Raw genomic sequence first — 288,358 nt, 5'->3', positions numbered from 1 at the left:
CAGCCCCCGGAGATTTCTACAGAAGCTGATTTAACTCATTTGAGAAGACCTCCATAATTCCTTTGGGGAGTTGCCAGTTGTGAGGACTGAATTAATCTGAAACAAACATCTGCAGGGAGGCCTCCAGAGCACAGCCACGCAGAGTGGCAGTGTCACAGCAGCACGGGACACGGTGTGCAGCTGCCGCTGCTCCAATTAGTGCACCAACAATTACTGCATTTAATGGCACAAACTGGGAATAATCACACGGAGGAATAAACTGCTGCCCGTGTGCTGGACCCACTCCCATGATTACCAAACACAGTGTGCCCCACACCCAGACATTCAGACAGATTCCACAAGACACTAAAAGAGAAATTTTTTTTTCCCTGGTGTTTCACCGGGGAAAAGTTACAGTAAGAGACCTAGGGCAAAAAAATCCGTTTTCAAATGCCATCTACTACTATCTGTTAAATTATTATTAGCTACAAAAAGCAAAATGAGAACCACTTCTGCACAAAACAGAAGCAGCAAGAGAAAGGAGGCGTCCAAACTTGTCCAGCATAGTTGGTACTTATCAAACATGATAGTAATTTAATTCTTCATCTGAATACATATTGGTTTGTTTACTGAAGTGTTAAAAAGGCAGCTCTCATTAAGTCTGGGATATAACAGTGTGTCAGATGAAATGCAGACATTCACTTCACCTGCGGTAAAGATTTCAGACAACTGGTTCTGGACCCCAACTCAACCTTGCAAATACGATACAAAGTCGTTGCCTGGCAGTCAATCCATCTTACCCCAGAATTCTTTGCAATTTCCATATTTAGAATATGTATCTTCATTTTATCCCCTCTACGTGGATGGAAATATTTCACAATCCGTACTGGAAAACACTGAAATGGCTCTAATATTTTTAAATGCTTTTGATAATCCTATTTCACCTTTCTTTTATATCAAGGACTTGCTCTGGACACTTTTCTCCTGGCAAATCCTCGTGCCCTGGCAGTGCTGTTATCAGGACAGAATGAACTGACATTTGCACTCACACACTGCCACCCTCCTGTCCCAGGATAACACAGCAGAGCTCCATTTCAGACATCTATGGCAAAAGGTAGCACTATGAGCATAAAACTCCAGCCACCCACTTCCTAATGATGCATGTGCATCTGATTCCACACATTTTTGACTTTTAGATATGACAGGGGATGGAAATAAACATTTCTGTCAAGTAACAGTGCTACAAAACAACTTTTCAGGTAACAATGTCATTGATTTCAATTACAGAGAAGCACAGAAATGCCCTCTGTTAACACCGTAACACTTAAGTAGAAATATCACACTTTCCTTTTATGGCCATTATAAAATTTATTTGGCAAAAAAAATGGGGACAACTGGTAAAATGGCAGCATTTTATGTGCAGAAACATGGCAGTGCAGGAATAGCTATTTATCTTCATGCAGGTGATGACATTTATTCTGTGCAATTACACCGGCTTATCTATCATCAAAGAAGTGTTACACGACACCAACTTTATATTTTTCTGAAGATACAGCATTTCATTGCATGTTTTGTCATCTGGTCTCATCATGTCAGCAATTCTAAGAAATGCTTTAAAGTGGTTCTAATAATTGCTGGAGGTCTCACTGCAGGTATGACCTGGGACAGAGGAGAAATGTTAATTAGCGAGCACAAAAAAGGAACAAAACAAAATGAACCAAGTTTCAGGTAGCAGAGTTTGGGAGCAGGATGATCACAAATACTGTTTGCCACACGTTTCGTGTTCTGTTTCTGTTACATAAACTTGGCTTTGCTTTCTGTAAAACGCCCAGGCAAGACTATCTGTGACTGCAGAACATTTTGAACCCACCCTGCTAAAACACGGATCACTGAGCCCTCAGAATAAGAGTTTTTATAACCCATCACATGAAAGGTAAATATAGCATGGGGGTGGGGGAAAAACGAGTTACTGGATCTTGAGAATGGTAATTAGGTACACTCAGATGTCCCATGCCAAATGGCTGGGGGAAATCTTAAAGGCACGTAAGTAACAGAAATACAAGTTAAATGTCCTATTATTATCCTAAGTAATATAATTTAAGCACTAACACTGTAAAATACTGAAGTATTTTAAATGCTTTTAAACTGCTGAAAACAAATTTTCTTGGTCATTAACTGCTGAACATTAGAAATGTTTTTTTTCTGTTCACTAAGATTATTTAATGTTAGTGAAATTATTTGAACGTCATTTAATTACTTGAAATTCAAAATCATCACCGGCTTCAGTCATCCTTTCCAGAGAAACACTCTTCAACTGCCAGCATACCAAATATTTACCAACCATCAATGTCTGTATGTAGTGAACAAAATGTATAGATGTGTGCACCAGGAAGCAGAGCTCCTTTCAAAGATATGGCAGGATTCATTAGGGAAAAATCTCAGGAGGAAAGCTGAAAGTGCAGAGCCTAAAAAAAAGCTTCCTCCACAGAAGTGCAGTGGAAAGACAAAACCAGCAGCATGTTTTTTCAAACAAAGGAGAAGCTGCTGAAGTTACCACCAGCAGAATTTCACACCACAGATCCTACACAGCAGCTGCTCTTTTTCTCCAAGCTGAAATAGCAAGTTGCTGGATCAATATTGCATATCCACAACTTGCAGATGCAATTCCAAGGTATAATATAATGCAAGATGCCTCCAGACACTAACTCAGAACCAGGCAATGCAGTTAAAATATCGGAGTGATTTGCAAACCAGCAAGGTTTTATGAACCACTTCAGATCACCTCCAGTATTTTTAAAGCACTATGTGTATATTTATACAACAAAAGGGAAATGAAATCAGCGTGACACCAGCATTAGTCTTTTTGATGTCTGCAGCACACTTATGTCAAGATTCCTGCCATAATGCACCTTAAAACTTTCTGACAAGTTGCAGACTTTCTGAACATTTCGAAAGTGTTCAGGAGCACTTACGGTGTTGGCAGTTATTTTTTCTCATTTTGGGAGGAGGGATGACGTTATTCTGAGAATTAGAGATATATTCTGCAGTGATTTTCCTGGTCTGCAAGCACAAACAGAGGCCTGTGCTTGCTGCCATTACTGAGGTGATCCCCTGTCCCAAAATCTGAAACTAAATACAGTCCATGTATTGCACAGATACAAACAGAAGTTCCAAAGCTTGTGTTAAAAATACTTACCAAACCTTACAGTGATTTATGTCCAGATTTCTGGCTACATTCATGAGCATGAAAATCATGGGAGATGATTCCCAGCCAGCCTTCAGTCCTAGACTCCTTTCCTGTGCTCACGAGTGTAAAATACTCATTTCTCCTTTTTCCTTAAGCCAGGTGCCATCAAGGACAAATGAAATAACGACTACATGTAATTATTATATATACAACAATATATATAACAGAGCTGCATGCAAATGCACGTTTAGGGAGGTGAGCGGTGGCCTCTGCTATATAAAAAAATGAGGCCTCCATTAGGAAGAGGCTGGTGACAGTAACTGCCCAAGTGACAACAAAAGGCATTAAAGAGAGTTTTGCCACCGAGGTGAGCATTACAAATTCTGACACCCATCACTACTGACTTTTTTACCAGATCACATCTCACAAGGTGTCTGAGAATCCTCTAATTGCCATCAACATTATTTTCTTAGTAGGTGCTGAAATAGAATATCCTGCTCTACACCACTGAAGTCCCTTTCAGCAGGCCAGTCAGAGCAGGTTTAAAATAGGTATATCCAAGATGTATCGCAAAATGCAGCAATGATTAACTGTGAAATAGTCACTCAGGAACTGAGTCTTTTCTTTAGACAACCTTGGTTTACAAATCCTGTCATTTCTCACTACAGATAGGAGTTGTCATTCAGGGGGAGCTGTCATTGTAGTGACACATTGCAACATGAGCTCCGGGGTAATTGTGCTGATTAGGAAACAAAATATTCATGTCCCATTTGAATGAATGGGAAAATCGTAAGAAAAAATTTTGCTTGGTTAAGTTAATAACATAACTTGTCTTCTGATGTGCTCCTGTGGGAAGTGGGAACCCAAAAGTGTGCATCACATGGACTGACTTTAATGTCTTTTCACAGGGAACTACTCACTGTTATTTGCAGGGTAATCAAAAGGTTATTTCAAGTTCATACATCCAGTTTCTGGAAAAGAGAGAGGGCAATGGATCAAGAACAACAGCACAGTACCTAAATATTGAAACACAGAGCTGTCAATTAAAAAGTAGCAAAAATTAGAAATAGACCCATGGAAGTTATGAGTAACTTGGGGGGCCTTTTCCCTCCAGTTTTCTGGAGGGTCCAAGACCCTGGGCAAAACCAACACTTTTATCAAGAGCAAACACTATGCAAATCTGCCATAAGAATCAGTTTATTTGCCATAAATACAGTGCACAGAACCTTGAGTTAAAACAAACTTAACAAAAAATTGGACACCTGACTTCTCCTGCCAAGCTAACAATCTGTGTGTAAGAGTCCTTTTCCTGGAGAACTCCCGAGAAACAGAAAGGAGGCGGAAAGCAGCTTACCCTGCTATGCTAAAAGCCACCAGCCAGGGATAATTCCCTCTCTCTTCTCTCACTCACAATGGTGTTCTTGGAAACAGATTTATTTTGTACTTCCAGTGTCTAATAACAGCTGTTATGCATTTATTGTGCCACTCTCCTGACACAGTAATGTTATCCTACTTAACTCTGCGACTCCTCCTGACATAAAAACGAGCCCACCATGACATTCTCTAATGCCGTATCAAACTGGCAGTGACCTGGGGCTGCCACGCTCTTCCCGGTGCTCACTGCACTTGATTTAACTCCTCTAATGTGCTAATGGGCACAAGTCATTCCAGGGTAATTGCTGACAATCCCAGAAACCCCATCAAATAGGAAATGCCCCATTTTAATGCCGTGATTGGCAGAGCTTTCGGACGCCAGTGTTTAAAGCAGCAGTGCTGCTCTGATGTTTTATTCCTCACCTTGGGGATATTTTCCAGACACTCCCAGAGTCCCTTTCAGTTCAACAGGACATGGGATTTAAACCCAACATTTCTAAGTCCCGTTTCCACAGAACTGCACTCACCTTCTGCTGGTATCTCCGTTGTGGCTTTGATAGAATTCCCGATTCACCCATCGCATAGCTCCTCATACAGACCCCCAAATGGTGGGCACAGACATGATTTTCTTAAGACAATTCTTCGGCATTATCAGGCTCCACAAATTTCACCATTTTTCCAAATGGATTTGACTGGGGAGGGATACTAAAAGCATAACAAGCTGGCCCACGGTCCTTATTTCCTTCTAGAATCAAAGAAGTCTCATTTTATAGAACTTTGTCAGTGTCTGGTCCTTTTCAAAGACAGATGCTACACACAGCTAGAAATCTTCATTTGTTTGTAGCAAAAGATTGTTGAGCATAAAAAGCAGACACTTCTAGCAGTCATTTCTTCTTCTCCCTAAATACCCTTTAAGACAGAGTTGAAAAAGTCAAACTCTTACTATACACACGACTTACCTTGCAAAGTTCCCTAAGGTTCTCATGAATTTCCCTTTTTACATCCAAATCATTACTTGTTTGTAACCTGGTACAGTGAAATGGTTCAGAGTTTAATTTGAAAGAGAAGAAAAGGGGGGGGGAAAGAAACATGGAGAAATGGAGCTAAAAAAAAGGTATTTAGAAAACAGAGCAAATATTAATCACAAATAGTTTAGTTCGTCTTTTCTTTTGGGTAAACAGTAAATTGAGGGGGGAAGAAAGCTGAAAAGCTTCTTTCAGCCATATTCTTCCATGATCTGCAGCTGTTGTGTCACACAAAGTAGTACTTGAAAGAAATTTTACTTGTATTAAAAGCTTATGTCTCTCTCATTCAGGCAAACACCCCCACGGTTCAGCAGGCATAAAAGTATTTGTTTATTCGATCTTGTTACCTATTCTGTAAGTTTTTCTAACCTTCTGAAACATGAAGTAGCACACTTTGTAATAGCTTCTTCAGCTCTCTCTGAAAATCCTTCCCAAACAGTAGCTTAATCTCTTTAAACACTTGTCCAACATTCTCTGCATGCATTGACACCACGGAATGTCTTCCAATAATAAAGAAAAATAACAGCATGGTATTTATTTTATTCTTCATTTCCCCAGAGCTCCAAGTCGTATTTGCAAAACAGTGATTACTTCAGGAGCGATTAACCCATCCCGTGCTTAAGACAGACAGAAGTTGTTTATTCTGCATTTTCATAGCCAAAACAGAAAGGGTGGGTTTGTTTTGGCAATTTCATCCTGAGTACTTCTGGTATTAATTCGAAAATCTTAAATCAGTGGGACTACCCAGAGTATTCCTAAAGGCATCACCCACAGAGGAATATGTCAGCCTTTTCTTTCAATAACAAAATCAAATAAAGCAAGGAAACAAGCTGGAATGAGCATGTCATAAATATTTTTCAGAGGAGACACTCTTCATACATTATTTCTCTCCTCACACAAATTGACTGATAGGCACGAAGTGAGCGAGCAGTGGGATGCCTACTCTGATTCCTCTTTGATTCTCTGGGATTATTTTGCTCTTACAGGAGCAGCTGAGATGAACACACAGGATTTTCTGTTTGCTTCCCAAATGAAAGCTTGTCTTTCCCTGAGCTTTCTCCACGACAGAGCGAGCAATCAGGCTCTGGCTGTGGGCACAGCTTTCTGTCCAGGCCAGTGCTGGCAGCACAGCAGCACAACCCAGTGCTCCTCCCCCGGCTAAATCACCACAGGAATTTGGGATAGATATAATCCAGCCATAAAGGGCCATATTTGAAAAGAAACCATTCGGAGCAGGTCCTCATCTACCTGTGAAACAGCAGATCGAAGCCCGAGAGACCATTTAAAATAAGACAGGGACAGGCAAATTGGGAACATCTCAATAATGGGAAGATCCACAATTCATTTTTCAAACAAAAATACTTATCTAAAGCCACGTTTTTTGGAAAAAAACCCTGTGTTTCAGAGTCACATAAAACTTTGGAATTTGGGGTTTTTTTAAAGTTATTGTAATCATAGCTCCAAGCCAAATTAAGGAGCACGAGCTAGTTGAACTCAGAAGGAAATACAATCAGCTCAATCCCTGCTGAAGCACTGCCGCCTTCTTCATGCTGACTTCTATTTAAACATGGAGAAATTACTTTCATAAAAAAAGAAAAGTGAATTTGAAACCACTTGGGATCAGTGGGATCAGAAAACAGCCACTACTTTTTAAAAAGAATTGGTCAGAGGAGAACTGAATCAAGGGTAAAGCAGCAGGGGTAAGGCCTGGGTGAAAAACGAGAATACTTATGAAATTTGTAGCATTACTTTAGTCACTGCTCAGACACTTTAGGCAAGAAAGAGATTTGGGAGGTAGATTGTCAACCAATATCACCTCAAACAGCTCCAGTGCAGCTGACTTACCCAGGTTTACAGGAGCTTTTTGATCTGGGAGAAGGAAGGATTTTCAGAAATCCTTTAAGTTCCAAAAGTGAGAGGAAAGCGATGCAGCTCAGGCTGACAGGGAACACTGAGAGGAAGCAGAAACCATCCTCAGTAGAGGGAGAAGCACAAGCACACACAAACCAACAGAACATCCCCAAAACTCCCAACACCTGCAAAAACCAAGCTGTTAGCAGCAACATTCAAACCAGAAGAGTTTCCTTCAGCCTCCTAGTTCTCTTGCACCAATTATTGTCCATTCACTCCGCAGGCAGCCATCAGGCTGCACCTTCATGTGAAGGCTTTTTAAACCTGCAAAACTGAAATCCACAGAGAGTTTGTATTTGCTTCTGCAAAATAGCTCTTCAAATCTTTCTGGCAGGAAGTATTAAGGGAAAGAAATCATCATTTTTTCATAAGGAAATCAAGCTAACATGAAATCCTTGTTCTCACACAGCCTTTCTTGTCTCCACCCTCAGAAAACTTTCAAATCTGAAAAGCCATAATATTGTAAGGATTAGTTCTAAAAAGAGAGCAACATAAACTCAGAAATGAAAAAAAAAAAAACCACCCTCATTTCCACTGCCCTTGAAAAGAACAGAGAACTACAGAACTATTTTTGCCCACAAAGCCTAAAAAAGGGGGGAAAGTTAAAAAAAAAAAAAAAAAAAAAAGAGGATCAAAAAATTTAAAATCAAACAGATATTTCTATATAGAAAAATATACTGAAATAATCCCAAACAGGAACAAAGAAGATGCTCATCTCTTCTTGACTCCTGCAGTTTTAAAACACGTCTTACTCTGACAATTCACCTTGACTTCTAGCACAATGGACTCCAACCAACTGATAAAAGGATCTTGGTGAAAAAACCTTAGTATTTCAAATTAAAATTAACAAACATACAACGTTGAGGCTTTTTTCAAAGACTATGCAATGGCAGGCTATTTAGTAAAGTTGTCATTTTTTTTCCCTGAATTCTTCATTCCAAAGCTTCCATTTTGGTTACTTTGATGTATTTCATATTTGCAATGAGCAGTCTGAATACAAGAAGAGAACCCAAACGGTGAAGGATGCTACTAATATATCAAATTAAAAATAAAAAAAAAATTCTGACATGGAAGCTCTTTATGGTAAAGTTGCAAAGTCTTGATAACCTCCGCTCCCTAGACAAGTTTGATACCATAAACTATCAGTGCATTTATCTGCTAGTCACACATCTTTATTTTCCTCACATTTTTCTACAAAATTAGGGTAAAAAATAAATGCTCAACTGGAGGGTGTGGGTCCTTAAATAATATTCTGTGTCGCAGCTACATTTTAAGGTTCTTTTTATGAACTGTAAATACAATTTCTGGTAGTACTTAAAACATTAATCCAAATCAACAAGACTTAAGGGCACCTGCCAGTTCAGATTTCTGAGAAGCAGTTCAGCTGACAGCAACTGTACACTATTTAAAAGTCAGTTTAATGTGTACATAATGAAGAATAATTTTTAAGGAAGTCACTGAACTCCTGCTCTATTGGAGACCCAGTCAAGGCATTAATTAGAGGTATTAGAGGTACCAATTTAACAAGATGCTAGTCCAGCTTCTAGCGAGGGTTTGGTGAATATCAGGTTTTCTCTGCCCAGCAGCTCACAGTAATTACGGCCTCCTCACTCCTCCAAAGGGGAGGTTCAGAGTTCACACAGCACAAAACCAGCACCTCCCACACGCTGTTTCTGGAGAAAGCTGCTGGATGTGGAGTGCTGAGAAAGAAATGAGAAATAAATTCTGGGCCAGCTGGTGTTGCTGCAGAGCTTGTCTCCACCTTTATGGTGGAAGTGGGGTGAAGAGAGGCCAACCTTACCAACACAGCCCTCCTCATGTCCTCTTTCCAAGGAATTGTCACCCCTGCTGGACATCCCACAGACACTGGGACACAGGGATTTGGCACAACCTCGGGACAGATCTGGTCGGGAAATAGTTTTGCTCAGAGAACTTCCCCAGCCTCTCGTACCCGTATCTGCATGACAGACGAGGCAGCACAAGGGAAGTTCAAGACAGCATTTCTCAAGATGGATTTTGCTCTGCTTCTAATGATCCCTCCCCATCAGCCCTGCCAGCACAATCAGGGCAGGGTGTGCTACAGCAAGGCCAGATCTGTAATGACAGAGACAAACGAGACGGGAGCATCAGGAATGTGGTGCTGTCACAGCACGGAATCCAACTGACATTCTGACTGTAACAGACACGCAGCATGTTTTTTAGTTAAAAGTCTGGAACTAGAGAAGGCAATAGTTACGTACAATATGCAGCTAAAGGATTACTGAAGAATGTTAATTAAAACATTTTACCCCGTTTATTACTCATGCGCTATCCATAATTCATAGATCTTTGAGGAGTCAGACTGATTCTGCCATAATGATGTTCTTAAAGATGGCTGATAATTGGGAAATATAATTCTTAGCAGAACTTTGGGGGCTGAAGCTACACGACGAAAAACAAAATACCAAGGAACTCAGATTTTTAGATACTGAGCTAATTTCACAGAAAAGAAAGCTTGCATATTTAGCAGGAAGCCATCAAAATTCAAAATAGAAGCCAGCTTGAAATAAATGATGTCTTATTTTAGTAAGCAAATTTTGTTTAATTGCTCTTCAGAAAGGAATTCAGCTTGTAATGGAAGATAAAGTTTTCAGTGAGCAGTGCATAATAACAAGCACAGCACAAACACAGCACAATAAAAACCATTCCCACCATGCATAAACTCAATCCAGAGCATTGTGATTCAAAGGTATCAGTCATCCTTACTAAATCAGGGCAAAGTTCTGACATAAAATCTGAACTGAATGCTTCTCTGAAGGACATTCAAATCCTTCTATAATACTTAAACCCAATTCACCACGATGCTATTCCCATTCTGTGCCTCCACACTGAAATCAAAGAGCTATTTTAATTATTGCAACACAAACAAGTGTTTCAGAGAGCTGGGGCCCTTTGGAGTGGTTTTGTGCCCGAGTTAACGAATGCAGCCAGTGGAACTCAATCCTCTCAGCTCTCTAGACTGCCACAAAGAGCAAAACCAGAGATTTTCATGCCTTCTTATGGGAAAACTCTGCCTGGCTGCCATCCTTCCCCAGCTCTCTCCCTGCTAAGAAACAATTGATCTGTCAAGGCTTCAAGATGGGCTGATTAAACAATCCCAGGATTGCAAGGATTACATCCCAGAATCTCCAGTCCACTTCCTTTCTATCCCCACTTTCACACAAGCTGTTTAACATTTTCTCTGCTTTTGTTTGTTTGTTCTGAAGTCTGTCTTTCCTCATTAGAGACATTTGCATTCCTAGGGAAATGTGCACCTGATTTACATATTTGTTAAATCCAGGAATATAAACAGTTTCCAGCATTAGTACCCTGACAGAATGTCATGATGTAAATAATGCAAGAGTCTCACAATGATTTCAACACATCTCTCTCAGGCTAATTTGTACAAGTGCTCTGCATTGTGGCATTATTAAGAAAATTATTTTCATGCAAGCCAAAAAAGAAACAGTTACAAAACAGAAAAAAAAAAAGCCTTAACTTAGAACTTTGTCCAACTTCTTACAGAGAAAAGAATTAAGTGAGTGGGGGGAAAATATATTAATAAGTCAAGCGAAAAATTTAAAGAAATAAGAGTTAGAATTTCCATTCCTTGTCAACAGTGCTCTGCTGCTGCCAGGTTTGAAGAGAAACCTCTCGAGAGCAGAGCAATCAAACCCCAAGAAATGCCATTGAGTCACACAACATCTGAAGAGCTGAGAGCTGGATCCATCTAAGATTTCCAAGCTCAAATGAGCTTCAGCTATTGCATTATCCCTTCTATTTTCAGCCACAGAGAAACCAGGAAGAACCCTCAAACAGAGACAGTAACAGTTCTAAAGAGAGAATTGTCTGTGGCATCAACTGACCTCATGAGTTTCCTCCTTGAATTCTGTTTCTGCAATGCTGCTTTGTGGAAGTCAAATCACACCTTGATTTCCACGGGCCTACAAATGACACGCAGCTTCAGAGATTGTTTTCTTAATTGAAATAAAAATAGTTTTCCTTTCTATTTGTGTCTTTCCCGCCGCTCTCCTTTGAATACAGGGAGAGCTCTACCAAAGCCCAGCACCATCAAATACTTATTTGTAGGCAAAAAAAGCTGCTAAGAAACACTCATTGAGATCAGAGCAAGAAGTCAGATGAGTGACTTCAGTTTACCCTCAAGCATGTCTTTTAGGAGACACATCATCAAATATTCTCACAGGATAAAGGAGACAAAGTTCATCCGCCTTTTCCCCAAAACTGAAGATTTCAGCCCTAGAATGACCATGGGAGAAGTGGGAACCAAACATGTGGCTGTAACTCTGCAAAAACATTGTTTGACCTTCAGAGGTTAAAATTACACAAGCCACAGCACCAGAGTCCCAGTTGCACCTGTTTTGAAAACTTCCTCCCGTCTTAGTTATCCTTACCCCTTAAGAAGGGGACAGTAAATAAAGTTGACTCTGTATCCTCTTACAAAATAAAAAGCATACTTGCTTTTTCATAAAGTAATAATAATAACTTTATATAGTATCTATGAGTATAAATAAGCACATAATCATTATTGCTAAATATAGAAATGCAAAATATACATTTTTTTTTTCCCTGCAAAAATAGGGGTAATTTTAAAATCAGATACTGGTATAAACATATTGAAAATATCTTTATGTCATAAACACGGTAATACAAGTCTGGCTTTGAATACTAACATTTCAGATTCAGGATTTTAAATCATGTGTACAGTGTGTACAGAAGTGAAAAACAATATTGTTGCTCAGAAGATTAATCAAAAAACAGAAGCCAACAGAAGCCAAAAAACCAGATATGCCTTCAAAGATATTTTTCCTCCAAAATCTTTAAATCAAGCTAAACATGAAAAATGAAGTCAAATACAAATGCATCAAGATAAATCTGAAGCATGACAGATGAAACCATGGAAAAATACCCAGATGTGGTATTTCTTCTGTTGGTAGGCTAGGAAACTGTTGAGTCTTTGCTTAGAAGACCTTTACCCCTGTCCTTTTTGAACAGCATGCGACGCTTTTTCCTTTTCATTTTTTAAGAAGCTCAAGGGCATCCTGGCAATCAGAGTATCCTGTAATTTGTGCAGACAGGAAGATTTCCATGCCAAAGGGAGCAGATCAGCTCAGAGCTGGGTGAGACACGGAGCTGATGGCTGGAGATGGAAAACCCAAGGGTGCAGCTCAGAGTTTATCCCTGGATTTATCTTCCTGAATCACCCCCTCAGGCTGTTGGGGGAAAGGGTTGATTGTGGCATCAGCAAAGCAAACAGGAGAAATAGAGTTAGAATCATGGAAACAGTGGTAGGTTTGGGGCTGCAGAGAATTTTCTTGGATTAAATGAGCTACAGGCTGCTGAAGGAAAGAGCAGAAGCCCAGGGCAAACAAAGGAAAACCTTTGCCTTAGAAAAGTCTTGGGAAATGGTTCTGTGGAATTCAAAGTACTGAGAACAGTAAGGTCCTCTCGTTAGGAAATCACACAGTATCCAGCCAAACTAGATTTATAAATAAAAGGGAGATAAGATATTATTGTTATGCCAACAACCATCTCCTCTCAGGTACTACAGAGCAAGGCCATTACATTTTCCAGGTTTTCACTGCTTTATCTCCAAAACTGCAGACTGTGTCAACGCTCCCGTGCCAAAGATAATTAATTTCTTATGTCTGATCTAATTGTACCTAAGGATGTTTGGAATGGGGTTAATGACACACAGAGACCATTCTCGTATGCTTCCAAACTTGAGATTTGCCCAGACACAAAATCTAAATTTCAAATTATCAAACATAACCTGGATACTTACAAAATTGAAAGAAAGAGCCAATTTTATCGTGGCCAGTCTCCATCATTTTGCTAATCTGGGGGGGGGAGGGGGGGGGGGGGAAGAACCTCCCGAAGAAAAATCCACAAAAAAGATCACTTAAATATCATTTATACCACTTGACAGACACAGGAAGAACAGCCCACAGCTGAAAGTCAGGCCCTTTGGATGCAGTTTGCTTGGTAACACTGGTTTGCCACAATGTGCAGATAATAATTTCCACATTGAGAACCTGCCGTCTCTAAGAAGTTCCTACTCAATTTACAAAGTCTCAGCTCCTGTAAACAAATGCATCCAGTGTTTTCTCTCCAAGCCATCCTCTCTCTGCTTTAGCATTTCTTGCCTTGCAGAAGAATTTGCCCATTTTTTTTTTTAGTTTTGCTCAGTGTTTTATAAAGACAAGAGGCATTTATAAGGCAGATTTACAGAGCCTGCAGTCAGGTGAATTTCTGCTGGTGTGTCAGCTGAACATATTTTCTTACCCTAATGTCTGTGGAGTTGATAGCTGCAGTCAGATAACAACGGAAAAGTAACAGCACTGGGAGGCGTACGAGCAACCCAGGGAAGTTATGTCTGTTTAATGGGCACAGGTTGTCCACTGTGAAATTTTTAAAGCATAATTCACAAAACAATGGGACACTGGGTGAGGAAGCAGCCGGTTCTGGTGCAGAACAGCCTCAGAAAAGCTGCTGTCCCCTCAGTGAAAGAGGTGAGTCAGAAAACTGGAACATTGACTCAGCAAATGGATGCACACATCCCACAGATGCCGGGACTCCGAAGGCTGATTTGCAGCTACAGCTATGAAACGCAGAATTTCAGAAGAGTTTCATTACCTTGTAGGTTACAGAGAGGCAGGAGTAAATTACTGCTTACTGAAAAGAAACAGTGTCTGCAGAGTTGGATTGCACAATGTCTATTTTCATTAATAATCACCCTGCAAGTAATTTGAATGTTAATGAGAAAGCAAAGATACGAGTTTTCAGAGTAGGCACACTGCTGTCCACTTGAAAACATCGATACTGCAGAAGCCAGTGAGAGCATTCTCTGCTAAGATTTCGAACACCATAAATATTAATATGCCTTATATTACTCACTAAATCACATATGATTAGGGAAGTCAGCATTTTGTGTTGTAAATATATGTATTACATACAGAGCTAAGAAGGTTTTACAGAATTTTCTTTCTTCAAATGTACAGCTAGAGCTGCTAATATGCCTGCCACGATAAAAAAAATACATTCAATTTCATGTTTTACATGAAAATCTTAAATCTTTTTATGCATTATTGTACTGCATGCAGGAACAAGCTTCTCTGATAGAAATATTTCCAAAAATGCAGCCTCATTTCCCCTCAATTTTGCCTAAATTCCTGTTGCTTTGTTTTGAATTCCTCCCTTACAGGAGAAAATTAATTTATCAGAGAAGAGACCAAGAGAAGCAACACGAGCAGTGTGGTTTGCTGTGAAAACGGGCAAAAGCACTGCAACAGTTCTTTATCATTGCTCATTCTTCCAAAATGACAACTTTATATAACACTAAGAAGAGCTGACTGCTTCCTATCCCGTTGTACTGACAGCTTTTGGCATCAGCAATTATGACTCAATTTCAAACACCCAAGAGAGAGCATTTGAGCGTGAGCACCAGAGAGGGGCCAGCTCATTTTTAATCAGCTATTAAGCATAACAAAATGGCATTTGAGTTCTGCCCGGTCATTCTTCACCTTCCAGATTATCTGGGAGAAAAAAAAAAAAACACCCAACAAAAAACCAAACCAAACCACAAACAGAAAACAAGCTAGTAGGCAAAGGAGAAAGGCTCAAAAATGCAATTAAAGCAGAGAAGAAGCAGAGTGAAATAGGCTGAGCAGAAGTAGTGGAGAATGGCTACTGCTGTAAATCTTGAAATGACAGGATGCTTATTCCAGATGAAGTAGCACTTACTTCCACTAAACCCAGCCATTTATTTCTCATGTATCTTTCCAAATAGGATAAACCGGAGGAGGGAAGTTGGTAAATTTTATCTGCATAATAATTCAGGCATCGTGTGACAGCATATTTCTCACCAGCTTCCCAAACTATTCTACACCCCACAGAAGCCATTCATGTAAATAAAACCAGAAATACCAAGGCTGATCAGCCCCAAATCAAATGATTTGTGAGCAAACAAAACAGACTTGTGGCAATTATTTTTCCCTGTGTGAATTAAATTTTCATTTTTCTCTCCTAAAACAAAATAAGCATCTTCCAGGAGCAATACTGGGTGTTACCTGATTAGTGAATTTTTCTGTCTTGGGGTATGCAGGGAGTCTAAGGGACAGCATGTGCTGATTGTCTCCTGCTGTTTACGTTTTCCTTATCAACCATCTGATTTCCTACCAGACAGCTATCAGGGCTGCTGATGTCATTTACACTCCTAAAAAAATACATATATATATATTTATGTATTTATATATATAGATGTCAATATTTCAATTGTAACTGTTAAAAACTATTCTTCTGCAAACTAGGCTTTGTTAAATGAAACTGCCCTTTTAATTCTGTGTTATTCTGGGGTCTGTGCATGTGCATTCCAGTGAAAGTTATGTGGATAACACCATTTTATGTCTGATCACTTAAATTAGACTTGTTCCACAGGATAATGGGGTGCAGTGCATGCCCACACATGGTTATACAAACCCAAAATCATTTATCTGGTGGCAGTGAGAGTGAGAAAGGTGCAGTTCATCCATGGGGGAAAGTATTGCATCTTTTTATAAGCCTCTGACTAATAATTCTCTTTAAAGTACTGATCAACTAGAGCAATTGGGACTTCACACAGTGACATCCCCACTGAGTAAAGATTAACAGAATTTTTGAGGAGCAGCTTCTGGCATCGTTCCACGGTGGCCAGGAAATAATGGCACAACGCTTCCTTCAGTTTAAACTGTTTATCTTGCTTACACAAAATAATTCCATGAGGTACTTTGGGCCGTCTTTTCTGATTTAGGGATCCAGCCTTCAGTAGAGGAAAGCTCAAAGAGAAGTGGGCTTGGAGTCAGACAGCCATTCTCACAGCAAATGTTCATGCTGCTGTCCTCAAAGGGGTTTCATAAGCTCCTGCCCTACATCCTTCCTTTGAAAACTCCTTGTCTTGCTTGCAGTGTGTTAGCACAGCAGAGTGCTGGGAATGGGATTCTCTCACGGCTCGCCCAGGCGCCACCAAAGAGGGGAGAAAAAATAAAAAACCCTCACACTAAACTGTACTGATAGGAAATGAAACCACGCTGGGTGCTGAAAAATCACGCCAAGGAGGTGATAAGCAGGGTCTCATTGTCTCCTTTTTCTCCCCAAACCCATTCATTGGTTAGAGACTCATTAACAGATGACATCTGAGCCAAAATTCTGCCCTCAGCCATTATCTCAAAGTGAAAAATATGTCAGGAAGATTCATCTGGACAGCTTCTCTGCAGGAAGGCGCAGGGCAGGATAAAGCAAGCCCCACAGGAGACATCCTACAGAGTTCCTACAAGTTTTCAGCAGTGTTTCGGTCTGGTTAAGGAACTCCTTCAAGTGAATGCACCTCCCACCCCCCTGAAGGTACAGCTTTGCAAGCCTGTAACTACAAGGCTGGGAACATAATGAGCTCCCTGCAGACTTCTTCGGAACACATGCAGAGGGATGTGCAAAACAGAAAGTAATATTGCTAATTAGGCAGGGAAAAAGCCCTGCAATTCTCATCCCCAAGCAGCTGGGCACTCCCCTTCCACCGAGGGCAGCAGGGTGACCTTGTCCCTATAAAGCCTGGCCCTGCTGTGGAGGAGCTGCAGTGCACAAATGCTTACATGGATTTCTGAAACTCCGCTTTTAATGCTGCTGGGACACCACCGGCTTTTTTCAGGAACGTTCTCTACTATCTGTACTGCAGATGGGAGCTTTCCAACAAGTGGCCAGCTCCCTTTATTGACAATTCTATTGACGGTTTAATAGCAGTAGAAGAAAACAAGCTACAGTCACACATGTGGCTGTTTCCTGTAGCATATTGATTAAGGGGGTGGTGAAGCCATCAATGCCACTCAATCTACAAAATCAAGTTACTACTACAATCCCCAATGATCTTCTCTTTCCTGGAACTCTTCGCATTTTATAATTTAACATACCTTGTGCTGTTAAGATTACCTTTAATAAATGAGGTTTAGTTCAAGCCATCTTAAGTTTCGTGCTGAAATATAAATTCAGAAAGAATTATTAAAACACAGAGTGACCATCCATAATTGAATAACCTCTGTGATGAGAGACTGGGCAGGAAATAATAACCCATCATAAATACAATTTAATTGTGGTAAAATGTTGAGAGCTTCCTGGAACTTTTTAGGGAAAACAGTTTCTCTGGAAATATCAATGCATTAAAGCCCAACTTCCCCACAGAAACAGAGATCTTGTAAGATGGATCATGCATTAAAACCTTTTCTCAATAGCCCGGCTAGATGTTTCTAGAAGACTGGAATTTCCTTGCTTTTGTGTGGCAACAGATTTCTCCTGCATTAAATGGCAGAGTTACCAGCACCCTACACCTAGTCGGGACCAGGAATCTGTACATCTGTCCTAGCTCAGTTATCTTTACTCATTAACATGGTCTGGAAGCTGGGCATCATTTAAAATCTTGGATTTAGAATAGGACATTTTTTAAATACCAGCTTCTGCAGTCTTGAAATTAGTTTGGAAATCAGCTCCAACAAGACTGCCATTGCAGTGCATTTCTCCGAGTACAGACATTAATACATTGTTGCTAATGAATACTTAAACAGAAAATAAAACATTTATAACTGAAGGGTAATAAAGTTATGTAGCTGAATAATAAGATTTGACATTAAACTTGATCAGAAATTTGAAAGCCTCTTAGTTATTTCTTTGTGTTTCCTTGAGCAGTAAACTCAGCCACAGACTGCAAGAGGCTCATTTAAAGAAAGAAACACAGAACCAAATCCAACAGAAGAGGGAGAGGGGAAAAAAATTTTAAAAAGAGAGCAACATTGGGAAAGCAGCAGCAGAAATTCCTTCCCAATGCAAATTCTGATATCAAAAGTCAGGCAGAATCTCCCAGCTCCTGAAGCAAAAATAACCAAACGAGAACCACATGACAAATGGCCCTGCCGCAGACGTTCTAAGGCGGAATGCATCTCACAGGTGATGCTCTGAGAATTTTCTCTGCATGTAACTTCTTCTTTCACACATAATTAAGAGCTGTCAGGATTCAGGTAAAGAGTTGCTGAAGTGGGATAGTAACTGTAATCTTCCACCGGGAGTAGGTGTAATAAATAGTAAAGATCTTTCACGAAACCTGCCTCGAGAACAGAACTGCTGTCTCTGTCACCTTCCAAAAGCACACGGAAATCTGCTATGGTAATTTAACTCAGAAACAAGGAAAAACTTTGCTGGATGGTGCTGTGCATACGAACGTGTGTTAGAGCAAAATGTTACAGACTACAAAAGAGATTCAGACTAACTGAGCACTTTGTGGGGCTGGGCGAAGGTGCTGTTAAAAAGGCCGACATTTCTCAGCAAAAGTCTTTCTCCACTTCTCATTTGCACCTCATTTTTCACCAACGTTTTTAAGGAACAAAACTGGTGAATTCTTCGTAAACAAGCAAGACGGCATTGTTTAAAGTAAAAAAAAAAAAAAAAAAAAAACAAAAAAAAAACAAACAAACAAAAAAAAAACTCCATGCAGCATTTTAGCTTACTCCCTTTCTTTTTCCACCTCAAACACCTGTGTGTGTCTGCCTGCCCCATGACTTAGCACCATGAAAGCTTGTCTGCTGTCCTCCCTTCCTACCTAATAACAGCGCTCCCAGCCGTGTGTAACACCAGAGAAATCCTCTGAGGGCAGTTCCGTTGTTATTCTGAAGAGATGTGTTTCCCCTCTAAGACCAGCATCTCCAGAGGCATTCCTCTAGAAGCTGTTCAGCCCTGGTGGGAATGGAGAGGCACCACACCCTCCTTGTACAGAGTGAAATTCCTCACTGAATTCTCCTGAGAACTGCTGGAAGCCTCGGACATTAAACTGCTGCAGAGAACCAGACAGAAGTTAATACAATTAAGAGGTAATGCTTTGAAAGATGACCACTGAACCAAGACTTTAAAAGTGATTTTTGCCTGCCACAGCTAAATGGACGTTTATCAAATGCTGTAGAACATAAAAAGGAGAGTGATGAACACCTCATGCAGAACAATTGCATTTTCTCCTCTCTAACAAAGTAACATTCATCATCTCCTTCCTTCCCTGCCACATTCTCCTATTTTCTCCAAGTGATGCATTTGAAGTTGAACGTTTTGCTTTAGCATTTTATCTGTCAAACTGCTCGAGAGAAATCAATAATCTACTGGAGTTCACTAATGTTTACGTCCACTTTCTTCTACTTTTATCAGCCATATTTACAGTGATTTCAACAAATACATTCTCTAAATGATGCACCTTTTCACCTCCACCAATGCTGAGGTAAATTTCTTTCAGCCCTGTTTCTGCCCCACATAGCACTGTCACACATTCCTTCCACTGGCAAAATGTATGAATATGGGACAGCCATGAGGTAAAGGTTCTCAGAGGTCTTATTCTTCAGGGTGAAATTCCCATGGCTGATATTCTTACAGTGATCTAGGATAGCCTTAAGTTAGAGCCACTTGGTTTTGCTGAGAAGTGGAAATTCTGCTGATCTTCCCCCAAAGATCCAATTAATAGTTGTGTAAAACTACTTTGACTGTATCAGAGATAATGCCAAGAACAGCAGTAAAGAGGAGAATGGAGTTTTGGAACTGATTGGTTTTTTGTTTCATAAAGAACTGCTAATGGAAAAAGCCGAAATACATTCCATTCCCGACCAGCACTGAAGATGCTTCTGTTACAAGACTTTTTCCTAGCATCTCTACACTACTGAACATTTTCTGTTCTGCTGAATAAGAATGGACTTTTTTGAGGAGTTATTCTATTTATAGCTTCTCCTTATGGTCTTGTACGGCACATGCCTCAAATTATCAATAATTATATTCACATTGAAAATCTCTGTTGACCTCTGGGGATATCTTCAAGGCTTCTAAGATATAACATCAGGCATATTTTTAAATTTCTGTTTCATAGTTGAGAATTTAAAAAAAACCCCCACATTCAGTTAGGAGTTGACTCAGTTAAATTCAGCTCGAAATCAAGACCTTTTAGGATCTCTGTAGGGTCTCAATATTTCAATAGCTTTCTCTACAGATCTTGGTGCATGCATTAAAATAAATAAATGAAGTAAAAAATATTTTGTATTATTTTTAAGGAGTTCAGTTCTACATAAAACATTCTTACCTGCTCTTCTATGTTAGTGTATAATTTTTCAATTTACTTTGGACTGTAGCATTCCCTTTTCCCCACCCTATACGCCAAAATTACACTTTGTCCAAAGGTGGTTTGAGGTACAAGGAAATTTGGTTTGAGATAAGTTCCTGGGAGAAGCCAGAAAACATGAATACAAAGAGAGAAAGAGTTCAATCCTATATTACATTTCTTGGGAAAGGGGAGAGAAAAGAGGAGGCATCACGTGAATGACTGGCTGCTTCCCACCCACCATTAACAGGTTCTGGTTCCTTATTAAAACATCTGGGAGTTGTTATTAGTTTGTGGAGGGATTATGCTCACCAGCACCTGCCAAAAATCCTCGTGGAGCAGAAGCCACTATTTATTAACAAACATAAAGGGAAGCACTGATGTGCAGAGCACTTCTGCCACAGAAAACACTGGTTAAATGATGCAAGAAATTAAAGGAGGAAGGTAAGGAACAGATCTCCTACAGTGAATCTCTCTGAGAAGTCAGCACGCTTGACATCCAGTCATCGAGAGCTGCATGGACTCTCTTTGTGCCTGTCAGAGTTTAGATGTGTTTAGATCTCACATTCTGGTCAGTTAGAGGAGAGTAGTGGACAACCAGAATAACTCCCGAGCAAACACACAGGCCAAAATAAAACCCTGGAGTTTGTCACTACTTACTTTCAATAGGGAACATATGGAAACAGATCTGCTTTTCCTTTTCTAGCACTGAAACCTTCCTTGGAGGAAGCTCTGGCTGTGCACTTCAAGTTATGAGCAAAAAGTAACTTGTATAGATTTTTTTTCTCCTGCAAATCTTAACAGGTTTCTGCATTTTTTGAAGGGGGTGTTGACAGAATTCTCAAATGGGTTACAGTGCCAGAGAACAAAAAGGGAACTGTGATCTTTTATTGAGGAACTGAAAGCCTAAATTCAAAGACAATTCCAGCTATAAGAACTGTAATGCAGGAGATGTAATTTTCACTTGTCAAGGTGTGTTTCCTTTTTTGAAGCCCTGCTTGGTTTATTCTGGCTGGCTGCAGAGCAGGCTCCAGTATGTTCCAATGAACCTAAGAATTTGCTAGATCTAGTCACTAAATATATTTCTGTAGTGTTTGAAAACCTGCCCCATACTTAGGGCTTCTCTGATCAAATGCCTGACTTGTCCAATTCCACATGCAAGAACACCTCTGGAACACGAGCTCTTCAAACCAAGTGCTCTCTAAAAGAATTGAGAGAAACAGGAACTTTTAGGATGAAGTCCTGGTTTCAGTAAAATCAGGGCCCTTCTTCGGCCTGCCTAACAGTGGCAACCATGTTATATCTGCAAGATATTTATCAGATAGGTGCAGTTAAACAAATTTACCTCAAAATCACCTCCCAAATCAGCTTTCCACTAGGAAATTGCACTCCTGTAACATCCATTAAGGAAACACTTCTGTGAAACACTATTGTGTGTAGGTTGTACACGCAGAGCTCTGGATGAAGCTTGAAAATGGAGAAAATTTGTTCCTAAAGGAAGAATGGCAAGACTCTCACTACCTTTTTAAAATAAAAAGCAAGACAAGTAAGAAGAAATTAAATATCTGAAGCAATAACAGGACCGTATAAGGTGGGGAAAAGTGACATATTACCACATTACCATTTGGAGAGACATCTGCACTTTGCTGCCAGAACTCCAGAGGATTCTTAATTGATAAATTTCCACACCACAGTTCAAAGCTCACATGCCTAAATCACCAGTTACAGACTTTAGGACTACAAGTCATAAGTGCTGGCTTGGACATATATCTCTTTGAGTTATCTTCTTTGGGATTTTGATATTCAGATTTGAATGCTACCATCGCCGTCCCAAATGCCTCTGATCAGCATAAAGCTAATTATATGCTGCTATTAAAGGAGATTATATTAGACACTGACAGTTGGAAAGGCCTAATGACCAGATGGATAGAAAAATAAGAAATCAAGCCATGTTGTTCTGTAATAAATTTGCCAGAATTTTTATAGGCATTTTTATCATCAGCTTCATTATTTCATCCTGCCATTAAAAAAAAAAAAAAAAAAAAAAAACCCAAGAAATAAACAAAAACCCCAAAATCTAAACCTCAAACACAACTGGGAAAAAAGTCAAGCTAGAAAATGCAATTTAATTTATACTGTCAGCAAAATCCATCATTAGTCATGCAGGTCACACTGTTCAAAAGGTGCAGATTTTTCTGAACATCCAACAGTTTGCAAACCACAACCTAAAAGCACAGAACAAAACCAACAAGCATTTGTGGCATGTGCGCAAATCCTCTGAGAGAGGGTACTGAGAATGGAGCTGTTCCCATCAGGGAGAATAATTTATTTCCTCCGAGTCCTGCCAGGCTGGGATGACCAAGGTGAGTAAGAGAAGTTGAAATGGACTTCTGACGGTCATTTAGTCCGACTTGCGACTCAAAAGATTGACAAATTAAAGGTTGCTGCTCAGGGCTTTCGGTGATTTTGCATTTCAAAAAGTGTGATTCACAAATTTCAGTAAAACCGGTATTTTTGCGCCTCTTAACAGAAGTCGAAAAAGAAAAAGAAAGGCAAGCCCAAATTCCCCCTTTCATACAGTAAAGAGCCATTTAGAAAAGTTAAATTTTGACTGTGCACTGCCTTTTAAAACAACATCTAACCTACCAGAAAATCAACAAACCACTTTAGCAATAATGTGACCCCAGGCACAGGGTGCAAAATACACAGGAAGGAGAGGTTTTTTCTCATAACCTATAAAGCTCAAAAGCTGAAAGCCTAGGCTAGCCTACAACTCAGAAAGGCTTTAGTGTAAGAAAGAAATTAAATAAATGATTAATGCAAAGAGTATACCAGCATGTTTCCAAAAGTTAACTGGTCAGGTTTTTTCTAGCCAAGCTTAGTTCTCGTATTTTGCATTCCTTCTCTGTCCGGTCAATGGCACTTCCTACATTTGTGAATCAGAGATCAAAACCCCTGTGACTTGTGTAAACTCGACCTTTAGACCCCCTTTCAGAATTCAGCAGTCAAACCTCTCACATGTAAATCAACAAAAAGCCCATCCAACACAAACCCTCCACCTCACCTCAGTTCCATTTTTTTTCCCATGACAGAGAAAAGTCTCCCCCCACACTCCTGCTCTTAACACCATCACCACTATCCACAATCTCTACTACTTTGTATTATACTCACAATAAGCTGGTTTGGAGATTGATTAATAATCGAAGCAGAGTTGAGGCGTTTAATCAATCTGAACAACAGATTATTGCTTTGTGTACCACAAAGAAAGACAGATTATCCTTTTATTATTGATTTCAGCAGCGCCGCTCCTGCCAGCTCCGTTGCCTTTATTTCTAAATATTTTTGCTCAGCAAGTTTTCAACTTGCACCAGTCTTAAAGACAAAAAAAAACATTTGTTGGAGCTTTATACGTATCGAGCAGCTTTCTACCATAATCCTCCTGCTTTTTCTGGGTGATATAGTAGGTGCAGCACACATGAACATATTTACAATGCCTTCCTCCCTCATAGCAAACACCCTGAGCACATTCACACCTTCTACAATCTCTTCCATCCTCCCTTTGTTCAGCTAAAATTGCTTCCATCTTTACTCTTAACACACCTCCAGAGCAGTGGTTATAATTTACAGGTAAGCACCCAAGTCGCATCATTTTCCAAAAGGGTGGCTTGGCACTGGACTACCCAGATGGGACAAGAATAATCCAAATGATTAATTCAAAAATGAAAATCAGCTTGAGTTGAGCACAGACACAAAACAATCACCAACACAGCTCACTCCAAATGATCAAGTACCAGCAGATATAAAAGTCTTTACGGTCTCTAGATTGAAATTACTGTTAAAAAACTTCAAAATGTAACAAAAACTCCCTGCAAGGTGAACGGAGAACCTCACTTCCATGCCCACAGAACAGGACTAAATTGGTGACTTTTCCCTGCTGCCAGGGAAATGAATTAGACATAGGCAACTCTTCACTGTAAGTTAGTGAAGAACTGCATCACACCACTCTAATGAATAGTTTCTGGTCCTTGCACTGAGATTTTTAAGCAGACATGAAGATTTAAGAGAGAGTTCAATGGATTAGATGACCTCCTCCTTCAGCCCAGTTTTTTTCTGATTGTGTAAATACTTTCAAATGAATTATTTACAGGCATTGCGCTAGAGATAGGATTTGTTTATTCGCAGATTTACCAGAATGAAATCAATTTTCTATGAAACATTTGTGTTAAGAATTTGCTCTTTAACCTCAACTTGAAGGAGAAAACTATTATTCTCTGCTCCAAATCTCTGAATGATGAGCCAAGATGCTAATGCAAAACTGAGACAACAGTGCCAAGTGCAATTTTTCATTGCTGTGACTGGAGACCTTTTGCTGTGTTGACATCAGCACACAAACACTCCAGTCTCTAAAACTGCAACATTTCCTTTCCAGCTGAGCTCCCACTTTTTAGAGTAAAAACATCATTCTCCATAATTCTTTGGCGAGTTAAAGAAATGTACTGGTTTAATCCTGCCTGTTTGCGTGGTGTCCATTTGCTTTCAGAGACCTTTTCTCTTTGGGAGTGACCTGTGAGGATTCATCACTCCTGAGGTGCAGCTTCAGCCCAAATAACACAGAGCCCTCCTCGTGGGCCTGACTCTCCCTCTGTAATTGCAGCACCAAGGTGTAATTCATTTTAAAGACCACAGTACTTATGGATTAAGCAAGGCAATACTAAAAAACTGATACACCCGTAAATAACAAGGCGGCTAATAAACCCACAGCCAGTATTATTGGAGTATTCTGTCATTTAATGCCCTGCTACACACAATTATAAAGCCATAATGCATCACTCTTACAAATTACATGGAATCATGGAATCAACAGGGTCCAAAGAGAAATTAAAGATCATCTAGTCCAACCATAACCCAGCACCACCACAATTACCTGGGAACTGTAACCCCAAGTGCCACATCAAAACTAAAATGTCACACCAAACCGAAAGAAATCAGCTTTGAACAGAGCAGCATCTTCTAACAAGACAGAAGCTGAGGCACATTCTTGGCAAAGGACATTATAGTCATTATAGTTAAAGGATTTTGTATTAAGTTGGCCAAAAACCCTAAGAATGTTTCAAACCATTTGTAACAGAGAAAAGTATTCCCACCCAGTGCATTTTTGTATTTATTTCATAATCCTGCCAAAGCACACCCTGAGGAATTTCTCTCTTCTCTCCATTCTGGTTCAAACCCATCATGCAGTGAGGCTGGGCTCTCCCTGTAGACAGTGTCTTTTCCCTTAGAAGAGAAAATGATTCATCTTAAATTGCTCTTTGTGCAATGCCTGGCTAGTTTCAGATCGCTTTTATTTAAAATTCACCTCCAATATCTGACTACTGCTATTCATTAGGTATTCATCCACTTCTTGTTCTTGAGCAGCAGGTGGATTCATGTTAAAATGGACCGAACCAGGACAGTTTGTTCTGAATGTTACATTCCAAGAGATGGACACAGGGGCAGGCCTCCAGGGTTACAGCTGTTCCAGGGAAACAAATGAATAACAAGGTGCCAGAAACTCTGTCATTTCTGCTTTCTTCTGCTGGGAAAGGAAGTCACAACGTGGTGCTGAGACCCTGCAGCTTGGGAAGGGACGGTGCCTTTCCCTTCCTGGGAAAGGTGGGGTAAAACACACACCCCTCAGCAGGCTCTGTGCTCTCTGCTGTTTCTAAAATGAAAAACTTGATTGAAACCAGGCCTGGAGCAAGGACCTGCCCTGAAAGGATGCAGGAGAAGAAGCAGAAGACAGAGAGGAATATTTATTATGCTCTCTCTCATATATTTTGAGGATCTTTCTAGCAGGAAAGAGCTGAACAGACACATCTCTAAGTTCTGGCCACGTCAGATTCTGGCTGTGTGGGCATTACCAGGATTAAATGGTGACAACAGCACTATCTTTACGCTTCTAATCCAAGGTTACAAACACAGATTGGTTTTATTCAGCATTATATCTAAACGCAGAGGAATTGATAAAGTGCTCACAGTAAAGGACGGTATTTTGAACAGCGTCCCTCTGGATTTATTGCAGTGACTCCTACTCAACAGTCATTTGTCACTAATCCAAGTGAACAGCCCAATTTATCAATTATTTCTGGAATATCTATTTGTTCCCCGTTGTCCAAGGCAGATAGGTTTGACTTGCACATTTTTCACCCCATCCCTCCAAATACTGCAAAAGCTACAGTTGCGATATGCAAAATTCTAGTTCAATCATGCTGCTCAAAGCAATCAAAACAGTGAAATAAAAAGTTTTTATATGTATACCAAGAAACAAGGCCGCAAAATACATATTTTCTACAAAATAAACAGGTTTTTTTTCCTGTCAGGTCTTCAAACAAATGATGCTGTTAATTCTGCTGTTAATACTATTACGAGCCTGTGAGGCAGAAGTAGCTCCTATTTTCTGGTAATCTCATACTGCAAAGAAATTATCTGGTTCACTTAAAACTGATAGATGGGGCCAAGGAGGGAGGGACAAGTTCCCATTTACTACATGACTGTTTCTCTGAAATGGTGGCACTGGTAGAACATTACAGAGGTAACACCACAGATCCCTTCTGCTAAAAGTTTTATGTATGACCCTGCTTTGGGCACAGTAAATTTTGATTCTATTATCATTTTATTCTGGACTCCTGCAGGGACCTCTGCCTAGAGATGGCAACAGTGTTGAAGCGCTGCTTACAACACTGAAGCAAGATTTGTTTCATAGTTAATGCACAAAGAGAATTTTCATCCTTGTGTAAGGTCGAGAATGCTCAATATACAGAAACTTGGATAACAAACTAATCCTATAAAGAATGGACTTTTCTGCCCCCAGAACTTTGATTGGCCAAGTCCTCTCATTGAGTATCTGTAAGACTATTGGCACCCTTTTGGAAATCGGAATTGGTTATTTTCTCCCAGTGCTGGTCTAAATCTGCTTTTAAACTGATTTGGGGCTTTGTTCAATCTTTTCTCCGGGTCTTCAACCTCTAACAATCACCTTTTCACCCACTCTTTTCCTTCAGCAGTCACATTTTTCACCTGTGGTTCTGTTTATTGGCAGCTTTAGGAATCTGTCTGGAAAGCGTTTTTCAGACAAAAGCACTCATTACTCCAGATCAGCTGGAAGCTGCATGGATTAACTTAGCACAATAGTGAAATCGAGTCAATAAACCTCCAGAAAGGCATGCTAACATTAAATCAAATTCTGTTCCATATTGCCCATATTGCCACAGCTTCTGCCTGGCTCAGGGATGGCCTGGCAGACACTCCTGCCTGCCTGGAAAACGCAGGAGAACAGATTTATCTGCTCTTCAGTAGCTGCAACCACTTCCAGAAGCTACTGGTACAAGACTTACAAGACCAAAAAACTTGAAAGACTGACAAAAGAAAGATTTCATAAAACGGTTACTTAAAATACACATCTCTTCCTGTCAGGGGTGTGTTGTCACGACCATTTTCATTTGTGTGAGGAGAACTCTTTGGAAGCAGATCTCCTGCTCAGAGCAGAGCTCTCTGCTGACACGTGGTGCTCAGCACCACTGACTCTGCCTGGCTGCTAATCCAGACAGGCATTTGTTCTCAGGAGGCTCAACACTCATCTCTCAGAGCCCCCAGGCAAAAAAAAAAACCAAAAACAACTGGTTTATGGGGTGTTCCATGCTTTGGCAATTTGTTCCCATTATATATTTGGACACAGACCTTTGAGCAGCTGCACTGGAGGGTGTGGGAAGGGGAAAAAATACTATTAAAAAAAAAAAAAAAAAAAAAGGTCGTGTTTCCAGTTGCCATAACCCTTACAAATGCCTGAATATTTTGGGTTCGTGTTTTTTCGGTTTTTTTCTGTACCCAGGAATAGTTTTACAAGCTTAATTGGAGAGCATGAGAGAAAGAAGAACATGAACTAATAGTGAAAAAATGCCCAAATCTCATCTGTGGGTTCAAGTCATTGAACTCTAAGGTGAATTTCCAACTCGCCCCAAAACATTAAGAGGGCCTAATTTCCTTACATTCTACCAGGGAAACAGGTTCTCAGTTTGAACTATGAGAGCTGCTTAATAAACTAATTCCAAATACCTAATAAATTCAGGATATAGAAAAAAATCCTCCAGGTCTTTAGCGAATCAGGAAAAATTCTAGAGAAATGTTACTGCAAGCAGGAGCATATGCTTACTAACCTGGAAGTTTTTTGTTATCTTGACCCCTTTCCCCTCCCCAAATCAAACAAAGCTTCAGAAGAGTCTCTTGAAGGAAGTACTGGAAAGGAAAACCATTATTCTTTATGTGGTCAATAAAGTCACTGCAGAGAGCATACACACAAATGGAAGTGAAATTCCCACTGAATATCCCTTTCAACTGAAAGCAAGCTGAGAAAAACAACACTCTGTGTGTGGGCAAGAAAATTGACTTTTTAAGGTCCTCACAGAAGGGGAAGTATAAAAAAAATAATTTGTGGTGCCCATGATGTTTTGTGTATGAGTATTTTCAACATTTCTCATCCACCTCCAAGGGATGTTAGCCTCAGGACCTGCATGCCAGGGATAGTGGTAGATAAAACAGCACAATGCAGAGCTGAAGAGCAGATTACGGCCAGTAACACCTGCAGGAACATCAGCAAAAAACAGAGGCCAAATTGCAGCCCAAATGACCAGCATGTGAGACTTTTGAGGTCCCATGTCATCTATCAGCCCTTCTAACTGTGCAGTGCAGGTAAGGCCAGACCCAGTCATGTGGACGCATTGCAATTGATTTCCCTGTTTACCAAGCACAAATGCAGATCGGCTTTATCACCCAACAAAAACTGTACAGAAAATCCTGAGGAAAGAGAAAATACAGCCTGGGTGGTGATGGTGGTGGGAAGGTCTTTCATAACACGTTTTTTCCACTCTCTGCCTATGACAACAGCAGCACAAAATGAAAAGAACAAATCTTCACATGAGGTTTTAGAATATCTTTTGCTTAGGGAACGCCTCAAACACTTGCACGTCTCACGGTTTTAAGAAACTGCATGTCGTGGGATGCACAGGTTACAGCTCCACCGAACCTGCCAGCGCTGGAAAGGAATTCAAAAGCTCTGGGCAAAAAGATGCAGCACAGCAAGACAGAGCTGGCAGCCTTTTACAAACTGTTTGTGTGCCAGCATGCCAACGTCAGCCCATGAGTCAGCTGCGTGCCCTGCGCTCCCTGGCACGTGGCACGCAGCCATCATCAGAGTGACAGCGTGGGGACCACAGCCATGTCACTGCTCCTGCCCTGTGCACCCCCAGAAGCCCCATCAGCTGCCCTGGGCTCCCCAAGTCAGCCCCTGCTGCAGCAGGCACAGACAAAGAAATCGCACCACACGTCCTGGACTCTCACGGCCTGGCACGGCCAGTGCCACGGTGTCACTTGTCACTCGCAGAGCAGATGAACCGATGCCATCTGTGAGAGAAAATGAGCAGGGCAGGGAGACACAGCAGCCCTGACAAAATGGCACAGCCCTGCAGCTGGACAGAAAGCCAAGGAGGAAGGGCAGCCAGGGAGCCGCAGCATCAATTCCCTCTGAATTCCCAGAAAAACACATTTTTTTATGTTCTACAGAAACCTCACCTGATAAACCTGCTGTGCACACCTGCACTTTGATGGGAGTTTTACTCTGTCTGCTAAGCACCTGCACATTTAGGACCATTTGTGCCTGAAGGCCCTGTAGTAGCAGGATATCTTTGAAAAAATTAAAATATCACTAAACTAATTCAAATTCATGTGAACGCTCATTACGTAGAATTAAACCGATTCCAAAAGATACCATTGATAGTTGAAAAATCAAATCAAGTATTTGCAACAGGCAAACTTTCAGCATCTGAATTTTAGTTCAGGAAGTAGTGTGTCCAAAATGAAAAATCTAGCACAATGTCCATATTCAAAGGTGTCCAAGTGAAAAACAAAAAAGTCTTGGAATTCTGTTTATCGTGGTGCTCTCTTGAATACATCCACTTTACACAATTTACAGTTGTTTTATACAACTTGCAGTAATTCCATACATATTAGGAGCAATATAAACTTCGGAATCCAGGTATACACTACCTTTTAAAAGTGTGAACGCAGCACATTTTCCCATGAATACATATTTTATTCATACAAACAAGTGTTTCATGATACCCAACAACATCTGGTATAAAACCTGCTTCATTACGATGGAGGAAAATGTGTATTTTCTTTATTAAACCCCCTAAAACCACGCTGCCAAATGGCCTTCAGATTGACCACAGATGCTGACCTGGAAAGGGGCTAATCCCACCTTTGTTTGGAAGCAACAGAAAGCTGCATCTTTGACCTCCAACTCCCAGGCACTCCAAACCTCTTAAGTTAATTTCTCACTCTAACAATGCCTGATGCACATATTCCCAATAGGAAATAAAGCAAAAGGCTTTTTAAGGGTACTGCTGGTGTAGTAACGCACGGTTCTTAGGTCAGAGGTAACTGCAATTTGAATTATACTGAGTTAAGCTGCCAAAGGAGACATCAGTAACAGATGGTGATTTCTAAAGGTGAGGGTTTAAATTCCTAAATCATTCATCACCAGCAAGCAGTAAAAAAAAAAAAAAAAAAAAACAAACCCAAAAAAAACCCACACACAAAAAACCCATGAAGTACAGCATGTTTTAGTGAAATCTTACCACCAGCTCAGCAGACAAAAGTTTGCGTGAATGCTCCTCAGTGATGCAAACACACATTCACATCAGGTGGGCAGGGACTGTAAAATCAATTCCTGCTTGTTGCACAGAGATTTGATGAGTCGCTCAATACCCCGAGCGTGGATCAGATCGCACTGCTTGATGTTGTAAAGATATTTCTTCTCTCCTTTCTGTCAGATGGCATTATTGATTCAGTTTACCCAGTTCTTACAGAAGCACTGAAGAAGTGCTTCCATCCACCTGTGCTACTTGAGCTCCTGTCTGCAGTTACAGATCTCTAAAAGACACAAATCGATGCTTCTATCATGACAATGAGAAAATGACTGAAAAGTAAATAACCTGTTTGTTTGCCCTAACAAGATTTAATGGCCCACACCCAACTTCCACATCTGATTATGGGGAGCTTGAGGGAGTAACTATTTTTCTTTTCTGATTCTCCTATCCAACCATTTCAAACAATGAAACTACAGCTCCTACACATCCGAATGATTTGGTCACCTGTGATAAAGTCACCACAGGTGTGCAAGTTGCTGATCTTCTGCCAGCCCTTGAGCCAGGTGTGTTCCACGTGCCAAACACAGTCACCCTGCAGGGGACACAGGTGACCTCAGCCCGGGGAGCATGGAACACGCCCAGAGAAGCAGGAACACCGTGCCTGCCATCCCTCCACAGCACAATTCCCACTCCCACCTTGCTGCCCTCCTCCACCCCAGCCCGGGTTAATGATTTCCCAAGCAGATGGCTGCTGCTGGTAGCTAGATAAATTACAGCCAGCAGAGAGCAGGAAGCTTGGCATCACTGCCATGGTGAAAAACTGGATCCTCAGGAAACAACATTATATATAACTTTACACTGCATCTAAAAAAAAAAAAAAAAAAAACCTAAATTTTTGAGGTTTGCTTTACAAAGCAAGCTAACAGTTTCCTTTCTTATGCCTGAAGCTTTGCAATCACTCTGTTTCTGAACTGTATTTTTTCATTAGTCTTATGCTTCCAAATATAATCTATTATTTGGCAGCAAAGGCAGCAAAACATTTGTTCCCTCTCAGTACAGCTGCAACCAATTGGATTTTAAAAAATGGTATTGGCTATCCAGCAGTCCTCTATCATGTTGATTTTTCCATGGAAACAGTGTTATATTTTTTTCCTTTGGGGGGGGGTGGGTGGCGCTTTGGGAAACAGGATGCAGAAATGCGTTTCCAGCGTTCTCTGCTTTTCCAGTTCTCATCCCTCCACACACCAGTCACAGGGATTAGACCAGACTCCCCAGCTGCACACTGGGAACCTGAAACTTTTTAAGAGTTTATTTGTATAAAACAACCTTTTGTCTTTTCATTCTCAGGTGTGCAAGCATAAAAAAAGTCCAAACTCTGCCATTATACCTGAAAAGGACACTTGACACATCTCAGAACTACCCAACCGCTCGGTGCCTGGAGCCTTAAAACTGTAACTCCTCAACACACTGGAATACCTGCAATACCAAATGCATGTTTTATTTCAAATGAAGGTCTCATCATCAGGTTTACTGAGTAAAAATGAACTAAAAATCCAGAAGTGGTAGGTAGCAGATGAGGGGACAAGCTGTCATCTGACCCCCCAGTTATGGCATTTGCAGGGCTGGGGGCAGGGGAGGTGGGAAGGGAATTCCTCCCTTTCAGAATTGCAGTTTACCTCTGCAAAACACGAGATAAATAGCTCAAATCACAATTTTGGCGAGAATCAAACGCAAGCACCTTGATTGAGCCAAGCATTTCAGAGCTGTAGGACTCATTTATCAAACAGCAAAGTTGACTTCTGCTTTGAAGAAACATTAGGAAGGGAAAAAAAGAAAATCCGCACAAAACCACATGAACTGCAATCACTGCTTGGTAAGAAGAGTTTATCCAAGAAGTGTGGAACAAATCAGGAATGCTGTTGTTGGTCTTCAGCCTCTCATGAAAGTACTGACTTGACAAACTCAGCAGGTTTCTGAAAATTTTGTGGGGTTTTCTAGTCACAAACCCAATATATTTGAATGAGTTCCATGATTTATGTAGGATGTGGGAGAGAGCCTGTGATGCTAAATGAAGTTGTATTCTGCTGCTCCAGAATCCAGTTCAGTAACTGTCATTGATTCTTCTGTTCAACTTCATCAATATTTAAGCTACTCAACTTTGACAAACATTTCATAATGTAGTTTCTGGTAATTGTTCTCCTTATCTATAATAAATTTTCCTATATATTAAGTTTAATGAGCTATCCAAAGTACTCCCACCAGCTCAAAAACACTAACACAAGCAGGATTTGACAACATGATTATTTATCAGTCCGTGGGATAAAGAATTAAAAATACATATGGATAAAATGTGTGTTATCATTTTGAGGATTTAAAGACAAAAGGAAGTTAAAATAAATAATTTGAACAACACAAAAGAACAGACACAGATCAGAGAAAATACTCTCAGGGCATCAATGAGTAATTTATCAAAATAGCACATAATAAATGAAACTCAAGTCAGAAGACTGCCTGAGCAGTCTCCCTCCTAAATTCATAACCAGTACAGGTCTGCAAGGCATCTATGCAAAAAAAGGCTTTGGGATAAGGAGACAACTTCCCCTGGGCCTTCCCCCTCATCTGCTGTCCCATAAAGTCAAAATAAGTTTTTGCTGCTGTCGTCTCCTAGTAGCACTGCAAGTCAACAGAGATTTTGTTTGGTTGTGCAAGTAGACAGATTCCCTAAATTTCAACCAGCTGGGCCAGGACAAGCAGGTTGAAGCCGTTAGTTTGGCATAAATGCAACTAAAAGCTATCTTTGCTTGACAAAATTATTTTTCAGTCACTTCCCAGTGACTTTTCAATCAAGGCAACTGGAGGAGTATTAAAAAAAAAAAACAAACCAAAACAATCATCCAAATCAGTGCAGCACTCCAGATATAGTTATTTTAGTGGCTGACCCTGTGAAAAGATGCCTATAACAACATCTTCAAAGTCACTTTGAGGAGCACGAGCTGATGTCAGATTTCATCTTCGTGGAGCAAGGGTGACTCACAGCAGATGTCTCATAACCAAGTCTTGGCACAACTCGGCTGGGTCCATATGTATAGCCATGACTGGCTTAAAGGTTTTAAAGTGGAGAAAACCACAAGGTAGAATTCACCATCCTAGCTTGGAATAAAATGTCAAGGCTTGAAGGGCTTTCTTTGCCTTACACTCTCCAGCGGTGTGACAGAACCACAGGACAAGGTTTAATTAAAATTAAGTTATTTTGTTGTTTGACAACTTCTTACAGTTAATATACAGTTATAACCTCTTTCCTGGGCTCTTTTCTTCAACTGCCATTTTTGATTGCTCTGTGTCATGAAGTATTTCTCAAAAATCACTGTCTAACTCGCACAACTCAAATCACTCTGCTTTTGGACCTTGCTTCATGCTCCACAGTAGAATCACACTTTAATTCCAATAATCATGCTGTGTTTATATTCCGAAGTGACAGATCTCAAACGGCAACCAGATCCTCACAGCGTTTTTGAAAAAAGTTCTTATTTTCTAATGACTTTTCCTGCTTTGCTTGCAGTCCCAGTACCCCCTTCCTGAGCACGCACAGACTCTTGTGCCCCATCTCCCAGGACAGCATTAGGCACCCAAAGAGGTGACGGTGCCAGGCAATTGTCCTCCCCTAACCTGTCAACAAGGTCATAAGTAAATATTACTGAACACTTAGTAAGCACTTCTTCGCTACCCCAGGCCCTCCAAAATAAATCAAATCCATCCGACGTGTAATTTCTACAGAAAACCAATATGCCCCCAGCATCCTCAGTTTTGGACTTGCCCAATACAGAAATTCCTTGTGGCTCTCACTGCTGACACTTGGTTTGCCATCTCAGCTGTGGCTTTTTTTGAGTAACAAGCCCCTGTTGTTCACTTGCGCTTTTATTTCACATCCTCAAGGGCTCACGTACTAGAAGCAAACCCAAAGTAGACTCATGTCTGCAACTGTACAAATTTGGCATAACAGAATCACAGAATGGCCTGGGTTAGAAGGGACCTTGAAGATCATCTTGTTACCTACAAAAATCAACATAAAACAAGGTAATAAACTTCATGTTTACACAGCCACCAGTCGTGTGCTCTTTATTACTACAGATTGCCTTGCCTTCCAGTTTCCTCCTACACAAACACTTGAATGGGGATTAGAAGATGAAATTCAGCCATATCAAAAGAAAGAACATCCCGACTCTGATCTTCCTGCAAAGCCCTGGATGTTCTGGAGAGCTCCACACTGTGCCCAGAAGGATAATTAACTCTCAGAACATTTACACCAAACAAGAGCTGCTTAAAAATAAATAAGGATAAAAGTGGGTTCCAACTAAAATCTTCTCTATTGGTTTCTTATAATTGGCACACCTATGGGGCACTTCTGAAGAAATGTTGTTTTAGAAACATAGGTTAGCTATGGAAGGATCCACTCAAATTACAATTAAAATTGTTAGAACAGTTCAAGGACCAGAGTAACCACTGTTAATTCATATTCTTTTCTAGATTGCTGCATGAAAGTTCACCCAAGTGTTACTGAACTTGATTTAAAATAGAAATAGTTTAATAATTTACCTTATTTCAGTAGGGAAAAAAAAATCATTTTTGATAAAGCAGCAACTTACAGAAATTTAAGCTACTCATAGCTTCAAGCAATCACATGAATATATTCAAGCACATGATCAGCCTTCGTTGTATAACAAGCTCCACAGAGGTTGTTATTAGTCACAGATAATAATTCCCACTGTTACAGAAAATCTGTGCTCAAAATAGTACCTCCCAAGGAAAAAATTCATTGCAAAGGCAATAAAGCTTGGTGCGACAATCTTCAAGTTGGGGAACTGGGAAGGAAAATTGAGAGCTTGCATGAAATCATCTGTCATTTCAGGAAAAGCAGCAAAGCAATCAGATCTTCCAAATTATGTTGCAGACAACATACTACAGTAGGGGGAAAACACCTCTTGTGAACTACAGAAAAATGAGTATATTTACCTTTTTAAGTTAATTCAATTATAAAACTATGGGTTTAAGCGCACTCAGAGTATTACTGGGCCCCAGTTTTTGGCTCTAGGAAGTGAGAATTTGATTTCACAGCTTAAATGAAGGAAAATTTTAACGGGATGCACTGGATAGATTCAGAAGGAAAATCAACACGTTAGATAGCAGATTCATCACTTCCTAGCAACAGGAACAACGTTAAGTGTGTCATCTTAGCTCCACCATGCTCTTATCAGTATGCTTTAATGTGTGAAGTCTCATTAACAGAACAACAACAAGCTTCCCAGGAAGGAAGAGGCACATTAAGTATCTGCTACAGAGGACTAAAAAGAACACAAACAAGAACATTCCACTGCTGATAATTTTAACTTGCCTAACTGAAGCAAACAAACATGTTTGATGGAGCTGTCATCAGTGGACAGATGTTACTCTATTAGAGAATACAGAATTAGAGCAGTCAGTTTCCAATGCAGGTCAAGACCAAATTCCTCAGACTAACCCTCACTGAGCAGATCTAGGGAAGCAAATGAAAGCATTTAAAAAAAAAAAAAAAAAAAAAAAAAAAAAAAAAAAAAAAAAGGAATTTGTTTATTCATATGTTTTGTTCCTTTAAATCCAAGGAAATTATCTAGATTTGTACTAAGGACATAAACCAAAGGAGGATATGTTCTCAAGCAGAAAGACTTAAATCTCTGCTATTAAAAGAGTATTTATCTGCATCTATGACCGGCTCATTTTCAGAGATCTCCACATGATCCAGAAAGAAACATTCTTCCGACAGAAAAGCAAGCAGCCACATACCAGAACAGCTGGTGAGCCCTGGGGTTGCTTCCCTGGGGTGATTTCTGGAGCAAGTGATGCTTTCACCTGAACTGTCGGGACAGCAGGTGCTGCATTAAAAAACCCCGAATGGCTGACATGGAGAACATTATCCACACTGCTGTCAGACTCAAACCACTGCAACTGCAACAACTGCATTTATCATTCCTGACTCTGGCCATGGAAAAGGTGTCAAACACACCACATATCCCAGAGTACTTGCTATTTTATTGCGTTTAGTTCACAAGAGTGAGAACTGTACCTCCTGAGCATTCCCACCAGCAGACACATTTAAATCACTGCAAGCATTTAAGTACTTTAATCTGGATTCCTTCCGGATTAAACTAAAACGGAGGGTGTGCTCAATTAACCCATCTGATGCACCCTCACTGCTGCAAGGTTTTTGAACCTACAGGACCCAGAACTAGTTTTAAGTGACTGCTGCCTTCCCACCTCGAATGCAGAGACATCAGTTGCAGTATCTTACTGCACAGAGCTGTTCCCACTTCGCCACAATAGCTGCTAATGGTCACAGTCAACGTTTGATTCTCTCCTGGAACATCTCCAGAATTGAAGTTACTTGATGAGAACCTTAGCAAAATTTCTGAAAGAAAAAAGAGAAAGGGAGAAAGGGAGAAGAGAAGAGAAGAGAAGAGAAGAGAAGAGAAGAGAAGAGAAGAGAAGAGAAGAGAAGAGAAGAGAAGAGAAGAGAAGAGAAGAGAAGAGAAGAGAAGAGAAGAGAAGAGAAGAGAAGAGAAGAGAAGAGAAGGAGAAAGGGAGAAAGGGAGAAGAGAAGGAAGGGAGAAAGGGAGAAGAAAGGGAGAAAGGGAGAAGAGAAGAAAGGGAGAAAGGGAGACAGGGAGAAAGGGAGAAAGGGAGACAGGGAAAGCAAAGTCTGTTTGAGCAGGCACAAAGTCCAGGATTTCAGGATTCAGCCATCTGGCTGGACCCCCTTCCGTGCTTCCACAATGGATGCTAATAGAGTTAAAAGTAATGAAAATGCTTGTGATTAGTCTGCTTCTTCCACTAATCTTGTGTGGGTAAGGAAGGTATTTGCTGCATTGTTCCACACTTACTGCATAAAGGTGGCACATGGATGAAGGGTGGTGCCAAGACAGGAGCTGTTTTGCACCTCTGTGCTAATAATACACATTTCCTTCACAGCTGCATCTTTTCACATTTAACTGACTCAAATATGAAAACTCCATTCTTAGAATTACAAACATCAACTTCTCCCGTGTTTTCAGGAAAGGACTACAATATTTTCTTGACTTTAATTAGGTTAAATAAACCAAGTCAGTTTCTTCTCTGTTGTAAGTAAAACAATTCAACATTGAAATTTTAACTCTATTTAAAATTAATCCTCTTTCCCCATCTGATACTGAGGAAATAGCTGTAAGCCCCAAACAGTTTGCTTGGTCAAACTGAAGTACAAACCCTGATAATTCACAGTTATCAACTGACCCTGTCACGAAAATACACCAATAAATAAGCAACTCTTATACTGCCACAAGAAGAAATGCACAGTCTTAAAAGGCTCTTCAATATACCTTAAATTTGGAATCATTTTTATCAGTTCAGGTGAATCTCAGTTACAGAGATCCTGATATTTTTTCTGGACCTTTACTTTTTACAGTTACTTCCTTAGCAAAACAGGACTTCTTGCCACTTGGGGGAAAAGAAAAAAAAAAAAAAAGTTAGCTAGGTTTTATCAGTAATGCAGAATTATTCATTTCTTTGGATTCAGTGTATTTGTTATGAGTTTCATCAAATGAACTTTTCTGAGATTCATCATGAGGATTTTTATTATGTTTACAGTTACTGAAATAGTTCAGTTTATTACTAGTGCTTGCTGTTGAAAGGCTGATATTTCAGTTTAACAGGTCTATCAGTTCTCAAGTTTGTAACACAAATATCAGAATATAATTTTAAGATTCATATTTTTGTACTTATTGGCTTTGCGTAGCATTTTACAGCTTAAAAACACTGTGGTGCTTGAATCATGGGTCGCATATTCAGAATGCACTTATAAAACATGAACATAAAATAAAATAAATGGGACTATAACACTTTTTTTTTTTTTATTAGGAATCAGATACCTCTTTTACCCCAACCTCATTAATTATCTTGGGTAATATTATTTGAATCATTGGCAAAAAGATTTTCCAGTTGACTCTGGTCACACGGGAACATTTCACTGTCAGTCCCGGTGAAGATACTTTTAAAGAAGGATTTAATCCTGTTTGCTTGGTATCAAAATTAGTGGGAGACTAGGGTATAAATGGAATTCTGAGCGCAATAATATATGAACATGATTATCGTTTATACAACTTGAGCTCCTTTGTCCCCTTCTTCCCACTATTCCTACCCGACAATCTGATTTTCTCTCCCCTGGTGGCTCTTGTCCCCTCAGCCTGCTCTTGCTGAGCTGCCTGTGGGAAAGCAGAGACACGTGTGAAGTGTCCCTGCACTGCAGCTCTGAACATGGAATCATGGAGAAGCCTGGGCTGGAAAGGGCTTAAACATCAGCCCCTTCTCCCCCCCGCCATGGCAGGGACACCTTCCACTGTCCCAGGCTGCTCCCAACCTCCTCCAACCTGGCCCTGGGCACTTCCAGGGATCCAGGGGCAGCCACAGCTTCTCTGGGCACGCCGTGCCAGGGCCTGCCCACCCTTACAGGAAGTGAATTTTGCTGAATCTCTAAATCTAAACCCACCCTCCTTCAGTTTAAGGCCATTCCCCCTTCTATTGTCACTCCAGGCCCTTGTCCAAGGATCCTCTCCATCCCTCTTGGAGCTCCTTCAGGCACTGGAAGGGTCTTCTGAGATTTCTCCTCTCCAGGCTGAGCAGCCCCAGCTTTCTCATTTAGCTGATAAACCTGAAGTACCGTGCACATGATTGTACCTATTTTTATCTTTTCACTGTATCCACGGATGTTTACTTATTTTTGGCTTGATGGTGACAGAGGTACACCTATGGCATTCTTACACAGAATTACCTGAACAGCAACTGCCCCTGTCCTAAACCCCGGCGGGCAGGATTAGACAGAACTGGGAGCAGCAGATCCTACTTCAAAACCATTTCATCCTCCAAGTGCCACCCACCTGTGCCGCCTGCTGGGAGCCCTGTTGTCACTGGCAGTGACTGTGCTGTTCTCCCAGGGCTGTCCCCCAGCAGCTCGTGTCATTCACACGGTAATTTAAAAGCCCCATTATGTTGGAAGGAGCAAATGCCTGAAGTTCAGTTTTCTTGGAAGAAAACTTTTACAGGGTAAGGAGGAAAAAAAATAAAAAAATAATTAAAAAAAAGAAGCTTGTCATCCCAGTGAGTATTAATGACCGTTTTATGTATAATTTTGATTTCCCCTGATTTCTCAAGTAAATAACAGCAAGCACTGAGAAATACTACAAATGACAGAAACGATGAGTTTCTATGAGGAAGGAAGAAGTGGCAATATTTCAGTGGAATGAACGTGTTTTCAAGCTCCTGAAGGTAAATTTCAGGGAAGAAAAAATAAAAAAAGGTCTGCTTCCAGGGGCAATCTCTGTACTCTGACAAGAATGCCTCTATATCTCAACAGTCTAATACTTTACTACCCTTGCCATGAATACTTTCTTAAAACATCTCCTCAAACATTGTATTCAAACGGAACCATCCTCCTCTAACGTGCAACATCACCTGCCTGATTATAATTTACCATTTTATACCATTCTGGTTTTACAACTCCACTGCTTAAATGCAAATAGAAGCTAATGGCTTCCATTTTATGCAGCTTTTGAAAGCAACATCCAATCTCAGCCAATACAGAGTTTCTATATAGCAGCTTTATTTCACTTTTCACTATATGGAGCATCGCTTAGTATTTTTCAAGGTAGTTTAATATCTTGCCTCTGTAGGCTCCTATTTTGTGGCTGTGGAAGAATTACAACAAAACTTGAGGAATGTGTAGGTTTTGGAAATTATTTAAGCTTTGTGTTTCTGAATTACTGTCTCATTGCACCAATCTTAAATTCTTTCAGTGTTCTTAATGGGGAGAAGTAGAGAAACCATTTCCTCTATTTTGCTGCTTTTCTCTCCATTAAATAAGTCTTTTTATTCATGTGCTTAAGATCTCCCTTACACCTAAATTAAATTCAATGAAGTCAATAATATTCATTATTCACACATTATTTTTATAGTACTTGCAGTATCAGTTCTCTTCCAATCTCTATTTGTTGCGTTTTTTTGAGATATCAGACTGATTCCAAGCATGGTGTCTCTTCTCACATTGGGAAACACTTCCCAATGCCAAGGATAATCCGCTCCTACAGCACCTACAAGCACTGAAATTTTCATCAGGGGTCTGCTTAGCCCCTAAAAGGAAAGGCTGACATTTTGGGGATTGTTCATTGAAATTCACTTTTGGGTATATTTAAAGTGGCTTTAGGATTAGTAGCACAGAATTTAGTCCCAAACCTACCATAATCAGTAATGGAAGTGTCTTTATAGAGGAATAGCAAAATGTGAGACACAGAAGAAAAAAAAAAAAAGTAATAGAGAAATGATAATGCTGTGAATGCCTCATCTCTGTTAAATGATAAAAATTTTCAGTCCAAGGACAACTAGCTGACCAATATTAAGTTCTTTATCATTAAGAAAAACAGACTTTCTTGAGTAAACAGCTTCAACAATTCACGAGGAATGGTTTAATTATGGTATCTTGCTTGTAATGTATAGTCTCAAATCACATTAATTATAACAAATACCACTGGTGGCAGTTCTCACTTTACTGAACTTGCTTTCTAACTCCAGTACATTATTTCCACCTAAACCACTAAGTGCCACTAATCAGGACCAAAGGCACCAATGGAATTTACTGTAAGAACACTTAGGTAAAAATGCTCTTAAAATAGAGTGAAAGCAATTTCCCAAGCTCACTGCAGCAGTCATTAAAAGCCAGAGCTGTATGTATGAGAAATTATTTGAAAAGATTCTTTTTGGTAAATGCATTTTTGAAGAGTACATCCTTTATCATTTGTTGAAAAATCTGGAAAGGGAAGTAATTCTATGTAGCTTATTTATGGGCTACATTCACTGATTTTTAGGTTTTTTTTCTTTAACTGTATGAGTAATTCTTTGGCAATATGCCTTCAAAGTTAAAAGGATGAACATTAAATTATGCGCAGAACATTTTAGCAAAGACTACTCATGCTGCACGCAGGAATAAGAATCCACATTACGAATTTTATTTGGTCTCAGGATTTTAAATTGTGGCAGATAACAATCTATTAGCTCCCGAATTTGTGGGTACTCTGCTGGTAAGTATTTCATTTAATGCCTCTTCCACAGACTCTCCCCATGTTCTGATTTCCATTTAACAGTTTAAAGGAAATTAAGCTCTACAGGTTCTTGTCAGGTGATTTTATATGCTAGACAGAACCAGCTCCCCTATCAAACATGTGGCCGTTTATTTTAAGTCCACAGAGGAAAAAAAAAAACAAGTCTCTGTAGCTTTCTACCGCTGCCCTCATTCTATCACCGAAACACAAATCCACTCCAGGGCTTCGACTGAACAGGAGTAGCGATAATTAAACAGGAAGAAACAGAACCATGCCAGCTTCACCAAGAGGACGGAGCACCGCAAGGGGTGCTAAAATAATCCTGGGTGACAACAGGTTTTCTGCCTGATGTCTGAGGGAAACCACCTCGGGGATGATGACCCTGGGCCCACCTCAGGGACAATGACCCCAATGTCCCCTCAGGGACAATGACCCCAATGTCCCCCCGGGGACAATGACCCCAATGTCCCCCCAGGGACAATGACCCCAATGTCCCCCCAGGGACAATGACCCCACTGTCCCCCCAGGGACAATGACCCCACTGTCCCCTCAGGGACAATGACCCCAATGTCCCCCCAGGGACAATGACCCCACTGTCCCCTCGGGGACAATGACCCCACGGCCCCTCAGGGACAACGACCCCACTGTCACCTCAGGGACAACGACCCCAATGTCCCCTCGGGGACAATGACCCCACGGCCCCTCAGGGACAACGACCCCACTGTCCCTTCAGGGACAATGACCCCACTGTCCCCTCAGGGACAATGACCCCGCTGTCCCCTCAGGGACAATGACCCCACTGTCCCCCCAGGGACAATGACCCCACGGCCCCTCAGGGACAATGACCCCACTGTCCCCCCAGGGACAATGACCCCACGGCCCCTCAGGGACAATGACCCCACTGTCCCCTCAGGGACAACGACCCCAATGTCCCCTCAGGGACAACGACCCCAATGTCCCCCAGGGACAATGACCCCACGGTCCCCCAGGGACAATGACCCCACGGTCCCCTCAGGGACAATGACCCCAATGTCCCCCAGGGACAATGACCCCACGGCCCCTCAGGGACAATGACCCCGCTGTCCCCTCAGGGACAACGACCCCAATGTCCCCTCAGGGACAACGACCCCAATGTCCCCCAGGGACAATGACCCCACGGTCCCCCAGGGACAATGACCCCACTGTCCCCTCAGGGACAATGACCCCAATGTCCCCCAGGGACAATGACCCCACGGTCCCCTCAGGGACAATGACCCCAGTGTCCCCTCAGGGACAATGACCCCAGTGTCCCCTCAGGGACAATGACCCCACGGTCCCCTCAGGGACAATGACCCCACGATCTCCTCAGGGACAATGACCCCACGGTCCCCTCAGGGACAATGACCCCAATGTCCCCCAGGGACAATGACCCCACGGTCCCCTCAGGGACAATGACCCCAATGTCCCCCAGGGACAATGACCCCACGGTCCCCTCAGGGACAATGACCCCACTGTCCCCTCAGGGACAATGACCCAGGGGCCCACTTCGGGGAGGCCGGCCCAAAGGCCGCCATCTCACGGTGCGCTGTGCCTCAGCAAAAACCAAGTCACAGAAATGACAAAGAGTTGTTCTTGGACAAGGTCTTGGCTGAAATGGCCAAAAGGAAAACTAGATTTCTGCAGAGGCTGGAAAGCTGGCCTAGCTCTCCATCCCAACAGAGGTGTAGAAGACTGGCAGCTACCAGGGATGGCCTCCCATTAAAATCATTAAAAGGCAGCAAAAAATAACACTAAGTATTCAATAAGGAAAAGATTTTTCCATTTATAATCCTCGCAAGTGAAGGATGAGGAAAATGTAAAACCAAAATGTAAAATCATTTGAAGACTTGTTGAAAAAAAGCGGAAAATTGCAGTCCTGCATAGCTAATGGCACATCACTGAACGGTAAACACTGCTTCAATGACCAGATATAAGTCATCTTAAGAAAGTAGAACTCTTTTATTCACACTGTCAGGGATCATTATAATAATGCACTAATGAGATATCCGCAAACTCGCTGAAACTTTTCCTTTTCTCGAGATCCTTATGAGCCTATTAACTCCAAGGAACACAAAAGGGAATTTTCAGGAAGCTACCAGAACCACAGGGCTTCCCGCTTCTGTAAAACTCTCTGTGGAGTCACACCATCACTCCAAGGGCCAGGAGCCCATTTAAAGTCAGGATATCTCACTAAATGTACAGGGAACCCTTTGGGGGCCCCGTTTGGTTGCTTGCACCATCTGCAGCACTAATTGGCACCTGTCTTGGCGGATTCAAATGAACAAAAGCAATGGAGACTGAACAGCATTTCAATCATTTTGGAGAGAGAACACTTCAGCCTTTACAACCACTCCTGAAAATTCTTTTGCGGCCTCCAATCTGAGGAACAAATCCGAAAAATCTAACATTGATGAATCACGCAACTTCGTCTTATTAGTTCTTGCCTAAACTGAGAGTCACAGAGAACAAGTTCTGCTTTGTGGTGGATTTTTTTCTTTACTTTTATTAGAGAAGCTATTTGGAATTCTCAAACCTGTCCTCGTGCCTGCAGAGCAAGGATGGGGCTGGGTGTGCTAAGAGAGCCAGGAGAGGACTGCGTTTATTCCCGCAGAAAAGATGGAGCCAGGAGGGGGTTTGTGCTTTGAGAGGAAACAGGAGGAATTTCACAGCAGCCCAAAAACAAAACCTGACCACGGACCTCGGCTACAGGTGAGGACAAAAGCGCCATCAGAGCTTTTGTCACTTCAGCACAGTGACTGTGTCATTCTATCACCAACAGAGAAAGTTCCAGCAGTTGTACCCGAAGTTCAGGACCAAACCATTGCAAATGGCCTTACAAGGCGCTCTAGGAAGCAATCTGAGCAATAAATGTTGGTTTTAACTCCATCAGCTTTAGAAGGACAACTGCAGCAGTAATAATATGCATCAATTTAAAAGAACACACACACAGAAAAGAGCCACATTTGCTTTTAATTTATTTTTTGCAAAGCGTTCAGCTTTCAAGACCTGCAGTTCTTCCACATGCAGGAGCACTAAAACAACGAATATATTGCAACATACTATCTTCAAAGCAAATGAAATGCAAAATAAAATGAAACAACGCCTTTCCAGGCAGCTCCTTGTAAGGTCATTTCAGGAGGAGAACACAGCAAGCGCCTTCAGATCACGAAAATGCCCAATGAAGATTCACGATGTTCTCAAGCTGACAAGTTCCAGTTGTTTTGTTCTAAAGGCTGGCACAAGGAAGCTGAAATCCCCTGCTCTTCGCTTTTGCCATACAGCAAGATAAAAAATTTTACTTGTCACAAAATTCCATTTTTCACAGGGAAAAAAAAACCAAACAAACCCACCAAAACACAAAAAAAGCCACCAAAGACAGACTAAGCTTTCTGTCATATATTTAGCAGCGTAAGCACCATTCTTCCTCCATTTAAATTCCTTTTTCTGGTGAACACCTTGCCTTGCAGCTACAGGAAATGATCTGTGACAGCATTACAGAGTCTTTTTATTTAACAGAAGTCACTTGTAGAAACTGAATCCAAAAAACGGTGTGGGTCCCTCCTTTCAGGTCAACTGTGAGGAAGTATTTGTTTCACCTTAGCCAATGTGTACTTCGGAAGCAGAGAGCGGGGAATAAGAACGAAATAAAGAAAAGAGATCAGCAGGAGGTACAAGAGGCAAGATTACATTTCCACCTGCACGGTGGTTTGCAGCTAACCCAGCCAGCCCTAAACTGTTCCACTTTGTCTGCATTTCCAAGAGGTTCATACTGTGCAGAATAACAGCTCCCACCTTCTCTAACACCCACTGAAGTTTGAAAATGAAAGAGAATGAATTTTTAAGAACGTGCAATTTTGATGGATCACACTGTGCATCTACCTACTGCAAAGAAACACGTCACTTTAGCATTGTTGTGGTTTCACCGGGCAGGGAGCTGAACACCACCCAGCCACTCACTCCCTCACCCCTTTCCCAATGAGATGGGGGAGAGAGGAGTGGGAAAAAAAAAAAAAACAACAAAAAACAACAAACCAACAATCTGTGCCTTGAGAGAAAGGTAATTTAAGAGGACAGAAACAAATGAAACGAATAATGATAAAATGATCAGAGTATAGAAAACAAGTGGTGCACGGTGCAGTTGTTCAGCACACACTGAGTGATGCCCAGGCAGCTCCCCAGGCAGTTTCCCCCCAGTTTATGCTCAGAGCAGGATGACACGAAGAATGCAATGTCCCTTTGGCCACTTCGGTCAGACGGCCCAACTCTGGCTCTTCCCTGCCTCTTGCTCACCCTTCTTTTATCCCTTACTAAACCAGCTGACTTCCACTTCCAACACTTCTTGTATACAGGGTGCCTGATGCTGGCCAGGTTGGTTCTTTGGGGCAGCTGCAGTGCCTGTAGCCAGGGATGGAGGAGGCACTGTGCCTGTTGTGTTTCTGGCAGGTCCAGGGACATTCTCTTCCCTTTGAGCCCTGAATAATGTGGAGCAGAGTTCATTAGCCAGGGACCAGCACAGGGCAGTGATTTCTGTCTCTCGGGAACTGTCAGAGCAGCAGCACAGTTTCCCAAACATTTTACTAGGTTTGCAGGATTCGTCACTTGCTCCGGGGTGAAATTCCAAAACTCTGGAGGTGATCACAGTCCGAGGCACTCACCTTTACCACAACACCCTGTCACCCAGAACCATCCAGCCTTGCGAGGGAGGGGGATTCTTAAATCCTAAATCTTAAATCTTGGGCTCAGCCCTAAGCAGGACAGGAGGCACGGCAATAGGACCGCGCTGGTTTCAGCATCATGGGGATATTGAAACCTCCCGGGAGTTGCCGGCATCAGGCTGGAGGGGAGGAGGAGGATGGAGGAAGAGGAGGAAGAAGGAGCCTGCGCAGGGAGCGGCCCGGCGCAGGCGGGCGGTGCAGCGACCGAGCGCGGCCGAGAGATGGCGCCGAAGGCACGGCAGCGAGCCGGAGTCGCCGCCCCCCCGCCGCCTAAACCCGGCTCAAAACAGAGCTTAAAAATCACCTTAGCCACGGCTCCATCGCCGCCTGAACTCGGCTCAAAACAGAGCTATAAAATCACCTTGGCCACGGCTCCATCGCCGCCTAAACCCGGCTCAAAACAGAGCTATAAAATCACCTTAGCCACGGCTCCATCGCCGCCTGAACTCGGCTCAAAACAGAGCTATAAAATCACCTTGGCCACGGCTCCATCGCCGCCTAAACCCGGCTCAAAACAGAGCTATAAAATCACCTTAGCCACGGCTCCATCGCCGCCTGAACTCGGCTCAAAACAGAGCTATAAAATCACCTTGGCCACGGCTCCATCACCGCCTGAACTCGGCTCAAAACAGAGCTTAAAAATCACCTTAGCCACGGCTCCATCGCCGCCTAAACCCGGCTCAAAACAGAGCTTAAAAATCACCTTAGCCACGGCTCCATCGCCGCCTAAACCCGGCTCAAAACAGAGCTATAAAATCACCTTAGCCACGGCTCCATCACCGCCTGAACTCGGCTCAAAACAGAGCTATAAAATCACCTTGGCCACGGCTCCATCACCGCCTGAACTCGGCTCAAAACAGAGCTATAAAATCACCTTAGCCACGGCTCCATCGCCGCCTGAACTCGGCTCAAAACAGAGCTATAAAATCACCTTAGCCACGGCTCCATCGCCGCCTAAACCCGGCTCAAAACAGAGCTTAAAAATCACCTTAGCCACGGCTCCATCACCGCCTGAACTCGGCTCAAAACAGAGCTTAAAAATCACCTTGGCCACGGCTCCATCGCCGCCTGAACTCGGCTCAAAACAGAGCTATAAAATCACCTTAGCCACGGCTCCATCGCCGCCTGAACTCGGCTCAAAACAGAGCTATAAAATCACCTTGGCCACAGCTCCATCACCGCCTGAACCTGGCTCAAAACAGAGCTATAAAATCACCTTAGCCACGGCTCCATCGCCGCCTAAACCCGGCTCAAAACAGAGCTATAAAATCACCTTAGCCACGGCTCCATCGCCGCCTGAACTCGGCTCAAAACAGAGCTATAAAATCACCTCAGCCACGGCTCCATCGCCGCCTGAACTCGGCTCAAAACAGAGCTATAAAATCACCTTGGCCACAGCTCCATCACCGCCTGAACCTGGCTCAAAACAGAGCTATAAAATCACCTTGGCCACGGCTCCATCACCGCCTGAACTCGGCTCAAAACTGAGCTATAAAATCACCTTGGCCACGGCTCCATCGCCGCCTGAACTCGGCTCAAAACAGAGCTATAAAATCACCTTAGCCACGGCTCCATCGCCGCCTGAACTCGGCTCAAAACAGAGCTATAAAATCACCTTAGCCACGGCTCCATCACCGCCTGAACTCGGCTCAAAACAGAGCTTAAAAATCACCTTAGCCACGGCTCCATCACCGCCTGAACTCGGCTCAAAACAGAGCTATAAAATCACCTTGGCCACGGCTCCATCGCCGCCTGAACTCGGCTCAAAACAGAGCTTAAAAATCACCTTAGCCACGGCTCCATCGCCGCCTGAACTCGGCTCAAAACAGAGCTATAAAATATCCTTAGCCACGGCTCCATCACCGCCTGAAGTCTCGGTTTAAAACAGAGCTTAAAAATTACTTCTGCCCAGTTCCACCACTGCCTAAACCTGAAAAGTAACAAAAGTGGAACCAGAACCACCCACTGCAACTCCAGCTTTGTAAAGATGAACTCAATTTTCCAAATACAAGGTTTAACACAACAGACAAACATAATTTATCAATAATAAGCACAAATACCCCACACACAGCCAGAACGTACAAGTCTGAAGAAAGAAAAAAATCACAGTAAAATGTGCAATAATATTAATTTAAAACAAAGAATTTCTACATTTGTTTCCTATCAGAAAACAAAAAACCAAAATATTCCGCCATACATTTCAGAACACATTGTTCTTAGCCCGTCATACAGTGTTCCAGCATAGTGAAACCCATTTTAAAATACTTAATTATTGGGATATTTTTGCAGGCAGTTTGGCTGATGCTGTAGTAACCATAATTAGGAAAATACCTTATTGCTGGGCATTCCCAATTTTTTGCAGAGGCTGCAAACCCCCTAAAGTACATTCAAGTGATCAAAGCCAAGCTTACAAAAGAGAATTATTCTAAGCAAGGAAGAATAGAGGAGAACATGAGAATAGAGGATTCAGTATGATTTGGTGTTACACTGCTCTTAACTATAATATTAAACAGTTTTACAAAGACTAAGACCCAACTTTCAAGCAACTGGCTGGAAATGCATAAATTGAGAGTGCAGAATTAAAATACAGTCAGGGTTGATAAATCCCAATAGGGGGTTGAGGGAGAGGGACTGCTGGATTACAGCTCTGGCTTCACAAAAATCAGATTTTTTTTTTTTTTTTTTTTTTTTTAATGTTACATGCATCAGCCTCTTTAGGCAAAGCTCCTGAAAGGAAGGAATAAATCATATTTGAAGTTGTAACTGTTCTCGTTATGACAGAATGCTTCTATCATCCCAAAGTAATGCAGTTATTCTTTCCCAGTTTTAAATTCATGGGTTTCTTGGCCTCAGCTTTGAAGCTCCATAACATCTCCTCTTGTATTAGCTCTAATAGCACTCACCACTCATTAGCCCGCGAAAATTAATTTGGCATTTAAAAAAATATATATATTTTTGTACTTGGGTCACATTTTGTTTACTATGTGATTGGTTTTTTTATTAGTTTATTTAGTTCAGTTTATCTGAAGCCTTTAACTGATCATTTTTGAGGCATCCCTAGATGGATAATTAATTGTTGCACAATGATATTATTTTCTATTTCACACAGAGGCTGGCATCCTGTCTTGTTTTGCTTCCCTTGTTTCTTTGGATATGATTAAGTAGCCAGAAAAATGGTTAACCCCAGGGCTGAAGTATTTAGTTCTGAGAAACTTTAATACAATCAATTATGTTTTGAACATAGGGAAGCAGGCAAAGGGGGAAGTTTTAATTACCATTAGTTAGCAAAACAGTCCTGATGCACTGTTTGATTACATTTTGTCTGAAATTCCCTCGATATTTCAAGTTCATTACAAGATATTTGAGTTCAGTTTTTCTGCACATTAACTCTTTCAGTATAGTACCGCAATACAAGCTTTTAAAAGTATTTTTTGTTGGGTTTTCCATGAGAAAAGGAAGCAGAGAGAGACAGAAATATCTGTTCTAAAATCAGTAGATGCATAACTATGATACTTTCAGAAAAGAAAGCTAAAATTAATAAGTCTCTATTTCATGGGCCAACCAGATGTTTTTTTCTGCCAGGAGAAAACACAATGCTGAAATAAAAGAAATGTCAGCAAACCAGTTCTGTTCTGTATTGAACGGAATAAAGAAAACTGCTGTTTTTCATTAGTGTTCAAAACAAAGACTAAAGCAAATCCTCAAAAAACAGAACACAACAGAAGACCTAAAAATCCTAAAATCCAACACCTTCCCAAATAAACGATCATGGCTAACGCATTCCAGTGAATTAAAACTGGGTTTCTTACAGCCCAGGAATTGTCCTCAGCACTCAGTTGCTCTCCTGCTCACAAATTACCTTTCTGATCAAGAAGAAATCCCATCCCACGTACTCAAAACATTTATTTGCAGCATTCCTCTCACTCCTGCAGGGACAAAAGGGTCCCATGACAATGGGGATGCCAAAAGTGAGCTGAGCAGATCCGATCTGCAGTTAGAGATGCACCTTTCTGACTACTGCAACTTCTATCAGTGACAGATTTGCAATCCAGGCAGAGAGAGACCCCTAAGCACAAGGATGTGCTCCTTGTTGCACACCAGACACAGGTATTGGCACGCTCACGATGTCACTGGGTTAATGCTGCCTCCAAATCTTTTGGATTTACAGATCTTATCTTCATTAGCTTGATTCCCAGCAACCCCAAAATGAGTAACGGTGAAACTCACAGCTTAGGCTTACAGGCAAGATTTGCTTTTACAGATCAAATTTCATCCACACTTATCTTAATTTCTGATCTACTTTGAAGCCAAACCCTTTCCACTTTTAGCAAATAAATAAAACCCCAACACACTAAAGGGATTAATCCCTTCAACTTTCTCTTTTAAGCTTTTCCTACACCAAATGATAGATATATTTCATGAACTAAACCATGAATTTTCACAAGCACAAGTAAACAGCAAATATCTGTGATTTCAAAACATTACAAGAATGGATGAAAAAAAAAAAAAAGTAATAATGGAAGCCGGAATACCATTTTTTTGCCACGACTTGGGGATAGATTTAAGACAAAGTAGATGAGGGACCTGGGGTTCCTGAGCCACCCCCTGCCTACGGATCAGCCACGCTCCATCCCCACTGCGAGGTCACTCTTCCCTTATGGAAAATGCAGCTGCATCAGGAAAGTGAGCAAAGCATAAAATAAAGGATGAGTAAGTATAAAATAACTCCTAAGTCATCATCTCGTCTTCTGTGTGTTCCACATGTTCAGAGCTGCTAGTTTAGTCGCTCCTCTGCTCAGTCCCTCTCCTGCCAGGCTGGGTTTGCTCACACACAGCATTGCCAAGCACAGCGGCAGCACCTGCCGCGGATCCTTAGAAAACACATATTGGTACCTCCTCGCCAGACCTGATTTCCCCTGGATGAGAACAGCTGGGCCCAGGAGATTGTGTACCACACTGGAATTCTGCTTTTGCCACTGCCGATGAAACGGGGAGATCAGCTCCATCCCACTCAGAGCCAGCCACTGATAACTGAGGAGCTGAGATGAGAGCGACTGATGGAGTACACCAGGGATGCAGGAAAAGAGTTAAAACCAGAACACAGCACCCTTTGAACTCCACTCCATATGGCTACTCCCACCACAGCAGATGGTGGAGCTATTTGTTTTCTGTTTACTCTTGATGTACTGTTTTCTGTCTTCTGATAAAAATCACTGTGGCTAAACAGCAAAACTGACAGCTGCCCATTGCTGTTGTCCTTTCCTTGCGGCTTGCTATCTTCAAGCTCAAGAACACTGCTGAAGGAGGAGATTGCTCATATGCTGCAGCAGGCTTTCCAATTGCTGTTTTCCTACTTCCCACTCCTCCACAGAGCACAGCTTTGCTTGGTTGAATAATCTCACTGCTTGGGAAGCAAGAGTAGGAGACTCCAGAGGAGCCAAGGGCTTGCTTACAGGCCATAAGCACTAGATAAAGGTAAATTGTTGTGCAGCACCATCTTACTACCCCCAGTTAAAAATCAAAAATTATACCTTGTTATTCTTAGGTGTCCTTATAAAAAACATCAAAACCCACACAAGATGCTTAAGTTGACCCAGTTCAATTTTATAACTTCAGACAAAGTTATGGCTTTCCAAATAATTTAGTTCTAGCTCAACTCTGAGCCTCAGGAAAGGCTTCGTACGATTCCAGTCTCCGCCTGACTCTTCCTCCATAAAGATGAGGCTCATATTTAATTCAAGTCTTTCTCAGTCACTTCCTTCTCCACCTTAGAAATGACATTTTTTGTTGCCAAATATCCCAGGAACATGGCAGTCAGCAAGAGCTGTGATCAATTCCCAAACTGTACCCAGATAATGGATACAGGAATATTTCATGCAGATCACAGAACAGCGAGGTCCTCACTAAATTTTCCTTATGATTTATTGTATAAAACAGAGATGAGCCTAGAAAGTGCAGCAAAACCCCACAATCATTTATATAAGTTAATGACAACAACGTGCATCAATTTACAATGTAAAAAGACATTTCTGGGGATTATTTCAGCCACTGTTGAATGAAGTCATTAGCTTTCATTTCTTAGTACGACCGATGGAAAAATGATCCAAATGCCAACATCAAACTGAAATAAGAATTATGTACTGCTAAATTATAAAACAATCTCCTTAATGTAGAAAAATCAATTCTGTAGGCAAGGTGGAAATTGGTAGAAATGCCTATTTGGCAAGAAGTAAGTATTATTCAGTCTTTTTGATATTTCCCAGGAGAGTTTAAACTTTAAAATTTATTTGAATTCATGTAATTCAGCCTCTAGAAAAGTGACTTCTACAGCAGTGGCTACACACAGGTTGATGGTACTTGCTCAGCTGTGCCTTTTCTCCCTAGAAGTTAACACAGAGGTAACTTCCAGGGTTCACCTCGCAAATCCTGAGATCTTGGGCTGATGCTCACTCAAGCACTTCAAACAGTGACTTTCACGCGGTACCAGTGGGAGATTTACTATCCTTGGTCGCTTTTAGAGTTACAGCAGCTTCACTGTGAAATTCCAGCTTTCAAAGAGAAATCTCCCCAGCTTTAACCTGAACTCCAGGCTGCTCCTTGTCCCAAAATGAGGCTCCTCAAGAATGATTCAAGTGTGCTGGAACAACATAAAAGCTTCTGGAACCAATTTGAGTCTAAAACATTCACTCTGCTAACTAATACATTTGCAGATTAGGTTTGCTTGAACCATTTCCAGCCCTGAGGAAGATGTGTCGTTGGAAATTCCAATGTTCTCTCACAAGTACTTTCTCCTCTTTTAGAGCTCACTAAAGCACTTCAAGGACCCAGGTCCCTAGTTGTGCTTGGAGAACTCTCACAATTTCCACTGCTATCTCCTATCTCATGCTACTGTTTATAATGTATGAATTCCTTACATTTCAAACAGATTGGGGTTACTCCCTAAGTTGATCACTAGACTTGTGCTATGTCTGAACAGCAAGTTCCTTTTTCTCCGCACTTACATTTCACCTAGGGAAGAATAAATCAAGTGTAGAACTCGCTGTAGGAACTCAGGGAGTTCTGCATGCTGATGGACACGGAACACGGCAAAACCTCCTGCTGCTGTTGTGGGTTGAATCCACTATTTCTGTCTTACATCAATATGGACCATCAGCATAATCCAGTTTTTGAGTCTCTGTTAACCTTTCCATTCTCCTCGATGCCCTGTGGTTCACCCACGCAGGCCAGGCAGGCACACTCTTCTTCAGCCAGACAAACCTAATATCCTGCTTTGGTCTTTACTGTATTTGCTGTGGAAGGAGCCAAAGCTGGCACGTCATTTCTTTTAAGTGCAGCTAACAAGCAATTTGCAAGTTCCCATATGAAGCCGTTTTGAGAATGAGAAGTTCCTTTAACACAACAATCTATTCCGAGGGTGAAAAACAAATGCACCTGCAAGAACAAGGGATTTGTCCCGTGAGAATCAGAAAGAAAACATGTAAACAATCTGAGAATAGATATTTGATGGACAAGTAGAATACCCTTTACTAACCAACACAATAATTGGCAAGAAAGCTATTAACCAACTAAAGTTGCCCGTGAGGTTTGTAAAAGCTGTATAAAAGACAGCATGCCTCCATCATAAAGAGCCTTCCGAAGATTTTACTGTGTCACTCTGTATGTCATGTCCGCCTCAACAATGACAATCTGCCAAATCAAATGTGAAGTATTAATGGTCCAGCATGGGCAGTGGATGCTCATCCGGCTGGATGCAAAGGCATCAGCAATTCCTGCAGAGGCACGAGGAGCAGGTTTGCTGAAGTGGATCAGTCACTGCCAGAATTACTCCGGTTACTCATTCTGTGCAATGCACACTGTCACTGGGAAGGTTGTGTTTCCCTGGCAACTATCAAATACATTGTTAATGTCCCTGAAGGATTCCTAGTCAATAATGATTTCACTCCTTTCAAGACGATATTTTGAACTAAGTTTTTGGTTAGCTTAATCTTGCCTCCAGTTTGTAGTATTTAATTTATTATAGTCAGGTGGCTGGACATTTCTGGGAAGAAAAGTTTTCTACCTTAGTTCTCTGTAGACATTCAGAGCAGTGCCTCTGAAGAAATCAGAGGTGCCAGTGAGAAATAAAAATGTGCAAGGGACCTACCCCATCTTTCACAGAAACCTAGAATCAAACTGAATTAAGGTGAATGCTGAAATTTCGTCACAAACACCGCCTCCCATTTATGTGGTTTTTTCTCATGTAGCTCCTACATAGAGAACAGGAACAGCAAATCCAGTTTTATTACTGAGATAAGGACAGCAATTGCAAATGCTAAATTAGGATGATAAAAAACAGCTTTAAGTCGGGCTTGAGTTCAGATGTTGTTTTGGTTTTGGAGGTTTTGTTGGGGTTTTTGTTTGGTTGGTTTGGTTTTTTGGTTAGTGGTTATTTTTACTTTGCTTTTCTTGTCATACTGTCCACAAAAAATGTATGCGACTAGTACAGCCTGCCTTGTGGTTCTTCAAATGAAATTATCATAAACATGCACATATAATTACTGAATATTAAGAAATATTGGGGAGACATGCTAAATTTGGAACAATATGATTCCCTTCCATGGGAATTTCTTTAATTAGAGGATTTTATGGTATCTAAAACCACTAGAAGGCAGCCCAGTTATTTTCTTTGGAGCTGGGATTTTTCCTCACAACTTCTACAGCAACTACTTTGCTGTAGAAGAATCTCAGCCAGAAAATAGTTTATGGGAAAAGGAAGTCAATTGGTTTTGTAAGCCATAAAGGTCAAAACACTTCTGAGAAATATTCCCTTTGGAAAGCTTGGAAACAACCTTTTCCTCCAAAATTTTATGACAGCTGGCAAAGCAGGAAGACATATGCTTTTTTTCTATTGCCTAAATAAAAGTGACTGATCTGACTTATTAACATTGATTCTCTCAAGATGCAAAAAAGAGTTCCCAGCAATTTTATGCTGTTCTTAATATTCATTAACAATATCTGCTTTTCGATGGGCAATATTTATCCTAAACATCTGTCTGCAGGATCAGTCTGAGGATTTAGAAGATGCTTCCAAATTTATTAGCTTTCATGGAAAGTATTTTTCAGTCTATTGGGAATGATTAACTGAAGCTTTTAAGGCTACAGAAATAAAAACAAGCACTGAGGTCTGATAAAAGTCATGCTTGTAATTATCTGATTCATAAACCAGAGAAGTTCAGCTACTTATATTTTGAAAAAGCATTTCAGAGTTTTCTTTTCCATACACTTTTAAAACCAGGGAAGAGACTATCCTGTAGCCTGAAAATAGAATAGTAAATTCATTGTAGTAGATAGAATAATAAAAAAACCCCTCTAAATAAATAACACAGACATAAAAACAAGAACCTACTAAAAATCCTTACTAAAAAGCCATACAGCTTCCAGAATGGGCAAGACACCATAATTCTTCATGCAAAACCAGGCTGAGAGAGTGGGGGTTGCTCAGCCTGGAGAAGAGAATGTCCAGGGAAATCTTGGAGCCTCTTCCAGTACGTTAAGGGGCTTAAAGAGAGACTCTTCCTACACAGGCACACAGTGACAGGACAAAGGGCAATGACTTCAAACTGCAAAAGGGCGGGTTTAGGTCAGAGATTACAAGGAAATTCACTCTGGGGACAATGAGACCCTGGCACAGATTGCTCAGAGAAATTCTGGGTGCCCCTGGTTCCCTGGAAGTGTCCAAGGCCAGGTTGGATGGGGCTTGGAGCCGCCTGGGATAGCAGAAGGTGTCCCTACCCACGGCAGGGGAGTAGGACAAGATAATCTTTAACACCCCTTCCAACCCAAACCATTCTGTGATTTTATGATAAAAGGAGCAAACAAGAAAATCTACAATTAGCTGGGCATCTTTGAAGAGTGAGTCTGCGAAATTTCACTCAGATCCTCTATAAAATAATCTAGAATCTCCAGATCCTTCCATGTATCCACTGACCCTGCTTGTTCTGGACAGCAGCTGAAGAACAGCACGAGAACAGCACAATTCCAGAACCATCAGTGAAGCTGGTTTGTGGGGAAGTTTTCACCCATGGACACAAGACCAGCCAAGCACCGTGGGCACACTGGGGACACTGAACAGTACTGACATGGTACTGACATGGACAGCAGAAAGGTGTTCAGAAACTCAGCTCCATCACACACTTCCTTTCTGCAATCACCTTTACTCCTTGCTGAGCACAGACCAGGCTTGCAGAGTCCCAAGAAAACGCATTGGGCAGACACATTTTAACCAAAACTCGCAGGCTCCCTGTCAACATGCACAGAAAAGCACTAAAATTTTGTGCACATGAAGGCTGCTTGGCTTAAAATATACAGTAAACAGGAACTGGAATGTTATTAATGGCTTTAAATATAGAAGCTGTTAGACAGCCATGCTATTTGTGTTCCTCATACAGACTGCCCCACTTTCTCCCTGTTCTATGTCATCACTCTAATACAGTATTCTCACTTACATGGTTAAGTGCACAATTTTTTTTTTCCCTCCCAGGGAGTTTTTAATACTTCTTTAATACAATCCAGCTGTCTAACACTGGGATACTCTCCTCATAATGAAGCAACACAACAAAGACTTCCAAACTCACACAAGTTAACTACCACTGCCACGCAACAAAGGTTTTGTCCAGTTCATCTTCACCAAGGTGCAATCTCCCTTTCCTTGTCAGCAGGTTCAGTCCTGAGTATGCACACAGTGCAATGTAAACGAGATTTCACTTTTGTCACACTCCAACAATCCTTAGGAATACTGCAGGTAACCACGAGCAAGTCCAGCAGAATTACGACAGAAATTCTGTAACAGGAAATAAAAAAAAGCTCCCCTCCACAATGGAATTGCTGCTTCACCACCAGACAGTGATCACCTTTCTACTTCAGAGGAACACAGCAAATGATTCTCTTCCCTCCTCTTTATTAAAACAGGTTTACATCAGTATTACAGCGCACCTAGATAAAGTCAGATTACAGGGGTTTGTTTGGTTTTACCTAATGCATCTAAACAATAAACTGATTATTAGATCATGCCATGGTTTGTTTTGTTTTTGTTTTTGTTTTTTTTTTCCCAAATGCAAAATATTGCAGGCCATTGCTTTTCCATCACACCAGACATTACATCCTTCTTTGCTGAAGCCTCCCAGAAAGCCACCATGACTTGCAGACACTGTAGAATTAGAGGCTTTCAGGACAGTGCTGGTCAGCCCAGCATTAGATACCAACAACCCCAGGGACTTCACTATCTGAGTTTTGGAATCTCCTGCTGTGCTTTCTGTTCTGTACAGATCCCCCAACCAACCAGTTTTGGACTTTGCTTCTCAAATTACTCCAATAACCACATACGGGAGAATTGAGAGCCAAGCCAAGAGATAGAAAAGGGATAATGATAGAACTAAAGGATAAAAGGAAAGTATTGAGGAAAATCAAGAGAAAATACAGTGATTTAACCCACATTATAATGTGATATCTGAAGTATAAAATTCTTAAGGAAGATTCCTCAGGATAGGAAGGCAGTTGAGGCTGCTGGTCTTTGAATTGTAATGTGCCAAGGCAGCTCTTTAATCTCCCAGCCTATCTATAGTAACATTCTGCAGTTCTACAGAGCTAAGCTATTTTTTACTTTCCTCTCACTGTTCTTCCCTTGCTATCTAATGCTAATGTGTACTGTGATTAATAGACTTTCAGCAAAAATCCAGGTTTTCAGTTATTCTGACACCCTGCCTGCCCTTTCCGGGGACCTCAGTAAGGTTTGTCAGTGCAGGGTCAAACACTCTGCACCATCCTGCCCCCTGTCCCTGGAGTCCTCCAAAGGCAGAGGAAAGCACAAGAATGATTTCACACAGGCCAACTGCAGCCAATGTTTTGTGTCTGAACAGATGATTCCCTAGCCTCAACAAAAACTGTGGTGGAAAATGCGGCGTGTCATGGAAGCGGATGTATTCACCCATTAACCAAATTCTGCATTAAGTGTTATTTAATGCAGGTAATCAGGCAAGAGTTACAAAAAACTGGAAAAACCTTGGTATATTCACAGTGAAATTACTGTACTAATAATTTGCCCAAATGGAAGAAAAAAAAAAAAAAAAGAAGTCTTGAAATTACCTGATATTACATATCTGATACTACTAAGTTCATACAGCAACTATTCACTTTCTAGAACTGATCTGGCCAATACAATTCCAATTTTCTGGCCCTTCCCTGTGAACAGAATGCGAACACAATTCCAGCTCAAGTCCCCATGGTCTTTAGCTCTTTTATATTGTTTCACTGTTCTTTGGTATTAAATTCTGAACATTTCTGTGAAAACCCAGGAGATCCCCAATCCTGCAGAATTTCAGCAGATTGCATTTACACTGGAGTACCAAACAGAAGAGTTACAGTCCCCTAGAGCTGGAAAATCGGCATCTTCCTTACAGGCACATCTCATGCTTATTTGGAGCTACAAAGTCTTGCTCCAAACCATGCAATTATAAGTAAGCAAATAATCACAAAATTATTTTGTCCTATTATGTCTTCCCTCTCCTCCGAAGGCCTGCATAAAATGAAAGCAAAACCGGGTCTCAATATTTAGTACCAAGCGCACTTTGATAAACTTTAATAACCAGATCTGTCAGAGAGAAGATGTATCATTACGTACAAAATTACACAGCTCATCACTCATTTGCAGGCTCAAAATGGAAGGGAGGTGCAGGAATTTCCATCACCTAAGTCACTTCAAAAGCAGTCCTCAACATCATTTTCAAATTATGTCATACTTCCAATAATGTTATAATATGACTTATTCTTTGCCTCAGCAGCAACACAAGCATCAGTAAAAATCCGTTCCCTGCAGCCAATGTTTTTTTTTCAGGTTGGAAGGCATTTAGAATCCACATGCCTACATTACCCTCTCCTTCTATTCATTGTTGTCCTATTTCCAACATCTTATTTCCACAAATATCTTCACGCACCTTGCTGACATCCCCCCACTTCCATCTTCCTTACTGATGGCACATCTAGGAATTCATGCACAGAGCTTGTCATCCAGACGACGACAGGATCATTTCTTCAAAAATAAACACAAGAACTCTGCCTTCTAAGGTTTATTACTTTTATTGGTTCTTATTTCAAAGAAAATACGGCGAAGAGGGGAAGGCGAAGAAAATTCACCACTCTGCTGGTGAGAACTGTAGCAGTAAAACGTACTGAGTAAAAAGGAAATGGAAAGTGGAAGATATTAAAAAAGAGGTACCTGTACAGCAAGTATGTACTAAAACAACCTGTTTTGGGAGGGTCATTGGGGGAAGGGAAGTATGCTTCCTATATTTCCACATATGACCTTAAAGATCAAGGAAAAGGAATCTTTATCATGAAAAACTGCAGGGAGTTTAAAATACAGCCACATAAAAGAATTTGTAATCAGGTAATTCCTCTGTATAAACAGATCTGATAAAGCAAGTTCTCTTCAGTTCATCAACTGATAATCCTTGTGTCTCATGGGCTGGCTTTCTTAAAATGAAAATTGGATAGAATTCCCTGTTGAGAAACAAATCCATATCCAATGAACACCATCCTCTTGTATGAATTTAAATCATCAAGCGTACAAATTTCTGATTTTCATGTCCTAACTACAGAAATAATTTGTTTCCGTAGAGAGCACAGTTCTATATATTCAGTGCGATGCATTTAATGTTTCTCTCATAATGCTTATTTATACCCCAGAAACTGTTTAAATGATTATGCTTTTCCTTCTTTTCCATCTCTGTATCAGCAATGAATACTGAACTGTAAAATCACCTTTTGGGACCTTAATCTGTTGCCAAGGATACTGGGGATATAATTATGATTTTATTGTAGACTAACTGAAAGACTTCTCTTTGTTGCAAGTGCAATTCAGCCTCATCCAGTGTTAATTGCAGCTCCACACCCCCTTTCATCCTGCTATTGTGGAGTGCTAGGAAAATTATACACCAACACTCCTGAGACTCCGATTCTGGGTCTATTCCACGGACTGGGAACCTGCAGCACAAAGGCTGGGGCTGCCTTGCTGAAGGTCAAAACTTCTACTGGAAATCAAATCCAGTACCACCCTAACGGGGGCTGGTAGAGTCCCCACACACCTGGCCAAAGGCTGCTTCCACTGTAAATTCCGACTTTGGGCGGGTCCTGGAATGCAGCTGTGCCGTGTCCCCGTGCTCCCCGGTGCTACCCATGGTTTTATCAGACAAATTCCACTCCAGTACAGGTGCTGTCATTGCTCACGTGCAGCTGGCACCTCCCTGGGCAAAGCTGCCAGCTCCCAGGAGGAAGTATCAATGAATTAGCGAAGCTTACGCTCCAAAGAGCACAGAACTTGAAGGAAAGCTGAGCCCATTAGTTCTTGCCAACGTAATGATAAAAACGGTATGGAGACTCAGTAATAGAGGGAGGGGATTTGGGGGGTTTTCCCCCTTGTTTGTTGGGGTGCTTGTCCTTTTTTTTATTATTATTTTTTTTTTACTATTTTCCCAGTATTTTTATGGGGAAGAATAGACTACTCCCCTTCCTACAACTCTGAAGCTTGGTACACATCCTGTGAACTCATTTTTCTCCCCAGTCTTATCTTTAAAACAAAAGAACTAAAATGAGAAGGGGGAGACACAACTTAAAAAGAAAAAAAAAAAAACAAAACCAAAAAAACCCCAACAAAAACCTCAACCCAAACATCTACCAACGGCGCCATTCAACCCAAACTTGTTCATCAGAAAGATGAAAAAAAAAAACCTCATCATACAAGGGGAGGAAAAAAGCACTAAAGGGCTAAAACGTCTTGGAGAATTTCAAATACGTATTTGCAACCCGGACCCTAAATTTCCTGCTGCAGGAATTTTCTGTCCCAGCTGAGGAGCACAGCTTGTGCGGCTGGCCTTGCAGGCAGCTCCAGCTCAGAGGGTTTCAGCAGCTCATGGGCACCAGGACGTTTCTCTGCCACGTTTCCATCTCTGTGCACCCTGCTCCCTGCAGTTTGACACGTCCTAGTGGCCCTGACTGATCTGTATCCAGCAGGGCTGTAAAGAGGACTATGGAATAGCCCTAAGCTCTCACAAACTGCCCCAAAAAACGCTCCTCAGTCAGCTCAGACATGTTTCCATGTTGAGCAAGAGTAATGTGAATCTAAAAAAAAACCCCCAGTACTTTCAGGTAACATCCACACATAACATCAGCCAAGCCTTTACATTTATCTTCCTTTTTCCCCCCAAGCGTTTCACTGCAGAAACTGAGCCGTTTTCTCTTTGGCGGCGCAAAAACTTTAAAGTGTCATCAGTGAAGCACCCTCACCTAAGAACAAAAAAACCCACCAGCTACCCTACTAATTTTTGTCAAAAAAAACCCCACCAAAAACCCCAAGTACCCTCGATGCGCTCTCATTTTGATTTCCGTTTTCAAATACTGAATTGCTTGCTCGTTGTACTGAGAATACTCCGCGTTAGCATCACTATCGGACATGAAGTGGCTTGAAATATTTGTGTATTTTTCCCCAAACAAGCAGAGGCCAGTCACTTTAACATAAAGCTGTTTTGTGACACAGGTAAGTGATTTAATTTGCCCTGAGTACAACACTGCAATAAGAAACCCCTTTCCTCTCCCTCCTAAGCACAGGCTGTTTAGTTCTGCTTGGTTTTGGGGGAAAATTTAAAAAAAAAGAAAAAGAGGAAAAACCGGGGCGGGGGGGGAGGGGAAACACAAAAAAACAAGGGGGTGGGGGGGGGGGGGGAAATACCAAACCAAAAAACAGGGAAAAAACAACCCAGGAAAAACAAACAAAAAAAACCAACTCAGAAAACAGAAAACAAAAATTTAAAAAAACCAAAAAAACCTCAAACAAACAGAAAAACCCACCAAAAACCAAAAAACAAACTACCAAAAGAAACCCCTGGGGAAAAAAAGAACAAAAAAAACAACAAAAAAAAACCCAGGGGGGAAAAAAAAACCCCAAAAACCAAACCCAACAGGAAGAGAAGAAAATGGGAGGGGGGGGGAAGAGAAAAAAAAAAAAAGGGGGGAAAAAAAACCAGAAAAAACAAATAAACAGCCCCTCCCCAAACAAACATAAACCCCCTCCCCCCCAAAAAAACCCAAAACCCAAACCAAACCAAAACACCAGGAAAAAACCCCCAAAAAACAAAAAACAAAACAAACAAAAAAACCCCAACCCCCCCTCAAAAAAAAAAAAAAAAAAAAAAAAGAAGAAAACAACAACAACAACAAAAAACCCGAAAAAACCCAACCAAACAAACTCCCCCAAAAAAACCCCAGGAAAATCCTTTGCTCGTTTCACAACAAAATTTCCCCCCTGCGTGGCCGGTAGAGGGAAGCATCACATTCCCCAAGGTGCCACCGGAGGATGCTGCCGGAACGCACCAGCCGGCGGAGCCTGAGCGTTCCACGATTTAACTCCAAGAACTTCCCGCAGAACGCTCCCTTAAAGCCCCGAGTGCCCCGCACAGGGCAGCGGAGATGCCGCAGAGGCCAAATGGAGACGAGGGAAACACCAAAGCGAGCCGCGGTTTTGTCACCTGGCGACGTCTGAAGTGCAGCACGGCAGAAGGGATCCACATCAGGCAACATCTGCGAGGGGCAGCTCCATTTTGGCATGAACATTCTATTCACACCCAGAGCTTGGTTGGTGTTCTTTTTTTTTTTTTTTTTTCCTTTTAGACGTTATAAAAGATCACGGTGGCAGCTAGAAGCATTCGAGGGAGCAAATCCCTAACTATTCCATACTTCCCCGTTTTCATCTTAATTTTATTCCTAGTTGAAGGCGTATAAATTGCTTTAAAATTAATTTATGCAGGGAATTCTGGTTAGAAACCACATGAAGATAAAAACTATTAGAATGTGCCCTTAGCAAAACACTTGTTTTCTAAAACCACACCTGATATTTAACACTGAAAGAAGCACCATTGTAACGGTTTTCTCAGATTTGTGCAAATCCTTTCTGTTTCCCAGCACACTGATTTTTGGCTCCTGCACAAGGCCAAACCTTGAAGGGAGGCCCTCACAGAAAGAAAAAAAAAAAAAAGAAAAAACCGAAACAGATTTCAGCAGTAAAAAGCCTCTTGTAATCCATCACGACTTCAAATTTTTGGTTTGTATTCATTCCTCTAATTAACACGAGTACTCTCCGCAGCGTCGTGTTTGGGAACACTGGAAAAAGCTGTAACAATTTCAGCAATAATCCTTCTTCTCAACAACCTACTCCCCTTTTTCAGTTCTTCTCCTTTCCAATAAAGCAGTGCCAATTCAACCACTTGGAACAGAAAAAAAAAAAAAAAAAACACTGCAATACCCTCCTTTAGCAGGGCTCAAAACCAACAAGGGGACACCAAGTTATCTGCAATTTTCTCTAACCGTATTTCTGCTCATCTTCACCCATCAGACAGGCGACTCCTTTAGAACCTCTTTATTACTCTGCTAATAGCCAGTCTCCAAACAGCCCCTTTGGGGTCACAACTTGCTGCAAACCTTCAATAACCAGACCCGAATCACATTTCAGTGACATTACAGGTTCAAATGTAATTCTGTTTTGGACTGGGACAGGCATTCCCTGAGCATGGCTTCTCAAAGCTCAGATTGCTTCTGGTGTATCTGAAAGCTTAATTGGTTATTAATTGCCCCTCATGTTATTTGAGATTTTGAAATGCTTTGTGCCAGTGACCTCTCCTCCTACAGTTACTGCTAGCAGTCCACAGTCACTTGTTAACTTGTATCATACTGACAAAAAAAAAAATAAATAAACTGGGTTTAAATTAATAAAGCCCTAGCCTTCAAGATGAAAAATTTATTACTAGTTTTTAAAAGTGTATATCTGAGGTAATTTCGTAAGTATTCTTCAGGAAACTTTCATTAGCAGAAGTTACCAAAGGCAGTAAGGCAGAGAGAGCCCTGATTAAGGGGGGATTTAGTCCTTCCAGTGCTTTCTCTGACACTGCTCAAACACAATACTGGGCTCTTCCCTCCACAAAAATCAATCACTGGCTTGCAATATTTTCAACAATTACAATTTCCAGCTGTGCGCAATCATAACCATATTTTTATACTGAATATACAGCTTTATAATATCTTCCATAAATTATTTTTGCAGCTTTTTCCTCTAGTTACGTGCCCGTGGATGTTTTCATACAATGCCTGGTTTCCTGCCCCATCATCGCTTCCTATCTGACAAAGCTCCAGAGGGCATAAATCACAATGCAATCCAAGAATCAGTGGTAACACCAATGTTCTGCCTGCAGACTCAGGAAACAGTGGGGTGGTTTGGTGTTCCTTATATTCATAACAGAACGCTGAGACTTGCGGAAATATAGGAATTATACATGTGGGAATAAACACAACCAAATCGTCTCGTTTGTTACAGAATTTTATATTCCTGGGAAGTTTAGACACTTCCACCAACTGGGTTTTAAAACTGTGGAAAACTCAGGGTGGGACATGAAATGATGCTAAAATAAATTATTTTATGCAAAGTTCCCAATTCATGCTGTGCTCTCTTTCTCTGTGCAGATCTGTGCTACAGAGGCCTCAGCTGCCTTGCAGGAAAACTGATTTCTCTCACTCAAGTGAGTCTGGTTTTAAGGTAAAGTTCATTCAACTTTAACGTTTACCTTGGTCATGACATAGCCCAGTGCCAAGACCAGAGCGTTTTCTTACCTAGGATTCACTTTCACCCCAACAACCATGCATTTGTGGGATTTCACACTAAGTCACCTCTGCTTTCTAGGTCTCTGATGCACTCAAGTTTCGGAAGAGACTCTCTAAGCACAGATCAAGACCTTTATTTTATCCCTAGGCACTGCAAAACAAAGAATGAAGGGAATTAGAGAATAGCAGAACTGGGGGGGGCTAAAGATGAGAAAGACTCAGCAGACCCACTTCTGGTTTCAAGTTAGGCCTGAGCAGCCTTGCCTCTACTCCCTGCCTAAATTATAAATTCAAATACAACAACAGCACTACATCGTGGCAGGATTTCTCAAGGACTTAAAATGCAAGGAAGAGAAACAGTATGAAAGGAAATTCAGCTGGTGACTGGAAAACTGTCACTTGAAAAAGCTCTGTCTGTGCTTCCAGCTGATGTCAGCACTGCAGAAACACTCTTCTTACTCATGAGCCTCTTTCCAAAACTTGCAGCTTAGGAAGGTGGAGAAGCTGGGCTGCTGCTTTGTACTGGTAATGCAAAACCTGAATTTCTTAACACGAATCAATGTTCTCTGTACAGAGGATAAATCCATGTGTGTAAATCATGAACATTTCCTGCTCCTCAAAACAAAGGTGTTCTGGATGCCCACAGGTACCTCCCCCTTCAGAGATCCACAGCCTCTCCAAAATTCTATGTCCTGTCTACAATTTAATGACAGATTTTAACTGCAATGACTTAGGGCTCTCCAGGTGTCAGAGATCATTTCTAGAGAGCTTTCATTGCAGTCTCAGCTCTGTCTTCAGCTACCTTGTTGACTTTTCAAATACCTGAAGATGCAATACTGTCTTGTGCCATTAATTGGTGTCTTGTTTTCTATTATGGAGGAAAAAAAACCCCAACTTTATCACTTAATTACACTATGCCACTATTACTGAAAGCATTTGGTGCTTTTCAGCATCACTATGAAAAGGCAAGTTCATTTCAAATTGTGTTTCACAGAATTACCAGTGTGCAGTGGTGGTGACCCATTTCCCTTTAACGATTATTTCCAGAGCAACAAGCAAAACATTAAGTACAACCAAAAAGTCTGGCCCGCAACAAAGCTGAGTGGAAATAATAAGCAAAGGCTCAGCTATGAACTGGTTTTCTTCTGGGTAAAATTAAAATAATAGCGCCATAGCCTCTAACTCTTGTGAAATCTCCAGGTAACAGCAGGTAACTTTAGAGACAGCAGAGCAAGCTGAGGTGGTAGAAAGCTTTGGTTTGCTTCTCAGGAGCCTATTTAAAAATGTTAAATATAGGAGACAACCAGAAAAAACAGAATTCTTGATTTATTGAGAGAAAAATAATTGTATGTAGAAAATCTGCTTCAGAGAGCAGCAGGGAGAATGATGATCAGATCACCTTCATCACTCAGTGTGACATGTTCCCACTGCTTATTTACTGTTCCACAAGTCGCTTGGCAGGGAAAACAAAGTTATCTTTAATTATTTAGAGAGCACCAATACAAGCAGATGACAGAGGACAGTTAAAGCCTTCCCCAGTTCATGTTACAAATGCTGTCTGTGCTGATTCTGACAAAGAAGACTCTGATAGTAACCTGGAGGCTTTCTTCATCAAGTTTCTGAACTACCCACGTTGTACACACTTTATCTCTTTTTCTTCATCCCCATTTTAACCCAATTTCCCCCAGAGATCTCAAAGGAGGGCCTTAAAACCTCTTTGAAGACAGGTGGCAATGCAGAGTAGAGATCCATGGTGTGTTCTGTATTCAAACTGCAGAAATTTATCCCTCACACACCAGAGAAGCTGTGTGGGAAAGAGGCAAGCGCCTCATCTGCTGGAATGATTTCAGAGCTTACAGCTTAGACATGAGAACTTGAGCGAAACACTTAAACGATTCAGGCTTCGTAAACTCCTCTGTTCATCATATTAATTATCCTTTTACAGCCTTAGTTTTGTTTTTATTTTTATAATCTTTCATAACTCCCAAAGCATTAACTACTTGAATATCCACTTACTTATATTTGAATATCTGTAATCCCAGCTTGGAGAAATCAAGGCAAGTTTTGCAATATTTTCTAAGCATCATTAACAACCACCTGCAATGATACAAATCCAAATAAGAATTTTAAAGTGTGGGCAGATTGGATTGCTAAAACACAACTTGATTTTTCACAAACACGTTTGGTTGGAAGCTTTCTGCCTGCTCATATTCCAATCAGGCTTAAATACTCTAAAAGAGGGTCCTTATTTTTGGAAAAGGCTAAAATCTGATCAGATATGGAATGGAGGATACACTGCTCAAAATAGGAAACAAAACCCCCTATCTAGTGACCCAGATCTACACTATTAACAGCTGGGATATCCCATTGCTATCATGAACATCTGAGTTATTTACTTGATGCACTTATTTGTAATAGAAATAATCCTGTGCAGTTAAGCACTCAGCTTCACAGTATCTCATAATCTTGTTGTACTTACACGGAGTAAGTATCCATTACCACTTGGAACACTCATTTAGCTGCTCAACTGACTGCTTAATGAGGTCTGGAAAGTAAAAGCCTTATCTAGAAAAAGCCACTGTAGAAAGAAGCATGTATGTCTTTCATGTATGTCCTTTCTCCAAAGCAAAACATTTATTCTGACTTAACGTGAAAAGGAATTAGTTCAAGGAGAGTGTTCACAAAAATAGAAATTAAATAGAAGATGAAGTACATATATGTAGTATTTTCTAATAATGGAAGCAATGTTTCCTCCCATTCATTGAATACTCTATTGTTAGAATTTTGTCCCCATAAATACCATCAGTCTTTCAAAATTTCTCCTAGGAGCTAGGCCTGCTGCCTCACCCCCACCAAATAAACCCTTTAAGAATTCCATGCAGCAACAAGTCTAGTACAGCTCCCTTTAACAGCTTTTTTGTTTTTGTTTTTTTTTTGGAGTGCTTAATAATGACTCAATCTGGTCTGTGTTTCAGCCCCAGAAATACAGTGGGACTTCATCAGCTGCATTCACTCAGGTTTTAATTAACGTACTAGTCATCATTAAATGTTTAAAGGATACTGTCAGTGAGTGCTGAGTACTTCCCCTTCACTCACCGCTCATCTGGAGCTCCAAAAGCAAAACCAAACCCGTTACAGGGAATTGTGGCCCTGCCACTGCTGCCAACACAGCTTACAACCAGAGCCATCAGCTCAGAGACGCCCAAAAGGGATGAAGTAGAACTCAGAAATTACCACCGAGATCATACAGACTGTTTCTCAACACGGATCTGCATCACGACTCAAAGGCCCTCGGCCACAAGTATTTGCTACCACAGAAACCTAAGTTTAAGAAGTGTTCCATGAACTTTTATTTGTCAATTGGAAAACAGTTGTTTTAAGCGGACTTTGAGTCATTCCAATGCTTTAAATGAAGTTTATGCTTACTTTGCTGCTTAAGAGCCCACATTTCTAAAAGCTGTGATTCGTTCATATTTATTTTTTCATTTAAACAAAAACAACTTCACTGACCGTGCAGCAAACAGAGCACTTAATCCTTCCTCACGAGCATTACTCAAAAGATCTGGTATGCAGCAGTCCTCACATCTGCAGGAAGACCATTGGTACCACTGAAAGCTGCCTTTTAGTCCTGCATACGCACAAGCAGGAGCGGAATAATCGGTCAACCCCCATCATTTGTCATTCCAGCAGGCAGAGCTGAGCTGCTCCCACCCCTCTGCTCAGGGCTGGAAGATCGGCGATGTGCGGTGATGCAGCAGCCCCCAAAGGAAGTGTGGCAAAAAGCTGTTTCCTGCCCTCTGCTCACTGTGGCCACATTATTCATCAGTAACTAACAACAGCTTCAGTTTGTCTACACTTGGTTACACGTACTGATATAACCCAGGAAAAAAAAAACAAAAAAAACCAAAAAAACAAAACCAAACAAAAAAACCCAAACCAAACAAACCCACCCCAAAAACTCCAAACCCAAACAAAAAGAAACCTATGTAAAAATCCATATGCTTTCCCTTCCTATAAATACTTGCTCAGCACTTTTCACACAGGTCTAACCCGTGCTTATGACACTTGTCAGTCAAGGTTTTTTTTCCCCCAATATACCTAGTGTCTCTGCCCTTATGTTATCACTGTCAAATGAATTGGTTTGACAGTTGTATGATGTCTCCAAATCACTGTTGCCATTCCATGAGAGAATTGGTCTCATGAAAGACAGAATACAGTGAATATCCTGATTGAATGGGGAAAGGTAGGAGCGGCTAAAAACTGGAAAAGCTCTGAGGTAGTAGGAGTGAACTGCAGCCAGATTGTAAAAAAGAAGGGCTAGGTGGGAAGCCCACATACTCCCAGGATCCCTGACTCTTCAAAGATGAGGTTTTCCCATTCTTCTGTTTTCACTTCCCTCATTTTTCACCACTGCTCCCTGCAGCTGCTCAGGCAGGAGGTGGAACAGACCTAAAGGGCAAACCAGCACTGCCCCACCTACTTGGCCCCAATTAACCAAAGAATCTATTATAAAACTTAGAATAACATCTCAGTTGTTAGAAACTGGGAGTTGTTCACAATTATGTCATCACCCTTATCTAAACATTACAGGGTCAAAGCATTTTTAACTCGAGCCTGTCACCCATGAACCAGTGCCCACATAATTGCATTAAGGGATTCAGTGACCTCACTTAGATGAGGCCTGCCAAACACTCCTCAAACCCAGGAGCTGAGTCCTGCAGGCCTAGAATTACTGAATTTTCTATCAGAAAGCAAATCTAGAGGAGACTTAAAAAAAAAAAAAAAATAAATAACCCCTCCAGAGCCCCACGGTATCACCCTTTGTCCCTTCAGCTGAGACAAAAGGAATTTTGGGCACTGCACTCCATCCCCACTGATTCTGCCTTCTCCTGTTGAAGCACATTGCAGCCAGAGCTTGTTTAACCAGCTGCAATTAGAAATAAATATAGTTTTGTACTACTAGGAAAAAAAAAACCTCAAGGAACACTGTGGTTTACACAGAAAAAAAAAACAAAAACCCATGGTGTTCTAGAAGCCTCCTACAGAATAAGCTTTAAGTGGATTTTTAGCTATAGATACAGGGATAAGCATTTGGTTATTAAGGAAAGAATAAACTGGTTTGTTATAGCACAGGTTGACTTTGGAAAAGTAACTTCAAGAGTTAATTTAAGAGGTTAACCTTGGCTAGTCAGACTACACTAAGATTAAATTAGTAGAGCACAAAGGATGAGACAGGAAATTTGAGTCATATCAACACCATAGGATGCAATGAGCAACTTAATTTTTTTTTTTTTTTAGAAAAAGCATTTTACAACTATACTAGGTTCATTTAAAAGGGGGAAAGCAAATAACTAACAGAACCACAAATGCCCTTTCGAACTCAAAGGATGACCTAAAGACATCAGTTTATTTAAAATATTGCATTAGGACGCAAAAAGAACCAGAAATAAACAAAAACATTCCTCTTTATTTCAAATGACTGGTCTAAAAGCAATTAAATCCAGGAAAGCTCTTCTGCTGCCATAAAAGTACTGGATGTTGATATTTCCCATCTAAGTAGGACAAAAGCCATCCCTTCTTATAATTACAAATACAGGCCAATTACAAATAGAGGCTGCATTATAGTGCTGCTAAAATAAAGCCTCCATCACTGCCTGGGGCACTTCTTAGGCACCTTCAGCTACCTATAGAAACCACAAAAACACAAAATGCCAGCAGCCTTAAAACATAAAGCAGTAACTTAAAAGCATAACTTGAGTTTAACAAGTTATTTAATTAAGAGCAGCACACTCACCAGGCTAATAAAACACCTGAAAAATCCTCTCTGGCCACACAAGCAAACACCCAGGAGACAAAAATTAGCTTCTCCTGGCTGAAGGATTATGTTTTGTATGTGGATATCTGTCATTAAGTTCTTCCTATTTTCACTTCAAATTTCTTATTAACATTTTTTCCCTTTTTAAACCTTAAGCCACCAAAAAGCCGAGCTCGGGCTGTAATTCTGGCTTTTTCCCCCTCGCCTGGTTGTGGTTTTCAGCCTTCTTCACAGTTGTTCCCCAAAATGGGGCAATTTCCTCCATCCAAGCTGAGGCAGATAGGCCAGCCCAGAGCAGGGAGCCAGTTCCCTGACCAGGGCTTTTGAGGTGAGGAAGGACTTTTTACTTTTCTTTCTCACCAATCTCCCCTCTGATACCACTGCAGGCATTTCTGAGAGCATGTGACAGGCAAGTTCAAGGGGCTGAGCTAAAATCAGACTTTTTTTTTTTTTCAAATAAGGTAAATTTTAACCCAGATCACTTTTGCAATCCACTTAACACCAGTCCCAAGAACATGCGGTGTACGCAAAAGAAGGCGCCAGGAGACGGGAGAGACAGAAAACAAAAGAATCAAATTCCTTTTGCAGCAGCCCTGATGTTTTAAAGTGACACCAAAGTCCAAAATAAATCTGAAGCAACTCCCAGCTAATAACATTCCATTAGCAGAACTATCCATGGAAAAGGGGAACTTTACAGCAGAGATGTCAGAAACAAGTCAGCTGTTAGCTGCACAGAAGCAATCCTCAGGCAGGGAATACACTCCTGCCTCAGGCTGATAAAATTCAGTCCTGAATTAGGGGGTGGGAGGTTCAAATCTCCTTCCTTCGGAGAATTTAAAAAGACAAATCCCCCCCCAACCAACAATAAGCCATGATTTACATCACAGAGCCCCAGACTCCAGCAGAGACAGGGGCCCTAGGGCTCCAATGCCAGTTCCACCCCTTTAGACTGCAGGGAAAGCACTCAGTGAAGTCTGGAATGACCTTCTGGTCCAGCTGGGAAGCCCCGACCTTTCTTGCGCCCTCGGAAACATTTAGCAGGTGACACAGCCAACCATTGAGCTCCCTCTTCTTGCTCCTGCTTCCCTTTCAGAGACTTTTGGGCAGCCCCAGCCCTCCCCAGCTGTCTGTGAAGATTACAGTGCTCTCTCCTCTGGACTTTAACTCCCTCTACTTGTTGTGTTCTCCTTGGACAATTTCATCCACAGAATTCCTTACCATTTCTGTTATGAAATTTTCAGACTGTCAGATGCTGGGGGGAAATGGGTCACTGAAATAGGAATCGGTATGACTCCAGTAGAAGCCGTTTATTGTTTCCATTATACGGCAGATATAGATTCTAGGTCTACTGTCCACGTGGACGCACACCTCTGGCTCAGCTGCTTCTTCCCGAGGCAGGCACACATCCTGCAGGACGTCCAATTGGTCAATGTCCATCCTCACGTCGTGCCTCCCCTGTCCACAGTTTACATTTTTTTGCAGAGAGTTTCTCAGGCCCTCTTCTTGTTTTTGATCCTGTTGTTTCCTCAGTAACCTTGACGAATTCCTGAGAGCTCTAACAACAAAACTGCAGGTGGTTTGATGAGATTACTCACAACCAGGTTGGCTGGTGCATCAGAACGGCCTGTTATATAGAGACATGGCTACAGTCAGAAACATCAGGTTCTTCAAATTAAAAAAAAGAAAAAGAAGAAAAAAGAATAAGAAAAAAAAAAAAGAAAAAGAAGAAAAAAGAATAAGAAAAAAAAAAGAAAAAGGAAAAAAAAAGATAATAACCATTCCTGCAAATGGAATCTATATTCTCCTACAAATGAAACTTGCGTATTTTTGTCCCGTCCTTATCACTGGAGTGTTGTGTCACCTTCCTGTAATGCATTAAGCAATAGAACAAGTATCTGCCACGTGCGTGGGCTCATGTTCCTCCAGAGAGGCCTCTGCAGGACAGGGTTTTGCATTGGCATCTTTGGATTCATACTGAAGACTCAATAAGGAACATGACGACAAAGAGTTCTGACCCAGAAACAGGCAATAATATCCACTGATATGGCTGATGAGCTTAACTTGCCCTCAGCCTACAGACTTTGCCCTCTTTGCACAATTTCTATTGATCTTCAAACACATGGCTGAGAATTGTGGCAGGCTGCTGCACAGTGTTGGTCCCTAGGTCAATGTGGCAGCAGGAAAGGACAAAAGCCTTGCCAGTTTTCACAATATAAACTGTCACACCTCAGGAACCAGAGCACTTTTAGTGGAGAGTTAAAGGTGAGGGAATATTACTGTTAGCCTGGTAATCTCTCACTGTCACATTTGTGCCCTCTCCTTATGCCAGAGCTAGAGACTCTACAGGTGAGGATTAGCTCAGCAGACTAACCTGGCAGAGAACTATCCTCTTTTTTTCCCTTATTCATTTCGTGTCACAAAAAATGCTAGGCCAAATCCACTTTGCATGTGGTAAAGCGAGGGAATTACAAACCACTGCCATCCTGAGAATCACCTCTTCTTACATTAAATGAAATCTAATGTGTGTTCTCCTGGGCCGAGCCTCAAACTCATCTTCAGCCACTTGTCTGATTAAAATTAGACAATTGTGCATGTGCAGGAAAAGATCACTGTCATTATTTTAGCACATGCCATCTTCATTCATTTATAAAAATGATTAAGAGAACAAGCAAAGAATTTTGATTACAGGTTGCAGAATTTTGCTTTTCACAAGTGTGTTCACTGTGAGCAATTTTGAAGGAACTAAAGGACAGAAAAGGAAGAATAAGTCAGAACAAACCAAAAAATGTAGAAGAAGATCAGATACTTGTTTTCTGCAGTATTTTACACAGTCCCATCCTGTTGGAACTGTGTGCTGGACATCAAGGATGCATATTTGACTTCAGAGCCAGGTTTTCCCTCAGAAAACATAAACATGCAGTTGATTTCAGTGAAAGTTACTAAAGACACTTAAGTTAAACCCAAATATTGAGCGAACCAAAATCAAGATAGGGAGCATACCAAAAAAATCCATGCTGAGCGTAATTCTTTCCATTCCTCAAAGCTGCAATACCTGCTTTTCAAGATATTTAGCTAAATCAGTCTTTTAAATAACGTGATGAAATTATGTAATAAAATTAGCTTACATACTAAATAACTGCATCACATCACCCATTTATCCCCCTTGAAAGAAATAAAAACCCCCGTTTAAATAATCCCACTGTTAGCTCCTGTAAAAGGACACTCCTGTAAAATGTATCCCTTTATTCTCCCCAAAAATGGGCTTTAGTGGAGTCAGCATAGCCATGGAAAAACCTTTGGTACAGATGTGGCAGTGGAGGTCCCCCCACACACCACCAATAAATGATATGTGCTACCCACAAGGGCAGAACAGCTAAATACAAAATAAAAATACATCTCTTTCTAGTAAGTGAAACTATTATTAATATGCTGAACAGGCAGCGACCATGGGTGAACATTCTACAAGTTTTTACCTTATTCTTCCATTGAACAATTTGAACAAAGATTTCTTAACATGATCTTTAGCTTTAATCAGGCCTATTTCTGTCCATCTGCCTGGAAGCTCTTCATTAGCATTACTAATGCCTTCACCATGTGGATTATTTCCATCAAATTGAACTTTATTTCCACCCAGAAATCTGCTTGTTGAGGTATGGGCTATGGAGAGAGACATTTCGAGCTACTCCACTGATAATTATTAATTTCCTGCACTGTAGAATTCTTATTTTTTAGGGGTCTGTATCTTGTACAGATAAACACAAACACTGTGATAGAGCTTTCTTTGTAGACAAAATAAACAAAGTAGGAAAGTTCTCAGCCTGACCATTAAATGCCCAGTTTGGTTCTGTCGTGCTCTGAGCAGCCCTAGGCAGCTGTAGAATTGTGGTTTATTAAGAGAATGGCTGTGGTATTCAGTTTTTGTGAAAAGCTGTGAAGATGTACTAAAGCAGGATAAATAGAAAGGTCTCTAGTGCTGAATGTGGTCAAGGGAAGCCTTGTAGTGAATAAAAGGAGTTTATTTTGAACTGTTCAGTCATGTTTGAGAAGCAAATTGTGCTGTGAGATACGAACATCAAAAGATATTTTCTAAACAATTTGGGGAAGATCCTACAGCAAGGTAAGCAATGAGCTCAGCCATGGGGCTGTGGGGAGATATGCAGAACAGAGAGAAAAAGCCTCCAGGAACCTTCAAGGGAGAAAAAAAAAAAGTCCCAGTGTGAAGAAACGGCTTTTTCAGTTTGCTTCTGCAGAACTGCAGGCAATGACAGAATTGAACTGTCAGAGACAGACAAACCAGAGGTGCTGGGGGCCTAAAACACCAGAGATGACAGGAAAAGAGTAAAAAAAATCAGTAGCTTTTACTGAGACTTTGAATACTCTATTTAAATCCACATTTACTGTTGGGATTTGACTCTAAATCAAAAAGATGTACTGTATTGTTAAAAACTGTAAGGGAGGGTAGTACATATAAGTAATAATGACTGTATGTTTAAAAACTGGGATCTGGTGTTTAGTGGCAATTTTAACTTCTTTTTCTCTCTGCACAGATCATCTCCAGTTCTTTCAGGCTTGGAAAAAAAAACAAAACCTCATAAAGTATCATGAGACAGAAATGTGTTTTATTCACATCGAGCAGTTGTGTCCTGGAATACAAAATGTTGGGGGAAAAAAATTAGAAGTACTAATGCAAAAAGTTCTGATTATTCTGTGGAATAGGATGCTTGAAAGGTAAAGGGAAAAAGAGAGAATGAATTAGTAACTAATTACCATTACTTCATATATCAGCAGTTTGCTTAGTTTCTCATGTGGGAAAAGTCAAAAAAATCAAGCAAAATAATTTCTTACATTTTTTTACATTGTCTTCTGAAATAATCCTGAACTATTTTTTATACATTCCTTGTTTCAAGAAAGCATGAATGGAGCAAGAACTATGTTTTCTTGCTGTTCTGTTAAAACCTGAAAGCAGAAAATCTTTTGGAGAAGATAAACCTCATTGGGATCTAGAATTGTAGACTGAGCGGTCAAAATGGAGAAAAGAGTGACAACATGATTCACCTGAATCAGTTCATTGCTTCAAGGAGGGGAAGTGCTTGTAACAGAGAAGTAACACTTTGGAAAATATAAACCTAAAAACTGTATTGATGTTTTGCTTCCTGACTATTAGGGGAGCCTGGCCTAGAGTAAATTAAAATCTCTAATGATTTTTTTGCAGATTAAAACAATTATTCAGTTTAATGAGAAAAGTGCCTTGACACAAGTAAACTTCATCTTTTTACTGTAACATTCAATAATGGTATAGCTCATCCAGCTTTATATTTGAAATCAGGGCTGGATTTAGTCAATCAGGTTGAACTGGAGGTTTGCTGTAAGCACAATTACCTCCCCAACGTATTCAACATGAAATCTTTCCTAAACAATAAGTAGGAAACTCAGCTTCCTCTTCCTGCAGGGCAAAAACGTCTAGGTTACTTTGGAACTGCAAAGTTTAAAGCCAAATAAATGAGCTGTGGTGCAGCCATCTCACAGCTGGTTAAAAACAAACGGCACCCATGGAGAATTAACCTTGCTGAAGTGTCATCCTGAGCCATTTAAAAGAATGTTCAGAATCAGCCGTGGTTTTAATTAGCATTTGTGATGCTGTGCATGATTGTAACGTGAAATGTCACCGCTGAAAGGTTAATATAAGATGTTTAATGTACCTTCGAATGACTAATAAATTTTATACATGTGTGATAGTAACTTCTTGTGGCTTCATTTACAGAAGCACTATAGAATGTTCAATTTTTGCCTCTAGAAAGCCAGGAAATTATGGTTTAGATTAAATAAAGCTTTAGCAAACAAATAATTCTTGAAATTATCAGTGAGTGGATTTTCTCTGGATTTGAGTTTGCAAATAAAAAATATTTATTAAGTAGTCAAAGAGAGTATTTTTTAGAAAGTGAGGTAGTTTTGTCAATAGAGACTATCTATTCATATGCAATCAATGCTCTTCATTTATTTTAATTGCTTAGCAGTTAATACCTCTAATCCTATTTTCCCACCTGTTAAGATAAGCTATTCAACCCCAAGCTTTGCTTGTTATTTACCACATTCTCATGCACTGTAAACAAGCTTAGACTGATTTCCTTCTGAAGATAAATTTGGGAATTTTTTAAAATTCCTAAATGTAAGCTGATTCCAACCAAAACTTCAAAAAGGAGGAAGAGACAGGAGACTAAAACCTGACTGCAGTGATGACACTGGTCAAGAAGACAGAAAAGCTTCCAGCTCCACAGGAGCAGGGGAAGGACTGTGGTGTGTTTTCTGTGGTGCAGTGGTTGTGCTAATGACATAGAATTTCTGGATGAAAAGCTGGGAATGTACTGCTGGGTGACTTAGCAACATATTTCCTGTTTGTGGTTAAGTTAAATACTGTGTGTTTTTTTTTTTTCTTCTGGTGGCATACAGAGTAATTACTTTTTTTTTTTTTTTTCCCCCTCCAGTGCAGTTAGGACAAAGACTACAAAACTGTTAACTTTCTTCTTCAGTTCTAGAAATGTGGAGAACAGAACCTTTCCCAGGGACTGAAAACTGAATTGCTGTTCTGGTGATGTGTCAACTGTACTCTTCAAGCCTATGTTTTCTCTAGCAAATGGAAATTCTTCCACTGAATTATGAATTCTCATAAATCCAGAACCACTTTCCTTTTCAGATATACTTGGAGTGAGTGCCTTCTGCAACATTGCATGATTGCACTTTTGGTCTGTTTAGAGGGAGAATGTTACGAGCTGTAAGGTCTCATATTGCTGGGTTAGCCACTCATCCTCAAAGGCCTGTTTCATCAGTTCAGATGTAAAATAAAGCACGTTCCGGGGATGCTCAGGATACCTCATACTTTTCAGTGTCTGATCATTTTGCTGTAAGGCAATTGTGTGATCTCTGTGAGCTGCTGTGGATGTATGACTGAATGGGACTGAGATTACACGTGAAACCATAAGCAGAAATGTGAGCACCTACAGAGCAGTGGCCTTTTGGAGTTACATGTTTGCAGTGTTGCGAAACGATATTTGTAATAAATAGTTCTGAAATCCATTTGCTTCAGAGATGAAGCCAAGTTAAGAACAGTTTGTACAACTACTCGTTTCCACCCTCAGGCCACACTGTTGCTCTCGGAGTTGAGCCAAAATACTGCATTGCAGTGTCTGCCAAAATGAGGTTTGTCTGCTTGCCTTAAGCAGAGTTGTGGTTTTCTGGAGAGTTTTCTGTTTGTTTCCTTTTGGTGTTGAGGGGGTTTTCCATGTAAATTTTTCCCAGTTGGGATAGCTACATTACTTCCTTTCACTCCTTTTGTTTGGAATTACCTGCAGAGTTCATATGGTCATAAAGGCCCTTAGTTCATCCATAGAATATTTGCTTCTGAGTCCTGGAAACTGGAGTGGAGTGGGGGAAGAACACTAAAACGCAGCAGTATGACTAAAAACATTTTCAAAAAGAAAACAACAGGCTTTAACTTCTGCTGAGGAGGCTGTGAAGTGGATCTAATGACATTTGATCTACGGCAAGCTTTTCAAAAGCAGGTCTCCAGCAAATCCTGTAGCAGTGTTTTGTACCACACAAACAACAATTTTAAGCCATAGCTGAAAACTCCAAATGGGGACTTGCAGAGCATTTGTAAATCAGAGTTACAAAAAATGACACAACTCTGCTAAGCAAGCAGCCATCTGTCCCAGGAGAGCAGACAAACCCAGGAAGGGGAACTAAGAGCAGCTGTGGGATGACTTTTCATCACATGATGCAGCTGCAGCCTGATGGTTGCACATCTTTTCTCCATCACTCAGACAAGGGCACAGCAATTACGATGTACCATCACTAAAACAGCAAATCTCCTGTGTTTTCAGGGATGTGCAGTGTCCCCACACCTGACTTCAGCGGGTTTTTTTTTCATGTTCTGCTAAAATCAGGAATGTGATCTGAGTTTTACTCCATCAAAACTAAATTAACTCAAGGCCTGACTCTACATTCGCTCAATTTTCCTGGTTTATCACATGTGCACTTGCTTTCACTCACACCACAAATTATTTTAGGCGTGTTGTGTGTGCCAGCTACTCCTGAATCTTAGAGGTCACTCCAGCGTAAAGGTTTTACTCAAGAACACATGGCTAATGCAGTATCATCGTGGCTAATGCAGAAAATTTGGGGACAAAAACCTCTTGGGCACTTAAGAGTTATGTTGAACAAATAGTGCTACAGAATTTGGTTTAAAAACTCTTAAATTTGGGCACAGAGGTGCCAGACTGTTGGAAATTATTCTGTGTTTTCTGAATGTGGACTGACTGAACTTTGTGCTCCAGATGTGGGTGCTGTTTAATACAGAAAAATAGAGACAGCAGAGAAAACCCAAAACGGTCATCAGAGCAAATTAAAAAGAAGAAGAAGAAAAAAAAAAACAAACCAGATTTGAGCATTTCTTTTAAACTAACCATTGTTAAACTGTTGCTGTAGAATGATATTCTGTAAACTATAAATGGATATGGTTGGAAATAACATTACATTGACTGACATTGTAAACAAGTGATTACATTCATGATTACTTGATTAGTTTCATCATTCCAAATCAGGAATGGTTAGATGGTATCATAAACTAGGTCCAAATAATTATTGTTAAAATCAACGTAATGAACAAAAGACTTATACAGGAAGAAAGAGATGAATCTCAAAGGAAATTTTAGAACAGAGCAGCCAGACAGAGCTGGCCTATTTTATAACATCCTAACTTCTGCTGCCAAGATTCTACTTTGATTTTAAGACCCCTGCCAGTTTTAGAGCTGTCATTTTATTTGAAAGCTGCTCTTGTCAGATTTTATCAGCAGGTTTTCGTTGCTGGATTCAAGAGATAAATATTTCCCCCAGTACTCAGGTAAGCCTGAGAGTCACAAGAAATGCAGAGAGCCCCCCAAATCTCAGGCTTTGTATCACAGTGCATGTATTAGACAGTGACCAGAAATTCACTATTCTGTCTTGCCTGCCTTTTCAAAAGTGCAACCCCCTCTGCAGAAGCAGTGCTGAATTGGAACCATCTCCTAGATGGCAATAAACTGATATATTTTTATCTGCATGTGTACTCCAAAGGACTGCCCTTGTCCCACCAAAACAACAGATCATGGTACTGTTCATGGCTGCTTTTTCTACATGATTTACCAAGGTTCAGCTACACCAACACAAAATGTGTATTTTTCTTTTAAAAAGGGCCACAACATTGATATGAAGGCATCTGTCAACACTATACTTTTAATAACCAGACAGTGACCCATGATTTTTTTGCTGTCCATGCAGAGCATCCTGAGGGACCTTTGGCTCACACAGCGAGGCTCGGCCAAAGGGATTCTGGAATCCACAGAAACCATTTAAACAATTTTTTCATTGCTGAGCACGGGTAGATGACTCAGATATTGTTCAGCCTGGAGAAGAGAGAGCCAGCTTTGGGGTGCTCTAAGTGACCTCAGAAACTCTTGGGATCTTTCCCGAAAGATGGGGCAGGACTACTCGCAAGAGCACGTCTTGGGGGAACGGGTTCAAACGCAAAGAGCGCAGGTTTAGATTAGATACCAGGAAGAAATCCTCCCGTGTGAAGATGGGGAGGGCCTAGCACAGAATAGCTATGGCTGGGCGTGTCCAAGGCCAGGTGAGACGGGGACTGCGGACACCTGGGCCAGCGGAAGGCGACCCGCCCACGGCGGGGGCTGGAAGGACGCGCTGCCCGCGGCTCCTCCCGGCGCACCGCGCCATAAAGCCGGGCCGGAAGGGGACCGAGCCCTTGGCGGCGGCGGGCGCTGCGGGGGCCGCTCCGTGAGGGGGCCCCGCCATTTCCTGCCGCGGGCGCAGCGCGCAGGCGCGCTCAGGCGCGGTGGCTCGGGCGGGCCGTGCGCGTGCGCGGCGGCGGGAGCAGCGGAGCCGCCCCGGGCGGAGCGGGCGCGGGGGGCCCATGGGGCCGGTGCGGCCGTGAGCGCTCGGCTCGGTTCGATTCGGCTCGGCCCGGTTCGGTTCGGCTCCGCTCGGCCCGGCTCGGCGCGGGGGCAGCCCCGCGGAGCCATGGACGGACACGCGGCTCCGGGCGCGGGCGGCGAGGAGCCGCTGGGCTCCGGCAGGATGAACGCGAAGCGCGGCGGGCGCGCCGCGGAAGAGGAGAGCCGGAACAAGCCCAAGCTGGTGAGAGCGCCGGGAGGCGGGCGGGGAGCGGCCCGGGCTGGAGCGGGAGCGGGGTGCGGCTGTGGGGAATGCGGGGCGAGGGAGCCTTTCCGGGGATTAAAGGCGTTTAAACCCGCGGGGGGTTTGGGGGCCAGAAAGGCCGGGCCGCTTGGCTGGGAGAGTCCCGGGGTGGGCGCTGGACCGCGGGCGGCGGGAGCTCCCCCGCTCGGGCGGGGACAGCGACAGCGACAGCGACAGGGACAGCGCTGCCCCACAGCCTCTGCCCCGCTGCGCTCACAGAGCGCGGGTGCGGCCGGCCCCGTCTGAACAATCCAGAACGCTGCCGGTCATCGTGATGCGCACCACGTGCTTGCCCGCGGAACGTCTCGCTTAACGGGAAAATAGTTCGAAAAACTGCGTGGTTCCTTACTTCTTTTTTTTTTTATTATTTTTTTATTATTTTTTTTTTTTTCTGGGGGAGGTACATGAATCCTCTTTAGGGCGGCCTTTTTAAAATTATGGCTGTGCCCTTTTGATTTATTTTTTTTTAATTTTTTTTTTTTTTTTACTGGCAGACCTGATCAATACAGGTGGAGTTCTCGAGGCAGCACCACTGGGTCGTATCACGCTTCAAAAAAATGCTGCAGCAGCAAAACCAGCTGGTTTTTGCCTTTGGTTGTTTACGTTTGTTAGCTACGCGTGTTGAATCTGCCATTTTTAGCTCAGTTTTTTGGTAGTATTTCCAAGAGCAACAGTGTAGCGGACACTTAAAACTCCCAGTTTCTTCTTGGAGAGAGTATACTTGTTACAAACTTTATTTAACCTGTTGCAAGGGTTTTCACCCATGCTGGTAAAACGAAGTCGATATTGAAGTTTTCCCACCATGTGTTCATTTCAGTGAGTTACAGGGCTTTTAGATTATCAACCTGACGACTGCAGTTTGGGTTTTTGTTGTTCGTTAGGGTTTTCTTTTTCTTTTTCTTGTTTTGTTTGTTGTTTTTTTTTTTTTTTTCTTGGTCACTGAAAATAAAGTGAACGAAGGCGGAAGTTGGTAAATATGTAGCATTGGGGCATAGAAAAGTTACCGAAAGTCGTAATTGTTTCAGAGGATGGCAGTCAGAAGCCCCAGTGACTCGAACTGCTCTCGTATTAAAAGTGACAGTGTGTGTCTTGGCAAAAGAGGAGCAGATGTGGTGTCTTGTTTTGTTTCACGGTGTTAGTGGAAACAAACTCGTGTTTCCTTGCATAGGATAAACTTTGGATGAACAAGACGTTTGAGTGTGTTTATGCTACCTTTACTGTTTCCTGCTAAACTAGCTAAGAAGGCTGCCTGAAGGTTCCTGCAGGGAGCTGTTTCAAAAATCACCCAGAGAAGTGCTTCTCTTGGAAGCTGTGAATATAAATTTGAATTTTGCTCCAGCAGAAGAGAACTCTGTTCTGATAGAAACACATAATTTGAAAAATCAAAGGGAAACGAGCTTAAAATTGGATTGAACAGGATGACTATTTCTATTGCATGGTCTATTCACTTATTCTAGGATCACTAGAATAAACTTTACATTGAGGGTGGGGGAAAAAAGAACATTATGTTATTATTTGACTTCATTCACAGCAATATGCTTTTGTTTCTTGAGGGGGTGGATGATTACAGTCCAGCAGCACCATGGATCAGAGCAGGGATATGTTGCTCAAATCAGAGCCTTCTGACAGATAGTTTTGCCCTGGGATAAATGACTGGCCTTTGATGTAATGAATGAGTGGGTTGAATAGGAAAGCAGATTTTTTTTTTTTCCCCCCACTCTGGACATATGATGTACACAAATGGTGTATAAACCTGACACGGACAGAGATTTACTTTTGATGGGGAGATAGGGATGAGATTCAAGTGTGCTTTACATGGAGCTGAGGTGACTGGACAGCCAGATTTATCAGTAATTACCACGGGGTTGTGAGGGAGTAACAAACCTGTAATCAGGGAGAGGCTTCATCCATTATGCAGGAGAGTAATCCTGTAAAATTTTGCTGGCTTTAATTCTGGATGAGGAATTGGTTCTGCTGAGGCTGGCAATGCCTTCAGGCACTGGGAGACACTCTTACTTGCACCTCACCCCTGTTCTCCTCGTTGTGCAAGTAAGATAAAGGCATATTTGGGATTCGTGGCAAAGGAGCCACATTGTTTGTGCCAGTGCTGAGTTGTCATATACAAAGTTCCTCACAGCTGGGTGTGGGGATTTTCTTGGTTCATCTTTGTAACCTACAATTCATCGAGTTTCAGTGGAGTTACAGAGGTGAATCAACCTGTGCTGTGTCATGTGCTGGGTGGAATTCAAGGAGCTCCCAGTGTGCTGACAAGAGTGTGCCTTTTCCCCAGAACTTATTTCACACATCCAGGGGAGTGCTGGGCAAGGGCTTGGTGGGAATGAGGGTGTGCAGCCACACAGAGAGGAGAAAGTATTTTTGGTTCCTGGCCCAGGAGCTGAAATTAGGCAACTCCTTGGGAAGAAGTCCAGAGGAATGATCTTTATATGATAAAAATGGCTCTAGGTGACAGAGGGCTAGGAACTGAAGTCATTATCCTGAGGGAAAGGAAACTAGAATAGAAAGGTGGAAGGTTTTTATTTTCCTGTTCTCTTCATCTGAAACTAAAAGGAGTGTAGTGGTGCTTGGCCTGCAGAAGTGTAGTGCTTTGTTTGGTGGGTTTTTTAAGGGCTGCAGCCTGATCAATGGCACTTTTTCCTGATTGACAGGAAGTAGGACTGGGCTGCTGAAAGAGAATCTGTGCTGGGAAAAAAACCCCAATGCTTTAAAGTATTTCTCTGTAAGACAATTGATGGCTGTGTGTACGCACAAGTAATTAAAGGTGAGCTGTATCAGGACTACTGAATCATTTATTTTCTGCTTTAGGTAGTTGGGAGAGGTGTTCAGGCTTCATACAATTTGTTGAATGTGACAGGAATGCACAATGAGAATTTAGTTCCAGTTGTTATAGTAGTAGTGTATAAACTGGAGTACTTTACTGAAGTTTGATGTCAGTGTTATGAGCACCTGGACTCATAACTGCTGCTGAAGGAGCTCTGGATTGGTGTTTTGAGGGTTTTTTTTTTCTTTATTTTTTGCTGGCTGAAGGACTAGAGATTGGAATAGGTGCCTGGTATTTTTTTTTTACAGTGAAATGGGCAGTAAAAATCTAAATTGTTTTGGCAAACAATCATCCGATTTCGCGTCAGCCCTGAGAATAGGCTGGCAGGAGGTGGCAGTCCCATGCATTTGGCAACATGCTTATTTTGCTTGTTTTAAAGCATGCCTGTTCTGTTAGGGCAAACAGACTAAATTAAGGTTGTCACGGAGATTGCTGGGATTCCTCTGTTGGTTAATGCTTAACTCAGATGTTCTTTGCTCTCCTCCACACTTCAGTGTCACATGGGAAAGAGATAATTCTGTCGGGGACCTAGGAAGTGGGAAGTGCTTGAGAGTGTCAGCTCTGGTATGACAGAGTTGGTGTAGCTACCAAGGACTTGTTAAGTTGAGCATCGTTTTGGTTGAGAAGTTGAAGTCAGACTTCTTACAGAAGTTTGTGGCGGAAGAAGGGGTGATAGAGGTCATAAAAAGAGCAGGAGAGGTTGCTGGAGAGGAGACTATAAGGGGAAAATAATTTGAATGATGAATAAGTATTTGTTGGTCAGAGACACTGAAGTCACTGTTCTTGGAGGTTTCCAAGTTCTGAATCTGGATAGAGTCTTTAGCATGCTGATGTGAATTTGGTCAAATTCAGTGCAGTCCAAACTCCTGATTTTAGGACAGGAGTTTGGACTGCACTGAGAGAAGAATGAGATCTTTTCAAGCATCTGTGGTTCTGTGAGTCAGCTCTTGTGAAGAGGTGCTGTCACAGGATTTGGGGTGCTCTGGGAGAGTTAGAGCACTGTCTAACTAGAAATTAATATGGCCAGTGCTTTTTGGTGGTGTTTTTCATTCAAGTTAATAGCGTGTCAGTTCAGGGTTAGCAGAAGCATGTGGTGGCCAGTGCCATGCTGACACACACCGCTTTACCCCCAGGTTCCCTCCAGGTCTGTGTGGGAGCTGTTCAGTGCAGGATTCTCCACTTACTACAAACCACATTTCTGAAAGGGGTTGCCTGCTGAGTGTGATGTGGCCTTTAAAATCAGATTAGGAGAAAGATGTTGTGTAATTTGCAAAACAAATTGTTAGGGGGAAGACAGCTCCTTTAATTGGAGAGCAAGTGGATTTGGTGATTCACCCAAGGAGCATCTCATATTTTGTTTTAAAAGCAGAAATTGTTTGTGCTTAACATTGAAGTCTTTTAAACCTCGTGAGCTTTGAGATGAATCAAAAGCTAGGAACTCAACATTCTGACTAATGTGCCATAACCTGGCACCAGACAGTGGGATAAAAGCTTTTATGAAGTCTCTTTAAAACAGAAGTAAGCTGAGTGTGCTTGGGAGAGCTTTCCCAGCTGTGTTGCACCACCCATATCAGTGCAGGGGTGGAGTGATTTAAATTGTGCCTATCTATCCCTGTCAGACAGACTGCTGCAGGACCCACCAGAAAAAAAAAAAAAAGGAAAAAAAAAAAGGCAGCTGTGTGCTTCTTGCATGACTCCTTTAGATATCCGTGTACTGCATACGTGAACTATGAGTCAGGTTGAGCAGAGATTTTTGGCAATCTTATTAAATGTCTTCCCTTTGAAATCATAGCGTCTTTGACTGAAATTTGTGCGTGCCTGTGGAGAGTCCTTGTCTCAAATGTATGCTTGAGGAAAAAGTGTACCAAAATGCTTGTGTTCTAAAGAAGTCTTGGTCTTACTAGATCAAAGTCAGGATTTTCCAGCAAGTGAAGTTATCTAGGGTGCAACCATTACTGAAGAGTAAGATTAACGTCTTATGAAACTTCTGCTGCCTAGAATCATTCAGGTCAGGCACTGCTGTGACATGGGAGGGTAGGGCATGCTTGATGCTGATGTTTAGGTAAATGCTTTAGTTTTTAATGGGAATTGCTGTTGGCACTGTGTAAGCGAGGTGATAGAGACAGTGATAAGCTTATCTGTGGTAATTAAACTTCCTGAACTAGTCCTTGTAAGACAAAACCGGAGGGCACTTCTGTGCACCACAGGAAGCTTTGCAATCAAAGCAGATTCCACCCAGGCCAAGTGAAAGGCAGCTGTGAGAACTGCCAGTGTGCCCCGCAAGTGGAAGTGGTGCTTTCGGAGACTTCAGGCAGTGTGGTGCTGAATATCCAAGTGTTCAAGGATGGACTTTGGTCCTGGTGTCACAAGTAGCCTGTAAACCTTGCCGGTGACACTGGGGTTGTTGGTGACCTGGCAGAAGGACAAGATCTGCCTAAAAACTTGGAGTGGGTTATGAGATGGTTTCATTTTTTCTGTATCACTTGCAGTTCTCTAGAGGTAAGCAACAAAGCAGTAATGGATAATAACATCCCTCTGATATTTTTCATCCTTGTCCAAATTCAGAGCACAACAAGCAATGTCAGTTGCTGCTGGAGCAGCTGTCAATTTCAGTTTGTTCTTCATCATTTTCCTTGTTCAACATTAAAGGGCAAGAAGTTAGGAAATTACTAAAATAAATGGCTTTATGCAGCTTTTATGTCATCATTCCTTACACTCAGTATTTTTTAAAAAAAGCTGTAACTTTGTTTAGGTGGAAATAAAGGTTTTTTTTTTTTCCTTAAAATTTGCTATGGTGATAGAGGACATAATTTTGAAAGATTAAGAATTGAAAAATCTTCTTTAGTATTTGCGTAGCAATTGATGAAGTTCCCAGTAGACAAAGCTAACTTGTCTTAAACTTGCATATTGGTTTTGTATCAAACTGGTCTTCAAACCCTGAGAATGAAGTGGCTTTTTGCTACAGTAGTTCGGAGTGAGCACCTCCAGGATTCCCCCTTGCGAGTGTAGCTTCCTAACACGTAGATGGGTGGGATGTTGTGTAACAAAAGTAACACTAACACAGGCACATATATAATACCTGGTAACAATTAGTTGTGTGGGAGAAAGGGGTGCCAGCTAAAGAATTGACTTTTTCAGGGAGCAAAAACGGGCTTCAGCACTCTCTGTGCTCCCCTTGGTGCCCTGCTGGCATAAGTTTTGTGTGGCAGTGGGACAAACGAGGCATGAAAATGGACCTGTCAGAACCTCTCCTTTACTGTTTGCTTTTCTTTGATTGCTAAAACTGATAAGACTGGAGTTATGGCCCATTAGAACTCCTCCTGTTGTATGAATTTGTCTAAAGTTCATCCACTAGTTCCATGAAATTGTGTCTGCTTTTCAGCCTGCTTCTTCTGATGGAGGCTTAGTTGGACATGGTGTGATAGCAGCACAGATCTGAGAAGGATCTGCTGTGGCAATGAAATGATATTGTGGTGTTCATCATGATTTAAATCATGGACTCTTCTGATCTGTAGGAATGCAGAAATACCTTAGAAGTTCAATTCTGGAACAAGCCACGCATGGGAATTTTAAGGTTTGCTAGAGCTCCTGAAGGTTTTTGGTACACCTGGGTGTGGCAATATTTGGTCTGAAGGTGTAGTGCATACTGTAATGTCACCACACCTTCTGTGTTGTGTAAGGCAGAAATGTTCTGAAGAGTTTCTAATGGATACAAGCTCCTCCTGTGGAAACAGGAAACTCTCTCGGGGGAGTGTCAAGGTGGTGCTTGTGGCAGGCAGCTTTCTTGTAAGGTTTCCTTCCTTTGGGTGGTCCTCAGAAAAAATCATTGGAGAAAGTAATGAACGTGGTGAAGGTCTGACATGTCTGCTGCCTGCATGTGTTCTTTGTGTGGTGTTACTAAAAGAATTTTAATTTTTAACAAATTTAAGTTGTTTCAAAGGTGGAAAATGTTAGTCTAAAAGTGACTGGTTAAAAACAATGTCATTGGAAAAAGTTCTGCCTTGTATTCCTTAGTGATTTTTGTCTCTGTGTGTAAATATATATATTAACACACTTACTGCTGCCCTACTTATAGTGGAAATATGAACTTTTCTTTTTATAACAGGACCCCATTAACATATTTAGTTTGTCCCTTTGAGTGAGAATAAATACAGAAGAACTTGCTTGGGGATTGTGGAACTTTGAGTGCTGCTACCTCGCAGTTTAGAACAAGTTTCTGAGTAAAAAAATTAAAATATTTGAGGAATTGTGCTGTAGAATCCCAGCCCCTGTGCTGCAGGACTGTTGCTCTACAGCCAGGAGTGCAGCAGCTGTGATTTTGGGTTCCAGAGGATGAGAGAATTGCAGCATTGGTGGGTGCAGGTTGGTTTCAGAGACACAGGCCTGGTTCTTTGTTCACGGATTAGCTGGTCAAACATTAATAACTTTGTCCTGGCTGGAGTCACATAAACAAAAAAAAGTAGCACCATACTACGTGTGTAGGCATGAAGATGAGAGGAAATAACCTGAGGCCTTAGATGTCCCCGTGGACGCCTTTTTGTCAGAATTAGTTGGTTATGCGTTGTCAAGTGGCTCTGTATAAATTCAGTTTGGGTTCTCAGGGATGGTGGAACAAGACAAAATAAGTACTTTGGTCAGGAAAAATGTTAGTTCTGCAGTTCATTACTTTTAACATGGTAAGCGCTAATGATGGTTGTTAGAATGACCTTTAAGGATGCCTGTGGTTTAGTGTTTTTTAATGAGTGTAGCTTTGTCAGGAACAAATACAGAGCCAACATGAGATTCATTTGATTCTAGCTCCTAATAACAGAATACAAGCTGTTAATTCTTATGCAGTATAAAGTTTTCTGCTCTCCTGTCTGCATTTTGGTTCTTCATGTTCTTTCTCTTGCTGTGAATTATTTTTGTCTATTAAATTTGAGTAACTTCTGAAATGCTTTGGTTTCATAATGGAGCTGTGCTGGATGTTTGCATTTGTAATTGTGTGAGTACATGAGTGGATGAGAACTTGACAGTTATTGAGAGTTGGAGTGGTTGTAGGTCCCAGTTGTATTAGAACAGGTAAGAATTTCCAGAAATAAGGCAACAGGCTGAGAACATACACTGATGCCATGTCTGTTTTAATTTTTGTGCCTGCCATATCCAGTGCATAAATGAAAAACAAGAGGTTTGAGCACAAAGCCTGGAACTCAAAGGGTAACCCCACGGTAGGTAGCCAAGTTCCAAGGCTGACACACAAACTCAGAACTCAGCTGGCTGCACTCCTTCAGGCTGGCTCTGCCCCTCTTTGGGAGCTGCAGTGTAGCTTTGCTCTCTGAGTTTGTGCACACTGAGCTAAATTTTACAGTAACAAGTCCACAGAAGTGAATTTTGTTTTCACCCTTCAGTTTATTGTAGCTTGGTGGAGATGCTCCCAAGGTAGAAAGATAGAGTGCAACAGAAGGCTTTGGTAAAATTTCTGCCTGTAAACCGGAAAGGCAATTGGCATTTTCAGTATGCCAATTCAATATTCATGTTTGAATTTAAGACAAAGCTTGGGTAGATAGGACAGGCTTCCTAAATCAATTAAGGTTAGTTTATAGTGTTCTGTGATTCCTGAATGACTTCTAAGATAAGCAGTAATCCCATCAGTTAACATTTGATATTTCAAAAGAATTGTTTTGTGAAAAACCTTTATAAAATTCATGTGAGTGTACTGGGGTAGCCAAAGCACATTTAAAACTTTAATATTAAGATAAACCATGTATTTTTTTTTGCTTATATCCTTCAGCAGAAAATAACAGATTCTCCGTAGTCTATGACAAGTTTCCCTAATTGTCCTGAATTCCAGTTTCTTCTTAATGGGACTCTCACCTGTACTGAAGTCAAACAATACCATGGGATTCCTCATTATTAAGTACAGTGTAATTCCTCTCTGTTCACACAGTGCTTCATTTCCTACTTCCCCAAAGGACAAATAATCTTCCAAGGATGCTGTTACAAACAGGAAAGAATTGAGAAAAGAACAGAAAGACCTTGTGTGTGACACAGCAGCTGTACATTGTTTAACCCAATATTCTTTGCCTGTTGAATTACTTTATGGCCCATGCCTGTGGAAATTATTCAACCTTGAATTTCAGGTCTTTGAGGAAAAGCCAGTTCCCTGCTATGACTACTCATTTTTCCTAGTTTTAGTATCACATTATTTATTATTAAGAGAGAAAAAAGTGACTTTAACATCAACTTACTGTAATGTAGGGCCCAAATACAGCTCTGATTGAGTACTTGCGCTTTACTAGTAGGTCTGTCTTGGAAGACAGACAACATTATTCTAAGAAGTTGTTGACATGATCCCTGTGACCATGTTCCAAGTCTGCTGAGTACAGACAAAATGAATGGTCTTCACAAGGAATTCCAGCTCCTTTGGCTCACTGCATCCCTTCTGCCGCCAGTTTGTTTGTGGGCTGTGTTTTGTTTGGTTGGATTTTCTTACTGCTTACAAAATAACCCAAACAAAGCAGATACACATGTTCTCACTCTCTCAAAGTCTGTCAAAGGCAGTATATTCCATTTTCAAGCAACTGCCCAGTATCCAGTGAAACTCCTGCAGCTTGCTGTGGGTGTTCTACTTTATTTTTAAGTGTATCAGTCCTCTCCCAACAGATGCATTCTCCCAGTTTAACTTCTCAAATAGTTTTGTAGGAAAATCCAAATGGAGTCTGACACTTATTTCAGTGTTTAGTGCACCCACAAGAGCAAGAGATGTTCTACAGAACCACCAGTATGCACTGAAAAATCTTACCAAATCTGTCTCTGCATAGAGCAGCAAGAGAAGTTTACAGAGCCTGAGTCGCTCCCTGTACAGGGGTATTGAGCTATCCTTGAATACACTGTCAGAGAGGAAGCAAGTAAGTAAAAATGAAAAAAAAAAAAAGAGTAAGTTTTAGAGTGAAGGTATTTCTCAAAGCAGCTTCTGCTTCATTGTTTAAGATAATTTCAAACCAACTCTGTCAAGTCAACTTGCTCCTCTTGAGAGAAAATGCAAAAGTTTAATTCCACGTTCAAAGTGTGTGATTGTGGTTAAAAGGGTGAAAACTAAGATTGCGGTTCAGTCAGAGCAAAGGCGGATCTTTTCACCGTGAAAAAGGTGTCTCCTGAGGAAGTGAGGCGTAAAAGGAGGCCTGTTCTCACTCCTCTGCATTGACCCCACTCAGAGCTTTAGAGCAGCTCTCCCTCAGCCCCAGCAGCTCCCCAGTGTGTCTGAATGAAAATTCAGCACCTGCACTCAGGAGAGCCAGAAGCAGGGGCAGAAGATGAGCAGCAATTCAGGGCACATCGAGTGTTGCTACCCAGCAAAACTGCTTTGTGCTGCCACTGTCATGGGAGCAAAGAGCTCAATCCCACTGCTTGTATCTAAGCAGAAAATTGAGATAAAGTCTGCACTTACTATGTCAGGAATTGTTTTGACATAGTTTTTCCAGTTTAACTGTTCCAGAATATTTCAAAAGCATATCACAATAATATTATACCAAAAAAGCAAAAGCTGAGTTTCTGAAAAACTCAAAGCTCAAGTCAACCACACTTTTGAAAAGTGAACAGCAGAGATCCGGTGCTGAGCATGGTTCTGCTAGGCACACTTTGCAGGAAAGCAACTTGGCTCTTTCCAACGTCTACTTTGCAGAAGTTTTAACAGCAAACTGTTGATAGTTTGAACTGAGGAATGTAAAAGCTGCAGAGCGTTCTGAGGAGATGTGTTTTCCTGTAATGAAAATCACGCTGTCTCTATTGAAAAGCATGCTGCACTGTCACGAGACACTTTTTCAAGATGCTCAAAGCAGAACTTTTCTTGCAGAATCCCCAGATATCAGGACAGGACCCAGACCCTGGCTGTAGCAGGGGTGCATGGAGAACTCTGCAGTTTTGTAGCAGGGTTATGAACTCTGCTGGTCCTGGGCTGCTGGTGTGGCAGCTTATCTGATGTAGTTGGTGTGGAGACTTGATGAGAAATGTTTGCATTTCATCTGTGGCTCTGGAAAATGCCAGAACTTCCTTAATTTGTTTCTGCACTGGCAGATGTTTCTGCAGTTGTCTAACCTGATCTGACTGTCCTGCTGCCACCCTTGCACTGTGTCTCACACCCAGCAGTTTTGTTGGCTTAGGCTGACATGGAACTGCAGCTTTTGGAAAAATAAATTTAAGTAAATAAATAAATAAAATAATTATAATTTTCTTCTGTTTTTTAGAGCTTACTTATCAATGAGCACCAAGAAACCGTTGTCTGAAACAAACTTTTCAAAACAGTGATGGCAGTTTGAGCTTCAAATTATAAATACATTAAGATAAGTTAGTTCAGATGTCTTCCTCAGCTCCTTTTGCACCTTCACTTGCGAAGGTGATTGCATTGACTATGTTTGTTTACGGTGGTTTTTTGGTTGTTGTTGTGGTGTTTTTTTTTTTTTTTTTTTTTTTTTTTTTTAAAATTTCTGGACGAATTTGCTCTTCTGTAAAACCTCAGTCCCTATAATTTGTGAGGGGAGTGTTTGATATGATTCCCAAGCCTCTGGCATGTGTTCCCTGCCCTTCTGTTTGGGAGCAGTGCTGAGGCATCTCCCAGCAGGCAATTAAAGAATTGCTGCCCTCTGCTGTTAATGATTTACTAGCCTGGGTGACCCTCGGGCTTTATTTAGCATGAGGAATTGTCAAACTTATTTCTGGAGCATTGCTCATTTGTGGACGGTCATTCTCCTGAGGGGAAAACAGTTCTCCATCTGTATTTTGGCAGCCCATGTTTCTCTCCATCTTCAGGCTCTAGGTTAAGCCTTTATTTGAAAAATTGAATAATCAAGGAGTTTTCGAAACAAGCAGCTGCAAGGCAAACAAGATTTTTTCCATATGGTGTCATATAGACCAAATGGAAGTGTACAACAATAGTAACAAAACTATTGGTATTGCTCAATTCAAGTGTTTTGGAGAAAGCAGATGGATTACAACACTCATTTCAAGGTTTTTCTGAAAGCATGGTGAATGCTCCTTGAAGTGTGAAAAATATTATGCTAAAGCAAACATTAGTAATAAAATTAATAAAAATATAATACACAAAATGTCAGGTATACTTCATCATGGGTAAAGATCTTGAAAGGCCTAAACGAGTGTGTCGTCCTGGTTTCTGCACATCTGCTTTTATGACTTGGGTATCTTTTCACAATTTCCTAGGTGCCTTTTTAGATTTAATTGCAAAACTGAAGATGATAACAGATGGTTAAATTGTCTAATGGGAACATTATTCATTCTCTCAACTGAAGAACAGAGGTTGTAGGAGTGAATTCTATTTTATGACTAAGACCTAGGTTCAAGATGCAGACAACTTTTTGTACTTCAGATATTAGCCAGTTTTACATGTGTCCCTTTAAACTCCCTTGTGTTTATATGGGTGCTCATATGGGAAGTTATTCCTTTCCTGCTTGTATGCAAATTAAAAAGCTCTTGTCCTTGAGTGGAGCTGTACCATGGCTTTTGCAGGTGTTAAATTTGAGGTAAATTTTAGAAAACAGCAATATCAGCTCAGTTTAAGAAAAAAAATCAAAGCATGCAAGTTAGGAGAAGGTCAAATTTCTGATTGTTATCCCTAGAAAATGAGCTTTGCTGGGAGCAGGGGAGCTGCTCCCTGAGCTTGCAGCCTGTGTGCAGAGATGGGCGTCCCAGCACACCATGATTTGCCTGGGCTCTGGAGTGAAAATTGCTGTGAAGTTTAGAAGTTACCCGGCTGATTATTGTTCATTCTGCACGTGGTGATCTGGGAGTTACTGCTGGTTTGATTTTTGTGGTGAGAGAGAGATTCCTGAGCATAACAATTTAGAACATGGCAAAGTAATACTTAAATATAATCAGCCCATGTCAACACACCTCAGTTTACAACTCATGGACAGCTTAAGTGATTTGGAGGGTTTTATTAAAACACAAGTTAGAAAAAGGTATAAAAAAGTAGGCTTGCTGTGAGTTTTGTATTCAAAGTTGATGCAGTCACCTCAAGTAATTTAATTCTGTGAATGTGACATTGTTGCTGTTGTAGCAACACATGTTTGTGTGAGGAAGCTGTGCTTTCTGCATCAAGAAAGGAAGTGATCTATGAATATCTTTCTACTGTTTTCATGTGCAAGATTTCAATTACTCTGAATATTAACTTGGCTGAGGCCTTTTGAGATAAAAGAATTGTCTGGTGCAGTTGCATTAGTACATGCCATTATTTTTGTGTGCTTTACTGTCATGATCTCTCTGTACTTATGAAAGTAGCCAGATACAGAGAGTAAGCTAAGACTGGGAAGAGTGAATAGAAAATGATATTAACTATTCATAGACTGGAAAGGGAGAAGCTGTATCACTTAAATTTTCTAAGTAAAGAATGAAGTCCATCAGTAGAAAACAGTTTTTTGGTATAGGTGCTGAAGAAGTTCTGTGGTTTGTGTAGATAATACGACTAGGAGAGAGAGATGATCTACAGCTGTCTTAAATTGTATATGTTTTTATACATATACGTGTTAATTTGATATCCCTTATCTGCAAATATTTCCTCAGAGATTTTTTGTGAAGCTTTTTCTCTTGGGCTGCTCCTGCAAACAGGGACTCAATGTCTTTAACAAGCTAGGAAGCCGTAGATTTTTCTGTCTTGTCTTGCTCTGGCTGTCTCATAGATGGCTGAAAGAATAATGCTAGAGGACTACAGGATCTGCAATATCTTAAATTTCCTTCTAGGGAGGTAAACTACTTTTGGGTTATGTTCTGAAATCAGCCTGGAAGTGCAATTTCTTTGTTAGTACAAGAGGTTGTCAAAATTGTGTGGGGATCTGCAGGTACAGAACTGCCTTGACTTTGCCTCCAGCTACTTGCAATGTCTCTCCTACCTGTTAAATGTGCTGCTTATCTCGAGTGGCTGCTGGCAGCAGTGGAGCTTGTGCACCACAAGAATATCTGGGAAGAGTGCTTGCGGGGTCTGAAAACATGCAGTGTGCTATCTTGTTTTAGTATTCTGTATTTTGCCCAGAGGAGTTTGAGTGACAAATGCAATATAAGTGTAGAGATGGGGTAGATGATCCTGTTCCAGCTTCTGGCAGAGATTGACAGTACTTAAATGAGAAGGGGAAAAAAATGTTCTCATACAAGCAGCTCCTAAAATGAATATGGAGTTTCAGAACTTCTTGCTTGCCTGGCCTGTCTCTGGTCTAAAAACAGGGTTAGGTGTTACTTCCTTTTTCTCTGTAATCTCAATAAAAAGGCTTGCGTGCCAGAGTGGTAAGTGGACATCTTAGTTCTGATTTCAAAAATGGTAAATTCCATGCTAAGTCGAGGTGAGGGGAATACTGGAGAAGTGTAAGGAAGGACGTTGAGATGTGGTGGTTTGGAAGATGAAAGGTTGGTGTCAACATCTGGATGTGCAGATGTCTGTGCTGGGTTAGGCTCAGGTGGAGTTTGTTCAGAACAGCCCATCTGGTGCTGTGTCCTAGATTTGTGACCAAAACAGCACTGACAGAAAGAACCCCTGTTCTCCAGCTTGTGCTGAACAGCCCTTCCCAGTGTCCAGGATTTCTGCTTCTTGTGAGTTCCCTCCAAGAGCAGGGTGGGTGGTCTGGAGGTGGGGGCACAGCCAGGACAGCTCATCCACAGCAACCAAAGACATTCCAAAATGTACCACATCATGCTGGGCAATGAGGGCAGGGCTGCGGGGTGGTGAGGAGGAGTTTATTCCAAATCATCAGGTGCTCAGAAGCTGGATAGGCACTGGCCTGCTGGTGCCAAATGATGGCTTTTTAAATTTATTTTCTTTTTTCCCATCAGTTATTACGTTGTCTTTATATCTCAACCATCAGGTTTTTCTTGCTTTTATACTTGTGATTGGACACATGGTGCTGCTGGGAGGGAAGGAGCAAGTGGCTGTGTGGGGGCTGACCTGTGAGCCAGGGTCAGTCCTCTCCACTGCCCCATGTACTTCTGAATGCTTCTCAAATTCTGTCCCCCCCATGGGTTCCAGACCCTAACTCCTGTTCATGACACTGCTCTGTGTCAACTGAGAAAAGTTCACAAACCAAATGCTTCCTTGATAATTAATGATTGCTGCTATTGGTGTGCGACGTGGGTGGCTTTTTTGGCCATGAATAAAAATGTGACACTGGTCTTTGTCATCAGCAGGATTTCCTGCTTAAGGAAGAAGTGACGGGGCAAAAGGGAGGGAGAGTGATTTGTGCATCATCATTTCACTGACTTGAGCCAGTTCATCTCCAGGCTGACATGGCTCAGTGTGCAGGAGCACTTGGCAGGAGGCTGCACAAGTTTGGGCACAGGGAAGTGCCTGGGCAGAGCCGAGAGTTCCCCGTGGCTCTGCTGACGCACTCGTGAGTCCAGGAGTCCGTGTTTGTTTTGGAAACCCTTCTGAGAGACCTGGCTGCTCTTTTGTGCAATACTGGGGGTGCTGCAGCACTGCAGGCTTCAGGTTCATCAGTTGCATACTCAGGATAAGGTGCGATGGGATGCAAGCTTGCTTTTTCCACAGAAAAGGCAGGAAATTCCACGTCCATTCACCTGCAGCTTTTTCTAGAACACTTAGTGACATTTCAAATGTTTTTTAATGTTCAAATACATGAAATAGACTTCTTTATTCTGAAGCAGTAGGTAACGTTGTCTTTTTTTCTTTGATTTGTGTGTGTTGTTTTTTTGTTTTTTGTTTTTTTTAATAGAATATTCAAATAAAAACTTTGGCAGATGATGTGGTAAGGTCTTTGTAGCATCTTAATTTGCAATGGTAACTCCACGCTGCATGCTACTTTACTCAATGTTGTGGACAAAATAACATTCTTATAAGGATATTAAGCATTAGATTTCAGAAAATTGAGTGACTATTCCTAAAGGTCCTAATTTCTGACTTCAGTTGAAGAAGATTAATAATGATTTCTACTTGGAGAAACTTCCTTAAGCACATTTTAAATACTTCAGTAATACTGTGGCTGTGTTGAAACTGTTACTCAACAGTTGAAGTGTTACTTCTCTTGACCTTCTCTTTACCAGTAAATGATCTGCAGTGTTTCTTTAAAGTTGGTTGCCACATGATTCAAGTGGAACCATTTTGGGTAATAAATGTGTGCTGAATGCCAAAGAACAAGTTCGTATTCAGTAGCACTAATTTGATAAAGCTGAATACTTTGAAACTAGTTCCAAAGTATTTTTTTCAGGAACTTATATCAAAACTGATTTCATTAAAATTACAGCCTTGTGTTTTATATATAAAATAAAGCCAGACTGGTTCTTTAGTTAATGATTGTCTGCACATCTGAAATGAGGAAATGGTGCCTGGTAATCACATAGAAGATTCCTTTGTGTCTTTCAAGTGATGTCACCAGTGCAATCTCCTTGAACAAATTTTATGTTAATAAGTTATATTTGAAACAGATGACAGTGGGATGAAATTGGATCTTAAATGACTTTTTGGGACTGTTGAATGGTCAACATAAAGCTGAATTTGGTTAAATTTGGATACTGCCTTTCAGGCATTGTCGTATCCGTGGCCTTTTCACCAGGCTATGCCCTAGTTTCCAAAAATGTAATTTAAACTATTCTAATAAGGTAGAAAACTGATTAAAGTGATATCCTTGCTTTTGTCAAAGATATTAACAGTATCCTTGTAAGTATTGTGCTTCTGTCCACAAATACAAAAAATATTTAAGGAAGAGGAAAAACCCCCGTACCACTCCTCCCTCAAAAAAAGAAAAAAGCTCAAAAGAAATTCAAAGGGAATGCAGCTTATGTAGGGACACTTTCCTTCAGAAATTTAAGGTAATTGTGTAGGATCTCAAAAAATAACAAAAACAATGAACAACAAAAATGAATAAAAAACCCAAAATAACAGAAAAATATTATTTCTTCTTCACATTCCAGAGCTGTTGCTCTTGTGTCTCCTCTCTGGACTCACTAATCTAAAATGAATCAAAATTTTTGCAAACAAAGTACTCCATCCGGCATTTCACCCCTCAGAGAGGTCATTTAATTGTAGCCAATATAAGTTTTGGTTTACGTGTTTTGGTGGAGATGATAGTAACTGCTCTGAATGATCCTGGTGGCCCTACATAAGCTGCTGTTAGATGGAAGCACATCTTCATAAGGCTGTTGAGTGCCTGAAACAAATACTGGAGTATTTGTGGATGCAGGCAGTTCTTGGAGGAAAATTGCTATATGCATGATGTTCTCAAAATGAACATAGATAGATGTATATATATTAAAAAAAATGAAGACAGTTATTAAAAAATTCGGACTCTATTGAGAATAGAGTTATATTAAAATGTAAATACAATAAAAATGGCCTTATAAGGAAGGTGCTGGTTATTTCTGATATTAACCCAGTAACTGAGCATGCTTACAGCCCAGGAGGTGGGGATGGGTGTCAGCCCTAACCAGAGAATACCCTGGCAGTGTCTGATGCTTCCACCAACATCTGGCCTTGTGTTTAACCATGGGTGGCTGCTTCTGTGTGGGCAATCCATCACCTGGCTTTCTAAAGCTCAGCACTAATTCCAGGAGTTCCTACTCAAAAAACTCTTCAAGGAGTTATGAACTATGCTTGAAGCATTAATTCCTCTACAAACTTCATTTTACTTTGGCAGGATTTTTTTAATAAGCCTGATGAACTTGTGAGTATCTCCTTCCCCACACTGCCTTTTTCAGTTGTCCTCCAAGGGCTTACAGCTCTTCAGGTGAAGGAGCATTGGACATTCATTACCTTTGTGGTACCATATTTATTCACTACCAGATAATTAGAGAGTAACAGAAGAAGATGAGCTGAAGATTTTGAAGTGCTAAGAGTTTAACCTATCTGGTGCAAATTTGGATCAGTGAGAAATATTTAAATCCCTTTTGCATGTGACCTATCATGAGTTCACCTTATATGTTATTGTCTTTCTGTGCAAAGTAATCTCTGAATATTAGAGTATTTTTACTTACAGTTCAGTTTAACTCTGCTGCTTGAATTAACTAAAAACGTGCATTGCTGCCATGTAATTGGCTGCTTTTCCCTGTTTCTATTTCTGCTCATTTTTGAATGTCTTTGCAGCGTGACAGAATCACAAGCTTCAGGAAATCAGCAGCGAAAAGAGAGAAGCCTCTCATTCAGCATCCTATTGACTCCCAGCCTTCCATTAGTGAGATCCCACATGCCCAGGCACTTGTTGATGAGCGCTGCATGAACTTGTCAGAAAAAGAAGTTATGGATCTCTTTGAAAAAATGATGGTAAGGTGTGGCTATGGTGGAAGAACTGGGTAGCTCAGCTCTGCTCAGTGGAGCCGTGAATGTCTTTTGAAGGATTGGATAAGTGTTAATTAAGTCTTGCTTGCTTTGCTTGTTAAGGGATTAGTTTTTACCTTTCCAAGTCGTGTTAATTGAAGCTGATAGGTCTGTCTCACAGAGACCAGCAGCTCTGTGACGAGGCTGTTCACCAGCAGTTACTGCAGGAACATTGACTCCTCTTAGGTGCCAGTCTGAAGTTACTTTGACTTTTAATGGCAAGCCTAGTCATGACTGCATTGTATTTTAATCAGTTATTAAGTTAAGTGTCTTAATAGGTTTAATCTAGCAGAACATTTTGACTTTTAGGCTTGTTTTAAATATATCAGTTGAAACAATTACACCTCTACCCCTTCCACTAGCTAATCATCCATGTAATTACAGCCTTTGATTAGATAGTGCAGGAATGGTGTCCACTGTGATAAGATTTCGCTAAAAACACAGGAACATCACAAGAGTTGGCACTGATGCATCAACTTGAGGTGTAGAATTGTTGTGCTTTTTCTCTAGTTTTACTTCTTGAGCCAAATTTCACAAATGTTTGCTACCCTTGATGCAATTTAAATTTTGACTAAGTCTCAACAGCAGTGAACACTTGAGGTGACAGAATTAATTGTGAAAATCAGGGCAAAATCAAACACGTGCAGATAAAGTGGAAAAAAGTCACTTCCATTTGTTTATAAAACTGTTTCTTTAACAAAAGTAGCTTAACAGGGACAACAACTAATAAAAATCCTGAGGTGTTATTCCTGATGTTTTGTGGTCTGTTCCTTTGCAGGAAGACATGAACCTGAACGAGGAACGTAAAGCTCCTTTACGAGACAAAGACTTGAGCACAAAACGTGAGATGGTTGTCCAGTACATTTCTGCAACTGCCAAATCTGTAAGTACTCAGCTCTTCAGGGCACACCTGAGGAAGGAGCTTAGCTTTGGGTCTTAGGTTTTTCAAGCTTGAAACTTGAAATTTTTTGTCTGGATTTATCTAAGAGTGCTAGGAAAAAATAAGTGTGTACTTACTAACTTCTAAATGCTTGCAGCTGCATCTGAGCAGTTAGTTTGCATTTCCCTTGCTGTGCAATGTAAAAATTTGATTCTTTTTATGGAAACTATAAGAAATTGCAAATCCAGTGATGTAGAGTAATGGATGGAACCTGATCATATTTCTGTGCAATTCATCTTAAGGATTTTTGGTACCCATAGTTTCTGACTTTGAGGTTTCAGTAGCAATGTATGCACTAGACTCCTTTAGTGAAAAGATGGTCTTAAAACCAGTTTCAAATTACATTTTGAATAGAAAAAAATGTTTTAGCTTTTCATTGATGTTGATTCTTCTCTAACTTAATTGATTAACCCTTCATGCAGAATTGTTGAAGTCTAACTTCTTTAAGGTGCAAAAAGTATAATAAAGAAATGACTGGATACCCCAACGTTTTTGGGGTGGTGAAATACAATTTCAAGTAGTAAAGAGCTGCTGTTTATTTTCTGCAGTTGAACTGTTCATACAAATTAGTTATATGCCAGCAACGCTCTGTGTGTGTTAAAAGTTAACTATGGCAAGTAGAGAAATAAGTTAAGATTGTCAGTGTCTGCCTAAGGAATCTTTAAGCATGGTCTGCAAGCAGTACAGTTGACTTGTCCCTTGTTAACCTTGAAAATCAGTTCTGCAGAGTTAAATTTCAAAAATTAGGATGACAATGACCTGCAGTTAATTATTATGCAAATGCCTTGCATAAAACATTATAAACTTCAGTGAGGAAAAGCTTGTGTTATAATGGTGATGAAATGGTAATGAAAATGGTGATTTAAGTTCGGAGAGGAGTGATGTTCCTGCATGAGTTCATCTTAAACAAAATCCACGGTCCTTTAGTGTGTGCTGGAAGGAATCCAGTGCTTTAAGCATGGTCTAACTAAATGTACAAATTACTGGAGAATTATTCAAGCTTATGCAGTGAATGTTATGAACCATGAGCTAGACTGTCTTTGGGAACTGCTAATTATGCTTCATAAGGTTTTTATCTCCACTTGATGATCAATATTAAATCTGGAATTTTTCTTAGTATGCAAAAATACTTTATTGAAGTAGTAGAAAGCGGAAGTAGAAGTGTTTGCTTTTTTCCCCACAAAGTAGTTGAACAATGGTGATGTCTCTCATGTACACTGCAACTGAAATGCAGCTGCCTCAAGCTCCAGATTTGTGCAGCTGAATAAGGAAAGCATGGCTACCATTGCATGGCTCACTGCTGAAATTTTACTGCATTGCATTGCTCCCCATGTGTGCTGCAGCATGGGAAACTTAACAGAACCAGGAATATATTTGTCCAAATGTACTAACAATTTAAAACCAAGTCATTCTAAAAGGTCCTCGTACGTAAATGTGCACTTTGGGGCAAAGTCAGCACCAGTGTGGGTGTTTTACATATTGCAAAGTGTTTTTCCTGGAGGAAAAACAGCTCCTATTGAAGTCTGTGTGCTTCAGTATGTCCTCCTTGCAATTGAATCACAGCATTTGAATGGAATTTTTCACAAATATGCATTACCTTTCTGTAGCGTGTTGTCCTAATTTATCTTTTAAATAGCTGGCATCTTGATTGTTAAAAAAAAATCTAAAACACAGAGGTTAATTTTAAAATGTTGATTGGTATCTTATAGTGGCACAAAACCTCATTTTCACTTGTAATTTCATCCTCTGTTTAGTGCAACTACTATTCTGCTCAATGAATTCAAGCCCTAATCAATCTTTACTGGATCATGAATTATCAAACTTTTTTTTCTTCGGGATTGTCTTCCATAAAAATGCTGGTTGCGTTCAAAATTATGTCTTTAAATTTTCTACCTTTTTCTTTTGTCACAGATAATTTTCTGTCTTCCTTTTTTACACTGAAAATACTTGGACCTTCTGCTTAGAGCTCACAAAACATGTTTAACAGTTGATGTGACTTTTCTTGCAGTTCACTTCATGTTTGTTTTAATTAGGCTTTTGAGCTCCCTTCCTTCATGTGAAAACATCACTTTCATTTGCTGATGTTGTCTTAACCAAATTATTTTAAATTTGGTGCTTCATTTTCTCTGCTTGTGTGCTGTCTGCAGCATGTTGACCATGCTTTTCTTAAACACTTGTCTTCAGAGTTCTGAGAAAGGAACTTTGGGTTTCACTGGGTGAAGAAAGTTTTTCCTTGGGCATGGAGGACATGCAGAAGCTGATGAGCTGGATGCTTTCATGGGAAGTGATTTTCTGTGCTTGTCATTCCTTCTCTCACTTGAAGAGAAAGATTGTTGACCATGGAAATCGTACCTGAAAACTGGTGAGGGATTGAAATTCCATTTCAGAGCTGAACCTGGTGACGTTTTGTGCTGTACTGAACAGCTGGACATTGGTGAGAGGAGAAGATAGTAAATTAGGAGGAGAGATTGTCTGGTGATGGCAATCCCTTCTTGCGCTTCTAGAGGAAACTTCTTCAGGAAGAGAATGTTGATTGTGAAAGACTTGCAGGGGCTTTTGTTTCAGAAGAGTTCCTAAAGGAATAAAGGAAGAGATAAGAGTAGAAAATGAAGCAGGTAGAGGCTGAACAGATACAGTCACATTCAGATCTCAGAACCAAACCAGCTGGTGATGAGATGAAAGTGGTTATTCAGTGAACTGGCTGCTGTCAGGCTGCAGCAGGTGAGCTGAGGAGGAGAGGCTGCGCTGTTGGAGCAGATGTCCATTGTCCTGGTGCTCCCAGGAACGTGGCCATTTGTGCAGGGTGACGGAACAGGGCACAGATGTGCTGCCTTCCTGCAGTTTCCTCTGGGGAAAGTCAACTTTTTGTTCGTGAACAGAGAGAGATGCTGTTCCATGGTAAAGAGAAGATGGCATTCTGAAAATCACTGTTTAATTATCCATGTAATTAAAAGCATCCATACCGAGCAGTTGAATAAAAATGTCATGTGAGATTTTCTGAAATGCAAGTTGGAGTTATAACTGTAGGCTATGTTTTTGATTACGAAAACTTAATTAAATTCAGTGGTGACATCATCTAAACAGATCAAAAGCTCCATAATAAAAGCAGTTGTTATACATACAAGGAAGTCAGTATGCCATTAGAGTGTTCTCAGTGTCGTATATAAAGTATCTGACCTGATAATTTTAACAAATGGCATATTTAATCTTTCAAGATGCAGCTGTCAAGACAGGTATTTAGTTATTTGTTGGTAAATGTATCAAATACTGATGATTCAGCAGCAGAACATAAGAATTTGAAATTGTTGCTCCTGCCACAGAGCTGCTGTTTTCCTATTGAGAAGCTCTAATCCCTAAACAGGTGGATAAAGTAGCAAAAGAATGTAACTACTACTAATGATTAAACACTGAAAAATGTGTGTGCAACTACGTCCTACTAAGTACTGTGCTGTGTTTATTTATGTATTATTATTATTATCTTTTTTACACTATAACCTCTCTTGGCTGACCACTGCATGCAGATAGTCGGAAGTAAAGTTCCGGTGAGTACGAACATGAGAGTTTTGTTTCCTCTTATGAACTTCCCCTCTTAGAGATTAGGCTGGAATATTTCGGACTTTTATCTGGGTTTTAAAAGTTCAGTGGGCACAACTGAATCCTTGGTTTATCAAAGTAGTTGTCAACCACCACAGTCAAGTTTATCTTACCAGTATGAGATCGTTGCTTACACTTCTGAGGGATTTATTCAAGTTTCCAGGAGTCTACTTCCAGATACTTCAAACTCACTGAGCTCATCTCTTCATTGTGAGCAACAAATATAATTTAAAATTGTCTTGCTTTTTATTGAAGACAAGCACTTGAAATTTTAAATTGACAGTATTTGGCTTACCTCATTCTGTTTAGATGTGGAATTTTTTATGTCCTCATGGTTATTATTTGTTGCTTGTCTTGGAAATGCCAACTTCAGCAGATCAGTGTGAGAATAAGATTAATATGGAAGACTCAGGAGGTCAATAAGTTTAAGATGAGATCACTGAGAACATAACTTTTCTCTTTTCAAGGACTCATCTACATTTTATGTTTTCTTGATTGAATTCAAATATTATAAGCAAACATTTGGGATTTAATTTGTTGGAGTGAGTTCAGCAAGTTTTTGTTTCCTGGAAAAAAAAGTGGTTTTTTTGGGAAATTATTACATATGGATTATAAATAGTGGTTGAAAGCAAAGATGTTCTTTTAAATTATGGATGGACTTTATTTTTTATTACATCCAAAACAGGCTTTTCAGGTACAGCAAGGCTTTCTTGGGTCATATTCAGTAATTAAATTCTGTAATAAAAATAATAGAGAACAATCTGACATAAAACTGTCTAATCATCACTTCAGATGCAGTTAGGATTTTATCCTACACACTATATTCTTAATATATTTTTCTCTTGGCTCTGTTTTATTCAGAGTGGCCTTTAAAGACACTTTTATGTTCACCAGTACTTTTTAGTTGTGTACACACTCTTGGTTCTTCCCTTGATTGAGGAAAATACCTTCCATGTGCTTATGTATTTAAAGGTATTTGATTTGTGAGGGGACAAATTATTAATTTTCCAGTTCAGTGTGTTAAAACTAGTTTCAAACAGTCCCTGCTGCTGTGTAATTTCCTTATGGTGTAAATTAGCCTGAACAGCTGCTTTGTGAAGAGGTTATTTTATAACGGAAGCTGATATTCCCATAGTGGGTAGGAGAGAAATTCTAAGATATTTTCTTTCCCATGCCTTTGAGTTCAGGGTCTGATAAACAGCAAGAACAGCTCTGCATTAAAAGCATGTTTTTGTGCAAATAACTTGCTAAATACTAAAATAAGAAGTGCTGTGCCTGGAGTGTGGCTTCTGCATATTATTGCTTAACAAGCACTTGCACCTCTGTGTGCTTCTTCCAGGATTCTTCCTCTAGGAACTCTTTGCTTCTGCCAGCACATGGAGCTATTTCCTTGAAGACTTACAGATTCACTGTGATCAGGGAGGAGAGGAAATTTGGGATGTTCCTGGTAGTGCTCTTGCGTTGTAGAGATTGCAGAGAAGAGGTTTCCCTGTTCATGGGAATTTGGGAGCTTGAATTTACTTGAATTTTGCACGGGATCCTCAGCACTGGTGGGGCTCTGTGTGGTGCAGACTCTCATTTGAGTTGCCATCAATGAATCATTCTCTGCCTTAATTGTAACACTGTGAGGTGACTGGTCAGGAAGCAATTTAAGATTTTCATTCTTAAGCATTGGTTTAATCTCTGAGCATTCTGATGTGGGACCCAACCCTCTTCAGTTTCTTTCTACTTCTCTTTTGCTTTCGTCTTTATTAGATGTTCTCCTGTAAAACATTTTTCTCTGAGACCTTAGACCTCAAAGTAAATGAGAAATGTTTCTGTTAAAATCTGGCCCATGTAAAGGCATAGAAATACTTAAAGGTAGTATTCCAATCAAACTCTCCTTGAATAGGGAAATAAAAGGGGTAACACCTGGTTCAGCATTTGAGTTAGCATGGCTAGAGGTAAGACTGGATTGAGACAGACACTGATTGCAGGGAATAACAGAAAATAATCATGGTAAGCTGAAAATTCTCTGAAAGATTCCAAGGATGAATTTTTATGAGCTGTCTTGAGTGACCATATTGAAGAGGGAGGAAAAGAAGGAAGAGGAGTTGGTTCCTTACTGCTGTGCAGTTAAAGATGTGTGGGACCTGACACTGGTCAGAGAATGGATTTTAGACTCCGGGCAATGGCTTGAAGCCTGTGGGAAAGCTGGGCACCTAACATTCTCATTCTGGCCTGGGAAATCGTGAGGAGGAACCCAAAATAATCCCTGGTGAAGAAATGTACCTGTCCTGAAAGCCTTAGCATGTCCTGCTTCCTCCTTGGGAAGGAGCCTTAGTAGAGCATGCTGCCAGTTCTTTGAACTGTTGATCTATTTTTGAGGGAGTCATGGGGCTTCTGAAAATAAGGCACTAGGCAGAGCAGGAGTGTTTCCCTGATGGCCTGGGTGGCACAGAAAGAGGAGGCAGCAAGATCCCACCTTGATTTAAATACAAAACAGCGACTAGCAAAGACTTCAGGTTGCCCCAGTCTGAGCTGGAGTCTCCTTTGGAGCTGGCAGCAGACTGCAGTGGAGGGACAAACTCATCTCTTGGGAAAAACCACTGTCTTGCATTTCTAGAGCGCTTTTCAGGGTCTAGCTTAACAGGCAGTGGCATTGATTGAAGTTGCCGTTGTCTCATCTCTGTGCATTTTGTGGCTCTCTGCAGCATTTCTGTTTTCTTCTTTTACCATTTGGGGGATGGCTGAAATGACAAAATTTGTGCCCGGTTAGATCTATATTGCGTAGATGATGTGCACTGGTTACACATAAAACCTTTTCTGATTCCCATCTGTCCAACGGGTGGGATAAAGCTGTTCCTTTTTCCTAGTTCTTTACCTTATGGTCCTTCAGAGTGATGATTTTTCTGAATTTTGGTATATTAACCTGATTCATGAGCAGCTCCTACCCTTATGAAGATAATCCCCACTCATTTATTTTTTTTCTTTTGGTGGAAGAGCATCTCTTTGTTTAGGATGTGGATGGTGACTGATTCTAGTCCCTTTAGGTCCTTCTTACTCATCTTTGCCTTGGTCCTTTGATATGTACCTGGCATGTGATACCCAGCTAAAGGTGCTTTGCACGTCAGCAAGTAACATCCTCAAAGCTGACACCGTGCAGAGGACCCTGCAGTCACAGTCTGTCCTGGTTTTGTTCTGAATCTGAAAGTATGTTGTGAACTCAGTTCTGGTTCGTGCCTTGAATCTGGCTAGGTCAAAGTCTTTAAATTAAATTTAGCCAAGTCATTTTGTCACCAGCCATGCTTAGTGTGTGTGTTTGGAAAATGAATGGTAAGAATTTGAAGAGGGTAAACCGTAAGAAGTGGAACTTTGTGAAAGAGAGACAATTTGAATATTTGTAGTGGCAGTGATACAATTAAGACCAAATACATATAAATCCTCTTCTAGGACAGGCACTTGACATTGCCTTTACACCCATGACATCTTTATCAGGTTCTCTTCAACAGACCCTTCAGAGCTAAGGAGCTTTAGGAGCTGCAAATGAATCAAAACCACTCTTCTGAAATAAGCTTACTGCAACTTGTCAGAGCTGTACAAAAGATTAGTTGCACCTTTTGGAAAAATGTTTTGTCTTGTTCATGAGTTTGAATATTACAGCTCTAAAAACTGATATTCAGGTATTTTAATAGTGAAATACTGTGTGAGTAGTTATTCTTCTGTAGTGGCACTTAAGCAGGAGAGAGCTCTCTGTCAAATCTCCCAAATAATTTTTTTTTTGTGGCAGTCGAGATCCTCTAGACATCTCTATTAGGGGCCAAACATGGACTATGGTACAGCAAAAAATTGACATGTGAAGTTGCATGAACTGGGTTTTTTTGTCTTTCTTTATGATTGATTGTTTCCAATACAATGTTGTGAAGCAGGTATTTAATACACTGTCATTAAATATCTTAATACAGCTGAATGATGGATTTAAATTTTATATTCAATTTGTAGTACATGCACTTTTACCCAAAGAAGTGAAAAAGATTCCAGAAAAAAATAGTTATCCTTGTGATGTTAAAAAGTATTAAACACGGATGAAAAATCCAAGTCAGGTGTCTTGAATACTTGTACTATGGTTTGAAAATTAATGTTGAAGTATTAGTCTTCTGTTTTATCGTCTAAACACTGTTTGATCACTAGAACACTCAGCAGCATTCTGCCTTCTGTGATAGGGTGGACTCAAAAACAGCAAGCATGAATGTACCCTGTCCTCACAAGAATATATCCATGAACTGAGATCCGGAATTTCAGATGAAAAACTTCTTAATTGCCTGGAGTCTTTGAGAGTGTCTCTAACCAGCAATCCAGTCAGGTAAGCAGAGCAATTTCTGCAGTAGTTTTCATCACGCTGTTTTTGCTAAGCAGGAGAACTGTGGGCTTTGGGTTTTTGGTTTTTTTTTTGAACCAGGGTCATTATACTAATACTTGTTGACAGGAGAACAGTGTTGTCAGCACCCTGGATGAGGATAAGTGAAATGTTTGCAGCTGTCTGCAGTATCTCCTCACCTTTCACTGTGGCTTTCAGCAATTTGTGCTTGTTGGAACTGTTTGCCTTTGTGGCCGATCAGATCTTTTGGGAAGTGAGACCAAAATTGGAGCCTATGAAGGGATGCACAAGCAGTAAAGGGGAAATAGCTTTGTAAGTTGTGCATTTGATTAAGAAATAATTAAAAGCATTTTTCTTTGGTTTTTTTTTTTTCCAGCTGGGTTAACAATTTTGGGCATGAAGGTCTTGGACTTCTGTTGGATGCATTAGAAAAGCTTCTGGACAAGAAACAGTAAGGACCTGGATCATTTGAAGGGAGGGATGGGGAGGTCGTGAAGATTTTGCTTATGTGATTTTCCTTATTCTTTTCAAGGCAAGAAAGTATTGATAAGAAGAATCAACATAAACTTATCCAGTGCCTCAAAGCATTTATGAACAATAAAGTAAGTATTACTTTGAAGTCACATAGTTCTAGCATGATTGGGTTTTGTTGAGTTCAAGATGTATATGTCATGTTAAATGTTGGAGAGGGAAGGAAAGCTTGTATATCCAGTGTTAAACTCTTTGGAAATGCAGGTCTTAAACTTAGTGTAACTTCTCTTGAGAATCTTCTTCATCAACCTTTTTGCATTTTTTCTTAATTTTGTTAAACACTGTTGATCTTGGGAAATAAAATATTTGATAGAGAGAGAACAATAGTATAAATTTAAAGTAAGTGAATTTGGAAATTAACTACTTGGAAATTGGAAAAAAAATAGGTTTCCAAGTTCAGACTTCAATACATGATTGTTAATATGATGTATTTTTCTCCTGATTTAAATTGACTAGGATTTGATATCTTTTTAGCTCCAGTTTTAAAGTTGGTAGGTCAAGGGTAAAGGATTAGGTTAAGTTGTACCTGATTTGTTTCTAACACAGGTTATTCAGGTTTACAGAGTATGAGTATCTTCTAGAAGCTGATGTGTTAAACTTGTAATTTTGCTTTATTCATAGCAAAATCTGAAGTCTTGTATTTACTTATCCTCCCCAGTAAATAAAACTGCATAAAATGCTTATAATTACTTTTACTCAGTTTACTCAGTATTTAGAAATATCTCAGAGACGAGCTTGTCTAATGAAGTGAGAGAAAGGCAGATTTTTCATACTTCTTAGGTGTTTCAGATATGGATGGAAAATAAAACAAAAGTCTTTTGGTGGGTACTGATTTTGCAAGGTCCTGGTGTCCTCTGAGGAGCTGAATCTCTCTCTGTCAGGAGAAGGCCTCAAAGGCAAGACTGGGGGCACTGACCTGTGTCCCCAAGCAGTGATGTCCAGGGGTTTTGGTGGAGTTTTGGCAGAGTGTTGCCAAACCCCCTCTGGGTGGGAGGAGTTGGGAGAATCCCTCAGGATCTTAAGTTGGTGATGAGTATCCAAGGCAAGCACAACCTTTTCACCGTGAGCTTTTTGTTTCTCCCAGTACGGTTTGCAAAGGATTCTAGGAGATGAAAGAAGTTTCTTGTTGTTGTCAAGAGCAATCGATCCAAAGCAGCCACACATGATGACTGAGACAGTGAAAATACTTTCTGCTATCTGCATTGTTGGAGAGGAAAACATGTAAGTGAGATATTGAAGCTTTTTTTTTTTTTTGTGCTCTCCTGAGTTGTTAATTTGGATGCAGGTGAGAAAAGCTGTCAGTGAAACAAATGTGACCTACGAAGTCTTTAATAATGTGGCTTAAAATTAAAGAGACTTCACCTGTTGTGTTGCCTTAATTCAGTATTAAATCAGAGAAAAACAAATGGGAAGACACCTACACAATGTGGCTGGAGTGGAAGGTCTGAAAGAACAAATCTCCTCTCTACCACAGGAGCAAGAAATTTACATTTACAGCTGGGCTCTGCAACAGTTCAACTTGGAGTTATTTAGCACTTGCCCACGAGATTTTTAAAACAGAGTTAATCACTTTGCGTATGGTTCTTGTAAATTCACCACAGTGTTTATTTACTGTAGGTTAAAATGGGCAGACTTCATGTCTTCTATGCAATAAATAGACCAAAACATTTTGATTTCTGAAAGGACAATTTATTAGAATTTCCAGATGTTAAACATGTCAGGTTGTTATCAAGTGCACAGTCTTGCAAAGGTTAGGGACTTTTTCCCCCTCATTGGTTGTTGCTTGGCTGAAATAATTATATAGAGTTCTTCAACTTTTTTTCTTATTTCAACATTAATCTTGTGGACATTTTTAACACCTGGTTCTTGGATTGTTTTCAACTTTCTGTAGATAAATGCATTTAAACTAAAGTCTTGACTTGTGTGACTAGTGGGCTGAATATGTTTAAAATGAGCAAGTTGGCTGTGCTGTGCTCCTTTGACAGTTTGTCTTTCCCTTAGCCTGGACAAGCTCTTAGGTGCTATAACAACTGCTGCTGAAAGGCACAACAGGGAGGAGCGTTTCTCTCAGATTGTGGAAGGCCTGGAAAACCACGAGTTCATCCAGCTGCAGGTGAGTTTGCCTTCCTGCATGCTTCAGCTGGAAGGCTGGAGTGCTGCGTATTGCTTGGTGATCTTTAATTTACACTGAACATCTCTTAGTACCATTAATCCAGTGGTCAGTAAAAGAGGAGAAATAAATACCAGTGGCCTTCTGGTACTAGGTTTTCTTCTTGTTAGTGGTGGGAGGCCAAGGAACTCATTTCCTGTCCCAAAAACAGGATTAAGAAATGCTGAGCTTAGTAAAGAGAGTAATTAGTGATATTTCTTTCCTTGGATGCCAGTTGTCATGTTCAGGTAATAAATCTGTTCCTGGTGCTGGGATTTTAGGCAGCAGTCCCTGTGTCCTCTTAAATATTCAGATAAATGCTAATGATGGCAGGTGTGCCCACTTTTGGGAGGGCTTCTTTCGGGATGAGTGAAGTGTAGCAGGATATTATTGGTACTTTTATCAACAAGGACTCTGCATTCCTTGTGTGTTCAACATGGGCCTTTCATCAGCCACTAGAGTGCTTCTCTGGGGGTAATCTAGTGGAGGTTTCAAAATTATTTTTATAACAATAGTAAATAATCTGTGCCAGCGGTTTTTGCTAAGTCATGACTTTGATCATGTTTATTGCTGCTTATTTGTCCATGGGTAGAGGTTTTTATGCTCTGTGGGCACCAGAGTTTTGGTTGGTGTTAAGATGTAAGCTTTTTTTAATTTGGATTTGTTGGGATTTTTTTCTACTGCCATTTTTGCATAGAGGCCAAGTGCCTGAATATCCTAAAAAAGAATGACTTTGACTTATTACCTTCTCATAATACAGTAATTATGCACATTTTGTACTAAAATTTATTTTTCAGCTACCCTGGCTGAAAGAGATGGAAAAATATAGGCAGGGCAGGTATCCTTGGGATGCCTTTTTCCAGTCTTGGCTCAAATATACTTCAGCTGTAGTTGCCTTAATGCTGTGTTTACCATCAGCACCTCTTGTTTCAGAGCTGATGAGTTAATGATGTCCAATAAGTTCCTATAAATGACATTCTAATGTTAATAGTGCTATCACTGAAGAATTCATTCTGGAGCTGTCTCCTACTCCATGACCTTGTTGATTTAAGGCAAACAACAACCACCACCCAGCATTCCTGCCAGCCTCCCCCTCCCAAAGCTCCCTGATACCTCAGTGAAGGCACTATTGCAAGACTCATTACCTTGTTCCTGACAAAATCCTTCTTTGCTGGTAATGTATTAGCACAAGCCATTAAGGCAGAGTATCTCTGGCAGAAGCAATCAGAGCAGATGGCACCTCTTCTCTCTATTAATTTCAGATTGGACATGTGCTTTGGCTTGTTAAGTCATGTCATAGTAGTAAAATAACAAGAATCATTCAAGCAAGCATGATGATACTGCATTATCTGAAGATGCAGCTCTAGCAAGAGAGTGCCTTTGAAAGGGTGTTTTAATAGAAATTTGACACTCCACAAGGTGTTTTATTAAAGCTAAATAGTGAATGTAATTAAAACAGGAAGGTGCTTTTTATCTGATTTTTTTTCCTCTGCAGCTATTGATTTTTTTTTTTGTCCTACTCTGAAGCTACTTCTATTTGCAGTTAGCATCTTTTACCAAACTTAGTATTTCCCTTGAGTCCCATTTTAGTCTTTTAACATGGGTCAGCACTTCTGGTGTTGTGCTGTTGTCTACCTGTTTCCAAATAAATCAATTAAAGTGCACAGCTGTTCAATTAAAACATTAGCCACTACCCTGAGACTTCAGGCATTTTGCAGAAGTGTTCTGCAGGAATGGGAAAAACACCTGGTGATGTGGCTAATTTGGGTGTGTGTGTTTACTGGGTGGCTCTGATGTGGGTTTTCTTAAGTTTTTAGTTATTGTAGAACCAGTTTGTTTTCAAACTGGCGAATACTGAGGAAATAGAGGAGGTACAATAGGCAGTTTTAATTTGGGAGTAACTGGTCCATGATTTTAGGGTGGGCAGGCCCTGGCACAGGGTGCCCGGAGAAGCTGTGGCTGCCCCTGGGTCCCTGGGAGTGTCCAAGGCCAGGTTGGACGTTGGGGCTTGGAGCAACCTGGGACAGTGGAAGGTGTCCCTGCTCATGGCAGGGGTGGGATGGGATGAGTTTTAAGGTTCCTTCCCACTCAAACCATTCCACGGTATTATTCTGTGATGATCACTCTTATGCTGCTATTTTGACACAGCAGAAGCATCCTGATATGGAAACAGAGCAGTGTTTGCTGTTGCTGAAATAAGCCCGAGTGCTGCATGTGTGCTGCATAATAAATAATATCCATCTCTTTGGTTTTATAATTAAACTGAAACAGGCACTGAAAGTATTGATTTCCATTCTGTATTTCTGATTACAGGTAGCATGTATGCAGCTCATCAACGCCCTTGTTACATTTCCTGATGAACTTGATTTCAGGATACACTTGAGAAATGAGTTTTTGCGTTGTGGCCTGAAGAAAATATTGCCTGTAAGTAATTTGTATCCAGGAGTTGATCACTGTCCACTGTGAATGTTGAAGATAACCAACTGTTTAACCAGAACAGCAGATATGAATGATTGGGGGTGCAGGAGGTCACATTATCAATCCAAATCTGCTTTCAGCCTGCAGAGTTACAAATTCAAGTTCTCATGAGCTGTATAAACCAGAATTGTAGTTTAAAAAAGTCAATACATTAGAAATTAAATGAGGGTAGCCAAATTCTGCATAATGAGCTCAAAACACATGCAGTGAATGTGAATCTGGCTGTGGAACCAATCTTGGATTAACTTTTTGTATATGCTGCTCCTGTTGTTTTCTCTGAAATGCCTGCTGGCAATGCATTGGGACATTTTAAAGAAAAATCAAATCAGAAATTCGTTCTGAGACTGCATGTCTGCCTTCATGCAGCTGCACAAACAGGAATATTTCTGACTTGGGGAGAGATTTGTAGCTCCTAGCCAAGAAACCATTCTGATGCTTACATCAGAAATAGATGTATTTAAGGTACTCATCACTTTTTTACAAAAGATGAGAGAAATATGTGTTTATATTTGTTTGAAACAGAATTTATTCTGCTATGACTTTTAAGATGTGATGTTTCAAATTGTCAATTTGTCAGGAACAAAAACTTACATTTTTGGCTCATTCAGTCTTGAGACACACTCTGATCTGTGATGTTACTTTTTCTTAGGTATATTTTTAGGGTTTGCATCATCTAAATACATTGATATGATTTATTGGCTTTATTTGCTGTGGAACATCTGAAAGCCTCAAGAAGTCAAGTCTTTTTGGGTTTTTTGTTTTTTTTTAATCTATTGAAAGGTATTTTATAAAATCAATAAATGCTTAAAACCTTGAAGAATGAGGGTGGTTTAGGTAGCAAAGAAACTGAATTGTGGCAAATCATGATATGACAGAAAATTTTGGAGAGTGTACCAACATCTGCCATACAGACATGAGTGTAAAATCAATTAATATTTGGTGATAACAGTCTATTTTAAGAATGTTGAGCAGCTAATGTGTTGAAAAAGTCAGGAGGGAGATCCAGAGCTCTGGCCCTTAATCTGTTCAGATTCAGAGCCTCCTCCTCTGCTTTTCAAGCACTGGAATTGGCACAAGTTCCTGCTCTATTGGGGAACACACATGTTTGCATCCAGTCATGACAAATCCAGCCCAATTTCCATTCCAGTAGTGGACTGCATTCCCATGAATGGATGGGAAGGAGCTTTTTTTCATCTGCTTTGGCTGGTAGGATGCTAAACTTGGTTCTTGTGGGAATTAGGACAAGTCCTTGCATTTCTTAAAAGAAAAGCACATTTTCCTCTGCCCCAAATGGTCACTTGTGTGGGTTTTTTTTTCTCCTCTGTATTTCTCCTTGTACTATGGGTGTTTTAATGCCATGGTCTAGGTTAACTGAGTAACAGAAATTGTAAGCAAGTCTATACTTTTTATGCTTAAGCTCACATCAATTTGTGTTTTGAAATATACCTATGGGATTTTTTTTAAAGGAACTCTGACATTAACAAGCAGCAACTGCTGTGTCCCATTAAGAAAAATTGATTCATTGATTCATCTGGAAGTCTTGTTTGTTCTGTAGCCCATACCTGCTCTGTGAGCTGATATTTTGCCTTTAGTTTTTCTCAGTTGAACCATTACAATTAAAAAAGCCCAGGCACCGAGTTAAAACTTGCTTCTGTTCTAAAGGTTAATGTCTTATACTTTGTCATGGTACAATCCTTCAAGGGGGTAAATTCTTGCTTTTTAAAGAAAGGAAAAGTTAAGATATACTCTACCTTGAAAAACAGGCCTTGAAAGATAAGGAAAATGACGAGCTTGATATTCAGCTGAAGGTGTTTGATGAGAACAAAGATGAAGACTTCTTTGAACTGTCACATCGTCTCAATGATATCAAAGCTGAAATGGAATATCCTTTAAGGAAATGCTGTTATAACTTGTGTCATTTCAGAACTTTATTAAATGGAAATTACAGTGCTCTGTGTGCAGGTTATTTGTCTCAGCTGTGTGTCTTACCAGGGGCTTTGTCAAGCAGATTTCTCTCCAGTTGCTTTTTTTTTTGGAAAATATTTAGATAATTAGTGCTTAAATTTGCATGTCAAATGTAAGTCATTGGGAACTGAATTAATTTTTTGTAAATAACATTTATTAAGCTAAACTCTGTCTCATAATACATGAAGAGACAAAATTATACCCGTGGAAGATCATAAGGTTGAAGAAAAATGAGTTTTGATAATAAAAGGAAAAAATTTTCTTGTAGATTCTGAAGCACTGAATATATGTGCCTTTTCTAGCTGTGGAGGAGCAGGAAATTCAAAGTTACCCAAGTTCAGAATGGCTGCTTTCAGGGTTGAGGAGGAAGCAGAGGGAGGCAGAGGCAATCAGTGGGCGGTCTGTAACATCCCCTGTAGTGTTGGTGCTTTGCAGAACAGGTAATTACAAGTAAGGGTCATCGTTAGGAAATGAGGATGATTGACCAGTGTGCGCTTGCCAACAGTCTGGCTGAGCTCAGACTGAAAGGAAAGCTTTGTGTGAAATATTTTTACAGGGTTCTAAAACATTAAATCTGTAGAGTGATTGTTCTGATTGAGGAATGAAGCCTGTCCTAATTGTTAAACAGGGCACAGAAATTCTGTGCACAGTCTTAGTGGGAAAAATCATATGTACTGTTAAGGATAGGAATTCTAAAGTGTGGAGGGGTTTTACTTGAACAATATGGGAAATGTCTGGGGAGCTGTGTTTGGGTGGGGTGGCTGTTCTGTGCTGCAGTGGGTTTTTTGGGTCTTTTGTTTGGGGTTTTTTTTTACGTTTTTGGTTTTTGAAGTACTTGCATTTTCTTAACAATGTTTGCACTGATGTGAGCGAAGTATTTCATCTGCTGTATAATATGGTGAAAGATACGTCTTCTGAAAATTATTTCTTGTCAATTCTCCAACATTTCCTTCTGATCAGGAACGATTACTATGTCCGGTGAGTGCCAGCTGCCAGGCTGGATTTTTTGGGGGGGAATAGGGGCAAGAACAGAAATTAAGACCCTGGTAAACTGAGTAGCTCATTCCTAAAAAGTCAGTCTGAGACTGATGTGTTATTTATCTTTTTGTTCCACGGTAGTATTAAAATTATCTGGGTAAGTATAATAGTGTTTTTAATAGTGTAATTGTGTTAGTCTAACACCCTCATCTCAAAAACCTCTTAACTTGTTGGGTACTTTTTCTTTACTCAAGTTGGTTACCTTCACTGCTTCAAAGGACATGAAAGTTGTACACCTGATAATTGAAAATACTCCCACGTGCCTTGGATCTGGTCTTTTCAGCGTAAACTTCTCTTACGTGCAGCACAGTGTCTTAGCAAGGTCCAGGCACCACATCTACAATATTTACAAATAAGAGTTTGGACTTGATACTTCTTCTGACAGTTGTAGAATTCAATTATTAGGAGTTAGTTGCCCCCTTCCCCAGTTGCATAAAGGCTTGTTCATGTTCTTATTATCTCATAAATGTTTCGTGTTTCAGACCCCAATATTACAAGATCATAGAAGAATGTGTGTCACAGATAGTTCTGCACAGCAGTGGCATGGACCCAGACTTTAAATACAGAGGAAGAATGGACATTAATTTTACACATCTTATTGGTTTGTATTGTTTAACCACTTTTACCTTGGGGGCTTCTTTGTGTTCTTCTGTCTAGATTTACACTGACTGCGAATTTTTTCATTGTTCTGGAAATATGCATATAGGCTACAGGTGTATTTGTGGAGTACCAGACCAAATGCTGTAGCCTTTTATGAAATCAGACAGGGTGAAAAAAAAAAGAAAGTGCCCATTGTTTTTGTGTCATGGGCTCACGGGGTGATTATGGTTGGAAGCACCTCAGAGCTGTGGTATGTTTGACTTGACTTCTGTGTGGTATTTTGTTTAAATTGTAGATGCATGTGTGGACAAAGCTAAAGTAGAAGAGAGTGAAAAGAAAGCAGCAGAATTTTCCAGAAAGGTAAGTCCTACTCATAGTTCTCTTAAGGGTGTGGAACAGAAATCTGACTGGAACACAGCTTGTTTCCCAGCTAAAACTGGGAAATAGTGGCTCTCATAGGGAGGATGTGCTTTCATATTTAAAGCTCTATGCTTCTGTGTGTGAGAAAGGCTCAGATGCAGTTGGGTCTGAAATCAAAAGCATCTGAGCAGCATTGATGGTACATCTCTTCAGTTGTATTCCTCTGCTGTAGATAAGTGATGGGAAAAATTCCACCTGTTGCTCTTCTGTCCTGAAATAGTCACAATTAAATAACTTAAGTCCAGGTATAAGCTTAAAAAAATGACTGAATGTGCTATATTAGCTGCAATAGTGCTGAAGTTCTTGTATTATGGTGGTGTGTATTGAAATAGTTCAAAAGTTTGAATTTTTTTGCTGGTTTGGTCTAAGTAGGCATTTTCAGGCCAAATGGCAGAATATGTTCTTGAACATGATGATTGTAGATCTATTTGTTAACGAATTTAAGCTTGCTGCAATTGATGTGTACTTGAGTTTGGTTCGAGAACTCTGCAGTATTCTCGTGGAGGGCAAAACCTGAATTGGGTATCTGGATCCGGGTGGTTCTTTGTCATTGACTTGTTGATGGAAGAAATTGTGGTGCTAAAAGTGAACATGTTAGAAAAATGATGCTAAAAGAGTTAGAAGTTAGAGTTAGAGCATCAATTGCTCCAGCTCTGATGTTGTTCAAGGAATTGCTGCCAATATAGGCTCTGGTGTGGCCATAACGGGGCAAACTCTCCTGTACTGGTTCAATCATTACAGTTTGATGAAGAGTTCACAGCTCGACAAGAGGCACAAGCAGAGCTGCAGAAACGAGAAGAGAAAATCAAAGAACTTGAAACAGAAGTCAAACAGCTCCGGACCCAGGTAATAAAACATATCACATTTAATTCCACAGCTGAGATGATTTTTTTTTTTTTGAGAAGGAGTTGAATAGAAATTGCCCTGGAGTACCTTGTCTCTCTGGAGTTTGGAGTGTCTGTTAGAGGTGTATTGATTTGTTTTGCAGCCAGCATAAGTTAGTAAGGATAGTTAATGGAGGTAACATTTTTCAAACAGTAGTATATTCAACCTGTCACAGGTACCCGCTTTATTGAGAAAAAGTGATCCTTAGCCTATAAAAATCTTGCATCCAGCCCGATTTTTTTTTTCCTTGCAGGTGTTTGTTTATGCTTTCACATTGCTTCTTTGGTATGTTTTGCTGAAAGTTTTTGATTTGGAAGTGTTTATTTTTAAAGGCTTTTGTTTTATATATATTTTTTACTCTTACACTTTATATAGGCTTTTTTATTTTTTAGTTTTTACACCAGCTTTGGGTTTTAGACAGGTCATTTATACCTTTTAGAAACTAACAGATATTATGATTTAGTGCTATTGCCTCAGTCTGGCTTATTTTGTACTCTTTCAATGCTAGGCAAAGTCTACCTGTTGCCTTTTTGTCTTTATTTTTGCTGTTTTAATGCCTGTGATCTCACTTCCTATTTGGGCACTAAGGTGGAGACACAGACACTCTGGTTCTTACTTTCTTCATGCCAATTTTCATGTTTGTTACGAATTCCTACAAGTCAGCGTTACACTGAAACTTGATAGTCTGTTTTAATAAGTTCTCCAGCAATTTGTGTGTATTATAACTTGTGGGCTGAAGAAACACATGCCTTGTGCAAAGTAAAAAAATGTACTTTTAGTTGAATTAATTGTTAATCCTGTTTTATTGATTCTAACACAGTTCAGATTATCCAGACATGATAGGGCGTTCACAATAATGCTGACCGTTGGTTAATTAACCATGTAATTCTAGTACCAGTTCCCTTTTCTAGTGTTATGCTCCCCACAGAATATGATGACCCTTATCTGTAGCTGCACTCACCCCTCTGATGGTCTGACATGCTGTTGTTTCTCTTCCTTATTAATTGCTAAGAACTTACTAGAATGGATATTGTGATTGCTCTTTCTTCCCTCTCACCAAAGAAACCCCCTCAGACAGATTTCAAAGACAGCAGGGCAGGTTGTTGCACACCCTCCCACCCCTCCAGATGTCAGAATAGTTATGAACAACTGTGATCCTCTGACCTCTTGCCCTGCAATAGCTGTTCCACTGATTGCTGGGGGAAAATTTCCAGCAGCAGATGAGTGTTGTTAAAATTCAGCATGGTTATTCTCATCTCTGATGCCCCGGCTTGCCAGGGTATCCTAAGTGGGATAAATGTTTTGTGCATTGGTAAGAAATAAAATGCTGTTCTGTTCACTTAAATGTTACTGCTACTATTAAATTTTCTTTAAAATTGAAACAATTTGTTTTTATAACAATGCTAGGTTATTCAGTTTGCTTGGCAGCTTTATGGTAGGTGGTATAATGTATTGTTATTGTTTCTCATTTAAATAGGAGAACAGTTACATTTCTCTCTTTCTTGAGGTGCAGTTGGCTAAAAACCATCCTGGTTGGTTCAGCTTTGTATCAGACTGCCTCCTGTCACTGATGAAAAGAATTCTCTTATGTTTCAGGCTCCAAGCCTGGCAGAAGTTCCAGCAGTACCTCCGGCCCTCCCAAGTGAGAAAGCCCTGCCATCTCCAGCGCCTTCACTCTCCGGTGGAGCCATCCCTCCTCCTCCTCCCCTCCCTGGTGGAGGACCAGCAATTCCTCCTCCTCCTCCTCTGCCTGGAGCTTCAGCAATTCCTCCTCCTCCTCCCCTGCCTGGAGGACAAGCAATTCCTCCTCCTCCTCCCCTACCTGGAGGACAAGCCATTCCTCCTCCTCCTCCCCTGCCTGGAGGACAAGCAATTCCTCCTCCTCCTCCTCTACCTGGAGGACAAGCAATTCCTCCTCCTCCTCCCCTGCCTGGTGGAGCAACAATTCCTCCTCCCCCACCATTACCTGGTGCATCACTTCCTCCACCACCCCCTCCCCTGCCTGGTGGAGCCATCCCACCACCCCCTCCCCTGCCTGGGGGAGCAGCAGGGCCTCCTCCTCCTCCTCCCCTGCCTGGGGGAGCAATCCCTCCACCACCGCCTTTTGGGGGGCCCCCAATGCCACCCCCTCTCGGAGGGGTTCCCTTCGCTCCCTTCCCCATGGTGCCAGCATTGCCACACGGGATGAAGGAGAAAAAGAAGTACAAGCTGGAAGTCTCCATGAAGAGAATCAACTGGTCAAAGGTATGACGGAGGCGTGGGAATGGTGTTTCTTCCTGTCCTTCACATCACAGATGTGCTTGGTTCCGTGCAGCAATGGATTTTTAAGTGAGTTTCATCTTGACAGGACTCGTTGTTGTACCGAGTATCCCAGGAAGCCAGTTTGCTTCCAATACATTCTGTCAGGTGCAGTCAACATGAAGTGCAGCTTTGCGTCAAGTTGTATATAGTTATATATTTATCTCCAAACTGTTTTAAGGCAGCTTGCACACATACCTAGCAAAACAAACCAACTTAAAGCTTTTTAAATTCGTGATGTTTCACGTAGCTGCGAGTTCAGAGATTGCTGATACCAGGCCTTCATGTTACTTGTTGATTATTTATCCCAGTTACTTGGTGGGTCTCAATTAGTGATGTGCCGGAGCAGGGTTGTGGCCACTGGGAGGAGCCATGGGACTGCTCGAGGGAAAGGTTTGGGCACCATGAGCTTCCAGTGTCTCAATATGGTTGTATTTAATCACATTTCATTCTTGAAACCATCTTAAAATATAAACGTTACTTGAGCAGTAAAGTGCAAGCACAATCTGATTTGCAAGCAAACCCTTAAAGCAGTTCCCAGTTATTACTTGCCTCTCAGTATATCCAGTCCCTCTCTACCAGGAAAAGTTACGCAAACATCCAGGTGTGTGCTGGGGTGTGTTGTTTTAACATCCCTTTTTTGATCAGTGTAGCCTCTGCTCCTTCCATGTAAAGAAAATAAATGTGGGGTATTGGATAATTGTGTCTGTTATCAAGACTAAATCATTGCATTCTAAAGTTGTGGTTGGCAGATTTTTAGTGGTATAAAATATTACTGATATGTTGATGTTTGGTGTAGGAAAAATCACCAAAATCACCAAATCATCAAGATAAATGAAAGGAGGACTTTTATATATTCCATGCTGTGTGGTTCCTCTGAATTCTGAGTAGTCAAAAGGCTCTTTCTTTGAGGTAACAAAACAGCAGAATAACACCACCAATTTTGGAAGATGAATCCAGAAGGTTGAGAGAGCCTGTGTGGAAATGAGTGGCATGCCAATTTATAGTTTCTTTTGGCAGAAGAATTAATGCTTCAATGATTTCAAAATATTTGGAGATGTGCTAAAACAGTCTGAAAGTGTATCTAGCAGTCGTAGTTTAAAAACAGGCTTTCAATATATTTAACTAGAATGATATAAAACAGCCAGCCATGTTTTTAGACTATTAATTGAAATAAATTTTAAAATCAGTTTGAAAATCTTTACTTTTTCTGTGATTCTTATAAGATAATCTGCATAAAAGGATAAGTGATAACTTTCCTTCTTCGTTGTGGGAGGAGGAAATAAATATCTTGGGGAGAAAGGGCTGGACCATGATGCATTGCAGGGGTTTTGCAACTGTGGGGCATAGACTGCTGTCCTGTAAACATAGAGAAAGGCAAGCTTTTATTTTATAATACATACTGGTAATTGCAGCCAATTTCACTGTGATCAGTTCCATTGGGGAGTTTATAGGAATAATTTCTAAAGTGTCTGTGAACACTGGCTGTGACAATGGGAAGGAGCTGCAGATGGACGCTTTGCTTAAGTGCTCTGGGAACGGTGCCAGAGATCTCCTGCCTACTGAGAAAGTGGAAAGTCTGTTTGATCATCACTTTTAAGGAGCCATCATTTGAGGAATAAAATTCTTACTGTTTAATTTAGTCCTTTTTGCTGTAACTGTCTTGCCCATTAGTGTTGGATTAAGGTAGTTTTTTAAAATGTCTTCCCTGGAGCTGCTGCTAAAGCAGGGCTGAAAGGTGGAGGACCAGGGTGTTGCAGGGAAGTTGGAGTGAGGCTGACAAATGCAGTATTGCTAAATTCCCTGCATGTCATCTTGAAGTGAAATAGCCCTTGGAAATTACTTGGCATTTAAACAGACTTACAAACAATAATTAGTGTGTTCAAAGCTGTTAGAGGAATATATTTTGAAGAGAGAATAGCAGTTCTGAGTCATACATGAAGAGTCAAGTTGTCTTTCAGCTTCTGTATTGCAGAGCATTTTCTTCCTTTAAAATGGCCAGTAGAGAGCTCATACTGAGTCTCTGCAAGGTCCCCATGGACAGTTCATTTCCTGGGGAGTTGTTCCATCCAGTTCTCAGATAGCAGGGAAGAACTGCTGAAGAGTTTGGGAACTCTCTAGAAAGGAATCGAGAGAGCTAGAACACTTCCAAAGGCAGCTGCTGTTATTAGTTGTGTTTGGAGAACTTGCTGAATGGGAAAAGTACACCCAAGCCCGTTTGTGGCCAGAGAGCAGCTCAGCTCATGGTGTTTGTGCAGGAGGCAGCAGGTAGAGAACATCCCAAATGGGGCTAAACCTCATTCAGCCCAGTTCTCACAGAAGTTCTGTAGCATTTTTTTTAACTTTAACTGTTGAAAACCCTCCTTACTTTACTCTGGAAATGCTGTTTTCCTTTCAGATTGAGCCTCAAGAAATAGGAGAAAACAGCTTTTGGGTAAAAGCTGAAGAAGATAAATTCGAAGACCCGGAGCTGTTTGCAAAATTGGCACTTACCTTTGGAACCCAAATGAAAGGTACATTCCTACTTGACTCTTTATTGTGCTTTTATTAAGTTTAAAACTGTGCAATGGCAGTTTCTTTTATGCTTTGTGCAATACCATGGAATTCATATGATGGTTTTATAGCAGGAAGATGATTTAAAACACATATTAAGCATAACAGTCTATTACAAGAATTGCTCCTCCTTCACTTTACAGCATGAGGGGAGGAACCTTTTTGCAATAATATCTTTAAAAAGTGCACTGTATGTTGTAGACAGATGCGAGTTTTCCTCTAATGAAATTATAATTAAATTTAAATTCTGATCCTAAAATCATGTTTATTTGCATTATTACCCCTAGCTGAGAATTTCTGGAATAAGAGCAGCAGTTTTTACTAATACAGTGTTAAAAAAGATGAACTCAGGAAGGACTCTCACAGGATTCTAATGAACTATTTCTTGAGTAGTTTCCTTGAATTATTTCTGAATGTGGTTCTTTTCTGTGTTCTTCTGAAACCTCTTCCAAGAGTTGGTCATAGCTGTCTTTCGTGAGATAGATTCATATTCTTTTCAGTAGTCAGTGAATTTATGCCATTAGAATTCTCCTTTTGCAGCACACCTTGGAACCACTTTCTAGTCTAAATGTTCAGCCATTCCATGCAGTATTTCAAAAGCATTCTTTGCAGTAATTTAACGTTCTTTTCCGTGCCCAAGCTGGATTGACTCTTGGTTCCTAGCACTGCAGGGAGGGTAAAATGATGTGGAGTTGGTCACTTGTTTTGGTGTGACAGGAAGACCTCTAAGGGAAAGAATGCCCAGCAGCAGATGACAGAATGGCACGAGCCCTTCTTAATGAAAGGGACAAGCTTCTGCTTTGAGCTGAATCCTTTCATCAGAAATCTGAGGAAATGGTTTGAAATTCCTGAAAAGCATCTTCGTTAAAAATGCTGGAAAAACCCTCTAGAATTTTTGACATAGCTGACAGTTTCCAATGAGAAGAAATTGCTGTTGACATAGTTGCACAGTTGTGAAACTAGGAACAACAGAAGCTCCTCAAATTGCTTAGTTGTACTGATAGCCTTGCAGATATTTTTCCTTGTGCAGCTCTCAGTTAATGGTTGTAGAAGATAAGATGCCATAGCAAAGGATGCACATTAAAATGCTGCTGCATAATACTCAGGGTATGAAAACCTTACTTGGCTGACTGCTGCAGAAAGGCAGAGTTGTCTGAATTCATGGGTTTCTGTAAACTTGAAAACCTACTGGAAGTCAAAAAGACTCTTGGAGCATTTAGTTGCAGCACAGACCCAAAGAATTGCATAGCAGAAGCAACTTTTTTCCTGGCATCTGCAAAGAGAAGTGTGGAATGATATTCACCATTCTTCCTCCCCTTTTACCTTAAGCAGCTCGATAATGTCCCAAATGTTTATTTCAGGCACCATCTGGGATCAGATTTCTCTCTTGCTTTAGTCCCATTGCATGAGGTGGTCTCCAAGTACATTATAGGAGCGTGATAAAAAGCCAAATAGAAATGCATGTGATATTCTCTCAAGAGCACAGTCAGCATGTAAAACAAACAAAGAGATGAGTGGAAGCAAACTGACAATTGCCAAAAGCAGTTGTGATGATTTAGTGTTTACTGTCTTGTATACTGTGGAATTTTGGAATGCCAGTGGGAACAGTAACTGAAACAAAGGAAATGGTAGTGTAGACATTTATTAAAAATTTGTGATTCTATGTAAGTTGCAGGACTGAAATTTGCTTAAACCTCTGAATTCTGTCTGTGATTCTTTGGTACAATGAGAAAAACACTTGGTGAATTTTTCTCGTTTACCATAGTTTTGGTTTAGGATACTCCACAAATGACTTATGTTGGCTGCCACTAAGCTGCGAGCTGCCTTGCTGTTTGAGTGCTGTCTGTTTCAGAGGAATGCAGCCAGAGCTGAAGGGAAGTGGTACTTTTTGGGGAGAAAAATTGTTATGAAGTTGGACAATAACTTTTGCTTACTACATTATTAATCCAGTGTGATTATACATCTCAGGAAACCTGGGCTACTGCTTTTCAATGCAGTTGGGGATGTGTATGATTTAATTTTGTAGAATGTCCTAAAACCCCCAACAACTGAAATTTACAGTTTAAAATATTGGTGTTCTTGTCAAGAGCCTACTTAAATCTTTGAAATCATTTAAGCAGGTCATGTTAGGTCAAGCACTCATTTACCAAGCGTTGCTTTTGTCCCTTAACTGTTACGAAATTTTCTCTCTGGCCACCAGCAGCACTGTCATGTCTTCAGTGCTTGGTGGAATATGATGTCAGAAAGCTCCTATTTAGTTCATGGAAAGTTAAATCCACGTAGAGTTGAATGCTGAGGTGTCTCCTAACAGGTACAGGTAAAGGCTGCAGTGTTGTGACACGTCCCATGCTCAGGCCTGTGACAATAATCAGTGCTGGGCCTGCTGCTATCAAAATCATTTCTCACTGTTTGATTGGTGGTCTAATTGCAAAACACTGCAAAGCAAGTTAATGCCTTCTCCCTAAAGGATCATGTTAATTTCTGGCTCTTGTAATTTAGGTTGTGTATTTTGCCAGTCAAGAATGATAGTAGTGCTCAGAAGAAATTAATTATGTGTACAGTAGGTCTGTAAAGGTAGTAATTAGTACATAATAGTCTGTAACTACTGGGATTGTTCCAATACAGAATTCATTATCCATCCAACTTGCCTCAAGGGAAAACTTCTCGATCAGGGTTCTGTTGCTTTACAATTAGACTTTTAAAATACAACTCAAGAATCATTTTCATGTTTTCATATGTTTTCAAAAGTGAAGTAAGGTCTCAGTAGCGGAGTTGTATTTTTTACGTTATGGGCATTTGAATGGGAAGGGACAAGAGAAAAGACCAACATCTGTGTAAGCTGCAACTGAACAGACAAAACCTGAACAAAATGTTCAGGTTTTGATTTTTATACCTATAATGTATAGAATATGTATAACGTAGGTGTAATGTAAATAAATAATATATAATAGGTCAGTGCACCATTAAACTTGAAAGAAAACTCTTTGGGTTCATTTGCATGTGGGACTTGTAAATACAAGGAGCAGCAGGGATTTCTTTTAAAAAATGGCTTTGGATTTGCCAAATTCATCTCTGATGAATTAGATCAATTTGATCTAATTCATCAGAGAACTTCAACATTTGCAAGCTTTCAGTGGATTCATCTGTGGCCAGATTTCCTTTAAGACAGCTGTGTCTGTAGGTGTGAGGCAGCCAGACTCAGTTTAATGCAGAAATCTCTGGTGTTAAGCACTGCTGTGTTGCACTAACTCAGCTACCTACGCTGCTTTGTCAACAGAAAAAGGAAGAAAAACCTCTGAACTCATCCTGAATTTGCTTCAGGATTGCAAACTGCAGGTGGCTCCCTTGGTCTGCTGATTATTCAGGCTGTGTTTGTTTGGTTCCTTTCCCTCCTCAGCCTCTCCTTTGCAGCAGGGTGGGAATCCAAAGCAGAGGAGGATCAGCTTTGTAGTGTAGGGTCACCCAGTGCTGTGTGGCAGAGGAATTTCATTTCCTTGGATTGCACACGTAGGTCATCAGTCTTCATATCTGTTTCACACAGAAGTGCAGCAGATTGGTTTGTTTTCATCTTTAGGTGTATTTGAAATCGTTGTTTTTCAGCAACAGAATAAATTCAAGTACCATAAAGGAGGAGAGAGTTATTAGTTTACTATTTTTCACTTACCTTTTCTTCTCCACTCTATTTATCCAACAGGTAAACTCTCAAACTCAAGAGTGAAAAAAAGCTTTGCATGGTTTAAATAAACTGCTGCCTACAATTATCATCTAGCATAGATTTATATATATATATCTCTGTATTTTGGTATATTTATATACATATATATAAATTCCTAAATGATTTTAGAGTTATTTTAGAGTCCAAGTCTTATTTCAAGAGCATCAGGGCCCATTTCATTCATCATGGCACAAAGACTGATATGAGCATCGTGTTAGAAGGGTCTAAAGGAAAGCAAAAGTTCCAGTTAGGAGGTAAAGATTGTAAATATAAGCTCTTAATATTTCATTTCAAACAGCATTTTAATGCACTCACCTTTCAATAGCTTAATTTCTCTGTCAAAGGTAGTTTGTAATTATGGAGTCAGTAAGAAAACATAATTTATTTTGAAAAAAACATACTATGTAAAATACCTGTCCCATTGGTGTGATCTATTAACTGCAGGTGTTTTCATCATGTGACAGTAAATGAAGAATATCTGAGATTAAAAAATAAAATACATTTGAGCTATTTTCAGAAGTCAGGCTCAGTGTCAGCTGTGCTATTTTTGTTTATTGTTTTATTTTCCTGTAACTTCTTACATAAATAACACCTTCAGAATGCTCATGCTTTGGGGTTGGACAGAGGCAGGAATTTCAGTGTAGGTCTCAGGCTGTGGCACAGTTTGGTTGTGTCTCTTAGGACTCCGCTTTTAAAAGCTTTGTGATAGATTCACAAGGGGGAAAAGTCAAGAGGGATGGGTCGGATAGATTAAATTTTCCAGCCTCCAGTTTGTTATTCCTGGAGCTTCCTTTCTTTACATCTGCAGCAGAGTTAGTATTTTTTCAGAGCATTGTTGTTCCATAAGAAGGTTCAGACGGAGAAGTTTGGACATTATCTTAATCAGCCTTACATAAAGAATTGCAATAATTGCACCTTCAGAGAATCAAATACAAACAGCCTGTGTATGAATTAAATTGTATGCAGATTAAGAGACAGGTGGGAAATAGTTTGAGGTCTGGGCTATTTGAAGGCTGCTATCATTATTCATGGATTGCTTGGAGGTACGGCATAATGTATTCCGCCCAATTCCTGTAGAAATGGAGTTCGTTTTCAGAATCAGCATTCTGTCTGTTCTGAATCCAGGTCAGATGCTCTAACGCAGAGGCCATTCCTTCAGTTTTAGTTTAATTGGCAGCGCTAAACCCTTTGGGAACATCACTGGGACAGGTGAGAGTTCTCTGCTGGAGACTTGAGGAGCAAGGATGTGAAATAAGGAATCCTGCTGGTTACTGAGTGACTGGGCTAGTTCCGCAGGTACAAACTGATTATCCACCTGCCTTTTCAGTGCCACCTGGCAAACTGAGACTGGGGAGGCTCTGGGGTGTGTGTGTGCCTGCTGCAAGGCCGTCTTTTGGTTCAGAAATCTCTGGCACTGAAAAATATTAGTAACAAAGCCCCTGCTGCTCAGATTTTCTGCAAGTTTCAATTAGTAATTTTGTCAGAAAGTTTCTCCAGAAGAACTTAAAGAGAATTTAAATAGAATTGGAGTGGGGACAGGCATGTGTTGTCTAAAGAAACCTTTTCTGTGTATTTATATCAATGTTGTGACTGAGTTGTCTTAGTTATAATGTGTTATATTTTAGGTGGCTGCTTACAGAATTCATGTATTAATTTGTTACAACTGAACTCTCAGAATATGAAAATGAAAATCTTGAAGAGGAAAGATGGAAGAGCAGTTGTGGCTATAAAAAAAAAAAAAAGCCAAGGGAAGGTGAACTCTCAAAAGCATTGTGTTTTTCCTGCAATGGAAATTGGTTCAGTGGGGTTTTCCCAGCAGTTTTCATAATTTTTCAGTGGGTTTTTTAAGGTGTTGGAGGCTTCCTTTAGAGAGAAGTGTAAGAATCACTGCTGGTTGACACATAGACAAATGTTCAATACCCACACATTTCAGAACTCTGGAATTCCAGCCCACTGTGTGATAACTCTGGTAGTAGTTAGCACCTTCTGTACCCCCTCCATGCCTTGTTTTTCTAAGGAGCTGGAGCTTTTGTGTGTATGAGCCTGCTGAAATCCAGCAGGGGAAGAAAGGCATCTCTGCATTCCCAACTGTCTGATTGAGGCTCGGTGATGCAGTGCTCAAATAAAGCCCAGCACATTTAACGAGGAGCTGAGGACAGAGACACATGTACTGGCACTGCAGAGACAGGGATTGTGTACAAAGACTAATTAGCATGAAGTATGAATACATTAATGAAGTAGTCTTGATTTATAATGCTCTTACAGAGAGTTTTTTTTTTCTATGAATTCGATGAAAAAGAAATTCAGAAGTTGAATTGGAAAAAAAATCTGTGTTGAACTGCAAAAAGAAATGGGTTTTGTTTGTTTTTAAACAAATAGAAATCTATATTCCTGGAATAAAACCCCTTCTGTATGAATAAATAAAGAGATTAGACTGAGAAGAATGCTTTCTTTAATGTCAAAACAGAAAGAATAACCTGTAAAAGGTGCTCTTCAAGTATGCAACTGCATTTTTCATGGGAATTTAGGTTAGATACTCTAAAAATCTATTTAATATGAATCTAGTTACTCTCAACATGAAGTGTTCAAGGCCAGGTTGAATGGAGCTCTGAGTAACCCTAGTGGAAGGTGTCCCTGCCCATAGCAGGGGTTGGAACAGGATGATTTTTAAAGTCCCTTCCAACTCAAACCATTCTGCGATGTTATGATGAAATCATTCTATGGATTTGACAATAATCCTTTTTTTCACTGAACAGTTAATAGTATCCACTGTGACAGTTTTCCTCAAGTGTGGCTTCTCTTTCACGTGCAAGAATTGATATCTGGTAATGTACATAAAATGCACTGATGATGAGTTGGAGGTCAATTGCTTGGCAAATCTAGATATGTGTTCAGTAGTTCAGTGCAGAATGGTTTTGAAACAATTCCTTTTGCCTTCTGAGGTGCTTGTAGCCGTTAGATACATTTTCTGGCAACTTCCTTAGTGCTGATAAAGGAAACTCCAGCTGAGTGTTCCAGTGCAGGTTCTTCAGCTGAGCATTGGCCGGGAATTTGTGACCCAAGTGAAGTAGGGGAAGAATAAAAAAGTCTAGAAGTCTAGAGGGAAGCATGGAGAGCAGACCAGCTACTTACCAGGACAGTTGGTGCTGACTATTTAAATAGATTATGCACCAGTATTTCACTCTCCTGAGAACTTCCAGCAGAGTTCTAGGAATAACAATGCATTTGCTTAAATAAATAAAACCCCACTGTAAACAAAGCCCTGGTTATAAGCAAAATTTATGGTCTTACTTGTAAAATAGTTCTTTCAAGGCTGCATTAAAGAGATGTCCCCTGCATCTTTCAGCAGAACCACGGTTAGCATATCCTACACTTCCTCCTAAATCTACTTTCTATCAAAAGAAATAGAATGTGGTGGGGCTTTTTTTTTCCTGCAAAAGCATAAACTGACAAAATGTGTCTGATTCATGCCCTGGTTGCAGTTGCTCACTGTGCTGACCTGCAGTGATTCTGTGTTTGTAGAAAAATGATGCCCTCTCCATGGGTTTTATGTTTTATGTGCAAAACTGTTTTTCCTTTCTTATTGCTGACCAAAAAAAAAAAAAAAAAAACCCAACCCAAAAATGTGTCATCTGCTCTTGACATGGAACATTTCTCTGAGTGATAGTTGCTTCACCTGTAATGCTGTGCCAGGATGCTTTGGGCAGAGTACCTGCTTTTGCAAGAATTTCTGCCATTTATAGTAGAGCAGGGATAGTTCTGTTACCTACATGAATAAAGGTTCTTTGGAGAGACGTTCAAAAGCTATCTAAAGGATTAAAAGTTAACAATCATGCCATTAAGTTTCTGAATTCATTGTGAAATTGAAAATGCTAGGTACATAGGCATTAATACAGATAATAACAGAAGTATCAGGGTTTTGAATTACTTATTAATCATCTCAAATGGATGTAAAGCTAAAATTACAACTTTCTATATTGTGTGACTGTTGTGTGCCTTGTGCAATGTGAGAAGCTGAAATGTCTCTGAAATTTCTTCATTTCAGGTGCTTTATTCTGTTATGTGAGGTGAGAATCTAATGATTGTAGAGTACTATTACGGAAAACTTTCCCACTGTGAAAAGGCTGTGGCTTAAAGGCTTTCTAAAAGCAAAAAGTCCACATGGTAAAAGTTAGAGTGGAATTATCATTAAGTTGCCTATTCTGAATGGGAGTACCTCTGGAGTAAATTTCAAGGTTTTCTTTGACACTTTTTTGTTGTTGTTGTTTCATTGAAGACTTGGATCATTAGCACAGAGACACTGCCTTCTTAATGAATCACTTTGGGCTAATTTTGCTTGTGTTGGTAATAGTAAAGGTAAGCAGAGCACAGCTGCTAAATTCAGAATGTCCAGTGGACGCTGCCTGTGCAGAATGTGCTGAGGTGGGCAGTGGAACCTGACGTTGCTGCTGAAGGTGAGAGACTGGGAGCTGTGCGTTCTGCACTATTTTTAGTCTGCTACAATGCAAGCAGCTTAATTTAGCACTCTGTAGGTCCCCTAAGACTAATGCTGTGATGTGGCAGTAATTTATCTTGTGTGTCTTGAAGGCAGATAATCATTACCCGTGTGTTCTCTGAGCACCCGGGTGTGTTCAGGACATTTTGGGATACTTAGACCCCAAGAAAGCTGTTCCAAGGTGGAGCTAATGTAGTAGTCACACACACACAACCATCCAAGGTTGACTTCAGGCTGGTTGAGCCCCTGCCTTTCATGTTCAGCAGGTGACTGAGAGCAGATGCTCAGTCAAAAGAGTAAATACATGTAAATATATATTAAATGTTTGCTTCTTGATGTACACAGAATCGATTAAACAGAAATGCTTCTCAGCTGCCAGCAGCTGATGTTTTCTCTAAGCCAGAGGTCACATCTTTACACGTAGTAAAGTCTTCATTGTGTTTTATCTCCAGTGAACTCAAGATCTTTCAGCACTTATAACCTGTGCCATTGCACTTCTCTTTAAGTTCAAACAGATAAGTTGATTTGCAGAATTTTAACCCTGCTGCTTCTGCTCATCCTGGTTTGCTGCCTCCTTTTTCTCTCATTGGAAGTCTCATTAATAGCTCCTTTATATTTATTTCTCTGTGTTTTCAAAGACTGCCCAGAGAGGCAGACCCCAGATTGTGCATGATCCACAGAAGATACAGTAAAGCATCCATCTGGCCATCATCCAGAAAATATCAGTGGCTCTACCCCATTTATTGAGGGGCACTCACAGATGTGGCTGTCACCAGATGCCTGCCTGCCTTGCTGTTGGTTTTTCAGAGTGACATTTAGAATGCCAGAAACCTTCCGGTGTCTCAGGATATTGAAACTCTTGGGACGAAGTGAACTTGTTCAAGTGATCATTAGTCAGGGTGATGGGGACAATGGGCAATGCATCTTCCTTGTGCCTCTTCCAAGGCAGCCACTGCCCTCTGATGTGGCTGCTTAAATCCCGGGAATTCTGCTCCAAGGGCTGCAGGGAACTTGTCACAACATGTGTGTTGACATGTGGTTAGGTTGAAAGGGCTGCTCTGTTTAGCTTCCATGCAACTCATTAGATTTATTTGATACCGTCCACCACAAAGCCAGTTTAAACATTTGTTTGTGCAGGACTAATTTCCCAATGTTTTATCCTTATTTCTGTTGATCAGCTATCAAAGCTGTGCTTACCAGTCAACCTTATGGGGCACTGACTTTTGCTATTGAAATTAATAGAATCTATTAAGGCAGATAATTTCCTAATTATTTTTAATATGATCCTTTTACCCTGTCAAGTTCTGCTTTGGCCCTGAAAGCTTCTCTTTGAATTCTCTGGGTTTAATATAACAATAAATACCAGCTAATGTCAATTTTGGTTTTTTTTAATTTTTATTTTTACTCTAAATAGGAGAATAGAATTCTTTTAACTGAACAAAATCAAATTTCTTGTGTACTTAGTCAACGGAAATGCAACATTGTATATTTGATTGTAGGGCAGAGTGTATAACCAGAATGAGCTATATTACACTAAAAAGTCAAACAATTTGGAATTCAATATGTGTAAGTATTTTGCATGCCATGTTAATTTAAAATCCTGATGATAGAGAAGTGCTTTAAAAAGAAAGAGAATACTAAAATGTCTGTTTGGACATGTGTATTTTACTTAGTGTTTCAATATTTAGTCAGAATTGTTAAATGTCAGATATCACAGTGATAGAAGAAATCAATTTATCATTTCATTTTTACTAACATTTTAGTGTGTTCCATTAAACACCAATATCTAATTAACTTGACTGTATAAAAGGGTTTTTGAATCTTGGGATCTCAGCTTCATAATTTGGAAAGTTCCTCTGGGAAATGTGATTCCCACAAGTGTGTTTGTTTGTAGAAGTGAGCCTTTTATGGGCTTCATCAAGGGGAACAGTAGGTGAACAAATACTTTACAAGATACCTATTTATTAGACTTCTCATAGTAATAAAAGAAAATGAGTTTGTTAGAATCTTGGTAAAATATGACAGCAGTTTCATTACTTCTTTTTTTCTGAGTTGTGATACTTTATTTTTTTTCTTTTGAAAATTGTATGGATAAGAAATGCATCAGAATCTGGGAAATAATTACAGCTGTCCTGTCTCAGTTTGGTGGCGATGGTGGCCTGATGTCAGAGGAAAAAATATAACGGGGCCATGTGACTGTTTAAATTAGAAATGCTATTATGGGCAGCATTTTATTTACATAGGCAAACATCTTCTGTCCCCCACTGCAAGACTTCCTCTGTGAGTTCTGAAGTGCAGGGACCTTGGCCAGGCACTGATATTGGGGCTGTGCAGACCTCAGTGCCCACCACACCCCAAGGGATCAGCAAATCCTCCAGGGGGAAAGCTTGGAGATGTTGGCAAAGGCACAAATGGGGTGCATAGTCCTGAGACTTTCTCCCATTCTCAATATTCGTGGAGAAAATGGGAGAGAAGAGGTCATGGAAAAGGCTACTGGGTTTATTCCAGCTCCTTACAGCGCATCTCCAACACAGTAAATGAGGCCCATGGAGGGAATTTTCAGTTTAATCCTTGTTTGCCTGCTGTTGTTTGATTTCTAATGTTCCTCTGGATTTCTGCAACCATTTGTGTGTCATGAATTGTTAATATTTGCTCACTGCCTTACTGCAAAAGCAGCATCTTTCACAGTAAATAGGAGGGGGCAAAATCAGTTGTGAAATTGTGTGTGGGTGTCTTTGGGATGTTTTTCAGTGTGTGTGTGTGGGGAGGGGTTGTTTTGGTTGTTGTCTTTTTTTTTTGATTTTTTTTTGTGGCCAAGGCATCTCCTTGATGCTGTTGATAGAGAACTGAAAGCCATCCCAGTACAGAGTGGGTAATTAAGTCCACTTTAGCTGTACAACTTTTGCTGCACAAGTTCTTGCTAGAGACTGACAATTAGACTATTTACAACCAATTCAGGGCAATTTTAACAGAGCAAGGAATATTTCATGTGAAATTAATGGTAGTCATTAAATGTGGTGGTCAAATAAAGTAGCAATCAATTATAAGAACAATTAATAGGAATACAGATCCCCTGTTACTTTTTTTGCAAAACTAATTTGTAAAACTAAGTTATGATCTTTTTTATTCTTCCACAGAGCATAATTTGTTGGGTTGATGCCACTTCCTTCAGCTTGATTACATTAATTAGGCAAAAAACATACAAGATTGCAAGAGGTTCCATGTTTTTTCCTCCCCGTTAGTTTTTTTTTTTTTTTTATCTTGAGAGCTCAGTGTAAGATTTGCTTTTAGATCAATTGCTTGCTTTGTAATAATTCTTTTTTTATTGCTGCACCAGATATTGAGCTCTTCTGATTGCAGAAAGGACAGAGTGACAGCAGGAGTGCTTAATTAATTTTGCTTCAGGAGTTGGTAACTGAGTGATTTTAGGTGAACTGAAAAATGCCAGGTGGCATTGGGAATAAACATGAGATCCCACAGCTGCTGCATGAATTGACAGGAGGCGTGGCTGACATCTGCTGATGCTCTTGCATTCCTCTCTGGATATTTGGGGAAACTGTTTGCTGGTTGTCTAAGTTAGAGCCCAAATGACAGAGTGAAGGCTGTAAGTGAATTTGGATGCCAAAGCACCTTAGTCTCAGTTGATGAACTGTGTGGCACCTGTTCTGCAGGATGGCTGCTGTCATCCAGGAGAGTCTTGTGGCTTCAGCTGTGTGAACTGTGACCTCTCCCAGAGTCTCTCCTCTGAATATTCTCCGTGTCACTGGTTGCAGGATGGAGAATTCCTCCTTGGTCCTGCTCTGGTTTCTCCTCGCTGCCAGCATCAGGGCAGTTACTCTGCTTCTCCAGGTAACCAGGGACAGGAGCAGAGGACATGGCTTTAGTTTGCACCAAGGGAGATTGGGATTATGTATCAGGAAAAATTTCTTCACAGAAAGGGTTGTCAAGCATTAACACAGGAGAGATGGGCCATCCTGGAGGTGTTCAGAAACTCCTGGATGTGGCACTTGAGCACACAGTGCAGAATGTGGTGGTGCTGGGCTGCTGGTTGGACTTCAGGACCTTAAAGGGCTTTTCCAGCCTTAACAATTCCATGAATCCGTGGACACGTTTGCACTTGCTGATGATCAGCAGGTTATTTGTGCAGTTTGGCTTGAGCACACAAACTTTGTCAGAGTTCCTGCCGCTCCCTGCAGCCACAGCTTGGACGTGGTTCATCTGTTGTGCCTTGCAAGTGGCTGGAGGAAGGTCAGGCTGTGCCCCAGCTGTGCTCCCTGTCCCATTCCCTGGGTCACTCCAGCCTGGGAATGCTGTGGGCACACCAAGGGACACCCTTGGGGTGGGTGTATTGCTGAGGGAAAGGAACAATGCAGATTTGAGACTACTTTGTGTTTTACTTTCCTTCTTCTCCCCCTTCATTCGACTTCTAATTCCATCTTCAAGTGCCTCTAGGAATACCACAGAAATGGAAAACTGTCAGTAGCATTCCAAGATGATCAATTTAGCCAGACTTCGAGCAGTTTTATTGTGTTGCAACAGAATTCGCTGAACTTTTGTGCTACAAATTACTTTCTAATCTTTCAGTGACATTCCTAGCTCCTTATTTCATTTTTCTACTAAGTCATGTCATCAGGAGGTATTTTTGGGGTTTTTTTTTGGGGGGGGTAAATTCAATATAATTATTATTTTCAGCTACTCAAGGCTCTTCTTGTGTGTGTAGTTTACATCCCTTGCAACTGTATGTACACTTAATTTCTTTCTCCAGTATTCCTGTACTAGCCATATCTCTTCTCTCAGGTAGAGGCAATAACAAAGTAGTTAATCTCTTTTGTATATTTACATCTACTGCCAAATACTGGTAAATGCAATTGGGAAGCCACTTGCCAGATGGAAATAAGATGAAATTACTCATTCATTTCCCAAGACAATATAAGGATGTTTTTGTTCACTGTGTGTACAGACTTGACAGAAATTGGAGACTTAGGCTCAGATTAAGGTAGGCTAAAGTTCATCTAAGTATCTGCTTTCTCCATGCTATAATTCAGTGTACTCCTTTCTATCTCCCTTTAATTTTCATCCTCATCGTATTCATGACTGACAGTTTTTGCTGTTAATTCTTTATTATTCATTGATAATTTAAAGAAAGAAAGAAATTTCATATGAGCTGGACATTTCAGTTCATAATAAAATGCTTTAACAGCTTCAATATCATTAAATAAAATCACATATATTTCAGCAAATCGGTCATGGCCACTTCTAATGCTATTCAGCAGCTAAATTAATGAACAGGTGTAAAATGATAATTTTTGAGAATAATGTATGCCTTTTTTTTTTATATTACAGAAGTACAAAAGTACTGATGGCAGAAATTTTTCCTAATTAAGTCTCTAAAGTATTTCAACTGTTTGTGTATGTTCTTTGCCATGATTATCATTAGACTTGCTTAATGTATTTTAAACTTACCTAACGTTTTGTTTAGGGTTTTGTATGCCCTGGCTGGGTTTGAAGGGTTTTAAGCAGGGCACTTCCAGTGGGATTAGATGAGTTCCCAGCTGAAGGTCTCACTGAAGGCACAGGTGGAGCTGCACATGCGCTGGGAAATGTCAGATCAACAGCAAACAATGCCTTGCAGCATCTTGCATCAGCTTTTTCCCTCCAACACCGATAAACAAATGTATTACTGCTTGCTTAATAGAGCTCTAAATTAGAAAAAAATAAGTTCTGTAGTGTTGGTGTTTACATCTCTGTTTTCTGGTCTCCAGAAAGAATCTGTGTGCTAAAGCTGGCACATCATGCCTCTCCTTTGGCTTCGTCATAGTGGCTCTCTTTCCCTTCCCACTTCTGTCTGAGGTAAATGCTAAAGAAAAGCCCACCCAAAACCTTCTGCAGGTCTAACTGGTGTGAGATAATTCTGCATTAGTGTCTCAGCAGTTCCGCTCCCCAGGACACACTCACTGCTTCAGACCTGAGTTGAGCTGTTCCTTCCAGTGTTCATCAGTTGTGGTCAGAGAGTAAGGAAGCTTCCCCTCTTGTTTTAAACTCACCATTTCTGGCATGGAAACCTGAGTATGGCAGTCACCAGCTCTATGAGTCTGTAAGACTTGCTGGTTTGGAAAAAAGCTGTTTTGGAATGGAGATGTAAGCCAGTGCCATTATCAAAGTGCTGTAATGAATTATCACAGCACTGAACTCCAAGGTCTGTATGAAGTAATACAGCTGCTTTAGCTTTCAGATTGATTTTTCATCTTGCTTTTCTGAGCTGCCCTGTGCTGTCTGCTATAAAATCCTTCTTTCATCTCTCCCTTTGGTTCTGTGGCATCAAACCAAAAAGTGTCTTATCTTTAAACAGGCACTTATGAAAGGAAAACCTGACAAGGGGCAGGAGGTTGGTCAGCAATGGTGTATTGAATTCTGAAAAGTATCAAGTATCTTTTTAATTGAGTTATTTTTCAAAATTCCGTAATCCGTGGTTGTGTTACAGTTGAATCACTGCTGAAATGGACTGTGTGATCAGAGCCTCTGGCAGAAGAGGGCTGAGCATGGCTTTGGAGAGCTCTCTGATGCTCCATGTCATCTCAAGCATGGCTGGAACAGTGGTGCAGAGATTCTAGGAGTTGTCTAATCTAGAAATTTTAGTAGCATCTCTTTCTGCCTGTGAATTTGGGCTTTGTAAGATTGGTGTTGATGCTGTATTGTGACTTCAGCGCAGTCACACAAGCATCTGGTTCTAGTGTTTCTCTGGTTTTTGTGAATTGCCATGAAGTGAACTTTGAAATCTCATGTGTGGAAAGGTAGAACTTTATGGGAAGAACATATTCTCTGGCCTTTTTCAAGTAGAAAAAAATTAATCTAACCTAGACGTCTAATGTTTGTGAAATGGATGATCTATAAGTAGTGCTGTTGCAGCCCTTCAGGCCTGAGTAGGTGAGAGTAGCTGTGGTTTGTTATAAAAGTTTGGATTGTGTGATCTGCTGTGGTCTAAATGTAGTTCCTGATTTTACAACCAATAGAGGAGCGCACCTGCACACAGGTGAGGAGGAGTGATAAGGGAAAGTGGTTCTGTGCCCTGTACAGGCAGAGTTACCACTGTGAATTTTGCCTCAGCTCATCCTCTGCATGTCTGTTTCTGAAATATTATGTGCTTAAACCCCAAGCCACTTTTCCTTTTTTGTTGCTGTAGCAGCTGAATAACTTTATACCTGTTTTGTATTGGGCTGGTGTAGCACCTTTGCCGTTGAACTCTTGCTCACAGGTGCATTTGTCACTTGCTTTCTGATTTACCTGAATTATCACTGTAGGAAGAAATTTTCCTTTCTGTGAGGGGATATTTGGGCACAAAAAAAAATTTATTACTCTTGTTTTCTTTTCCTGTTACTTCTGCAGTTTGCAAGCCAGGAAACTGGGTGTGTGTTTTATGTAGGTTTGTCCGTGGTGCTGCCAACTCCTGAGACAAGTCTGGTACCCTGGCTGGGAGGCGTGTGGTGTTCAGTGCTTTAAAGACTCCATCCATGGAGGTCTGGAGGCTTTAACTCTTGAACAGGTCAACAGATCAAGCTTGCAGTAGGTCACTCATCTCCTTGAATCATTCTTCTCAGCAGACTCAAACCCAGGCTTTGCACCATCTGCTGTCACAGAACAGAACTCGTAATCCTCGTTGCCTCCCTGCGGGACAGCCGATTTTTTAACTCTTGTGTGTTTTTTTTTTTTGTTTGTGTTGTTGAGCACCTGGTCTTATTTCCTTGTTTAATTGAGAACAATTAGTGAGAAGGGCCTGATTACTGGATGAAGTGTCACTTCAGGATTTTAAATGGAGCTCATTACTGCTAAGGGGTCAGTGCTGGGGGGAATTCTGAGGCTATCTGGTGATGTGTAGCTCAGGGCTTGTACAAGCACCAAGCCAGCTGCTCATGGGAGGCTTGCAGGGAAGGGGAGGGCATGGGAGGAGCAACAGCTGCTTTGTTGTTGAATCCTGTTTTTGGTTCACTTTTCTCTGATTTTGGCACTTTAGAGGTAGCTGGGGCTGAGGGCAGTGCCTGGGTCTGGCTCAGTTAGCATGGTATGGACATGCCTAAGATAAACTGATCATTCAGGGCTGTAAACCCAGCAGAATTCCTTTATGCCAGGTATTTTCCTGGTGGTAATGGGTGTAAGGAGACAAATGCCCATTTTCTACATTCTTTTATTTATTTTTTTTTAAATTAAAGAGATAAAATCTCAGTTTCAATCTTGTTCTTCACACTAAAAATTAACAGTTTTTTTCTTAGGAAATACCTGTAATGAAACCCATGATGGCTCATTACAGTGCAACAAAAAATAGTGCTCAGAGAGCAAAACCACATTCAGTCTGCTTGGAACTTCATCTTAATTTGACTTTCCAGTTTTTCAGTTACTTTTGAATGACTTAAAATATTCATTAAGTTCAATTAATGTTAAGCATATTAAGATTCTATTCCTTCAGTGCCAAATATATGATATTTAAAAGGAAATAAATCCTTGTTAATGGGTTTACTTAATGCTTAGGAAAATTCTGCGAAAATTGACTGTTTTAAATTATGCAAAAAATCAGCTTATATTTTAGGTACTCCAATGCCACATTTCTTTCCATATAATTTAAAGTGCTGAACATAAGGCTAGTGAATCTTGCTAATTTAAAAGAAATCACTTTAAAATATGCACTGTTTTTTTTTTAGTTTTGCTCTTTACCACTGACAAGGCAAATAATTACTAAAAACATACCTTTGTTCAGTGTGATAAATATGAGATGTTTTATGTTGTTGGTTTTGGATGAAGAACTTATAAATATTATTCATGTTTCAATAGAGGGCACTCATGTGCTTCGAGGTAACAGCAAATCCCTGTTTTTAAAAATGCTTGCAATGAATTGGAGCTGAAGCGAAATTTCATGGGTTAAAATACATAAATATTATCTGATAGTGCTTGACAAAATTGCTCATTGTCATATTTTTTATTTCTTGTTCCTTTCAAATTTGGACATTTCTTTTGTTTGTTTGGATATTTTACAGTAGGTTGAGGCAGTGCAGTCACTTTGCCTTGAACTGATTGTAAAAGATGTATTATTATGGCTTGCTAATGGACATGCTGTTAGCTAAGATTGAACAGTTGTAATAATGAATAGAATTTAATAAATACCTACTTTCCAGCCAAAAAGCCTGTAGAAGAATCAGAAGAAAAGAAAGCAGCTCAGTCAAAGAAGAAGATCAAAGAACTAAGAGTTTTGGATGGAAAATCTGCACAAAATCTATGTAAGTGATGTGAAGGGCATTAGGTCAATGTCTAAGCAACATCTGCACCTCACTGTTCATAAATTGTCTTCTTTTGTTTACTTGTGCAATTGCTTTATTCTAAAAACTGCTAAATTGAATATGAGCCTCAAATTCAGAGGTGCTCAAATATAGTCTGAATTCACTATATAACTTGGGAAAAAACGAAAAAATGTGACAGAAAAATGGGTTATTGGGGTTTTTGTCATTTAATTCTCTCAATTATTGCTCTGGACTGAAAGTACAATTAGATGATGATCACTAATTTGGGCACAGCACAGTGTGGGTGGGTTTTGTGGGATGGCGTTTAGAGGCCATACCTAATTGTTCCTTCTGGTCAGAGCAATGAAGAAATAGAGGTTTAAGGGAAGATATTACCAGATAGGCTACAAAGGTGCACCTACTGCTGCTGTAAATTGTAACAAAACCAGCCCACTTGTATCATTTAACTTGCTTCTTCCCTCTTTCGTAATGGAGGGAAATCAATCATTAAGAGTGGTAGAATCTTTTATTTGAATCAGAAACACCATAAATGTCACTAGTCCAACCGTGCCCATGGCAAATGTGTAAACCCAAATGTGGGCATTGTTTAGTACCACATCCGTGAGCAGAAAATGAGCTATGACACGATTGATAGAAAACTTCAGATTTTGAAAGCATGGATGCAGCATAATCAGCCACAGTAGTTAGGCTGAATATAAAGCACTGTTTTACAGTGTTATGCTGATCCATCTGTTAAGAATTCTTTGTAGTTTACTGAATGGGGCTCTCTTGAGATTTTTATAACATTCTGATATCAAATTGCTTTGAGAACTCCATCTTTGAAGGGTTTGCATTATGTGTGTCTCCTGTATAAGTTCAGATACCCTAAAAGTGGTGGAGTTAGGGTATTTTTCTTACTTTTGCCCAACTCTTCATTACCCCTGTGATGACATTTTTTCCTGGAATGTCACATAAACATAATTTACCGAATTGTAAGTGCAGTACAGCTATTCATACGAGGTTATGGAAGCAATAATAATTATGATAGATCAGGATATCTGTTATTGGCTGAGTAGGTATGTTTAAGTAGGAATGCAGGTGTTATTCATAAAGATTAAACTTTATTGGAAAGTAACATTGCTAGGGAGCAACTGAGGCTGATTTAAAAGTTGAAATTGTTGTCATAGTTTCATTTCTTAGAAAGGAATTTCATTACAAGTCAAATTGCAGTAGTGTGTCTTTCCAGCATTTGTTTATATGGGAGACTTCTTAACTGTGAAACACAATTTGGATAGAGAGGTGATTTTTGGGTTGCTAGAAATGGTTTGCCTTTGTGTATCAATCTTTTTTGACCTTTTTGATTTTAATGATGCATTACTGAATTTCAGCAATATTTTTGGGTTCCTTCCGTTTGCCTTATGAAGAAATAAAAAATATCATTTTAGAGGTTGATGAGGAGAAGCTGAGTGAATCCTTGATTCAGGTATGTGAAATTACCTCTGCTTTTGGTTATAGCTGGTTTTCCACATAAAAATGGCACGAAAGAGTAAGAATTCCAGGGCAAGACATGGTATCAGTTGTGTTTCATTGATTTCACTTCAGCTTTTAAATACGGTCACATGTAGCACTAAAACTGCCTTTCAAAGACACTGTTAACAAAATAATTCCTTGGAATTTCCCCTTCCAAAAGGAAATCCTTGAGAATTCTGGTGTTTCAGCATCAAAGACAAGCTGAAGATGGTTCAGGCTGGTGCATAATTAAGTTTCACGAAGCTTCTTGAGGAAACAGCTCTGTAACAGCTCTGCCTGTCTCTAGTGAGGGGTGAAACTCCCTGAATGTTTCAGGGTACTGCTGCAGCTCCAAACCTAGCTGTAAATCAAACTTGCTCTCAAGCTGGCTGAGTCTCGTTTTGAGCCCCAAATCTCTCAGCTGGAGAGAAGAAAGGATGGAATGCAACTTCTTTACATCCCTCTCTGATTTACTCCCTCTAGGAGGAGGGCAAGTTTGTACACGGCCCCTTGTGATCTCTGAGCAGTGACAGTTCAGCAGAAAAGCATGGAAACCCTAAAATTCACAAAGATTTAGCACCCCAGCAATGCTGGTGTTGTTTTATTTAACATCGTACACAGATTCAGATTCCTGGTACCATGCTGGGCGTCGATTTATCCTTTCATCCTTCCCTGTCTCCTGTTTGCATCTTCATCCCATTCCCCCAAGGTTTTTTAAATCAATTTCTTCTTTCTGTTTTGGACCTGCAGAGTGGTTATTCTGGGGACTCTGGTCTGAACTGAGTTGCCTCAGTGTTTGAAAATAAGTGCAAAGCCCTAATTTTATCGAGGACTTGGTTTATTGATCAGAGATGTCAAATCAGATGATTAAGAGAGCTTCAGGTTTAGTAAAATCAAGGCAAAGGAGCAGCCCCACCTTGGGTAGCTGAAGTGCAGAGTAGTTTCATATTTATCTCCACTACAAAGACATTATTGTTTGGATTTCAATTTGTGTATATATGAAAATTTAAATGCAATCCACATTTTCACTGAGTATTCCTTAAAACAAACTATTATTCAGTCTTAATAGAAATATTTTAAATACTTAGCTGTATTTTGACACCTGAAGATCATACAATAACTCACAATTATCTTTGGGAAGATGGATAAGATTGCAAGCAAATAGAACTTTTTCCTGAGTTCCTGTGTATTTGCCACCCAAAAGATCCGGACAATTTTGGGATGATGACTTTTTTTTGCAAGGGTGTACTTTTAAGTGTATTTTGTGCACAGATACTTTGAATGCCTAATGATTGTGGGGTGGGTTTTTTTTCCTACTTTTGTCATATTTTACGCAGAGCAGTTATTTCTTGATTGATATTTAATGAGCCAGATGGAACCATTAGGGCACAAGGAGATTGTAGAGGGACAGAACTCCTTGATGCTGTCAGACCCTGAAAAATGATACTCTAACCTTTTAATACATTCTTCAAATCAGAGACTGTAGCAGAGCAGCTGATGTCTGTATTAAATAATTACTGCTTTGATTTGATGTTTATATAATGTTAAAGCTGCGTAAATAAAATAAGCGTCCCGTAATTTCCTTGTGCATTTCCATGTTGTGGTATTTTAAGCATGTTATTTTTAATATCCTGGGTAGTTTAATGTAACAAATTTGATATAATGCCTTGTTTGTTTTAGAACCTGGTGAAGAATCTTCCTGAGCAGAAAGAACTCAATGCCTTAGCTGAATTAAAGGATGAATATAATGATCTTGCCGAGCCAGAGCAGTTTGGAGTTGTGGTATGTATTAGTGCAAGGATTAACTGCAGAGTTCCATTTTGGCACATAGAAAGAAATAAATTTAGGGATAAAATCTTTTTGCTGGTGTTTCTGCAAGACCTGCAGTAGGAAAAAGTTACTACTTCCTGTTGGAGGAGTATTCAAAAAATCTCTTTAATACGTATTAGGCCAGCCTGGGCAGGGTCCTGACCAACTAGGGTTGGAACTAGATGATCCTTGGGGTCCTTTCCATTTGAACCCCTCTGATTCTGTGATTCTGTGTGCTTTTCTGGAAGGAATTACAGTATAGCATTAAAAAACAGGCACTCCCATGCCGGACCACATCTTTTGTCTGCCTGTCTTGCCTTGAATGTTTATTAAACAGCTCTGAAGAACCTTTGCCTTCAAGGAGATGAATTTCCAAGAGCCCATAGAAGACCCAGTTACCCCATGGCACCAACAACTGATAAATTTCTTTTGTATCAAAACCTGTAAACAGCTGAAAGAGTTACTGTGTCCATATCCATATTTTATATGGATGCATGCATACACATATAAAACATCTGTATTTATACAGACACAGACTTGCAAAATGGCTCAAGGAGGGGTGTGAATTTATATTGGAACTGAAGTTGTAGCTTGTGTTCTGCCCCTTTCAGTAGCATTCAGTCCCTGGATCTGTTCAAGAGCAGTGTTAGAATGGCTGGGGCCTCTCATGGAAGGAAATTCCAGCATTTCCATAAATTATTTAATCCGTGCTGGTGGCTGAGGGTGAGTTATTGAGTTAGAGTTCTGTGCCAGCCCTTGGAAATCACTTTCTGCTCCTGGTCTTCCAAAGACCTCCTGAGTCTTTAGGCAAATGAGCTCCTGTTTTCACTTCCCTTCGTCAGCCTAAGAGATTAAAATGATGATGAGAGCCTCTGTAACGTGCTCAGGATTTATCCCCAACTCCACAGGAGCTACGTTTGCTCTTGCTGGATTTTTGAGGCATTATGTACATTAAAATGCATTAAAACTGAAATAGAGGCCTCTTAAAAGACTTTTTTTACTAAAAAGCTCTGATTTGAGCATAATTTGGCTTCAGAAGTGCCTTTTGAGTGATTTTTTCAAAAATTATTTTTCAGTTGGGAAAGTAACAGAATGTGGTTTGTCCTAATGAGATTTTTGGAGAGGATTTAGAAAATGAAAGATATCAATGCCTTCTTTTGAAAAACTTTAGCCTATTGATTTCCTTTTTTTCTTTTTTTTTTAAGTAAATGGCAAAAAGTTCCAAAAATCTTTTCTTTCCAAGCAAAGATGAGGAATTTTGGTAGGAGAGGGATATATTAGTTAGTGTTACTGCAATAAGTAAAACATTTCCATTTATGGCTCAGTAACAATCTAAAAATCTCTATAAATACATATTTGCTGCTTTCTTTGAAGCAATAATAGCATGCATATATGTTTAAAATAGTAAACACATCAATGTATTATGCCTTTAGACAGACCAAAAATGACCCGTGGATATATTATGTGTGTGTATATTATGTGTATTGTCATATATGTATATATTTTATATTATTTTTAATATACACCTGTTTATGGGTATATTCCACCCTACCCAGATATTATCAAAGTAAGAAATTCCTTGGGTTTTGTGCAGAGAGAATATCTGGAGTGTGTTGAAGGGAAATGCACAATGGAATCAGACAAGGTGGAGGTGTTAGGACAAAGGAAACCTCTGAGGTTTGGGAATTCTGTTCAGTTTCCTGCTTAAAAACAGCAAAGAAATTGGCAAAATTGTGCATAATGACCTTGATTTAAAGGGCTCTGCAGGCATCCCTCCATTTTACTGCTGTAAATTCCTTAGTGCATCACCCTGATCTTCCTAACTTGGATCATGTCCTGCACTGCTCCCTCCTTCTGACACACATTCCCTTTTATAAGCACCACCCCTGGCTTGTCTCAGCTGGTATTTCTGGATTGGGATGCTGCTTTCCATATCTGCGGCTTGTGGATTCCCTCAGAGTTAGGATTCCTGCTGGACTGAACCTGGGTGGGCTTTGCCTTTTCCTCCGGTTATTGAAAAAGCCATAAAACTTCCCTTATTTCCCAGCAGTACCAGGATGGCCACAGTCACTGTTCCAGATTTGCGTTTCAGAGGAGACACTGACTAGAGAAAGTTGAGAGAGTTTCCAAATATTTAATATAACATTAATTAACAAAAAGTGCTTAATCAAACATCTCCAAATGGTGCTATTTGCCTTATGAAGGAACCAAGTTTCCTGAAGCTTGTTTGCTTATTCAGCTTTACCATCTGCTTTAATAAAAACCAGTACTTTGCCTTGTGGGTCCTGCTTCTGCCTTATTTCTAGAGGCCTCTAACTGCATTACTGGTCCTAAAATGCTGTGTTTGTTTCTGATTTTGGTACCGTTGAACTATCCATTAATGTGGAAGAAATGCAGCTGAACTTAAAGTCTTGACTGGAGTTCTTTCTTCTAATGTGTCAAGTTAATTTTGAAGTTTCTCCTTAATAATAATCTTAACCTTGACTTTAGGAATAGAAGACAGAGTACTTTAAATAAAATTTCAAGTGTGTCCCCTTATTTTTATGTAAATTTAGGTGTGTTAATTATTAAGATATGCTAATTGGATAATCACTTTGCCCATCAAATTTAATAAAGGTTGGAATAAGTTGCTGAAAATTCGTGTGGAAAAACCACACTTAGTCTTATTTGAAGGGACCGATTAACTTAATATTCAGCTGATATGTAAATGAAAATTAGAATTGCATTTTCATTTAGATGAAATGTTAAAATCAATTATATATTCTAATTAGTTATTGGAACTTTTTGAAGTTATATCCTGGGATCAAAAAAGGCACCACAACTTCCTGTAAAGGAAAGTTTGCATTGATGTTGAAGTAGAGCAAGAAAAACTGATTAGCTGAATCAGCTGTGTAACATTAACTTAGCTGGGCAGTGTCTTACCTGAATTCTACATGTAAACCTTGTGTTCAAGAGTTAATTTTTTCATGATATGGGGCCAGCTGCAAATTCAGTAAGGAACTGCATTTCCACTTCAGTGCCAGCTGGGCATTTTTAGTATCAATAGCATAAATTTGACTGAAGAGTTGTATAACCTTGCGCATTTTCTGGCCCTTTTTTTGCTGTCTAACCAGTTCAGCTGTCATGAGCAGTCCTGACTGGGAGGCAGACAAAGTGGGGAGAATTGTACACGTTTATTGTGCCTCCATTGGTTTAGAGTCATTCAGTCTTTAAAATTGAATTTATTGGCTGCTTGTTTGGCCTCATTGTAATTTTGTGAGCTGCTGCAGAATTAATCTTCCTGGAACATTTCCAGGGAAAAAAAAGAGGCAACTTTAATATAACGCAGGTAAGAGGCTAAGTTGTCCTGGTAAGTTGACAAATTTTTATTAGAGGTGTGTCAGCTTTTTCTTAGGAAGTGAGGCAAATTTAATTGTGCTTTTTGCCTTTCTCCAATAGCCTTTGATCCTCGTTTTAATACAGGGCTTGAGAATTGAATGATGATAATAAAGCATAAAGAACTGAATAAAGAACTTGATTAGGTAGAGAGTTCAGACAAGACCTTTATGAGAGCCCAGAAGGGGGAATAATGACATGCAGCCCAGCACTGACAGTCAGCTGGAAAAGAAATATCCATTTTCTTACCTCTTTAACTGTGTGCGGTGGAAGCCAAGAGCTTGCTGTTCCATGCACCTGTTTGAATGTTTCATTTTTTATATGCCTTTGACACTAATTTTATTTAGAGCCATAAAGAATTTGTGCTTTCTAAATGAATGTAGGCTTTGCTCCTTTACCTAATTCCGCGGGATTCCTCGAAGTTCAATATGTGCTCACCCTTCCTCTGCCGGTGAACACAAGGATTTAGAAACAGGCCCACAAAAGGGGAAACCAGGACAGGGTGTGGCAGGAGGAACTAAAATAACATTTGTGGCCATCTCCTACTGATACCTGATGGGCATAATGTGTATAAAAATGTTTGAGTTTTAAGGAAACAACGCACATGAAACAGCTCTTAGGAAATTATCAAGACAGTTTTAAAATATTATGTAGGTCAGGGAATGAAATTAAAACTCACTGCTGGGTTGGTGGTCAAAAGCTAATAAATGATCAGTGTTCCATGACAGTGCACAATATTGAAGGAAGAAAGGACATTCTCTGAAGTTTAAAGATTATTCTTCACAAATGTTTATGTCACGCTCTCCTGTGGCCTTGTACATGTTTTGTTGCACTCTGGTTTTGGGATCTAAAGCTTTCACAACTTTTTTCTGTGCCATTTTGAGTAAAAACAGCAATTGGAGATTGTTCTACAAAAGTTAAAGCAAATTATGTGATTAATTTTAATTTCCATCTACTGCAGATTAGTGTAAGTAGATCCTTTCAAGGCAGATGTTTTCCGTATGATATTTCTGAAATACAGAATGATTAGAAGAATAATGTTTCAAGACTTTCAATGATTTTGGCTCATAGAGTCTCACAGAGAAATTTGTGACAATGGAGATTTATAAAAAAAGATCACTAGTTCTGCTGAAATGCTTCTTTTCTGATCCTTTCCTTTTCCTTGTTCCAGCCTGATCATAGGAATTGTTTGAGACCATCTGGAGCGCCTTCATGTTTATGTTCATTTTAGAATGAGTTCATTATTATTCAGGCCACTCAAGTTCTTCCTGTGAAAGTTATTGCTGCTGCTCCTGGTTGGGAGATAACACCAGTAGAAAAATCCTGGTTCTTCAAAGTGCCATGGTCAAATTTTGGCCGACAGAGACAGGAGCACATCAAAATCTTCCTGTTTTGGTAGTCAAGATCTGTGATTTGTCACATAGCAAAGCTTTTCTTGCTGAGTGCTCCAGGAACACCACTGATGGTGAATACATTGGGGAAGAAATCTTTCTGCTATGTAAAACGAGATTGATGATGTTCCAAATCTTCCTTGCAATTAAATTAAAAATTTCAAGTTGTTTAAAAACGCTCAGTACATCTTTTTTTCCTAATTTAAATTTCTCTTGTGAATTACGGTGTGCAAAGTGGGAGGAAAAAGCTCTGATCACTTGTGCGAAATATGAAAGACATGGCCGTATTTTGTTACCTAGCCTGGTGAGTTTGGTCTTGGGGATTTGAATTAATGAATCAGCATTGTAGATTATTTTCAGTATCTCTGTCATTCGCCGTGTTACAAGCTCAGGATTTATAACCTCCCATCTTTTTATCAGAGCAGGAAGGAATTAGTCCTGGGCTCTGTTTTGCCAAGTGTGAAACACAAAGGTGGTAGGATCCTGGGATGCCTGGAAATACAAGATAGGCAGTGAAAGCATGCAGAAAAGCTGTGGGCTTGCTGGCTGCACAGCACTGGGGTTTTTAATGTAAGCTTTCCTCCTAAGCAAGCATTATTTTTTTTTTTAATATTTTGATGTATTTGTTGTGCAGATGAGCTCAGTGAAGATGCTGCGGGCGCGGCTCAACGGGATCCTGTTCCGGCTGATGTTCGAGGAGCACGTGAACAACATCAAACCTGACATCATGGCAGTGACCCTGGCCTGCGAGGAGCTCAAGAAGAGTGAGAGCTTCAGCAAACTCCTGGAGCTGGTGCTGTTCCTGGGCAACTACATGAACTCGGGCTCCAGAAACGCACAATCCCTCGGCTTCAACATCAGCTTTCTCTGCAAGGTAAGCTGCAGCCATAAAGCACTGCAGTGCAGCTTGGTGAAACTCAGCACACAGGATAAAAGTGCCCAAAGCAGGGAAAAGCATCAGGCAGTGTCACTTACTGCACCTCTGTCTTTAATAATGGACAGGGAAATACAGACCGAGCATTCCCAGGATTCCTTCGATCATTTTAAGGTCTCTATTTTTTGCTCCTAAGGAACGTATTTCAGCCTTCAGGCTTGTCTAATGGAATTTGGGAGCCTTCATTTTGCATTTTGTTATAATAACTCCTTTTTCAGACCGGTGACTATAATTTAGTTGACTTTCTGCCCCGTGTTAAGAAAATTTTTTTTCTTTGAGTCAGCTGTCAGCAAGGTGGAAGATGTCTGTGTACACACTTCTGTGTGCAGAATACACACATTTCATGATGCAGAATCCTAATGTGATGAATTCACTTTTCAGTAAAACCGGAGTTTTGTATTGATTTTTTTTTCTTGTTTCTTGAACAATCTTAAAATTATTTGTCTGTTTATTGGATGCAGTACTTATATTATACAGTCTGAAAAAAGGAGAAGAAAAAAGGCAAGTATTGATCTGGGATAAATGTTGGGTTTTGGAAAATAAATGTTTTTACCACAGAGCTGATAATTTCATACACAGAGATCTGTTTTTCTTACAACTTTTATTAAAACATGATAAAGAAAAGAAAGCACAACTCCATCCTGTCTGGACTAAGCTAGAAGGCTAATGACTGAATAAGTAATTGCAGATCCTTAAAACAGATTATCTCTCTGGATGTTATATTGCAGTGTATGATGTTATTGAAGATAGAAATAATTTGTAAACAACCTTTGGCAGAAGGCAGAGAACTTAATTTTGTTCAAATAAGAGACATCAACATCAGAATTCCTGGGATGTATCAAGCAAGAGCAGCTATTCCTGTGCCTGCCCCAGAGCATCTTCATTGCCTGACCATGGAATGCTCTGTAAAAATAGAAACACGGCAGGAAAAGTGCTCAGGCTGAGGGAGGCTGCTGTAGTAATTCACTGAAGGTGAAATTTGCTGTGTTTGTTTAATGTGTCCAAAGGATCCAACTGCTTTTTGAACCCCCAGTGCACCAGGAGCCCCCCTCAGGAGTTCCAAAATTCTGCTCCGTGGGAATGGAGCTGAAAGGAAAGAGGTTTGTTTTAGGGATGTGCGGGTGCAGCTGCTGTGGTACTAAATTAAAGTGAAGACCAGCAGCTCAGTTTCAATAAAGCTTTTGCAGCATTCTGGCTGGATCAATGTGTGTTTTATCTGTTAAGTTCTGGTATGTTACTTTTTGTTCATGGTGCAAATAGAACAAGACAAGCTGTTTATCCAGTCTGAGTATTACTGATGAGGGGACATTTATTGTCCAGCAGCCCTTGTTGTGGGAAGGGGGGAAAGATTTCTAGGGTAGGAGAAGGTCTGTAATCTCATAAAAATCAATAGAGAGCCTTTTTATAGCTATAATAAAGTGTCACTCCAGTGATGGTTCATACATAAATTTTACCTTGCATTGGCTGTCACGTTTAACCCTCACACCTGAAAGCTGCATCCAGAAGTACCTGGGAAAAACCCAGCCCTCTCCTTGCTGGGTTATGATGTGATTGGCGTGGTTTAAATGCTTTACTCTGTCTAAAGGGAGAGTTTTGTTCTGGTGGTGTTTTTCTGGCTTACAGAATTAAACATGTTACTGTGTGTATCCCTTGATTTGAATGGTTGTGCTGTGTTGTGCTCTGTGTACCTTGGCCTTTGATCCTTTCCCAAGCAATGGATCTCATGGTATTGACCCTCAAATTGATGCTTCAGCATTCAGCTGGTGCTGCTTTCTGTAGCCCACACTGATCTACCCATTTATTTCATTTACTTGTAAACTGAATGTGTTATTTCCAAACTCTGTCTCTTGTGCAAGGAAAGGCCATAGACTCAAAACCTGTATTTTAAAATTTGAACACCACAGTGTTAAAAATTTATCCTGAATCATAGTATGATAGAATATCCTGAGTTGCAGGGGACCCACGAGGTTCATCAAAGTCCAGCTCCTGGTCTTGTAAGCACAACAAAACAGGCTCTTTTTGCTTTCCATCCACTTGGCTGGAGCATGTAGAACAGCAGAAACCAGGCTAAGCCATTAGGTTTTTTTACAAGCCAAGGAATGTTATATCTATTGGGCAAAATTACTGCAAGCAAAAAGCTGAATATAAAGAGTATTGCATTTATATGCAAAAATTTAAAAGAATGGGTGGATTATTGAATACAAGTATATATTGAATAAGAGTACGGGGTGTGAATATAGACACAACCATTCTGTCACCTGCCCAGTTCCTACCTTTGATTTTTATTTTTGTATTTAAATAGTATGTGCTAAGCTACACTCAAACAGCCCCTGTCTTATTTTTCATAATGCTAGTAGGCTTAGGACTTGATTTTTAAAGTAAAGATATTGATTCTAAATATCAGGCAGACCTATCTGTCTCCATTGTGTTCAAAATCAGGATGAATATTGCAGACTTGATTATGATTGTGCCAAAGAAATGAATTGGATAACATTTGTCCAAGTTCTAAATAAATGTTTACTGTAAGGTGCTAATACTGGCTCTCGTTATGAGATTGCTCTTGGTGGCAAAACATGTTCCTGTTGCAATTTGACAGCAAAATAATTTTTGTCCATTTAGGAAAAAAACATGCTTTATCCACTTGATGATGTCAGAGAGATCAAAGACTGCAAATCCCACTACTGTTGTTCACAGACAAATTGAAATGCAATTTCTTTTTTCCATGCAGATGTTTAGCCCGTAAATCTACGATTTTTTTTTCAAGTCAGAAGAACTTCTGTGTATGTAACGCATTAAAGCCCTTTAACTGCATACCATTACTGAGCATTGTTTAGTCTTTAATCGCTGAATTGGTATGAATTAAATTGCTTTCTTAATTGCCTAAATACCTTATATTTTTAAAAGCCTGTTTTTCCACTGCACTCATTTATTCCTAACAGGGTAATCCTTAAAGCTGAAAGGCCTCTATTAAATTGAACATCGATGGCAAGCCTGTCATGAGGATTATAGAATTAGAACTTCAAGTGATTTAGAGAATGAGAAAACAAATAGGAGATTTTACACAAGCATTTATGTATTCTTCTTAAATAAATCCTTTATTTCATTTATTGTGTATGTTGTAGCTTACTCCTGTGTAAGAACTGTACCAGATGAGTAAAATGCTGTTAAAACAATTCTTTCCAGATGTATTACTAATTCTGTCAAGTGAAGTGTTCTCAAAATCTTACATACACCTGCTCTGTCTGTTGCTGTTGTGAAGAAGAGATCACAGCTTCTGCCACATCTTCCATCAGCTCACACATTCCTTCTTTACATCTGCACAAAAATGGGCAAATTCAGAAATTTGGTCTTAAATTTGTTCTCTCATTCTCTTAAATTCATGACGTTCCTTTGCCTAGACTTATGCACTCTGCCATGGGATTTAGCCATAGGGTTACAGGGAACATGCCACTGGTCCTATATTCTAACAATTAGTTCAGAGTTTTAGTTTAACTAAAAAACCCTCATTTCAGCAGTTCATGCACTCAGGCTAATGGAGAGCAGAATGTTACCACTTCAAAGAATACTGATTTATTCCAGGCCACTAAAAAGTGCCTCTGCAGTTGAAAGAACAGCAAAAATATACATTTACCTGTTACTTCCCATTGTGCACAGTTTTCCTCCAGCTTTTCATAAATTCAACTGAATGCATTAAATTTGCTTTAGCTACAGTCAGGATTACCTTTGCTTTTTTTTTTTGTAGTCATTCTGGATTCCAGTAAGGCAGGGTGCATTTATTTTGTGTGTCTCTATAGAATTGGCCTCCAGGTCTTTAGCCTAAAGCAGCGTGGTTTAGATTTTGCTCCAAGAAAAAACTGTGGATTTACAACAAGGAGTTACTTTAATTTGATGGGTCAAAATGCAAATTCTGACTGTTAGCATGATGTCCAGCTATGCAACTTTTCAGGGATTCCTTTAGAGATTTAGCATTTATGGAACTGAAGGAGTGTTCTAAATTCATTTTTGTTTATTCTCTGTTCACAGCTGTTTTTTATCTGGGGGATTCTAAACTGGCAATGCTAAAATCTCAGAACTTTATGGACTGTCTTCAAGTCTTGTTCTCATCGAAATTAATCATTCTTCCTTAAAATACATCATAGGGTAGATTCCTCTTCTAGTCCTGAATTATGAAGAATTCAAGAAATTTCATTTTTTAAATCTGTTGATTTGCAGGTAACACATGTAGGTAACTTTTTGCTAATAAGTTGAAGTCTGCAATATTCACTTTATTGAAACATTTTAAGAATTTTTTTTTTTCCTTTTTGTTTTTTTTCCTGTGTTCCCTTTTTTAGATTCGAGATACCAAATCATCAGATCAGAAAACCACCCTGTTGCATTTTCTGGCAGAAATCTGTGAGGAGAGTTACCGGGACATCTTAAAATTTCCAGATGAATTGCAGCATGTTGAGAGTGCAAGCAAAGGTAAGCAAACAGACAAACCACCTAAAGGTAACAGTTGTTTGCTTTGACGTTAAATACTTTCACTATTTCATTTGAGAGTGTGGAGTTATGTAACCTGTAAGCATTGATAATCCATGTGGATTGTGCCTTTCTGGTATTTACTGAGCTGAGAGGAAGGAAAAACAGTAGGAGAGCAACTCCTCTTTTTTCTGTAGTAGGCTGTGAAAATAATAAATTTATAATTTATATTTATACAATGTAAATATATAATATTATAATATATAAATGTATTTACAATGCAAATTATTGTCTTGTCAGTGAGGTGGTTGAAAAACCATGGCTCAGGAGTTGTGTCAGCAGTGCCATGGTGATGTTGAGGCTCCCGTCACACCTCTGAAGAGTGAGCTCTGTGTGAGCAAGGAGCCTTCGCACTCACACAGAGTTCCTGCTTTCCACACCTGAGAGAGAATAACAAACATGCCCTGGGAAAATCCCAGGCTGCATATGAATAGACAGAGTTTAATTGTGCTGCACAGGCAGCAATTGATAATTATTTGTGGTCAGTCAGCAGTCCAGGCTGGGGGATAGCTTAGTTCATCTGTTGGACAGGTTTTCCTGTGGCACAGGCTGTGCTGCTTTGGCACACTTGGTGCTGAGTTTTCTGCTGAGGCAAAAGTAGGTGGTGGATGAAGATAACGCAGACTTTTAATTTGCCCATTTCATCAGAAGATAAATACCTGGGCGAGCACAGGAATATGAAGGAAAGTAGAGGTGAGAAGTAGTTGGATACACATTTCCACCAGCTCTGTCCAGGTTTTCCCCTGGAAATTTTTGTCTCCTTTTTTTCCAGTGTTATCAGTCAATGTCTCTCTTCAGTGCAGTGATTAGCTGTTAGACAGATACTTTATTAATTAGGCCATCATTTGCTTTCAGTTTGTGTTCTTCTGTCTCAAACTGTCTGCTGAGAGCGGAACTCCTGTTTCCCCAAGGACCTGGGGAATAGTTCATCCATCAAACCCAACTTTGCCTTTGTTTCATCTCAGACTTCTTCACACTTTTATGTCTCTTCTTTATCATACCTTTTTTTTTTCTCCTCAAACTTTCCAAGCACCTTTCCATATTTTTTTTCTGCACACAACCTGTGCTTTATTTGTATTGATTAAATGTGTCCCTGCCTCACTTTGCTGCAGGATGGTTCATTGGCCTGAGTGCCTGGGGACAAAATTGGATTGGTCTGGGAGTATTGGGGTGTCTGTGCAGGGCCAGGAGCTGGACTCAATGATCCTTGTGAGTCCTTTCCAGCTCAGGATATTCTGTGATTCTGTGAACTAACATATTAATGAAATTATTTATGCAAGTAGCAGTTTGGCATCTTATCTAAATTCCAAAAATGTTTTCTTCCACTTGATAATTCTTTTCTCGAGGTGACTTTTAATCTTTTTTTTCTTCTTTTCTTTGTAAAGTCTTCTGGTTTACCAGGCACTTTTGATGATCTTTTATGAATTTTCTTCTGTGGCTGACACTTGACCTTGCAGCTTTGAGATTTTTATAGTTTGATTCAAAGCCTCTGATGTTCTGTAAGTTGACTTCAGGAATTAAACTGAAAGAGTCAGTAAAGTTTAGTTAAGCTGTAGCATCCTAAACAGAGAAAGCATATTAATGGGAGCAAAGCCTTTAATAATTCTGATGCTTAGAACACATATGAAAAAGATTTTATTGCAGTTAAATCTGTTTCGTTCTGTAAGATAAAAGCTACATTTCCTATAAACAGCACTGATTTCTAGCAGAGCATAAATTACTGTTCATTTTTAATGACCAAAACTTCTCCTTCAGCCCTTCTTTGCTCTCTGGAGCAAGGCAGATTTTTGGCAGAATAAACGTGATTTGTGCAAGTTGCTTCAACTCTTCCCCATGGTCCTTCTGGGGGTTTGTTAATTGTAAATGTTCATCTGCTCTGTCACATGTGGTGCTTTTTCTGTGTAGGAAGTTGAAATGCTTTGCATGGAGGAAATTTGCACTTCCTATTTATTGTTTGGTGGTTTATAAACCAGCGGTTTTGGGGATGGACAGTTGGGTTTATTTTTCCTTTGGGAAGCCTCTTTTGGAATAAATTGGCTGGATATGAGGATGCTGTCATCAGTTATTCATAAAATAGGAGGAAGTCTACCAGCAAGTATTATCTCTGCATGAATTTTAAATAAGGAAATATGAGCTAGGCAGGTGAGTGTCATTACTTGAGATGGATGCTGGTACTTTTTAGTCAGGAGGCAGCCTCCTAGTTTGGGCTGTACATAACATTCCAAATGCTACGCTTGGCATCTGCAACTTCTTTTCAATCTTAGCTGCATATTCTCAGTTCCATGTAAAGAAAAAAAAAAAATCCTGTTCAGCTTAATTTTCATAGAAGAATAAAGAACCAGCATCTGAACAACGGCTGATTTTTTTTTTTTTAACTTTTTAAACAAAGAGCAGATAAAGCATAAAACTGGATTTTAATATGAAAAGGTCAATGGGATTAGATGAACTGCCCATGCATGTACTAAAATCTTCAATAATCTGATATTAAGTATAATAAAATAGTTGATCTTTTTAAAGATGGAAGATCAACCCGCAGGTTTATGAAAAATAAAAATAAATTAGGAAACAGTTTTATTCTGGAAAATACAAGCAAAGGTCAGAGTGATTAACTATCAAGAGATCATTGGAAAATCATTTCTTCTTCCTGGAGGCAGACTGTGAAAGGAAAACCAATCAAAACTCACATGGCAGTGGCAAAGTGCATTGTTTGATGTCAGTGATTTTCCTTTTCCTGTTGTCCCTTGGAACCAGGTCCAGCCTTGTTGGCACATTCTTCACTTCACTTGTTATCCCACTTGCTGCTTTTCATGGTGTTTGCTCTTACTACTTTTTAACCTCAGCTTTTTATTAAATGCTTGAAAAATTCCCATCCCATTTTGGGCTTCGGTCAAATTTCCAAATGAAAACAAAGAGCTTCCTTACAAGCCAGATATTTCCAGACAGCCATGTGGTTAAAAGTATAATTTGGAATCAGTCAGAAAATACATGTATTTTTAAAGTTAAGGCTCTCTGGAGTGTCAAGCCTCTCAGAAAAAAAAATGCAATAGGTAACACACAAAATTAAGATGATTAAAATAAGTTAGCCATGTATTTTATAACAGCAACTTAATTTTAGATATTAACAGCAACAGTTTTGCATCCCAGTTCATAATTTAAACATTGTGAGTGCAAATAATAAAATATAAAAATAAACCATAGCAATGTCTTTATCTGTTGAATATCATGTTCCTGACCTGCTTGCTCTGTCACAGAGGGGTGTTCAGGGTCACAGCAAATTGAGATTAACTGTGAAAGTGATATATATACATAATATAAATATCTGTACTTTTTAGTCTCTTTCAGTAATAACAAGGGCTTTTTTGAGCACTTAACACACTGAATTCCTTGCCTGATATAAATGCGTGCCACTTTTAAAGTGTTGTTGAAAGTAAAATCAAGTGAAAGGTGCCTTGTGGGGGTGATTAGGTCTGTTCAGTGGACTAAAAAATACCAATAACAGCAGCACAGATTTGTCACTCACGTGGACATTGAAATTTATTTCATTGATTTGCAAGCATATGGTTCTGATGGTTGAGGCATCTCTCTAGAAAGGCCATTAGCAATCAGAAACACTGAGGAATGCAAATATGTGTATACTTTTTATTACAAATACTGTAATAAAATATTAATTTTGAGATTTTATACAGGTGCTTCACTGTGATTTAATGGCATCATTTTAGAATGGGGGAAATATTTTAAACCATCCTGTGCTACTGGCACTTTGAAGTACAGCAATTTAAAGCATGCTCATGAGCAGCAGCCGTTTTTCTGTCAAACAAAAGTTTTATAGTTTGTTGCAGCAGAAGAAAACCTGTGTTTTAGCAAGGAGATCTGCAGCATTTCCACCTTGCACAGTTTAAATTGCTGAAACAGATTTTGCCCAATCTGGCACGTGAGTGGTGGAAGGCAGGGAGGCAAAAACCTCACAGGCACTTCTTGTGTTGTGGCTCCAAGCAGCAATTTCTCTAAGAGATGCTTTTGGAGCCTCGCTAAGACTCTGGATTGCCTTACGCTCTGCAGAACTGCTTGGTGAATTCTCCCAGTCTGTGAAGGCTTTGAGGATTTTCTTTAGTTGCTGTCTGTGTGTAATAGATGCTGTACAGAGCCGTGGTTGTTCTGCATTCTGGAGCTACATTTTGAAGTTATAATTTGGAATCTCCATTAAACAGCTTTCTGTATGGCTTGCATTTTAAGGCTCTGCTTCTCTCCCTGAAGTGTAAGTATCAAGGGCAAAATGAAAGAACAGCCCAAATGACTCTCATGGGCTGTTGCTTATTAAAGAAATTAAAGCATTTAAGAATTTCTGGCTGTAGTTAAACCAATTCAGAAGTGAAGATTGCTTTAAATGTCTTAAGTTGTGTAATCCATTTAGAATTCCTTAATACAAGCCTCTAGAGAGGGAAAAGCTGCAAAATGGCACTTTGTTCTTTCTTCTGCTGCTTATCTGTGGTCGACGTGGCACTTTGATGGCTGTGAGGAGGGTCGTGGCACCTCTGGAAGTGGGTCAGGAATGCCAGGCTTCAGTTGGATAAAGTTGTCCAACATCTCTGTGAGTTCTTATATCCAGCAGCAGGTTGTGTGACATCAGCTTTGCTCCTTCTCCGTGCATTCCTTACTTTGTGTTGACTTGTCTCCTCTGCCTCATTTGCAGTTTGTCTTACACCCCTGCCAGCAGTTCTGCTTCAGCGTGCTCATTTAATACATACTGATTTTGTAATTACAAGCTCTCTTTCAAAAATAAACTCAACTTCTGAGATCTTGAAAGACATTTGTAATTAAATCAACATCAAAGTACGGCGAGTTTCTGGAGTGCTCTGGATATCCCACACTGCTGATTGCAGAGCTGTTCTCACCCATCAGCTCCAAAACTCCAGGTTATTTTTCTAAAACTGGGACATCTGTTTTCTAAAAGATTTGTAGTTGTAATATGAATCATTGTTTACTGTTTAGTTAGTGAGGTAAATGTGGAAGGCTGGGGGAAAGGCTGCCCTTGACAAGGGAGAGTGGGAGGGGTGGCACACACGGAGTACCTGGGACTGAGTCTCTCATTAAACTCCAAACCAGGAGTTTCTTGGGCTTGTTACAAAGGGCTTTTACTTTAAAACTGTGATTCACCTCTATTGCAGGTGGACGGGACAGTGGCAGCAATGCACAGGTGCTGTATCCTTGTTTAGCCAAGGCAGTGAGGTTCCTGTAACAGCCTGAAAAGGTGGAGCACAGCTGTGTCCCTGCCTTCTTTTCCCCCTTCCACTGCAGTGCTTCCTCTGCTGAGGAAGGAAATCTCAGCACGCAAATCAAAAGTGCAAATGTACATCCACGAGTGAAATCTGTCCGTTAAAAGTTCTGCTTCCTCAGATCAAATTCCAGTAGACAGTAATAGGGTATAAACACGACATTGCCATTTGGGCAGACCTGCTCTGACTCCTGAACTTGAAAATGTGCAGGGAAGATTCTGTGAGAGAAAATGTCTATTCTGCATGATGGATTGATGGTTGAGCACCAGTTCTTGGTGTCAGAAAGCTTTCCCAGTTCTTGGAAGAGGAGGATGGTGACTCCTCTGGCTGGTAAGATGAGGGAGCTGTTCTTCCCCTTTGACCCTGAGGTGTTTAAACATTTATTGTCTTAACAAATAGAAACGTACTTGGTATGAATTGAGTAATCAATGCTTGTAATTCCTGCAGATTATGTACTTACCCATTTCCCTCCAAACTGCCTTTCATTCCTTTGTGAAAGACCCTTTCCATCTGCCCTCGGGCAATAAAAAATAAACAGTCATTAGTATGCTTACAAAGTAGTTATGGTACAAATACTGTCTAGACTTAAAAATCCATGAGTTCATTTGCTTCGCACAGACTTGCTTTTGCTTACTGAAGTAATTTATGTTGTTGGCTTTCACTTCAGTTTTTTCCAGCTGTAGACATGGCCATCCCAGTTCTGCATCATGATCAGAGACCATTTAAATTTCTTATGCAAGAGGCACTGCACCTAATCAAAATGTATCATTTCACCTCTTGTTGTGGGGAGGACTCTCAGTCTGATGCAATCTTATTTTAGAAGGGATTAGTCTGACCTTTGATACTATTGCTGTATTAATGTAAATACAAAATGCTTAGCTTGACGACAGGGACCAGCTAGTGCTCGCCATCAGCATGAGATTAACTGCTTGGAGCATTTTTCTGGGACTAAACTGCTCTACCAGACACTCACTAAGCCTTCCTTAGCGTGCAGACTGTGCAACTGCTCTCCCCAAAATTAGTGGATAGGATTGGTTTGAGGGTTTTTCTTTCAGAGGAGCAATTAATATAAGGAAAATAATAAGGTGAAGGAAATCATTACCTTCCATGTCACAATAATGTTATGCCATCTCTTCAGTGGCTGTGATTTTCTACTGTAATTAAATAATAATATACAAAATAATCTTTTAATCAGTCTAAGATTTAATGATGCATGATTGAGTTGCATTCAGTATTTGTGCAGAGACAATACTGATGGATCTAAGTGCTTGCATTGGTCTGCCACAGACAGGAATCATCAGGACAATACATTATTACTTATCGCTTTACCTTGTTCATGTTAATTCTCTATATTACAGTGATTCTGTGGGGAATTGAAGCACAAATTTAGCTTCTGCTGTTGGCTTTTTTCTTTGCCTCATAAATCCTTTTATCAGCGGGGTTTGAGGTCCACACATTCAAGGTGCTGCATTTCTTTCCACCTTCGAGCTGCAGGTGCTCACTGCAAGCCAACCTTTTCTTAGGGCTTAAACCAAGGGCGAGATTGACACAATTTGGCACAGACTGAGAAGTTTTGCTGCCTTTTTTCCTCTCTTTGGCCTCGAAGGTTGGTCCATATATAGGTTTTGGGGGGTTTATGTGGGTTTTTTAGACAGAGGAGAACGCTGCTGTTCCTCCAGGCTGTTTCCCCCACCATCTGCATGTGCTCACAGAGGCTTATAAATTCTGTCCCTGCCTCTTACTTTTGACACCAAGAATCCACATCTCTTCTTCCTGAACTCATTTATACTCTGTCTTCACTGTTCCCTGTGTCAGGAAATTTGACTGACTTTTGAATTCTCAAACTTTCCCAGTTCTTGATTACTGCCTTTCCACTGTGGGTGGGAGTCTTCATTGTCCTGCTCAGCTGTGAGGGTGGGTGAAGTGGGTTCTTTACTGCTGGTGGTTTGTTTTTCATTTGGAAGTGTTTTCTCTTTTTGAAAACCTTTTATCTTGGCTATTGCAAGGAAATAAATGGCCAGGCATCCTTTGGGTTGCCTCCCTTTTTCTGAGGGATCTGCTCATCCACGAGTGTCTGGGGGTTACACACAAGGCCTTTTATTTTTCCAGTGGCTGTTGCTGCTGGTTTTTTTCTTCATGTTTTCCTCATTTTCTGTATTTGCCTCATGTTCCTATCTTGACATCAGTTATTTATGTATTGGATTGAGTTGGTTGTTCTCTCTTGCTGCAACATTAAGTGGAATAATATTGGAATGGCTGCTCCAGCGAGGCTTTGTCAGTAAGAGCCCTTGCCACTGAAGGCCAAATGCTGCCTTTCATGTCCATTTTGAGACCAGTTCTATTAAATGCCTAATTTTCCTGTGGAGTGATGGGCAAATGGAAGGTGGACAAGGCTCTGTCTTTGAGGACTGCTGAGGACAGGCTGTTCAGGGTGTGCATTTTGAAATGGCTTCAAGGAAATGGCTTTGTGCTGCAAGTAGAATTTATGCTTTCATAAATTAAAACCTTGCAAGAGTTTGAAGAAATTTACATGAATTTCCCTGAAAGTAGAAGGTATTCATGTTGATTCCTTTGCACATTACTGAAGTAGTAAATCTCTTATAAAAGGGTTTATGGGGGGAAATGCAGATATTTTATTATAGTCTATATATATATATGTTCCCTGTTCTGTCGTCTTTTGAAATTTGTCTTGCGGAACAACAACTTCATAAATTATTTGGACAGAAACTTGTACGTTTGCCTGGGCTAGGGGGAAAAAGTGTACGGAATTGCATATTCTACGACTTTTTTTGTTAATTGAGTGTGAATATGGAAGTTAATTGCGGGGAAGCACAGCTTTAGGATGCAGCCTTCTTGCTTGGATAGAGTTCCTCCCTACTTTCAAAGCCAGTATGTTCCTAATCTGGGGCTTTCTGAACTTAGTTTTATAGAAGGGTGTTACTGGGAACACTTTCCGTCCATCTTAATCACGAAGTTCAACAGTTATTTGTCATTGCTTGCTGAATTTCTTTGCATTTTTGAATTGCAGACCAAAACAAACTTTTGCTATGTGGTCAGGCATTTAAATGTTTTCAAATTGCTGCAAACAGTTAAACTTGGTGTTATGTTGCCTGTTTACATACCAGCTGCTATTCTTTTTATGAACAGAATGACCATTTGCGTCCTCCTCATTTATTTTTCACTTCCAGCATTTTCCTTCAGTGCTGTTCCACAGCAGCCCATAAAAATATTATAGTAATTCAAGTTCTTCAGTTCAAGCAAAAATGTGTGCTTTGATCATAATATCAAATGATTAAACTAATGCGACCATAACCTAAAAGCTTTGATAATTTGTTTTTCAGAATTTTTTAGTGGTTGATTTCAAGGTTAACTCTCAAATGTGAATTTAAAAGCTACAAGGATGCTGTGGTCAATACAGATTCCCACCCCAGTTGAATTAAGCTTAAAAAACTTCCACTATAATTCTAGGATTACATGATTAGTAGTTCCTTTGGTAGCCAGTATGAAATGGATAAAATTGAAAATAAAATCAAGATAATGGCTGCTATAAAGACAGCTCTATTGGTGCCTTATGTATCTGAACACGCTCGTGAAATCAGTGTTATGTCTGATGAGAGTCTTTACTTAGAAAGAATAGAAAATTGATTTTCTTTTGGGAACGGCTTCCTTATTTACCAGATTTTTATTTCCTGTGTGCTGTTTTTCAGGCCATCGTGACTCAATTTCCTTCTGCTCTTTAATCTCATGTAGTCACGGCACCTTTTTTTTTTTTTTTTTTTTCTTTTTTCTAATAGGAAGAAAATAGAAAAATAATTGGTTCTTTAGAAAGCACTTAGTGGAACTGCTGGACAAACTGCTTTTCATCAAAAGATAATAAAAAACTCCTTAAAAAGAAAAGGAGTCATTTGCCTTTCTTAGCTGCACTGGGGGAAAGGGGTCTTGGGATTCTCTGCTTTTTCTTAAAAACACCGATTTTTGAACTGTGCAAGAGACAAAGAATGGGAGAGACGCTTGGGTTCCAAAAGGCAGCTTTGGCTGAAGAGGAAGGGCTTGTCCAGTGGTTCTTTGTGATAAAAACGAGACTGACAAATGGACCCTCGTGGATTATGCCATAAAAGTCAGTGTTTTGAGTTCAGATTGTTTTGGAATTTCTCTGCAGAGGCTCTGTCACTTTTCATCCCGGTCTGGAATTTCTCTGTGATGTGGGATTGCTTCGCCTTCACAATGGTGCTGTCATTTTTTGCTCACAGGATGTATCAGTTAGGGGTTGTTTAATCCAAATTAGCATCACAGTGCTTTTCATTAGAATAGCTTGTCACACAGCAAGCAGAAGTTCTTTACAGTCCCCTCTTTTTTTTTTTTTTTTTTAATTAGTGTGCTGTACTCTGAGTCCTTTCCTTCCTTTTGATTATCTACAGCTTTTATTATTCAGGCCTACCTTTGCTCTTAACACAGCTCGGGGCCCCAGATATTAGTGTAATTTCAATGTAAGAAAAATATTTAATTTCCCCCCCGCCCCCCATGTCTATTCTTTAAATCATTCCTGTAACAGAAATGTGTGTGTTAATAAGATCATTCATTTAACCAAGTACATGCATTAAGAAGATGAAATCTCTTTGAACTCCAGTTAGTTTTTAATCTTTGAATTAGATTTAAAAGAATATTAGAAATAATAATATTAGAAATATTGGAATTTTTACCATAAATTTGAATAGAAATGGAATAATTTGAACTAATGGTAGAATTAAGTGGTGACATTTCAATGTTCAATATGATGGTCTGGTATATTACAGTAGATATTTTCACTTTATTTTTATGAAGGGAAGGATTTTTATGAGCTGCAATTCAGAAAAATATGAATCTACTTAATGGAATCATTCTCTTTCAGCTTATTAGTACTGACATTGTTTTTTCCCCTTCTGGTACCCTTTCTGGAAGCTTTATAAACTTTTCTTTTTCCACCCCCTTAGTTTCAGCCCAGACTCTGAAGAGCAACCTTGACTCGATGAACCAGCAGATCCAGCGCCTGGAGAAGGACATTGAGAATTTCCCTAAATCCCAGGATGAACACGATAAGTTTGTGGAGAAGATGAGCATATCCTTTTTGCACGTCCTCACTGGTGGTCTCAGCATTCTGATCCTCTGCCTAAGTGTTCACAGCACTTGGGGAAAAAAAAAAAAAAAAAAGGGTTTAAGTCTCTTTTCATGCATTTCTTCTAGAGCAGAGAAAAAGCAGCAGTGGACGTGGTGAATGAAAGCAAACAGAGAACTGAAAGCATCAATAATCTGATTTTCAAGGGGTACCCAGACAGCTTTCCTGAAGGAAATAGTTACAGTGAGCAGACAAACTCAGTGTGGGGATTTTTTTTTTTCCATCTAAAAGAATTATTGAATCAAATTTAGGAAAATACCAGCAGTAAAGTTGCTATATTTATTTATTTTAGCTCCAGATGCGGTAGTTTTTGAAGGGCAATAATTTTGTTAGTGGTTTTAAGTTGCATTTTTTACATCCTTTTAGGGGAATATTTGCATTTGTTTTCACTCAAAAGTGTTATGTCCTTTAATTTCTGTAGGGAATAGAGACTGTGGATTCTTTAAGCACTACCAACTAAATCTGTGGGGGACTGTAATATCATGTCTGTCTAGCTTGTTTTTGTTTATCCAGCTTTCATTTCATTCAAATATTTAAAGTAACAAGTCTACTGAAGGTATTAGAAGCTCGTAAAAACACAGCAAAGACTGAAGAAAAAGCCCTTAAAAAAAAAAAAAATAGAAATTCTCAGGTTTTTATTGTGCTCGAATCCCACTCTGTGTGGAAATATGGGAGCGTTTGGGGTGTGGTGTGTGGCCAAGCCCAAGGCATCTTTGTGCATTTCCAGAAGCTCAGATGATTCCTGTGATATCTCTCCTTTCCTGTGCAGCAGAACTCATGACAGAAATCGTGGGGTTTGGGGTTTTTCAGAAGAAAGGAAAAGGTGGGGATTGATGTTTAGACCCATTCACGGCTGCTCGTCACGTTTGGTAGGTGGATGTAATGAAGATTTCTCCCCAGTGCTGTGTCTGTGCAAAGTCAGTTTTTGGCAGGATTTACCAGCTGAACGGAGTCAGTGACAGAATTTCACAGGCAGATATTTAACATCTCCTCTGTATGGATTTATTTTAAGTTTCTGACAACACTGCTGGAAAGTAGCTTAAGGGAGACAACTCCTGACTAAGTGGAAAATTGTTTCTTATTCCTTACATCTTCCCTTTCACCTTGTCTTACGTGCAAGGTTAAGAGACTTGCTGCTGGTAATCACTTTTATCAGTTCTGCTATTAAACAAAGCTCATTATTATTTCCCTGAGATTCATTCACATCAGAAAAACTTTCAATACTGCCTTGTAATTGTCTTGTGCCTTGTCACCTCATCAGAGGCTGAATTCTGTGCCCGCTTGTGTTCATAAATTAAACCAATTTATGAAATGCACCTTTACCACTGCTTTTTCTTGTAAAGTTTGACAGCTCTGCTTTCCAGGTTACAGAAATTATTGTTCAGTTGTATTTTCATTTTGCTGCCTATGTGTTTACTTGCAGACATGATTAGCATCACTCAGATGACTTGGTGAGGAAAAAGAGCCAAGTATATTTATATAAATATTTAACATTTTACTCTCTGCTGCTTATCACCTGAATTACTTAGAGAAGAAAAAGTTTGTGCGACAATGCAAAAGAGTTTTAAAAAAAATACTTATTAATGGGGTATTTTTGTAGTGGCAAAAACAGGAGGAGCCTGTGAAACGTTTGAAAATGGATTACTCGCAGTGTCCTGGGCAGCCTGGCTTCGGTGCATGGATGTTGATTCCCAGGTAGATTGCAGGCCCTGGAATTGAACCAGGCCCCCGGAACCGGGCATGCCTGCCTCCTTTTATCAGCCCTGGGACTTTGGGGGCTTGGCAAAAGAGAGAAGCCTGTAAGCAGTGAACTGATTGCACTGGGATTTGTGTTTGCATAATTAATAGATGACCTGATAAGTGGTGTGTTTCTGTTTCAGAAAGTCATCTCCCCTTAGATCAAGTGATTAGGTTTGTTTCTGCTTATCACTGAATATTTTAAGGTTTTCCTACACTCCCTTATTTTTTATTAGACTGAAGAATCGTTTTGGAGGGTGTAAAAATGACACCCTAGTCTGCAGTATGTATTTCTTTGATTTCCTCAGCTGCCGGAAGATTTGTTGGTGATGGCACATCCTGAGATTAGAAAGTTACAGAATTTCAAACTGAACATCTCTCTGAGTGTTTCAGAAAATTTGAGATGTCTCAGTAGAGTTTTAGGATGCAGCAATTACAATATTCAAGGCAAAGTTTTTCATTTCTGTGGTAAGCAAAGTTATTTACCAGTGGTTGTGTATGAATATCTCTTCAAAGGATGTGAGAGTGATCCTGCTTGGAGTATCAGATAAATGTAGGAGGCCAGTGACAAGAAAAATACCATTCATAATGTAAATTTTTAATAACGTAATAATATTCAAAATACAGAAGGAAATTCTGTGTAACAATTTTAGTAATTTTAGTTTTAATAACTTTTTTTTTTAACAAATGAGATTTGGTACTGTGAGTGACAAAAAGATGAATAGGAATTCTACCTGCATTTTCGTTTTGGATTTTTTTCCTTGGTCAGTTTCTAAGCAAGATAATTTTTCCCTTCACTTAATCAGTATTTTATTTAGCACATACAATTATTCATCTCAGTGCAGTGTGGCTGAAGAAAATAAAGGGATTAAAATAGTCCTTCTGTGAATTCCTCGCTATATTAAATAACTTATGTGTGATTCCTGAAACAACTTTTTTATGATCTGATCCGTGGCTGGAATTGTATTGTATCTGAAGATCAATTTGTAAATAATTCATCTTTGAATGGAAGAGGTTTCTTTTATAATTAGCCCTGCTGCATGCAGCACTGGGGTGCCTGATTCAACAGTTTAGAAAAGTAATTATAGACTATGCCAAATCTGGCTTTCACTCCTTATTTTATTTCAGTGTTTGTGCCTCTAATTGAAGATCTTTTCTAAAGTGCAGAACTCTGAAATTTCATATTTGCTTGCTGTAGGTGTATACAGTGATTTCAGTGATGTTAAAACATGAGTGTCTAGTTGGGGATCGAGAGAGGTATTCAGATTAATGGAGTTCAAATGTAAATGTTATTAACAAAGATTAAAAACAGCTGAATTGAAAAGCAATTTCAGAGGGAAGAAATGGGAAGTCGTACAGAGTTAACATTAATATTGATTTAGAACTATAAATACATGAATAATAAATACCACTTCCAACACACACACACACGCTAAAGTTGATCCCTCTAGAAAATGTGTTTCTCTAGAAATAAACTGGAGCTTTGAATGTTGTTCCAAGGAGCAGCAGGGCACATGTTTGGTCACTGAGTTCATGCTTTTTGTCATCCTGCTACCTGGACAGGAATAACTTTGGCTGTGTATATTTATGAAATAACTGACCTGAATTTATTTCTGCAGCGTGCCCTACATGAGCTGGTGTATCCTTTAATGGAGACCTTGTTTGGCTTTTCAGCTGGATCATTTACCCTAATAAGAGACATTAATGTGCCTAAACTTATTAAAATCTTTTGCCTACCAGAGCAATCAATTCTGCCACGTGGGTTTTCTAACTGATTGCATACATGTGAAGAATTAAAAGCTTATTTTTAAAGAATTGTGAAATTGAGGGAATGATGGATGAAAGAGCAAAAATTACTGCAGATAAAAAAAATTTCAAAGCACTGTGCATTCATCTTATCATTAAATGGAACAGCAGCAATTTGTGAACTAATTTTAATTTCCAGTAAGGAACACCATTCATTAGAAGAGAATCCTTTTTATGGAATAAAAAAGCTGCCTTCCTGAAAGGCATGTATCCTCACTTGATGTGCATTTATGTTCTATCTCATAACCATTACAGCCTCACAACTAAATATGTGAGGGGTTTATTTCCTCACTTGATGCACTTCAGTTGTACAGAAATGATCTGGGGGCAAGTCTGGGGAATTCTATGCAGTGGGAATGTTGATGATTTAATGTGCATTAAGCATCAGCTGATAATTCTCTTGGAGGAGCTGCACTGCAGGATCCCTTAGAGCAGCCCCTGGGGAAGGAGAAAACATTCCCAAAGCACTGATCCTCTGTTGCCAAAGGGTCTCAGCATCCTGAAAGGGCTGGGAGCTGTGCTCCTGTCAGTGCCAGAGAAGCAGGACAGCAATTCCAGCCTGCCCCAGAGCGAGTAGGAGTGGCAGGAGCACTCCTGGCATCTCTCAGCACTTGGGATTTCCTCCCGGCTTCTCAGGGAACAATAATTCCCTTCAGGTGTTTGGAAATGGCATTTTCAGGAAAGCCTGGTTGTGTTTTTGGAGCTTGAGATGTACTGGTGTCCTCATTTCTGCAGGAAAATGTACATTAATATTTGAATTTGCTCATAAACAGGGGATTCTTACAAATAACCCCACAGAGAAACGTTTCTAGGAACGTTTCTTTGTGTATGCACCTCCATTTGAAGTAACTACCTTCTGCCTGAGTGTATTTAAATGTGGTTTTCAATGCAGAGGCATTTCTCAGGGCTTTGGGAGAACCATTCAATGGTTTTTCAAATTTCAGGTCATGTATAAACCTTAGAAGAGTTTTATATATGTGTCTTTTCTTGCAGTGTTTTATGAGGCTTTTGTTCTCGCTGTCTACAAAAATGACATCTGAAAACAGTTTAATTTGCAATTGCAACTCTTGACCAAAGGAGAATTATGGTTTTTTATCCATATAAAATACTTTTCCTAAGTATTGTGTAGGGAGAGAAGTCTACCTTCCTGCTTCTAGATGGAGCATGGATTTTATTTGTTATATTTTAAGTTTATTATTGAATATTCCTTCTGCTTACAGTTCAAAACAAGCTTTAAGGGGCAGGAAGCAGAAAGTTGCAGCTGTTTAAGATGAAACCGTGATCGACTCGTTGAAACTTTAGTATTAGTTTAATATCAATAAATAATAATGAGCGTCCAGCAGTAGGAGGAAACCTCTATTTGGTATTGATTATTTAAGACTTTGTAAATTTTGTGGTTGTTTGCATTTAAGTATGAGAAATTATTTCTTGAAAAAGAAACGTGTGATTAATTTAACTTTCTATTATCTTCATACAAGAGAGCCTCTATTTTTTTTCTAAGTTAAAATACTAAGTGGAAGAAAAAGACTTTGCAGTGCCTATTGAAGACACAGCACAGGAAAATAATAATGGTTTATTTACTGTTGAATCTTTAGCTTTATGAGTTTTCTGTTAAAATGGAAAATGTCTTAAGCAATAATTATAAGCCTTATAGTGCTGAACATCTGCTTTGCAATTAATTTTAATGTATAAATTGTTCAAGTTTCAAGGAACTTTCCGAAACAGAGCCTATATTTAAGTCCAGGAATACCTTTTTTTTTTGCCCCGCTACAGACTTGTGTCAATTTCAATTCGTTGGCAATAAGTTAATGAAATGTTCTTCAGAATACCCACCTTATACCACCTGTTCTATTGGGTTTTATGCAAATTGGTTAACATGAGCAAGGGAAAAAGTATCACATGGGTGGTGTGCGTTAAATTTTGCATCTAAGATGCTCTCTTCTAAGTTTTTTGTAGCTCTTAGACAGCAAAATTTGTGACTTGAGTCTTAGATTTGAGATTCCAGTGATTTGCTTGGCTGTTTGACAGCTCCCGAGTCTGCATGTCCCAGATTTGCATTATTTTGTATTGCCCCAAATGCGAGAAAAGGATCCCTAAAATGCACTTTTGGAAAGGAAATTGACAGTGTATCATCTTCTGAGAGGTTACAGTTAAAAACCTTTTATCTCTGAACACTCGCCTGATATTTAAATGGGGCTGCCAAAGCAACCAAGACACACTTGATTTAACTGCTCGTGCTTGTAATTCTGAGAAGTACATCTGAGGGGCTGCTGGATTTCATCAGCACTGGCAGAAAATCCCCCTGCTGATAGAAGATAGGAAGAATTACTTTGTACAAATAATCTGCTTTTCTTTTCCAAACTAGAGGCTTTTTTTGGAAATTCAGGGCATCGGTGAATAGAGAGAGTTTTCCTTCTCAGTTTTTTGCACTGCTAATTGTTTAAGCTCGTGGCATCTCAGCAGTTTGAATCCTATTGAGGAACTGACCCTGCCAAGTTAAAAATCAGATTACAAGCAATTTGGGCTATATTTAGTTACTTATATTCAATTGACATTATTAAGCTATAGGGGAAAAAAGCCACCAGTATTTGATGTTGTTGAGCTCAAATGTACTTCAGTTGTTTACTTAGTCTTTGGAGAGTGTGTCTTCCCAGCACATAAAATGATCTGTGTATGCCTTTTTCTGTTTAAAAATAGGATTATTAGTGGGTCAGAAATATGGCCAGGACCTCTTGCAGTTAGAGGGAACAGCATCAGCAGCCCATTCTGAAATCTCAGTCCTGAGCAGCCCAGCAATACTCACACAAACAATCCCAGAAGCTGAGATTTGTTTGTTTATTTATTTGGAGAGCCTGTTTTTCACCGACAGTCCTGATAGAACTGTTGCCATTCAATTTGATTTCCACTGAGAAATATCCTCTTTGGCCCTGTGGCATTTACTGTCCTTTTAGCTACCTGATTTTTCACCCTGGAATGGAAAAACAAATGATCCCCCAACTAAAAGAGCTTTGAAGTATTTGCATGACTGGTGTCACACTTGCTATGTCTGGATGTTTGTCATGAAGGTCAATAGATATAATTGAATTAAGGTGAGGTTCAATCTTCTGATTCTCCTGCAGGTAAATATTCCAGACCTGTAGCTCATTACCCCATCGTGTTTGCTGGGATGTGCAGCAGGTGAATGCTGTGAGTATTTGGACAAAGTTAACTTCTAAAAATAGAGTGCTGAAAAATAGGCAAATTATTTTGCAGTTCTAATGGTATGACTCTCCTTTTCTGGTCATGATGGAAACCAGTTGTGTTTGGTTTGTTATTTAATATAGTAAATGGCAATGTTGCTAATTATTGTCCCAAATAATCATCTTTCTAAATTAGTGGGGGGAGAAAAATCGATCAATTTGTCATGATCTCATTACAAACCTAATTTCAGAATTGCTGTGCAGGTTTTTACACTGGCTATTTGAAGGGACATGCTTTTCCTTCATTTACTCTTGTGCTTTGGGCAGGCATGGTTCCTAAGCTGTAACCCTTGTAGAATTAGATATTTCCCAATTAAAGATGAGTTTAACCTTGTGGAAAAACAACTTTAATCTCCTTCTGCTTGGTCAAGTCCAGTGTCCCTACTGAGAGCCAGGATAACATGAACATTTCTTTGGTAGGAGATGGCTGAGGAATTAAGGTTTCAGCAGTTCGAGTCTTCATTTTTCCGCCCTCTGCTTTGTTTATTCTGAATAAATTCTAAGAGAGATGTAAGAAATCCTGGTGGAAAGGACTGTCAGTCTGTCTTCTGTTAAATCTGAAAGTTTTAAAAGTCAGGGTGGAATTACAAGGGCTTCTTGTGGGGTGTGTGGAGCAGCAGGTTTATCTTGAACCAGAGCACCACACCATCATTTCAAACGCAAGCCCCTCCTTTGTTTTACAGCCTCTTTTTCTCAGCTTTAATGAGCCATGGTGCAGCTTTCTGGGATGAGTGTGGGTGATTCTGTGTGTGTGGGGGGGTTTAATCACTCCAAGCATGAAATTTTCCTTAAGGTATAGTGAAATTCTGTATTTTCCTCTGTGGTGCACTAAGCATCCAAAGAATTGTTAGTCTGTTTTTATTGCAAACCATCAAGTAACAGACGTGCTGTTCAGATATTTCATGTGAATTGTTTAATTTGATGTAGTCTGTGTGTTGCTGGGTGAAATGGAATTTGAAAAACTTTAAATTGGTCAGGTCTCTTTTGGCAAGATTCCAGATGTTTATTTTTATCCTAATATGAGTTTTTTACAGTACTCTGCTTGGTACCTGGCTTTATTCCCTTTATTACATCTATGTATTTTATTACCTTGATGTTCATTGTTGGGAAAAAGAATTCTACCCAGGCCTGCATAATTGATCATGAGATATTCCATTCTTTTATGAACAAAATGTGTTATAAGCCAGGAGGGAGCTATTAGTAAATCAGTGTTTCAGTGCTTGACCAGTAATGTGAAAATTGTTGATTTGCTTTGAGACAAGCTCAGCCTCAGACTCCAGGCTGCCTTAAGGGTGTGAACACAGCATGATGAGAGGTAACAAAATGTTTAGTAGAATAAGGGATCGTTCAGGTTCTTCAGGGGATGGTGGGAAATCCATTTTTTATCTACCTGCTTCAGAGAGAGTCTTTAACACAATTTAGTCTATCAGCTAAATTACCAGATAGAAAAATCAGTAAATAATTCACATGCAAATAAGAAAAATATGGTGGATCAGGAATCAAGACCTATTAGTGTGAGGAAAAACTCCATTAAAATGGAGAAAACCAGTAATGGACTTGTGCATCTAGGAGGATGTGGTTTATTGCAGGGTGAATTGTGCACTGTCTGCTCTTTTTTATGAGGTAAAAAATCCAGAAAGTCAACACAGCAGGAATTGCAGTATTAACAATATGTTCCTCATAAAGTAAAATTAATTAATTAGAATATTTGCTAAGGGTGCGTTCTTTATTTTGTGGTGCAGAGATGGCACTGTGAGAGCGCTGATTTCATGTTTTCCTGTTTGTATAGATGCCATACACCAAAGAAGTCAGGGCGCTCTGCAGATGGTTGGGCAGGGTTGAAAGTAAGGCTGGAGGGTGATGGGATCTCACAGAAATACCTGTGGGAAGGCCTGGGGGGAGGAAAAGTACACAGAGACAAAAAAAAGAAAGAAAGAAAAGTGTTAGTGATTAATCTTCACGGAAAATCCTATGATTTTTTTTAATAGGAATATCGAATCTGTGAACTGACATAAAACTTTGTGTTTACGTGCCCTCAGTCATGTCTAATGAAAGCTTTTGTAGACTTTCCCAGGTGGTGAATTTACCCAGTTCAGCTGGATTTTCAGGGTCAGTTGGGGCTCATTTTTTGTTACCTTACTGTTGCTCTCTAAAGGGGTTTTCTCTCCTTGTTTCCCCCTTCTTCAGAGGTGTACAGAAAGAATTGAATCTCTTGTCTTGCTAGACTCAACAGTGCTTTTTAGAGAGCTTTCCACTCCCTTTTTTTATCACGTATTATTTCTTTTCTTTATTTTTTTCCTCTTTGATCCATCTTAAAGCAAAGTGAAAGTGCTTGCTGTGTTCCAGGTGATAACTATAGGATTATTTAGGTATAATCTTTGCTTGGATTGAATTTGAAAAGCACCTAATAATGTGTCATGTTTTACTGCACAATGTTCATTTCTCTTACAGCTATTTGATGTCAGTTAGAAAAAAAAAAAGAAAAAAAAGAAGACAAATCCCTTTGGAAAGTGATCCTTTGTATTTTTACTGGCCTTGACTAAGGCAGACTTCTCATAAAGTTAATAGTTTAAAATAGAAGAACTTTCGAACATTATAAATGAAAATTGTGTTATGCAAAGCACAATATCAATTTTCTTTGACAGTTCATTTCTACCTTCAGGTTTTCATTCCTTTTTACAACGGAAAACCCTGATATGAGGAGATGTAAGGTTATATTGTTTCTTTCATATTAGGTTGTAGTAAGAATTCTGTGAACAGAAGTGTACAGATTGTCTGTACATTCCATTTCAGTGTGAATAATGGAAGAAATTGGTAAATGTCACAAACTGGGAGGCATAATGATAAGCAAGAGGTGCAGCTCTGTGACAATCAAGAGCTTCTAGTCTTTTATTTTTCTAATTATTTATTTCTTGAAAAGCAGATACTCTGTAGATTGTATAGTATGGACTTTTGTACGTTTAATTGCAGAGATTAGGTCAGAGATCTCTGTTGGGTTTCTGGTGAATCCCTAAGAGGATGGAGCTGTGCCCCAGCAGGGAGCTCTCTTCTGTTCTGCACCTTGAGACATCCCCTAAAATTGTGCTGAGAGCTGAGGAAGATCCAGAGGGGACTGGGGACGGGGCAGGAGGAGAGAATACAAAGAGCCTGCGTTGGCTGGCTGGCGTCAGAGAACATTCTGACAGCAATCTACACAGCGCATGGAAAATTGTACGGGAGAAAAAAAAAAATCATGTAAAGGTTCCAAGGAATAAAGTGCCATGAACAGAACTCTACTTCTGTACCTGGAACAGGGATTTAATGGCTCCTTGATTGTGAATCATTGCCTGAGGGAACCTGGGCTTTCGTCCTTAAGTTTATATTAAACCAAGCTGTCCAGATCACTGAAAGGTATTTTTGTAAAGGATTGTGCTTTATTAGAGCGATAATCCATTAGGAATCCATTCCCTTATTATTGTATGCCTATTTTAAAATCAGAAATTGAAGGGAGAGTGCACTCCATAAATCCCTGGAGCTGCATCTTTTGGATCTCAAAATCAAACTGTCCTGAGTTTCTGCTTTAGCAAAACTGTTGGTGTTGATGGAGCTGCTTTCTGCCCTCCACACTTCTCCACACTCCAAACAGAAACATTTTTTTTAAAGGCTCAAGTGTTTTGGAGGAGAAGGATGTCACTGAGCAGCAAGAGGTGCCTGTGAGTAAAGGAAACCTTGATTTCAGATCCTGGTTGCCCTGTGAGTCTGCTCGTGGCTTTTCCCTCTAGCCAGAACAGCTGGTTAAGGGATGTTTTCACGTGCCTGTTGTCTGAGATAGAATCCTGAGGGATAACTTCACTTTCCTGACTTTTCCTTGGTTTAATCCCAGTCACTGGGCACAAGGCTGTTTGCGTGCAGGCAGTGGTGAGCTTCTAGCAAATAATTGCCCAATAAGTTATTAATCCCAAAAATGTGGAACCATTTCTGGGAAAGAGGAGTGGAGGGACATACTCCACTCAAATAATATTTGATGTGTGGTTTTACATAGCTATCTGTTACTCAAAATACCATTTAGGTGCAAAATAAATTCATTTTAGTGTAGTCTTTCATTTTTCTCCTCTGCTTGAGTTTGTGAACATTGCAGCAGTTGTTCATGCCAAACAAATCTCAGTTTGAATAAAGGTATTCTATGGGGTATTTTTCCCCTCAGGTGACATAAAATTCCTTTTCCTCCTTGATTTGGAGCATCTGTGGTCTTGAAACATTATACAATCAGCAGTTGTTCAGATTTCTCAAGAAATTGAGAGCTTTTGCCATGGCAGCCCTAAAGGAAACCTAAAGATATAGGGCGGGGCATTTCTCTTTTCCTTCCCCAACCTTCACCAAAAACTTTCTTTCCATGAAATAACCACCGAGATCTCCTGATTGAAGCTGGTGAAAAGTGCAAGTGACAGCTCAAACATCCCTCCCTTAATTAAACCTAGCTGAAGTGAGGAAAAGCGGCGTGATCAAAGAGAGGGAACGTGGCTGCAGCTTCCCTGAAAGATTCAGGGCACACCAAGCTGTAATTATTGTTTAAGGCATCTGATTGTGTGATCCAAAGCTAATAGAATGTTTTAGGAGTGGCCACCAGGCTTTTACTGAAATACCTAAAATCTGGGGGTTTATCGTTGTTGGAACGTGTCAGCACTTTGTGTTATTTGAAACAGTCACAACTAATTTGTGTGTAATATGCAAAACAAATTTTACAACAGCGTTTTGTTTGTACAAGCTGCATTTCCGTTGTTTTCTTTCTTGTTTTTATTCATCTAAAGAGATTTTTATCTAATTGTTCTCCAGGGAAGGGATGCTGCAAATCCATTACTCTGGCAACATTTTGTCTGATACATGCTTGACTATCATGTTCTCTCTGTCTTCTAATTAATGCAGGAATAGTGATTGTTTGCCACCACAAAATAAAAAAAAGATACTTGAATTTTAAAGCAAAGCTACATATACCACTCTTCATACTGTTTCAAATTATTTAAAAATCAAAATATCACAAATGAGAATTAAGAACTAGATGATTTTTGTTGTCAGGCTATATAAAGCAGTTTCAAAAATCAGTGGAAATAATGTGTTGCTTTTGCCAGGATGAAAGGTTTGGGTTGCTTTCAGGGGTTGTAGAGCTTGTAAAAACTCTCTCTTTAAAATGGGAGCATGGAATTCAGGAATTATTTCTCTGTTACAATAATGGAAAAAAATTTCTGAGTTCAGCAACTTTCTTTTCCTTTGAATAATGAAACCCACAAGTGGTTCAGGTTAATTTAGGTTAATGCCTAGCTCTAATTTTGGAGTGCTTTTTTTTTTTTTTTTAAAAGATCGTGCCTTCTCTCTAGCCTGTGGCTTCAGAAATTTTGCTTTTTGTGTTCTCTTTGGAGACCCAAAAAGCGCCTTATTTTTAAAGTTTTCTTTTTGCTACCACCGGAAATTCCTAATTTGCCACCTAAGTCTTGGAGGCAACTTCCCCAGTATAAAACAGTTCAAGACACAGCCTGTGGAGCTTTGCTCCTTGGGCTGAATATTTTATAAAGTAGGCCCTTGTTTATCAGTTTTTGCCCAGAGACTTCCTCTGGGACTTTCAGAGAATTGAGCAGTCATCTTTGTGTCCTCTTTAGCAGGAGTGTAAATAAAAAAGTAATACTGAAATGATGTTGACAAAAGCTTTCTCCTGTGCATAGCAATGTGGTGGAATCGATGGAAATTGTCTTTTCATTATTGAGAAGTTTGATTGCAGCAAAGTTTGGAACTGATATGATTGCTTAGAGCTGGGAGGAAGTAAACACTGACAGGATTTTTGTAGTGTTTACCAATATGAAAGTTTTATGGCCATTTAGGCACAAGTCAGAAAGCTTCCTCTTAATTAATGTGAACTAAGGGGTATTCTGAGATTTTGGGAGAAGGAGCAGGTCACAGCCAGAGTTGTTCTTGGATGTTTGTGGCCTTTCTGTGCTTCATTTCCACAAGCACAAAACCCACTGAAATCCTCTCTTTTGACAGTGAGTGCAGTTGTCCTAAATAATTCTGATAGTTAATGATAGTTTCGGGTACTAATGGAACAAAGTGGGAGGAAGAGCCCTCCTTGCTCAAAGACAGCTGAGGACCCACTGTTCTTTTGTGCTTTGGCTTGTTTGGATTTTTTCCTGAGCTGTTCTGTCAAATGCTGAATGATGAGGTAATTTGCTTTGTAATGAGGAAGAAATTCTCACACTGAGCTTTTTATGGGTGTTTTATTAGGGAATCTTTAAGCTTTTCAGGAGCACGTGATTTTGTGTACATGGATCAAGTTGGGCTCCTGCTATGGCTCTTGGTTTCTTTGGGTTGTAATTTGGGTAGAGTGTATTGCAATGAAGATTTCTGCAATTTTTGTTTTGTTCTGTTTGTTTTTTTTTTTTTTTTTTTTTTTGCAAAGGCTTCCAACAGGAAGAAAAGATTAGGGATATAATTGTGATTCATAATTGTCTATGTATGCTCCAGAAGTCTTGGCTGCTGTGCAGTCACAGAGATGCATTATGGATGGAGTGTGAGTGATAAAATTGTTAGCATGTGTTTACATCCTGATAGCAGGTGAAAATAGAGCTATCAGTGGAAATGACTTAGCGCTGTTAAAGCTGAATTTCTGTCTTCAGTTACTAAGTTCTGTTTGCATTGCCACAGTGCAATTCAAAGAATGTTCTATTATGAATGAGCTGAGAGATTAGAAACCAAGAGCTCTTATGCATCCTTCATTAGAGATGACACCATTGACTCAAACTTTCTCTTCTAACAAGTTAAAACAGATATTTAGCCTGGTGGTTCCTCAAGCCAGAATCCTGCTCTGCAGTGGTATGCAAGAAAATGTGGAATAAACAAGCTTCTGAATAGAGTACTTCCTCCTATTTGAACTATTTTAAACCTGCTACTTGAAAAACCTGTCATTTTTGGTTTGGTTTAGAGTGGCAAGAGTAAAACCAAGTTTAGAGTTTTTAAATGAGCACTCGGTAAAGCTTCAATCTCTTTTCAGGAAAACCATTGGAATTAAGTATTGCTATTACACAGAGTTGGCATACCTCAGCTTCCTCACTCTTTTTTTTTTTTTTTCATGAAATAGTGTTGGCATATCTGGCTCTGTTCCCCTGGAATTACTCCACTGGCTCTATCAGTACATTTCAAGGGGATGCTTTAAACTACTAATATTTTACAAGTAGGAAGGTTGGATGAAGCACATAGAGTGTGACAGTAACTTTGTTAATATTGCATGTCTGTGACTGGGAACTATTGTCTTTACAGCTCTGCCTTGTCTTCTTCAAAATTAAGCACAGTAGAAATACTCAGTTCTCTCTTTGCTCATCCCGTTCATCCGTCTTGCTGACATCCCTTTGTCTTGCAGGCCATCTGTTAAAGATATTTCTTACTTGCAGTTTGGTACTTAACAGATAAAAAATAATAATGTGGAAATCACAGTGTCTATTTCTAGAGTGGTGCTTTAAAATATCTATTTTTAGTGGCAGCACTGGGGTTTTTTTAGTGCTTACTGTTATGTCCTTTGTGAATGTGCAACATCAGTGGAGAGCTGGGAGCTCTGCCTCCAAGAATAGGCTGCAGATCTGGAATTGTCATAGTCTTTCTCCTTTTTTTAGACTTTTTGGTCATTTTTGGGTTTGTGTTATATTATGTGAGATTGATTTTAAAGGTTCCACTGAATTAATTTGTACATTTATATGTATTTCTTTTTGGTGAGTTCCTCATGACAGCAATCTGCTGACTCGAAGGCAATTTGTGTTTTTTCTAAAATTTTTAGACTGTGCTCAATAATTCAGTAATGTGCCGTTATTACCTATTTAATGTATTCTTGGCATTAAACTTTCATTTCCTTTTGTGCAGTTAAATGTCACTGAAGACTGAACTGTACCAGGTTTATCTTGAGATGAGCGACTCAACAGTCCAAGCTTGAAATTCTAATCAAACAGATTAAACTTGTTTTCAATAAACTGAGGATTAGGTATTGCCACAGCTGTGGCACTTTATAGGCAGATATTGTTTCAAAATCTTGATTTTATAAATTAATATCCATCACTGTGTTGGTTTCTGTTTCTAAATGAACTTTACATGCCACCAGCTTTGCTCTTAGGCCACCAAGGCTTCAGTTGAGAGAATTGCTTGGAAAAATTGGTATTGATAAAGTTTTCCATCATACTTTGAAGAACCAATTTTTAAATGTCTCTTTATGCACCCTCCCAGTAGTTAAAATGGGCAAATCCAGGTGGAATACTTGGCCTCTTTCCAATGGCAGGTGTTTTCAGCTTTGTTGTGTTTGCCTGTAGCTTGTGCAGTGACAGGTACTCAATAGCATCCACTGCTACAGAAACATTGTGAGTAGAACATCCACCTAAATTTCCATGCTTTATTCTGTAATTTGCTGACTGTGTTCTGGAGGATCACTTTTGGGTTTAGTCTAATCTCAAAAAGAAACGTGGATTTTTTTAGGATTTCTCTAAACGGCCTCTGTTTAGTTTGCAGGCTGGTTGATGTTTTGCAGGGAGCCTGGGATCTCAGAAGTGGTGTGGAATTAGAAATGTGACACCAGGCAGGCTCCCAAATGAGAGGGGAAGGTCTGGGGAGAGGCTGGAGCAGACCTCTGCCTGGTTAACAACCAGAATTCACACGGAGGGAGCTGTTACAAGGAAAAGCCACGGGGAGCCAGGCTGCAGGGTTTCTGTAGCTCAGGGAATCACTCGTGTCTTTTATTCTTGGGGGTTGATATGTGCAGCCAACACTTTCATCAGCCACAATTCACTATCAGCAGAGCTGGTTTAATCCTGGAGCAGATGTGTTTTTCCCAGTGATTTGTGTCTTTGTGGCTGCAAACAACCCAAGAGAAGAAAAGGGCAGACTAAAACGCTCTTGCTTTGAGGCAAACCAGTATTTCCCTCAGTAGCTTGCACCCTTTCTTCTGTTTTCAAAATAATTGTTAATTTATTTTTTTTCTAAGTAGGGAAAAGAAAGCACCACATTTTTCAATTTAAAAGCATTATGTCAAACTTTTAATGATGGCTGCTGGGATGAAAGTCAATCTCAGCATCCTTTCTAGGCTTCCACACTTCCTAAGGAAAAAAAACAAGACTTCTTCTGTTCCGTGGTGTTTTTCTCACTAACAATTTCTCAAAGCTGTTTGTTAGTTTGTTGGTGGATATTTCATTTTTTTAAGTTTGGTGAAATTACAGAGTTGAGATTGTGCCCCAGAAAGTGAACCTAATACAGGCAGCCTGAGGCATGAACTGTGTGGCGGGCCAGGAAAGAATCCACAGAGAAGAATTTTGTAATAAAAGGCAAATAAAGTGAGATGTCATACTGTATGATTATGTCATGGATAGTCATGCACATTTTACCTATAAAATGTGTGTGTGAGGTGGGGGACTTGACTTCACTTGGGCAGTGAGATCACAGATTCTCACAGCAAGCTCAATTTCACTGTATGTTTTCACAGAATTCAATTTATAAAGTTCATCTCTTCATATAAAAATGTCCACAGCATTTAAAAATTTTATAGAGCAAGTTGTATTCTCTATCAGTGGCAGATCTTCACCATTGGAAAGGGATCATTTAATGGAAGTGTTTATGAACTTGCGGACGTTAATAATATTAATTCATAAAACTGTAACAATAATACTACTAATTACATTAATTCATAAAAATGTCCTGTTTGGAGCAGAACAGCAACTGCATATTTTGCAGTTGTAACCTTCATACTGAGAGCTCTTTCCTTGTGTACTCTGTTTCCTTTATTTACTGTGGTTTTATTTTTTTTCCTTTATTTGTGCTGCATTTGAGTCATTTTCCTTAACAAGACCTCACAGCTTTGCAGAGAGTGCCCGAGAGCAATATGAAAAACTGTCCAACATGCACAACAACATGACAAAATTGTATGAAAATCTGGGAGAATACTTCACCTTTGATCCCAAAGCAATAAGCATAGAAGAATTCTTTGGCGATCTGAGCAACTTCAGAACTCTGTTTTTGGTGAGTAATACCTCCAAATTGTTATCTACCTTCTTATGTCTTTTTTTTTTTTCCTCCCAGTTTTATTTCTTTCTTTGTCTCTCTCTTTTTTTTCTGTTGTGCTTAATTTTGTGTTTTGTTCCATGGCAGGAAATTGGGTGAACGTTTCCAGAATTATGTAGGTTTTGGTCATGACATATTGTCCTTCAGTGTGTAACTTGGCAACTCAACTGCGGATAAGGATGAGCCAAATTTAATTCAACTTTGATATTTTAGCAATGTAATGAATTAATTTTGATGGACCAGGGCAGACATTAAGAGCTCACAGTGAAGCTTTTTTTTTTCAATCTGTAAGGGGCAAAAAAATTTACAAAAGAGAATTAAGATTTTCTGCAACATTTTGATGCTTGCAAGAAGCTTCCCCAGAGGAAAAATATGCTGAAATTCCTTTAATCTGTTGGATTTACTTTGAAAAAGTAGTAAGTACTGATAAGAATTCAGGAGCAAACAGATAAGACTGAGGGTAGGGAATATCTCCAAACATTCCTTAGAGCATGCACGTGTTTAATTTGTCCAGTTCACGATGCTGTAATACCTTCCTGCTTCCTCTAAGTGGTCCCATCAACTTCAGCCAATCACCAAAATACTAAAAGAAGTATAATTCCAAATATTTTGTAAATATTGATGACTCCTTTTTTTCCTGTTCATCATTCTTTTATCTTCTTGCTGGTGGCTGTCTATTGCATAAAGCTCCTTTCCTGTGCCATGAGCCAGTTTAGTTTAGAGGTTCAAAAGTTCTTCAGGTCGCTGGAGTATCACAGGAATGAAGTAAAGCATTTCCACAGGATTTTCCTTTGCCAGTGGAACACGCGTCAAATTCAAAACTGGAGAATAAAGAAAAAGGTGTATTCTCTTGGAGCTGTCAACTGCAGAGATATTGAATAATAAGTAGCAAAAAGGGTAGTTTGTTGTGGGTTTTCTTTTTTTCCCTCTTTGCAGTTAAAGATCCACTGGATAATAATATCTCTTTAGTATTTAGGACTCTTCTGAAGAAGAAACATTTTTTTTTTTTAGATTTTTAGTCCTTTTTCTATTGAAAGTAAACACAAATTTCAATTGTCCTTGAGGACAACTGCAACATGATCCAATATCAAGCCCAAAAGGATCAAGCTCTTATCAAATAATGATTAATCAGTTGCCTGGAGCAAGATGCCAGTTTGTTCTTTTCCATTTGTGCTCTTTAACTTGCTGTCTCACACTCTCTGTCAAGTGACCTGTAATGTTTTCAGGCCGTCACTTTCTGAATGTTTGTTTGTGTTGGTGGCAGAGGATTTAAAAACATCCACGAAATGTGTCATGCCTGTGTTAGTAAATGGACATAAACTTCATTTCAATCTGATTGTGCTGTGGAAGTTGTGTGAGATATTTACCTCAGCGCTAGAAAGGAAAATTTCCTTTTTTCTTACCCAGTTTTTAAATGTTTTAGATTCTGTTTTCTCTGTGGGCTTCCTTTTAGCGCAGATGGTCTTAAAGGTGAATTTTGAGTCTAAAAAACCAAAGTCGTTTTTGAAGCAGGAAAAGGGATTTTTTGCATGTAGTTGTATGAAATGCAGAGAGGCTGTTTTGCTCAGTGGAGTGATATTTTCTTATCTGGTAGACAGTTTTATCAGTGGTGACTGCTTCCTTCACATTTGTGTAAATGCAGCTCTTTGAATAAGGAATTAAATCTTAAAGTACATTAAAAATGTACTTAGAGGAAAAAGGGTTGTATTCCAATTTCAGGCAGTATTTAAACAGATCTGAGTAACTCATCAGGTGGCAGAATGAGAGATGGGTTTGGTCAAAGACCAGTGAAATGAATTGTCCTTTTATATCAACACTGGTATTGATTGATGGCTGCTGTGCGCCCTGCTGTGCAACATCCACAAAGTGAAAGTCTCCCCAAAATGAGGAGACACATGAAATGATCAGGAAACTGAACACTTTTTATTGGTCACCACTACTCTGGGCTTCAAGATTTTCTAAGATTGATGCCCTGAGCCAGACAGGACGCAGAACATCTGTTATGTTGCCTTCATAAAAAACAGTTTTGACCACAGCGGATTCAGCGTCCTGAGTAGAAATGTACCTGTGAGACTCTTCTTTCTTCCTAATTCTTGTTTGTTTATAACTTGCTTTAAAGTACGTTTTAAGCTCTGTGACTCAGGAGTGGGATTTTTTTGGTGGCTTTTTTTGAAATGTCCCTAGAATGCAGCAGGTCATTTGCTACAGTAATATAACTCAATGAATATACAATACATAAATAAATACATAATAAACATCTGATTTACTGTGAAATACAGTGCACAGTCAGGCTAAATCCCCAGCTTTCAAACTCATAAATTGAGTTTGTAATTCAGGAGTGGTTTAAAAGAAAGCCTCTATTTATTCATTGTTCTCTCTGGTTATTTGTCTGGGAATACACTTCATCCCTTCTGCCTAAAAAGTAACAGTTCTTTAATGCAGCCTGAAAGAGAACAGTTTCCAGCTAGCAGGAAGCTGGGAAAAAAATAAAGAATAATGAGCTAGAAGTATTTTCTTCAGCGAAATTTCCCAAGAGGTGGTACCAAAAGTGAAACACTGTCCTTATTAACAGGCAATATACAGCAAGCCCTTCCTCCCCAAAATACAAACATTTTGTAAGCTCTCTCAATTCTCATCTGAGTGTATGCATTCAGCTAGTGCTGAGCAGAATGGGTTTTAATCATTATCCTGAACAAATCAGGAATTAGGTGTAGGCTAGGAAAGGATACAGGTGGTGGAATTCACGGAGGAGCAGTAACTCAGCTTTATTTACAAGGGGTTAGTGCTGCTGGAGAAGTGCTTTATATATGATGTAAAACACAGGGATGGCATTTCTCTTGGAAGCTCCCCAAAAGGTGTAAAAATAACTAATAATAAAAGAAATTAAACTGAGTTCAAGTACACTGTGTTGGCAAGTGTAGAAATAACTGCCTAGATGGAGTTGGATTTGATTCTGACCTAAGTTGTTCCTCTGTTGAGGTGGTTGCCTTTGTGGATGAGGTAAAAGCACTGGATGTCATATTTTGGGGTAGAGATGCCACTGATTAAGGAGTATTTCCAAAAGTTATAGGAGAGGACATGGTCCAGAGGAAACCATGAAGTTAAATTTCTTAATCTTAAAAGGAACAGGATTAAACAGAACAGAATTTTCTTTAGATTTTTTTTTTTTTTTTTTTATTGTTGTTTTATATTCAGAGCTGGTAGCAGTGAGTCCAACTGAGAAATGTCATTATTTCCAGGCATTATCTTTAGAAGTTTGTAATATTTAAATGAGGATTTTGAATCCTCATTCCACTCTGAAAGCAAAGCATGGTTTGGGATTTTGGCTGAGGCAGAACTTAAGCTGTTGAAAAGCTCCTGTGAAGCAGTGACTTCATTACCTGCTCTGAGTGAGTCTCTTGGGCCTGATCCTAAGTCCAGAAGAGACCCTTCTGCAGATGATGTCTGCAGGCTACAGATGCCAACATCTGCGCTTCAAGATTTCTGAAAAGCCCTTTCTAATGAATGAACCCGACTTCTCTAAAATCTCCACGATTTTGTTTCACGTGTATTATCTTAGTCTCATCATTCTGTTTGTTCCTATGTCCTATTAAGATAATTTGATAATTGGAATCTGTATTTGTCTTAATTGTGATTTCAGACTGATCATGGCATTATTGCAGCTTCATTTAGCGTGCTGATGTTGGAGTAAATTACAGCTCATTCACTTCCTGAGGTTCATATTTGCTTGCTTAGCACGTTTAGGAAAATCCAGGCAGGCTAATGGAACTGGATAATCCTGTCAGAACACAGGGTGAAGCATGAAGTGGAAGGTGTAGGAAACCTCAAGGAAAAAATTGCAGCTGTGTGAGCATGTCCCTTCAGTGTTGTTTTGTTGTTGGTTTTTTTTAGATTTTTTTTTTCATTTTTGTTATTTCTTTGCAGTGTAATGCCTCACACCCTCTGCAGTGCTTCCTTCCATAGTCCATCAACCATGTATTTTAGGAAGTCTGCAAAATCTTTCCAACCCAGGTGTTTTTATTTTGTTACTTAATTACATTATGTCTTTATATATGCTGTGTGTAATTCTCACAGTGTCTTTTAAAATCTGTCGAGAATTTCTACCCAGAAATTTTGAAACCTTTCAGTACATCACATTCAAGGCCCTGCTATGAAAAAGAGAAATTCACTTTTTCTTCTGGATTCAGGCTCTTGTATGAACAGTTCTTACAGACTTACCTTAAAATGAATTTTTATTAAAAAGTCTGAAATACTGTGCTCATATGATGATGTGACAAAACACTGATTTGTCTTTTCCTTGATCCAGAAGGATTGCTTTTGGAACAAAACATTAACTGGCCTGCCCTGGGCCTTGGTTTCTCTTTTAGGATTGTACCCAAACAGACATTTGTTTTCCTGGGGTTTTCAAGTTGAGTGTATTTTGTAAAGACAGTAACCCAGCTTTGTTTTTGTGTGTGTACTTCGCTCTGCGCCTCTATCAGGAGTAATCTGAATGAGGTGTGTGTGTTTATTCTGCTATCCAAATGTTGATTGAAGGGAGCTGGAAAAACAGTCCCAAACCTGTCTACTCAAGGGCTATTTAATAATGATTCCAACTCACGCAGTTGACTAATTAGGTGATACCATGCAGCTTTTCCTTGGTAGTGTTAAATTAGGTTTAGTGAACACTGCAAACCTCTTCTGACTGGACAGTTTGAAGTGTTTTTTGCATGCCAGCAGTAAACTCCTCTCCCTCCCTGCCCAGTCAGCATCAGCTCCATTTGCCAAGCCCTTAATCTGTCCTGGCAAACGCAGGACATTTGTGCCACTGGGGTGGCCCTGCTGTCCCAAACCTCATCCTCTCTGCTCCACGGCCACCCAGCAGGAAATTCAATTTGTCTGCTCTTGTTTAATACCAGCTCCTTACATCTCTTTTCCATTATTTTCACAGGGATAACAATGTATTTAAATGTGTTATCCTCCAAGGAACACCCATGAAAGATCTTCCTTTTACATGGAAAGTGATTGCTCAATCTGCTGTGTTTTAACTCTCTGAATTTCTGTAGATTAACTTCCAGTTAATCTGAGTTTGTCGTTCCTAACGACTTATGACTGAAGAAGATTATTTTGCTGGAACTTCAGCTCACATATTTTGCAGTTGCAAGGAAAATTTGGGGAAGGCCTGAGGGATCGCAGGCAGCCCTCATTATTGGTGCATGACCGCTTTGTAGCCAGCTGCATCTTTAATATCCAGGGAGATTTGTGCATTACAGTTTGTTTTCTTTCTTCTTGTTTTTAATAATTTACCTTCGAGAGTCTATTTACAACCGTGTCGATGTGTGAATATGTTTGTCTGTCAAAACTTAAGATATGTACAGAATGCAAGAGATGCATTAATTTTTTATTTGCTTCTTAAGGAAGCCAAGCTGTAAACTGGCAGTGCTGAGCACCAGAGCTGCACTTCAGTGAATCCTAATAAACACAAGGGGGAACATCAAACTATGTGCTTCTTCAACTAACTCACTTAAAAAGAGATAATATTCCTTGCTGAATCTATTTCTCTGCGAGGAGAGACAATAATTCGGTTTTGTTTTTATTATAACAAAGCAAACCAACACTCAAACTTTCCCTAACTTATAATTTGCTGTTGAATTAACAAAACTGCTTGCCCTTATGCACCAACCAAAATAACAGAGGGTCATGAAAAGCACATCAATGAAAGGGTTTTATGCGTTTAAATATTCCTGTCTGCTGAGATTCACTCAAAAATTATTTCCCTTTTTGCATGCACTTACGTGTTTTCAGAAGACAGCATCTAGATGAGTACTTTTCAAAATGTGTTCTAAAGCTGTTGAGAAGGCTTTTATTCTTACCAGAGGATTGCCTCTTTGTCTGATTTATAACTGTTAGATAAGTTTGGTTTTAATTGGAGAATAAATTTAGTTGTGTATTAGATCCCTATGAACAGTTCTTTGTCACTTTGGAATTATGTTGCAGTAACAAAACTGCTGTTTTTTATTCCCGCTTTTAAAAGCAATGCCAATGACAGAGCTGGTTTGGTTTTTTTTTCAATCTTGAAACTGATCTTTACCTCTTGAAGTAATTTAGCCTGTTAAAGCTACCCAGAAGGGGGATCACTGGCATTTGATAGCTGAAAAAAACCTGTTAATCTGGAATAGCACTGTTCTGTATGAGAAGAAATCCACTGGAACTCAAATGCTTGGAAGAGAAAAGGTCTGGGGGAGTATAAAAGCATGCCATGAGAGAGAGAAATAACCCTTTGCAGTAGAACTGTAGAAAATCAAACTGGAAGGCTTGATATAATTCAGGCAGGGCAAATGCTGTAGAAACCACTGTACACCTGAGTCAAAATTCTCTTTATTTACATTAATCATCAGTCAGTTTTGAGAAACTGTGATCAAATCTGTTAGCAATATCAATTCAAATATAAAGTATGTTTATAAATATAGATGAGTATAGATTTATTTTGCTTTCTGCACTGGCTTTGATAGCAGGTGGGAGTCTGTTCTTGCCAATGATTTATTTCCAGCTTTCATCTTACTCTGACTAAATGTATAGCAGTAAATGACATAACAAATATGGAATGGTTGAGAGTCCAACTGCCTGATGGAGGGTAATAACAAGCAAGCATATTCCAGGTGGTGGATGGGTGTAGATTCATAAATAAAAAGGGGTACTCTCACACAGAATTAGGAGTATTTTGTTATCTTGCTGTTCTTTAAGAAGATTAAACCTTTATTTTGAATGGCTTTTTTTATTATTATTTTTTTAAATTTTTTTTTATCACCGTTGGTATCCCGTTGTATTTTATGAAGTGCAGTCTGCATTTCCACAGAATCTTGCTTCAGATAAAACTCATTCAGTTCAGCTCAAAGAGAATTTCCAGATAAAATAACTTTAGAGCTTGTTTAGTTCAGTCTGCTGTAGATTTCTGGGTAGAGAATGTGACAGGATCTATGATCTAATCACTAATGGCTAGTGAGCTACCAGTGCAACCATGACATTTCATATTTGCTTTCTTTGCTGAGACTGGGGGCATTTCCTTCCATTACAGCCTGGGAAGCTGCAGTAAAATGAAATCTCTGAACTGCAGCGACAGAACTGTCCAAAATGAAGAGGGATAAGACATAGGGTTTGCCCTCTAGTTCTCTTTTTTTCTGAAAGAAAAGGCGTTCCAGGTGTTTCTGGTGCAGCTGGCTCTGTGATGGGGCAGTTTTTGGTGCAGTTTGAAGTGAGCACCTGGTGTCCAGAGTCAGGGGTGGAATGTGGCGTTTGACCTCAGGAAACTCCTGAAATGGCACACTGAAATGTGCTGCCCCTTGCTTGAATTAATATTCTGTACTTGGAAGCATTTGGGAGTCATGGACTTTTAATTTGCTAGTTCTTATAACCTATTAGCTCGGAGAGTTCTTACTCATAATCTAAAAATTCAACTGTTTTCCGTTTCTTCTCCTGCGTTTTCTCTATTTTGCTTATCCAGACTGGCTATGTCAACAAAATTTTTGATGAGTTGTATTTAAATTCTAGCACCTGAGTTTTGGCCACTTGTAATTGAATTTCCATCATAGTGGAAACTTGGCTTCCTCCCCAGTCATCCCTCCTAAGAGCATGGCACAGGCTTGAGGTAGACCTGCAATCTTAATAGGCAAAAACACAAACACATCGCTGCTGAAAAACATTCTTTTTTCCCTTCATCGTAAATGCAAAGAAATTTCAGTTTCCCTCGCTCTGATCAATAATGCTCGCATGTGCAAGTGATGTGGTACATTATGTTCCCTCCAAGATTTCTGGGGATGCTCCAAGTATTGGGTCAAGTCCCTGGTTTTTTAATGTAAACACAGGATCTGTGCAGACCAGGTTATTTTGGTTTTCCTCGGTGTGCAGACACTCATACCCATTTCCTCTAATGCAGGAGGCAGTAAAAGAAAACAACAAAAGAAGAGAACTGGAGGAGAAAACCAAGAGAGCCAAGCTGGCCAAGGAGAAGGCTGAGCGCGAGAGGCTGGAGAGACAGAAGAAGAAGCAGCAGTTGATTGATATGAACAAAGGTAAGGCAGCATTTTTAGCTGAGAGATGATCGTTAAAAAAGGCAAAACTTTTTAAATTTATCATTTAAAAAAATCAGGAGTAATAACCTGAAGGCTGTTTCTGATCAATATGGGAAATACTTCCTGACAGTTCTGAAAGCAGTTGACTTTCCCGAATGGAAAGTTCTGTTTTGTTTCAGCCTACCCGGTCATGTCATTATTCCATTTCTGCCACTTAATGTGTGCAGTGCTCCTTTCAGGGTGTTTTGTTGTGAATTATTGGCGGGTTTTTGTTTGTTTTTTGTTTGTTTTTTTTTTTTTTTTTTTGTTTTTTTTTTTTTTTTTTTTTTTTTTTTTTTTTGGTAGCACTTAATTGATTTTTTTTTTTTTTTCCTTATGGATTGACTTCCAAGAAGAAGTGTCTTCCTTGCTTTGTTGTTAATTTCATTCTGTAAACATCTCTATAATCAAGGTGTTGTGGCAATTAATGTCTTTCTTTTTGAGCTTGGGGGGCTGTGTTAGAATGGATGTTCTCCCAGTAGTCCTGTTAGGAGCTGGAAAATCTCGTTGAGCTTGGAGCCTGCGTACAGAGTGACATTTCAGCACAATAAAAAGCAATGTGTTGATCTTGTCAGCTGGGAGAATATTGTATTTCACATGAGACCTGTCTGACAGAGAGGGAGGTAAGAAAGCAGAAGGAATGGGGTGGGCTCGATATTGATGCTGTGCAGATTTCCAGAAGGTTGTAAAAATAGAGGCTTTATTCTTTACCTGACTCCAGAAGACAAGTAGAGGTAAAACTGGATTTAGGCAAGAGATTACTTTCAGTTTTTTGTAAAGTTTCTGTGAGTTTGTGTTAATCTGCTAATCTGACCCAGCTATAAAAACCCCTGTCCTTGTTATCCATTTAACAGGGAAAATTGCTGCAATGGTACCACAAATCCTGTTATCTTTGGCCTTGCTTGAACTGGCACTGACACTGCCCGGAACATTCTGTATCAGAATTTTTTTTTCTCTAGAAGACAAATTTTATAATCAGATCATTTAAAGATGAGTCTGATTTCAGTATAACTATGAACAAAATGCAAAATTTAAACATAAATGCATTTTCTTTTCTCTGTGAAGTTAAACTTGTGAAGGTTTCTAATGAGACTTTCCTAGCCCGTTCTTTCAGCATATGATTAGTATCTCTTTAATATCTGCCACCTGCCAAAAAAATGTCCATGGGAATAGGGACAGGTACTTTTCTGTGAGTGGGATAAGAATGTCCCTCCATCCCCCTCCCTCTGCCAGAGTGCTGGAGAGAGTTTATTTGAACTGCCACTCTTTGTGAGCTGTTGAAAAGTGTGGAAATCTCACTTGGATGCTGTTGTCAGTGACTTGGGCTGTGGTTAAGGGCTGCAGCTCTCAGTTTGAAGTTACAACTTGTAAAATTGCCTCAGCTCAGTCCTGAGAGCACGCCTTCCTTTTTCTGCATCCCTTCACTTTCCAAGCAGGTGAGGGGACACCACCCTCAGCAGTGGCACAGATGCCTCACTACACTGACAGCATTTTGCTTTCCATCATGAGAGCCGTTTCCTATTAAATGATACAACTGAAGTTTCATTTTGCATTGTAGTCCTCTCTTAATGAAAATGCAAATATATGAATGTCTTTACATGGCCCAATGCACCAGAACTGCCATTTAAATAACTAATGTTTGTAAACCTGTGACACAAAGTAAATTTAATACTTCTAAAATATATTTTTCCAGTTTGTAAATGTTTTAAAATATCCATTTCGCATATTACAACTCTGCTTCTGTGGTAGGAGGAGAGCTAAACTTCCATCCGCGCTGGATTCCATGACATTGATATTCAATTGACTGTTTTTGCCAAATAACTAATTTTTTTCTTGATGCAGCTACTTCTGTGTGCTCGTTGCTGCTTATATAAATAGTTTGTAAATTTGTCTAAGTGAATGTGACACAGCAGACTTAGAGGAAGGAGGCAGATGTCCTCTCAAGCTGTCACTTTGACAAGGTGATTTTCACCCAAAGGCTCGTTTTAACCTCACCCTCTCTCAGCTCTTTCTCTGGATCTCCCCGAGTCAAATTTGATCTCAGTGCTGGCAGCCTTTGAGGTCAAAGCAGTTGGGTTCCTGCATTTTCCAGCTTCTTGTGTAGTTCTATAATAAATATTTTTCCTGTTTTCTGACTCTTCGGTGGCTACTTTCTGGTGGTCACTGGAGAATCCGGATTAGGTTAGTTATAATTAATTAACTAAAATTAATATCTGTGTAACTGTAGAAAACCACAGTGGCCGGGACCAAGAATTGTTCTGAGTATTTCCTAGTGATGAAGTGACTCAGACTTTGCCAGTATTTTGAAGACCACTTCACTCAGTTTGGTGGTTTTGTGCTCTGCGTAACTAAGCTGCCACATAAACACTACATGTAAACTGATAAAAAACCTGCTGAACATTCCAAAATATTTAAAGATGTATGCAAAAATATATTTTAAAAAAGCCCTGTAAAAATGAATATTCCAAAAAGGCATCAAGATGGTTAGCATTAGGTGAAAAGTCCAGGTTTCCTGGTGAAGTTTGGAGGCAGAGAAGGGTTTGTGCTTCATGCACACCACCTACACACCTGAGGTTTCACACTTCAAATAATGATCAATTCTTTCTCCTTATGGGAGATGAATTTGGAGGAGAAGCCTTCCATGACTTCCATCTGATTCAACATCTTCAAAATTCTTGCAGCATTGCTTCTGCGTGCATATCTGAAGTGGAGAGAGAAAAAGAATTGGAGAATTCCTGGGAGCTGCAAAGTGTCTAACAGCAATTCTGATGCAAATGTTATTTAATCAGAAACAGTTTTGCTCTTCATTATATCTGATTACTGTGGCAATTAAAATCACCTTTTAACCACCAGTATTCGGATAAAAGATGGAATGAGCTTCCTCAGTCCCAATTAGGATTGAATTAATTGTTTTGAAGACATATTAGCATTCTCCCCTAACGCAGATAATGCAAGTGAGGCTCTGTGCTGGAGGTTGATGGATATTCCTGCTTTCCCTTTCCAAGTACCCCCATATAAGATTTCATGGGCTTTTTATTCAGGCTGGTGTGTTCTAGTGTGAGCAAGAGTTCTGCTGTGTTTCCTTGAGCTGGTGTTTCATTTCACTGGGGCAGGATATCATTCCAGAGGTTGCTTTTGCTGCAGTTTTCTAATGATTCTGTGTTTTTCTGGTTGGTTTGTCTCCCTTCCACGTCCTTTAGCATAAACAGAAATCCATACGAAGCTTATTACGAGCTGCATGTTGTTTTGTAAATGTCTTTTTGAATTTCTGTATTGGCTGGTGTCTGCATGGGGTACCTGGAGTGGCAAAACTTGGGTCTTATTTACATTTTAGAGATGATTAGTTTGTGGGGCTGGATGTCAGTAAGGCAAATGTTCAAATTCCTTTGGGAAGTCATTATTTTTCATATTGATGTCGATGGTCTGTTTGAATATGCTGCACACCTCCTGAAACCTGATATTCACAGAACAAAAAAAAAAATAGATTGAGCTTTGCATTATGCTTAAAGGTGAGCATCTACAGAACCAGGATGAGGTTTGAGTTTTTCCCTTCAAAGCAGTTCTGCAGGAGCTGCTAAAAAAACTTTTGTAAGATCTGTTTGTGCAGGAGTTTAAAGCTGTCTTGAGAATGGGGTGAGTGTCAGAATTCCTGAACTGCTGCTAAATGGGTCAGAAACAGCTCAGGAGAAATGCAAATACATGTGAGTATGGACAGGTAGTTAGAAAGAAATTACGGCTTGAAATTGAATCTCTCCTTTTAAACGTTTTGCTCTGGAAAAATTTGGGTTTGATAATGAATGAGGATGGCCCATATGGTACCTTGTGATTGAGTTTATCGGGGGAAAAATTATTAGAATGACAAGTCTGTGATTGGGATAATTGCAGGGAAGAAAGAAAAATTGGATTCTTTTCTCTTAAAAGTAGGTTTCTTGGGGACTATTTACTGAACAGTAACAACTAGTAACTTCAGGGAGTTTTCTATGCAAATTCAACTTATCCTTAGAGAAATATTTGTGCTTCAAAAAGTAGGTACTGTTATTAATTTTGAAAGTAGCCATAATTTTGTTTATCTCAATGTAACTGCTGTATATTTTGTAGAACTTAAAATGTTAAAAAGCATTTCAGAAATAATTGCTGATCAGCTTCAGTGTAAGGCTGTTTCAGGAATCCAGGGTGGGATGGGGTGAGGAGCAGAAAAACCCTTGGCTCTGTGTAAGGGCTGTTCACTGGTAAGAAAAATCTCCATGAATTATCAACTCTGTTTCCAGTTCCAAAACACAACCCCACAGCAGCTGCTGTGAAAAAAATTAACTCTATCCCAGTCAAAATCATCACCAATATTAAAAAGAAAAGAAAGTAAAAAGTCATCAAGAATGTGTAAGAGCTCCCCTTTCCTCAAAATGTGTTCCCAAAACTCCTTTTTTTCCCTGAAATGTTAGAGCAGTTTTTCAGCTGTAGGGAATATTTAAAAGGAAATTATTAACCATGATAAAAGCATTGATGACTTTGTTCTGCCTTATGTATCTGCTCATCACAGAAATTAAAAGTACCTCAGTACTGCAGCTTAAATCTGGTCTTGAAACTGCAGCAGAACTTTATTTACAGTTGCAATAGCGAGGTATAACATGGGAGTTTTTGCTTGTTGCTCTTTTGGGGAGCTGCACAATCTTTTCCTTCCCCCACAGAAGCAATCTCTTCCCATTTCTTCCAGGTAATTCACATTACAGGCTATTTTAGGCGTGGTCCTTGCAGGAAGATGCCTCCATGTGGGAGTATCTCGATGAAGCCACAGCAGACCTTGACCATTGGGACATCTTCTCCCAATAAAGAAAAAAATGTGCATTTCAAGTATTGTTTTCAATAGCCTGCCCGTTCAGTAAAGCACTTTCTTTTCTCCTATTAATTTATTTAAGCCTGAGGTCAGGTTATCATCAACAATATCCTTAATTGGTGCGCAAGCAAGGGTTTGCCTTGTTTTGTAAACTGAAACGAGCTGGGGGTTCTCTTCTCAGTCACACTGCCCTGACTTGTTCTCCTTTAATTAAAAAGTAAATAAGAATCACGAGACACCACTCTGCTGCAAACTGCAGAGCAGGACTGCTTCCTGGAGATATTTATTATGCATGCAAAATGAATTTAGCAAATGAATAAAATGCAAATATATGAGGAGAACACAAAAACACGCTTTCCCAAAGACATTGAAAGCTGACCTTTTTAAGTGAATATATTGCAATTAAAAATTCTGGTACTGGTTGTGAATAAAAAGTCTTGTTTAAAAGTTTCTGCAGGACACACATTAGACTTTGAAAAGTGCTTAAAAGTTCAAAGCAAAACAGGGTAGTGCAAGATGTGAATAGCAGCATAATTTAAAAACCCTTTGGAGCAGCAGGAGGCAGCATGTGTTATGTAATGTATTTGGCTGGATTCCTTCAGTAAGAGCCCAGATTTATGAAAAATTTCCTGTAAAATTCCTGTAACCCTTTGCCCAAATGGCTGTGCAATATCTACGCTTCTTATTAACTTAGATCAGTTTGCAATCAGTATATCTGCAATAGTGAGTGCAGGACGTTTTGGAAGTGCATGTGGAAAACACCAGAAAATAAAAACGTGCCAGCAAAATATGTGGGCACTGCTGCAGTAATCAGTGCAGACAGCAAAAAGGGAGGGCAGCAAAACTTTGCTCCAGAAACAAGAGCATGTTCCCAGCCATGGATCTGAACTGAGGAAAGCAGATTAATTGGAGGTGGACCCTGCTCGGCCGAGCTCTGGGGCTTCACGTGAGGAGCAGTTTCTGCAGTCCCAAGTTATTCCAGCAGCTGGCACCTTCTGAAATATCACCTTTAAGTCCGATTTCGAATCCTTTTGGTCAATATCGCTGCCTGACAAATCTCACCCAAAGCTCAGACAGAGACCCCAGCACGGGCAGATTTGATTGCCAGGATATTTGCAGTGGCAGCCTTGGTGTTGTGCTGCTGTTCCCCAGCAGTGCCAGCCCTTGGGGTGAGTTTGCTCTGCTGGGGCTGCCCAGATTCCAAAGCATGGGAGGAGCTTGCCTTACATCCTTTCAGTGTCTGCTTTGTGCAATCTAAAGAAATTGTGCTGCCTCGGGCATTTCATGTTGGAATCCACTCCCCTGGTTAGATGAAAGATGTTTCCAGTTGTGATTTCACTTCTGTGAATGCTGCACTCAAGCTGGTGCTCTGCTGCTGCTGCAAACACAGGATCCTGGGTTTTTATCACGCTGGCTCATTGTTGTTTCTTTGGTCACCTCTCTAGGCTGGAGCTCTTGGGCATTCCCTGTTGGAGAGCTCCTGGCTGGCCCGTGGAGCTACGCACACTCATTCAGTTCTTTCAGATGATTTTATTACTCCCAATCTTCCGCACGTTGGGTCTCTCCGGCAGTGCAAGGAGAAATGATGTTCTGTGGAAGAAGGAAGTTATTTTTGTCCGTATTATTATCATTAAAATAATATCAGGCCCAAATATGATAATATGAGGCCCAAATTTGTTGGGCACCTCTGGTCTAAACCCTGGGACCTGCAGGAGCACGGGTGTTTCTGCAACCTCCTAAAAACAGCCCCACACAGTCTGGGTCTCGAAACCAAAGCTGCAATAGAATTAGTGTCAAATCCAAATTAAAACAAATGGGGCTTGTAGTTAACACATCACTTAATGATTGGGTGCAGTCCTTTAACCTTTGCTGTCCTCTTTAATACCTGTAGTGAATCTGGATCTTTACTAAGGCAAATCAAAGTAAATTGCCATTTTTTTTTTTTTTAAATTTTGTTTTTGCATGTCTCCACACATTTGCTCCTTCTTAAATGCTTGGGGCCAACTTGGAGAAGAAACAATGAGGAAGAAAATTACTTGTTCCAGATGAAACTCCTGTCCTTGTGTACAATGAAAGACATCTAAAAGAGAAATAATGATTATGTATTTTATTTCTGCTGACAGAAATGTTGGAAATAAGTTTTTATTTTTCAAACTTCTGGCAGTTTCTGTCTTTGTTTCTTACTTGTGTCCATAAATTGCTGTGGGTGCTATAAAAAAGACAAATTGAGGAGGTAGCTGCTACCGTGTGAAGAACTGCGGCAAGAACTATAAAGACTGCAATTTCTGTTGAATTTTATTTATCAATTTTAATCAAGGCTCCCTGAAAATGCAGTTCTTTGTCCAGTTCCCACTTAACCACCTGAAGACTTTGATTAAGATGCACTGCTGAGATCAGACCTTGCATGAATTTTACTTTGAGGAGTTAAAAATCTCATCACTCTGTCCTACAGCTTCCTTAATAACGTGTTTTATGTTGTATATTCTGGCATCCCAGAACCAGGCTGGGTTTTGGCAGTTGCAGTAATTAGCAGGTAGAGCAGCTCACTCAGCAAAAAAGTGGAAGGCTGCATAAACATTCATGAAGTATTGAAGGATTTTTGTCTTTTTTAATAAACTCTGCCAACTCTTACTTTTAATGAAGATCGAAGAATATTGTAATTTTTCTACACATTAAATATTCTAAGATATTAACTAATTCTGCATCTGCAGTCGCTGCCATTAAATGTTTCAGACCAACTTGATGTGTATTAATTTGGACAAAGTGTATTCACAGATCTTTGACTTTGAAGGTAAATTTAATACAGAGCCAACAACAAATCAATGAATAAGCATGGGTAGGCTAAGAAGCACATAGAAAAACAATTGTGTTGCGCAGTTTAGAGAAAATTCAGGCCTTGTTATGTGAGTGGGAATTGAGAGAAGCTAATTTGCTTATTTGTTTTGCAGGAGCTCAGTTGTTTAAGGCTTTTGGATGGAATGTAATTAAAACTGGTATTTCAGAGTCTTGTGCTGGTTCCTGCGCTTGCTCTGCTCCCTTTCCTCTTACCCTGGAGAGAACTCTGTGGAAGTGTTGTGTAGGGTGTATTGAATGGTTTAAGTTAGGTTGATGTATAATTTAAAGGTATAAAGTAATTACTCTCATAACCAGCTTGTAGAAATTTGAACCAGGTACTGTTTTAGGTCTGGATTGAGTCTAATAAATCTGAATGTAACAAAGAACCGGGACAGAACAGCTTATTCATTAATAGCCTGCTTTTAAACTTGAACATTTGAGAGCTTGAATGTGCATTTTAACCTCCTACACTTTGTGTGAGTCAGAAGTTTTTTGCCACAATGTAATTTTTTTTTTTTTTTTTTTTTCATAAAGTAATGATCTTCCCATTCCCAGATGAGGAAATTTATATTAGTTTGGAGTCTGAGAGATGTGGATGACATGTCCACCTACCTGCTGAGTCTAACCTATATTTTACTTTTGGGTTATAACACAGATATGGGAACAGAAAGAGGCATTAATCAATAGTTTTGTAACCTTGCTGTTCTTTGACCTCTATTTCTCATGCTGCTGAATGCTGCTGTCAACTGTTATTAACAGACTGAAATGCAAAGGAATGTAAAGACTCAAATATATAAAAAGAAGTAATTTTTCTACCCACATTTCCATAATGCACCATAAAGTCCAGCCATTTAAGGGCTGCGAGTTCGCTTGGATATGAAAAAAGTGAAATAAAAAATTTAGCAGAAGTAAAATTCAGCTGTTAAGAAATGTTATACCATTGACTTCCACTGCATGGTTATCCCCTCTTCATTCTTTCCTTATGTCACCTGAAGACCATCCATGCTATTGATTGCATAGATAATTTTTCTCCCAAAGATTTAGTGACTCATGAAGTCGGGAGGCAGCACAGAAAATGTTTTCTCTGTGCTGCAGTATTGAACTTTCCTCTGCTCAGTGTCATCAGAGGCATTGATTAGACTGACCTGTTTCCACTTCAGAAAAGCCTCCAGCTATCCCAGCAGCGAAGCAGCCGTCGCTCAGCAGCAGCAGCTGCCTATCTGCGTGCTGAAGATGCCATCAACAATGCACAGGATAACATCTCCAAGTTGCAGGAACAGTAGGGTTGCCATCAGTTTTGGCTAGTGGAGCATCACCCCCAAAGCAGGCAGTGCTACCTGCACTGCCACCAGCCTTGCACGGAGATGTGGCTCGCTCTCATTCGGCAGCCTTATGGAAACGTGACAGCACTTTGAATTTTATTTCTTCCTAAAGTCTGCTCTCAGTGGTGCTGATTGAATTTTCTTTTCCTGCTGCTCTCAGAGGGTGACGAGACAGGAGTGATGGACAGTCTGCTGGAGGCCTTGCAGTCGGGGGCAGCTTTCAGAGACCGCAGGAAACGAACGCCGCGGGCGCAAGGTAAGAGAATTTCTGAGTTATGTACCGGGTGGGCTGAAGCTGTTTGGCAAAGATTTGCCAGCAGACTTTGGTTTCACTGGAAACCATTGGGCTGCTGTTGGGGACTGGGCTGCTACGAAAGCCCAGCACTGTCTGTGTGACCACGGATTTTTAACCTGCAGCTCTGTGTGCCCTAAGGGCTCCTGCTGTGCTTGAAATGGTATTTAAACATCCCTGCACTAACTGTGCTTAATTCTTACAACTGTAAGTATAATTAATTTATTGTAGGTGGTGCCATGAGCAATGCTAGCTTCTTAATAAATAAGACTTGGAGTACTCAGCTGGTCATCATTTCCAAGCACTGCTCTTGGGTGTGTTCTGCTTTGGTAGGAACTTGCGGTATTTGGAGTCTTAAAGCTTAAAGTACATTAAGATAACTTCGTTTTCCTGAGGAAGACAATAGTATTGAGCTGAACTTTGTCCAGTTTACTGAGCAATTGCTTCTTCCTGCAAAGCTGGTTTTGAGAAAATTTGAGAAGTTAATCGGTGGCAGGATTTCCTTCGTCCACTTCTCTGCTTGTGATATTCCAGTGGCGCACAGTTTGTGAAATGCACTTACTCTGCTTTTACTTTTCATCAAAGCTCATGGTAACTGTGTTCTGCAATTTTTCATTTGAAACATGGCTTACAGTAAAAAATGCAGTCTTAAAATCCCTACCGTTGAAGTTATTTGGCATAAAAGCTTGGTTTGGATATGTGTGGCAAAAGAGAGTCATAAATAAGCCAAGTTTATCCACCTGGTCCTCAGTGAGCCGGGGTTAAGTTTGTGTTGGCTGATGACTTTTTCTAGAGGAACAGAAGAGTAAAGGCAAATTCTATTACCCTCTTTAACACCAAAGGTAGTACATAATTATTTTTAATTTGCCATGTGTGTGATCTTATGAAAAAAATAAAAAGAAGTGACTTGATTTGTTCATACTGTGAAGTCAATGCAGTTCCAGTATCATTCTTAATTCAGGGCTTGTTTCTGCTCTCAGATCAGATGTGAAAGAACTCCTCGCCTCGATCAAAATTTGGGGTTTTTTTCCCTATCTTGAGAAGTTTTGAGAGGTGCTTTCCCTATCATTCTGAGAGATGCTTTATCTGTGTCGTGACTTGAGGAGACATTTGTCACCAAGTGGTGACAAAGCAAAGCGTCCCAGACCAGAGGAGTTTGCACAAAATCTGCTGCAGCTGAGAAGACCAAGATGATGATTGAACCTGGGTCAAAACTAGGGACTACTAAGCAAAAACAGGGGGCAGAGCTAATTAAAAATCCCTTTGACTGATCTTCTGCTTTATGTAGTTACTTTGACTTCTGCATTTGGACTTTCATTGAGTCAGGTGATATTCCAGTGGGGCCTGGCTTTTAAATTTAAGGAGCTGATTGACTTTGGAGAATTCATGGTGAGAAAAGGACTGGGTTTTCCAATTCCAAACTCTGGCCAACTGTAAGTGATCTATAAGAGAAGAAGGCCATAATGTAAAATTTTCAGGGGTACTAAAAATTGAGAATAGGAGGCAATAAATGTTAGTCCCAGTCAAATATCTCATTTAAACTTTCATGTAAAATTTCTCATGTGGTTTAGAAACATACATGACATCTGGTGAGTAACTTGTCTACACACCAAAAGACTCGCCTAAAATTGTGGCTGTGACAATTCTGAGCAGTGAACTACAGCATGAAAAACCTGGGACCACATTTACAAACTTCCACCTCTCTCCTTCAAAAACAGAAGGAGCAATGACAGTTCCCTCTTTGCTGCCACTCTGTCCTGCAGAGTTACAGCCAGTGAGATTGGAATTACCAATTAACTCCCTGCCTCCTGTGGTTCAGTGGGAGGGGGAAAAAAAAAGCAAATAAAAGGCATGGAACGATGAGGTTGGGAGATTTCTGGGCTTGCTGGGTCATGTGGTTGAGATTGGCAATTGTATAGTAAATGGAATAATTCTGTCTGTGGGCAGTGCACAGTTGCGAGAGTTTTCTGTGCATTGTTAGAGCTGAACTCCTCTGGAATCAGCCTGAGTTTGGGACACTCATGGGGAAAAAAAACCAAACCAAAACAAAAAAACCAAAAACAACAACAACAACCAAAAAAAGATGTTGTTATTTCCGAAGTTAGACTTGTCCAGTGAAGTTTTGAGTTTGAACTTGTCTTGGTTACACATTATGGTCTGAGGTGAAAATCTATTGTTTTCTGTTTGGGCGCACATCTCATTCTCCTGTGTCTGGAATTTAATTTCTTTAAGAGATGGTGATAACCGGTGCCCTCTCCCATATATACAAACTCTGGCAACCTCCCTGATCCTCTGGGCCATTGTTCCTGTGGGAATTGTTGTGGTTGCCATTTAGCAAGGAGAAAAAACAACTCCAGCTTGCTTACTTTTTTTAGTTTTGCTAATTACTTGGTAACAGGTGGCCCCTACAGAAAGGCAAAAAACCCCCTCTCCAAACCCCTAAAAAACCCACAAAGAAAACGCCCCCCAAACCACTCAGCATTACAGTAAGTTCACATTTGTACATTTTTTTGTGTGTGTGTTCTCCAGATCTGTGTGTTTCCAAACTTGCTTTTTTCTGTTTGCATCTTCTCATGGTGAAAATTAAAACCTTAGAGGTTTCACACTCTCACAGTGGCTGCAACCAGAAGATGATGGAAATTTAGCTTTCGTTGTGTTTTCTTGGTTTCACAAAGGAAATTTAACTCAAAAAGAACAAACTGTAGTATAACTACTAGTGGCATTTTTTGATCAGTTTGGCTCAAACCCCACAACTCTGCAAAAAATAAAGAAAAACAAGCCAAAAAAAAACCCCTGTGTGTGTGTTCCCTGCTGGCTTTAGGTGAGTGGGTTGGACCTGGGAGGGATTAATTAATTTGGATAACAGAGTTCCAATTACTACAGGCTTACAATCAGCCCAAAAGAGTGTCATTCCACCTCTTCAATTTGCCTTTTTCACAGAGGCTGCTGCTGTGCCTTGCAGACTGTTTGTACTTACATGGTCATGTCTTTAAAATACATTCAGTCAGATTCAGACTGGGTAGGAGGTGGAGAAGGGAAGGGAGTGGTGCTCTGTTCCTCTAGAACACAGGGGGCCTGCTCAACATTGCAATGCTCCTGCTGGGCAAAAATCAAATGGTGAAATTTACAGAAAGGTTCAAAAAAATAAAACCCATTTCAGATATGTTTAAGTGCATTATGGTTTTTTTGCTAAGCCTGGAAATGAAAAGCTACGCTTTAATGGGTTGCATTACAACCCCAGACTTTTCCAGCAAAAATGGTTTTGTTATCAGGTCATGGAAGTAATAATAATAAATCCCTGCCCCCCCCCTCTAGTTTTACATTTCATTCTATTTTTATGTGTTCCTTCTTCTGTAGACTTCTCAATGTGCAAAAACACTGTGTGGTTTCTCTCTCCTGAGCTCATTACTCCACCTTTATTGTTTCTAGCCACTGGATTTTAGGGAGAGAGATTGTCCTTTCGGTGGATTGCTTTGCTTATGGAGCCTATAAAATAGTAATTAGAAAACAGTTTCTAGAAATGTTGGTTCCTCTTCCAAAAATACACTTGCATTTTGCAAGTTTGCCAATATTGGTCTAATAAAGAGCAGTGTTGGGTGGCATTTATCACAGGGTGCCATTAAAATCTGCATCCAGCACTGCTGCTGCACAGTAATCCCTGCCCTTTTTCCTGGCCCTGGGGTATGAAATTATTAAAAGAAGACCAATTCAGGAATAATTCTTTCTCTAAATTAGCTTAAGCAAATTTCTGCAGAGAGCTAACTATTCTGCATAGTTTCTTTCTATTACGTTTCTAAGTTGTTTTTTTTTTTTGCCATGGAATTTAATTTCTTTAAGAGATGGTAATAACCGGTGCCCTCTCCCATATATACAAACTCTGGCAACCTCCCTGATCCTCTGGGCCATTGTTCCTGTGGGAATGCAGGGCTGGAGAGGACACGGATGAAAGTTCTTCTGCTTTAGATCTCTGAATTTCTTGAGGATTTCCTGTGCTCTCTTAGCACACATTTTGGATTGCTCTTTAATTCCTGCATCAAAATCAAATCAGTTGCTGCTCTGTAATTATTTCCATGCTAAGAGTACACCTTGAGACAGTGAACGTCCCTGGTTCAGTCTCAGCATCTGATTTGTGTCTTTGGTGGGACCCATCTGAAGGGTTTCCACTCCCTGTTTAACTTTTGCAAGAGAAAAAGGAGTTGTGGCAAGGGAGTGTTCCTGTTACTTAATGGTTTTTGATCATTTTCATGTGGCATTCAGGCATTTTAATTTAAAATATGGGCTTGTTTAAGTAGGTAGATATTTTACATTCCATCAGAATTCTAATGGAAGGTTATCATTTTAGGAATACTGTGTCTTCTGCTTGAAGATACAGCCGTGATTAAAGACTCACTCTTGCTTGTCTACCTTGCTAAACCAATTTTACCTTTGCAGTGATTATATTAAATAAAATCTGGAGGGTTGGTTGGATTTCTGGGTGCACAGTCCTCATTTACCTGAACCACATTCAGATAAAATCCTTCAGTCAAAGCAAATTTGCTTTCCTGAAAGCATTGTCAGTCATTCTGGATGTGACAGTTGTCTAAATAAGCTGGGTTTTGATGTGCTTGCATCTGTGAATTGGTGAGAATATCATAAATGTTAAAATGCAGGGAGGTGGGAGGTGCGCTGAATTTGTGCTCAATAAAATGTCTTTCGGAGGAACAGATCCTTAACATTAAATACCTGTTATGAAGTTGGAAATATCCATAATGGACTATAAAAATTTAGTCTCGAGTTTAAAAATCAGTTCGTATTTTAAACTTCTTCATCCTTTCAGACGTTTTTTGCTTTTAGGAGCTGAGTATTTAAAAAACATATTTGCTATTCAGTTGTGTTATGGAGGATTTTTGCTTACAGTCAGGTGTTGTGGATTAATGAGACTCACACATGATCCAAGTGCTTCAAAATTACCACATCTGTAATAGCAAGAGCTAAACAAGATCACCAATAATAAATTCACTCATTTTGCTATCATGGCATTATTGTAGATTTGAGTTTGCTTTCATTTCTAAATATAAATATGGGCACCATTCAAATCGAATCTCAGCAAATTACCTGAGTCCTGAGAGCTCCATAAACAGTCCCAAAGCTGTTTAAAAATAGGTATTTGTGGTATAATCTATTTTTACTGTGTCTGCACTTTGTCTTATGGCTTTTGTAATTAAAGGAGTAGGTAGATAATGCATTTTTCTGGTGGCCTGGCATGAAAGAAACAGCTTTAATATGTGGAGATTTTACTTGACAGGGGGATGTGTCTCTGCCCGTGACATGGGCTTGGAAATAGATTGTTTTTATTGTCCCTTGCAGCTCAAAACTGAATTTTAGGAGTTTTCAGAGGAGTTCTTCCTACAGGCAGGAGAAGGGGGATAAAAAGGGACTAAAGAGGCTTGAGCCTCCAGCCTGCTCAGGATTGTCCAGGTTTTTGGATGGACGCCTCATTCCTTCGAGCAGGCAAGGAGTGAGGAGGCTCTGGAAACACCTCAGGACCACAGACTGGGCAGACAGAAAGACAGAAATTGGAGAATTCTGTACATTTGCATAATTGCTTTCACCTCTGTTGATGTGTTATCCTTCTCTGAGGCAAGTGCTGGAGATTGATTTGTTGTCTTTAAAATTGATTTTCTGATCTTGGTATGCAGGAGATTGTCCACGTGTTGGCCTAGAGCATGCCAAGTGTTTATAAATGTTTGGTGAGCTAGACAGACACAGAGAAATGGGACTGTGAGCTCTGGGTTTCATATCTATTGCTGCTGCTTTCTCTAAACCCAAGTTGTCATTTGCCATGTTGTGTACTCTTCTTTCCCAACACAGGAATGTTTCCTGAACAAGTGGAAATGTGCCCTCAAATGGCAAAGCCACGTGCCCCTTCTGCTAAATGTCCTTCAGAAAGTTGTTGTGCTATGTAATTGTAACTAATTACCTCTGAGTTTGTTGTTCATCTAAAGCTTTTAATTACTTACCCAGGCTAAGGAGAGTCCTGTACCCCTTGCTTTTATTAGTGTGCTCCAGAGTGCATTTCAGTGCAGTGGGGAAAGTTTTCTCTGTAAAGTTCCGGAATATTTTTCAAGTTTCAGCACTTTTAAAAACCAGCACTGCTGTTACTTTACTCATCGAATTGCCCCTAAGGTGCAGAAATAGGAAATTATGAAATTTTGTGCCTTTCGAAGTAAAACTGTCCACGAATGATGAGGGCAGTTCCACTGAGGATTTTCCTGCAGCCTCGTGGCATTTCCAGGTTGTACCACAGAACATCTGAACTTGTGCCAGACAGGTGCAGAACTGTGCCGGTTACTCCGTACCCTGAAGTTGAGTGCTGTGTTTAATTTTAAATTTTCATACATATTTATTTATGTTTATTTCTTTAAAGTTGTTTTGGTCTGTTTCATCAGAGTACTCTGCAGGCACCCAGAACAGCTCTAGAGTCACACGGAGTGTTTATTACAGATCTTATTTCTCTTAGAGCTGATTTGGCACAGTTGCCTCTGAACCTCCTAAAAGCCCTTAGAAATCCAAAAGCCTCTTTGAATGTCCTGTGATTTTTAGAAATAAAACAAAGAACCAGGGAATTCTTCACAGTAACCAACCTATCAAAAAGAGTGATCCAGGAGGAGGCTCCCAAGGTCACGTAGGGGGATTTTGTACGAGCTGGAAGTCACTTACCATTCTGAATTTATTTATTTCTTAATTCACACTGAATCTGAAAACTGTTCTATTTTAATGACCTAAGTTCTGCTAGATGGGAAGGCCTCCATTTCCAGAGGTTGATAGCTGAATTTTGGCTACATTTTTATGCAGCAGCTGAAAGTTGGAGGAACTTCTTTTACATGCAGAAAAAGGATATTCATGCATTCATTTACCAACTACATGAGTAGTAATGAACGATATGCAAGGCTAACTTAATTTGCATTTGGCCATTTGAATTTTCTTTGTCAGTGCTGACACTGTTATCATGCAATTATTGTGAAACACTTCTATTTGAAAAATTTTCTCCCACAGTACTGTTTACTGAGGTAAAGCACATTGGCTTTAATATTTTAATATATATACATAATGAATGGAAAGGAAAGAGATGAAAATCACTGTTGCAGTGCATGACTTGGGAGGGGATTAATTGAAGTGACATTAGGTCCAAATGGTTATTTTGTAGATAGGGAGAATTTCTGTTCCATCCCGTTCTGGGCACACAGTGTAGAATTGAGTCCACCAACCTCAGCACAGAGACACTGGCCTGGAGTTCTTAATTGTGGCTGTCATCTGAGCTGTAAGAACTTAATTAGTTTTCTTCCTGCAAACACAATATTTACCCTGTGGGTTATGATGTAACAGAGCAAACCATGAAACTTCTCATTTTCTTGTTGCATTAGCAGGAGAAAATAAGATTCTCTGTTCAGCACACCCAAAATAACAATGCTCAGTTCCAGAGTGCTGATATCATCTGTTATGCCATCCTGTGAGAGGCCAGCATTGCAGTTGCCTCAAGAAATTTTATTTTCCTGATGTTTTCAGTTTAAAAATCTCCGAGGGGAGAAGTTAAAGATCTAGCACAGGCGTGCAGTGGCGGAGGGACAGCAGGTTGGGGCCAGCAGTGCTTTTGGAGAAGCTCTGCAGAGGAGGACACCAGGTGTGGAATGGACAATGCAACCTTGCATTCTGGGCTTAAACTTCTGCTGTTGTGATCGTGCTTGTCAGAGGTGCGCTGCCCAAAACCAAGAGTTGGATCTTTACAGCTTATTACAAGTGGAAAATGTTACCAGTTTTGTGGTATGGATTTTGTAATATCGCCTCATCCTCAATTTAATTGGTTTTATGCTTCTAGGAATTTGGGAGGAGATCATTTTAGGGGAGCTGGTTTGCGTATTGGCAGGTTGTTGGCCGGTTTTACACTGTGATTTTTGGCATCTTTCCACAAAGCATCTCTGGCCACTAATTCACAGTGTATTTGGCTTAAAAGGCTGCAGGCCTGGCTTTGCATGACAGTGCACTTTGTCAGGGTGCATTCCGTGCTGTGCTGCAGGCAAGTCGGAATTTCGGGAGCCGCATTGGGACCGGCTCAATCATCACTTCAAACCCAATTTCCTGTTGGTATCTCCATTGCATTCCTGAAGCTGCAGCACAGGTGGTTCATCTAATTATTGCACATTATTGCTTCAACATAATGTAGCTGAGCTGGTACATTTGTAATGTATGTAGTTCCAGAATTGCTCTCACATCCTGAGCACTATCCATGCTGGTTAATTGTGGGACATTTGCACTGCTAGGTTGTTTCAGTTTCAATACTGTTACATTCTAAAGGGTGCTGCAATTAGAGTGAAGTTATTTTTAATGATGACTGAAGCCAGATGTGAGATATTGATGATGTACATTAATAGTAATTCTGATAGTCCTGTATTTTGAGGAACTAGTTTCAGATCCTGGAATTTCCTTTATTCTGTAAAACCCAGACACCAGCCTTAAAAGAGTTGGTTTAATTTAGCTATCCTCAAAACACACTGCAGAAGTGAACCTTTGAGATGATTTGTTGTGTCTCATTAGAAGATCTCTGCATGTTACACACCTGATTTCTCTTTTGGAGGAAAAAGTGATATAATGGGCTTTGATGCAGGATTTTGTAACATTATCACTAATATATCTATTAGTGTGTGCATTAGCTCATCTCCTTTACCCTCTTATGGAAGTATATAATGTCATAATATTGTTATTTAAAATCTATATACACACTGTACACTGCCTTCCAGATGGAGGTCTAAAAATAACAAAGATACTACAGTTCTTCCTTAGATCTACATTGCATCCACTTCTCATTTTCTCTGTGATTTCTGCATTTTTTCCTTCAATTTTTTTGTTGCATTGGGTATTTCTTCTGTTGGCAAAGAAGATTCTATTTAAATAATTATAAGGCGAGTATATAAAATTTTACAACACTGTCTATGTGTCTGTAATTCCATGAATATATTACTGGAGTGGAATGTCAGCCTTTCTGCATTTTTCCCTACAAATTTAAATTACAAATTAAAATAGACATACCGCACTGAAATAGGGAAAAAATGTTCAGTCATTGTGAGAATGATACTTTTTTTTTTTTTCATTTTAAAGGGAACACGTTTCTAAAATAACATAATAGGGGAAAAAACCATTATTGCCAGTGTTCCCTCAGGAGGAGGAGAAAAAATTCAGCTTGGAGGGCCCCAGCATTTTCTATTCTGTGATCAGGTTACATTGTCAGCTCACCTGCTTTCAGCTCTGTAAGAATTATCTCTGAAACACAATGGGGTGGAGGACCCAAAAGGTTCTTACGACTTCATAGAGCAGAATTTGAGTCTGGGAACAGCGGCAAATTCCAACATTACTGGGGGCTGATTAAAATCCAGCAAGATATTCAATCAAAAATTTGGAAATTATTTCCTTACCAAAAAAAAAAAAAAAAAAAAAAAAAAAAAACAACCAACCAAACAAACAAAAAAAAACCCAAAAAAAACCCCACCATCAAAAAACCAAAACAAGACAAACCACAAAAAAAAAAAACCTACCGAAAAAAACTAAACCAGAGCAAGAAAAACCACCTAGATCTAATTATTTACTCCTGAAAAAATACTTCATCATCCCTGTCAGACATTCCAAAGATGACTGGCAATTTCTTTACTTGTAAAATCTGTTCATTACAAGACGGTTTTGACAAAAGCTTATTTTATTTTTAAATCTACTTTACCAGAGTGTAAACCTTAAGGGGTGATTTACCAGAAGTTTCAATGTTTTTCTCCTGATAGGTAACCACTCAAAAGGAAGCTGGAATTATGTTTATGGAGTCTTCTGAATATTTATTTCCTGTTGAAGTAATAGAGACACTATTACTAAGTAATACACATTTCAGAAAAAAAAAAGGTGTCTCTTCACTGAAGGCAATCATGATTTGTTTTAAAGGAGCTCATCATCTGAGTGAACCGATATGAATCAATTTGGGTTGTCCATAAACTTCTTAGGAAAATCTCTTAAAAATGTGTTGTTAAAGAGTCAGAAAGTTCTGTAGCACCGAGGGGGGAGGACTTAGGGAGATGGATGAACCTGTATAAAGCAGCTTTAGCAGTTTGCTGGAATTGGATTTATTGGTAGGACAGGAGGGGAGGGGATGGAACAGTCAAACACCAAGCTTGGCAGTGGAGCACAAAGCCTCTTCCAGGGGGCTGGATTGCTCCTCGGTGTGGGCAGGTGCTGTCCAAGCTCTGCAGAGCTCTGCAATTCCATGGAGATTGAACTGGAGGATGAAATTGTATCATGGGAGGGAGAAGCAGAAACGCCTTTAGTCCTTGCCTGGGTCCCTGTGGTCAGGCACTGCAGCCCAGCTTGGATTGTCCGCTCAGTGACCACGTTTTGCAAACACCTCAGCATTTAACACCCACTGAGACCTCCCTCTCTTGCCATGTGTGTTTTGGGTCCTCCATGCCATTCTGTTTTGGACATAATTCTTACAGAGCTCAAAGCAGGCGAGCTGACAATGTGACCTGATCACAGAACAGAAAATCCTGGGGTCCTCCAAGCTGAAATTTTTCTCCCCCTCCTGAGGCAACGCTTGCAAGAATAACTTTTTTCCCTATTATGTTATTTTAGAAATGTGTTCCCTTTAAAATGAAAAAAAAAAAATCATCCTCACAATGCACACCTGTACAAATTTGAGGGGAAAACATCCTGAAAGGCTTCAGTACACCATGGCCTCTGGGGGTTTTTGTTTGTCGTCCAGAAGAGCAGAAAGGCTGTGGGATTTTGCATTTCTCAGGAACACTTAATGTTCGGAGAGCTCTCTGAAATGGTCTGCAGGACTCTTTGGCACTGAAGCTTCACGTGCTATCAGGATTGTTTTTGAATTATTGCTGATGGTTTTCTAGACACAGCTCATTGCTTACCATCCTTGGGAGGCTTTGTTCTCCTGCTCTGCAATTTGTTGGGATGCTTTCAGACCTGCTTTGCCTTCACACCTGCCCTGTTATTTCCTTTCAGGATAAATACAATAAGCTGTCGCAAATAAAGGCAGGACTTAACATTAAACAAATTATTATAAGGCATGGGAAATGAGTAACAAAACAGAAAGCACCTCGTGTTTCTTAAGCAATTGTTGTTTTAGAAACCCCTTAGAGCAGCACAGTTCCTGTGCTGAGGCAGTTCTTCCCTCACTTGCTGTCCAGTGCCTGATTTTCGGAGCACATTTTGCCCTCCAGATGTCAGTAGAAACATCTTCCAGACGATTTTCAATTCCTTTGTGTGGCCAGAATCCCTGACTTAGAAAAAACCTGTTGGCATTTTCAGGAAAGCAAAGGTTTAAACTGTTTAAAGTCTCTATAACTGGAGGTAAAATTTCATTTAAAAAGGAAATCATTTTAAAACCAACCCACAACCCAAACGAAACAACAACAAACCCACCCGTAATCTTTGTTTAGGACCTTCAGCTGCTGGAAGTGTCCTCTGGCCTTTGTAGTCATGACTAGAGTTGGTCGCAAACTCAAGAGGAGTTAAAACAGGACAAAAATAGTTCAAATCTTGATGCGTCTGGTAATTTTTCCAAAGCACATCTCCCATGCCCTGCAGTTTCTCTGCAGTTCGTGTGTATTGAAGAACAAAGAGATCAAATTCATGCTTGCATATTCATGTCTTTGTTTCAAAGAGGCTCATGGATGGTGGAAAAATGGAGAAATTATCCTAAAGCTGCCAGAAGATCAAAATATCTCAGAAATGATGCAAGAGGATTCTTTAAGGATCACTGAAATACCAATCTGAGAGAAAAGTTCCTGCAAAATATTGATAATAAGGCAGTGTTACTCTGAGAATTACATGTATAGAAGTGTAAGAGAATCCGTGGATTTTAATTGCACGTTGTCATCTTTAAACACAATGGCTGCAGCTTTAGATTGCTGAGGACCTTCTAAAAATTGACTTACAAAGGAACCTTTTAAGGATAAAGGCTAGAGTACATTTGAAAAATATTGTTTGAGCAGTTTGTGTTTTCTAGCATAAGATAACTTTCATAGGGTTTAGGATTGCAGATTTTGAATATGGCACAGCTTGTTGTAAATGAAAACAGGAGCTCTTAAAATGCTTTTAATTTATTTTAATTTTTTTTTTTTTTTAAACTTCCAAGGGTTAAGGAGGAATATAGTAGAATGGATTTCAAAATGGAATTAGGAACTTCTAATTAGATTTCCTCAGACAATAACTGTAGAATACTTTTAAACAGAAAAGTACTTTTAAATTTACACGCATGACCAGGTTCTTGTTTGACTTCACGGATGTTCTGAGGAGTGGCATGAACTCAGATGGAAGCTGGGATCTGCTCCAATGAGTGAGGTATTCAATGGCCCATTATTCCATTTACAAAATATGAAGATGTATTCTTTCCTAAAACATCTTTTCTTGTAAGTGAACAAAAGGCAGTTGAATCTCAATAGAAGCCTCTGAATACAAGAAAAAAACCCAAACTGCAGCTCCAGCTATTAACAGGTTGTATTTAATATGGAAACAAGAAACACTTGTAGGAATGTTTAGAAGCAAACTCTATTATTTAATTGCAAAAGGAATGGCAAATAGGGACCAGATGTGAACAGAACTTCTGTTAAAAAAAAAAAAATAACAATCTTTTATCTAGAAATCAAATTAACAGCTGGTGTTTTGTACAGATTGTATCAGGAATTGAAATGCAGAGAGGGCTCTGGTTTCTCTTAGTGAAAAGGGGCTCAGCAGGGTGTTTTACTGATGTGGGTGGTGCAGCGATGTGACCTGGAGTGACAGGAGACAGGAGCAGCAGCACTGGGTACTTGAGAGCCCGGGAGATGTTGTCAGGTGAGTGCAGCATCACCTGGGGAGGAGAAGCACGTGTGAATCTTGGCACTCTGAGCTGGGGGAGCCTCAGTGCCAGCCACAGCCCACGCCTGGAGCTGCCCTGTGCTGTGGGAGAAGCTTTTCCATAGCTTGGAAAGGGTTTGGGTTTCTCTGCAATTCAGGGCGAGCACGAGGCTGCAATTCCCCCTCCTCATTTCTATACAAATATTAATCAGTGAGGAGCAGGTTCAGAACTCCCCAGTTGGACAAAGACTCGGTCCCATCACTTTTTTTTGTTTCAAGGGCAGTTAGGAAACTCTGTCTGGCCAAAAGCAGCTCCACCTCTCCTGTGTTACATTCCCTGTTCTTTTCTGAGAGCCTGATCCACGAGTCAGGGCAGGCAGAGCAGGACAGAGGAGGCAAAGGCAGAGTTGCAGCCCTGAGCCTCCCAAGCACAGGAGATTTCTTCCTCTCCCTCAGCAGTCCTTGCACCACCCATTGCAGCAAGAACACCTTCACACTGCTGCAAACTCAAAGATAAACACGGTTTTGTTACTTCAAAATTGCATCTTTTTTTTTTGTTTTCTAAAAGTCTTTCTGCAATTATGATTTTAGGTTAATTTTCTACCAGATTTTTCTTCCAGATATGAATATATTTATAACGGACTCATCTTCAAGTGCAATTGCTGTTCCCCAGTATTTTTTTTTTCCTTCATTTAAAATGTGATATAAAACGCAGAAGCAATGGAAAAGATGATGTTTGGGGCACTGTGTAGCCTTTTGATTTCCACTTCCTACTCCTTTTTTCTGTACACAGATAACTCACAGAAATCACAGAATATTCTGGGTTGGAAAGGACCTACAGGGATCATCAAATCCAAGTGTTAAGTGAACAGACCATGCAGGGATTGACCCTTAACTTTGGTGGGTTCAGCATCCTCCTTTGACCAGCTGAGCTCATCTCTAGTTAGATGTATATTTTCAAGGTTTTTTTTTTTAATGTCTGTTTTAGAAAGGGCTTCACTTTGAACAATTGACATTAAAAGGTTGCAAATGCTATTTTTTAAAGAAGAAATCTCTCCCAACAGCTCGCTGTTACTGTCAGTACTTCAGGTTAAGTGTAAATACTCTGGGCGCTGGCTTTAGCCTTTCGAAAATTACTCAATATGAATTTACTGTAATGATGGGCTAATTAGTTAAAGTTCACTGAGTCTAGCTAAACACACAGTGTTTGATTTAGAGAGATAAATCTGTGCTCTGTCAACCTTTTCAGACATAATCCTACTCCCAACATTATGTGACAGGTAGTCAGCCCGTCAGGCCCGGGGATGTGCTGCAGCTCTTCACTCTTCACTAGTTATTTATCTCGTGGAGCAGAATTCACAACTGCCAGATGGGAAGTGGGGAGCACCAAAGGAAACGTTTCTCAGCCTTCCTTTCCTCCTTTCATGCAGCAGGAAATGGTCTGGAGATGTGGCTGGAACTCACGTTGCTGTCTTTTGGGGTTTTTGGTTGCTGTAAACTCTCTCTTTGCCCTGTGTATTCTGAAATATCTATATTTAGAAATGCTCTGTTATAAATAAGACTGTGTTATAAATAAGACCCTGTTATAACTAAGACTCTGCAAGCATTTTTAACATTATGCGTTTTCAGGGTATTATACAATTCCAAAAGATAGATTTCAGAAATGTCTTCACAAGTGAGGCGTTCGCAATTTACCAGATGACCCAAAACCCCCAAACCTTTTTTTGGCTCATCTGTGGCATCTCTGGATGTTATTGGAAGGAAAAGGAAAAATTTCCTTCCTTTATTGGAAGGAAAAGGATGAGTTGTTTCTGCTGTAGTTCAGAAAGATGTGTTTAAATCAGTCATTTACTGAAGACTGTCCCTGTCAGCGGGGAGATAAAAGCCAGTGAAACAAGGTGATGGTCCTCAGGCTCCTGTGCTGATGGGTGAGCAGGGCCACTGGATAAAAGCAGCTTTCTTCAGAGAGCATCAAAGCCCCAGCAGCAAAACCCTTTTTTCTCTCAGCTGCTCAAGCAGTCTGACCCAGGAAGAACTTGCTCCTTGGCCATAGATGAGATCAATTGTTTAAAAAAAAAAAAAAAAAACAAAAAAAAAACAAACGACCCAAACAACAAAAGGACACACAGGTGTCATGTTGTACACAGAATTTTCGGACAATTCGTTGTAGAAATCCTGTCATTGTAGCAAATGAATAAACTGGAAGGGGCTCCTGGGAAAAGCCCTTATGGTTTAAGGAGAAAATGACACTGACTGGGTTCCGGCTCGCAGTGAAAATTAGCATTCAGCAATTGAGTAACTGAACTAACTTGAACAAACTGAAAGCTTATCTCTTAAATATTTGATGGACCTGTGGGCACCTGAGAACTTCGATGGGTTGAAGTGATGTCACCAGAAGTTGTTGCCAGCTTGTGTCCCAGTGCTGCCCACTGGGGCCGTGTGGATACCACTAGGTGGAACCATCAACCCTCCCTTCCTGGCAGGAAAAAACTCACTCACAACTCAAAGAGCCTTTTAAAGGGACGTGAGAAAAGAGTTTTTGTATTATTTTTTTTCGTGCGTCTGTGAGGGAAGAAATAAATTGCTGCCCGCTTGGCTGAAATTGTTTTTGCTAAAATAGGCAATACAATCTTTCCTATATGACCACTGGGATTATGTGTACTGGCAGTAATGCAACCTTTGCAGTGTTCTTCACCCCAAAGTTTTTGGGTATGTGTCCCAGTTCCTGCTAAAATCCCCTTTCGTGGTCTGTAATCAGTTCTCCAAAAATTAGGCCAGGCTTTAACATAAATTTCATTCTTTGTAGGTTTTTGAATGAGTGGCGTCAGTGAAGGAGAGCCCTAGAAGTACATTTCTTGGAATCACATTTAGTATTTGTATACTTTAATTCTCTTCTTAGCAAAAAAATAAATGTTTTTTCGCTAGGGAGAACTTGAATTCCAAGCAATGACTGTGAGTAAGGGATAAGACTTCTCGGGTTTTTTTTCTAATTTACTAGAAAAAGTAAATTTGCTCGCATTGTCCTGTATTGTGCATGAGTCCCTTCATACAGTAATTAATCTTTCAGTGCTGTCACAAGGCCGTGCTCACTCCGACTGCAAAGCCCTGACGCGTTGCTGGAAGTGGGGATCTGTTGTGAAATGATGCAACAGCACTAAAAATAATTGCACCCTGAAACTGGGAAACATCTGGGAACGGAAACAGTTTGTCATTGTGCTTTTTCTTTCTTTCATTGACAGCGGTGATTGTAGTAAAAGATAAGCAGAAAGGAGAACTTTTGTGGCGAGAATAGTTCCCCAGGTCTTATATCCCCTCTTTTTTTTCTGTCTTTGGCAGTAGCAAAGGGGAAGCTTTTCATCTGGGGACCCACAGAATGCAGCTGCAGACAGCAGGGGGAAGAGTTTGGTCAAATTGCCACTCTACCAAACATCTATAAAGAAAAACAAAAAAAATTTACATTCCCGATGACAAATCCAAGCTGAAAGTTGGCCTTGCCTGTTGTCATTCATTGCCATTCATATTTAGGAAGCAGACTGCTGTGATAATTGATTTGATGGTCCAGCTTGAGTGGAAGCACTTCTGGGCATAGCAGGCCTCAGAGATGCCAAAAAAGAAGAAAAGGTGGGAATGAAATAATGCACTACTTTCTCCTCAGAGGCATGTGGCCCAGTTTTTGAGAACAGAAAAACATGCTTTAGAAGAAGGAGGAAAAAAAAAACTTAGTAACTCAGTAATAAGTACAAAAATGACCATATAGCCTCAGTCAGATAAAAATAGGCATTCAAAGAGAGACAATGAGTGTACATATTTTACTGGCAGGTGAATAATAGGAGAATGCTGTGGAAATAATCTGATTTTTAACGGACTCTGTCCAAGGGAGTACCTTTCTTGCTTCTTTTTTTGTGTAACAACAAAAGAGGCTCCCTCTCCTCAAAACACAGGCACACAAAAAAAAAAAAAAAAAACAAACCGAAACCACCCAAAAAAACAACGTTTAAATTTTTTTTAAGCTTTCCAAAGAGGAATTGATAGTTTGGAAAAAGGGAACAAATGCAGTTATTGGATTTGAAAGGCAATATATGTGCTTGGATTATGTGAACTCCCGTTGGGTTTATTTACTTCGGGCATAGGTGATAATGAGGCTTTTCCCTGTGTTTCTGGCCGTGGGGCAGTGTTCACCCACAGCCTCCTGCTGGTATGAATAACTCAGGACACCGAGTGCTAGTTGGGGGAAAAAGTAGATTAAAAAACTTTTGTACTGCGTGCTTGACCTCTTAATCACAACTGCCAGCACCCTTTCATCGATTTAAAGACCCAAACAAAACCAGATAAGACGTGAGCCATTGAAACACAAAACTGTAATCAGAACTGGTTTGTCTTTTGGGCGATGATTATTTACTTACAAAACCAGTGTGGTCCCTCAACTTGCTGAACTCTTTGTATTCATAGCCCTGAATCTTTTGTCCAGGGCAAAGCAGAAGTAACTGAAACGTACCAGTAAAGATTGAAAAAGCAGGGCTGGATGAAGGAGCAGGAGGTTGGGAGTGTGCTGTCCCAGGTCATACATGAATATTTCTCTCTGATTTTCATGGTTTGGAAGGACCTATCTTGCCTTGGTGAGATGATAGTTGGTGTAAGCATAGAATATATTCTACAATTGGAAAAGAGTCTGTAAGAACATGCTCATTTATTAGGAGAATATATCAGATTTTCTTATATGTTAGGACTTTTAAAATTCCTTTTTAGTATATTGGAAGCAGAAGCTCAGAGTTTCCTGAGCCATTAAACATCTAAAAGCGAGATAACCCGTGTGCCATTCTTCCTTTGAATTCTTCTTGCTGTCTATCTGCTTATCTATAAAATTTCTCTTTAAGTATCAAACCACTCCATTAAACTGATGGATAGGAAACGTCACACGTGGCAGATGTTTAAAGGAAATGCTGTTTGTGTATCTCACCGGAAGAAAACTTCTCTGAGAAGCCTTGGTTTGAAGTGACGCTGAAGTTCAGGTGGGATGCTTGTCGTGGTCCCAGGGAGCTCAGGTGGGACAGCAAGGGAGCAAGTGGGACTTGAAGGGTTCAGGTTTGGTGGGGATTGATGCAGCAATTAATGAAATTAATAAAAGGTGGCAGCAGGAAGAATCAGCTGATGAGGGGAATGCCTTGGATTAACCCGACTCTGGATCACTGGTACATCGCTGCTGACTTAGTCTGGATCTGCACCACAGATCGATTTTCTCCTAGTCTGAAGTGTGTGAATTCTCCTCTGTGTTTGTTGGGAAGTGTGTTCTTCCTTCCAGGGTGTTTTGGAGACGTTTGTGACAAATGACTGTGTTTCCTAAGCACACAGATCCTGGTCAGTTTATCTGAGCTGGAGCTAGGAAAGTGCTTCCAGCTGAGCACACTGCAGTAAATATTATTAGACCTTGATTAAAAGATAATTGGAGTAATTTAGATTTTGACTGCGAATTCTGTGTGAGCCATTGTGTTGTAGTGGTAATGATTGGTAATTATTTTTATTCTATTTTCAAACTGGGCAGCATCTCCATGCTTCACTAACTGCATGCTGCTGCCTCTCAGGCAGAACCTGCACAAGGCTGAGGCCAGAGGAAATCCAGGGAATGGCCCGTGCTGGGTTTTCCAGCTGGAGAGTTCTGCCTGCACATGGAATATTGTAGGAGCTCACTGACCCCATGTGCAGCTGCTGGCCTTGGAAGGGGGAGCCTGGCACCAAGGAATTGGGAAACCTTCCCGCAACTGAGTGGATTTTCCACTCTAGTGTGTGGTTTACTCATAGCAGCACAAGTAAAACCCTTTTCATCCTTTGAAATACCCTTCCCCTGGCCATCTTCCTCCCCGTGGTGGTGGCTTATGTGTTCACAGCATCATGGAAAGGTTCTGGGAGGGACCTCGAGGTCACCTCAGCCAACCTCCTGCTGAAAAAACAGGAGCCACAGATGAGGGGCTGCTTCCCTGCCAAGCTGTCCCGGCTATTTCCAGTGAAGAATTTTCCAGCCCTCGTCTGGGAGGCCTGTGACATTTAATTGTTGTCACAGTGGATTTGGAGGTCACCCTGGATGAGCTCTGCCACCACACCCCCTGGTGCTGGCAGTGCCATCCTAAGGACCACTTGGGAGTTCAGGAAATTCTGTCCCAGAGTTGGGCTGAGCCCAGTCTGACTGCCAGATGTCAAAACACGTCAGGACAGAGCTGCACGTCCCGTGACTGGTTAAATGTGCCTTCTGTGCTGTCACATCATTTTTAATAGTCACATGCAACCGCTGCATCATAAAAGCAGCCCGTCCAAAGCTCTGCTCAAAGCAAAGGAGAGATCAGCACAAAAGCACCTTATTTAAAAGGGAAGAAAGCTATTGGAAGGTGACAGCTGGAATTCCAGTGCTTAATCTGTGTAATTAAAACTTCTCTAAGGAGCAGGAAAAGCAGGTTGGACTTGAGGTAGTTTTAGGAGTTAATTAGCAAGGCCTTTTTGAATATTAAGGATGCCTTTGAAGGATAAAGTTTTAAAAAACTAGTTCAGGGCTTTCAAACAGCATAAATTATGGCAGAAACTTTTTACGCATCCTGAAGATGCAGACAGAGTCATCCTCCCTAACCATGCCATTTCCTTCCATCAGAAATATAATCATAGATCCTCCTCAGTGTCTGATCTTCGTAAGGATTTATTAGCTTGCTAACAGTGTGGGGGTAGTTTAACTGGAAATAATATTTTACAGGAGATTTTTGCACATTCACCATTGCAAATACTGAAGTCAGTCGCTCTTTACCCATAAACTGAGTTTCTTCCTGGGCTGGGTGCTGTGATAGATCACCAATCTTGAAAACAGCAACCTGCATGTTTCAAGGGACAGCCATAGAATTATAGAGTGCTTTGAGTTGCAAGGGAGCTTGAAAATCATCTGGAACCATTCCAACCCCCCCTGCCCCACCTTCCATCAGCAGTTTGCTCAAAGCCGTTTTTAACATGGCCTTGAAACACCCCCAGGCAGGGAGGGGGGCATCTGCATCTCTTAGGGCAGCTACAGCCGGTGTCTCACCACCCTCACAATGAAGAATTTCCTCCTGAAATCCCATCCAAGCCTGCCCTCTGGCAGTGTGGAGCCATTCCCTGTGTCCTGTCACTCCCTGCTCTTGTCACAAGTCCCCCTCCAGCTCCACTGGAGCTCCTTAAGGCCCTGCAAGGGGCTCTGAGCTCTCCCAGAGCCTTCTCTTCTAAAAGCTGTGCCTTTTTACAAGGGAATGCAGCTGAAAATATGTCCTTGCTTGTTCTCACACAGCTCTGGTGGGTTTTTGTAAGCATTTGCCAAGAAATAAAACTTAAGCACGCTGAAAATTTGGGGCCATATCTCTTAAAGCATATGGAGAGTATGGGCTTGTTCTGTTCATATTTTATCTGGGTTTATGCTTTGTTTTGTGAATGCACTCACTTTCACGGGGAAAAAGAGCTCTGTGTTTCTTTTACATAGCTATGTGGGCAAAATTTAGAAGATGTACTTTACTTTTACTCACTTTTTATTAGTTTTGATGTACTCAGCTCTTAGAGAATTTCTCACCTGTGAGCTGCTTTAAACAGCTGTTACAACAGCAGAGAGTGCATCTTGATATGAAACTAAATTAATTCATGTGGTTTATTACCTGTGGGTTTAGAAAGCAAATCAACCTCAGAATTCTCTGTCAACTATCAATATATCAAAGCAAGACACACTTAGTGAATGGAGTGAAGTTCTTGTGGTATCTTTAGACATGGTTTAAAGAGGAGTGCGCTGTTCTTTAAGTGGGAACTCCAGAGGAACTGCAGAATTTTATAGGACTCAGTCATTCACAAGGCATTTATTTAAGTATATTTTAGTAGAACATTCAATCTGTTGAGCATTTAGTTTCCCAAATGTTCAGATTAAAAAAAAAAATAGTAATAAAATAAAAATTTCAACAGGCTTCAAAACCACTTGAAGAGTCAAAAAATCCAGCTCTGAAAAGGAAGATGAAGGTATAAATTAGCATTTGAAGTTTCATCTCTGCCCAGTGGTGAACTATTTAGAAGTGTTGCACTGATTGCTTCATGAGTCAGTACTTATCTTGCTCCTTATAAATGCATTGTTTTAGAAATGTATTAACAGAACTGTCCAGAAGTGAAATGCTCTGCCTCTAAGATCAGGGGGCTGTTAGGGTTCCTAGTTAGAGGAAACAAATGACAAAATAAAGCGAATAACTAGAGTAACAACAAAACCCAAGCCTGAGGTTCATTATAAAACAATGTAAAAACAGCAGCATTTAATGGCAACCTATTAAACAGTGGCCTTACAGCAGAGTAACTCTCCCAGCTGTGTTGAAGGGTGCTGGTGGAAAGGCACATTCCAGTTGTGGTCTCAGCTGTGCTCAAACACCAAGGATGAGAATTTGTTAACCCCGAGAACTGCACCTCCAGCCCAGTTTGGCCCTACAGCTCTGCAGATTGTTTCTCAATTAACAGGATGTTTGGCATACAGAGAAAGCCTTCATGGTTTGTAACTGAAGTATATTGAAGAAATAGTGTCAGGCATGAAATAATTTATTCAGTTGTTCAGAGTGTTGTGAGGTTTATGGTAATACAAAAAGAAACACAACCTCATGGTGGAGCATATGTCACGTCTCTTCTCTGTTATACTTCAGCCTCATTATTTAGGATTTTTGGATGCCTTTTCTCTGGCAATGTCTACCTCAGAATCACAGAGAGTGACTCTGATGCTTGTGGTGTTTGTCAGTGTGCCCTTGCCCCGATTCCAGCAGTTTTCAGCAGGAATTATGAAGAAATGCTTCTTGGCATGTTACACACAGGAGTACCTCAGACAGCATTTGAATGGAGCAGACAAATCTCTGAGTAAAATGCTCCATGAGCAGGGCTGATGTATTTAAGAACATATTTTAGACAACCTGTCTGTGGTGCAAATTAAAGATGTGAGAGGTAAAACACTTTTAACATAAACGTCAAAACATTTTATCATTCAAAAACCTCCATGTCTTTTTTATCAGTCACTTCTTGATGCTGTGTGAGGGGGAAGGTTCAGACCTTAAAAGTCACTTTTGCTGTGCAGAAAATGAGACCAAAAGCTCTGTGTACGTAGAGATATTACACATGTGTGAATCTATGTTGGATTCTATGTAGACAAGTATACACATGTGTAAAAAATTCTGTGCTGGCACCAATATTTCAGGAAGCTAAAAAGTTTTATACTGACTCAAAGCACCCAGTTCAAAACTGGCTCTGCTCGCAGAAATAACCCAAAATGTCCAGTCATTTCTGTGAGAAAGCTAAGATGTAGTTTCAGTGTGTAAACATATTTTAGCTGACTTGTAAATTTTCCTTTTAAGACACTCCACGCTGTAGCCTGTAGTTTTAGTGTCACCTCACCATTTATCTCTGACTCTCATAATGCTTTGAAGAAAATATTTAAATTACAGAATAATTATGTCTTTAAAGATTAGTTCAATTTGTCTTTATTTCTCATTTTCTACACAAGAAGGATCTTGCTGCTGTTTCTCTCTCTCTTTTTTTTTTTTTTTTTTTTTTTTTTTTTTTTTTTTGGCCATAAAATTTACTAAGCATAAGTATTCAATTTGTGATATTTCTCATTCAAGTTATTTCCCATACTTGATAATCTGACTTCATCTCAGGTTAGTTGTGGGCTTTAGAAACCAAACCTAAAGAAAATATCTTCAAAAATGTCATTCTTGTGTTGAGTTTATTTCTAATTTGGCTACACGGCGGGCAAGGTAATGGTAACATCTTCTAGCTGTAACATTTATCTTTTTAAACTATGTTTTAATTTCTTTTATGGAAGCAGGGATTTGTATCCTGGGACAAGATAAAGTCCTGTTATGTGTATTAAATGTGTGCTGAGCTTGCAAGTCTATTTATAGTGCAAAGATGGAAATTGTCCCTTAGTGTCAGGCTTGTCACTGGTAAACAGTGCTTGTCGAGAGGAAATATTTCTATCAGCATTGGAAATACGATTGTTCGGTCAAATAGTTGTGATTTGGCGTTAATTTTAAGTGCCTGCTGCTCAGACCTTTATTGGGGCTCCTGAAACAAACCCCACACTCCAAGCTCTGGAGTCAGTTTTGGCAAAAAGGTTTTTGCAGGTGATACCAACCCTCTCAGTGTTTGTTTGTCCTGCCATGAGCTTCCAGGTGACAAGTTGCTATAAAACGGGTAAGGTTGTGCTGAGGGGTGTTAGCAGGTAAACAGCTTTTTATTTATAGTTAATCCAAGTTGTTTCTCTTCACCTTCTTCTACCTTTAAAAGTGTTAAGAATCATCATTATCCTATAACTAGCCCCTTCAACAGCTGAATATAAAAGTAATGAGATATTTATTTTTACAGCACAGGGAAAAAAAAAACGGATACTCCTGAAGTAGGAAAATGCTTTTATCATCATGAAAACAGTTTTGTTCTATTTCACACAGTTTTAATTACTGACCTTTCATGAATAATGTGTTACTCATGGTTTTTAAGGATGGCAGAGCATTCCAAATTTCAATTTGTCTTCAGCTCTTTTATTGACAAGGCAAAGGATGTGAGAGTTCACAAAATGCAGCCAGCATTTGTCTGTGAAATGGAGTTTCTTCATCAGAAGATGCAAATGTCTAAAATACTTTTTTAATATCCTCTGATACTTTGTTGTCAAATTTTTTTGCTGAATAGTACACATATTGCAAACTAAGAAACAGTAAATTAATTAAAACAATCAAATTAAACAACTCAAAACTAATGATAATTTCTGCTGCAGAGGAACAGAAAATTTATTTTGTTTTGTTTGTTTGTTTCTGGTGCTAACGTGGCTCAAACTTTCCTTGTCATAACCCAGTTTCTCCCAAGGATAAGTTTTTCTCAGGTGCAAATAAGGATTTTTGCAACTCCAGGCACCTTTTCATATCCAGTGTAGCTCTGCTACTTCTAATTCTGCTACTTTTAATTCTGCTGCCTGAATTCCTGTATGAGTCCCAAGGCTGGCAGGAGAGCACTGTTGGCCATTTGAGTTGTTAGTCTTCACAGATAATTTTATTTACTGTTAATTATTCGCTGTTTGCAGTCACATATTTGTGTCTGAAAAAGATATTTTTATCCACTGGAGCTGCTTTGTTGAGAATAACTAATAATAGTTGCTCACATCTCCGACCGTAAATTCTCAATATTTCCCACAAACATCATTGAAACAGAGATTTTTTCTAAACAACAAAGGATAATTTTAAGTGCGTTGCCTCTTCTGATAGCCTTATCTTTCTCCAAAGTTTAGAAATAGTCAAAATAACATTTTGGTGCTTTCCTGTCTTTTGCTCTGACGTAGTTGGTGCAGTGGTGTTGGATAATGTGTTTTAGAGCTGTATTTCCATTGGACTGTAGATCTGTAAAGAAAAAATGCCTCACGTAATATTTTCAGTAGTAAAGCAGAGTTGATGAAAGCGACCAAAGAACACTACTTGTGCCTTAGGTTTTTCATGCTTTCAGAGTATCTGAAGCTACACTTTTCTTGGCTCTGCAGGGTGTGATGATGAAGTGGTGTCCAGTTTCCCAGCTGGTTGCATAATTCATAGTCCAAATATAGAGCAAATTAGTGGAGATTTTTTTACTCTGTTGGAGGAAGTTCAGTTTGGAAGTGATTTCCGTGCAGATAAAGCCATAGTGGTCTTGTGATATGTGTCATTTCATTCTGACGCCTTTTCTAAAGGGCAGCGAGTTGTCTTTAAGGCAGCGTTGATTTTTCAGACATAACCTCAAAATTATTTAATTGAAATACATTAGTTGGAGTTTCTACTTGCTGCTTCACATGTAGTCTGGTTCTTGAGAGAGCTGTTTTAAAGGAAGGTATGACTGTGACCACAATGAAATGAAATAAAGTGTTCTGAAATAAAGTGTTTGAGGCTTTTGGGGGAAGGAGAGAGGTGAAAAGGAGCATTTTGGCTGTGCTGAGGGGCACTGATGGGGCTGTTCCGTGGCGCTGCCTGCTCCTGCTTCCAGCAGAAATGTGCTGCTCTAGTCAAGGTGACTCAGAGAGAAAACCCAGGGGCAGCCTGACTTTGCCATCCCCTCGCTGGGTTATGCACAAATGAAAATAGACAGGCCCGTGGTATTTATGTTTTATAAAGCTGAGCACTTAAAGGCGTCCTAATAAACTCCTCCTGAAAGCTCTGCTGGTGCTGCTGTGGTGGCAGAGCCTCTGCAAATGTCTCTGATCCTCTGCTTGGGTGTTGTGACGCCTCTGGTGTTATCCTGGCAGCTGCAGCCTTTGCTGTGCAGGTTATTGGGCAATATTTGGGGTTTGTGTGTTTGGCAGATATTTGGGATCCGTGACGCTCTTGCTGAGCCCTGTCAGGGACAATCTGTCAGGAAACAGCCCTGGAGAGCACACACAGACACCTCACTCTTCCCACAGGGACACACAGCTTTGGGAGGGTGATATTGGGGAGTTTCAGAATTATCTGTGCCTCAGAGAATTAAAATTATTAGGAAAATGTGTATTTTAGGCCAGAGTAAGATATCCCACGTGACCAAAATAGACAATTGAACTCCAGGTGCGATGGTAGCAATTTAAAATCAGCCATGTGCCTCAGCAAGGGAAATTTCCAATACGGTTCATGCGTGACAGTTCCTTTTTCTCTCGGTTATACTCAAACCACTTAAATTATTCTAAAGATCTCCAGACAAAAATGTTCAGAAAGCTGTAATTGCATCAACCGTGTACCCACTGCTGACCTTCCAATCTGCTGGAGCTACACAGGGAAAAGAGACCGACTTTAGGGACTGCTGCAAAAATTCTGAGGTCAAATCAAGACTTTTGTTTTCCAGAAACGCGGGCAAGGAGTTCATTTAGCTTAAGTGCCCTTTATGAAAAAGGAATAAGGTCACAGAATCTGCTGCTGCTCCGTAGCTGCAGGTGGATTGCAGGCAGTCACTGCAAAAGAACTTTATTCTCTTTCTGAATGAGGTATTTTGGTTAAACACGTGCCCTCTGTTTTCCTTTTGAAGAAAAGAGCAGAATTCACGTGGGATGGAGGTGAAGCCTTGGCTTTGCTGTCTCCTGTAGGTGCTGAGGTTGGGAAATCCATTCTGGGCTTCAGAAGAGCTGGGGACTAATGGCACAGCCATGAATTAAACCATTTTGTCCTTATGGTGAATTAAGAATAAAGAATTGCCTGTTAGAAATTTTGTAGACTTGTCAACGTTGTTCAATTTTCTAAATTCCGAAGAGATGATTGCAGGTGCAATGCCTCAGCATCGGGACTGGGTTACGCATTGGTATGCGTTTAATGGCTTCAACATAATCCAAATAGTCATATTAATATGCATTTTATTATTTTATTTACTCCGATATCATGTTTCAGAAAAAAAATATTACTTTATTGGCTCATCATCATCTTTTGAAACTCTTCTGCTGTAATTAACCGCGCAAAGTAATGAATTCTAAATTACATTTTCAATTACTCGTGACTAAAATTATCCTGAATTTTTTAAAAAATGGGTTTTTTCTCTGGAAAGATTCATTGCTTTCTCAGTGCTGTTGTGGTAGAGCTCTAGATTAGGGTAACTTGATTTTTAAATGTCAAATATCATTTACTGTTGGAAACATAAAGGGTATGCCTGCCTTCTGAAGGAGAAAAAAAGTCACTTCAACATCATTTAATAGTGATGTGTATTTAAAATCAGCTTTTTACCAATGTGTCTATGCACACAGTGCTGGAATTAGAGGAATCTGCAGTTTGGTCACAAATCTTCGGGAAAGAAAAGATTCCATAATTTTGTGTTTTCCATAAAATGTTAATGTTTAAAAATGTGAGATTGGTCTGCTGGTCTCGGGCTGATGCTGCGTGTGAGTGAACGGATTTAAATGTTGTGAGGTTCCAATAAAACAGCACCACTGAGGGGAAGGGAACGAGGAGCAGAGGGGAAGGAATTTAAACTCATTGAAGGAGTTGTGGGGAATGTGTTTGAGGACTGTATTTTAGGTATTACTTGGAATGAGTTAGAGTTATTCAAAGTTTTCATTAACAGTCTTCAAAACAAAGAATTTTGTCAGCCCTGCTGAGACGGGGAAAGGCTCCAAGTGAAAAGAAGTTCCATTTTTCCCTCATCATCTGCAGAAATGTGTTCTGTAAACACTGATTTCAGCCTTTGCTCTTGGAGTAGGTGTATTTCCTAGCGAGTTAAAATAGGAGAGTGATAATTTTAATTTAAATATTCAAGATGTTAGGATTTATTTGGACCGGCCTAGCGTAAAAGCCGTAGGGAATATTAATCTAAAGGGAAATTTTGGGGGTGTGGTTCGTTTGAAACCACACCAGCGTCGTCGTTGGCATCATTTATCACCCTCACTTCTGTTTCCTGCGTGGGAGACAGCAGTGACATCGATCCCACAAATGCCAGCACCTGTAATTCTTCCTGGTGCAACTCTGGCATTTCAGACTGCAGGCAGCAGCTCTGGGCGGGCACGGTGGGAGCCTGAGGGGGCTGTGTCCCCTCAAAGGTGACAAAGTTGGACCCGTGTCCCCTCAAAGGTGACACTGTGGGAGCTGTGTCCGGAGAAGGTTCTGCCTGTGCTGCGGGGTGGGTCGAGCTGTGCTGAGCAGCTGCCGAAGTGCACAAAAAACATCAGAGCTGATCTCCTGTTAATTCATCGTGGGGTGGTTCCTCCAAATGCTTTTCCAAACTGACAAAGCGGAGTGGGAAGACTGAGATGGGGAGGGTTAAAAAAAAGGAGAGTTAATTGCTTCCTGCAAATCCCAAGCTCCTCATTTGCCACTGAAGATATTCAGCACTTTTCACGGCACCTTTTAGGTTTTATGTTGAAAATAGCTAAGAAATGGATTTTATAGGTAAAATGGCATCTTTGGGGAACCCAGAAGTCGTATAAAGTTAGCATGAAGGACAACTCATTCACCTTTAACTCACTGTGCATTCTGCAACCCACTTAACACGAGTGCTGTGTGCAAATTAAGAACAGTTTTGATACAGATGAAGAAATTACACGGATTAAATGCATCGTGTCAATGTGTGGAGAATGTCGCTGAGAGAGATGGAACCCCTTGGCCGGTGGCAGGTGTGTCCTGCTAAAAACACAGCTGCATTTAGGTGAAGTACATGATGGCAGGGCAGAAACGCTGAAGGAGCCAGAACTGCAGTGGGAAGGAAGAAAGGAAATGCTGCTCTCGTCTTTCATCTTCGCCCATCGTTTCTGCAGATGGAAAGAAGATCTCCAAAACCTTTTGTCAATTGCTCTACAGCCCAGTTGAGGCAAACAACACAGAATCAAACTGTGCTTTGTAAAAGGTTCTTGGTGTTCCACAGGAAGGATAGGTTTTAAGATTTTTTTTTTTTTCTTGGTGTTCCACACAAGGATAGGGTTTTAAGATTTTTACGGAGGGCAAAAATTTGAGACTGTGGTGTGGTTTTCGTTGAAGCATTTATCATTTCTTAGCCCCGTACATGCTGGCAGCTGAGCTGAGGGAAGGTTTCTCAGCTGTTTTGGTCTCCTTCCCTGAGACACAGCCTGGTGTTGCAGGGCAGGGCACGGTTCCCACCCTTCTTGCTTCCGTTGGATGGGCATTGCTGGAATGCTCAGGCCAAAACAAACGGAGCTGGCACCAGCAGGAATTTCTTTCAGGGGTCAGATTAGCAGCAACCTTTAAGTGCTGTTTGAGGTTTGTACAACTGAAGGATTTTGGGGAAGCATCTGCCAGGATTTTTATTGCAGTCAGAATTCACGTGGGCTGCCTTTGGAAGCTTACTTTGGCTCTCAGGTGTTCTCCTGTAATCTTTTACTCAGTGCAGGATGGAATTCCTGCCCTGGTTCACGGGTTGTTTTTGTGTTTAGAGGAACTTTGCATCGAGAGGAGGCAATGTTACATCCACTGGAGAGGTGCAATTTTAATTAATTTGAAATATAAATGTCAGTAAACAATGCAGAGAATAAAAGATGAGCAGTCAGGTTGGTCATCAGGGAAAAGTTCTTCCCCCAGAGGGGTCAGGCAACAGGAAGAGGCTCCCAGGGGATGGGCACAGCCCCAAATCTGAGAGTTCACAGAGCACCTGGGCCATGCTCAGTCCAGGGTTTAGTGTTCAGTAATCCTGCAAGGAGCAGGGAGTCTCACTTGGTGATCCTTGTTGGTCCCTTCCAACTTGAAATATTGTATGATGCTGTATATAAATAGATTGTCATTGGCTTGTTCTTGGTTTTACAGTGTTCCTGCTGCCAGAGAGAGCTCTGGGGCAAAAAAAGGGGAAAAAAAAAATTTAAAAAATCAATGCACAGGCTGTACAGCTTCTGCATCCCCATTTTTCACACCACTGTTAGTTCTAATGTTGCTTCCCTGCAGACATGACCTGAAAGCTAAAAATTTACCCAAAAATCATTTACTGCATATCATTTTTACTGTGCTGAAATCAGTTGCTCTATAAAATCGCACAAAGCACATTATTTGAATGCGTTATTTTGGCCTGATGGGCCTGGGTAAATAGATGGCTTGATCTTGAGAGCAGTGTTGTCTTAAAGTGAGCAGCACTGTTTCCACAAGGTCAGTGGGTTAAAATTCTTCCATGCATTTCCCATTCCAGGCTTTTTTGAAGGAGCGCTTGAGGGGTTCAGTTTGTCTGTTTGATCAAAGCAGAGGGGTTGAAGGTCTGCAGGTTTTAATGAAGCTCCCCTTTTTCCTTCTGAACCTTTTAGTGTACACAGCAAGACACAGGTTTTTGCTCTGTGTTTTCTTAAAAATTAGTTACTGCCCCACAGGAAATGCCTGAATGGGTATTCTGCATGATGTTTCCCTTATATATGTAAAATCATTTTATTTTGTCTGAATTATCATTTCAGTTTACTTTGTTATTCCTCAGGGTTATCAGATGATCATTAAATCTTGATTTTCTGTCAGGAAGAATTAATAATCTTGACTTCTGAATGAATTTAGAAGCAATAGGGGATTGGAGTCAAATATTTGAATACCATTTCAGTGTTAAATCAGTTATTCATATTTCAACTTAGGCTTACTGGTAGATAAAAAATAAATTCAATTCATAAATCCTCCTTTGCATTTGAATATTTTATTTTTTTATTTTTTTTTACCCCCACAGCTGGATGAGGATTGCTCCTTGAGTGTCCTGTGTTTAGAACATACTTTCATACACATTCTAGCATAGAATTTATGTTGCCGTGTGCATGCATCATAAATAATGCTGTATTAAAAATCAGCTGTGTAGAAGAAAATAAGAGTTGTTTTCTGGGTGAATTGGTCAACTTTAAGATGAAAGCTCAAGTTAAAGGTTGATTTTAAGTCAAAGACTTTGATATTGTGGCACTGCCTCGCTTGGACCTGCCCCTGGAGGGCCTGTGCTGCTGATTATTCTCTATTTCGTGATTACTTTAAATGGCTGTGCTTTTATTAATGAGTTATTGTTTCACTCCTCAGTCACAGGGGCCTCTGAAAGAAAAATCAATGAAGCTGCAAACATCTCAGAGGTGTTTGTGGTCTGTTCCTTGGTTTCTGCATTTCTGGGCTGAGTGCCTACAGAGCCACATTGTCCCACACTTTTCATTCTGGGAAAGGACTGGCTGCTCTGGTGGACACAGAATATTCACCCACCACGTGGCCTGGCTTTATTTACCAGAAACAGGAGGTCACTTCATTCTCTGCTTTCTTGAGTCTGTTTTTTTTTTTATTTAACTTACCTGTGCTGCTGCACAGCATTTAATGGCTTCTCTGACGGCCTGTGAAAATGTTTTCCACAGCTCTGGTATTCCGAATTAATTAATTTTCCTGCCTAGTTTTTCCTACTGTGACAGATTTCTGATCAGCTCCTCTAAATGCCATGGATTTCTCCCATATATATTTGTGTACATCTATGCACACATCAGCAGTGTACATATATTCCACATATTATGGACGTGTTTATAGCTTTAGGCTTGGAGTCTTTACAGTATTTTGAACCCATATGTCATCCCGTCTGTCCCTTGAAAATAAATCACATTTCTTGCCTGTATTTTGTTCTTCCTTCTGTGTTTAGCCTGAGCTTGAGGACACAATATTCAGCTCTCAGTGGTTTTCTGAATCTCAGTCATATTTTAGTTCCTGTAGTCCAGCTGAAAAAAGCCATGAACTACAAGCAAAGATGTGTTGTGAATTCAGTCAGAATAAGTATTTTAAATTCCAGCTCTGATGACGTTGTTTAATTAATTAATAAATTAAGTGGCAATGAATCCTTTTGTGAATAACAAGCAGGTTTAGTTAAAAGCTACAGGAAAATAATTTAGTAAAAGGTCAAAATCAGTCTGGTTTGCTACCATGAAAGTTAGTTTATCTTACTCTGTTTCCCTATTGATTATACAAAGTCTTTCCATGAAAATTAATATTTGTACTTCCTAGAACAAGAGCAGTTTTAATAATGCTTTGCTGATTTATAGGCTTTTCCCCCATTTTATCTCTAAGGCAAAGAGATCCTACCTGAACAAAGGTTTCCTCGGCAGATGCAATTTTCAGTGTTGGCTGAAAGTTATTCCACAACTCAAGCAAAGAGGTGGTTAGGACAACTTATACCAACTAGTTTATTCTTTCCTTGAAGTTTATTTTGTTTCCAATTTTAGCATACGTCATGAAAAGCAAAGCTGAAGTTGCTTGTGCTTCATGTTTCCAGACCACGCACACTTGAGAGACATCTGTCAATCACTCCAGTCCCTGTGGATCCCATCTTTGCTATAATAAGGCCACAAAAAGTAACAAAACAGCACAAAAAAAGCCGCCACATCACGAAGCAGTCTGATGGGCTTTTTTCTCCCCCTTTGGTTTCTTTTAACTTCTGAATTTCCTTCTGCTTTCCGTGCTGACTTTTCTCAGTTACATGTCGTTTTCCTCTGGTACACACATTCACAAATCAGTGACATCTCAAGAATTTGTCAAAACTTGCTGCTTTTCTTGGAATGTCCTTACTTGCTGTTACGGAGCAGATTCTGTCAGCCTTGTGTTTCTTTGGTGAAGTCCTTCAGCAATCTAATTAATCGAATTTAGCATAGATAACTAAGTTTCCCCAGTCTTCCACTTTCCTTCCTCCTCCTTCACCACCCTTGCCCGCCTCTCTGGGTGTTGTGAACGTGGCAGGAGATGATCTTGAGAGCTGATTCGGGGTTCTATAAACCTGATTATGGCTGTTGTAGTTGTGAAAATAGGAATAATAATATTTCACATCTATTAAATGCTGGACCATTACTGGTAGTTTGGGGAATCCTAGTTCTAACATATCTTCTGAGTCCTCAGAAAGGGGTGAAGATCCCCCATCTAAAACTTTGGTTTATTTTTCAATATATTCTGTAGCCTGTGGGCATATGTTAACTATTTTAAGAATGAAGCTAAATAATAGATGTTAATTTATTTTAATTTTGTACAGTTATTTATGAAGAAGTCTCACTGAAGAGTTCTGGCTTAAGCTTTGAACAGATTAGAAATGATAAATTGGCAAAAAAAAAAAAAAAAAAGCCCTTTCCTTTTTGAAAAATATCACTGAAACAGGAGCCTTGGCATTTAGAACTGCAAAGAGCGTGGATGTAAATACTGATGACAAGCCCAAAATAACTAATGTTAATACTTATTATTTCTGAATCCCTGCCATGTGCTTGCCAAGAACCGGTGAGCTGATGGAGTGTGAGAAATGTTTGAAAGGGCTTTTGGGATTCATCTGCTCGGAGCAGGATCAGCACCATGTTGGTGGGGTCAGCTGGGGCATGTCAGAGCAGCTCCTGAAAACCTGCCCAGCTCTGCATTTCCTGGCTAAAATGGTTTTTGGGGTTTTTTGGGGGTTTTTTTTTGCTAAGTTGAAGCTGCAGGTTTGGGCTGCTGGCTCCTGTTTTACCTCCTGGCTGTGCCCAAGAAGGTTTGGCTCAGGTTTTGTGATTCACCTTCAGGCAGCTGAAGGTGTTGTTAGATTCTTTCCCAGCCCTTCTCTTGACAAGAGCCAACAAGACCAAGTCCTTCAACCTCTTTGCAGTCCACAGGAGCAGTCTCCAGGCCACCTGAAAACAAAAAAAAGAAAAGAAAAAAAAAAAAAAAAAAGAAAAGAAAAAGCAGGAGAAAGCATCTTAATATTCTGAATTTTCTTCCTTTCTTACAGACTGAGCCTGTATGACCTGAATTAATTTGGGGGTTTTGTACGAAAAGTAAATTTTGCAGAGGCAGGGGATTGGAGACATAAGAATCAATGATTTCAGTGAATTATCTGAATATGGGCAATATTAGTATTATAGATTAAATATAAATTCTGTAGGATAAGAATTAATGTCTGGTTCCATCAGTTGTCAATTACAGGCAGGGAGTTTTTTAATTGCATAAAGCCAGGCTGGATGATTAAGCCATTTTCAGGGAGGAAGAAGGAAAGACAGCTTAACTTGTGGCTAAACTACAAGGATTAGACCCAGCATATCCAGGGCTAAGTGGTTTGCTTAAATGCTGACTCTGTGTTTGACCTGGGATTTTTTAAAGATGCTTTAGTGAGATTTTCAGCACCACTGAGATGTACAGGAAATAATTCTGCCAGACATCTATCACTGGGAGAGAGGGAGGGCGGTGAAAAACCTTGGTGCTCTTATCCATTCTCCTGTGGAAACAGGGGTGGAAATAACATTGCTGCTTCTTGTCAAGGGTTGGCTTTGGGAATTTTTCTGTGACGCAGAGATCATGCTGCTTTGCTGGGATAGTTTAGACAAGATTTGAGCTTTTGGAAGGATTCCTGCTTGCTCAGAGCAGCCTTCTCTGCCCCGCTCAGCATTGGTCCCTCCCTCCCACCCAGTACCAAACTCAGTCTGTTTCTCCATTCATCTCTTCCATAAATTCCCCTTTCCTTCCTGCAGGGGCTGGATTGTTGTAAAACAGCTTGGGGAAAATCAGATTGTACCTGTGGATTTAACTGCTCTGGAAGTTAGCTGTAAAGTTAGCTGATGTCTCATTTAGAAAAATAAGAGTGCTCTGCATTCCTTGCAGGTTTCCAAATGTAGGATTGGGACTTGGTGGGGTGTAAATTATTTTTCTCAGTGCCAAATTGGTGTGAAGACCCTCCCTTTTTAATTTTTATTTTTTTTTTTTTTCTTTTTAGAAACCTGAGGGGTTGTTGGTGACACAATTTAATATGCAAAACAGTCTTCTCTCTGTCAGGAATCTCACCAGATAGCTCTTGGCAAACTGCATTTTGGATAAACCTGTTAAATATCCTCACTCACACACAAATATCATGAACCCCTCATGGTTACTGTTGCCTTGCTTTGTTTTTCGCAAGGTTTCTGAAACTTTATGTCACATTTTCATGTTACTCCTCGAAGAGGTGGACACCTAGCAGCAGATTGAAGCTTTTATACTTCATCTCATGAAGCAGAAATAAATCACTGGAAGTGAAATTATTTGAAAAAAAATCATTTGATTATGAGCAAACTCAGGAAACTGAGAAAAAAAAAAAAAAGGTAACTCAGAAGAAAAAAAGGTAACTACAAAGTCAAAATAATCTGAAAATGTACATAGATATTTCATAACGAAACATTGCAGTGTGCTGTCAATGCTTTATTAAAGTTGAGAGATCTGGTGGTGGCAAATGAGAATGGAACATCCAAGAAAAAGGGAAAATTTTATCAGTGCTTAAAAATCTTCCTACGGAGGAAGAACTAATATGTGTAATAATGTATTTTCAGAAAATTTAGAATGTGCTGGAGCCATATTGCTCTATGTAATTACCCTAAACCTGACTTCTCTTTTTGAAAAATGCTTTGGGAAAAGTGCTGAAAATGGCTCAATATTACATTTCATTGCTTTATAAAGGAAAAAAGTGTTGGTTCTTCACTTAGTCAGTTTATCAGAACTTCAAGTAATACTAATTTTATTTGGTTTCAAAAACATTTTTAGAGCTTTATCTTTCTGCTCAGATTTTAGATGGCAAAGATTTTTGAAATGCTCTGCGAGTGAGTTTAAAATGCTAAAATTTACTAGATTGTCTCAAGTGTTGTCTTTAAACTGCAAAACCATAATTGTTTTCATCTGCTAATCAACGTTCAAAGACCCATATGTGGCCAGTAACAGAGTGATAACCATTTTGACTGAGTTATTGCAAAGCTTACGAATTTCCAGACATTATGCAAGTAGCCATTACCTATGTCAAAGGAAAATCAGAAATCCTGCATATCAGCTATTTATCATTTTTTCCAGTGAAAAAGGCATAAGTTGGTGCTCCTCTAAAATATACATTTATGTACACATATATAAACTGGCTTTAAATTATTCAGAGCGTTTTTGTTGAACTTCTGGAAGGTCCCTTCTGTGCCCAGGTTTGTTCACGTGGGTGAGAGTGCAGCAGAAAAGGGATGATCTTTTTAAAGAGGGAAAGTTCGTAGACCTTCCAGCCCGATGCAGATTTTTTAAGGGCACCCTGCTGCACTTTTCCTGTTCAAACTCTTGAATCATTCCCTATTTTAAGGATCTGCTATGCCCTGAAGGTGTTGTGACATTTTCTAATCCTTCCTGCTGGACTTTGCAGATATTGAGGCTCTCTCATGCTGGGCTGGACTTGAAGTGCATAAGGCTTGTGTTTGTATAAGAACTCAAAACAAACCAAATAAATCAAATTGCAGTTAGCACTCTTTTTTTACTGGCACTCCAAGAGTATTTAACTGTGTTCTTGTAAAAAAAAAAAAAAAAAGCAAAAAAAAACCCAATTAAAAGGCATCTGAAAATACTTTGCATACTTTAAAGTATTTATCTTCCTTGGATTTTTCCCTTCTGGACTGAGATGTCATTTCCAGCAAGCATGCTGCTTTATGAAATAGTTATTTGCCTTAAACTGAGTCAGTAGAGCTCTTGGAATATAAGTAGCCAGATTTGCATAGTTTATGGGGAAAAAAAAAAAAAAAAAGAAAAAGTCCCTGTAACAAACTTTGTAGTAAACCTTTTGAAAATATTTCATCTACAGTTTGCTTTGCTGCTGGTGATGAGTAGGAAATTCCAAAATCACAGATGTGAATTTCATGGAATTAAAACAGCCCCATATTTTAAGAAGTCCCCATCCTCACAAAAAAGTCTCCAGAGATGGCTTTCTGTATCCAAAGCTTAGAAAACTTGCAAGTCAAGTTGTTAAGCTGAAGTACAAGCTCTCTTTTGTTTACTATTTCAGCTTTTTGCTATTTTCTACTGAAATATTAGGTTGGAAAATTGGAGGAGTTTGCTAATTTCTTTTTCGAGGTTTTTTGGTTTTTTGGGGTTTTTTTGCATTCATGATAAACAGCTGATAAAGCACTTCTAAGAGCATCAGAAATGTCTTTTTTTTTTTTTTTTTTCTGTAAGTTTATATAATTCTTTCCTTGAGTATCCAGTACAAAAGAAGTACTAGGACAGCAGCAGGAATTATCATCAAAGTGCAGCAAAGTCTCAGCCCTGTTTTACAGACAACTCTGTCTAGAACATCTATTTAAAGAGGCTACAAACAAAAAAAAAAAAAAGAAAAGGTAACAAGTGCTTTGATCAAACGTTTAATTCAACAAAATGAGGCTTTTCTGGTGCACAATGGACAAGCTGCTCTTGGTTTCCATTGATTTGGCTTTAAAAGCAAACGGAATCCCTTGGCTTTGGGAGCTGTGAGAAAGCTCGGGGAAGGGCTGGGTGATGGTTAAAAGGCCACCGTGCCCAGTGAATCACAAATAGGTGTAAACTGTGAACACACCGACTTTGTTATTTCTGAAGATGAAACTAGTTCAAGCGTGAAAAAATATTCCCTCGGATGAAATAGAAGGAGCTTGTAGTTAAAAGTGTTTATATACAGCAAAACATGATTCTAAAGGACATTACCAGCTTAGGGCAAAGAATAGCTGATGGATTAATGTGATTTTAGTGGCACTAAGGATGTATTTTCCTAATCATTTTATCCAGCAGCAAAATCTGTGTAAGTTCCTACTCTCTCCCACCCCAGAGAGAAACTCCTGTTTTCTTTCACCCAAATTCGTAATTGCCTTGTCTGTATGGTAAAACCAGTTTTGGAGTGGTGCTGTAAACGAGATCTCTAAATGGGAACAAAACCAGAAAGAAAAATACTGTTTATTTCGTGGCACAGAACACTCTTTTCAAGTCTTAAGGCGTCAAAGAGGTGATGGAAGATCCTGAAGAGTCTCTTCCATGTGAGAGGGCAAAAGATCACTCAGCAGTCCTCATCCTGATGAGCCAGGCAGGCCCTCTGTGTACAGGAGGGCCAGGATTTGTCCCCAAATTCCTCATTTTTCTGCACTCTCAGTGACCTGCTCTGCTCCCCCAGACACAGCCAAGCCCCCCTTGCCTCATCCTTCAGTCTCACTTCGGTCTGGAAAAGGGTGAGGAACAACTTCAACCCCAACTCTTCCTGAGTATCTCTGCGTGAGGTGTTGCTGCTTCCCTTGCAGCCCCAGTGAATGTGAATTTATTTCTTCAATCTTTACGTTCCCATGTGCTGTGGGAGCTGAAGGAGGGGCCTGGTTCAGTCCCGCTGCTTCTGCAGAGGAAAAACAGGAGTGGACGTCTCACTCGTGTTTGTTCAGGATTTGGAGCAGCACATAAAATAAACCCTCCTCAGATATTTATCAACAAGTGATAAATATATGAATATAAAAATATTTATGAAGATAAATACTTTCAGCTATTTGGGGGCATCCTGTTGCCCTCTCCCAGCATGAACTGCGTCTATACTTTTATTCTTTTTTTTTGAACATAAAGGGTCAAATTCTGCTTTCTGTGATTCACACTGAATCATGATGGAGTTGTCCGTGCTCAGCCAAGAAAGAAATTAGACTCCTAAGTTCTCAAAAGTTATTATATTGTACCTCAGAGCCTGCCATGTATAGACTAAATTACTTTCTTGTATGAATTATTTTAATAAGCAACAGTTTCACATTCACATAACCTGCACATGCAAATAATATAGATTAAAAGTCACTTTCAGGACTGAGTTATTCTCATCTGAGGGGTGCAGAGGGGTAACAGGTGGTGGTGAAATCATCCTGCCAGGTTGGAACAGGAGCTTTTCTTTCATGTCCTCTGGTAAAATGCAGATGGGCACAGAAAACCATGGCCTGTGCCAGCCGGTCATACAGGAGTGATGTAGTTTTAAGTTTTCTCATAGCATATTCAATTCCACTTAAATATTGCAAAGTGCTGAATTGTAAATGTTAACCTAGCCATGAATAAAAAATGCTGATATTTTATTTAATCAAAGAAAAAATAATTACGGATATTCTGCCTTTATTGTATTATTTAAAATATTTCATTTTACATGTGGGCTACAAGTCATTGCAGAGTGGGTTTTATATACATATATGTATATTTAGAGAGAGAGATTTTTTTTTTTCCTGATGCATAAAAAAATACAGAAGACTGACTTTTGCAGGCTACAAGGAATATTGCCATTGTCTGTGCTTGGAGAAAAATCAGTTTACATGAACCAGTAAGGAAATACCTGCTTTTCAGGAGCATTACCCAACTCCTGTTTTGAAGGAATTTCCTTGGCAGCGGAGATTTCCCTTTTCTCCGTGGAGAAAGGAGACGTGGCTGCAGCGTTGGAGATGCTGGCAGAGGAAGCTGCAGTGCAGGTGTGGTGATCCCACCTGGGCAAACCTGTATTTATTCTCTTAACACCTATGTATAAACCTATAAATGCCTATATTTGTTCTCTTAACGAGGTTAAGAGAAAAAAGTGAGTATTTGTTAAAGGCTTTCAACAGGCACACCTTGGGCAGTCAGAAGCCTCCCAGAGGCTGCACCCAAAATGGACAGCAGTCATGAGTTTTTCAGACAGTTGTAAGTTTGTTCCATTGCATATCAGGGGTTAATCCTACAATTACAGCTCCAGGTAATTAAGTCATTTACCCTCAGTTTGGCCCCCCCATCAAATTCACTTTTATTTATTCTTTTGGGGCCTGGGGCTGTAGGGTGTCCTTGGATCTCAGGCTCAGAGGGGTTGTTTTGTTTGACCAAAATGTGGAGGTAGTTAACCACACTTTATGTGGAATTTAGAGTTATACCCTGGCGCAGTACAGGATTTGAAAATATAAAAGCTGAAATCCTAAAGGCACCATCCTTGCTCCGCTCTTTAATGAAATATTGTAGGGAATGGCTGGCAAGCTTCCCCTTTGACTTTCATCTGTCAGCCTTTGATTGTGACTTTGGGAAGGGGTTGGCATCGACTTCCATGAGGCAGTCTGGGAGAGGAGGTGAGGAGCCTTTCTCCCCTGCCTTTTGTGCCTCTTTTCAGGTCGAATCCTCCCGTCCAAGGGCTGACGTCAGGCAGCGCCTCCAGCTCAAGCTGGTGCTGCTCTCCCACGAGCTTCCCTCTTCCCTAAAAGTCTCAGAGCGGATGGGGAGGTGATGGCAATGCGGCTGGACAGAAACAGGCTCAGTGCAGGCTCAGCAGCCCTCAGTGAGTGCAAGGAGGGGCAGGGACCGCTCGGGTGTCAGCCTGATTCCTTGATTCCTTTAAGGACAGATGCAGCGGGATGAGGGATGTGAAGTTGGGGGCTCCCTGTGCACTTCAGGTTCAGAACCTATTACTGTCTGTACTCCTCGTCCCTGGTGCGTAACCTCACGGTCACCTCGCTTTCAAAGCAAGTACAAATCGTAGGAGTGGAAGTGTTAATAGGGGAGCTGGGAATAGGGCATTTTAAATTACATTATTGGTGAAGAATACAGCGTATCAGCACCAGACAGATCTGCTTAAAATGTGAACGCGTGTGGTTTTTGCAGTGTCACACGCTTTTCCTTAGCAGAGAAATAGTAGGGACAATTAAAACAAGGAAACACAGCTTTCACAGCAGCAGACCTGTCCTCTCTGACAGGTTTTAGTGTTTTTGACTAAAGGCTCTACTTTTACTTTTGGACAACTACTAAAAGTGTGTGTGTGTAGTCATAAAAGAAGAATCACAATCTCTGTGTTTTGAGATTTGGATTCTTTCAGTACTGATGCAGACAGTTAATTCGCATTCTAAAACTTGTTTCACCCTTCTGATTCATAAGCTAAATCTTTTCTCTGTGCAGGAGAGGTTACAAATGAGAGGTTCAAGGGAAAAAATCTGAAAAAATGTATTTTTATTGTCAAGGATCTCTCTGTCTCTTTTTCTTTGTTACTGTTACTTAGTCCTGACCTTGCTGGATTCGACATATCATCTCACGTGTCTTATTTTTTTCTTTGAGCTGTTTTACGAAATACTTTCATTTGTCTCGTTTGGCTTAAAACAAATCATACGTCCATGTCCTAAATGTTTCACTAGTCAGAATAATTAAGTTGATCAGGTCTGGGAGCACTGGAAGGAAAATAATAGGGTCATTGAAGCATTCAGGCTCTAATGGGAACCTGAGTTCATTCAGATATCAAATCTAATAATTGCTTTACACCTGTACACACACTCCCAGTGAGCGAGTTCACATGAACTGTTCAGTGCTTTCAGTACTGTTTCGAGGGAATATTAGTTCTGTTTTTAAAACTCTTTAAGTTGTTTGGACTTTTTTCAACTTTGTTCTTGTTTTTATATATCAGTTGTAGCTTAGCTGATTGCTCATCTTTATGCACAGGGAAATATTTTCACATGACAATCTCCTATTAAAAGTAGGATATGATTAATGTATTGCAAATCAGATTTAATAGCAATCAGAAAAGTAAGAAGACTCTCAGCTGAGTTTCACTGCTATCAAACAATTTATTAGCCAATTTAAATGCACTGTATACAATTCAACAGTGTTCAAAGTCTGAAACTGAGTCTATATGTGATTATGTGTACAGCACAGCAGAAGGATTGTAGGGATATTCATAGCCATGATTGCTCCTTGAAAAAGGCAATTTCAAAAGAATGAGGTAAAAATCAGTATTACTTTGTGAGATTTTTATGGGAAATGAAGCAATAATTATAACTCCTCAGTTTGACTAAATCCTGTGATAAATCTCCATGAATGCCGGTGGTACAGGCTGTCATAAGAATTCGAGAAAATTTTATCACAATCAAGAATAAAGAAATACTGCCTATGAAAATGACAGCTATTCATAGCAGATTTCTGTAGATTCCAGCCTCAAATGCTGGTCACAGTGCTGCTTGTTATTGGAGGGGATTTGAACTGATGCAATCGTTCCTCTTCATCTTCTTTTTATTTTCCCACCTTTATAAGTTTACCTCTCAGCTGAGAATTCCAACTGAAAAAGAAATGGAAAATGGCTGTATGTGTGCCTGCATTGTACTGACATGAAGGCCTATTTTTCTCTGTAATTTTAAAGGCCAATTACCCTTGGAGGAAAGGAGAAAAATAGATTGATTTGTCTTGTAACCCCTGAGGCAGGCATGTGTTGTCTCCTGCTAAGGCTTTTCCACTGCAACTCTTGTGGAAGAGCTTTCACTGCACATCCCAAGTGGTGCTATTAACAAAGAAAGCAAAGGCAAATTAAAATATTAAATAGATCATGTAGAGGTTTAAGGAATCTTATCTTATTGGGCCAATTCTTCCTTTGTTTTTCGGGTTGTTTTGAAATCTTAAGGCCCGGGAGTAAGCAATAGGGAAGTTTCCTCTTAAACTGATTACTTGAAAATAGGGTTTACAAATCCGTTTTTCGTCCTACAAATACGGAACTTCAGCTCTAAATAGGGTAAGTATTTATTTCTTTGTTGGAATGATGATACAGATGGCCAGCATCCTCAGTCTGGGTTGCGGAAGTGTGACTTCTGTTGTGCTGCCCCGCTGTATTGGCTGTGGTCACAGCTGGATTGCGCTGAGCTGGTAAATGTCATCACACATGCCATTTAGCATTAAAACTTCCCACATTATTCCATTTTAAAGCATTTTTGTGTCTAACACACAGGACACAAATAAATGGGTTTTCTACTGATGTTCTGCATTTTCCTACGACTCAAAAGGCTGCAATTAACAGTGCCCAGCAAGCTGGGTCTGAGTGGCAGCACAAAGATTAGACGTGGCTTTGTTCCCTTTTAATCTGAGTAAAACTCTTTTGTGGCAGGGCTTAAATTCTTTAACTCTCTGTATTTTAGACCTGCCTCTGTACTACAGCGCTGCTGGGTATTAACAAATTTATTTAGCAAGTTAAAGTGGATCCAAACAGCCACATATCTCCTCCGTGAGAAATTGTTCACGGGGAATAGTCTGGAAACCTTAAAATGAAGGTGCAGCGTGTTACCTAAATGACTTAACAGCTTTGAAGGCACTATTTTTGAACAGAACACGACACTCCTGACTCCTGCAGATAACTCAGGAGATGTGTGTTTCTGCTTTTTTTTTTTCCAGAGGAGGAACCATTCAGCCTTTAGAGACATCCTTTTAAGTGCTGCAGTCCTCCTTAGTGCTTTTTCTTCCTCCTTATTTCTTCTTAAACCTTTTCTTCCTCCTCAACGCCTTACAGATCAATATATTTGTCAACATCCCAGTAGCCAGGACTATATTTTTAACAAATGATGTCTTTATAGATAATGAGTTCAGCTGTGCTGTCTTGATTTGGGGGGGCTTTAAAAATAAAATTTTAAAAAAAAAAAAAAAAAAAAAAACAAAAACCCAAACACCAATCACCCTTTCTTTTTTTCTTTTTTTATTTTTTTTGCCTAAGGGTAAGTTTCTGTTTCTCGATCATAACATTTATAAACCCAGGTTATCAGTCAGGTTTCACATGAAAGTCTTGACCTAAACCAAAACAAACCAGGATTTATAGAATTTGACCTTACAGCTCCAGGGTTTGCTTGAAATCTCAATGTTTTCTTTGAAACTGATGCTAAAATAACCTTTTTAGCTGGCATTTAACTTTGATTGTCAAGAATTTGAGATTCTGTTTAGCAAAAAAAAAAAAAAAAAAACCAGCTGAGAACAGGAATGTTGGATCACTTGATGTGTTCCCATTTTTGCTTGCAAAAATATCAAATCCAAGTGAATGTCAGATACCTTGATGTGATAAAAGTTATAAAGGGTCAAGTTCAGATTTTGCCAGGCATGTTTAGCTTGAAATAAGAGTGGTTTAAATACTTAAAGATTAATAGAAAATATATTAACTGTACAGTTTCCCTTAACCCAGTTAGCAAAGTGTTTTATTTGCTTGTTTCATCTCTTGGCAATAAGGATCTTTTGAAAAGAGCTCTTTCAGAGCCTTTTCTGCAGTGTTATTTCGGCCGTATTTCTCCCATAACTGATTTTTACCTTATTGCTATTTTTTTTTTTTCTCTATGGGCCATACATTCTGAAAGATCAATTTGAAATCAAATCTCACAGAGATGGACTGAATCTTAACAGAATTGAGGTTAGGAGAGCCATTTTCTCTCAAAAACGGGTTTCGCTCCAGACAGCGACGGCAGTTTTGATGCTCTTAATTTCCTTTCCTGGCTCTTTTCTCAGTTGGGATCTCCAATAATGTCAGAGGAATAGGCCAGGCAGTACCACAGGCAATGTTCAGCTGCTAAAGTGGAGCTGGGTGTGGATGGACTTCCCTGCTGGTTTACTCCGGCTCAGTTCTGCTTCTGCCTGGGGTTCTATCAATTCCATTTCCCCAAAAAATCTGCCTTTCGTCGTGGGGAGGCTAAAGGTGATGAAGGTGCCTGCAGTCCATAAAGGAAAATAATAATATAACAATAATAAAAATAAAACAGTATTAGTATTAGTATTAGTATTAGTATTTATTAGTATTAGTATTAGTATTAGTATTAGTATTAGTATTAGTATTAGTATTAGTATTAGTATTAGTTTGGGTTGTTCCTTCAAGCAGTTGGTAATGTGCTGTTACAGCAAATGATAAGTTGGCTCCAGTTTTCCCTGTGCTTGGGCAGCTCGAGGAGAAAACTGGAGGCTCAAGTGAATTGAATTTAACCTAACTGGTCACAATTTTTTAATCAGTGGCGCTCGAAAATATTTAGTTATCCTGACCGGAAAAAAAAAAAAAAAAGTGATACTTGTAAAATGAAATTCAGGTTTTCACCTTTTTCTGTAGAGTAAATGCCAATGTCATCTTTGTTGCAGATGAAGTGTTTGATGCTTGGAATCCATCTGTTGTGACACTTTATGCATTTAAAACCTGCTCAAATGGGTAGTTTGCTCTTTTTTCCTGTAATCATTCCACACCTGTAGGAAATTGTCCTGCTTTTCTGACTCTTTTCCCTGTTTTACTTGCTGCAATGCTTGGGACTGCATGGGTATTTTTCCTTTGGTTGCTCATGAAAACAAGATGTGTTTCAGTAGGATTTCCTAGTGAACAAGATTTTACATGAATGAAGAAATAAATGTTTGATGCAAAGGCTTTCATAGATTCCCAAAGGCACGGGCCATACAAATTCCCTTACAGCACGCATTTCTGTCTCTTTTGCATAGTCAAAACTATCTCAAAAAGATGAAATTTTAAATATTTTATTAACTGCTGAGAGTTCTACCTTCTTGCTGTGATCATTTTCAAGGCAAGTCAAACCAGTGCCTCCTTTCTCTGAGCATTAAACCGCTTTTAATATTATTATTATTATTATTATTATTATTGTCAGCTGTGGAAAGGTCAATTCTTTCACCTTAGGGAGGTGATTTAGAAAGGGGAAGAAGGAGTCAAATAAGGTACCAAGCCCAAGGTAGCAGTTTGTAACACATTTATAATTTTAATATCGGGGCTGAGAGATAATGATACAAGAGAACTTCGTTGGTGTTTTTTTTTTCTTGTTGCAGGATAATGCAAATTCCAATCAGGTACCTTTGAGGTATGGTTTTATAGACTCTGTCTCTTCCATTATCAGGTATCTCGGTGTCATGACCAGTCCATTGGACTGCACAGCATCTATATTATTACTAGCATTGATTGCTCATAAAAAATAGGGTTTATAATTAGGAGAGCATAAAGTTACTACCTGGAAGAGTGGATAAGGAGAAAATGAAATGAAAAAGTCACTTAATCTTAGTACTGCAGTTCTGCAAAGTACCATTTATTTTTCTCCTCATATAACTGAGTTCTGTGTTGATAACAAGCTACTGAGTTAATAAATCTGTGGCAGCTATTGAGACTTCTCTTTTAATAACAGAGCTAATGAAGGAGCATTAAGGAAAGGAAAAATAGCTTTTGCAGGTTTTATTCCCATCTTGGTACCACGCTGAGTGCAAGAAGACTTGAGCAAGGCATTGTTTTTATAGCAAAATCCATCTGGTTTTTGGCATGGGCACCATTGCATTCCAGGGTTGTGTGTACTGAAAAGGAACTGCTGATTTGATTCCTCAGCATTTCATTTTATATTTACTTCATTTTCGTTTGATCCAGCTAGCTAAAAGATGGAGAGTATTTTGTGATATAAAAATCTGGGTTGTTTTTTTTCCCCGTTTTAATCCTTCACTGCTCTGAGAAAGGTCCTTTCAGCAGACTGAGAGGCCTCTTTTAAGGTCGTGTGTTCACTTCTCAGATAGATTATAATGTCTGTAATGGGGGCAGAGTGGGTGTGCCTTACTTTTAAAAGAAATGGGCTCCTAAGATTAAAGTGAGAAATAAAATTCTCTTCCCAGTAGGTGGGGTTACCCAGTTACTGGCTGGTGCACGCAGAACCTGGGATCACGTTTTCTAGTCATGTTTGCATGTTTTCCAGGTACACCTGAGCCTTTGGGCAAGGATTTTTTTATTTCATTTCAACTACTTTTAACTTACTCTTGTTTTCTCTCTCCGTGCCCCCGTAATAAATGGAAATAATTTTAGAATTTATTGATGTTATAGTTAATTTTATGCCTGAGTAGTCAGTCATGTTTATGAGCCAGACTTGCTTTGTGTTGCATTCAATATGGTCTGTTACACAGAAAAGGTAAATACAGGTGTTGGAGATCGCTGAATGTGCATGTGGAAAGTGATGGAAATTTAATGACTTTTCAAAATTCTTGCTCAAGTAACTGAAAGGCCAGCCCAATCCAGTTTCATATCTAATATCAAACCCTCTGTTTTAACTTAACATATATGTTAATAAAATGCTTTGTTATTACCTGAAGAAGGAAATTCTAGGGTTTTTTTAATAATTTTTATGATTTTGCTTTGTGGTTTTGTGTTTTCCTAAAAAGTCCCGGCCCAGCTTTGCAATTACAGGAGCAGCTGAACCGTCACTTACAGAAAATGTTTGTCTCTACCACAATGTGAATAAAACCTGAAAGGAGAGAATAAATAAGAAAACACAAAAAAACCCCCACAAACCCACCAAGTCTTAGAGTTGATGGGCTTGAAAGTAGCGTTGGAGGTTCTTGAAGGCCAGGGAGAGCAGGTATCCCTCCACTCTTTACTCTTGGAGGGGCAGCAGCTCATTGGAGTTGATGACTTCCCTTCTTTTGTGCTTTAATTGCCAGCTCTTAGTGACACTGCAACCAGAGGAGAGATTTATTCCCGTGCAAAACAGATTGACTTAGGGTAATTTGAATACTTTATGCATGGCTGGATTCATTAGGAAAAGGAGGCAAGGCAGAACTATAAAAAGAACTAATAATCTTGCTAAAGGAGCCGTTAATTCCCCATAGCATTGGGGACACTTCCACTGAGCAGGGGGAAGAGAGGCTGATTTTGCAGTCTCCACGGGCAGCCTCTGTTCCCTGTCCAGAAACAGATCACAGAGACGACTTCCTTTGTCTTATCTAAATTGCCTGGCCCATTTCTGGCTTTGCTGGGTCGGGAGCGGTGGCTGAGGTTGGAGGGGACTCTGGAGGTCACCTTGGCCACCCGTTGGTTCCCTGGAGTTTGTCCAGGACTGGGATGGAATATCCCTGAGGATGGAGGCTGCAGCACCTCCTGGGGCAGTGCCCAGAGCCCTGCAGGGTCAGGAGGAGTTTCCTGCGGGTCACAGTCGTGTCCTGTGTTGTGCCAGCTGGACATCACTGGGCAGAGCCTGCCTGCAGCCTCCGGGCACCATCCCTGCAGGTGTTCACAGCCACTGCTGATCCCAGCTCTCTCCCTGCTCCAGCCGTGCCCCTGGCACTCAAATCCAGCCAAAATCCAGCTCACAGACCCTCAGCATGGCACTGCCAGGTGGGCTGGGCAGGCAGGGGGAGGTGAATCTTCGGGAAAAGCTGAGGAAACCTGAGTGCCTGCAGTGTGCCTGGCAGGTGTTTTGCTTGGGAAGTGGCAATGATGCCTTAGGATTTCGGCTTTTCTATTTTCCATCTATTTGCAACCCTGCAGTTCTTTAGTGTACAGCTCTAAACTCCACACGCAGTGGGAGCTGCTGCCTCCCCGTTTTGGGCAGACACGACAATTCCTCTCCAGGCCTGGGGATCAAGGACGCCTCGCTGCCTCAGGCCCCAGAGATGGAAACAAAAGTGAGTTGGGGGCAGCAAACTTGGGGTGAAGGACTTCATTAGCTGGAGCTGGAATTGGAATATTGATCCCCAATCTGCAAATGGACCAAACTGATCAAAGTGTGACAACCCGTGACCTGTGGGCCATTTTTGGGTGCAGCCCCTGGGGGGCTTTGTCTGCCCTGAATGTACCTGAAAACCCTTCAATAAATACAACTGCTTTTTATTCCCTTGGCCATGTCTGGCCTCTGTTTCTAGGTAGTCCCAAAAGGCACCAACTTATTTACAATATTCCAGCCCTGTGTAAAAGTCCCAGCCCTTTTTTTGGGACATTCTGGTGGTGCAGCAGTGTAGGGGTGGAAGTGATGCCGATGCAGCACCTGAACACCATGTGAAGGAAAAAGTCAAAAGGAAGCAGCCACCAAAACAAAACAAACAAAAATAAAACCACAAAAAAAATTTGCGTGGCAGGAACTCATCGTCAAAAAAAAAGATGCAAACCTGCAGAACACTAAGTGGGGGTTAATCTTCTGCCCCTTTTTGTGTGTGTGTGTGTGTGTGTATTCATGGCTTTAAAATTTTATTGTAAAGGCATTTAGGAGCGTGGCTGGTTCTCGGTGATTGTTTCCCTGTGATAGAGATGTATTTATTATTCATTGCAATAATTACTGTGTAATATTTTATACTGAAAGTTGTTCTCGTTGCACCATCAGGAAATGCTTAGGAAGTGGCTGATTTAACTGTTCTATTTTTAACTCTGTACCAAATTACAGTGGGAGGTGTTTGGGCTTTTTGACTTGGAGCATCTACTAGGTTTTCACCATGGCACTGGTCAGTGCATTCTCATGAAACTTGAGGTGTATTTTTCCAGAGATTCTGTGCATAAATTATTTATAAAATTTGAAAGATTTTTACCCAGAATTTTATGTGCTGTTTCCAAGGGGACTGTGTTTCAGGATTCTCCTAATGCTTTTATCACCCAGCTTCTCTGATCAAGAAAGTAATTTATTGCTGATTGCAGAACTCTTGAACTCAGTCTGGCAGCTGCAGTGTGAAACTTCTCTGATCCAGTCTCCTACTTACTTATTTACATATCATTCAGAATGATTTTCAGGGCTGTTTGAAAACCTCTTGACATTGCATTATCCGTGTTTCAAATCTTGTGGTGATTTGTTTTTTCCTCTCTTTTTGTTCCAGATAACAAACGAGTAACTTTGGAAAGGTCTCGTTCTCGACACAACGGAGCAATTGCAGCTGTATGATTCTTCTGATGCCAAAGAATTAATGAATTGTTCTATTCACAATGAAATGGATGTGCTTTGGGAAGAGTTTGTCATCCAAATTGGCAATGGTCATGAAGGAATACTGGTATTGATTAAACGAGATGGTGTAAAAATATATAATTTTAAAGCTGTTGCTAAAAAAATCAACATACTGTATCTTATTACCCTGACTACCAAGATCTGTAAACAGTGTTAAACAGTAGGGCATATATCTTATTTTCTTATGTTCTTTCCTTTTTTTTTTCTCCCACCCATTTTTGTTTAAGCTGGCAACTCACATGAAAGGGGATATCTAGGTTATATTTTATATGGGTAAGAAAATACAGTTCTTGTTGAAATAGTACAGCTGTGGATTCCATTTGCAGTTCTGATTTGAACATGAAAGGAAAAATAATAAAATTGTATGTTAATAAATTCGGAGATGAGCTGGTCTACATTATCAGAATCTTTTTTGTAACCATAAAAAAGCAACACATAGCCCCAGTCAGGTTGCTGGAAACCTTATCTCACTGTAAAGCCTGGTGGATTCAGCTGTTTTAGCTGCCAGTAGGAAACACCACTTATCTACATTTTTGGTGATATGATGATGAGTAGTTACTTATCACTGCTAAAAAGGAAAAAAAAAAAAAAATAAAACAGAGCATAGGATTTTTTTTCCAAAATGATATCAGGGGCAGAAAATGTTTTTAACTGTATCTAAGGAGGGATTTTTTCTAATTGTGCACTTGTATATTCTTTATAAAGATATTTGGGGGAAAGTATGATTGTCCTATTTTGATGATGCTCAAGTACCTGCGTGTGGGTTTTCAGAGACAAGCTACACGGTGAAGACTTTCAGAACTGCCTCTTGAGTTTTTCCTCTGTTTCTCAGGTGAAATATGCAGCGGGGTCTCCACTGGGAGATTTCAGTGCTGAGAGTTTTACCAACACATTTCCTACCTGGAGCACTGCCCAGCAGTGGCCCAAGTCTGATTTTTGGGAAGCTCCTCCCAATTCCCCTTGGTGGGCAGGCCCTTGCACTGCAGCTCCTCAGGTGAGCGGCTGCCACTCCCTGGGGAGCCACTGTCCCCTTTGTCCCCAGGTGAGCGTCCAGCCTGGCTGGGGGTCAGGCCAGCTGCTCATCCTGCCCACTGAAAGCCCATTGCTCCGCTGGATGGGATGGAGGATTGGAAGTGGAATTCCAGTGGAACTACTGCATAAGTTGCTGAGCTATGATAATTTTTTTTTTTTTTAAAAGAATCACGATGCTCTGTAGTAGCTGGCACTTGTTCTCAGATTATTAATGCTTATCACCGATTGATGAAAATTATTGTGGATGCTTTTATTGCCTGGTGTTATGGGGAGCTTGGGGGGGTTTTTTTTAGTGTCTGTAAAGCCTGTTTGGAAGGTGAGGTGTCACGTGGTTTCTGTGCACAAACCGCTTGCTCTGGAGGGACTTTGCTCCTGGGGCAGTGGATCTTTGCACTACTGCTTGAGCCAAGCATCTTTGTACAGTCAATTCTTTTTGCTTCTCTGGTGACATCCTCTTTAAACTATCAGACTAGTGTGGGATGAATTCTCACAATTACAAGCTACGTTATTGTAAGAAAGGATACAGCATCTAGTGTTGCAGTTTAATTTTTTTATTTTTTTTTCAAAACTTGTCTTCAAAGAATACTGGGGATTTGTCCACAGCTCTAAACATAGGAATACCACTGAAGCCTAGTGAAATGCTTGCTGTCAACTAAATACTCTCTCTAAACTTTTTGGGGATCTTAGTAACTAACTGAAGAGTTGTATGGTACTTCAGGAATTTAAAACAAAAACAAAAACAAAAAAACAAACAAAAAAAAAAAAGAAAAAAAAAACACAAAAAAATTTTAAAAAAATTAAAAAAGGAAAAAAAAAAGCATGCAACAGGATTTTGTCTCCTTGTTTATCAGTAAGAGCTTAAAAGAATCCTATCCTGTTTCGTGCAAGGTCAACATCAGCCTTGTATTGAAGCATTGCTTCTTTAAATGGAACTATTAAATTTGCAGTTATAAAAACGTGCTTAATGTACAAAGCCAGTTTAAAGGATTAGGTTCATAATGTCTATATAAATCAATAGTGTCTTGGAATTCAGATTTTGAAATTAGCATTTTGCTGGGATTTACAAGTCTCGGTGTAATCTTTATATGTGAAAACTCAAAAGCTCTCCACAGAATCTTTATACGATAGCAGTAATTATTAGTGCACAAGTTTTTCATTTCCATGGGTTATTTTTTTTTTTTTTTTTTTGGAAAGCTCTGTGAAAGCTGGCTACAGATTTTCAAGAACCAAATCTTAGGAAAAAAAGGCAAATCCAAAATAACAATATCATCTGATGCTTCTATTTTACTACTATTTTTTTCATATTTGAAACATTTATATAATTTAATGGACATATCTGTTAGAACAAAAGTGTCTTTCAAAGGAAAAGTAGTTTAGAAGATAATTTATGTAAATATAGGGTGCTCGTATTTATGAAGTCTAAAATATTTTCTGAAATTGATGCTGGTCACTTTGTCTTTTGATAGTTTTTCAGTCTATATTAAATTGCAGATATTTTTAATGTTTTTATTATTGATCTAATTTTCAGAGGTGTCACATGTTTATCTAGAAGTGTAGAAGAGTAGCACCTTTTTCAGAAATGCACTTGCCTTATTTTCTAATTTAAAAAAAAAAAAAAATGAAATATATCAGTTAAATTATATTTGTATTCAAAGTAATCCCAGAAAGAAAATCACTGGAGGGTTCATACATAAATTTCTTGCTAATTATGTTTCGCTCTCTGTCCTCTGAGACATGACGTTAACAATATACCAGCACATCTGTTTGCATTCGCATTTTACCAGTTACAAGTACTGAGAGAGTTTTGGGTTTTTTTTTTGTTTTGTTTTGTTTTTGTTTTTTTTTTTTAAATGATGTTACACTGTTTACATTTCTTAGTTTATTTAAGAGGAAGATGATTTTACCTTTGCGACGAGTCGAACTCAACCTCCAAGCGTCATGGGAATGAAAAGTTCCAATCATGTACAAATATACGTGTCTGTGGCTGGACTGCTGGCTGTGCAGATCAGAAATGGGGAGGCACTGGGCTCCTTTGGCTCCAGTTTTATTCAGTTTACTGAGGAAACAAGTGCAACACGGTCTGTCACGTATGTTTGTCTGTGATTCAATGGGGATCCTTTCCCAGCACACCGCTGATGTTCGTGTTAATCAAATTATTTGGCTAAAACCAAAACAGGATCAGTGCCTCAGGAGGCACTGGCAAACAGCTCCGGGGAAGCATTCCCAGGAATTATTGTCATTTGTTCTGGTTTTAGCTGACTGTGGTCTATGTGAGGAACGTGATCTAAAATGATCTGTTCTCCTTGAGAATTGAGAAACAAGAGCGTTCCCATAGCTCCCTTCCGTAATATGCAAATAATCGTGGATATCTGTATATTTTTGCATTTTTGTGTGTGGTATATGTACTACCTCAGACAAATGCTGTAAAAAACCCGTAATATTTTCATGGTTTCTATCCAAGCCACAATTCATTAGTAACCTACTTTAAATTCATCCCACAACGCACCAAACTCTGAGAATCTGGCTGAGTTTTAGGTTTGGCTCTGGAAATCCTCCTATAGCTTTTGTTGAGGGAACTTTGCGGCGTTCAGCTTTCTCATCCCTCGGGCAAGCCCTGCTCTGATGGGTGCCTTTAGTCCTTCCTACCCTGAGAATGATCTGGCTAGTAAATATTTCAAGCTGGTAATAGTTCTGTGGGAGCAAACTTCCCTGTGTTCTGTAAATCGCTTCTTTTCCATTCAGCAAAGGCTTTGGCTGAGTTCTGCTTTGCTGTTTGCCTTCCAAGTTGCTGCAAGGTCGGGCAGGACGAGTGCTGAGCAATGTCCAGCCCGCCTCTGATGTGCCATACTGTATTTGCAAGTTTAAACTCATTTTTAAATAAGTATTGTAAGAAACCTCTTCCTCCGCCGCGTCTCCGCACGCGCCCACGCATGCGCACGAAACGTAAATAGAAAAGTAACTAAAAAAAAAGGAAAAAAAAAAGAAAAAAAAAGGAATCAAAATCAAAGCAGATGCAGCCAAATGCCTCAGCTTCAGGTGTCTCCAGGTCTCGTAGTGCTGCTTTTGTGCTCCAGGGAGGGAGTTGTGTGAGCCTGTGCATTCTGCAGTCCTGCAAGCACCCGCTGATGTCCCTGGGAGAGTGGGAAAGGAGAAGGATTTGTTCTTGGGGTGCTTTCAGCACTGTTTGAGGTGATACATATGCCACAGAATGTGAACAAATAACCTATTACAGCTCAGCCACTCTGCTATCATGCATCATTTGATTTCCCTTTTGGAAGTCTTAGGACTCCTGATGCCAAAAAAAAAAAAAAAAAAAAAAAGGTTAAAAAAAAAAAAAGGTGACAAAACTCATGCATTTCTATTTTTTAAACAGCTCTGTGTTTGTATGTAATGTTGAAAATAGGAATTTGATGAAATCACAGCCTGGCCATTGTTAATCCATGTATTCTGAAAACTGTAATAAAGATATACATACCACGATTCTGGTAGATGCACCAATGTTTTACTTGATTATCGTGATTATTTCCTATTGAGCACCATCACCTCAAAGCCTGGGTTTGCTGTATAAAATTGTCGTGCTGAAATTACATTCCATTTTAGCTTACTGTCATTTTATGGATTTCTGTCTTTTTTTAATCTGAGGTGTCAATTCTATTTGACTTGAATTTGGGTAACAGGGTGCCTTTTCCAATGAAGGAGGGCTTTAAAAACCAAATAATCCAAAACCACATATAATTACAAAAACCCAGCATAATCATGGGGATGCCACTTAACTTTTACAAAAAAAAAAAAAAAAAAAAAAAAAAAAAAAAAAAAAAAAGGGAATCAATGAACAAATCCCATGGGTCCATATTTATTTTAAGAGGCTGGATTTCAGTATATAATTTTTAAGCCAACATATAGCCAGGCAGCTATTGCTGACGTTTCCCAAATTGTTTCATTCATTCCCGAAATGGTCTTATCAGAACAGAAACTTGCCAGACTCTTCCCTTCGAAGCTGTTAATGATGTCACCAGAACAGACTGAACTGCACAACAGTATAGAGAGACAGCTCTGAATTTTACTCAGAATTCTAATTGTATATAACCCTAATGAACACGAGAAGCCACGTTGATACAACTCCCCTTAAGTAACTTTTTAAATGCGGAAAAGATGTGCCCAGGATGGTCAAAGGCACTATAAATCTATATATATCTATATCTATATATAGATATCTATATATAGCTGTATCTATATCTATATATCTGTATCTATCTATATAGATATAGATATATAGATATAGATATAATTCCCCCAAGCCTTCTGCAAGTGCCCACAGAAATACAAGTTTTGATTCCTGAAGCATTAATAACTGTGAGGCTTTTTAAACGATGCCACTACCAGTTGTACGGGTTCATTAAAATTGTCATTGCTCTTTCCTTAGCACCCTCTGCCTGCTGATAGAATATCTGATGGTTTATGACATTGCTTTCATCTCACAATTACCTCGAAGTAGCCGATTCCCCGCCTTTAAAAACTCATCACGTGAAACTTAAAAGTACGCTTAATTGTGGTATCAGGTGTTGAAAAATTATTTCATAAATTCGTTTTCACAAAACTGGGCATGGATTCTGTTTGGGAGAAAACATTTCCGAGTTATCTCCAAGCTCCTGTGAATTTACCCAGCCACAATGGAAGTGTCTTTTGAATCATCCCCGTTACGTTTGCACGGCAGGCACGTAACAACAGTGAGTAATCTGCAGCCATTCACAACAGCATAACTTAATTATTACTTTATAATGGCATTCCTACTCAACTGGGTATTTAAAGCACACGCTGGTAGAGGAGAGCTCTCTCCAGTTGAGGAGAGTGGGAGACAAGCATCTGACTTCTGAATAGTGAAGGATCAACAAAATGGGGAAGCGGGATGCTGATAATCAGCTGTCAGTCTGAGCTCTCAATCATGCCGGCAAAAATATCCCAAGCAACTTCGTGATTTACACATTTGGAAACGTTGGAAAGCAGCATTTGGAGCCACACACAACGCCAGAAAGGACAGGAAGAAATAATGAGGGAGAACAGAACACACACAAAACCGCGTTGCAAAGTGATTGCTGGAAGCTGGCGCTTCACACAGCGATGAGAGCGCAGAAATGCCTCCGAGAGAAAACACGACTGGTGGCACAGAGAGGCAGAGGGCTGAGCTGGGGAGGGCAGGGAGCAGGCTCAGAGCAGATGGATCCAGCACAAGGATCAGCTCAGCTCTTGCCCAGCAGCTGCAGGGGGATTTTGACCACCGGGGTGACACCAGGTGCTGCACAGCCCCGGAGGAGGGCAGGGGTTCACTCTCTCACTCACTCAGCCAGAACCGCCTTCCAAATGTCTGAACTGCAGTTTTCTGATAGTAACCATTCTTGCCTGCTGAGGTTTGGTGGCCTGTCGTGGCAGGTAAAAAAGAATTATTAAAGAAAGGCCTCACAAAATCATGCCTGGTGTCAGGATCCGCTCACACAAGCGGGGTTCGTGATGGTCCGTTTTAGGGATCTCAGAGCGCAAAAGACACAGCGGGGGACAAACTCAGTTTACTCAATCACAAATGCACCTTTATTTAGTGCCAACAAATGCGATAGTGGGGAGAGAAAAAGAGAATAGTTAGAAAAACAGAAAAGAGGGGAAGGGGATTATGGCTACCAACATGGAGGGTCGAGTCCTCAAGGCTTTTGAAGATGCCTATAGACGCGGTCTTCTCCAGTGGGGAGATCTCAAAAGTGAGCGGGGGTCTCCAGGGTTTTATAGTCCTCTCCGAAGCGACAGGCAGTTGGCCAAACAGCTGGGGGAAATCATTGCAGTGTGTTCATTTAGTGAACCCAGAACAAGTCGGTCGTCAGCAGGTACAGTGTCAACCAGTCCAAGTCAGCAGGTGCAGTGTCAGCAGGCACAGTCACTTCACCGTGACTTGCCCATTGTTTCTGCTCAGGTTCTGATGTTCCGATATGGGTGCTGGGTTTTTCCATCGAACACACCTGCAAGAAGCACTTGGCCAACATCCCACCTCAGCCAGGCCAGAACTCCTGTGTCGAGATTTTAAAGTCCCTTTTAGGGGTTTCAGTCTCTGTCCTTGACGATGGTCGTGAGGCAGATGAGGGATCTTCAGACCGTCTCTTACACCTGGTTACGTCTTACTCTCTGTCTTGTGTATTCCCACACCTGCTCTGCAAAATTGCCGAAGTTAGCCTGGCACTTCTTCTGACTAATTAGCAAGTTCCCATGTGAAAACAATCTTGGTATGAAAACCAAGACCTATTCCTGGGTTGAAGAACAAGTGTGCCTGCAATAACAAGGGATTTGTCCCATGACTATCAGTAAAGAAAACATGTAAACAGTCCTAGAATAGAGATATTTGATGGACAAGTAGAACACCTTTTACCAACCAACAGACTAATTGGGAAGACAGCCATTAGCCAATTAAAGTTGCCCACGAGGTCTGTAAAAACTGCATAAAATCAGTTGTGAAAATAAAGAATTGGCTTTTCCCACATGAAGAAAATGGAATCTCGGCAAATTTATTCCAGGAGTGGCCATCCTCAGCACTGCACTGACAAAATTCAGCGCAAAGTTTCCCTGCAAAGTTCAGGTCAAAGTCCCCATCTCTAAAGTGGAGTGTTCTCTTCAGAGATCACCAGGGAACTTATTCTAAGTTAGAGAACAAGTTTCTCTAATGCAAAACTTTACAATAGATAAAGCTGAAGTCAATTTAAAGGATGTTTCTTTACTATAAGGCGGAATTAGATACCTAATTTTTAAAAATCTGGAATCAGAAGAAACTGCTTTTCCCCTGAAATAGTTCTGTATCTATTGCAGGACTTACATACCTGCTGAAGTGAGGGGCTTAGTGCTCTTCGCACTTGGAGCTTCTCCAGAATGTGATAGTCATAAACTAGAGTAGGCACAACTTACAAGAGGGGACAAGAACATAACTGTACTAAATAATTCAGCACAAATTATTTTCAGGTGCTTCTGGGGGCTTTTCGCATCTGCCCTTGTATTTTCTCCCTAAATCATTTCATTTTGGTAATCTGGCTTTTACAGCAGCAGCCATTTGGAGAAGCACTAAATCACAGGCGCTATAATCCCTTTTACACAAAGGAACAATTTACAGAGGACAAACTTCATTTTTTTCTGGGTTTCAGTGAACTCTGTCAGGGAAGTGTTGTCTTTTGCCATTCATTTGTGTTTGCCTTGAGCTCACCAGTGTTTTTCCCTGTAAAATCTGAATTTTCCTGATTCCTGGATTTGGCAGAGGGCTGACACAGTAGATAAAAGGTCTCTTGAGCTGTTCCCCTGTGTGGCCCAACAAGAGACTCGGACTTGCAGCCACTTATCTGTGAGCCACAGAGGCTCTGAGGGTCAAGCTTAGCTTCCTGGGAGGCAAAATTGAAAACACCAAATGCAAAGTAAAGAGAACCTGGAGGGTGATAAAAAAATGCATCTGTTGAACACCAGCTGATTTCCTTGCCTGGTTGGGCTGTTAGGAAATGCTGGCCTTTCAATAAAGCCTATTTATGCATATTATTAACAGATCTGATAGAAAAGTGATGCCAGGTTTAATTTTAGGTATTGCAGACTGCCAGGACTATTCACCGCTCAGGTTTTCGCTGTTGCTCACTGATTTCCCCATGGCTGGCTTTCAGTTTGAGCCAGACTGATGAACACTTGCAGTGAGGAGAGGTGCATTGATCAGGGTAGGTGGGAACTGAAGGAGATGAGCAGGGGAAGCCTTTAATGTAAATTCTTCCGTAAAGCAAAACTATATTTTTGCATGTAGTTCCTTGTATAATCAAGGAAGCAAATTATATAAAGCAGATCTTTGATCATGAGGATGTTTTTCCATGCAAAGTATGCTGCTTTTCCTACATTAATATCCTGTTTGCTCCTAATGAAGGCAGAGCCTGCAATTTTTGTTACAATCCCGTACCAACACAGTCATCATTTTCTTTCATTTTGATTTTCATCAGATTTCTTTCATGGGGGATCAGTTGCAGGTGCCTGAGTCTAGAGAGGAGCAGGTGTGAAAGATCAGGTACAATCTGATGGCTGATGCAAACCAAAAGGTTTCTGCTGAACCTTAGATTTATTTCTTTTTTCACCCATGAAGCCAATTTTCTTTCCACTCTGTGTTTTGTCCAGCGTTCTTCCAGTTGGTTCCTGTCTCTCCACACCATTTCAGAGGGCTGCCCTTTGCAGAGCAGGACATTGAATTTCTCAGTGAACATCTGCATTTTCCAGCTGGAAAAAGCAAGGAATGTCCAACAGAACGGGTGGGGCAGTTTTCTAGAGACACAAAATTCAGCAAACTGAAGCAGAGAGAGGAGATCCTCCCAGTTTTCATGGCAGGCAGGACTCATCCAAGGAATCCCCGTGGGCCAGGATGCGCTCTTAAAACATCCTCCACTTACCTCTGCTCCTTGGAAAGTGGCTTTTAGCCGAGCTCCCCACCTGAACAAGGCTCCCACTGCTGGATTCTCATCCATGCACCTTCCTCTGCTTCTTTCTCCATGAGCTGACACTCTTTTACAATGTAAGTGAGGGGTTTTTTTTTGTGAGTGTGAGTTGGTTACAGTGGGGAGAAAACAGTTTTATAGACGTCTCTTGAGGAGGCAGTATTGACCAGGGGAAAGACTGGCAGAAGTGTCATTGGTTTATTGATGCAGCCTGCCAGGAAAGGGAATATTGAGTCCTGAACGTGAGGATTTTTCCTTAGTGCAGGGTAAATAAATGTGTGTGGAGGGGTGAGGGGACGTGAGCTGCTCTGTCAGGGAGCGGTGGCAAGGATTTCACCCAACCCTGGTGCAAGGGTGAGAGAAGCAAGAGGTTTCTGTTTCTCAGGAGGCATCACCTGTCCTAGCAAGGTGAATTACTTTGGCCCCAATTCATTTTAACAGCGGTGAAATTAAAATCCAGCCTGTTGACTTTTGGTTTTCTTGCCCTCAGAGGAGGCAGCCCCCTCCCTGCCTGGCTGGATGTCCTTCCCAGGAAACCTTCTGGGAAGTGCAGAAATATCACTCTGCACCTCATTCTGCAGCTGGCAGAGCTAAAACACACCTGAATCCACCAGCTTTGGTTCACACCTGAAGCTGGGCCCAGCCTCTCTGCAAGACAACACCCCAAATACCCAGCAGAGAGGCTGATTAAAAACTTTTCCAGATAGCTGGTAGCTGGCTGCAATTTGGAGAGTGAGTTGCTATGCCGAGATGCTGAAAACTGTAAACAGCATTTGCATTTTGTTATGCATGTTTTGCATAACTTTAAGGATGTTTTCTTTATCCCCAAGTGGGTCTGTTTTGAGCCCATAATGTGCTGTGAAGTTCCAGGAACAGAAAAATTTGTTGAGCACAAACAGGCCAGCATCACAGCAGACGTAAGAGTGTTCAAGCAAAGAGTGTTTTGCATCAAAAATGGGTATGCATTTGCATTTTTGATGCAAAAAGCTACTTAATCGGTGCTGCGGATGGAGCCCATGGCTGAGGCAGTGCAGAATTCTATGAAATTGAAAAGTTCTATGTAATTTCTGAAAAACAAAGTCTATTTTGCACGGGTCTAACTACAGCTAATATTTAAACCAACTTAATCATCGGTGAACTAACATGGCAGAAGCGCTCCCAGCTTCTTTATCGCTGCAAGTTTTTCATGTCCCTAGTTCCGTGCAGTGTGCTTTTTTCAAACATTTTTTAATGAAACGTTTATCCTATTTAATTGCTAGGAAAAGGGGAAAAAAAAGAAAAGTGCAGGAAGATTGAGATCTGAATTTTAAACATCCTCATTTTAGGTGTGCTGGTTTTAGTTCTCAGTTCTAAGGGAGTTGCCCTGGGGGAATCTCAGCACAATATTCCTCCGGAAAGGCAAAGTTGGAAGTTGAAGTTTTTCATCCCAGTCGCGGTTGTTGTGTCAGAGTCAAGGCGCCGGTTCTAGAGCTTCCTGTGGAATCGCACTCTGTAAATGCTGCCCCTAGCTGATTAAGAATTCCAGAATTTTATTCCCAAAATCCTGACTTTTGAAAACACTGTTTTATGCAGAATGAGTTCTGTTTTTTCTACTTGGGAGTCTCCATAAATTGATCCTCTGAGTTGGATGCTCCCTGGGAAAAAGGAAGTGACCTCCATCCCAAAGCTGCTTTTAATCCAGTTAATTGTTATTATCAACTTAATTCTTTCTTATGCAATAAAAAAATAAATATTTTTCTATATATATATACTTCTTATATTTTATAATTATCTATAATATAATTATATTTTATAATTGTGTATATAATATAATTTATTCCTCCTTGCTCATGTTGATGGATTTTTATTTTAGTGAAACAAACATCTCCTCTATCAACATTCCACCACACATTCGGTCTTACCAGACTGACTGGACAATGCAAATTAAACACTGATTTTATACCCAGGGTGAAGCCCTTCTCCCTGAGCTGAGGAGGTGAGGTAGGGGTGTGGAAACTGGCCAGGACTCCTCATGCTGGTGGGTGATTACCAGTTGTCTCTACTGGTTGACACAAAGAATTTCCATTTTTTAAAAACTGTGTTTAAAAAAGAACTCTGAATTTCAGTATAGGGTCAGAGGAAATGTGTAATTTTAAGTCAGTAGTGTGGTTTGTCTTTGTTCTCTTTTGCATCGACATTATTAAATTAAAAGGAGATCCTTCACTGAGTAAGAGAGAACTACTTTTTCCTTCTACAAGCAGAATTTCTTGTGTCAAAGGCTTAAGGTATTTTGTAAATACTGTGATAATACATTTTGAATTCTGTGCAGCATTTCTAGACAATGTCATTAGCCTGAACAGGGAATCTCAGTCAAATGTCAGGATCTTGTCTGTAAGGTATTTCCACTCTTTAAGTGTAGTGCAGAATGTCACTGTCATTCCAATTAGTGCAGCTGATTGGTATTAAATTTGTTTTATTTGACATACTGCAATATTTTGCTTCAAGCCAGACATTTTGTACACCACACGGAAACACCACATAATAACAACAGACATTAAGGCTAGTGGCAGACAGGACCTCTAAGAATTGTCAAAGGAATCAACTTTCTCATTTTTGCAGTGTTTCAGCTCTACTGGTTGCAGCAATAGCGGCAAATATTTTAGGACAATACAAGATGGAAACCACGCCATTTACATCCATGTGCTCCTGGTTTGCTGGGCAGGAATATTAATTTACTTTGCCGCGTAAGGACACTCGTTTCTAACACTTCGCTCATTTGCCACTGTAGATTCTTTGCCTAAGAAATGGAGAGGATGAAATTTACAGCAAGTTCCTTAACGTTAATCCCCCTCTCCTGTGGGAATTGGCCAAACCTCAGGCTGTGGGAAACCCCTTCGTAGTTGTGGTGAGCAGGAGAGGTTCATGGGAGTTTGCATGTTAATGAAGTTGTTCCATATAAGGTTACGTTTTTGTGATTGGTCAGTCGTGTGGCACAAATACGGTTTTGTTCCCAGCTGGAGTTTATGGCCGGACCCTCGACCTCAGGCCTGCGCTATAGATTGTCATGTTTTCCTCAGTTCTGGGTCTGCAGTGTGTTACCCCCGCAGAGATCTCCTGGGTGCTGTGCACAGTTTTGGGGCACTGTCCCTATTTCCTTTTATCCCCTATCAAAGTGTTCTTTTTCCAGTGCCAACTCCTGATTATTTCCTTGCCGCCCTCTGCCCTGAAGTCAGGGGACGTAAAAGTTTGTCACAGGTGCCCTCACTGTGACGCTCTTCTTGAGTGGCCTCTGAACTGGGCTTGTGAGGCTTTGGGATTCCACGGGTGGAGCTGTTCCCCTTCCCTGCAGGGATTATCAGTTTAGGAGCTGAATTCACCCCAGAGTCACAGAATCACAGAATATTCTGAGTTGGAAGTGTTAGGAAAATTAATCCACAAACGCCAGAGGTTCATGCCCCAAAAGGAGACAGGGGAGTCCTTTGACTTTATTGGAATAAAGGGAGAGGCCTTGGGGCGTTTCCCCTGGGGTCTCTCAAATTCTGGAGGACGCAGCCTCCTATTTATCCTGATTTCCCAGCCCCATTTCCCTCTCTCTTTCCCCACTGGCTGAGGTATTTAAGAGTTACAGACTTCCCGGAGTGCCTGATACCTAAAATTCCCCTATAATGTATAACCCCCCTTTTAATTTTTAATTCTTACGGAATTTATGGGTTTTCCCCGTTGCTCCTTTCATCTTTCAATATCCAGTTTCATTCGTCAGCAAACCTACAGTTTGTCTGCAAAGGCAAACATCTTCTTTTCCATTCATCCACCATTAGAACCCTTCCCATGGTTTCTTTTATCTCTCAGAGCTGGTTTTATCTACCAGCAGACCCCGAGTTTGTTAGTAAAGACAAGTCTGCCATCCCTCTCTCAGACGGGACCCCACGGAGATCAAGTCCAGCTCCTGAGCCTGCCTGGTCACCCCAGGAATCCCTGAGAGGATTGTCCAAATGCTGGGAGGGAAACACTTGGAAAAGTGTCATTCCCTGGGCTGAGAGGCATTTGCAAGGGATTTCCTTTGTTCAAGGGTGAGGGTGCAGGGAGAGAGCCCTGAGCGCTGTGCAGGTGAGGTTTGGCCTCACCTTTGCCTTCTCCTCTCTGCCACGCAGGGTCCCCACCCTCCTGTCTGCTGGTGGTCAAACCCTCAGCGCCCAAATACGCCCTGGGTTCCCTCGGGGAAAATATTCAGGGAAGAATTTGAGAACCCAGCGGTTTGCAGAGGCATCTGCAAGCTCGTGTGGAGTTTTGCAGGAGACGTCGAAGTGTGAATGGAGACTGAGCTGCTCTGCTGTGTGCCATTGCTGGCCACGCAAATTAAACAAAAGATGTGCTGGCAAGGCGCTGGGGAAGGAATGGCAGAGGAGGAGGAGCCCTCCATCCACACTGCCTGTTCTTGTACGAATAGACCTTCCTCTGCCTGCCTGCCAGTCAAACATCCTCCACTAGACGCACATCAGGAGCATTTATGCATGCCTAACTTAACATTTTACCTTGCTACAGCGCACTCGTGTTGAAAGCCAGGGCTCAGCTCATCCATCTGATGTCGGTGGGTGCAGTGATAGCAGGAGAGAACAATTGCCGAACCAAAGGAGCTCCTCACACAAGTAAACACAGCTTTTCTTCCCACATTAACCCAGCGGTGTAATTACAACGATAACGGGGCAACTGTCGGATTTTTCATCTGCATGACAGATTCCTCGGGATCCCTTTCAGGCACAAGCCTGGGTAGCACTTCCCTCACAGGGAGCCAGCAAGCTTCAGGAATTCCTTGGTAACAGAAAGTGTTCTGGAGTAGAATGATAGCAAACAGTTTGAGGGATGTGAGAAAAGGAGGGTATTACATACTGAGAATATTTATGTAGGAGTATTTGTAAAAATAATCCCCCCCCCCCAAAAAAAAAATCACCTTTCTATGTCTTGAATGTCACAAGAGGAAATTTTCAGAGGATACATTGCAATCTCTTTAAATGATTCCTGGTGTATTATTTATTGCACTGGCATTTGGGGAACTATTATTTTTGTTTTCACTTCTTGTGGCTTTCAAAACATGATGGTACTACCCACATTTTCAATCAATAACATGACATTCTCAGGCATCATTTCTCTGGGATCCAGTGATGGCCAGAATTTCAACCATCATCTTGAAATATCAGCACAGGACTGCTCAGTCAAGTGGAGCATCACTTCCCTTTTCTCAAACGTGCGAACAAAACCACATAAAACAGACTGGTCCTTCAGGAGACTTGGCTCAAATCGGGACCCAGAAAATGTTCTCATAGTTCACAATTAGTTTTAATCAATTCCTGAAAAGGACAGAAGAAGTTCTTACAAGCTGCAGAGCTTTTCTCTCCCCAGGAAGATGTACAGCTATTGCTCCCATATTTATCTGGGGCTAACTGCTGCGAACAACTAAAATTAACTAGAAAATTGAAAGGCGGGGGGAGGATGGAATATTCTCAGTCTGGAAGGACAGGACAGCCCTGAAAAGATTTCAAGGCACTGTTAAGTGCACAGAAAAGCGTTTTCCGTGCAGACCTTGAAGCCTGACATGTCTGAGCCTTGCTCTCAGACGAATTTGTGCAGCAGAGGCACCAGCACCACGCAGTGCAGGAGCAGCCAGGGGCTGGGCTCCCTGTGCTCCTGGAGCTTGCAGAGTTTTTTTGCTTGCACTCCATTTCACCAGGGTGAGGTTGGTCAGAGGGCAGGAGCTGGGGAGCACTGGGGGATATTAGCACAGTGCACTGTAGCTGCTGCTACGAGGGAAATACAGAATTGTTTAATGGTGCCAGGAGACTCCAGTGAAAGTGAGAAATCCAAGGCAGACAAGTAATCATCCCTCTGGGAGAGGCAAGAGTTCCCTGCCCAGTGGAACCCAGGAATATGAGGGTTATGGCTCCTGTTGGTCCCTCCAACCACGAGGGGTATGAACTGGAAGAGCCAGCAGGAGCTCAGGGAGATTAAAGCAAACAAAACCTTTCTTCATGCAGCTGTTGCACAGCTTTTAATGGAAGTGATATGTGGATGGAGCAGAGCTGCACCAGGAGCTGCTGTAATAGGGGTAATATATCCTGTAGATAAACATAACAAAACGTCCTACAGAAAGCATGCAGGGTCCTCAGGGATTTTATGCTATAGCTTTATGGACTTTTCAAATGAATATGTATTAAATCTAGCATATTAAATGTATGTCTAATTACTTGTATTTTTAGTGGCTGTTGACAGAATTTATCCCAGCAGCTCCATTTACTCATGTACGAGAGAAGAGACTCTATTATCTACTGCTTGCAAAGTCTACATCTGTTTTTGTTCCGTTCTGCTGCCATGTAGCTTTAGCACTGCGAGCAGGAGTTACTTCATTCTGTCAGAACACATAATCATCCCAGGTTAATTCAGAACTTCCCTTCTTTCTCCCAGCATTACCCTTTTACATCCATTGCTTCCTTTGTTTTGGGTCACTGGGCCAGGCTTTCTGTCTTGTTATCAGAGTTTTACAGTCTGAAACCCCTCCAGTTCTTAACAGATGTTGTTGCAGGCAGGAGATATTTAACCACTGGTGCTGCACAGGTAAACAGAGCCGTCATGGCAGAAGGTGAAGAATTGTGTTCCCAAACAGAAATGACACAGTGAGATGTTTTACTAAGGCTCATCTTACAGTTATCTGAGGTTTAGAAAATCTACAGTGTCCCTTGCCATTGTTTGCCTTCAGTTGTCCCCGGGATTTCAGTCCCACTCAGCCTTCAGAGGCTCTAAGCAGATCACAAAATAACTAATATTGCTCTAAACACTGCACTGGGCAGAAGTGTGTATCAGGCTCTCCTGTTCATCAGTCCGAACAGAATTATGGTGACAATAAAGTCCTGACCTTTTGGTCTAATACAGGCTTTATCCAACTGGGGTATCACCCACATTAGTCAATAGAAAATGATGAAGAGGAAGGTGTATATTAAAACCTAAATTCCTCGCGAGTTTAGGAGCCTAATCCTGGTTTAAGGTTTTATATCTCAGATCAGAATCTTGGAGTTGAACTGCTGTGTCGTATGTCTCAATAATCATCACTATTTCCTCTTAATACACATCTCAAGAAAGATGTATTTCTGCTTCCTGCTATCTCCTTTCATGTAACTTGTGGCTCTATCATTTACTCAGGCTGGGAAAATAATCTTCCCAGAAGCAGGAGGTAGCATTATCCTGGCTCTGTGTTAACATTCCTCAGAGTACTCCAGGCTCATGCTCATGTTTCCCACTCCATGGAATATATTTATTCAACACCTTTTATTTTTTTTTTTTCTTTCCCTTGCTGCAAATTGTACAGACAATCCTTTCAACTGCTGAACTGCTGTATTACAAGAGGCCCCAACCAACTGCTTTTACTCTGGCAAGCTGCTGTGCTTGCTGAGTTTCCTGCAGAGCATGATAATGCATGTAAAGCATGGCCAGGAAAAGCCCACTGGGAAGTGTGCTGCATCCCAGGGACACGCAGCAGAATGGGTTTGGATGTGATGCCTGTGCTGAGCCTCTCGGCCCAGAAAGAGGCAGCCTTGAGTGTGAGTTCCCTGAGAGGATGGGGAAACGTGGAATTTTACACGCTGCACACACCCCAGTGATCACCCGTGGGTTTGAGGGTAGGTTAAATAAAAAAGTTTGGATTTTAAGTGTATGAACTACGACAGATTCCGTTTCTGCTGGTGGTATTGGTACAGTCAGGGAAAACAGAGCTGATGCCAGCGTGGCAATGCTGTGTCTGCTCTGTGCATAATCTGGATGTGCCCAAGGCCAGGTTGGTGGGGATTTAAGCAGCCTGGAGTAGTGGAAGGTGGCTGTGTCCACGAAAGGGGGGCTGGATTAGGGGATCTTTAGGATCCCTGCCGACCCCGCCATTTCATGACTCCAGGAATTTCAAACTCTTGTGCATCTACTCTGGCAACTTTCACATTTGTCATCTGCGGGAAAAACATGAAATTTAACTTCATTTCTTGAAGCTGAGCTTGGTCTCCTCTTTCACTGATTTTGGCCACAGCATCTCCCGAAAAAGGATGGAGGAAAAAGAAGAAAGGATTTGCTGTTTGTCCTGAGTGCTCTGAGTAGAGGAGAGCAGCCACAGCAGGGCCGTGCTTTGCTCACTGTCCCTTTTCCAGTTCTGTGTCTATTGTTCCATTAAATCTTTAATGCAAAAGCTTCATATGCTTATCTGCTTGATTAAGTATACGCTATCTTCTTTCATCTTCATCATTGAACTGACAGTAATTACACCAAACTGGATGCGTGACCTCCAAGTGTTTGCCCCAGTAAGTTACCAGAGAAGGACTGGTTATACTTTAATCCACTTCCATCAAAGTTGCAAAAGATTTAGTTCCCCCAGTGCAGGGACAGCGATTCACATCAGAAAAAGGTGCAGATAATTGCCATTTATTACCTGCAATACAAATCAGGGCTGAATCCTCTGTGTGGGTTGACATGAAAAATAACCACTACTCACTGGAGCGAAAGGTGGTGACCCACCAGCTAATGAAGCATCAAAACGAAGCCAGCAAAAAGGACTGTCTTTCAAAGTCAGTGAAATGGACAAGAAAAAAAATAAAACGGTAAATATTGTGTGTATTTTTGAGGATTAACGCTAATTAGTTTTCTTGGGTTTTTTTATTTGCTCTTGTTAATTCAGTCCTGCAGAATTGTCTCATCCAAACCCAAAAATTTTTGTGGGAAACTGTTCCATCTTGAGAAAGCTTAAAAACATAGGCAACCCCCCATAATATTCAAATAGAGAGCTCTTCTACTCTCGTGCTTCTGTCAGATTACAAGTCTCAGATAGACCTGCCTGTCTCCTGGATGGAGTCAGACAGCCCTGCTCCTGTGGAATCAGCCCCCAGACTTGACAGGCTGTGGTGTTACTGCAGGAAAACCCAGCTCTGCTTTGTTTGTCTGGAAGGGAGTGGAGTCAGAGCCTGGTTTTTTTTTAGCACAACAAACAGGAATAAATGTCACTCCAACCACTTCTCAGGCAAATGGCTACATCTGTATTTAACATTTTGACCTAGCTCTAATTGGCTCTAATCAATCACTAATCGCTTTCAATTTAAACATACACGAGAACTAGTAAAGTGCTATTCTTTCAAATATTTTTCTGACAGAGCAGCTTTTATTGGAATTATTCCACAAGAAACTAAAGTGGCACAGGTCAGCGTTGGCGAAAAGCTACTTTTCAAGAATACAAAATAATTAAAGTGTATTGGTTTTATCTGGACACTATTTCTACGAGCTGCTACAAAAGTTTTGTTTGCTACATGACAATTTACTGCTTCAGTTCCTAACTTGCATCAGTTGGCACATAATGAGATCAAGTGAGAGCTCAGCCTTAAGCTGTCTGTCTGTCAGCATATTATCTGTTCTGCCATGGAATAGGAGCTAGCAGAGCAGCTTGGATAAATCAGCTTTTGCAGTTGTCATTCCCTGCTACGCGAGGACTTTATGGTAGAAATACATTGTCTAGATTAGGCATGGATTGATAGCTGTGCTCTCCAGGAATGATGAAGCAATATCAGAGATGATCATTATCCACAGAGGCAGCTTCTTTCCAGCCAGTCACTGCTTCACCTTCCATGGGAATAACTTTTCTCCATCTCCTTCCACAGTGCCGAGCCCGTGTGCGAGGCGGTGAAGAATTCCATCTGTGAGTGCCTTTGTACCCAGCCGAGCAGCTGCTGGAACAGAATCCCTGGAAGTTCTGCAGTGGCTGGGCACAGCTCCTCACCAGCTTCAAGGGAACAAGGAGGCAACATCAGATTTCATTCGGCAGGAAGCAGAAGGAAAGGGTATGAGAAGAAAAGAAGAGAATCCAATTCAGTCTCCGCAAAGGAGAGTGAGACGCTGAATGTGCCGCCGGGCTGGAGCAAAGGTTAGAACTGGAATGTTAAATACTGTACAAATCCCAGCCCCGGTTTCAATCCCAGTGCATATCAGAGCAAATCGAGGATTCTGTAATTTAAACGAAGCCCACTCAGTGGAGTGTGGAGACCTCTCATTTGCTGTGGCTGGGTGTGGCAGGAGCCCTGCCTGGCTCAGGAGCCCACCAGGTAACACTGAGCAGGAATCCTGTCAGCCACGGTGTGTGGGCTCTCTTCTGAATTTCCATACCTTTTCTATTACACCACTTCATTCCCTGTAGAAGAGACACAGAAAAAAAAAAATCTATTAAAGTACCTTTCTCTCACTGGCACTTTCTGGTTTATCTTGATCCCTCAGACCAGATCTTGTAATGCCTCCCTTTCCAGTTGTCCTGCCTTTGAACCTGTCTGTCTGAGGAGCTGGAGTTTAAGAAATTCTCTTCTTTCGACCTCCTAATGAAGGCAACAAAGACCACTGAGGAGTTTGTCTGCAGTGAAACGTGCTGATGATGATTAGTAATCAAATCATTAGTATTTGATTACTAATGCTGTGCATATTTTATTATACCAACAATTACAAGGAAGTCTGTACCTACCCCTCCAAATTCTGTTTTTACACCTCTGGGCCCCAGAAATGCTGGATGGACACAGTCCCTGTTCTTTAGTGCACTGGCTCAGGTAAAAACGATTCTTACACACAGAGCAGTGACTCCAGGAAAAATCTGATTTCATAGCTGTCCATAAGAATCCTTTGATTTGAAAATGCTGGTTTTCCATATGAGATAACTGAAGCATGAATATTTCCCCCGTGATAAAAGATGAATCAGCTTTCCTCAGGAGCATCTCCCAGACCCATTGCAGTCTGTCAATCCAGGGCTCTGCTAAGCTGAGCCTGTCCCTCCTGCCAGAGTGTGATCTGGTTCTGAGATGTGGCATGTGGGCACTGAGATTAAACCCTCTAACTTATCACTTATGAATTAAGCTGGGATTGAACATCAGAGGCATCAAAGTGTTTTTTGCCCGTATCACAAACTGAAGAGATTTTTATAGCATTCTGACAAGGCACAAATATAAGAATCAAATCAAGCAAAAATTGTAAAGAGGTAATGCAAGGAACGAAATCAAATGCTGTGGAAGCTGAAACTTGAAGGGATTTGATAGGAGCCTCTTTTGTACTTGTGTAAGAATGAAATAAATACTATCTGGCAGCATGTGTGGCAATGTGCTGAGGAAAATAGAGAAGGTGCTCTCTAACTCAGGATGATAAGATTCCTGACCCCATTTCTTCAAATGCTTGTTGTTCGCAGGCCGGGAGCTATTGTTGTTTTTGTAATGCAGATGTGAATCAGGTAAAAGTCTTACTTCAATTCATTACTACATTTTCAGAGCCCGTCTGGGAGCACGCTGGAAAGCTGAACTCCCACCTGAAGGCCCCAGTATTGCAGGTTCTCCCCCAGGTGTCAGGATTTAAACGCAGCCAAACGCTGTTGGCTTGAACGCCAAGTAAATGGAAAGACTTCTGACCCCAGTTACCACCTTCATGCTGCTGTTGGATTGATGTGATCCCCACGGAATTCCTTCTGGCACTTCTACAGAAGCAGAGTCTGCCCTATACATTGCAGTTTGAAGCAGGATTTCTTTGTTTACCTAATTTCTACCAAGCCTTTGAAAGGAAGGAAACATATGGATGCTATATATAGGAATTATTCCTCTCAAAGTGCAGCTACCTGTGGACTCAACAAAGCAGCTGCTTAAAGATCACACTAATTTTTGAACGAGGAAAACAAAACATGATTTCAGGATCTTTGTGCAAGTCAGCATCATCTGTGTTTAATGCAGCAATCAGGCAGCGCTTTGCTTTTGCAAAAGTACAGGATTCAGTTTAAACCTTTGGGATTTCAAGCTAATCAAATTAAAGATCAAGCCAGGGAGTGATGCTTTAAAGATGGATGCTGATGCAATTTTTTTTTTTTTTTTTTTAAATAGAATGCCATTAGAGTTGGGAGGAAGCAGTGAGACACACTCCCTTGTCATGGTCCTTTTTTTGCAAACCTGCATAAGTGACATTGAAACAATGTTCTGACATTGGTGAGTAGATTCTTTCAGCAGTTTGAGGGGATTTGTCAAACTATTGCATTCACCTCTCCGGCAATCAGTAAGCATGGATGCTCCAAAGGATGAGCTTTAGCATTGGCCACTTTTGCAGCTGCATGTTCAGCGTTAAATACACAGCACACAGCAAAAATGGATATGGTTTATATAGGAACGGCAGACGTAGCATGTGCATGCTAATTATTTTGATTTTCATGCACTTGTCCTGCATTTTCCCATTCCCACCCTACTGAAGATGGTCATAATGCCATCGTGGTGTGGATGAGAAAGTGGACAAATAAAAACAAGTGTTAAAATACTCTTCAGTTACAGAATCATGCTTATCACTTCAGTAGCTGCTCTCATATTAAGTGTTCCTTTTATTTGCTTGTTGTTAAACAACATTTGAATACTGAGAAATATTATGAGTTGGGAAAAGCAGCGCGTTTTTTACACTCCTTATATACTGCTAGAGCATTACTGCAAATAAATCAAAGAATTCACTTTGCCGGTATTTGGTTTAAGGCTTTTTCTTTCAAGTAAAAGAAGCATCTTAAGCGAGCTGCCTGCCACCCACGGAAGAGTTTGTAATATGTAAAAGGTTACGTTGAAAACAAATAAAACCTCAAATGCAAACTCATTCAGGCTGTGATTTTTCTCCTCAGAGCATCCCAGCCCCTCACTGTGCATTCCAATATGCAGCCCAAAAACGTGTTTACTTCCCAGCCTGGTGCTGGGGATCATTTCAAGCCCATTAGGTCCAACCTGGAGAGGGATCATTCAGAACCCATGAAACTCCTAAGGAAAAGAATTACTATTTTGATCACACTAAGACTTTTGCCTCTCCCCCTTCCCATCTGTTTTTAAATGTCTGGATGCTCAAATATCCCTGTGGGAAGGTGCTGAAGGAGCTGCTCATCATCGTGTGGTGACGCAGAGGGACAAATGTCTGGGAAATGCTGGCTCTGGCACCTCCAGACTCCAGGGCAGGGACACTTCTGAAAGGTTTGGATCCCTCATTCTTTGCTGGTTCCCAAGAACAGCTCCAGCTTCCAAAGGCTTTACTTCCAGAATACAGTTTTAATGAATAGAGTTTATCACAAGCTTTATATTTAGCTTCCCTTGTAATAAATTATGCTGCTTCTTCTGAAATCTGTGGAAACAGGATGTTATTTTTAATGGGCAGGAAGATATGATCCATGTTTTCTGGTAAGATTCCCAAAGTTTGAAACGGGTTTGTGGTGCTGGAAAACGCCATTTGAGTTTTTACATTTTGTCCTAAAGATTACAAAGAGCAAGCTTTCTTTTGAGCATTCATCAGCTGATATGGTTTAGGGGGTTTTTGGGTTTTTTTTCATTCATAACAGTGAAGCAGAATGTTTGGAGGCCATTCTTAAAACCGAAATAATGTTGAATTGTAACTACAGAAATGCCATCCCAAGAGGGGAACCTCAGGATGGAACTATTTTTTAAAATTATATAGGTTAAGTAAGATTCCACATTTGACTCTAAATAAAGTAGAATTGACTATTTTACACGCACATATCACAGTTGTGTTCACAAATAAACAGACACAATTGTCAGTCTTTTGCACAGAACTGTTCAAAACTTTTTCTAAAAAGCCAAGTCCTTTACAGAAAAAGCAATTCCCTCAAAACAGGAATGCTCATTTTTTTAAACTACCTAAATCAAGCTAAAGCAAATGTTGTAGATATTTATATTTTTATTTGAATGTTGATAATGTTTAAATATTTGCTTTTCAGAAGGTATTTTGGTTCATCCAGCTTTCTGTGTGCTTTTATTTTGTTTTGTGATCTATTTGAATAGTATTGAATTATCTCTTGAATATTAATATGGAAAACTTTTAATAGCTCCACATTATTAAGATTTTGAGATTTTTCTCAGATTTCCATCCATTTTCTTTTTTTCAAAATGCAAAACCGATGTTGAATTCCATTCCAACCCAAAGTAAATATTAACTGGAATTTTTCCATTTTGCTGAGAAACTCAATCAATATGTGATATTAACCTTGTTAACACGTTCGGAATTTAATTTTGCATGCACAACAAATACTACCTTGAGCAAAGGGATTGAGGATTTTTTGTGCAAATACTTCAAGGCTTTGGTTTCCTGGGGGGTTGCTCACATGTAAATTCAAGTGTCAAAATTCTAATAATCACTGAACAAAACTGTAAAATCATTTAGATAAGATATCTCAGCTGATTGCCACGATTTGATTTAATAAACACCAAATGCAAACTTAAAATTTCTTTCGGTCCTGACGTATCGTCAACACAAACTCATCCCAGCTTGTGATGGCAGGGCTCGACTCGCTCACAGAACGCATTTTTCTGTTCTGATAACAAACTACTGCTCACTGGAAGGTATTGGAATCTTACAGAGGAGCATGAATTTGAACAGAAGGCAATTTCTACGCTGCTAAATGTGAAATCATAATGTTTTTGCTACATAAACCAAGATTATTTCACAGTGCAGAAAAAAGTCAAGCGAAAACCATGATATACTGAGTCGCTGAAGTGAATCAATCTTTAAGAAAGCCTAGGATGTTAATTTTAAAAACCTGCCTAAATATTTTCTGCGTAGAACTCGTTCTTACATGTAGCGTATAAATGGCGGCTGTTCTTTCCCGGAATGAAATTTTCTTTCCTTTCAGCCCCAGTGTTGTGGGGATGTTTTAAAGCCAGTTCTGCAGCACACCAAGATGGGAAGAAAGGCAAGGAAAGGAGAGCTTTGCTCAGAAGGTTCTGCCCAAGATGCTTCACCCAATCTTGGAGACGTCCAGGGCGCGTCACCCAACCTTTCATTCAGAGCAAACAAAACCCCCAGACCTGCAGAGGGACGAAGGACTGGCAGTGGGAAAAGCTGCCTGGAGGTCAACAGCAGGGCGTAATGATTGGTGCCATCTCATCCCACTGCTGGGACCCGTGCAGGAAGTTCTGGCAGGAGGAAATTTCCTTTCCCTGGGGTGGATCCTCCCCTCGAGTGAGCAGAGTCTGAAGGTGCAAAAGCGACCCGAGAAGGCAGCATCACGTCTCCTCAGAGGAATCTGTGTGGGGAATAACCACCAGAGAGCTCACAGAGCCAGCTCTGTGGGAAAAGGAGAGAAAAAGCTGCCTTGGAAAAGAGGGAGAAAACAGCATTAGTAAAGAGAGAAAAAACGGCATTTAAAAAGCTCCTCCTGTTGTGAAAGCGTTGAGTCTGAGCACCTGGGGTTTTCAGCTCTCTTAAATTACACCCTGTGAAAAACACACAAGAGGAGCCGGTTCAAAGCAGATTTTTCTCCGTCAGGTGGAAGATTTAACTCCTTAGCTGGGCAGTGTAGAGCGTGGCTGTCCCATTCCACGTGGGACACCTGACCCAGGCTCACGCCAGAACAAGGCTCCTTTCCTGAAAAGCGAAAAGTTTCGCTCCTGGGAATCAGGAATTCCTTCAGGGTAAATGTGATGAGACAAAGCAGTGAGATTCCTTTCCATTTGCAGAGAAGTAGCTGTGAGATTACTGTATGTTTTCAGAGAAATAGTGACTTGTAGAAATACTCTGCACTCCCTGTGCCCCGTTTCTTGTCTGCCTTTAAAACTGTGGATCCCGAGAACACAAACTGAGGTCAGCAGAGCAGAGAAAGTGTCTGCCTGTGGCAGAATTTGGCCCAGAACACAAGATTTCCGTCCTCATCTCCTGTGGTGGAGAGGAAGGTAGACATTTACTCAAGTCTGTGACTTTAGATGCGGGGTTTTTAGGCCTTGTTAATAATTTTGGTGTTTTACAAATGTTTGGAATTAAATGAGATTACAGGGGAAAAAAATCCATTCTAATTCAATCAAATTAAATGTTAATTAGATTTTGTATTAATTTTTTCAGTGTCAAATTTATTACCTTTAGGAGGATTTGTAATATAGTAAAAATTGTAGCTCATAATAAGGGGTTGGAGTAACAGTAAAATGAGTTTTTATTTTATTAGACTTTGCAATTATGAGAGTGATTAATTTCTTCTTTAAAAAGATTTGTCCTCCTACTTGACAAGTCAGTGTTTATGAACAAAACTTTTACATTTAGTTACCATCACACCACTCTGAAAATCAATAAATGCAGATCTTGATTATGAACAGTATTCATGCTATTTTTAGCCTTATGACACAGAAAAGAAAGAGAAAATTGAGATTGGCTTCCTCCTTGCTGCTTCGCTGGATGAAGCAGAAATTCTGCCTGCTCCCAAGTGCATTAACCAGCACACAAATTCCATTTGTTAGGAAAAACCTTCCTTTGGTAGCCAGATTTTTAGGATGCAGGCACAAAGGCAGAAGCAGATGCAGTGGCTGAATTTGCTGCATTTCTGCTGTCGATGGGACAAGGTTCAGCTTCTGTGCTGGAGATGCTGCTCAGCTGAAATGCAGGGAATGTCCGGGCCATTATCCCAAAGATTCAGCGCAGTTCAAACAAATTTAGGCCATTTCAAGTCATAACAGAAGCTTGTGTGGTGTTGTTCCCAGCCTACCCCAATAAATGTCGCTTTGCTGTGCTGGAGGTGAGCTGGGGATTGTGTCAGACCTCTCCTGCCTTAACTGAACAGTCCTTGCTCCTTGTTGTTCTTAACCACAAGGGTTTTGTTCTCTTATTACTGAGCACTCTTTGTTTTCTCGCCCCACACCTCACCCGCACTGTCCCCTCCCATTTTTTGGGGTGTGTGAAGACCTTTCAGGATGCTCCAGACCCTGCAGTGAATCAGAGCCTCTGCCTTTCACTTCTGCTGCTGCTTCTCCTGCACAACCTGACCTTTGCCATAACTTCAGTATTCCACTTCCCAGCTTTTAACGAGGTGCTGACCACTGCCTGTTGAACTCAGGTTATCAGAGAGGGTGGATTTACAGTGAGGACTTTGGCTTATTTCTAGAACGGGAACGAATATTTTTACCAGTTTTCCCTTGTAGATTCCTTAACTTGCCACAAAATACTCTCAAGATTGGATTCATCAGCTCTTGCCAGGCCACAAATTACTGCAGATGAATAATGGATGTCCCCCACTCCCAGGTTTGCCTCTCCTGCCTCAGCCTGGCCCTGCTTCCAAGTGGCTGCTGAGCCTCTTCAGCTGCTGATGAAAAGCAAACAGCCACCGAGGTGCTGTGAGTGGCACAAATTCATCATCCATTCCTCCAGTCCAGGGATGCCTTGCATTTTTGAAACTATTTTCATTCCTTTTGGGGCCTGGAGACTGCTGAAGTAATAATAGCTTACCCTAGGAGCAGATTTCTTAGTAAACTCTATACCTCTGTGAAAAAAATAGCTATTATTGTGTTCGAAAGGAAGCCAAGGAGACAGATTTATTGGATTTGCCTTTTTTGGTTGAGTTTGGGTTTTTTTCAGTTGATTGGTTGGAGGTTTTTTGTGTTTGTTTTGTTGGTTTTTTTTTAAATTCCAAATACTCATTTCTTTCTTAAAATAAACAGAATTTGGGGGCATTTTAATTCACCCATTCCAGCATAAATGAGTGTGCTTTGCCTTTTTCTGGGTAACTGTCATTGTCATTTGAGTTGGTTTTTTCGTTACCTAGATGCCTCATAACACAGCTTGCATCTCTGTTATCTCACAGGCCAAAATTACAGTCTACTGAGCAGAACTCTCACCTTGCTCTAAAAGTCACAGATCTTGGTAAGGAGGAAACTCAGAGCTTATTTTGGAGCTCCTGTCTGTATCCTCCCCTGTAGCTAAAAGGACTCACTGTCAGTAGCAACTGGAGATCTAAGAAAAGCATTTCTATTTTGATACCTCCACAGCTGAACGCAGATCTTGGAATTTTATGCTTTGGGGATACTTATGCTAGATGTAAAAATACGTGAAACTGAATCAATATTATGGGGGGAAAAAAAAAAAAAAGACATTTTGTCTATAAATTTTAGTCGAAGAGTTTAAATATTTGGTTTCACACTGCTCAAGCTAGTCCACGCAGTCTCAAAAACCAGCGTAGAAGTGACTGATGGCACATAAAGTAATCAATGCATTTTAGGCATCCATAATCATGTTCCTCTTTTCACCTAATTAATTGGGCAACCCCAAGTCTCTTCCCCAAACTTCAATATTGACCTGCAAAGGGAGAGGCACCAGTCCTGCAGTGACATTGATGCAATAAATAACAACTGGTATCACTAGCAAGTGACAGCTCATTGCTGCACAGCTCGTGGTGCTCTGCACGCTCAACCCTCCAGGTTACAAATCCAACAGCAGCTCATCAATAGATCCAATAGATAAGGCTCCATACAGATTCCGGTTAAAAATCAGCAAGGATTTGTCAGCAATTAAGTGCCGGCTGTCCTCTGGATGTACTGATGAAGAGACTCTTTGGTGGTGACACCAAAAATGTTACGTGGATCAATTCTCTTCATTTGCTAAACTGGGTGATAAGGCAAAAAAAAAAAGAATGTTCGGAATGATATTTTTCTTGATAAGAAATGCAAGTTATTTCCCTCTCTTCTTCGTCTTGCAATGAGGTGTTCATAACCAGGCTGCTGAAGAGCCAGTGTGATCTCCTGGATGACTGTGGATGTCTGAGTGAGCAGCTAAAAAGTCCTGCCAGTTATGCAGGTCTTAATTATAAGACGCCTTTCTCACCTCTAATCAGCTGGGAGAATTCTTATATTAAGTCTAATTACTACAAATATTCCACACCAAAGCCCCATAATCTCGTTAATTCAATAAAACCTCTTTCTGTATGAGCCAACTCCAAGTGATCATCTGCACAGATCTATTAATAGTTACAATAAGGAAGCAGAGAAGGTATTGTAAAACTATAGATAAAGACGGATGAAAGGTATAGAGAAAGTCACTTCCTTTGCTTGCAGTTTGATTATTTTCAAAACCTAGAAAAAAGATTTCAGGTGGCCTAAATGTTGCGAAATCTGGGGAATCTTGGATTCTTTTGAAGACTCTTCAATCCTTTTGATTTCGAAGCCAAAGTGTATTTTCTTCCTATTGGTCATTATTATTTTAGGGGAATGTTGGAGACCTATTACAGCCAGAGTTGTGAGTTATTGCAAGGTTAGAGCAACATGCATATTTTGGATATTTAATGGAGAACCAAAAAAGATGAATTAAATTACAGGGCTTCTGGTGAGTTCTTGTCTATCAACCCAGAAAATAATTTCAACCTGTCAGGGAAAAATGAAAACTGGAGTCCTACTCAACAAGGTGCAAAATTGTTGCTTAATGTAACAGTAAATAAGCTTATTTTGCACTGTTATTCAGGATGACTGATTTGCACTGCTATTTATGATGATTGGTTTCAGTGCAAATGAAATATTCTTCAATTTCAGAAAAAAAAAACCCCAATCCAAGTGTATTTTAGGTCCTCTGTGCAGGTAAAATATCTGGGTGAATCCATGGTTGCAGTGCTCCTCGGTCGTAACTTCCCACTGCTCCCCAGCCTGGGAAACGGAACTGAAACAGAGAGACTTCCACTGAACCTGTTCCTGGGAGAGCAATTTTCTAAGAGGAAACATGGATTTCACAGATCAGTTATGGATTTCTGGGGTTGTTTCCAGGGGAGGAAGTTTTTAACTGGAAAAGCAGATTGCACAGAATCAGGGAGGTTTTTTTGGTTTCGTTGAGAATTCATGATTGCTGACATTTGCAGGAGAACTCAAGGAGCTCATTCCCTGATGGCTTTCATTTCCTTTGCACCAAGACAGAAAGCTCTGGGAGATTGGGAAGGCAGCACAGTCCTCACCTGCCAGGTAGACCAGAGGATTGTCCAGTTAGCTGACCAAAAGTATTCAAACAGGCCATTGCACTCCACTGGGGGATTCCGGCAATCCCAGGGTTTTAACTGGATGGAAATGCAGCCACCCAGAACCTGGTCTCTCCCTTTTTATATTCCTGTTTTGCTTGGCCAGGATTTTGGCACCTGACTGCTTCTGCAGCAGAGCTGGCCTCGATGCAGTGGGAGAAGCAGAACGTGGATTGGCAAGTTTAACAACAGCCCAAGCTCAGGCATTTTTCCTTTCCCTACCCGCACAATCCCTGGACCTGCTGCCTGCAGTCTGTGCCTGACTCCTCTTTCTCCCCAGCGCTGGGACACTTTGGGGGTTAGGAGGCAGCAGAGTGAACTATCACAGCTGCCAGGATCCCCAAACTCATCTTGACAATTTGTGCTTTACTAATCAAATTCACGTGTTTCAAACCCTGGTGTCTCCAGCCCTGCTCTCTAAACAGAGCTGCCCTTCTTGTCCCTCACGTCGTGGTCCAGAGAGTTGGGTGGTGTTCTTGTTATGTGCTAATTTTATTTGAGAAAACTCAGGTATGTCTCTTAGAAAGAGTAGAGCTCAGACGTTTTTGATTTCTTACAGAAGTTTTGATTTCATCTCTCATCTCCAACTTTACGGTGCCTTCCCATTATCAGTACAAAACTTCAAATAACAAGAAGTGTGGAAGCACCTGGGCTGGAATTCCCCAGGAATTTCGAATGTGCTGAGTGATTTAGATCACTGACTCCCCCAGTCTCTGAGGATCGTCTCTTGAGCAATTACACCGCCCTAATCCCTGCAGCTAAGAATCGTCTTTGTTTCTTTCATGTTTTCTTCTAATACCACTGCAAAATACAAGCAGGCAGTGAGGAGACACACTGCAGAAGCCTCTGCTTCCTCCTGAAGGGGATTTTTGCCCTGATCAAGAGATGAGTTCTGCTAGTTGTGGGCTCTGGTGCTCTCCCTTTACCCTGTGTGACCTGCAGCACAGCCCTGCTCACCCAGGGCACTTGGAGCTGTGGGAAGGATAAAAGGATGTGCCAAACACAGGCACAGACAGCTGTGCAAAGGAAAGTACAGGAAGGATTTCCTTTCTGCAGCGGTTTTTAAAAATCCTGCCCAAGATGTGTTGCACCTCTGCATAAAGCAGGGTTTCCCTGCTGGCATCCTCTGCTGAGGGGTCACAACCTCGTTTCCCTGCCGTGTATCTCCAGAGACACATGACAAAAGTTTTACCTTTGGATGCGGTGCTAAGGAGCAGGCTAATTTTAGGAACAAGGAGCTACATGAGGCCGCATTTTTGCTAAAGAAGAGTTTACTTGCATGTGCTAAGGAAAGCTACCCTAATTGGTCTACTGTCAAAAAGTTTTCATTTGAATCTATTCCCCTTTTCTTGGTTATTTTAACACCAACATTTCTTGTAAGTAGAACTGAAGGATTTTATTTTCCCTGCCAGGAGGAAAGGCGTGTGCTGCCACACCTGGTGACAACCTGGGGCACCTCTGAGGCTGACAGAGCTCTGACCTTTCCTCCTTCTCTCAGCCCTTGGTTTTTCCTTGCTAACTCAATTAAGCACCTTTCTAATTCGAGTGCCCACGATGGAGGAGAGTTTTTGCAGTGCTTGATGTGGGTGTGTAAGAGCACAAGGGTTTCCAACATCCATGCCAGAACTGAAGCTCCTCATTTGTTGCTTCCCAGACCCTCCAGTCAAGAGTGATGAACTCAGACACAGCCCAGAGGACAGACTTGTAAGAGAGACATGAAGAATCAGAGATGAATTAGTTTCTGTCCTCTCTGGATGGCTGTTGAAATCCACCCAGACAGAAACAGAATCAATTTCCAGAGTCCTGGGACTTAGAAATGTTTGAATCTTTGTCTTAAGTAGCCAATTTCTGAAAAACAACAACAGCAACAACAACAGCAACAGCAACAAAAAACCCCCCAAACAAACAAACAAACAAACAAACCCCCCAAAAACCCCAAACAAACCCAACAAAAACCCTGAAAGATTTTTCTTAAACTTATACTTTTTTTTTTTTTCCAATCTGTATTTAACAGATATTTAACAGATTAGTTTTATACAGAACTTGAGCAGGTAACAGTCACGTTTAAACATTTTTGATGCAATTTCTCTAGGAATGAAGCTGTGCAATCCTGGCTCCCCATACTCACCTTAGGCGCCTACCTGGGAGCTGAACTTGTTGTCATGACTAACTGAAGGTGGGCGAGGGAGTTGTTCTTGAGAGCCACAAGACTTTATTTTAATAATTCATTTTACCCAATTTAATAACTGGGGAGATGAAGTACAACAAAGCTACAATGCCATCATTTTTGTCAGTCTGCAATTAATTTGCTGTTTCCACAGACAATGGGACCGTATTTATTTTTTAGTAGCCCTTTAATTCTTTGTGACCCTAAGAATTTTTTCTCTCTGCTATCAATACACCGTAGCTTATTTCTGTTGATTTCTGAGGCATTGTTCAGTTTCCTGTTTTGCAATAGAATTCAATCAATCTGTCCCTTATTTATACAGAACTCATTATTTAATTCTTCATCTTTGTTTAGCTCCTGCAAACATATTTTTACTGTATATTCCTCTCATTTGATATTTCACTCAACATTTTTATGTAAATGACATGACGTGTTTCCTTTCCCTGCCTCTGAATTACTGAAGATTTTCTCAAGTGCTTTTGTCCTAAATGGATGCTATGGTCTTCATAATTTTGTGCTTATTTCTGTGTACCCTACACTCACTGTTTTATAGTTCACTTTATTTTTTGTATTGTTTTTCCAACTCCAGTGCTTTTCGCTTCCACTCCTGTTTTTGACACTATAATTACTATACAGACCTGACATTATGCATGAGGTTCCTTTACTGTGCTATTTTATCTGCTTTTAATTCTCATTTTTAATTTTGCTTTATTAGTAGTGTTCTCCTCCTGTTCTTACAACTGTGCAGCATATTCTGATTCCCCCACATCTTTCCTCATCCTTCTCTGTTTCTGCTTCTCTTCCCCACTGTCATATCCTAGCTGATACCATCTTGATGAATAAATTATCAGGATTGTTCTACAAGAAATCTGTCATGGGGTGTGTGACCTCCTTTAAATCTGAGATTTAGCTCTGAATTCCGTATCAGCACTACACGAGCTGCTCTGATGGAAATGTGTAGGAACTGGTGGCAGTTTCTTCTGAAGCCTCCCTGTCTTTGTTCTGCTTTCCCATCCTTCTATAATTTATCACTTTTAGGACACAGTAAGTGACTTGGAAAAGGATGTTTTGTCCCAATTACAGCTTGATTGAAGTCAAGTTCAAACATCTGAACTCAATACACAACCTTGTGATATTCTAATATTACTTGTTAAGAAGCGGACACACACGGACACGTGAAAAATGCGTGGGTTTTCCCTCCACCTTTATTTTTTCATAATTAATAAATGATGGAAGTGTCAAATTATGACTACTAATTATGAAAATCACTTCCAGATTTTAGTTCAGCCAGGGGAAGGTAGAACTGGAAGCCTCTGTTAAAACGTTCTCTCAATATTTTTTCAAATGTTCCAGATTAAGGAAACATTTGTATTGTTTGGCTTTTATTAACACCTTAATGTAGATCCTTTAGCAGTCAACTAGAAGTCCCAGTGGTGACACAGTGAACTTTCAAGGTAAAACATTAATTTTAATGTTTGCTGTTACGAAAATGGTGCAGAGATCTCAGACTTTCCATGATGGTAAGAAACATTAAACAGTGACAAAGGAAAAACAAACTGGAAAAACAAAAAAAGGAAAAAGTGACAAACGAAGTTTTTCAGTTATCTGGCTTCTCCAGGTTGCTTCTGAAAGCGCAATCATCAATCTGATATTTAATCCCAGGTGCTCCTCAGAGTGGGTGCCACCACGGGGTGAGGATGATGATGCTGAGCTCTTCTCTCTGATGAGGAGTGTGGTTGTTGGGGTGCCTTCAGTTCTGCACTCAGAGAGTTCCGAATGCTGTCATCAGAGCGAAACTCTTGCAGGATGGATCCAAATTCAAAGCAGTCTCTGTTTAGTAACTGAGAGGAGGGTGGTCTGTTTGGAGACCCTCTCTTTTGTCTGTGTTGGTATCATTAGGGTATCAAGACTGTGATTAATTAAACAGGTAAAGACTCATTAGGACCAGATAAGCGCTGCATGCACAAAGTCCAAAAATATTTTCACTTCATATTCAGTCAGATACATAAAGGATTTAAATCAGTGTTCCCTGCTTTATATTTATGACTTTCTAAATACAAGTGGGGCAAGCACAGTGATGTCTCTAAATGTGAAACATCTGTTGTCCTGTCCTAGGTTGAGGGATTCTCAGAATCAAAAGTGGAACATGGAGCGCAAATCTTCTCTTTTATTCCACAAAGGAAGAATATTTTTAACATGTTTGTGTATAAGGAATTAGTGAAAAACTGAAAACTAACTAAATTCATAGACTGAGAAAGGATTGAAAGCAAAGATTCTTACAGATTTCCATTTCCATTTTCATTTTGCTTTAAAAACTGTTCTTTAGACTCTCAGCTGTAGTTTATGAATTTATTTTCCATGGGAGTTTAGGAGGCTCTGCAAGTGTCCCAGAAGATGTGTGGGGCACTCAGGTGCTGCAGTGAGAGACACAATATCTGGATGCAGGAATGGGCTGAGGCAGATCCATGCAAATACTGCTTTATGAACATTCCAATTCCCACACCCCAACAGCTCTCCTTTATTCCCATTATTAGATGACTGTCCTATCCTTTATGAGGTCTCTTTCTGCCTTTTCTGAGACTTTCATAGATGTGCTTTTATTACAAGAGCATTTAGAATTTAATTTCTGGTAATTGTGGCTCCATATTAACTGCATATACTTTATGTACATGAATAAGTCTCATTATGCCTGTATCTTTTCCCGGGAGAATTATCCAAGAGACAATATTCACCATGCTCAACTAGGCAAAGCAAACTGATCATTTCTGTGCCAGCAATTTTGGAAAAAAAAAAAAAAAAATAAATCCACCAACTGCAAATCCAGTCTTGAGAAAGCAAATCTTTTAAAAGCAGTTTCACCCAGCTTTTTTGGAGGCATTAATCTCCTGATATATCTCACATCAAAATAGAGGAAAAATCAGTTTCATTTAAAAAAAAAGTGTAGGAGTGTGGAGTTTGTGTGCGCGGGACTGAGATCCAGGGGGAGAAGAGAATAGCAGACAGTGAACTCTTAGTTTGGACAAGTGTTTCTCTGTGTGTAGAAAGAGTCTGTGGGACCGCAAAGGGAATAATTTACAGAAAACTTCAGAGTTTTTTTGGGAGAAAAGGATGCATTTTGGGGAGTTGGGAAGAGAAATCTCTGTATTTATCAGAATGCATTCAAGCCTGAAGAATGACATTTTATACAGTATAAAGCTCTGAGGTTCAGAATTCAACTATGGGAGAGTTCGGTGTAGATATGCAAAATGTGGCATTTCACATAAAGGATCAGGAGAACACTGAAGGCAGGGGCACGAGGGGTTTGTTATAGTTATTAACTGCAGCTTGATTAGATAATAAGGGGAATGCAGATTAAGGTGGAACTGTGGTGTGACATAATGCAGAAATGCCTGTGGTAGTGCAGACACACAAAACTGAGCAGAAGAGTTCCTCAGTTCATCAGTATTCGCATGCAAATTCAAGAAAATATGAGTTAATCTTTAAAGGCACATATCAGTGATTTTTACAGTGCTGCAGCGAAGCAGTGGACGGATTTGCAGAAGCCTTACAAAGAATACAGAAGAAAATAGGAATTACAATGGACAGATAATGACTTCTACCGTGCTTTAAACCAGATTGTGCAGTCCTGCAACACCCACAGCGAAAGAGGAAAACAGCTGGGAGGTGGAGAAGTGACAGCTTCTGCTGAGTGAAGCCTCTTACAACACTGAATTCCTTGCCAGCACAGCCCCTGCTGTGCTAATGCACGCCAGTGTCCCCCTGGCACACACAGGGGGGCTCTCGGCTGCAGCTCCTGACAGCAGCAGGTGATTTCTTGGGCTGGAGAATGCTCTTCCCAAGTTTTCTTGGGCTGGGGAATGCTCTTTCCAGGCGTTGTGTCAGAGTTGCATGCACAACTCTCCATCAGTTCTCACCTTGTAGGTTCTTTTTTCCCCTCATCTTCAATGCCTTACCACTGTTTGTAGTTCTTTGTTCATACCTCACAACTCACGTCTAAGGAGCTTTGCAGAAAATTTTCACCAGATGTTTTCATTAACAGTGTGTAGTCTAAATTGGCAACACCAGAGCAAACCTCTCCTCATTCCTGCCTGCACAAACCCCTCTGTGATCTCATGTTGCTGTAGAACCCGAAAGAAAGACTCCAAATATTTTAGAAGGCAAAGAGCAAAGAAAAAAGGCTTTTGTCGTCTAATTCTTACTACCTTTTGTAAGGGTGTTCCCATACAGACTTAACATGGTTGATGAATAAGAATGACACCTCTCTGATCCCACTGGTTAAACTAGAGAAACAACAAAACACCACCTGGAGAAAGATTGTTTTCGGAAAGGAGAGTTGTTTGCCAAGATTGTTTTGAGAAGATTTCTTGAGAAATGTTTCCTTGGGAAAAAGTTAGCAGCTGCTATCAGGCTGAAATCGCTCAGACCCAGAAACATCAGGCCCACAATCTCACAGGAACCTCTTGGGCCCCTGAGGAGCTTTGGGGACATTATTCTCACCTAAACCAGCCTGGGCAAAAAGTCTTGATGCAGATTGGATGAATTGGATCTCAGGAAAGGTTTCTGCCCTGGAAGGGATGGCCAGGCGTTGGCACAAGCTGCCCAGGGCACTGGAGGAGTCTCCATCCCTGGAAATGACCAGGGAATGTTCAGATGTGGTGCTCAGGGACAGGTCAGTGGTGGCATTGGCCGTGCTGAGTTAACAGCTGGGCTCCAAGATCTTACAGGGCTTCTCCAGCTTTAACCATTCCATGATTCAGCATCTCTTGCTGCAACTTTTCCCAGCTCTGATTATCCACTGAGTCCCTCTGTGGCTGCACAGTAATCATCAACACTCATCAGTACCTTTACTTAAACTCAGTAATTACTACAAAAACTCAGATCAGTAATTTATTTTATCCTAATTTAAAGAGAAGCATGAAGAATCCAGCAGCTGCTCTCTTTATTACTGCTGTACACAAAACCTTGTTTCTATAATTTCATGTAACCCTTTGTGACCTTGCTTCCTTTTTTAAAGAGGAAAATGAAAAACCTTTTTAAAATTCTGCTCAGAACATAAAAGGATTGGCTCATGTTCCATTTCTTCTCTTTTCTTTTGATAATTCCATAGTCCTAGGGACTCTAAAGTTCTGGAAACTACTCTGCTCCAGTTACACCTTGTTAGTGCAGGGGAAGGGAGGGAAAGAGGAATTGCTCATGTTTTTTTGGATCAACACAGAGGAACTCTCTGAATTCATTCCAGAGGCTTTACCCCTTTTGCAGGGAAACAATGAGAATGAGTTTCCCTGACACCCCCAACACGATTTCTGGGCTGCTTGACTGTTTATTTACCACTTTACTATACAGCAGTTACAGTGGTATTTTCCATCTGCCCAAAGTGTTTTGGGGAGAGAGACAGAAAGTGAATCCAATACTTACTTCCAAGGCAAAAATCGATTTTAACTAGAACCAATGCATTTCAGATTTCTGTTCAAGTCAGGGCTGACTTAGTATTCACGGTGCTTTTCCTCATGCAGTCCATGTGGTGAGTTTCATTTGCAAAGTGGCATGCACAGGACTAAAGGCCCAGAGGAACAGAGCCCTTCTACCTCCTACAAAAAGTAAATTAGTTTTTCTTAGCATTCTGTCTCTTCATCATCTGGAAAACCTGCTGCTAGTGAAATTCTCTTCTGATGTCCAGTGCATTTTGGAACAAATCTGTAGCTTGTTTAAAAGGCAGCTGCAGTTTGCATATAATCAGCAAACATCTGCAGTAATTCAAAAGGAAAAGGTAAACCACTAGCACTAGAGAAAATGATCAGAGGCAATCAGGTACAGCAGATGCAAGTGTTATCAATGTCTGAAAATCAAGGGAACCAGGCAGTTTTAGGAGGCCCAGAAATGTCCAGGGAAAACAAGGTTTGTTCCCTGTCCTGCCACACAGAACAGCTGTTAGAGGACTGCAAAAAACTACAGGAGACAGTCAAATGACAGCGCTCAATTCCAGCTTGATGGAAAATGGCTTCACTAACTTCTAATGCAATGTATTTACTAACTTCTAATGTAATGTATTCGCTAAATTCTGCCTAATGTATTTACTGCTGAGTGTAAGAGCAATTTTCCATGGTATCCGCTCAATGAACATGGATGAACACTGTAATTGCCCTCGTGCTGATAACGTGCCCCTCAAGTCAGAATTTGGCACCCTTGTGCTCTTGCTGTAGAAAGAGAGCTATTCACACACACAGAGACGCCTGTAACATGCATTTTGTTCATTTTTTCAAGCACGTCACCCCCCATATACGCAGCTTTTATTTGCTCTTGCATTTTCAGAGCAGCAGACAAAATCCTTGCTGAGACTGAATCCGTTTAGGAAAGCCTGCTTATTTTGTTTTGGACTTTTTTCCTTGGAGGTTCAGTGGGTTTTCAGTGGAGTCAAGTAACTTAAGGTATGAGAGATGGTTGGGAGAAAAGAGAAAGAATTGAGGCGGGCTTTTGTGGCTCCCAGTGTTGTGTTATCACCCACCAGCTCAGCTCTCAGCGCTCACATGTTCCACAGAGCCCTCCTGGGAGGGCAGTGCAGATCCCAGGGGGAAGAGGTGACATTTGTGGGGTGCTGTGTGTGCCCACACAGGGGGTTTCACAGTGTGAAAAGAGCACAGAGTGCCCCCATGTCACAGCAGCTCTGGGAAGCTCCCAGGGTAGGTCAGTGTGTCCATGCCACTTCTGTGTCCCCTTTCTGTTCCTCCCACTCAGTAGGCAAACAAATATGTTCTGTGTGAATACACATCACAACAGGCTGGCAAGCAGCGAGCAACCAAAACAAATTACTGACAAAATCCCTCTGTCAACTCAGCAGCAAATCTAAACACCAGGAACTTTATAAGAATGGGTGTGATAGAGAAAATGCTGATTTTATGATCCTGCCATGAGCTAAAGGAAAAGAATTGAAATGCTGAGCAGGAAATGATGTCAAATTACTTTCTCTTCCACTGTCCTCCTTTTTAACTTCCTTTTGTCTGTCTCTCTCAACTCTGTCTCACATAATTCTTCTCATTTTATTCATGTTCCGATGATCTTTATTCAAGACCACTTTTTTATATGCATAGTTATACCCCCTCTTCCCATATGCATCAAGATGTCACTTTTATTCCTCTTATTAATTATTCTTCTCTGTTCTGGCTTTAAATTTTAAACACCAGAAGATTTTGGAAGTCTCAAAAATCTTACTGCTTAATAGTTCATATTTAACTCATGTTAAACTGCTTTTATCTTGCAAATGTCAGTCCTTCTGACTGTTTTATCTCCCTTTAGGCTTCCTGATCAGTTTGTTAATCAAGAAGTAGAGAACTGCAAATGTTTAGTAATATCTTTCAAGTACAAATGAAAATTCACTTGACTGGAAGGTGTTAATAAAGAGAAAAAGCAAGAATTTCTGGAAGATTCAAGTCACTCCTCTAATCCAAGAGTAAGATTTACATTAGGGCCTGAAAAGCAAATTTCACAACTGACTGACATTTCTTTTTCCTGGAAAACAAAGTTTTGGAAACCTTTAATTCCCCACTGAAATGAAAATGGAGCCACTTAATAGTTTTCAGAAAGGGGGAATGTTATTCTAAAGTTTATACTGGGCGTTTGCTTATGAGTCCCAGACTCCGTATCAAAATATTTTCATTCCACACCACTTTGAATAAAGCAGAACAGGAGCTGAAGTGCTGTCCTGGTAATGGGACTGCAGCAGCTTTTGATTCAGTATTCCAGCCCAGGTCTTTGCTGGTGGTTTCACCGGCTCTCCTGAACAATTGCTGCATTGTATGTCATGGTTTTAGACCACTGAACCAAATCCTGCCTGCCTTTCTCTTTAGTTTCACTGGGAGTTTAAAAGCAAAGTATCAGAGCTCAGAAAACGGCACACTTGAGTTAAAGGGAGGGTTTGGGGCGGGTGGTTTAGGGCAAATTTGAGAGAGAGACCCCGAAAAAGCTCCCTCTGGGAGCAAACCCAAAAGGCCCGCCCCACAACCGGGCCGGGAAAGAACTTCCTCGGAGAAAAGTGGAAAAAACCCGATTTGTTTGACAAACAAAGTGCTCACAAGCATAACGAATGAATAATATGAAGCAATGGAACCTCTCGTTGTTCTGAAGTGAGATGACAAATTCAGACTGTCCCTGCTGTGGGTAGCTCAGCTCTGCGGGCCCAGGCCCCGCCGGGCCGCGGGTCAGCTCCCGGTGCTCCTCTGGGCTTTTCAGTCCGGAGCAGCTTTAAACAGCCCTGGGGAAAAGGAAAAACAGTCCAGAGAGCTTCTCTGCCTCAGGTAGCTAAAACTAACTCAAAGCAAAGCAGGTCTCCGTGTCGCTGCTTGTCTGTGCCTCAGACGAGCACAGTCCAGGAGCGGGAATGCAGAGGAGGGGACGCTGTTTTCACGACAAACTCTACACCTCTTCTTTCCCTCCCTTCACTCTCAGAACTGGTCTCACAGCAGGATTTTCTCTCTCTCTACCCTGGATCCTGCTTCATGAGAGTCCGCCTCATGCTCCTCAAGATTACTCCTCCACGATGACCCTCCCCTCACCAGCTCACCCCCTCTTTTATCTCACTCATCCTTATCCGATATCGCTGTGACTCATCAGGAGCAAGGCTGTACTGGTAAATTAACACACCTGTTAACACCGGGGGTTATTTAGCCTTAAAAGTACAGAACTTAACACACAGCATAAACAGAACTGGGGATACGGGCATCAAAGAGTCGCCCCAGGACAGTGGGATGCAGTTTATGAGGAATTCAGGCAGGAGTTGTGGCTCTGCCAGGTGCCTTTGAAAGGTCTCAAAGTTGCTGCCCGAAGCGGAGGGAAAAGAGCACTGGGATAAGAATTCCCTGTGCTCTGGGACGCAGGACAGGGAACGATGCTGTGG

At 40.3% G+C, this 288,358-nt stretch overlaps 1 protein-coding gene and 1 long non-coding RNA gene across 7 annotated transcripts; one reads left to right on the top strand and one right to left on the bottom strand.

Annotated features, from left to right (window-relative positions):
* Positions 1 to 1,355: 1,355 nt before the first annotated feature.
* LOC136289019 (uncharacterized) lies at positions 1,356 to 5,439 on the bottom strand. 2 transcript variants are annotated; one of them, XR_010720696.1, is made up of 4 exons: positions 5,068 to 5,439; positions 4,087 to 4,137; positions 3,176 to 3,315; positions 1,356 to 1,638 (listed from the first exon to the last, which is right to left on the bottom strand). It is a non-coding gene; the product is annotated as an uncharacterized lncRNA (long non-coding RNA). The 2 variants fall into 2 exon arrangements; XR_010720697.1 differs by lacking the exon at positions 3,176 to 3,315.
* A 76,195-nt stretch (positions 5,440 to 81,634) lies between these two features.
* On the top strand, positions 81,635 to 252,645 carry DIAPH2 (diaphanous related formin 2). Of its 5 annotated transcripts, XM_066182233.1 has the most exons (29): positions 81,658 to 81,896; positions 97,500 to 97,532; positions 99,863 to 100,039; positions 100,872 to 100,976; positions 104,555 to 104,575; positions 108,830 to 108,969; positions 109,361 to 109,435; positions 109,517 to 109,586; positions 110,600 to 110,736; positions 111,517 to 111,628; positions 113,978 to 114,088; positions 115,906 to 116,024; positions 116,969 to 117,085; positions 117,628 to 117,746; positions 118,041 to 118,105; positions 118,907 to 119,011; positions 120,647 to 121,294; positions 123,747 to 123,861; positions 141,273 to 141,374; positions 142,763 to 142,857; positions 144,564 to 144,665; positions 150,093 to 150,332; positions 154,724 to 154,853; positions 165,154 to 165,279; positions 181,965 to 182,128; positions 190,083 to 190,218; positions 199,406 to 199,501; positions 199,663 to 199,744; positions 200,518 to 202,392. In XM_066182233.1, exons 1-28 carry the CDS (start codon positions 81,780 to 81,782, stop codon positions 199,731 to 199,733), a joined length of 3,648 nt encoding a protein of 1,215 aa, XP_066038330.1. In that variant the 5' UTR covers positions 81,658 to 81,779; the 3' UTR covers positions 199,734 to 199,744; positions 200,518 to 202,392. The 5 variants fall into 5 exon arrangements, with proteins under 5 accessions (XP_066038334.1, XP_066038330.1, XP_066038333.1 ...); XM_066182235.1 differs by lacking the exons at positions 199,663 to 199,744; positions 200,518 to 202,392 and adding an exon at positions 247,879 to 252,645 and having other exon boundaries at positions 81,660 to 81,896; XM_066182237.1 differs by lacking the exons at positions 97,500 to 97,532; positions 200,518 to 202,392 and having other exon boundaries at positions 81,635 to 81,896; positions 199,663 to 199,755.
* The last annotated feature ends 35,713 nt before the right edge of the window (positions 252,646 to 288,358 follow it).

Source organism: Chamaea fasciata, unplaced genomic scaffold, assembly GCF_029207755.1.
Source record: "Chamaea fasciata isolate MVZ Bird 193981 ecotype frontalis unplaced genomic scaffold, bChaFas1.0.hap1 SCAF_4, whole genome shotgun sequence".
Lineage (NCBI taxonomy): Eukaryota > Metazoa > Chordata > Aves > Passeriformes > Sylviidae > Chamaea > Chamaea fasciata.
The sequence above is the reverse complement of the archived record's forward strand: the minus strand, read 5'-3'. Positions and strand labels throughout refer to the sequence as shown.

Coding starts and splice junctions, on each gene's coding strand:
- DIAPH2 (XM_066182233.1), top strand. CDS start 81,780: ATGGACGGACACGCGGCTCCGGGCGCGGGCGGCGAGGAGCCGCTGGGC. Junction 117,086..117,627: donor AGGAACGATTACTATGTCCG/GTGAGTGCCAGC, acceptor TTCGTGTTTCAG/ACCCCAATATTACAAGATCA. Junction 144,666..150,092: donor CAGAGCAGTTTGGAGTTGTG/GTATGTATTAGT, acceptor TTTGTTGTGCAG/ATGAGCTCAGTGAAGATGCT.